This window comes from Temnothorax longispinosus, chromosome 6, assembly GCF_030848805.1.
Source record: "Temnothorax longispinosus isolate EJ_2023e chromosome 6, Tlon_JGU_v1, whole genome shotgun sequence".
Classification (NCBI taxonomy): domain Eukaryota; kingdom Metazoa; phylum Arthropoda; class Insecta; order Hymenoptera; family Formicidae; genus Temnothorax; species Temnothorax longispinosus.
Genome location: NC_092363.1, coordinates 4,669,803 through 4,913,595, shown reverse-complemented (window position 1 = coordinate 4,913,595; position 243,793 = coordinate 4,669,803). Strand labels below are relative to the sequence as shown.

The window sequence follows — 243,793 nt, the reverse complement described above, 5'->3', positions numbered from 1 at the left end:
TGGGACACGAAAGGCATGGTTGGAGCGAATAGGGTTAAAATATGCAAATCCAACGCTCTCTATATATATTCCTTTCCACAATCCTTCCTCGCGATTATTTCACTTTAAAGCCCATCGCATAACAATCGTGTAGCGTTAAGAAAAGTCAGAGAAAAAAGAAACGAGCGATTCTCGATTTCAAAACGGCCGCCGCGTTATCATCAGATGATCGCGGTCGCGCGACAACTTCACGCCGCTCGCAGCGACCTGCCGCGGCGTAGCGCGGTAGTGCTCCCTTCTAGCCTAGCGAATGTGTCGTCCCGTTCGTCGTCACGGACGTATTTCCCGTAGAATATGAACGTGATCGCGAAATCGACAACCCTCGCGCCGTTCCTTCGGGCGACGGCCACCGCCGTCTCGAACGGAGGGATACCGGTGGCCGCGACCGGTAAGGTTCACAAGCCGAAAATTGCCGTTCCTCCTTCCGTCAGACGGACACTCCAGCAGACCACCTATCAGGTTCTTCTTACCGGACCTACGTGCGTAAGCTCGGGAGTCGCAGGTGCGTCCGTATTATCAGTCCGTTCTGCGCCACGAATTTGTCCCGTGAATGTCGCATCCCTCTCGGCATTAAATCGACCCGATATTCGCGCTATTCGCGATTATATAATCGATACGCGCACAGTCGCGCACTTTGCAGGTCGCTGCGCTATCAGTCGAGCTTCAGGCCTGTAAAGGTACTCCAGAATAGCCTGCACTGACGTTGTAGATACGAATTAATAGATGAAAATCAATAGAAGATCCTGATAGGCTCCTTCCTACATCCTCCCCTGAAGCATTAATATAATCTGGATTTGTGTCTATTGCAGCCAGTACGCAGGTGCATCAGCGACGTTTGGCACACACCGACATTCAGTGGCCAGACTTCTCCCATTATCGCAAAGATGAAGTGCAAGATCCAAACGCAAAGTCACGGGACAGTGCGTCGTCCCGAAAGGGTGTCTCCTATCTTGTCGCAGCTGGCAAGTACATGGAAGATGTCTAGGGGTTGAGAAAATTACAAAAGTGAGAAAATTCATTGAGTATCTATGACTTCATTTGTCGAAATCTAATAAATCTGTTCACTTTTGTAATTTTCACCTCGTTTCAAGACACACAATCGACCATTCGATACATTTTAAATGTGACAAGTCGCTAACTAAATCATCTTCGAATTTGTGTATGCAGGTGGTTCCGTGGCTGGTGTCTATGGCGCGAAAGTCATAGTGCTCAACCTCGTTGGGATGCTGAGCGCATCGGCCGACGTACTCGCCATGTCGAAGATCGAGATAAAGCTCGACAGTATCCCCGAGGGCAAGAGCGCTGTCTTCAAGTGGCGCGGAAAGCCCCTGTTCGTGCGACACAGGTAATTTGAAATTACCGATGCTTGATGATTTATCGCTGTAAGAAGACGTTTTTGTACTTTATAACGTGATTATCATCTTCTATTTACAGAGGGGAAGCAGAAATCGCGACGGAAGGCAAGGTGGACGTTGCGAGTCTCCGCGATCCGGAAGAGGACAGCGCTCGCGTGAAGGATCCCAAGTGGCTGGTCGTTCTAGGCGTTTGCACGCACCTGGGATGCGTGCCCATCGCTAACGCGGGAGATTGGGGCGGTTATTATTGCCCGTGCCACGGGTCCCACTACGACGCCAGCGGTAGGATTAGAAAGGGACCGGCCCCGCTAAACCTCGAAGTACCACCCTACGAGTTCGTCGAAGGCAACGTGCTCGTTGTTGGTTAATGACTATTCGCGATATCTGTAGTCAAGTAATAAAATAATTTATGTATGATATGATGCTCCGTGGGCACACCTGCGCAACACCTTGTTAGCAACGCAAAGAAATTGGAGAAATGTGTGGTTTTGTATATTTCTTGAAACTTTATTGGAGAGCCTTCATTCGAACATCCGCTGATACATCCGCTGTGTCGGATTTAGAATAAATGTTAAGTGAAAATATCTTTTGTGAAGCTTAATTGCTCTTACCAGCGTACAGCTGTAAACTAGCGTTACAGTTTTACATAAGATATCAATGCGACGTGCGTACAACTTTTCGGAAAAGCAACGTCAATTCGCGGGCGAATTCGCCATTGCGTCCGGAAGCCCCGTATAAATGTAATTTCGTGTAAATCCTACGCAACCCCCATGCGTCCCAGCTACAACCGCGGCTGTAACTCGAGTTACAGGCAGGGGGTAGGGGGTAGGGGGTTGCGGCGATGCCGCCGCTTCCGCGAGGAGGCGCCAGCGGTCGACGGCGCGGCCGAAATCCCTGCTGCCGGCGAGCGGCGAGGGGGCCGCGAAGCGCGGCGACAATCGTCATTGCAATCGCCGGGCGATCGCTGCCGGTCTCACCTCGATCGCTCTCGTCGCTGCTGGCAGCGTACGGAGAAATCGCGCGCGGCGTGATCAATAGTCATTATCGCTCGCGGCCCGTGTTTTCGTGCCGTTTACGAGTTTGGAGTAATTGGAGTTGGCCGCGTTTTCGCCGGCCGGCGCGCCGCGCCGTCACTTATACTTGCCATTGTTCGCCGAGTTATATATTACGTATATAACACCGCGTATATATTACGTCCGCGCGCGCGTTAACCCCCTCGCCGACCAGCTGACTCTCCCACCCTCCGTCTCTCTTCTGTTTCTCTCTTTCTCTCCTCCCGGAACTGACACTCGGAACCGCCGCCGGCGACGCATCGCCGACGATGTATTGTCCGGTCGCGCGCCGTCAGCGAGCCGCGCCGCTCCGCGAAAGGGTTGAAAGCCGAGGGTAGGAGAAGGTCGTCGTCGCGGGAACAAGCGAGAAGGAAACGCAAGGAATTGAAGCGCGCCGCAATTGCCGGTGAGTAGCAAATGTATCGCGATGTATCGTCAAAAATTCTTTGTATCGCTCATCGAATTTAGCGAAAGCTTATCGATCTTTTTATTTTTTTAAGCGAATTCGAGTAATCGCGAATTGCCGAGACGGTCGTATGATTACGAGCATTGACAGGTACACGACGATAGAAAATATACTCGCGAAATAGGCCTCTAATATGTTTCTGCTCGTGTATCAGATCATTTTCATATCGCGAGGAATTTATTTCGATATTTAAACGCATAACGCGACTCGAATAACATCTGTTTTTTTTCTTTCTTTTTCACGACGCGTGATAAACAGGAGTGCCTTACACGTATCTTTTCGGCCGCGAATATTCCTCAAAACGCGATAAGTTTTCGGACGGCTTTTGTACTTTATTCCTAATTCAATTTGACGCGCCAGGCGGTTGCTCCAGTTTTTGCAAGTTTCTACAGCGTCGGAATAAACTTCTTGCCTTCGTCCCAGGGAATATCTCCTTTTTTTCCTCGGGGGGGGGGGGGGGGCACATGGAACGTCGCTTAGACTGCTCCGCGGTGTTGATATCGCATTCTTCTCCGTGGAATTTCATGCGCGCTCCGAAAGCCGGTACAGGCACGCGCACCCGCTACGTCGACAACAAATCACGAAAGCGGCAATAACAATCGATGACAGACAATTCTTCCCTCGTTTGCACTTTTTCGATAATATAATATTAATAACGTTTGTTTCTTTATTTTAATCAGGAGCTTTATTAATTAATTAATTCTTTGCCGGTCTGCTTGCATTTCTGTAGATATACATCGTTTCTTTTTTCTATATCTCGAAATAAAGTTTTTCTCGTATATAGCTTTTTGTTAATACTTGATACTATAAAGTTTATTTTAGGGACGTACATACTGATAAAGACATACCGCAAAGCTTATTTTTAATCGTCGTCTACAATGGCAGCAGAAGTATGCAGTAAGACGTAAGCGGTAAGCTATTGACCAACCACAGTCGATTATTCTTGAATTGTAAAAATCCCATTAGTCAATAGGTGCTTTCCATTTACATCAAAACTCAGATAATTCTCACTTGTGACGTCGTTCTATCCTTTTTGGCAATTAATGAATAATAAAGACAGAATGACATCACAAGTGAGAATTATCTGAGTTTTGATGTAAATGGAAAGCAACTAATAACTTACTGCTTACGTCTTACTGTATGCTCCTGCTGCCATTGTGGACGACGCTTTAGAGATGCGACGTTCACCCGCGCGCTAAGCTCTGTGAATTTGGAAATTGTCGAATCGATGATACATCGCACTTATATTTCAAATATAGCAAGCAGCGTCCTGATAATAATAACCGTTCAATGAGCACCGCGAGTTTTTTATACCAGTTATACATTTCGCACATTTCATCCCTTGTTTGGTAACACGGGTATCGGCACAAACGCGCTCGAGCCAGGGGGGGGGGGCATGTGTTTGTGATGTATCTGCACGTCTGCAGATCATCCAGCAATGATTTCCGTACATGTGAGCCGTGCTTTGCATCCCGATAACGGTTCGCGAAAACAACCACCGCACTGCCGCTCCTCGCAACACTTCGGGGCTTCGTGCGCGCTCTGACCTTTATATTTCTATTTACGTAAATAAAGACATTGTTCATCGTCGGTTTTATGTCGTGCGGTACGTTGATGCATATTCAAAATTCACGCGAGGAGCAGTCGGAGTCGGACCAATGATCAATAGACCTCGATCGGCCAGCACATTAGGTTCGTAAAGCTTCTTTTAAAGTGGAACGAGAAAAAACGCTCTGGACGGTGATAAGAGACGTTCGTAAAGTTCGCATTAACACTGGCTTAACAGAACAGTGGCGTTTCGTGAAAAATATTAGCATACTCGATAGCAGACTCTCAATCACGGCGGAAATCAGGGAAGCACAAAGGTGAGATTGTATACAATATTATCAGAAAAAAGTCAGAGATATAACGGAAGTATATGATACTCGTTCGCGTGTCCCGATATTTTTCCCCCATCGATCAATTGTCCGAAATGCGTGCTCTCTTTCGGCGATCTCGCCCGTCCGCCCTTCTCGGCCGCCCCTCGCGCAACCTTGTTCTGGCCGAGACTGTACTCGTTGTTCACAAAGACGATCGTTACCCACCCCGGGTGAGGATCTCCAAGAAAGTTGCAAGTGCAAAGGCTGCGAGCGGGCACGAGTTGCGATGCAAATGCCGTCGGGTTCCTGGCATTCTAATTCTTATGCGTCAGCGAGCGAGAAAACGCGACCGAGAGTGCGGCGCGCGCGCGCGCGCACGGAAGAAGGGAGCTGCTCGCTGTCTTCTCTCGCAGGATCCAGTTTCCCTTTTTCGGTTTTTCTCTCTCTTTCTCCCTTTCTGCCTCACCTCTCGCCTCCGACGGCGCAGGACGAGACTTCTCTTTGCTGCTTTGTGCCCTGCATCCACCGAGCGCACTCGTTCTCCCTCCTGCGCGCGCGTATGCGTGTGCGTATCCGTGCGCGCACGCGAAATTGCGTGCCGTCGTAACGAGAGAAAGAAAGACGGAAAGAGAGGGAGAGAAAGAGAGAGAGAGAGAGAGAGAAAGAGAGAACGGAACCCCGCCGCAACACGCGGGCCTTCACGCTGGAGGAGAATCAATAGATGTGCGTTGCATCTTGCCCCTCCTCGTCCCCCCGCGGCCCCCTCTTCACGCGTTTTCGGCTGCCACCCTTCTGCCACTGACTCCGACCTTCGCACGCGGGCGCGTACTTCGCCGTGTACTTCGCGAGCAGCGATTTACGATTTATGAGGCACGCCGGCGATCCTAGATTCGCGAACGTTATTAATGCAAGGAATACGCGGAAGAATCTCAAAATCAATCGACGAAACGTACGAAAGATTTCGTGTAGGTGTGCGATGCACTTTTTATCATGTTATTCGTCTAACTTTGCGCTCGATATGAAATGCGAAATGTTACCTTCCTTATCGAATCCGTAATTCTTGCGAGATTGAATTTAATTCTTATAATTTATGTGGATAAGAAGCGAGATAGAGGAACTGTATTTTTTTTCTCTCGTTTCGCGTCAATGAATCGATATGGGCGTTATCCGTGAAAGGTCGAAAGTTCATCAGCGGCTAAATCTACTCGTGCGAGCTAATTTATTAGCTCGCACGTACTTTCCGCTACGCCTCGATGGACCGTACGCCCTTTTGTACGCTTTTTGTAACTTTTCCGTAACCCGTTCGCGTTACCGGTTTTGTCTACCGTGTCGTTGCGTTTCGTACGCCATATTAGCCACCCTAGCTTGCCTACACCGTCGCGCGCGCGCGCGCGCGCGATCCTATCGTCTAGGAACTTGGCGCATAAATCAAGATACGGTGGCGGATAAAGGCCAATTGCCACGTAGTCCTAGAAAATGGTATAATTTGGTATGTACGCTCGGCTCGTATTTTCGACGTCGAACTTCCCGCGGCCGCTTCGATTGCCCGTAAAGATATCTGTGTGAATGTCAGCCGCCCTTTTTGACCGCCTACTGAATTATTTACAGCGATGATTGTCGCTAAGAAAGCACACACCTTTCGCCGGCTCTATGCCGATACAAATGTAATTAGGAAGGGTTAAATTAAGGAATATATCTGTTACGTTTCCTGGATGGTTTCCCAAAATCTATTAATTGTAAGACCAACGGAATCGAAGTTTCTCAGAAGAACGTTTTCTGATGACTTTCTTTGCGACTTTCATTGTTTATACATAAAAATATTGGTTACGCGTTAGTGCTGCATTTTTCATATTGACATAAAGTTCGAGCGTCAAGGAGGTGAATTATTCATCGTCTGGGGGCGAAAGCTGTGGGAAAACTGTTCTTGAAATTTCTCTCCTCCGTTAAATCATACGCCCCGGCCTTCATTTTCAGCTCTGTGACGACAGAGATTGAATATCCCCTGCGTCTTCGTGAGAGAAAGACCGGAGTCGTTGCGGTATCTACTGTCTCGCTATATTACGCAACGACGTGCGACACCCCTCGAGGAGAAATAATAGCGCCGCAAATAACGGCCGTTGCCTTCTTTTCGTCGCATCGTCGCTGGGCATCGAAAGGAGACCCTCGACTTTAAGCGCCGCGACGCTGCGTGCATCGCGTCGCGTTAAATAGATACCCGAAAGTAGCGACAAGGTTTGGAGGTCGATAGGACGGGAGCGAGATCGAAAGCGAGACCGCGAAGGGAAAGCGGCGAAAGCGAGAGCGCGCGGGGTAATCGTAATCATAAACACACAACCCGGCGCAGCGTGGGCGAAAGAGGGAGGAGGAGAAGAGAGAGAGAGGAGGGAAAACGGAGGGAAAACGGAGGGAAGCTCTGGATGAAAGGGAAAGGAAGGGAGCGAGGGTGGAAGGATAAGTGAGAGTGAAGGGGGGCGGGGGCGGCATAAGGGGGCGCGTAGAGAGGGCGGTGGGCGAGTGAGAGGCGCAGGTGAAAGTGAAGCGAAGGTGGTCGAGTTAGAGCGGCAGCATTCGGGGAGGGTGAAAGGAGGTTAATGATTAGTTCTTCCGAGGTCGGGGGCTGTTGCCGGGTGCAGGTTGCTTGGCTCTTCCCCTTGGCCGCCCTTTTCCTCCCCCTTTCTCCTTCGCATCATCATCCTCCTTCTCCTTCCTCTCGCTTCCTGCCGCCATTCCGCGTTTTCCCCTCTCGCGCCGATATCTCCTCCTTTCCCCTCGGTCCCTTTATCATTCTCTTCAACCCCCTTCGTGGCTCTCGGCCATTCTGCCAACCTCCAAAAATTCAGACCCCCCCCCCACCACCACTATCGCTGAAGCTACGCACGCACGACGAAGTTTGAAGGCTTGCAAGGTTGTTCTCCCCTCCATCCCGGGTTGATCTCAGGAACGTGTCGATTCTTTATGGGGCCATCCTAGAAGCCGCGGAGTATATATGTGTGTGTGTGTGTATATATATATGTGTGCGTTTGAAGAATTTCTATTTTGGCAGGAATCTTATCGGTATTTGAGATTTTCTTGGGTTCGAAAGGCGCTGCATTCGTGACATTTTTCCTGTTATTTTGATGGATTCCGATAATGGACCAATTATCGATCGTCACACAAACGTTATATACGTGTATTTTCTATTACATTACGAATCCGCGTTGAAGTAAACTTTGAACCTGTTGACGTTTCCTACGAGGACATTTCTATTTTCATTGTTCGGCATTACCACTTACCGCAGCATATAGTTAAAAGTTAAAATATACTCTTACGCTATTAAAAGCTTCTCGATTATGCGCATTATTATAGGCTCGAGGTAAAAATATTACGCGGTTCGTATTACGTCGGCGTAGGTCGGCGCGCTGCATAATGTAGCAAGCGAGTCTTATATCGATCCCGAAATTGGTGGCATCTTCACGCTCGAGAGAGGACGCATTCAGAGTCACCTGCCTAATCTGACTAACAAATTTTATGCAGGGGACAAGTGCCGTGTACATATACTGATATACACCGACCTCCAATCTTAATGATTAGAACGCGGCTGCTTTCTAACGCTTTCCTCGAGCGCGTTAGAAAGATTTTGTAAAGCTCAGCCCGTGTTCATGTACGATGATTTCGAATGCAGGTGCACGACCCTTCGCGTCGTTAAGAACGGTCGGCCGTAACCACCGCCGCGCATAAATATTGAATTCAAGCCAACCAAAGCTCATTTTATGAAAATTCATGTTAGGGTCCCCGTACCGTAAGAGGATAATTGCAAATTATCGTCCTGAGTTTTGATGATTGATAAAAGAAATCTTTTTCCAAATCTCGGTTTTTTTAGGTGAAATTTCTATTCATTCGCGCAATTAAAATTACGCTTAAAATAAGCTTGAATAGGTCTATATTTATATCTACGGAAATCATATGTGCGACATTTAAAGTAACTAATAGAAACACGTCTGTTTATTTTTATGGCATTTTATACGCTCGAATTTTTTAAGTTTTCCCCTCGAGCATAAACTCTGTTTACTTGCACCACGACTTCGCCGGTGAATCAATCGGCCGCGATCGACGTGGTGTATTTCAGCGTTTCTACCGTCCCACATGATGCCCTTCGGCATTTTCTGCTGCGTCCATTACGTAGCAACGAGCTTATTTTGTCGATTCCTCGGCGGCGCCGCCGCGTCCGGTGCTTCCGTTCTTCGTTATCCGGTAGCCGGTAGTTAAATTATTTTATCGATTGCGCGAAAGAATTTCTCTTCTCCCACGCGAAAGAGCGAAAGAGAAAATAGAAGAAGAGAAAAAAAGTAGAAGGCGAGGAAGAAAGGTTCGCCGTGGCCGCTCGCCACCCCTTGCAGCGTCAGCCCTGGCTCCCTAACGGCCTCCGAGGACTTTCCAGCGAAAGTGATGGCCGTGGCTGCGTAGGAAGGGCGCCGGGAGAACGATGCGAGGGTGGCAGTGGCGCGGTGGTGGTCCGTGTTCTCAGCTCTCCCGCGGGAGGGGAGGGGGGTTGGCAGAATCGTCGTTGACGGAGGGGTTGGTCGGCCGCGAGGGAGGTCGACTTCGGAGGACGGTAGGAACGGTAGGAAGGGCGATACGATAGCGAAACCAGCGCGCGAGGGTTGACGGGGGTGGATGCGAGGGCGGGGGGAGGATAACGCCGGTAACCTTGCAACCCTCTTGCGCGCTCGAGGAAGGGGAAAAGAGACTGGAATCCCGCGGCCGCTGGAGGGGTGGCTGCCGGCCGCGGGCTTGCGAAGGCAGTCGGGGGTGCAGTCGCGCACCAGGGTGGCAGTGACGGGCGTGACGTAGTCGGAGGAGGATGTACGCCCCTGTTGGCGAGGGCCCCAGCAACCAACGACCATCCCTGGTCAATCCATGGTGGCTTCATCCGCCAGGTACGGCCGACCAGTTGTTGCTGTTATTGTTGTCGTTATTGTGTCGTGCCTCCTCTGTACCTGTCGCGTTATCGACAGGTCGGGCGTCGATGTCGTTTCGGGAATCTTTCGTGGAGATACTTGTTTGTTTTGATCGCGAATCGCGTGATCGATGCGTGTGGGGCGTGGGAAGTCGCGGGGGGGGAGGGGGCGACTTTGAACTTGAGTCTCAGTTGTAGCGATGCTACAGGGAGGAAGGATGTAAAGCTTGCTCGCGAATGCGACTACATGGTGTGAAATAGTGAATTTTTATAGATAGCGGCTTATGGTTGGTGAAACGATCGGGACGATTTGGTTTTAATATGTCAGTGGAAAAGAAAATTGTCAACTCGCGACGATTTTCGACGAAATAAATTGTTTTTCATAAGTTGTGTTTTAATTGTGTTCTGTCTGTGTTTCTCATTTAGTTCATTTTATTTGTATTGTGAACATTATAGGGACTAAAAATATTTACCCACGTTAATTATTCTAAACATTTTTATTTAACATTTTGCACTGCACTGTGCAGCTTGTAATATGAGTATATTTGTTAGAGCAACTATGACATTTTATTCGCAGCAGCGATCGAATAAATATGAAATTTTGGCGCAACAATACATAATTATCATATATTCCAGCGAGAGAAATAATTATCATATAATAAATATTATATAACTCTAATATCTCTATTCTCTCAAATGTGTTCTTAAAATATATCTACCTCAAAATTTATATTAGGCTGTTGAAACTCGCTATTCTAATTAATATTTAGGCGCTCACAATATTCTCACGGTAATATTGTTTTTCGCTGTTAATGCTCTGTGTATAACACTCTAACTATTTCGGCTAAATTACAGTTTGCGCGCTCGTTGAATTGCCGGCCATTATTACGCGCACATACCGTGATTTCACCGCTTCCTTTGTTTCTGCCTCTGTAAAGTGCGTGCACGTGCAGCGCAGCAGCAGCAAGCAGCACGTCGTCGTACGTGCATTATGCGCGTAGCGGTATCTCGACGGAAGTCGCGTTTATTTCATGGCGTCATAAAAACGGATCGTACATTCTGCTTCTTCCACCTAATTTCCCTCCCCGGTGTCGTCTGCGGCTTCGAAAAAACGCGCGTAGCTCCCGCGGGGCGGAACCTCCCGCTAACGACCTCCATTCGGGAAATTTATTGCGTTGCCGCGTTCGCCTTACACGACGACTAGAAAAACCATTCCTCCGCGGCACCGACCGCACGAAAAAGTCAACGCGACTTCCGCGTACGCGACGATTTTCGGGACCGTTTACTCGATGCTTCTTACTGAACGAGCCTTTCGAACAAAGCTCTCAGTGCGGGCTTGTTCCGTAACTCTTAATGACAGTTTCGTTATCGTTATATTTGCGTTGCGCAGATATTATATATGGTAAAAAATTTGCGCAACGACAATATAACGATAACGTAACTGTCGTTATAAAAGTTACAGAATAGGCCCACTGTATACTATGTATGTACTGAGACAACCGGGCTAGAAGAAAATTCTCGTCGGAACAATCTTTGCACCTTAGAGATTCTTTAGCTATCAGATTCCTTTCTGAAATTATATTGAGACCGTAACAATCGCGAAAAAGCGTAACAGCCGCGCCGTATCTATGAAAGAGCGAGGTACATTCAATTTGCTGACGACAAAGGTTCCGGGGAAGGAAACGCATTCTGGAAGCTTCACTTTCCACCCACACTGAGAAAAAAAATTTATTTCGTCCAATTAAAATATCTAGTCCGATACGTTCAACTAAACATTAGTTGAATTAACTAATTTTTGATTAAAAATATTGATGATTGAAACGGGAATAAACTTTACCTTTTTTAGTGCAACTTAATTGTTAAGTCAACCATTGGATTAACAACTGTACAAATTTAGTCCGTACAACCAATTTTTTTTTTCTCAGTGTACGAATCGGGGAACGATGTGCATCGGAGGAGGACATCGCTGATCTTGTGACGATCAAGTCCGCTAGTAGGAGCATACTGTTAAGTCGGCCCAATACGTAGGGCCACCGGCGGGAGGAACGAGCCCGCGAAAGAAAGAGAAAAAGAGGGGAAGTCGAGAACGAGCCGGACATAACCCGTAGAACAGTCCAATTCAGATCGTGCTTCGCGCTGGGCGTTTTCGGCGCGCACGCATCATTCGCGCTCCAGTACGACTTGGGGAAGGATAGTATCGTCCTCTCGGGATGATTGACATTGATTTCGCGTCCGCGCTGTGGCCATCACGTTGATTGTCGTAGTCGTAGCAAGTGGTTACGGTTGTTGCACTTCCCCGCGCATCTTCCTGCTTACCGTTCTTGTGAATGAGTCACAGTGATTCGCGCGCGCGTCGACGATTGCTCTTCCCGAGAGACGATACGCAAGCATGATCGTCGCGGCGAGAACGCATCCCTGGACGCGTTGCACCGAAGATTCGTGAGGCTGTAGTTACGGTGAGGGTGTTTCTTTCTTTTTTTCATTCCTTTGCGTATATTCGATGGGGCACAAAGCGATTTTATTTATCAATTGCGAATTAATTGTTTGCTGATAAATCACCGAAACGTTCGGAATATCGAAACGCGACGTCGAACCTTCGCTGCCAGCGGCATTTCTCGTTATCTCAAGGCGTGAGAGGCAAAGTTTTACGAGATATAAAAGTTGCAAGCTGCACGCAGATCGTCCCTAGAGACCGTCAATATCGACGCCCGAGCCTTGATTATTCGTCGCCGGCAAAAATGCGCTTACATCATCGCGCCTGATTGAAATGGATCTGCGATGATGATCCGCGAGAAAAACATCGCGTTATTTTACCTCCATCGGCGAACGCGTCAACCTTTTCTTTCGCGGCTAGATTTCATTTTAAAACATATTATATTACGCGCTGACAACCTGTTATCTCAAGCTAGTCTCGGAGAGACATTGACCTCCAAATTAGTTTTCGCTGCGCCTCGGCCCAATTAGCTTGCGGTGATGTATTAGCTATCTATATCTGTCTAGCCTATATAGATTCCGAGTTCGCCATGGCAGCTTCCTCAATAGCAAATATAAGCCTTTATATATAGGAATAGGTAATAACGAAACGCGTATTATACTACTGTTTTCCTAAAATAATGGACGGGGCAATTCAATTTGTACAATCCTTTCAACGTCCTTTCCTAAGGGGGGGATACGCGAATGAAATGAAATCAGAGCGAAATTACGTATTGTCTTGATAATCCACGCGAGTTATCTTTTACTGTTGAAACAGAGAACACACATCTCCCTCCTCCCTTTACTCGAACCGTTCTATTATCGTCGTCAAACGTATTTGCGCTTCTCGCTCTGGCATTTTCATCGGGCTAACCAACCCTTTGGGTGCGCTTCCTCAGACGATTACTGCCGGGATTCATGCAAATATCTCTTCCTCCTTCACCTCTCGTTCCTATCTTCGGTCGAAGGCAGGATGCTGTGGCCCTAGCAGAGACGGCTACAGTATCGAACGTTTCTTTCCGAAGCAGTCTCTCCGCAGAATTTACTTTCTACGACTTTGACCCCTGTTCGTTTCCCAACTTTAATTTAGACGCGGCGATACTTTCTTCTTATTTACGTTTCAGTGTAAACCGTAATTCCGGTGTGAAGTATAAATTTTCGTTAATTGGGTAGATTGGATTGGCGAGCTTAATGAAAACGCACGTTTTTAATGGATACAGGAGCATCGCTGCATTCGGTGTCGCAAGCGTAGCTATAATGTATGAAAGAATTAAGACTAGGAACTCCCATCTATCTGTACGATTAAATTGTCGCTCATATCCCCCATACGCGACTTCAATTTGGCCGTAATAACGGCGGCACTTCCTATGAAAGCGCTAGCGCGCTCTCAAAGCGCATTGAGCGTATCAAGCACGCGGCGCTGCTTACAATCGAATCGAATCGGGATAGGCCCCGTATTCCAGTAACGCATTAATAACGGTTTCCTTCCTGGAAGAGAGAGGAAAGAAGAAAGAAGAAACCAACGACGACTTTCTCCTATTATCTATATCGCGTATATAAAAGGCGATTGCGCTTATTGCTAAAAGGCGCTCCACAAAAAATAGCATTCGCCGAATCAGGCGCCGCGCCGTTCTTATTTTTTTCGTCGAGCCACGATACGCGCTTTTCATGTAGGAGACCTCCCCTCCCCCCGCCCTCTCCTCATTTGCGTTAACTCGACATCACGACGGTCATTCTTTTCACTCGCCACCAGGCAATACCATCGTCGACCTTATCGCGTTCAACCATCCCCGTGACGAAGGCAAACGACGCTACTCGGACCACATCGCTCTCCTTTCTCTTTTCATTTCGCCCCAGAGTTGCCCAATTTTTCCTTCCTCGCAGAAGCTAGAATCGCCCCGCATTGCTCGGCCTGGCAAGCCGGCTGCCATCGACGTATATATCGAGTTACGGTATCGCGCGATTACGGAAGCTTACACGTATTACGCGAATGCAGGATCGGAGCCGCGTCTATTTTTATCCGCCTCGCGCGCTCGGTCGATTTTTTTTTGGCTTCTGCGAAATTTCCACGCGAATAAAGACGCCGGGTGCGAGTGAGAAAAATTCCGAGCGAGGGTGATACGTGTCCAGTTATTATATATCTTTCTCAGAACGGAGTCAAAACAGAATTGCAGATATAGGCACCCCCTTTCCGTATATATTTTCGAGAACCAGATCGAGAGAGGAGGACCGGAGCTCTGTTTTTCCAACGCACGAATGCGATGACATAATACTGCCGCCATAAGAGCGCCGAATTACGACGCTCTGGCGGACGCGCGCGCACATTGCCCCACACACGCACACACGCCCGCGACCTACACTGCAACGCGCGCCCGCGCGTTCGTGCACACGCCCGTGTTGCAACGACGTATGTATATACCCGCGTGCGTGCGCAACGCGGGTATACGCGTGTATGCGCGGCCAAGGCGCGTGTGCGGCCCCGCCGCGACCTTGAGCCTCCCTCTTGGACCCTCTCCTCTCCCTTTACCGATCAGCGTGCGTTTTGCCACCACGCGATGCCGCGGTCCCCACCTATTCCACCGCGATGCGTACATCTCCCTCCTCTTTTTCGGCCTCCTCCTCCTCCTCCTCCTCTTCCTCCTCCTTCTTCACCTCCTCCTGCACCTCTCTCTCCCCGCGCTCCTCCTTTCACGCGGTTCCGGAGCCACGCAACTCTCTCGAGGCGCCTCCAACTCCTAAATTTCCCCTCCGCCTTCGCGCTTTTCGTGCCGCTGGTGGTTCCTAGCGATGGGCATCGATCGCACTGCTCCGCTGATTTTGGATCCGAATTCGAGCACGCTATATGACTATACCGGGCTTAGCGTTCTCGATTACGTAGATAAGAAAGTAATAAATTTCGAGATGGCCGAGATGAACACGTCAAATTTCACTCGGAGTATGCAAATTGCCTTCGGACATCTGCGCGCACAAGCGCTTACCCAAGGTTGTCACGCTCGAAGATTCTTTTTCTACCGCACGATTGCCGTATGTGACGTTCTACTCCCGCGATGCGGCCCTGGTTATACATTGGACGGAGAACGCGGTGGGGACGCGTGATACCTTAGAAGCGTTAGGGTCCGGGGAAGGAGAGGATAATGTTCGAAAATGAGACGAACAAGATAGAACGGCACAGCGCGCGCGCGCGCGTGCGAGAGAGCAAAAGAGTAAAAAAGTTCTTCAGCGCAGAAAGAGATAGAGTGAGAAAAAAATAGGAGGGGAGCACCGCGAGAGTCGAAACTTCTAGCCTTAAGCAATCGCTTGGCCGTTCCAGCGATCCCTACCCCTCCGAGGAAGCCGCCGAATCGTCAATTCCCCGCCCGTGGCCACCCACCCGGTGGCCCCCTTTCCCCCGGTGGTTCCGTGTTTTGCCGGGTGCCCGACTAGAGCACCGAAAATCCCCCCTTCCCACACGCTTCGTTCCGTGTAACCGCATTTGCATCGCCACCGATGACCCATATTCACACTCTTCTCGGCGATATACCAGCAGCGGCGGCGGTCCCTCAGTGTTGCGCTCTCCCTCGTCCCTCTCTCTCTCTCTCTCACTCTTCCTGGCTCCCTCTTGAACGGTCCGTTCCCGTCCCCCTGTCGTCTCGCGGTACCGCGTTGCCGCCTCCTCGTTCCCTCTCGCTCGCGCCCGCGATTTTTCGGCTCCCGCGCGGCGGTGGACCCTCCCGCACGGCGACCGCGCGTACCCGGGCCCGGCCGCACCGCGACGACAGTCACGCGCGATTCGTTCATGTGCTGATGCGCGATGCAAGCCGGTGACTCGATTTCGGCCAGCAAGTGCGTATAGTCAGTCGTCTATTCAGTGCCCGCGCAACCGGTGCGTCATTGGTCCCGGAAACCGCGCACAGTAGGATACTCGAGGATTCTGCTTTTCGCGCGCAATTTACGCACCCTCTAGGTGATACAACGCACAGTGGACACACTGCCCGGATTATGCGCCGCACGGAACACACGTGCGTGCGGTGCCGAACTCCGTAACTTTTCTTTTGTCCTCTGTTCCGGCGTATACGCATACGCATACGGCGGCCGTGTCCATCCGGGACGCGAAACAGGGACCAAAGTGCATTTCGGAGTAGCGTCGCCGGTTGTCGTTGTTGTCGCCGTTACGTCGTTGCCGTCGAGATCCGTGAATGAAGTCGGAGCGGCTGTTCCGCCCGTGCGCGTTGACACGCCCCTGCCATCGGTAAGGTCTCTCCTCTTCGCGCTTGGCGTTCTTTATCGCGGGCGTCACGGAAATGCGGTGGAATTTTGACATGGCGCGGCCGGCATCGTGTGATCGCGCTTCGTGACTGCTGTGATAGGCGAACTCCGCGTCTCCGGCGAACTGGAATATTGTCCGTGCCCCGCGGTGTTCTCACCGCGTTCACGACGAAACCGCGCGCGCGAAACCGCGGCCGCTGGACCTTGTCCGATAGTTTCTCTGTCACGTAAACATATTACGTGCGGAGCACCAGTGAATCGTAAGAGGTATGTCGCGATTGTGAGGTATCTGGTATCTCCAAGTTATCAACATCCAACATTCGCAGCTGGTGACGTTGGCCGTCACGATACGCCGCGATCTGTTATAATTCTTTCATGGATCGCGCGCGTTCATTCACGGAACGAGATTTTATTTCGATATAGCATACATTAACTCGGCAGTTGCATACAATAGCGAATAATGTATCGAGAAAATTTATGCGAAAATGTGAATTTCTCGATACAAAATGCCTCCTCCATGTGTGTCAACTTTTGAAACATATTGGCAATTTTATCAAACTATTAATCGATTTATATTTTTTTCGAAATTTAACTATATTTCGGCGAGAGAGAAAGAGAGAGAGAGAAAGAGAGATCTGTGGATAACCCAAACTGCTTTCTGCGTAGCTGGACGAGCAATTGGGCACGAGCGCGATCAAGAAGGTAAATATCCATTGGAAGGTGGCTGCGAGAGGAGTGGTGAGGATCACGGAGTTGAGCCTAAGGGTGGCATCATGGACTCTCATCAGCAGCAGTTCTGCCTCAAGTGGAACAGTTTCGGCAGCAATCTAGCAACGACGTTCTCGAATTTATTCAAAAGCGAGAGTCTCACCGATGTCACCCTGTTCTGCGAGGGTAAGTTCCGTCACATGTGAAAACCTTATCCTTTCTCCTTACGATCTATACGCGTATCCTTTTCGACGAATGAGTTTCCCAGCGAAATAATTCTTTGACACGATTCAATAATAGAAAAACATTCTACCGGTCGAATCACGGAATATTCCGAGAAATTATTAGATGTAAAGCAATCGTTGAATATTTCGAAGAATTTATTAGATGCAACGCGATAATAAGAGTAAAAGTTAGACTGAAGAATTCGGCCGGCTATTCCAAGACTTTGACTCCTCGGTCTCACTTATGCAGGCAGAAGGTCGCTTGACAACGCGCAAAAAGAAGCGCGACTCCTTCGTCGAATTGCATTCGCTTCGTAATAATTCTGACGTCACACGCGCTGCATTTATCGATACATTTAAGTCGGATCTAAGCGACGAGAAAGTTTCGTGTTTTCTCGCGCGAGCATAAAAGACAATTTCGAGCTTTCACTTTTTCGACATCACTTTCAAATGCCCGGGGAGCACCTGAAGGTTCTTTCACCGTTATCGCTCGATAGAACACCACGGGCTCTCTCGTGACCGCGCGCGATCGGACGTGCTGACGCGTTGCAATTAATGCAGCACCGGCCATGTAATCGACGCTCATCAATTTAACGCGTGATATAAATTAATTCGATATTCAATTATTTCCCAATGTAAATGTCACGTGTTACACAAATGGTGATCAAACGCGACGACGAGTTCTTGCGTCAATATCGCATATTGACTTCTTTTACATACCTAAGCCAAAAGAGATGGACTAAAACCATTCCTGACTCGTTTTCTAACAGACCGCCGCCGCGCCGTAACGATGATTGAATGAATAAGATATCCTTTTCTCTTTCTAAGCTAGCGGAATTTTAATGAGAAGCTTTATAAATTTACAGAATGTCCTTTATATATGTTCGACATAGTAGGTGATCGTCAAAAATATAATAAACGATTGCCAGTATAATTACCTTTTGCCAGATATAAAATTTAATAGAAGAGATGTGATTCCTTGCGTGATTTACGCGACAATATGCTGAAAAATATATTCACGAAAAAAAAAAGGGAAATCGGTAAATATTATTTGACTGGCGTAATAACAGGATGATCGTTTGGAGAATTAGCATAGTGTAATAGAAAACCGATGAGGAATTTCGCTTTCTTAATTTTGCGCTTTATAAAATCGCGTCCGACCAAACGCGAGTCGCGACTCCTTGCGCGAAAGGGCCGGCTGGCGGGCGCGTTGCATTCGCACGCTACCACTTCGCCGGCAAGTGGTACAAGTTCGCGACTGCATAGGAAGTGCAGGGGATAAACGGTTGGACCCGGCCCCCTACCCTCGTTGGCCACCCAATCGGCGCGGCGGCGCGCAGAGTCAGTCGGCGCGAGTCTCTCGGTCGTCGTTGCACAATGTTGGCGTCCGAGTGCAACGTACATGCACACGCACACATGCACATGCACATGCACGTGCAAACGGCGCGAATTTCCGTGTGCGCCTTCCCCACCGACGGCGACGCAGCGAATGCAACGGGCCGCTCTTGCGGCCCGTTCGCGCGAAACCGCAGTTCGCACCGAGCAGCGATGCAACGCGCTCGTTTCAGGGTTGCGATCGCGCGGATTCTCTCGCTCGATCGATGTTTTCGAAAACCAATTAGTGTCGAAATCTTTCGCGTAACGAGGTCTCGCGTTGCTTGGAATGCGATAAACAAGAATGCGTAACCGATGCTTTTAAAAGTGTAAACAGATCGTAGAAATCGATCAGTGTCGAGGAACTTTTCGTCATCTCGAAGTGATGTAAACACGTATTATGGTCATTTATGTTTTGTGTAATAAGCGTATTATACACGCGGCGCAGATACGCGGTTTACGGCGAACACGGGGCGAATCGAAGGGTCGCGGCGACGTCAATAAAATTCGGAAGGACTTATCAGTGGAAGTGCGCGCGCGATAACGGCGCTATGCCAGTACGTGAAAGCCAGAGATATTCGCCACTTTATCGTTCGCGCTGAATAAACAAGAATGTGCAACTTTCGGCAAACGTTCTTTACGCCCCGCTTTTCGACGCGACCGACTAATGCAGAACGTATACATATGCGCGCGGGCGCGATAACGCGTGTGTATATTTAAAGATTGACTCAGTGTTCCTCTAAGAGCGCGGCGCGCGTCAAGTCGAGAGCGTTCCGATCGATCGACTAATCTTCATCGCATACGAGGACCATAGAATTGGTCAAGTTAATTGACCAGTTGGCACACCACTTGCCGCGCGAGTCTTTTTTTTTTCCTCGTCACGGTCTTCGTAATTATTTAGTGATCGATGAAGTGGCATCGTCAGCTTCTCGATATTCCGGTTACGGCCCGAACTTCCAGATGCAGTTGCGACGACTGCGTTGTTCGGACTTGAAGAGATTTAATAACGTTGAAATGTAAGTGATATTATTTATCAGTATGTTTTCTGAACACGTGTCGCGCCTTTCTCTCTCTTGTTATTGTTATTACATTTCCTGGACTTGAGTATAAAGGCACAAGATTTTATATTAAGAGAAATTCGGTCTATCACTTTTATAACCGTCACTTATTTACATGCTATTATTCATTCCTCTTAATTGATAAGGATAAACGGCCTTAATGGAGCACGTGCAATCATAATCGGCAAAACATCGGACGAGCTAAACACTGCGTCGAGTAAACTAATTTATCACGTACTGGTCTCTGATATCTATCCGACATACAAACCGGATAAGTATACCGCATAAGAGCGATAGTACTATCTCTTGCAGTTAGGCCGTAAATGTACGAACTTATAGCGAGGCCAGTCAAGTAGCAAGCCTTACCTCTGTAATTTTCCTATCTGTTGTTGTTGCAATTTGTCTTGTATTATAAAACAAGCGTTCGTCAAAAATCTGGTTATGTCAGGCGATTCGCATTGACAAGAAATTGCGATAATTAAAAAAAAATGCATCCGCTGCCCTCCCCTCCCCACCCCTCTCGCATTCTCTCTTTCTCTTTCTCGCTGGACTATTTTTCTCAGATGACAGGCGAATGAACGATCAAAGTCTGTTGAAATCGAACGAAGCTAAAGTTCATGGATATCGATTCGCGATAACCCGCCGGGGATCGCCCTCCACTTTCGGGGGTCGCACTTCCGAGACTCTACTGACGTTCGGCGTCGATATTAATTCCACCGCATATGCAACCGGCATGCTGTTGCCGCCCGGAGACGACCCGTTATACAATCCTCGTCTAACGCTTTCACCTTGCGAGCCGCGTGCGTGTTCCGATTTACGAAAAACCGCGACTGTGCGTTTGGAGAGAGCGAAAACGAGGCGGAACCGGGGAAAAGAGCGAAAATCGATGTGAGGAGTCCCTTCGATCTTCAAATACCTTCCTCCATATTGTAGAGTAAATCGAAGTAACATGTTATTTCTCATACGCGATAAAAAAAATTAACATTTGGATCTCCGTGTTCGATACTACTTTGAGAAACGCACGGTGCTGAAACACGTAAGGTACGAAACTGTAAGTTTCTCTCTCAAAAGGCCAAAGGGTGGAAATTTGAAAGGAAGCTCGGCGAGTGGGAAGGGTTCAAGGACGAGAGTCAGTCGGGGGACATAGGGAAAGGAGCGGTGCGTCAAATCGTAGCGTCACGAAGAAGCAATGTTGGGCAATTGCCGAGGGCTTTGTGGGCGCGCGCGCGCACGCGCGCCAGTGTGCGCACCCCGCAAGTGCGTGTATGTTTCTCGTAGGAAGCCCGAAAAGTAGGTCTTGGTTACAGTTAGATCTAACTGTCCTCTCTCTCTCTCTCTCTCTTTCCCTCCCTCTCTTCGTGCTCGTCTCGATGCACACAAGACGGTGACACGGGCTGTAACGCACCGTGCCGGTAAAAATGTTGACTATAGCCGCGTGCGTGCGAGCTCGGCGTTTCTCCTTGGAAACCACCGCGGCTCTCGATCGTGATCGAGATCGCGCGTACGCTCGGAATTCACGAAAGAAGCGATATCCCCCAGAGATGCGAGAGATAGAAGGTAATCTCTGCGAGCCATCGATCGATCGGTTGGATCTCTTTTCCGCAAGGACGGCACGTTAAATTGTTTTGTGATATCGATTTGCAACTAACACACGACATATCTTTATCAGAAATAATCTTATATAAATAGATAAATGCTCTCACACATACGCATACAATTCTATTTTTTCCACGCGTGTGTTTGAAATATTGCAAAGAGCCGTGTTTTTAAAGATTGTATCAGTCTCAAGTTTGATCTTGTAGGAAAATCTTATATAGAGTAAATTAAAGCAAAAAAAATAGCAAATTAAACATTACATTAGCGGAAGCGTTCTCCTGCGATAGCTTCACATCACGACAAGAATTTCGTCAAAACATTCGGGCGAGTGCGCCTCGCGCGCGGCGTATTGTTTGCCGAGGTATTAGCACGTACACGGCACTCTAAATTGGCGCTAACAATAAGAGGAAACGCAAAAGTCGGAAGTAGTACACACCGGTGTATCGGAAAGAGGAGGGCAATCGCCTATACATGCTCATTAGCGTGTTATTTCTCATAAATCGACGTCACCGAGCGATTATATACCCACGTTCCACGTTCTCGATCCGAGATGGACATTACCGTGGCAGGAAAGCTACTCCAAGGTAATCGCGTTCGTTTCCCCCGAAACGCGGGATATCGATCGAGAGCGTCGATAGGCGCCAATTGGCCCTGGGCACTATTCGGCCGCGCGGATCGGCACGTGGTGCCGTGTGCGTAAGTGCGTGAGTGCGTGCGCGCGTTCTCGCCTGTGCATGGGTGTCCATGACTCGCCGCGATATCTAACGAACTTTAGCAAGCAGCACGTTGAATTTAGGGCCAAGGAGCCATATATCTGTCTCCATATATGTATACGTCTATCACACACGCGCTGGAACACGCGCGCGCGCGCGCGCGTGTGTGTGTGTGTGTGTGTGGTGACTTTGACGTTAGACAAAGGCACGCGTGCTGTTTCGCAAGTAGCTTAACCGTTTGGAATCCCTGTCGGGAAGATCATGGCGGCCATAGCCCATACGAACGACCCGCGTACATATGCAAACGACGCGACGGCGTGATTTGTCGTCGGTTTTGAATTAGAATTCCGGCGCATAACTCACGCACGAGCGCTGCGTTCGCTCGTCCATGCGTGCCGCGCATCGCTCGCTCGTCGTTACGGTACATCCGTGGCGTGCTGCAAAGTGACACGTGGAACATTAGAAACGGCACACATATATATATGTACTGTTCGTTCCCTCGGTCGTATTTGAACGCGGATGTCCTCGTATTTATCGTCCTAAGTGCGAGAAGCCACACTGCTCTGTAAAATATTACGATCCCCGCACGTGTCACGGTTTTACTTCAAATATCACACTTATCTAACGTTGCCTAGGTAACAATATTAGATCAAAGAGTTTCCGCGAGAGAGTTTTCGAGGTTTCCCCATGAAACTGTTTACCATTTTTGCGCGTTATGATTTGCTACAATTTGTCATTACTTTGCAGCAATGAATTATTACTCTTTTAATTATGTGATTATTATCAACACAATCGAATAATTCAGTATTGGAAGAAAAGTTAAAATTTATAGCATATTTATAGCATTTATAAATCTATAAAATATTTTAAAAAGATTTATTCACATCTTTAATATTAAAATTTGTTGAAATTTATGTGATTATATTATTTTGACTATAAACTAAAAAATTTAAATAAAATGCGAAATGCGGAAGTTTTAAAATTGTCTCATACACTCATTTGGACATCCATTCGTGTTGTGAATATACGTGTAGTTTTCTGGGTCAGTAGACCTAGTGCAGCGCGATAAGGTAGTGTTCTCGTTTTTTTTTTCGAGTAACGCGTTATCTGGGCGAGTCAATCAGGTCGGGGGAATTAGGCCGTACTTGCGCTTCACGGCACGGTTGAATGTTGCAACCCGAACAGAAGCCGCGTGAAGGCGACACGCATTGGTGCGTGTCCGGTGTTCGCACCTGCGTGCATTATACATGCAATTAAGCATTTCGTGAATCGATAACAGCCGGATGGCCCGAGCCCGACTTACATTCGTGCAAGCCATGCATCCGGCACGATATCGCGAGATATTTAATATTGCATCCGCCTGCGGATACTGTCTGCGGTCGCATGACGGATATGCCTGCCGAGAAAAATCTCAATTACATCGGTTTGGTTTCGAAGCTTGTGACAAACGTCGGAAGCGAAATCACGGTGCATGTCGATAAGTAGATCAAAAACTGAAAAGCGGATAGAATGGAAGAATGGAAGAATGCATGGAATGGAGCACCTGGGATCAGGTGCAACATAAAAGTTTCTGATATTACGCAATACTCGTATATATAACAAACTATAAAGATTCCTACGAGAAATCCAAGTGGCATAAATAACGCGAGATCGTAAATGTCTGTATTTATTTCTAGTAGCAACAACTCACGGTCCAGCACTAAATTTGACATACCAATTGTGCTTCTCGCTCTTCTGGTTTTCTATACTTCCGCATGAATGAGACATGCCATTGAATGCGTCAGTAACCTAGGTAAAGCACAATGCGCAGTGCTGATATACTGGGCGATAGGAAACGCGTCGGACGAAAATGTTACCGAGAGATTTTATCATCTCTCGAAAGTGAATCACGTGCCGTGTGTGCAATTCAAATTTTTCACGAGGTATGCCGCTACCCTCGATATACCCGCAACGATGTTTCGAAGGTGTTCCAGTCTTATATAGACGTCCGTTCCCGTAACGTCTATATAAGTATTTTAAGACACAATTATATAAAGATAAGAACAATTGCGCGTGCTGAAATAAAATGAAGAGTGGAGCCGCGATACCCCGTCAAAGTCTCGGGGTTAACTCGCGGTTCATTTCGGAATAATCGAGCTCGTTAATATCGCTCTATCTCGCGCGGGGACCTCGGAGCTATCTCGCTATCTCGGGCGAGCCGATCCGAGAGGCACTTCTATCGCGCGCCGATGTTATTCCGGCGTACGCGTCATCGCACGTCGGCGGAATGCAAGGCGAAGCCGGTGGTACGGAGCGTATAGTATAGTAATTCGAGAGTCTCGATGCGTGACCGAAGGCCCCCCTCCGAGGGGGATAACCCGAAGCGAAGAAGGAAGAGAAGTTGGAGCTGTACGGAGTGAACGAACGCGCGCGAGCGTCACTACGCCGCGCCGCTCGCAAAACTCCATCGGCGCTCGTGGCAAAAGTACACTTCCTGGAGTCAAGGTTAGCTGCTAGCGCGTGCTCTGATGCAACAGGATACCGGCCATTGACTTCGGCCGCCTAGGGTCATCCTCCCCTCGTCCTCGTCCTCGCGTTCCTGCGCCGTTACGCGAAAGCTCGTCTCGCGGCTCACTGTGGGTGAATGCACCAAGTGAACGACCGATTAAGAGAAGACACGACACGCGGTTTAACGGAGGAGGACCAGTTATATAAGTGCTCAACATCGATGGACACTAATTGACGTTTATCGGAAACGACTCGATGTTAGAAAAAATAAAAATAAAAAGGCGCAGTTGAAATTACGCTGTACGAGCAAGAAAATATGTATACATATATATAGATCCCAGGTTAATGACTACCGATCGGGCATTCACTTGATATACATATCCTCTTCTAGCTGGCCTTCTAGCCGGGTGGTCGGTGATCCTCTCGGCCGAACTACGTGGCCTTCTCCGTTGCTATTTCTATTACAAACATGTAATCCGGCCGTTAAACGCGGAACTCGGTAGAACTGCGCGGCGATTCATCGCGGGCTTTGTTACGCTATGAAGATACGAAAACGTGCCAAAACGCGAGAGATCGTTGCGAGAAAGAGAGGCACGCGGCCGAAATCTTATCTCATTCGGTATTCTGCTATCGCGAAAAAAAAAATGCCATGTATCACTCGGATCGCTTCGTCAAGCGTTAGCAGCTTAAAACCGGTTTTTTAAGTGTCCCCGGTTTTAAAACAACTCGGTCGTTCTAATCGTTAGACCATTATGATGCAATTCGCGTGTCACCGCGTGCTTCTCTCTCTCTCTCTCTCTCTCTCTCTCTCAATTTCGTGCCTGTATTTCGTCACGACGTCACACTTTAATCGCATTCGAGCCAATCCGCAGGGAAAAGTCAACAACGTTAGACGCATGGAGGTGCGACGTCAAGGCCTAGTTGTTCGTTAGTATTACAAGGTGAGCGCAGAGTTACGAAATCGCGACAACTTCACGATAGCATCGTGGCGGCTTATCAGATTATTAGACTTATTAGAGGCTTGCGGGTCTGCGTTAATTTTCGCGGAAGAGGGCCGAGGCGGCGCGACGCCGAGAGAGGCGCGGAATCGAAAGGAATCGATGCTCCGCGCGCGATAACGCTCTCGCGGCGGTTGTAATAACATCAGGCGACGTGAGAAACGAATATGCATACATTACGCGAGTCGTGCGTAAGAAGTTTGCGGGCACGCGCGCTGATAAATCCCCCGGATCGAACTCGAAATCGTTCATCGAAAATGGGTCAACGACATCGGCGAATATTACGCAACGCATTTACACGCTCGGGCGACGGATGTGCGTGCGATGCGCGAGCGAATGCTCATGACCGTGAATTAGACGAATGACCGGAATTAGAAGCGCTTTGTACTCGACGCTCGTGTGCGTATATATGTGTATAGTATTATTCGCCATTCGTGTTCCGCACGATGCGCTCCTCGCCAAGTATCATCTTCCGCGGTACAACCTCGTCGAAAATCGCATCGGCAAAGAAGGCGAACATATAATTATCCAATATAGTTACATTTTACATTCGGAAGACGATTACTTCAGAAGATAATATCTTAATTGAGAAAAGAATGTGTTTCATTATCTTTTAAGTTAATTGAATGGTATATTCTTTGAAAGAATCCTTGGTATACTGAATTAGGATGCGTTCTCATGCGCCTTTCTTCCGGTGACGATTTCTCACGAAATCGGATCCTCTCTCGCATGAATTTTCGTAGAACAAAGATTGCGCGCGCACGGCGCAGTGTCCAAAGTTTCGAGTCGCGAGAGAGAGAGAGAAGCTGGGACTGCTGGGAGAAGAGCCGCGCGTGATTTAACATTCACGGACAAAGCCGGCGGGCGTCTATTTTCCGCGTCCCCAGCGCTCTTCCTACGCTCGGGACGCGCGTATATGTCAAACGCCATACATATACACACGTACACAACACGCGTACTCGCCGATTTATCGCGGGGGCAACCTCGAGATTCACGGTCGTCTCTCCACGTGTCGTTTCTTGCCCGTTCGCCGCGATGCGTGTGTGGTGCGCGCGGTCCCTTCTCTCCCCCTCGCGGATCCCTCATAGTCCCCCATATCTTTTTTTTTTCTCTCGGCACCGCTTTTCGCCGTGCTGTGTGCACCGAACTTGGGCTATGTGCGAAGAAGACGGCCTTGGTCTCACGCGGCCATTGGCCGGGCCTAGAGGAAGCTTCAACCACGATTGGCCTGTCAATTTTTCGTACGGGCGAAGCTGAAACGAGCTGAGCCGAGCCGAGCCGAGCCGATACGGCAAAACATATATATTCGCTCGCTTAGCTCGCTAGCACACTCTGCATTGTCGACCTTGACGGGGCATTGACCGCCGTTCCCTTCCCTTGGCCGCCTTCCTCTATATTAGAGTTTTTGTCTCTGCTCTAATCAAATCGACAACCGCTCTTATCTGCTCGCGAAATTTGGAGCGCGAGCGCACCGCGCTATCGATATCCCGTGGCAATCGCGGAGACGGAACTTTGCGCTCTGTGATTTTTCGACCCGATCGTGCGATCGAGAGGACTTGTTGCTCGTAATATAATCTTTTTTTGATGCGAAAAGTCAATCGATGCCGAGAGAATCCCCATTTTATCCAAGATTAGAAATCTCTTCTATATATGACGTTAAGCGTCGTCTACAATGGCAGCAGGAGTATGCGGTAAGATGTAAGCAGTAAACTATTGACCAACCACAGTCGATTATTCTTGAATTGTAAAAATCCCATTAGTCAATAATTTACTCGTTACGTCTTACTGTATACTCCTGCCGCCATTTTAGACGACGCTTCACATTTATTATATTTGTTATGCCGAGTTAGTCCTAGGGAGAGGGAGGAGGAATTTGATCCCTCCCTCCCCTATAGTATTAAGTTCATTTTTCTGAAGCTGTCTTTTGATAAATATCGCGGTAACTTATTTTCAGACATTATCGGTCGCTGACATCGCGATTGACATTGAGTTAAGCCGTAATTGCCGGGCTTCACTCACGTTATGTATTACACGCATTCGGTCACGGTGCACGTACACGAGGCTCCGAATTATTATTGCGTAGTAGGGGAACGATGACCGTCGTAAGAGGCTTCGCCGAAAACCCTAACTCCCAAAGAGCTCTACCGGCTGGCCTTGGAATATGAATAGATTGCCCGCGAAGAGTGCATTGCACTGTTACGTAACTACGCACGTTTTATTTGCAAGTTTCGTGAGCCGGTAGTCACGCCGCCGGCAATCCTCATTATTAAACCCTCACGTAATCCCATCGAAATGGCAATATTTGCAATCTCGATTAACGTAGGCAGTGTATAAATAGTGCGGATGGTAATATTAGAAAGGCAATGGTTTTATTATAGATAAAACGTACAGATATATCCAATAAGATCTAATAACACTTAAATACGAATAACCATTATCCATTCCATTGTTTTTATAGAAATGTCTTACGTATTGCATAAGAAACATTATAAATGGCAACTCTTCAGACTCTTCTTTTGCACCGTTGTGGCGCATGGCGCCGCGCCGTGTCAAGGCAAACTATCGCTTATTATCGGTAACCTTCGCTATGACGGCGTTGTTGTTCACTTCCCAAATATAGTCCCCGACTATGAAAAATATCTAAATAGATACGCGCGACCGAGCCGAGAGTGCTCGTGCACGTTATCTCTACTCGCTCATTCAGTAACAGCCGTGCTCTCGCTCGCTCGACGAGTCGATGACGGCGCGGCGTTATGCGGCCGTGTCGTAAACACGTCCTCCAAGCTTCGATCTTCGCGTGCGCGACGTTACGTAACGGCCCGCGCCGAAATTCTTTGCAACATGTCGCGCGTGTATTTCTGCATGCGGCCCGATAACGGGAACAACAACGCATGTGCGGCGTGAGAAGCATCTCTCGTGGGCCTGCTATCACGCGACGCGACGCGACGCGACGCATTACAGAATTTATTAATAGTCCCGGGACTAACATACGCCGATGAGTTCTGCATATTTCATTATTTCCACAAGTGTGCCGGCGAACTGCGCTGCCGTCCGGCCGTTCCACGCGCGTCTCGGAACGTACTTTGCGGATGTACGGGCCCCCGCAGGGAATCGTGCACATCTCTCCGCGATACGACGAATTTTTGAATTCTCGCGAAACTACAAATTTGTTATTCTTAATCCGACGAAGTGGGAGAATCTCTTTCGCGTTTATTTCTCTCGCTCTCGTTACGCGTACGGCATATCGTGCCCGTATATCCGGATTCCACCTATGAATGTCGACATAGGCGATGGAGTAAGCCGACAATCGCGAAACGCCCACACACAGGTACACGCAATTCGGCCGTTGGCCCTTGCATAGCGAATAATAAGCTATATATCTGGCCCAAATATCTGTGACGCGCGAATAGCTACCGATAACCGAAAACATATATACATTCATGTATGCAGCTAATTTTTGTCTAAAATTAAATCGGCCTCAAAGGGATATGAATAAATCATATCGATGTTTCAGATCAAGCTACATAAACATTAATGCGGCTATCTTATATTAGGCAACTTATAAGCAGCAAGATTATTAATATACAGCGACTAAAATAACGCGATAGTGCACAGAAAAAAAAGAATATTCTTGATTTGAAAATATCTTTAGTTTCAACATCGAAATCTAGAAATAAGATTATAATGCGTTAAGTGGAGAAAACTTGCTTAAATGATGTCATTTTATATAGTTCAACCAAGAAAAAAAGTTGAAATTCTTATAAGATTATAGATTGTTGTGTATATACAAAACAATGAATAATTAATTTGAGTATATAAGTTTTGATTTGACACGTCTTCTTTTTCTGTGTGCAGAGAATTGTCACTCGAAATAAGATATTTGTAGGCAAAGAGACACTGTCATTATTATACACGAGACAAGTTGACGACGCGAATACGTATTCCGACGAGCACCGCGGGTGAACGCGAGTCATCGCACAGAGTCGTTGAATCTAAGCTCTGCTACTCTGCACTGTCGGATACGCGGTAAATCCAATATTCGTCGGATAAGAGGTTTGAAATTGCGCTCAACGGGGAGCACACGGAAATATGATCCCGCGCTGAGAGGAGGCTCAAAGAGTTGGATACACTTTGTGTACCGGGAGAGCTACTCGGAAAGACAGGTGCTTTGAACCACCTGGTCGTGCCCTCGTCACCTTCCTCCTTTCTCCTCTCGCACTTGATTTCCTTATTCCTATAGTGCCTAGGAGGAGCGCCGCCGATGAGGCTTCTTCCCACATCCGTCTAAACGCAACGAAGCTCTTTCACGAAATGTCCCGTTTCACCTGATTCGCACGGAATCGTCACGGAAATAATGAGGCGCGGAAAGAAGTAACGCGCGGACGCGAATAGCTACCGATAACCGAAAACATATATACATTCATGTATGCAGCTAATTTTTGTCTAAAATTAAATCGGCCTCAAAGAGATTTGAATAAATCATATCGATGTTTCAGATCAAGCTACATAAACATTAATGCAAAGAGGGTTTCTTTTAAAGATATTTTTTCTGGGATGTTTAGTTACATCGCGGAGGCTTCAACGGTCGGTTACGGCCACGGTTTTTTTCCCTTCCTTTTTACGCGCAGTCGTTCCTGGATACTACCTCGCTTTACATGCAATGGTCGCCCGTGTCACATTACACGCCCGCGCGTTGGCGAACGCGCATTATATTATACTTGCGCGCGTGAATTACGAATTACGGAAGATCGTGTCCGAAGATGACCTACATACGCAACGGGCTGCGAGAAAGGGCATCGACGTCAGGCGTGCTAGGCTTCGGTTCCTTTATGTCGTAGAGAGGGAAATGGTGGGCCGGTTGAAAAAAAAAGGGTTCGTCGGTCACCGGCTTCCTTTGCGCGCTGAAATTCCCGCGCTCGTCCGCCGCGCGATGATGCCCGTTTACATTGTAAGTCGTGAGAAAGAAAAGGCTCGAGAGCGTCTTGTGCGTGCACCGAAAAATTCTCGGCATGCTAATCTTGCGATACTAATAGAACTTAGAGAGAGAAAATGGACGATCCACTGATTGTTTTTGACTCGTCGAACGTTTTCTTTTGATAACAACTTTGTTTGGTCGTACAGTACGTGTCTGTAATTCGCTTATATTGATTATATTTTGAAGACGATGCATCCTATTTGTGTTTCAGGAGTTACGTTCAAGGCGCACAGGTTAATCCTCGCAGCATGCAGCAAGCACTTTCAGGAGCTCTTCGAAGGAATGCCGCCTTCTCCCGCGGGATTGATCGTTATTCTCGATGGGACGAGTGCCCACAATATGGCGTCCCTCCTCGAATTCATGTACCGTGGAGAGGTACATGTGTCCCAGGAATCCCTCAGCTCCTTCCTCAAGGCAGCTGAATGCCTTCAAGTACGTGCCTGTCTCTTTTTCCGTAAATAATGACCTTAAATAATGTTCCCCGAATAATTGTACACGTGGCGCGGCGCCCGACACGGCTCTGAAACGCGCCTGGCTAAAGTCTCTGCGTGTCAATTTGTGTCGTGGAAGCTCCGAGAGGAGTCAAATCATTTGTCAAGCTCTCCTCGAAAATGCGTTGTCGCCCATTGAGCTCTGTATCGCGTGCTTCGATTCAATATTTTCAAATATTTACTGAAAAAAAGGCGCGATTTTGTTTGATTAATAAATATACACTGAGCAAAATTACCGCTGACGTCAGTTACGCGGATGTTCATTAACATAATCCATAATACTTATGCGCACTTGTTAAATAACGCTTTCTCTTAAATTATTTTAGCGCTCATGATATTTTTTTGCATCGTTATACCCTTCTGATATTTTCTTACAACATATTCCTAAAATATATTCATTTGTCTATAATTGTCTCCCTAAATCCAGGTAAAGGGTTTGTCGATCATCGAGCACGAGAAGCTGGCGGTGGCGCAGAGGCACGCCGCGGAGAGTACCAACACCTCTGCGGACGCAGAGAGTAGCGGCCGAGGCGGGGGCGGCGGAAGCGGCGAAGGCGGCGGAAGTGGCGAAGGCGGCGGTAGCGTCGGGGGTAGCGTCGGGGGTAGCGTCGGCAGCGGTAGCGTCGGTGGTACCATCGGCAACGGGGGCGGCGGTGGCGGCGTCGGTGATATGAGCGATATAAGCGAGGCGGGCGAAGCCACCATGGTCAGGAATATCATGAAGAGGACTTACACACCGGTGCCGTCGCCCGCCCCGGAGTACCCCGTGCCTAGCGGGGCTTACTCCACGTCTCACTATTTCGAGAGTCCGCCGAAGAGGCTGATGAGGTAAGGACCTTTCGCCGAGGCGCGAAGCACTTTTACGGGAAGCGCGACGGCCGCAAGCGGCCTTTCCACGTTTTACTGCCGAAGCGGCCTTTCTACGTTTTATTGCCGATGACATATGTAACAATAATTCGCGCGAACGGCAAAGCGATAAATTATTCGTGATGAAGAAACGATTATTTTGATGAAGCAACTATTTTTAGAATTTTTTCGGATTTCCATCTTAGTCGGAATATTACATGAATTAAAAGCATGTAATTTTGCAATGAGCTTTATCATATGAAGAATGTCTTGGACATTCTTTCACTCGCCCCACATTACGCCATGTCAATTTCCGGATTCGATTTCCTTCGCGCTTCCTCTTTACCGTATTACTCGTTTAGCAATTTACGTGTTTACCAAATAGTCACGCCGTGTTACGTGTTCTTGCCAATTCACTCGCATAATAAGATTCTGTGAGCTGTGACGACGTATTTTTAGGTCGCCGAGCGACATCGATAGCGAGCGAAGAGCGAGCGTGTTGCGTGACGGCGCTGCTTTTCGGCCAGCGTCCGCCCCGCAACCACACTTGCTGGAGAACCACCTCTACCAACCGTTTACCTATCCCTCCGAAACTTCTTTGCATCCCCACACCGCGCCACATACGCCCACGGAACTGGAACAGCAGCTGGAACGGGCGCGGTCCGAGGAACGCAGCAACTGTGATCTCAAGGAAAGCGTTGCCGAAGGTGAGATTGACCTACAACGATGAAACCGATCGTAAAAATCGGTCGAAAGATCCCGTCGCCGATCAGTCCCGCAGACGTAGATCTTGGTCTCGTGTTCGCAGATCTTCGAATAAAACAGGAGCCAGTGGAGTTGGCCGATCGGGAGAGAACGGAGAAGTTGGCGGAAAGATTGTCGAAGCGGGATGACGAGATTTTTCCCGCACGAAGGTTTGACGCGGGTTCGTATAGGCCGAACTCGGATCATCTGCCGCACGGGGCACAGCTGGGCCCGACGATGGTGCCGATGCCGGCGGCTCATCCGCCGACTCCCGATCAGAGCCCCGCCGCGCCCACCACGCCCGCTATGTGGAACATGAAGATCCACAAGGCCAGCACTGTCTCTACTGTCGGCGGCGGTGAGTGCCATCCATTGTTTTTGCATCGCGAGACATATTGTCCGTACTTAACACGAGCGGCGTGATTGCGACTTTAATTGGCCGAAATCCGATTCGGTTGAACGTAATGAAATGATACACGCGCAGCTTAGCGCTTACGCGCGAAATTATTTTACCCAGCTCGCGCGATAATTCCAATAAGTTATTCGCGAACCATCGATTCGACATGTTGACAGGGAACGTCAGATTCCAAAAACCTTGGCCGGTAACAGATAAGTCTATTGACGCGTGAAATCAAGGATGATGTAACAAGTGAACGGGCACCATTCGAGTAAAACCTTGCAGGTTTGTTGAACCTCGTGCGCGCGAGCGCTTTCGTACCACGTGTATTTTGATTCATCGCCAAAATATACATGAGTGCGAATGACAAATTTCTTCGCACGTACTATGCGAAAATTAGTTTTTGTGCACGCTGTTTGGCCGGCAGGCCAGAATATAATTGGGCAATTTATATATTGCCCAACGCTCTGACAGAAGCGCTTTCGATCCGATAGACTTTATCTGGTCCAATATGCCGGGCAAGAAGAAGGAAGGCCTTCTGGCTCCGGAGTTACAAAATGCATGGACGTTGCATCATCGGCTGCACGTGGGGCCTGACCACGGATGTTGCAACTGCCGCGTTCCTCTCATGCTTGTACCATTTCTCCTACCGCTTCTCCCCGAGTCATCTCTCGGCGAGAGATAAAACGGTGCATCGTAAAAAAAGAAGCTCGCTATGCGCGCCGTAAGGCGCCGTCTGACGCTCTCCCAAACTATCCCATGTTCCCCCTAACGAATTTTTTTTAACGGATTTAAAACGAATAAAAATCTTTCTTCTCATGCAATTTCTTAATTTTCAAAGAGGGAAGGAAAATCGATTCCAGACTGGTCAAAGAATTCATAGCCGAGAGATAAAATACGACGGTTTTCGGAACGGTTTTCGTGTAGATCTTTTTTCGTCCACGTGTACGTCAGTCTCCGCTTCGGCGACGCTCTAACGTGCAGAAAGAGCTAGAGAGCGACGACGCCGTACGTGAACGTACGTGGATTTACCCGTGGGCCTCCCCGTCCGTGCCCCGGGACGAGATGATGCCTTACGACTTGCCTTCACGGTGTGAACAAAGTGTACAAAGAGGATGCAGGCGACGGTGCAGCCACTGGGAACATCTTTTGCTCCGACGAGCAAATCACCGAGCGTGACGCTACGACGACGCCACGTGAAACAGGCGCGACGGACGCCGGCCACCAACACCAACGTGTGTGGACGTCGGTATTAACGTCGGCGTCGCGGCGACCGTGTGCCACCGCGGATGACACCCCGACCATTTTTAATCGCCCGCTCGCTCGCCCGCCGCAAAGAAAGTAACGAAGCGTCAACTAATGCAACGGTTATTGACATTAAGCCCGTAGAGGAGAACGGGCAAAGAAACGGGAAGGACGGGGGAGGCGATCCGTGCATGTTAAACGTGCTCAAGGAAGAGTGAAAGAAGTCCGCTGATAGGCGGAGAAGCTATTTATTAATGTACTAAAGTTCGAGGCGCCCATGCGGTCGTCTCGAAAGCCTTCCTTTGCACTTTCAGCTTACTCGGAGATTCTCAAAGATACTCAAAACGTGTCGTAAAAAAAAAATCAGATTATTACGCCAGATTATTACGTCATGAATGCGAGATGACATTGGAACAAGAGGATTTTATTGCCGCTCTTAAATTATTCAAAAAGCATGTGGATCACACAGACGCAGAGACGCGAATCTCTGAAAGGGCATATTATAAAGAAAAGTAGGGTGAAACTCTATTGAAAAGTGGGGTACACTCTATTGCGCTAATGTAGGTGTGACCGTTGCAAGTGTAGCCAGAGCTCTTTGAAGCTCTAGTCGTGTGCGAAGGAATGCGGTGAGAGAACCGTGGCCGCGCGATGAGAAAAATCGTGACCGCCGCATTGTTGAGTTATTCTATCGGGAGTACAGTTATGCTCACCAAGAGTCCACCGTTAAAGCATTACTTTTTGTTAGATCCTGTACGAAAAGTCGTTAGAAACTTCGCTTCGCTGTTCGGATATATCACTGAGCCTCGGCATAGAATTTATACGACGTCTCGCGGTGCTATTGCGCAAGTTATTTGGCGAAAGAAAAAAAAACCGACTTGCGAGGGACCTCCCGTGTCCGTAGATTTGAATTTTATGGAATCTTCTCAAGCGGTCTCGAATTAGAATCACTTTTTATTACTCTCTGCCCGCGAAACGGCATCTTAATCTTCTCGTACGTGCTGTAGTTAGATTTGCTGTTTATATTAGACACGTATAAATTAATGATTCGGCATAAAAAGTGTTTAACCGTCGAAGATAAAAACCTCTGGTGAAATTATCTTTCGAAATAATACTTCGATTATTTGAAGAAAATACAACTACTCTATATTCCTTTTGTAAGTCATTTGACGTTTGATCTTGCCGCTGATTGCATTTATTGCTGAAAAACGATCGTATATCGGCAAATGAAAGTTGCATAAGATCAGTGAAATAAAGCCACACGAAAAGACTTCGAAAGCATCCCACAAAAGCATCGTCAGATTGTACTTAATTTTTCTTTTACGTTTTCTTTCTCTAACATACACAGTACTTTCTCTTAAATTCCAGAATGCTGCTTCCAGAATGCTCTCTCGACTTTCTATTACGAGTACGAGCTTTATGAAATGGCTGATCAATATTGCTCAATATATCGCGTGATTATTTTATGTTTGAAAGAAAAATTTTATTTTATTTTATTTAAAAGAAATTTCTGAGTTTTGTATGATTGTGCCATAAGAATCATTAATCAAATTTATTCGATGCGAAAGACATACGCGCTCGATGGTACGATGACGTTCGATAAAGTGTCTCGCTCGGAACAAAAATCATTATCATTTCATTCTCCCAGTCCTCGATTGTTCTGCAACGCTTGCAACGACATTATAGTCGCTTATTTATGCTTCTGCTATCGTGAATTCATTACTTGCGCAGTTATGGCACACCAATTACCGGGCGAGAGCCCGGTGACCGTTTGTAAGCAGTAAAAAAAAATGGAGAAATAGCTGATCGACGTACGAAATGACGCGGAAAGTGAAAGCGTCTTCTCGGAGGGGGGGGGGGGGCGGCTAACGTGTCTCTCGCTCAATTCATTCTGTCGAAGAGGAGAATGCTCAATGTTGCTTAATTCGCTCTCTCGCTACCTATGCCCTTCATGCAACGGAGACGACGAGACACGCGAGAGAACTCGCGTCCCTCGCTCGTCTAATTCGCCCCGTTGAATTATGAATGAAACCTCATGCGAGGGAGGGAGGGGGGAGGATAGGGGTAGTGCAGTTGCATCGGACACGTGCGGGTTCACACACAGGTGCATGTCGTCGCCGCGCCGGCCGGCCGGCCGGCCCTCGTCTTCCCTCGGCCGATTATTTCTCCTTTTGCTCCCTCCCTCCCCGTCTGCTCCTTTTATTCTAACTCTCCTTGCAGGAAGACCTCGCAACCCTTCTGCAATTTCGCGCGCGTGCCTCGTAAAAGTTTCAGTCAGGCGTGCAACGAACTACGGCGAGGAAGCTCATGCAAGCGGCGACTCGCTTAAACATTAATTCGTCATTTCCGAGTATTAATTCCACGTGCGCCTTCGCGGCGACGCGCGACGTGCCTGCGGCGACGTTTGGATGGATGATGATTTCACATCGCCCGTGGAAAGCACGGAGGATTTGCTCGATGGAGGCAAACATTTATCAATGATTGCGAGAAAATACGAGATTATATAGAAATCGCTATCGCCAATATAACTGGAGGGATATACTCTTAGATATGTTTTTTATCCTCACGGAAAGCTATTTGTTAACTCCGGAAATGTGTCATGTGTCAGAAGTTCCAGTATTTCTTATCAAATATATATCGCGAGACTATATATACAATATTTGTGGGTATAAATAATTTTTTGATATTTAATTATTTTTTGCAAAATTTAAAAAATATTTGTAAACTTTTCGTATTTAAATTCAATCGATGATTATTACTATGGTTACATCGAATAATTTTTCAACACTCTCGCATGCACGCGAGTTGCCATTACATATGCCATTTAAAAAAGAAGCCGCTCATTCGGCTGGCAGATTCTTAGAAGCGATTAGACGTAATTTAGCCTTGCCGCGGCATTCTACTGTCACGCCGTCACGAGACCTTCCAGCGCCGAAAATCGTTGCACAAGAGGAATGCGAGAACCTTCGTCCGTTACATTGCGGCAATGCGTCGAAAGTCGTGCACCAGCTTTCCTTCCTACGCAGCCAATGTCGATTCTGTTACGTCATAACGTTGGAACGGTAAAATTAAATGCACGTTCTATTTTTATGCCCGCAACTCGCAACACGGATTAGTCAACTCGTGTATCGGTGAATATATTATTCCGCACGCGCCGTTATCACTAACGGAATAACGGAGTAATTCCAATTCTATTCTTTCTAATTTTTTTCTATTTCTGGTTTGCTCAAATCTTGGACTTAAATAGATTTTCATTTTTATTCGCGATGCAAACTCAGATCGAGTCGATCAGCCGGCCCTTTGTGCACGACGATAAAAGTAGCTATTTTCGAGACGTGAGAAAATAGCGGGTTCCCTCCGAAGACAAGGCAGCAGATCCCTCGTGAGTTATGGGTTTAGGTTGTTTGGACGTTCCCGAGAGAGGATGCGAAAGGCTGGCTGCTATGTGTGTCATGGCCAGGCGCGGTGTTTTAGAAAGAGAGTTAGAAGAGCATGAGTCGGCCGTTCTACGCTCGCTGCAAATTATCTTAGAAGAAAATGTCCGTTTCACGCGTGCCCAATAGGCTTCCTAAAGTTGTCACGATTCTTCTAAAGACATAAAAAGGATAGACGGCGAAAAATCGCGAATTTTAGATTTAATATTTACTCAAAAATTGATAGAAAAAAAATGAATATTCACGCGCTTAAATCTACGATCGACATTCACGAATATGTAACGTAGTGTTTGGCAGGAGTGCGGCCAGAAAACGACATGACAGACATCCCCACATTCGTATTGATCGGGGGCGGTAGTATGCGGTAGAATCGCAGTAACCCGAATTAGAGGCCGCCTGTCCTAACTACGGCCTAAAATTGTTCGATTACTCCGTAGATTGCACGAAATTATTATCTGCCCTTTCGTAGCGGCGATCATTTATTCGACAAATAAGCGTATCTCATTCCGCGTGACAATAATGTTCGTATAGTTATCGTATAGTCATCGAGGGGACAGAGCAAATTCCATGTATTGAACACTGAACAGTAATCTTCGCCTAGATCCGGTAGAGCGATTACAGTCTCGAAGAACAATACAATATCAAAATTCACAAAATTCATGGACTAATTATAGTCAGTTCCTGAAAAACCCGAGTGTTGGATTCGTGGAATTATACGGAATATGAAAATTTGATGATAAGATTTGTTATTTGCAGTAACGTCATTAAAATAACCGCTATATATATTTGTACGTAATTTATTTCGCAGCTGTTGGATAACAGTTTTATATTTAAACGCGCATTATATAGCTAATCAGGAAATCGAAACGAGTTATGCCATGCGAAAACGGGCTTATCATCGGTGTCGTAACGATTGCAACGATTGCACGTACGCGCTCTCAGTAGGTCGATGCGCAGAAAAGGCGGAGAGGCGAAGGGCGAGGGGGTGAGCGAGATACGATCATCTGTGGTTGGCTCGTGATAACGCCCAATCTTGATGTCGCCCACACACGCATGGCGTACGACGAGCGCCTCGCGTTTTCGTTGGGCCAAAGCATGAAAACTCCTCGACTGCACGTATTGTTTTGTCACGCGCGCACGCACATATACATGCAAATTGTATACATATAGCTCGCTATTAACCGTTAGACCACCGGATACGATAGAAAGAAGGAGAGAGCGCGAAAAAGGCGGAGAGAAGGAGCGAGGGAGATGGAGAGAGGGAGAGTCCGCGGACACACACAATGCTGAATTCGGGTCACGAAATAATTCATGATAAGGCCATTGGAGCACCCGCTCGTACCAGCGAACTGATAAATGAAGCATGGAACGCACGGAAAAAAAAACACATACACACGCAAAGAAGGAACGCGCTCGTTTTCTCGTGAAGGTCTTGGTGTTTTTCGTGAGAGAGAAAGAGAGCGCGTCACCGCTCTTTGACGTAACGCGGATGTGTGCGTGCGAGCATATGGATATGCATTATTGAGCAGAATAATGACCATCAATGGCGTACGTGATAGACGTGGAATCGTTGATAAACGACGCGCCGCGGGCGATGATTATATTTATATACGCGATGAGGCCGGAACGACGCAGTTACGATCGATTCGGGACAATTAACTCTAATTAAATTAGGAAAATAATCTAGAAACGGCAATGGACAACGATTTTCGAGGAAGGACTCTTCCGGTAGGAAACGATGAGTTTCTGAAATTAAGCGTCTGAGAAATTTAAGCATTTCTAAAGCTACCTAATAATTGGCAAGTGATTTCGAGCCGTTAACGAACGGCCCGAAAATTTTGTATGAAAGATCGTGAGAAAAATGCACGCACTTTGCACCGGAGGATGTGTTCAATTAAAGCGGAGAATTTACTCGCGCTCATGCTTTTAAACTCGCGGTATGACAATGGCTCTAATTTGCATAATGTTACGCTCGCACACATATCCGTATTAATGATTATGATTACCGGTGCGTATAATTAACGGAGTCATTTTCGATAAAACATTAGAAATTATTCGATTATTCTTCGTACAGTATAATGTGTAGAAATGTTTTGCACATTAGGGTTTGAAAAGAAATACAAACAATAATTATCTCTTTCGACTCATATTTGAGTACGTCACTTCTCTTTTAATAATTTTTAATTATGAGTTTCTTATCATTTTTAATCCGTAACTACCTGCATTCCAAATTTCCTTTTGTTTCATCCTGGTTTATGTTACATGAAACTGGATTCGCGGAAACCCGGACAAAACCCCGTCGATAGTTGCGGCCATAAATTTTTCATTCATTTTCATTAACCACCGCCCCACCCTTGGAGGGTCGAATTTTTTACCGTCGCGGGTGCGCGCGCGACGCATTTTTTTCATGCTTCTTCCATACGAGCGAGGACAAAATAGCCGGACTGTAGCCCCCTCCGAACCCCCTCTCCCCCTTCTGCGAGCTTTATTACCATACTCCCCGCACCGGCAAGTTCAAATAAAACAACGAGCGCGCCGTGCTGCGAACCGGCGTTACCCTCCGCCCACGCACAATGTGCGTAACCCTATCTTCGCTGGATATCCTCTGTTCCTCGTCGTTCCCTCCCGGTCCAAGTTTTCCTATACAAAGGACAATCGCTGCCCGGTCGCGCCTTCTCTCTCTCTCTCTCTGTCTTTCTTATCGCTGCTGCATCGTTGCGTGAGAAGAGGGAACCGCAGCTTGAGAGACCGGTAGAATGGGTCAGGTCTCACGCGTGTGCGCGCACGCACGAGAGGCATTATGTATTAATGCCGCAAAATAAATTATCTACCGTAATAATCTTTTCTTCGCAATTAATTTTTGCTCCGTTTTAAATAAGTCTTCCGACTGAAAAACGCATGCGTTAATCATAAAGTATGTGGAATATCCGGCCGGGGAATTCTACCGGAAGGCAGCCGAAATTCGTGCGGTGCGCAACGCGCGTTAACGGCACATCATTTCGATGCACAGGCATATAGAAATTAGGCTCGCGACGCACGCTCACGCGCCTCATGCGTGTTGCACGACGGACGCACCGCATGCGCTGCGTCATTGCGCGAGGTTTGCGACGCGCACGCGGGATAGCGCCAGCTGCTCGACGCCCAGGCGCGTATATTTTCGTGGCGGGGAAGGTGGGGGTGGATCGCCAAATTGGGTAGGCAGCCAGGCGTGGGTGCAAATTTACTGCAGCACCACTACCACCACCGTGTCTCGCGGATTTGCCGAGCAAATTCGTCGTAGTCATTTACTACGCCGCTCCTTGCGGCGATGTTCTCTACATCGAAACCGAAACATATGACCAATGATTCATTGTTTTTATCACTAGCTTATGATTTAAATCGTTACCAATAAATATTATAGTAGTAACAGTATTCAGTATTACACATATTGAGCATATTATGACATCTTCCAACAACAAAAAGTGAATAATGTCATGGTTAAATGCTCGATACGATTTAAGAAAGTGCGAATTAGTCCTTTTATCATCAAATGCAATCGCAGTCAATTTTGCGAGAATAAAACTTGCCGTATCTTACCGTACCGTAACGTTTCCTTTCAACAGAATGTGGAATTTATCAACGCCGGAAGAGTGCAGAAATACGATAGTCATTCTTATCGCTTCACGCACGTGCGGAATGTACACGTTGCTATCGCGGGAAGGGCCGCCGGCCGGTAAATGCCCTCGAAGGTACCCGTATTTTCAGGAATTCGCGTTTTCCGCTACATTGTGGTGTAGGGCGCCGAGCGTCCCTCGCGCCGGGCCTACCGCGCGTACAAATCAATAACGAATGCGTGCGTGCGTGAGTGCGTGCGTGCACGGGGCTGCGTGTATGCGCGCGCGCAACGGTGTGTGCGTGCACGTGCCGCTAAAACTTTCGTCGACTTTGCGTGCTTCGGACGCATTCGTCGTGAGCCGGCTACGGGTGTGTGCGCAAACGCGGAGGAGCGTGTACGCGCGTGTATACGAGCATAACGCGTGACGCGACGCGACATCCGACGTCCTCGCGAACAAAGTAATCGCACGTCACCCTGGAAAATTATGTCTACACTATTTTCATCGCGGACACGCAGACGTTCGGAGGAGACACGTCGGAGCTTTTTCAGAACGTGTACGCCCGCGCGCGTCGAGGAAGCGATGACGAACTTTTGTGGGAGTGGGCGGACGTAATCCGAAAATTACGTATTCGTGTCGATATTATCGATCACGTAATAGCATGCTTGAAAATTAGTGCAACGATTATAGCATATTTGGCAATTAATTCTCTCGTTACGCTTAATGTCATCGAGCGTGAAAGAATTGAATGAAGAGTTAAATTTACTTTACGAAATAAATTTGTCAATTCGAAAAATTAGCTGTTTGCAATAGAATATTGCGCTTTGTACCCCAATATTGTCAGTGTCATCTCATCTCGTTGGCGTACCACGCGATTCCAAGAAGGATCCATTCTTCAGATTATTCCGCGCGCTAGTAGAAACGGATTCTTGTGGTCAGCCAGGTTTCCTTCGAAGATGATTATTCTTCAGATAAAGCGCATATATAAAAATTTTTTTTCTCTACAGCTCATTTTCTAAAATTAGAATTCTTGGTTTTAATCCTGTGCACTTTGATAATCAACGTGCTTTGGTACCGCACCCATGTATAATAGGCAGAGGTGCATAATCGAGGCCTTTCCTCGAATTCCCTCCGATTCCTAACTATTTCCGAGCCTCAGCGGCTCGGATCGCTTCGCCGACTACATGGCCAAAGTATTTCAGAATTTCAACGAGCTAGCTCGCTCTTCGTGGCCCTGAGGAGGTCAGGAAGACCTTCGTCAACTCCCTGTCCAAGCAACGTCGTTTTCTCGGCGTCCTCTATATTTCGGAAACGGAAAGCGGGATCTATTTTCTATCATCTACGCTTCATATCTCTCTCTCTCTCTCTCTCTCTCTCTCTCTCTCTCTTCGCTTTTCATAGTTACAACATTAGAATCCCTCGCTATTAAAGCAAAGTTACTTACATCGTCGCATCCATAAATACATATATATAATATATATAAATGATACGATCTTTATTCTTGTTGAAATTCCAAGGAAGTCGCTGCCGGTAGATACCGATATCCAAGCGAAGGTATATCGTATCCGCAATCATAAGGACATTGCGATTCAGGGAGGCCCGGGAAGTGGACCGTTGTGCGGGTTATGGTTCACGACGGTCTCCGAGGGGTTAAAAAAAAGGGAGAGAGAGAAAGAGTGCGCGGCCGTACCGCCATCCCTTGCAGAATCGACCGCCGGGTGCCAAGCCGGGACGGGAACAGCGCGGGAGGCCTGGGCTCCCTTGATTTCGGGTTGCAACGCACGTTGCCTGACATTGATTTTCCTCCGCCTCGCCCTCCTCTATCTTCTCTCCATTTTGGCCCTCGGCCTCTTCTCTCTCTCTTTCTTTCTCCCTAACCCTCAACATCGCCGTCGGTTTCGCCGTCCTCCTCGCTCTTATCGCGCCGCGGTCTCTCTTATCCTTCCGATTCGTCCGTCCCTTTGTCCCTCCTTTTCCCCTCTTCTAACCGTTCTCCTCTTTCTCCTCTTCTATCCTCTTCCTCTCCCGTTCGGAGCGAGTGCTCGCCCGAGCGGCGACCAATTTGGCGCCACCGAACAAAATGTGTCAAGGCCTGGCGAGATCCACAGCGCTATACGCAATGCTCATACGCACACGCACACGCATCATCCTATTCTCTCTCCGTGTACGCAGCGTTTTTAACTTTCTGCAGGGTGGATGTTCGGTCGGGATCACTCGGTCGGCTCAGGATCTCTATTTCGAGTTCTATTTCTACACAATGGAATTCTACAGCATATCCGGAGGCTGGACCCTGGTATTTCATTCTCATGTCGAATCTTCCACCGCAAAATAGATAATCGTTATCGTGCTATCTTCTATTTCGCATTCCTTGAACTGTCCTGAAATATGCGATACCATCTCGCGCTCTGGGCCTCCATTTTCCCAGCTCGCTCACGCACGCGTCAGCGCGTATGATAGCGGCGGAGGCGCGGGCGAGATCGCGCTACGCATCCGGGGGAACCGAAAATGAGGACGGGAGGGCTGAGAGAAGACGGGACCGCACGCTGATAACAGCGATACGCTTGTCAGCGGCGCGCGGCTTGCGATCGATCGCGGGTAAAGCTGCGGTGAGTTGCTGCGCGTTGCGGTAGGGCTGCCTGTGTATATCGGGAGTCACTCTTCGCGTTACACGTTTGTTCGATCCATTCAGCCGAAAAGGGAAAAAAGGGTCAGATCGTCGCGGCCAGCGAGGTGTGGGGATTGAGAGACGGGGGAGACCTTGGAGGCTGCCGTTGCGTTTCGTAACTTAACCTTTCCATTTTGCCTCCCAACCACCCGCCCGCACGTCCCTCCCGCGGGTCTCTCTCTCTCTCGAGCCTTTTTCCTCGCTCCTCTACCTCCTCCTTCCCCGAGCCCTTCGGTCAAACACGCACGATTCCTCCGAGAATCGGAAGCCCGCTCCGAATCGCCCGTATCCCCCTTCGTTTCTTTCCAGACCATAGACTCGCGGCCCTCAGGATCCTCCCCAGGACGTGACAATAATTCGAGGCGCGAGCGAATAACCAGGCTCGGGAGACTAATTGGATCGCTTAATTATTTTCCGAGGAGCGTTCGTTCGAGCCCTCCATAATAACGGTTTAATAACGGTGCCATACGTGCGGAGGAATGGACTAACTTCGTCCTGGGACAGATTCGGGCGGTGACATTTTCTTAGAGCGCGCCTCGATTCCGCGTTCTCGCGCGGTACGGAATTCGCGTTTCGTGGAATTTGGGCGCCGCATGGCTCGCACCTCGATTCACTCGGGGGAACGTAGCTATGTGTGGTAATCATCGATAAACACGAAGAGACCCCGAGCGGCGGGATCGGCGATTTCTTGGGCGGCGCAGATGGCACGATACCTTTCCCAGAAGCGCGCTCGTCCCGCTTCCTGGCCGGCACCGTTTTGCGTTTCTGCATGTCTCAGGGGCGTATCTACCCTGCAGCTTCGTCCCGCCTGCCCTTTCTCTCCTTCTACTGATGATCCTCGCCAAGCTCGTTTCCTCTCCCTCTCCCCTCTCTCTCTCTTTTTCTCTTTCGGGGCCCGTCCGGCCACTCTCCTCTCTTTCTCTCTCTTCCGGCTTATGGCGTCTTCGCGCGTACGCGCGCCTTTGTTCCGGCGCGCGGGTCCTTTGTGAATTTCATAGTCAGCTGCACGAGACCGTGTGTGCTGCCCCGCGGCCCCGTTTACATTTTCTAGGATGCCACGGCCCACTATTTTTAGACGCTGTCCGTCGCCGAGGAGCCGGCGCGGTTCCGCACGTAACACGCGCAAGCCGTAACCGCGCGCATGGTTTTTTTTTCCCGCCGCGACTGATATCGTCATTCGCCCGTATTTTCGGCGCACGTTTAATGATAAATACGATCGTTTGTTCCACGCGTCAGGTTGACATCGAACGCAGTTTGCGCATCAAACGAATAAATCTCGGAATCGCGTGACGTTGCATATGTGACGACAATATGACAATAGTATAAAATAAATGTACCGTAAATAACAATTGACAAAAATGACCGAGAATGATGACATGGAAAAAGAAGAGATTTTTCACGAACCACGGACGTTGGAAGAAAATTTTCGGAGATCGCGGTTTTTTTGTACAAAATTTACCGTATTACATGTGCTACTTGGGCCCATGATTATTTATGCATTGAATGTGGCCGCTACAATTTTTACGATGGTCCAGCGTATGATGTTGGCTTGAACGTGATATCTTCTCGTCGTTCGCATTTTTTCCCTGCCGTTTCTCGTGACACCTGAACGTTGGCGGCGAGTCCTTTCGTTTAGGGCCAGAACAGCCTCGATGATGGGCGGTCTCCTGTTTTTTCCTCCTTCGATCCTCCACCGAACTATTCCCGATTAATCTATATAATTTCGATAATGATACGGTGTGTCACGCAGCAGCCCGCTGGTGAATGGCCCCCGTTCAGCTATGCTCGTGAAACGCAAACGCGAATTTCGGCCAATTCATCTCGACTGTGATTCAGCATAGAATTACGTTAGAACTTGTTATTATTGTTAAACGCGCGCGCGTGCAACGACGTGGTCGCCGTTAGGGATCGACGGTGTCACGATGGGCCGAGATCAACGTCGTCGTATCTCTTTGGGATTAAACAAAGAGAAGTCTCGGGATTAACGGACGACGAGACTAATGCGCGTTTCATTCGGAGGCGAACTTCATTGATACAACGCGCAGTTTCTCCGGATTTAGAATGAGCTTCTTGCTACATCGGGATGAAGTTCGAGGACGGTGTCACAGCCACCTCGCGTAACGTTAGCGCTACTTCAATGTTAATAGCAAAAGTTGTTTTGATTTTTGTCGTACAAGTTCCACGTCGTGCAAACCTAACACTTTTTCCCACTAGATAATGGTAAAAATTGTTCTTATTCTTTCTGAATCACAAAAGATTTTTGAAGATACACCGTTACATACTTTCCTAACGATTTCCGGGGAACTTGTGCTTTTCAAGCATTGAGTTTGTTCTGGTATCGATCCGGTTAACTAATTTAATTGCCTCAACAGTGTAAAACGTCAGCTTTAGAAAAAATCTTAACACTAATCTAAAAAAGTGCATTATTATAATGCGTCATTACATATTGCGTAGACGCACAATAATAAGGTGAAAAATTTCGGCTAAACATTTGGATGTAGCGTAACAGGAAATATACGATACGGGCTGTGTTAAAAACGTTACGCGTGACAAAGATCGTTTGTTGGTTACGATCGGTTGCGCACGTTCGCACGTAGCGAGGAGGCCGAACCGGCGGTTGCCGTAAATGGTACTTCGGGCGCAAGTTAATCGGGCTCGATGGGAAGTGTATTAGAGCCCGAGGTTGGCCTTGCACGCGCCAACAATCTCGGAGGCATTGGCCTAATGCTTCACCATGAATCGCTTGAGCCTGAGCCTGAGCCTATAAACTTTGTTTTCTTCTTGCCGATGGGACTAATGGCGAAGCGCGGCTGCGCGCGGACAGAAAAAACTGTGTGTGTGTGTGTGAAAGAGAGAGAGAGAGAGAGAGAGAGAGAGGGGGGAGGGAGAGGGAAAGAAATAGAGAGAAAGAGAAGGAAAAAAAAGAAGCTAGGTTGCGCAATCTGCATTCACGCTTCCTTCCACGAAGGTTTCGCCGCGGCATTACACGCGCGTTTATACGCAGAACGCTATGATTAGCTTATAGGCTTACGTGTCAATTAAGTCGGGCAATCGTAGAAAAATTTTAACTCTACTTGAAAAAAGAAAAGGTTTTTCTTTATCCTAGGTCTTTTGTGTAATACTAATCCACATCACGCTTGACAGTTCCGAGAATTTTTGTGTCTATTAATATTTTAACCGCCACGTATGTACGTGAGTGATGTTTGTACTTTTTTTTTTGAAAATTACAGCGTTTATATTCATCGCCTATAGATAATATTAATTTCGTGCAAACCAAGTAAAGTAAATATAAAAATAAATATGAGTACGATCTGCGTACGATTTAACTTAACGGATAAGAGTTTTAAACAAAAGTGTCTATCTTTCCAGGTACGAAATTGAAGTGTCCCTTATGCGAGAGACTATACGGCTACGAGACGAACCTGCGCGCTCACGTACGGCAACGTCACCAGGGCATCAGGGTGCCATGTCCGTACTGCTCGCGAACGTTCACCAGGAACAACACCGTCAGACGGCACATCGCGCGGGAGCACAAAGCCGAGCTCAGGCAGAAGGCCAACCAGGCCAGCTATTCGGTCTCGGACATTGTGCCCCAGTAACAATGTCTTCGGCGTCGCTGTCATCCTCGCCACCGTGGTCGCCGTCGCGGTTCGCGCGCGGTGGTGGTACCGGCGACAACGATCCCGGTGACCACCTCGCCGGAGCCGACCGCGAGACCGGATCGCGGTTAGAGCGTACGAGACGAGAGGAGAGCCTGCAGTTAGGTATACCTTCGTTTTCTTTTCGTCGTCGTCAGCGAACGCCGTCCCGGTTCCTCGTCGCGAGGGCAATTCTCTCTCCGCGTGCGCGCCTGGAATCGGTCGAAGAAATCGTAACGAGGGGCACGACCATGAAGATTCGTATACAGGACAAGAGACACGGGAAGAGACCTGGAAGAGGCACGGAACAACGATGCGCACGGCGCCTCGGACACGCTCGCGAGAAAACGCTGCGAATCACAAAGCTAGTCAATGAAAGTGCAACGGTCAAGTAAGGATTATTAACTAGGAGCTTTTTAAACGAGAGGCGCGAGAGATATAGCGGGTGAAGGTAACGAGCTGAGCGGCGAAATGGCGCATAGACACGTATATACACGCAGAGCCGTTATAGCGCAGGCGACTGCGACGAGAGAACCAATGCAAACTCAGGTAAACTTTAAATCGTGGCACAAATCAGCGCCAGGAGAGAAAGCGCTACCTTTTTATAGTCCAACATTACCATAGATATCGGATTTACTCGCCGTCGCATTTTAATCGTTAACGCCGTTAACCGGTTTACCTGTTTCTGGTACTACTTATCGCTGTTGAGAAGTCGAGCCTATAGAATCGCGACGCTCCGACGGGCGATACCTATCCGAAACGTTAACGTTACACGCGCACCAGTGCCAAAGACACGACGTTTTTTCTACTCTCGTGTAATCACACACGTCAATTTTCAGTTCCGCCTTTTCGTACACCACCGCGTACAACACGCACTTCGACTGCTATATAATAATCGCGGTGAAACCCACATATCCGAAATCGCGCCGAGACGACACCCGAGACGAAGAGTACACATCTTTTATACCGTTACGATTTTATATATAACGTTTACGAGATTAATACTGCGATTCTAGGGCGGACGACTGTCGTGCGATTATAGCCGCGGAAGTGCCGCGCAGCCGCCCGCGCAAATATATTTCTTGGCGAATGCGCGCACAATGTTATAGAAGTAAGTCGACCGAGCAATAATCACGTTCATATACCATTACACTACGTCGACACTAATTTTTCTGTAAAAAAAATAATTAAAAAGAAAATAGAAAACAAACGCATTCGCCACGGAAAGTTGTCGCGGCCGGCTGCGCCGCGCCTCGCGGCGAAACGATCACTACCACTTTGTTACCTGTTTACAATGTTTAAAATGCGGACTTTTGTCCGGAGCAATAGTCGCGTACCGTGAATATAATAGAGTATAATAGCCATCGATCACACATGTGTGGTTTTAAACAGTGCGCGCGGTTACGCGCGAAATAGTTGCTATCCCGGTTGTATGAGATGTGATCAATGCAATAGATTTATATTACACATTACCTATATGTATAGATATATAGAGATATACTCCTAGTCAGGATGGCACCCACGATATTACTTGTTACAGTATTTACACTTTATACAGATTAATCTGCCTTATGTTTTTTTTTCCGTTTTTACTTGTTCTCCCTTTCGTTTATTTTTTTTTCTTTTGCAGAAAGTTTTTAAACGGTTATATTCTCACAACGATACCCGCCTACCGTAAGTTATCAGAGACAATAGAGACGATATAGAGAAATATTTAGTATTTAAAGCGCGTCGTGCGCGAGCTGGGGGATATAATAATGCACGAGATATATAGAAGCCGAAAAGAGTTCATTTCCGTTTCTTCCTTTTATTTTCACTTTTTTATTTGTTTTTACTTTTCTCTTCCTCTTCTTTTTCTTTTCCTGTCTTTAATAACGTTCAACATGCCAAATATACGTGAGCACTCGTCGCGCACGCGCGCGCATAACTCTGCCAAAAGTATGACAGTACTACCTCATCGTTTTGCAATGCATTACACACACAGGGAACACAATAGCGATATATTATACAGTATAATAAAACCTGTACATTCCGTACAGCCGCTACTATTACTACTGCTACTACTACTACTACTACTATTACTACTACTACTTTGTCCAGTTAATGTCAGAGCAGTTCTCCTGCCATTGCCACCCTCTTGCAGGGTAACGCAAGATCGTGGATCTCGGAGTTCGTCGACCGTAGATTAATTTCAAACATGCATCGTAAATCAGAATGAATCGATCCACGCTAGTCAAGCACACATATGTTCTATCTAATCTTGTTTCTCCGCCACAATCATTCCCGTCCCGCGTGAAAGAGCTCCGGGATCCTCGATCCGCGCGCGTGATGTCTATCTGTACGTAAAATAGGCCCGTTTTCTTTCCGTTTTTCTTTCGGTCGCGAGGGCGCATTATTATGTGAAATAGCAACATGTATGTACAACTGTGAAGCCGTAGTGAGTGAGCGCGAGAGCGAGCGAGTGCGTACGCATATGTGCATGAACAGCCCGTGAATGCGCGCGCGAAAGTGATTCGCGGGTAGGAGGAAGAGCCGCAATTATGCGCCGTGGTGCATTGTCGAAATTGCGGCGCGAAATCGTCCGACGTGTCACGGACGTTGCTGGATGGTCGCGCGATGGACTGGTTGCACCGTTTTCGTCCCGGGGATGAAACGAGAGACGTGACGATAAGACAGACGAGTTCTCGATCGCCGAAAGAGATCGGCGAGATCAGCGCCGATGCGCTGGCGGACGCGAAAGAAGAAACGGTGGTGGTGGAAAGCGAAAATTATCCGAGCGTAGGTGACATCGATTGTCCCGAGGGAGCGCAAAGGGAAGTTAACCGGGGATAGGATTGATGATGCTGGACGACGGAGATTACATATAGTCATAGGGAAGTTAATTCCCGGGGGAGAAGCCGCGGGAAAAGGATATTCAAAGATGTTATGTGTCGTTTACGTATGTGATGATAGGAACATACACACACGCGCACACACGTACATACACGTACACAGAGGGAGAAAGAGAGAGTTATAGGGAGAGACATACGTACACACGTGGACAGCACACATGCTCGTGTAAATAGATACGGTCGCGTATGCCAAGTTATATAATGAATCTTTTACTTAATATATATACAAAATATATATATTGTTTTCGGCTGTTCTGCTAAGCAGAGGCAAAGGCGGGAGGGGGGAGAAGGATACCTTTAAGTGGTACAATGAATTAGCGTTAAGTTTAAGTAGAGGGATCGAGTTATCGGCAACGGAGCGGCGAAATTTGAAAGTTAGGGTAATAACGGTCAAGCGCGGAATTTCCGGGGGGGGGGGGAGTCGGTTAAACCCAGGGTTTAATTGTTTTGTCATACGTAAGAATTAGGAGTGCATACGTAGTAAAGGTATTTCACACCGACACCTCACACGAAAACACACACGTACACATATAGCGGATCGGAAGGACGAGAGAGACAATGTCGGTCGGAGGGAATTGTAGGAAGAAAAGAAAGAGGATGACACACACACGTACCGAAAAGATAAACGACGTAGAATTAAAGCGAAAATTTAGAATTAATTAGTCGTATATTATCGCGACATCGGTTTACGCGCATAAACGTTATTCGGAACGGCCGAAAATCGGCAATTTGACTCAAATCGATTTTAAATCGTTGTTAATTTCGTCGTATCGCTTTGCTCAAAAGTTAATCGCACGATTCTTGAAACGCGCTTTTGAACGAAATTACGATATTTTTGTTGTTTACTTCTTACTCTCGATTCTCCCCGATCTCGTTGACCTCGGGCCGTTCCGGGGCTCGAGGGTGAGGTTTCAGATTCGATGTTACAGTCGATTTTCGTCAAGGTACGCGCGAGAGACGAATCCGCGATCGGAAGTCGAAAGTGCGAAACGAATACGCGCGCTTCCGTCTTCGGTTTCCGTCGTACATCCGGTGTAAGAATTATATTTGGTCTATATGTATATATATGTACACGCAGAAATACACACACACACACATATACATGGAGACAGACACGTACACACGCTACACACGTACACGACACTCGCGCGACGCGCGTACGCGTTGCGCGCGTGCCACGCGCGCAAACGTACGCGTATGTATGTACCATTTATTGTATCACGGCGGTAGGATAAAATGTTGCATGTTGTTTCTATAATATGTGTTTTACGGATTGAGAATCCTTTATAGATGTCGTGTGTGACACAAGGCTTGACACGAGAGGCGAGGGAGATTCACACCGTGGCGCGCTAGCGCGCGCACGCTTTCGAGGGGCAAATGCGAACGCGATCGTGCGAGGTAGCTCATCCGAATATAATCAGAGTGAACGGGAAATTCGTGTAATTTGGATTGTCCGCGTTAAATTAGCTAATCGCTTCTAAATTGACCACGAAAGTTTCACAAAAAGGGACAAAAAGGAAAAAGTCTCGCACGTTTTCGATCTGGTTCTTTCGGCAAACGATTCGAACGTTGTTAAGGATTGTACTGATTTATGAAAATTGTCGTTAAATTAACAATAATAATTGTACTACAATGATTCGGCTGTAATATTCGAAGCTGCACGTTCGAGCACGTTCGAAACGGACGATCGTCACGGTGTGAACGGGCTTTCCGTAACGGGGAACCTTCGTTATCATTCGCGTCGCGCGGGCAGCGAGCTTCAGGACAAGATAGAGAAAAAAAAAGGAAATCACGCGGCTGCCCGCGGGAAGGGAGTGAGGGAGCAAAATTGATGTCATCACTGCACCTACACCGCGCGCAGAGAATGCACTGGCAACTACTGTACCGTTTGCTCGTATAGTATATAATAGTACTATACCGTAGTTGATAATGATTACATAGTACATGTATCACGCACGCATAAGCATATTTAAAATCGACGGAGCAAAGAAAGAAGAGAAAAAAAAAAAAAAAGCAAAAAGAGGATATGACAGAGGGAGGGGGACAAAAAGAAGACGAAGAAGTAATAGGACACACGGCGTAGCGATGTCGCAGAGCGGGACCTCGAACGTCCGGGGAACGAGCGGCTCGTTTCCCGGCCGCAACTTATAGTACAAAGTAAACGTAATGTTTAAGGGTTAAACAAACAGGACAGGCAGGATGTGTGGATTTTGTAAACTTACTATACACGCTGTAGAAAAAAAAAGAAAACAGAATTGTATAGGTAGACACACATAGGGAAAGAAGAGAGAGCAAAAAACCACAAGTGCGCCGCGCGGCCGGACGCGTCGGTGACGAGCTCGTTGTCGAGGACCGTTCCGCACGATCGGCCTCCGCTCACGAATCACGATGAACGATTTCGCCGTAACCCTTTGTATACCTCATCGACATGGGCCCGTCCCATGACATCGCGGTCGAGCTAAACGCTTTAAACGCGCGCGAACCGTTTCGCTGTGACGTCCGAAGAATCCCTGTCGTACACTCCCGAGGCGTCGCGACGACGAGACGCCGCGCCTATCTCGCGCCCCATTCCTTTATCTTATCAACAATAAGACTGATCTCTCATCGTGGCGACGTATGCGAGAACACTGCCACAGGGGCCGGGTCGGGACCTCCGCCAGCCTCGTCGCCGATCGCGTTCGAATATAACGGCCCGCGGCCCGCCGCAATAACGGATCACAATACTTCGTCACACACTAGTACAAATGCTACCTCACACACGACATACAGGGTGCGCACAGAATAAAGCTTACGAAAAATCTCTGTGTATAACACGGTAAAGCGATAATTTGCAAGATCGTCGCGTCGCGCCGCCGTCGTTGCCGTCGGTTTCATTTCGGGGGATGGAAAAGAGGAAATAAGAGGGAAGATGTGGTAGAAAAGAATAGTGGAAAAAGACTGTCAATGAACGGACAAGCCCCTCGCCTCCTTCTCCCCCTGAAAACGTCGACGCGACGCGCGGCGCGTCGCGAATACTTTTCTCTCAGGAATATGAAAACCAAGTACAAACTACAAAGTATAATAGTCGATAAGGTTCTTAATAAACATAAATCAATGAATCAAGCGATGCAATAGTCGGGTGTATAGTAGGGACTGTGTTGGTGTGTTCGTTCGTTGAAAGACCTCTTCTCTCCGATATATATATATTGCCGTGAGTCAAACGTTTGTTGATTGACCACCGCGAATTCGCGATCGCTCGCCACTGGAAATCACTCTACCGGACTTATCGCCGATTTCTCTCTCGCGATTTTCCCGCATGGCAAAACCGCCCTGCGCGCGGTACGTTACGCGTGCATTACAAATATAGCGAGTCTAACGCGCTTCTCTCGAGTTTTTCTGTACGCGAGAATCCTTCTCGCGAAAATGTTCTCGTTGCTACAATGTATATTTATTCTTCGTTTGACTCTTCTTTCTCGTCCAGCGACGTTACCATTTTCCTTTTCTTTCGTAGCAGATCGGCACATCGCCGAGCGATATTATTCTTGTTCGCCGATTTCTGTTTGGCCGGCCAAACGAGGCACGTCGCTTGTATCCCACCGAGAGTTTACGATGATTTTTTTTCTTTAATATATACGTATAGGACGTAACGTTACTTTAAAAGAAAAAGTAATAATAATAAAAGGGAATTCCGTACAACATAGACGCAAATTAGGGCTTCACTTTGCTTTCCGTTTCGCGTCGGTGGACGCGAGGATCACCGTATCAGTGTGTCAGTGGAATCCTCTCCTTCTCTGATTAACGAGCAATTACCGCACGTTTAACCTGCCGTTTTTCCTTTAACGTTTTCTGTTGTTTTTTTTTCACGACGCCATGTCGGCGGAAAAATGCGAGTTTTCTTTTGATTGTTGGACGCGAGTTGTTTACCTAGTACTCGGAGAATACCGATAGATCAGACTTCACCAACGCTTAACACGTATGTACACAGACACACGCACATATGATGATACAATATATTGATAACTGATAAGTATACGAAACCGCTTCTACCTCAGACTCCATATATTTATATATATATATCGATATATATATAGTTACGCGCATTACCTACGATTCCTCCGGTTTCTTCGTTTTCGCGAAGTATTATTTTTGTTCTCCGTTTTTTCTATCATCGCCGCATATTTACGCCGAGGTGAAGTCGTAGGTATGCCGGCATCGTAGAGTGGACAACAGACGAATGAGATTTATACGTAAATATACATATATATACATATACATATATATTTAAAGAGATGGAGAGAAATAGAGAAGGGAATATTCATATATATTATACCCATCGTGGACCTTCCACGATATCACATACCCCTCCCCCCTCTTCTATCCGAGTATAATGTAAATATATCCGTTTATATTTATTTATTTATGTTTCTATGCGCTGGACGCGTCTATGTTACACGCAATTACAAATTAATTGATAATCTATCCCTAATAATAACGAGAGAGATAAAGAGAGAGGAGAGAGAGAGAGAGAAAGAGAGAGTACACTCATTTTTCAATATAAATATATATATAAAAAAGTATATATATAAATACATATAAATAGATAGTTATATATCTAATAATTAAGGAATACTTGTTTAGATCTTAAGTGATCCCCGCGTCGTGGTCCCGCGATGCGACTGCACACTCTTCGAGAGCCGAAGCAAACTCTACCTATAGTAAAGAAAAAAAAAACGAAAACAAAAAAAAGAAGACAAAGAGGGAAAAAAATGTGGCGCTTTATGCATCCGATGGCGCGGTGCACGTCCGGCGAGCTTCTTCCGCACGCCGGAAATCGCCGCAAGGCCCGAAAAGTCACACGGCGAACGCTTCCCCGCGTGTTTCACGTTGATCTGAGCTGCGACCTCCCTTGCGATCGAGCGGCGCTGCCTTCCGAAGCTACAATATCTCGCGTTGAACCGCAAACGGCATAATCGGATTCGCCGATTAAACAGACTTACGTAAAGCCGAGCCAGATCAATGCGAATCACACTTCGATTTCCCGACACTCCTGGGTCGCGTCGGCACGATAGATTTGTCGCCAGACGACGATATCGTGTCGCCGGTAACGATCGAGGAGGGTGTCGCTCGATCTATAAATTCCTTTCTCGTTCGACTCGCGCCACGTTGCTTTTGTTCGTACCATTTTTCATCCCCACGCGCGGATGAAACCTGTCGAGAGAAGAGCTTTTTTTCCGAGGCGGGCGTGAGGCTCGCGGCGTGCGTCGCGAATACGTGGTTACCAATTTTTGTTTTAAGTTGAGAGATTAAGTTTATGTTACGTAATTATTGCTGTAAATGGGGTGGAAGAGAGAGAGAGAAAAAGAAGAGAAGAAGATAGATGCGAGGCGCCGAAATCGGGCTCGTTTATTTGCGGCACGAGCGAGGCGCGTATGGGCATAGTTGCGTTTTCGAAAATACGAAACGACACTTCGCGAGTTATTACAAACTATTTTATTTATAAGAGGCGACACAGGTACGCGTGCGTGTGAGTGTGTGTGAGTGCTGGGAGGAAAAGAGCGTGCTAGAGAAGCGATCGCTGCGAACAGAGACAAATACGAATTCGCGTAAGACGGGGAGAAATGAAAACCGATAGAATATGGGAGAAATACAGAGAGGAGAGTGTATGTGTGCGTGTGTGTTTGCGGATATGCGCGAAGGAGAAAGAGGCAAGACGCGGAAGAGTGGGATAGGGGAAGAACGCCGAAACTCTGCCATCGCAAAACGATCCCGGACGGGAAATGGGGGTTGAGAGAAATCCTTCGAGGAGGGAGTGTGTAAAAAAAAATTATAAGTTTCTTTTTTTCTTTATACTCCGAGCGCGGACGGGGTGGCAGGGATTCGTGGCTATGCCGTTGAGTGTAACTCACCCTTTTTGTTTGTATAAAAATTAATCGAAATTTAATTAGATTATTAATAACTGTTCGATTACTGTAAAACAAAAGAAAACTTTACCATTAATTATAAATTACAAAAAACTTGGAGCACCATGGATTTTTTTTTCATTCGCTAATTGACCGTTCCCTTTGTATCCTTTCCCTAAATCCACGATTGACGACAAATCATAACGGGTAATCAACAAAAACAAACGAAGTGGCATGAATTGCAAACGTTATTATTTTTACAATCGTATATGTTACATGTCGTAAAATAAATTGGATCTCAGTTAGACGACCGATTTAAAATTATATCGGACGCTCGTTCGGCCATCGCGACAAGAACTGAGTTCGGCGTGCCGGAAATTGGAGATGGCACTACGCTGGCGTCCATTATCCTCAATCCACTCACGCCTTTTACCCTAGAGAACGTAATTATAATTTTATTACAGTTACTCCGCTCATCCTGTACAAGACGTCCCCGTAAATGCCCCATCGTTTACCTTAATTCCTCATCTACAACCGCGTCGTCGTCCGCGCTTATTTTGCATGTGCCGCACGGATGGTAGCTCGTGAGTCCTGCGATTCTCATGACGCACTCCGAATAATCGACGTCCCGATAGTCCTGTCGCAAATGACGGCACTCTTCGAAATCGGGGACGTGGACCTTCGCGCCGTACTCGCGAAAGAGTCTCGTATCAAGAGTCTCCAACGCGAAGTTTATAGCTTAGCGGATAATCAAAATTAATTGTCAGTCAGTTTAAATAAATTTACGCTAAAAGGGTGGAAATAAGTTCTACAATTTACTCTTTTAATGAGGGTAAAATTTGTTTCAGCACGTGGAACGATCACGTTACCTCGATAGGTGCACATTACGTCGTCGGGATCCTGAAGGTACGCGGGATTAATTTTCGGAGGGTCGCGGATGTCGCTCGATCTTAATGTTATGCTTCCACGACTCTTCGGTTGCAAACACGTGACCAGATATATAAATCCCTCGTGCATGCTGTCATTATACGACGGAAATAGCGATCTAAACGTCTAATGAACGATTGTTAATTCTCCTCGAGCCATGTAACGATCATTAAATTGCAAATAATAATCGCTAAGAATAGAACGTTACAATCACACGTAACGAAAAATACGATTGTCCGTCGAAAAGCAACTGATTGCGATACGTTATTTTAGTCCGTTAGTAACGTTAGTTAAAGTCCAAATATATAACAGCTCGGTGTGGTTCATTCACCTCGGTCTCGAAATTTGAGATGGCCTTCAGCAATTTTTCCTCCGTGGACGCCACTCCGAAGAGGAGGAGGCCACTGTTATTAGCACGCCCGAATCCCATTACGCCGTTAGTGGCCAACCATCCTTTGACATGCAATGGAAAAAAAATAAGGTATATACGGCGAAATTACAATGTCGGACCGCATGAAGTGTGTGTCTATAGACATCGCAAGTAAATGACAGCGTCGTTATTGGCGCGTTATCGCATTTACCGGTTCCGAAGGCGAAATAATTGAACACCTCGGGTACAGTTTGCAGCTTCACGAGCGTGATACTGACTCGTTCCCGCAGATTCACGTAAACGGGCACGTTCAGATGATCGAACAAATTTCGACCTACCTCGGGCAGATCTCGCACCACGGGTATCTACAGATCGAATTTATTGTTTTACTCGAAATCGAAAAGTTTGACGGTGATATTCTTATTTATCACCTTATGGTTCTTCAATTCGCCGATTGGTCCTATGCCAGAAATCAAAAGTAACTGCGGAGTGTTGATAGTGCCCGCGCAAAGGATTATTTCCTTCCTCACGCCGATTTTCCCCACGGAGCCGTTTTTATATATTACTTTAATGCCATCGGTTTTGCTATTCTTGAAAAGTATCTACAGCGTATCGAACCAAAAAGTCAAAAATGTATATTTATGTGAACAAAATTGAAGGGCTAAGATACGAATAATTATTTTCAGTAGCATTTTTTTAATATAATTATTTTCTGGTATATTTTTATACTCTTTTGAGTGGAGTTATGTTATTGAAAAAATAGATGGCTTATCGAAGATTTTTTCTCTCTAGCGTGATATATAAAATATACTATGGAGACCTTGGCGACGAGTGTATTCATCAGGATATGTAAATTTTTGCGATTCCAAGCCTTCCGCAAATACGCGTGATGAGTACTCCATCGGGCTCCGTTCTTCGCGGTGTACATCGCTTTTCGCAACGACACGTTATCCAGCTTCAATGATTCCTCGGCCAGGACGAAGGCCTTCGTTAGATACTCTTCCTCCGGCATCGGGATAACGTTCATAATATCGGACACTTTTTGAAAGTAGGGAAGCAAGTCGGCGTGCGACCAACCCTTCGGCCATCTCTTGTAATCCTCGGGCCTCCCGAAAGAATGAACGAGATAATTAAGCTGCCCGCTTCCTCCAAGTCCTTTTCCCCTTGGCCAGTTTTGTCTCTAAACAAACGTGACCAATCAGGGAATCCGCCCCGTCGTCAAAAAAATAATTCCAAATTCGGGAATATGAATTTTCGAATTATTGATCGTTTTGTACTGCACGGAAAAAATATTTTATAAGACGCGTAGCATAATCTTTTAGATCAATACTATTACTGCTATTATGTTATTCGTCAGCGCGTAAAACGTGCCATATTTTCGTGCTTTGTGAGAGTTACGCTATGTGGGAGAAAATATCTAGAGAAATCGTTCTCGCGAAACGGAAATTCCTTCACCGAAGGATAGAGCTTTAATTACATAGCCGTGGAGCCCTCGGGACGAGAAGACTTGCGGCTCCGTTTGGTAGGCCCAATCGACCTCGGTGCCTTGCATCATCGGCGCTAAGAGCGGCATGGTCGATAGCCATCCGAAGTATCCGCCGGCCTCCACGAGCAAAACGGTCACGTTCGACATTTCCGAGAGCCGTGATGCAATCACGCAGCCAGACGTACCAGCGCCGACTTGAACCCCGCAGCAACAAAAAGCGCAATTTTTAGTCATACGTAAAACTCGTGTGGTTGTTTTTCTTTATTCACTTCGTGACACGTAGAAAAATGTTAGCGGTAATACGAAATATTGAAGATTTATTAAATTGAATTTTAAAAATATGCAAATTTAAATTAGGGATACAAAACAAGCAGCATTCGAAGGCGCGCAGTTGACAACTTTGTATCTCAAATTTCGCTTATAGAAAAAGAAAAGAGAATCGTATATCGCAATTGATATTTTCCGCCCGTTTATTCTGAAGCATCTAGGAAGCAGCTATCAATCTAGCACAATGCGATTTGCGCCAATCCTCTTTGATTAAAAATCGATGCTTCGTGTTTCGGAGCACGAAGCGGAGGAGGAAGAGTGCTGGAATCGCGACGAGCTGAGGGTGCCCCGGCCGACCCGACGAACATAAATCGGGAAGCGAACTCACCGACAATGTAGTCGTAATGCGTCTCAGGATAAACGACGACGCTGGCCGGCTCGCGAAAGTAATAATGATAGAGTAACGACGCCAGCAGGATTGCGATCGAGATCGATACGTGGCCCCACATGCCTCCTTATCGAAAATCAACAGCGAAACACGTTCGGCCGACGGTCGCCGCGCGACAATACTGAGACAAACGTGCAAGACAACGCGGAACTGCAGCGACTACACGTTCGATCCCGATATTAAATTAGTAGCTCTCCGTTCGTAATCGATACTAGTCTATAAGTCTAACTCTATAAGCGGTCCGAAGCATCGCGACAACGACCGGCAGCGCGGCATCGGGAATACGTAATTGTTATCGGGTAAAATCGTACCCGATCGGCCTGTTGCGTTAATATGTTTATTAAATATCGCATTCCTTTCTCTCCCCTCTCTCTCTCTCTCTCTCTCTTTCTCTCTCTCTAATCCCTATTTATAATTTTAATTGGCTACAATTGATATTCTTGTAACATGCGCGCGCGCACACTTTTCAATCATCCTCTCTAACAATCGGAACAATCCTATAAATGAGATATAGCAATCTATAATACCAAGTTTGTTTTAGTACTCTATTATAATATGTGTATTTGTATTCATACATTTTTCTATTTTAAGCTATTCACGAGTCTTTTTAGTTATTCCTCGTTAATATCCTCTTTTTAATTGCTAAATACAAAGGGAAAGCGTTTTCCGATTTTTAGGAAGCTTGCGTTATGACAGAAATAAATCTCTGTGAAATTAACATCTATTTTTCTGAAAACTGTTATATAATTAAAAGAATTCTCTTTCTGATACATATTCCAATTTGCCAAAGTAAATTATAAGAACAAAAAATAATGTCTTTAAATCTTTCTCAAGTAAATCTTCTACTAACAAATAAGTATTCTTTTTATTTTAAAATGTATAAAAGATCCTGGATCGCGTGAAATTTAATTGATAACGTCTTTCTTTTGCAAATTATGTTCATCGCCCATTGCAGTGATCTCTATTACCGGATGCTGACATTTGACCATCAACGAGATAATATGATTTAATTTTTCTCTTTTTTGTTACATCGATTATCTCAAACATATCTTAATATTCAATGGTAAGGATCAATCGCTCTATTATCTTTACTAACTCACGTAAAAGTCATCGATCATTTTATTTTCATCTACCGATAACTATCCTGTCCCACCATCTGTTTGCCCATTCAAGAACACCGTAGTCAACCGCGTGCCTACACTGCCCACGTGGGCCGAGTGCCGAGAGTCTCTCAAGTCTCACAACTTCTCGCAACATGCGTATAGAGACGTGTTATTTCTGTTCGTCCCGGATATATCCGGGACATGGAATTCAATTCGTGAGGAATGATTGTAAGGTAAGAGCTGCAAAATTAATCTAACATTAAATAACACGATAAACTTGTAGAGTAAAAGAGTATACGTGTATAGCGTGTATATTGATATTGAAATGAGGTTATGTTCCTCGTGTTAACATTGTAGCAATAACATTGTAAGCATCGTAGCAAAGTTAGAATATAAAAGTTTTCTTCTTGCAATTGACATTTTTCGAGTATCTCGAAGCGTGAAAAGTAAATCTCTTTTTTAAAAAATTATCCCTTTCAGTTCTTAACAATCTCAGCTAATTTTTGACGATTGTTTCTGCTTGTCGAAACGACACAACGCTACATTTTGTAAATGACATTACAGATATTCAAGTTCTGCCGCTCGAAATGTCACGCTGCCTTCAAAAAGAAGAAGAATCCCAGAAAAGTCAAATGGACCAAAGCCTACAGAAAGACCGTTGGCAAAGAATTGGCAGTGGATCCAACGTTCGAGTTCGAAAAGAGGAGGAACGTACCTGTCAAATATAATAGAGAATTATGGAACAAGACTGTACAGGCGATGAAGAAGGTGGAAACTATTAGGCAGAGGCGACAGAATCTGCACATTATGCAGCGATTACACAAGGGAAGGGAACTCGAGCAGGAGAGAGATATCAAGGAGGTACAGCGTGACTTGTCTCTCATCCGTTCGCCAGCTGCTGGCCTCAAAGAGAGGAAGAAACAGGAAGAGGTGGCCGAAGAGCAGGAACAGATGCATGTTGAGGAAGATTCCGGCAATGAACTTGAAGTCGAGGCAGTGGAAGCGAATTAAATCGTTGTATATATTTTTATATAGGTCTAAATCATCTTATTTTCGTATCCCGCAAATTATTCCCGCAGTGTTAATAACTTATTTACGACATACGTTATAATAATTCTCTCTATATATAGATACCGAAGTAAATAATTTCTGTATAGATATTTGATTTTTATTTGTGTAACAAAAGAAAGCGAAAGATTATCACTGCGAGAACACTATACAAAAATAAAAAGTAAAAATAATTTTTTTGTTTACTGTTTATTCGTTCGATCTGGTACTTTTTCAATGCCAAATAAAAAGTAATGTTAAACGATGTTTATTCTCCGAATTTTTCTCTTTTATCTGAAAATTCGTGTTTCGAAACTCTTTAAGAGATCTCTATAGATGGAGCTACTAGGACCAATTGTGACTGTGAGCAGACTAAAATGTATTCGGTTTAACGCGGTTGTACGATTCTTATTCATTCCATCCATTCATTCATTACATCCGTTTTATGACCGTCCATACATTTTGCGAAAGACATACCGGCCGTACAATATTCTCGTCATAGGGAACACTGTAATAAGAATAATGTTCCCCCATTATAACACGTAATTGTACAATGGGCGCGCATTAAAGCTGTGATATTCCGAGGCTTTGACATCAATCGTCTGGCATTGTACGCGAGCACCGTTTCTCTTTCCACATTTTGCTACGTGTTAAATGCGTAATTATGACATCGATAATACTTACCTATCGCGTACCGTCTGAATAGCTCGGACAATACGCAGGATTTATTGTATGTGATATAGACATGCACCTTTTATCATAAAAAAAAAAGAAAATAGAATTTTATCGTACAAAAGAATTATAAGACGAATTACATACAAATTGTCAGAAACATCAAATAATATGGTGACGTCTTAAAGTCTAATGGTGACTTCGATCAAACTTCGATTACTTAATTGATTATAGCTTATCAAGTAATACCAGTATTATTTTGTTAATATGAATGAAATTATTGATCTTTAACATGTATAAAAAAAGGATCAAGGATAACGAATTATGTAGTTGGAAAAAGCTTCAAGCATTTTTGCCGATTGAATTAATCACTTATTTAATTACCTATTTATTGAATTAATTACTTATTTAATCACCTATTTAATTAATCGGAATTTGATCGAAATCGCCATAAGAGATGTCTTATGGAGATGTCTTAGAAAGATTTCGCTATTTGTTTTGCCATATGTATTCTAATTAATAAATGTTGCGGTCAGTGCATAGGTGCTTTCCATTTAATTACTGACACAAGTCGACACAAATCTCGTTCTGTCTTTGTTACTCATTGAATGCCAAGAAAGATAAAACAACGTTTGTGTCGACTTGTGTTACTAAATGGAAAGCATCCAATATAAACAGCTACACATGTTCTAAAAAAAAATATCTTATAGAAGATAATTTTTTTATGTATTTTTAGAAAATCTTGAAGTCTTTAAAACACACGTGCTGCTTCAAATGTATGTTAAAATTATCCCTCCTAATCTATGTTGTAATAAATTAAACGGGATCTTTAAGGGTTTTCTTGTAGAAAAAAAAAGAAGAGGGAGAGTCTTCTATTCAAAATTTCTCAGTGGCCACACCACGGACCCGTGTGCATCGCTTCTTTTATGACAGGACACGGGCTTTCATAGAACCCGCACGTCCCCGAGGTGCGACCGCGCCTCGATGACACTGTAAACACTCGCAAGGTGTTTCCAGCAATTACCAAGCAAACTACGGCGCGATGTTTGCCCGCGAGCGAAAAGCCTTGTAGGACGCGTCCAAAAGGGAGCACCGCGACGGGCTCGGGACGGCACTCGTGTTACGCGTACAAAAAAATATTTTTACGGGCGTGAGCTTGCAGATTCCCCGAGGAGGAGGACGCACCGCGACCGATCCTTTCGACGAAACGATCTTTTTGAGCCTCGCCGACGACGACGTCGGCATCAACTTAGAACTGAAATCGCCTGGTAACGCGACGCTGATCGGCTTCGGATCGATTGTAGATGACAAATGGCGATGTGTTTCTTTTCATAGAATCAGAAATATCTATAGGTGCGTCACACGAAGGATGAAAATATAAACTCGATGCGTGTGTAAATTAATCGCGAATTAGTCGCGCAAAAAAAATTGTGTTCATTAAAAAAAAAATTTTTTTTTTAAATGAAAAATGGGATTAAATCGTGCGAAAAAATTAAATGTTTGAAAATCGATGTCGCAGCGCGACGAAAAAAGAAGGAACAAATTGCAATTTTTGGAATACGAAATACAGGCTTCTTACGGCATGTGCTGCATGCGAGAATTAAATACGTCACGTGTGCGATCTTCAAGTGCATCTTTCCCGAGTACCTCTCGAGGATCCTTCGAGAAACCGCGTGCGCGAGTAAGTATTTCATACGGGATCCGAAATTCGCGAACGAAAGAAATGCTTTCGGCTACGCGCGATGATGCGCCGATGTTTGCTGAGGAAACAGACAACTCCGGAGTACATGACGCGCGTGTTACGAATCGTGATACAGTGTACGGCCAAATAACAAAAAGAAAAGTTATACGTTGTACGCGTGGTTGTTGTATCTACTTCGGCCGATTGATCAATAATCCTTTTCGCGTGTAGTACGTCTGATGAAGCCATTCTCGTATCAAACAATGACTTATGTAGAGCATTTTGTACGTAAAAGAGAGACTTTTCCCCAGAAAGAATTTGTACCCTGCTAGTAATTAGATATCTATATTATTACTACATCTTCATGTAAAAAATAACTGTCAACAAGCGCATGTTTTTTTCTTTCAGTATTAATTGCAGGAGACGAATGTTTTACGAGTATTACAACTTTTTTTTTTTGCGATAATTGATTTGTCATTAATCACGAGATAGAATATACTTTTTTATTGTTCATTTAGCAATTCCTTTTTTTGTCGCCCACGTAACTCCGGGACAAGCACGAGAGGAACGTCGAAGCTGTTGACAAAACCGACATTATCCGGGTACTGTCAACGTTTATATAATCATCGTCGCGTATCGTAGGAAGGTCCCTGTAATAACATCTTCTACTGAGGTCACGAGAGCAGCATAAATAAATGAGGCGACTGCGTGAAAAGACTCGGGGAAATAGTTTGTTCGGAATCCCGAGTCTCCGGCATTTAGTTGGACAATATTATTTTATGGCGACCCCAATAGGTCCTGGAAATTCCTTTAGATCTCACCGATCCGCAGCCCAATCGTAATTATTGTATACATGGCGAGACTCGATTAATTAATACGCAGCGTGCATTTCCTCGAGCCTTAAGAGGCACCGATAATCACGGAACGCTTTTTAAAAAGGCAGTATTTGTACACACAACATTTTTTATCGACCCGTTAAATCTGGTATGAATCGCGTGGTTGCTCTTCCAGTGAACCGCATTGTTACCAAATCGCCTGGAATCATTAATCTTCGCTGTATGTTTTCTTAACGCGGGTGTAGCTTCATTTTCTCGAGCGCGGTCGCGTGGAAAGCTATAACGGTTCGAGCTCGTAAACATCACAGCTAAAAGGCACTAAGCTCAGACGGGCACGTTTAATTAAATTTCGATGTCGCCTCTTATCAATGGGATTCAAAATGGGATGAATCCATCGATAAAGACCTAACTCATGCCGCTTTCACCGTTGCTTTGGAATTCTCTCTCTCTCTCTCTCTCTCTCTCTCTCTCTCTCTCTCTCTCTCTCTCTCTCTCTCTCTCTCTCTGTCTGTCTCTCTCTCTCTCCCTCTCTCTACATACATTACACAGGAATGATAAAAATATAACCGACACATCGTTAAAGTCAAGATATAATCGTTAGATATGAGTTACTTTGAAATATTGTGCTTTAAGCTTAATGCTCTTTTGAAATTGAATTCTTATGCGATTTTTGTAATCCTTAGCCCCACCGCGATATGGATAATTTGTCATTTGGGACGTTTGGTAATATTGTTCATTTTGTCACAGCCACGGTTGTACACCTTTACCACGAAACATAGGATTTAACTTCCTTTACGTTAAATTCTTTGATCTAAAGTCGCGGTTCCTCCCGAGAGTCAAAGTAAACGCAAGAGATTTGGTTCACAGGTCCAGGAAGTCCACGAGTAGCTCGATCTCAGCGATACGGTCGTGATTTGCGACCGCAGTGACTTGTCATAGCGCCGACTGTTATCTACGCCAGGCGTCTCGTCCGCTTCTCTTAATTTGAACCCGCGCGCGGTGGACAGACAGACTGCGAGACCCGCGCTCACTTATACTTCGGGATCACTGGGTCCGATCGGGCCAGATAGCGGCAGCGCGATCACCTGGCTACTCACGACCGATAACGGATAAGGGGGAAACGTCGTTTCCGAAAGCAGCATACCTATTAACTACCCACGGGAGAGGATGCGACCTACCGGAGACAGATGAATGTTTGACATTCCTGTCGCAGCCTCCGTTGATGAAGCTTCTGGTTATTAAACGGCAGAGTCGGATTAAAGTGTAAAGCCGGATAATTGGTAATTGGCTCTGTAGCGTAATTTAATTAAAGTAACAGCAAAACATTATTTTACGTCACACTAAATGCATTATAATTGTTTTATTTGTTTAATTATTTCATTAATTTTTACTTTTATTTTATACAAATTATCGTACTTTAATGTTGAAACATTATTCTATTTTTATCTTAATTGTTATTTTTTTTTCATGAATGGAATTTTTATATTTATGTCCTGTTGCCTTTGTTATTTTGTCACGACTGTCACGAGGGACTGTATTGTGGGGATATAATGGGCGCATTCTAGCGCGCATGTGCGCTTTCGCTTGCGTTCACCGGTACATCATCTCTTAGCGCGGCGTCGCATTCGGAGCGCTGTCGCCGTTTAAACGGATTAGATAGAATCTCCGGGGCGATTGAGTTTCCTCGAACAAGTCGGCATTCGGATTATCCGCGACCGGTGAACATAAAGATGGTGTCGAGGCGACGGATTTGCTTGCTTGTACACCGCCGACGTTGTCTCTGTTGTCCTGATCAACACCAATTAATTCATTGTCAATCTCATTCGAAACATTTGGGATCAGTCTGATTAAATGTGATCGACCGAAAGAGATGTTTGGAGAGATTTATTTTACGCCAGATTCCAAGATCTTCTTAGAACAATTAAATCTCGTCTTGAGAAGAGCATTGAGTAGAAATAATCACACGTGTACTAATTGTAATTCTAAATATTTTAAGATATATTTATAAAATTGCGGTAGTTAATCTCAACGTCTCAACGTTCTCAATCAGAAGTATCTCGCTCATCGGAATCTCACAACGCCGACGTTACGTTCGATTCAGAGAGAGTGCGTTAATACATTAAACATGAAACATTGTTTTGAAAGCGTAAACCGGAGAAATGCATAGTTCGACGTAAGAGAGTGCACTTCGATGAATTGACGTTTTTATGTATCTCGCGCGTACGCTACCACGAAGATTCTGTCGGTACGGTTCTCAGATCGGTGCATCGCATCGGGGCGCAGCATTCTGTTGAACGCGCGCGTCTGTGATATGCGTGGGCCCGCATCTCGTTCATACGCGAGCCAAGGGCAGCGACCGAATTTCCGAGTACGACGAGTATTACTTCAGCGAATCCCGACACGTGTATTTAAGCGAATTTTTCTCAATGCTGTCGTAATATATAGTCAAATGTCTTTATACGGGCTGCTTCGAGGCATTTAATTAGAAATTGTCAGAAGTCAAGAATCGTTTCTTGGTAAATAAGTGATCGATCGCAAACTTTACTTGCAAACGACGTATTTTACATCGCTGTTACAACTTTTGTACATGAATAAGGTGTGAATCTCGTGACGTCATCGTCGTACAAGCGTAAAGTATTAACAATTAGCCAATCGTTAAATCTCTTTACACGGGAGATATTGCGGACGGTGTGTTGCGCAAACAGTCGTTGATTTGTATTACGTTTAATTTATGCAAATCGAAGCTAAAATCGAGAAAAAAAATGTGAAAGTAATTAGCCCGTCTCGGACTTAATTATCATCAAGCGGCTCGATTTATGATACGGTGTAAAGGAGAAGTCAGCTTTCTATGCCTGTGTGAAAACCTATGCGATCTTAAGCGGCTTAAATGTATGAAGTGGAACGTAATGCGTGTATATATACACAAATATTATTTTGTGTAAATAGATAACCGATATCTAAAGCGATCATTAAACGTAGATACGATCTTACAAGATCAGCATCACTAATTGTGTCATTATAAAAAATAAATTATCGTTATTGAGAAGAGGAAAAATACCTTCGTGTATAAATTTTTCAATATGAGAACAAAAAAAATACTACAAAACTCCATATTCATGCAAAAGCGTCTCTGTCCGATGGAGGTAGTCGTTTTTTCGTTTTAAAGTAAAGGTTCATCCCAAAAAGAACTCAACATCTCGATAGATAATAATAGATTATTGTTGGCCACACAGGGACTCGCTGTGAACTAACTGTTAACTAGTAATACTCTCCACCAGGCGACGTACCTCGCCAGTCGACGTCAACGTAAGAGGCCCTCGATCACGTTAAAGTCAAGAAACTGCCGTGCGCACGTCGTCTTTCCTCCATCAAGCCCGGCGACGAGCGACGTCTCAGCATGATATTACGCGATCGTATTTCGTACATTCGTTCCGTTTCATTCTCACGAGTAGCCGGGGAACACGCGATGACCACGTGGCGATCGACGGGCGAATTGCGAAAGGAAAAGGCACGTCGGGACCGTGAAATAACGGATTAAAAGTTAAAACTTGAAGAGGTCCGCGGTCGCGACAGAGTTACAGCGTTGAAAGCAAAACGTGCAATTACAATCTTTTTATTACACATTCTCGAGTTTATCGATCCGTTTCCAATCGGGTCAAGTCCCTCATTATTAAAGTTACCGTCTCTATATTGTTATTTTGTAAAAAAAAAAAAAAAAAAAAAAATAATGTCAAGAAGATACAAAGTTTCTATCAATGAACGGTCGTTCGTTTCCCTTTTCCTTCCTCATTACGTTTTTACGATCGAGATACGGCCGATGATATACTAATGCGAGAACAGTAAAGTTTATGGCGGCGGCGGCAGAGCGACGGCGGCGGTCACCCCGTCGCGATGGAATTATGTAAACTTATGTAGCCGCACGTACGACACGGCACGTATTTACCGCGTGGCTCCCACGGGAGCCACGGGATTGGTAGCCAGCTCTCACGGCTCATCCTTCGCACCTTTATGCCTCTCTCGGGAGGGAACGTCTCGTGGAAATCCACTTTGTCAAGGCGCGAGTCGTTTCGAGCCCGGAGTCGGCGAGAGAGAGAGAGAGAGAGAGAGAGGAGGCCTTTTTACAATCTGATACGTTATGGGGTACCGTGTACCATTAATTACCGGGACAAACAAACGCCGGCAAATTATACGTTCACGCGGCCACTTCACGGCCTCTTATCCGGCATCTTATTGTGAACGCCGTGGTTTATAACGTCGTGGAAAGGAATATCGGGATGCTTTACGCATCCCCGGCCTTTTTTCGCTCCTTTTTCTCGATCCCCGCGTAGATAGCTATCCGCGCTTCGTAAACACGTCGCCCGATATGATAGAAGACGAGTTTTAGCATAGGTGTAAACGCGCGCGACGTCATTTAAAAAAACCGGGGAGAAAAATTTCTATTTGATAATGCGGATTATATGTTACCATATATCATAATTACCGATCCAGTTTCTCGCTATTAGTCACGCAAGTGGACGTTTGCCCAACACTCCCCCCCCTCCACGAGAGCGGTATAATTACATAGCGTTAATATTATCTCAATGACAATCTTAATGGCGTAATTAGGGCGTTACGGTGATCACACAACGTTATAGCGGCTCATATATGGGCGGGAGTTAAAAATTTCCTTTGAATCATCCGGTTAATCGCGATCCCGTTCCTCGACACCCACCCAGACGTTATTTTTCTCAAATACTCTGAATCATCGGCGTACTATGCGCACATCTCGAATGGCATGTTTTCCCAAAAGGTAAATGAGCGTTCGATGGCTTTTCGCGAACGCCACGTGTTGGAAACACCGCGTCATCGTATAGTCGCCAGAGAATCCTGTTTTAAACGCTGGGCTTTACAACTCTAGACAGATATTTCCATAATTAGATATACGCGCGGTATTTTTTTCAACATACTTTCACACACACCTGCTAAATGTTTAAGTCACTCCGTGATTTGCTTTTTATTTCGTGCCCCGATCTTGTTGGAACGACCGCTGTTTCCATTTAAATCAGGCTTTATCATCTGTGGCTGAAGGAACATCCGGTTGGTCCGGAATATACTTTGTATATTCACATCATAGTCCCTCTTTCTCTCTCTCTCCTTTTTTGTTTCTCTCTATTCTCGTTGCGCCACCGGGCGAATTAAATCGTAAGCATGAAATCCGTTGTTGAGAACTTAGCGCTTGGCGAGAGGCTATCGGCCATCTCGGTGCACAGGACCGACCGGTTACAGTTTCCTAAGGGATACAGATGAGTAGGCGCGATGGATACATTGCACAGAACACGCCCGACGCGCTAAACGCGTCCGCGTCCGGACTCGTGTAAACAATTATTCGGAGATCCGACTCGCCTCTCCGCTTCTCGATCGCTCCGAAATCCGCTAAAGTGGAGGAGGCTTGAGTCATTCCGCGTTAGTGTCAGACTTCCGGTCCCCCCTAAGGGGATCGGACGTCAAACGAGGAAGTATTTAGAGAAGCGCGCGCGTGCTCGCCCTTCCTCTCAATAACTATAAATATTTAACGTTTATCGCGCTATCACGTTAAATGTTTAAGAAAAGAATGTATTTATGATATTTATCGAATAAGATTTCCCCCGAGCAAAGAGAAGCAAGAACGGTTAATTAATGTATACGATAAAAAGAGCGACGTGATATACTTCTTCGTGCTGGCGGGAACATGAACGTCCGCCAAAAAGATCGACAGGTGATGGGGAACGTATATCGGCGCGGTGTCGCACGTAGATCGTGTAGACAAGTGCAAATGCGATAGCCGGGATACGTGGCGCGAATGCGATATTAGAAAGGGTTATTTATCGGCGATGAGATCCGCGCGACACTTCGGGCGCAACGGGCACGGTTAGGTATATCCGCGCATTAAGATTCCCGGCGCGCCGAAGTCGACGGAGAAAGAGACCGAATTTCTTCGAGACGTGCCACGCCGTCGGAAGACGCGGGAAGACGTACGGCCGATCCTCTCGAGTCTCGGCATCGTGCGCGATGCGATCCGAGGCGAGGCGAGGCGCGACTCGTCGAATTCCCCTAAATCGAATGGCCAGGAAAATCGGCCGGCGCGGCGCGGCGGCAGCGCGGCGGTTCTCTCGTCTTATAATCCCTCTAATCTCCCCAATCAGGACACGAGTTCTCCGTTACACGCGTGGCACGTACTACTAATTTATGCCCGTGCCTCGAAAGCGAATACGACGTGGAAACGCACCGCGACGGTCTCCGGTTTGTTGGTGCCCTGAGAAAGGATAGATAATTGGTCGCCGAGGCGTAGAAAAATGTCCGACGAAATCACTTTGAGAAAGCAGCTATTCTATTTATAGTTTCAACCCTTCCGACCGCGCGGTATGCAGAATTGCTCTCTCAAAATTCTTAAAAAAAAAAAGTCAAACGGAAACGTATTGATTATGTTCGCCACGAAGTTCGTTCCGCGCCTTCAACGCTTTCAATTTGCATCGACTTCATCGTTCGGCGAAGTAGCGCCCGAAGAAAAATCGATGTTAACTCCAGTCTGGCGCCAATCGTCCTCGAAAGTAATGTCCTCCGTCGTCGCACGTACATAAAGAAAGAGAGACTGTTACTGTGGCTTTTTCTTTGAGGTTGATATTTGCATGATTTTCTTGTTTCCGTGACAGCATCCAGCCGTCGCAACGATGTCCGTATTTCGTGGTACTCGAGTCCGTAAGTCGATTTCAATTCAGCGCGGACTTTGAGCGATACTTTGAGCACCGAAGTTATGCACAATGTGTTGCGCCATATGGAAATCTCCGCATCGTGCGATTTTTTTTGCACTCAGCAACGAACACTCCGACGAAAATCGCGAAATCGCGATGCCTCGTTTTTCTCTCGCCAGACTGATCGTAGTAAAAACGCGGAAGTTAATATATATTGTAATGGAAGAGGATCGAGAGTTCACTTAAGGGGTCAAGTGAAGCGTCAACGTAGAACTTGCATTTGCGTAGGTAATCGCCGTTGCGATCGACGACTGACCGTCACGGCGAGTGATTTCGACGAAATTTTGAAAGCCTTAATTGCGGCATGCATTACTCGAATTAGTCTAGCATCTCTAATTTTATTGTCGAAAGTCAGATCTCCGGGAGGGTCGGAGCACATCCAGCAAGGCGTCATGTTCACCTCGCAAACGGGTGCGGATATTCCGCTCCAGTACGCAGGCGCACCCACGCGACGATCGAATTATGCGATTTACGAGCTGATAAAAACGATATATTTCAATACAATGCGATGCAGCTGGGAGGAAGAACTCCGGTTCGTATCGTCACTAATCGACCGGATCGTAAAATTAACAACTAACCGTTAACCTGCGCTGTCGGCGAAACAGCTCGAGCCTTTCGGTGGGTTGCCAAAGGTGAAGAAGAAGACGTTTCTCTCCGATTGCTCTTCGTAATTCAGCGCGACTTAAGAAAGAGGCAGCTGGCTGGACCGGAGCCAGAGGAAGAGAGAGAAGAAGCTGGTAATCGCGCGGCGATACAGATTTTTATGGGGCGTAAATCTCGGTGACGGCCGCAAGAAGCGACTTAGGAATCGTGAAAGGCGCGGCCAATTCCCTAATGATTCTGATTTATCGCCGCCGGTCCGTTCCGGTGAGCCGTCCGCCTCGTAACGCGTACCTGAACACCTGAACACTTGCCGGGACCCCACAACGCGGAACGGAAATCGCGAACATATGGTTTACGAGTTACGAAATCTTCCGTTTAGATTCTTCAAATAAAGAACGAAAGTGGCTTCAAATAAAACTTACGAAAAATCACAAACATGTTTCTGCGCATTAAATAAAAATAATATAAAGTAATTGTAATTTTTAGGATTTTTCAATGACGTTACGACAAAAATTTTGATCTCAGCGACAAATGTTTAAGATATTCCGCAGCAACACCGCGAGTTGGCATTCCGTATATTACTATTATAGAATTCTCTCTCGCGTTGTGAAAGTTTTTCCACCGAATAGCGGGAGCCCGCTATAAATTCGAGCATACGGCGACGGTCCCACGGGAAGCGATCTCATATCGGATATCGGACGGACGACAATGCGTCGGAGATGCTATCTGAAAGATGCAGGTGTAAATCTTCAGTCGGGTGTATAACGGTGGTCCCGGGCTCTCGCTTTAACAGCGACGGAGATCTGCATTAGCAGATGCTCCGGCTAATAATTTGTCACCGCCGCTCTTCCCTGACGGGCTATTAGGTGGGCGTTTAGTGGAGCCTTCTCTATTTTCTACCGTATTATTGCCGAAAAGCTTAGAGCCGCTAATTCCCATCGCGTTCATTTTCACTCCAACGTGAACAACCGATCGTGAGATTTATTTTCACCAAATGCGCATATCATGTTTAATTTTTTAGAATCGTACAGCATTTCATGCGTTGAGTAAATAATTTCCAGATTTTAATATGTATTTTTCTCTATATGAGGTAAATGTACCAATACCGGGACATTTAAGACCTATGTCTGGACACCTTTATCATTTTAGTTTTTAAATAAGTACAACGCGAATTAAAATCAAAGATAAAAATATAATACAAGAAAAATATTTTTATCTTTGATTCTTTGATTTTTATTCGCGTTATAATTTATTTAAAAACTAAAGTGATAAAGGTGCCCAGACATAGGTACGTGTCCTGACATTAGTACATTTACCTTAAATCAAACAAAGATTTGAAAATTATGAGAAAAATACCTCTCCAATGAATAACGACTAATACTTAAATTAAGTTTCCAAACAACACGTCTCGCATGTTCGAGAGCAGGATTGATTGTAAACAGTCGCATTAACTGGATGCATCATTTGCGATGCGAAGGATCAATCTGCATGCGCGCTAGTGTATCGTGGGTGTATCAGGACGCTCGAGACTAAGCGAATTCACGCTGGCGACGATCGTTGTTTATCGCCGCCGCTAAATTTGCGGCATCCTTTCTGTAACGCCGGCGCCACGCACATCGTCACGCAAACGCCAGCTGAATTCCGTCTTCGTCCGCTCGCGATATGCCGCAGCTGAGGTTCGCCGTCTGCGAATGTAGCTCGACATTATTAACGCGGTCCCCTTGACTTCTATCTTTTCGATGGCCCGGAGATGAGAAAAATAAGGGATCACTCTACGAATGTTTCATTGAAGGAGAAACTTTAGAAAAATATCGTGAAAGTTGCAGACGTGACGTCTCGCTGAGAATATCTTGCAATAGTTTCATGTCAATTATAAGTAGATTTTCATTTAACTGTAAAAAAAGTGAAATTTATGTTGCAATGACACAACGACAACATTTTTGACTTTTATTCTAATTAAATCGGAAAGACCTGCGATCGTTTATGTGGTACTTTCTCCGTCATAGAAAAAAAAAACATTCGGATTATCTTTATTTATTGTACGGAGACCAGAGTCAGAGCGTGGCAAGGAGAACCGGATATGGTGATGGGTGACGAGCAGGTCGCCCTCGGCGCCGTGGGCTGTTTAATTTTAGGGCATTACGCGCACAGGCGGCAGCCTGGCCGATGCTAAAGGGTTCCCCGGGTCGGTATTTGCCGAGATATTATCGCCGGGAGGAGATAGAGGAAGGGGAGGCGGCAGCCCCTCCGGGGTAACGAGGAGGGCGTGACTCTTCCTCGGAGCTCGGGAGAGAGGAAGAGAGAAGGCGAGAGTGATCTCTATGATGCATCCGACACCGTTTCGCGAATTAGCCCCGGTGCTCTCATCATCGCTTCCATCGGTCTGTCGGAAGGCCGAGGAAATCGCTCGGGATCAAAGGCAATAATAAGTTGTTGCCTCGCGTCTCGCGAAGAATACCAACCGCAAGATTGCAGTTAGAATAGGCGCATAGGAGGACCGTGCAATATCGTGGCGATCGAACTCGATAAGAAAACCAATGCCAAGTTTATACTCTGTCGTGTTTTTTCAAATCATTTATTCGTTTATTCAAAAACATAAAAGTTGCGAAAGATTTTCATATGATGTATACAATACAATTATAAAAATCTTAATTAACAACGTAATTAAATAACAATTATTACAATAAGATAAAGCAATGTTAATCGGTGACTTAAATTGGAACGGTGAAATAAATCAAGTTACGTGTGCGTCATATTTTCGAGAAATTGTCTTCTTGTTGAAAAAAGACTATATGCCTAAGGCTGATGGTATTTCAACCGCCGCGCCGCGCCGGCCGTGGCAGTTAAAATCTTTAATTATGACGTCTGAAATATGCAACCGGCATGTTTCTGTTGTGCGTACGATCAGATTTCACATTGTAAGCGTAACCTTTCATTGGCGTATCAAAACGATCATCTCCGATTTTAATTTGCGCCTTGCGTGAATAAGGAGCAGGTAAGAGAGTTCATCCACTGTATAGTGGATTCCTGACGTATTAATATGCAATATGCACGATGCATTCTAATTCTTAGTTCGATCAACAGTAAGTAATTAATGAAGTCGCTTTCAGATCGATACTCTCATATGTATACTCTCATATCTTTATGAGCACGAAAAATAGTCGTTGTTTTTCGTGGGTGAGAATTGCCGCGAGCGCAGGACTCGAGACAATCGATCAATCAGTCTGTTTATACAATGTAAGACGAGAAGGAATCTTATCGCCGACGAAATTCCTCGCGTTTTAAATATGCGCCACTTATTGTATCGAAACCGAACTTCGCGAATGCACGGAGAGATATTTAATAATTGTCGTAAATAATGTGGGATATACGTAACACGCGGGGGCCGATTGTTTTACTAGCACTAGTATTGAGTTTGTGTTTACGTAGATTTTTATCTGCCCCGTGATCCACGATCTTAGACAGTTTATCGGCATGATAGTCGCTATCGGATTTTATCGCGTTAGAGAAAGAGAGAACGAGATTTCGCCGATTATCGTCTTCGCAACTGTTCGTCTTGTATAGAGAATAGGGTATCGTTATTTTTATTTGGTAGCTATTGAATATCTCGAAAAAAATGCCAAAAATAAATAAGATATCTATACGCGGATAGCGTCGCGAACAACAAACACCTCGAGGCCTCGAGTCCGGAGACGACATGGCGCATGAACGTTATCATCAGCACGATGATTCGCTCTTCGTACGTGATGCACGAATGTTATACGCAGTCATCATGGTGCGTTTCGTGAATATTCATGGTTCGACAGTTTCGTGGACAACGGCGAAGGCCGAGAAACGAAAATTTCTACGCATGGTCACGTGTTTTCGTCAATATGCAACGGTTGGAACGCGATTGCAGCGCATATCAATGTGCAAGGGCCGAGCGCCACATAGTTGTCGTTGTTTTTCAGACTCGCTCCTGCATGTATCAATGATGACTCCTAATTCTACACTCTTCTATATCAGTTCTCAAAATTACAATTATATACATAAGTTTAATAGGTAAACACAGAGATCGATATGGCATAAAATCCCACCAATAATCGAAAAAGGCGATATTTATATGTATGATTGTATTTCATTTTCTATTTTCTTAATTTAAGACTTAATAATTTGCTTAATTATTTGATACTAGCGTATAAAAATAATAATTCTTTACATTATCAAACTACAAATTAATCGAATAATAATCTTTGTAAAATAAAAGTGTTTTTTAATGTACACATTCTGCGGGCGATGTTGAAAATCGTAGGATCGAGTCGATTCCGGTCGTTGTCCTCGAATCACAAGTTTCCAAGACCTCGAGAGATTTGATTCGCGTATTTCGTTTAGCTTTACGTCAACACGTGCGCGTTAACGTTCGTAACTCCACGCTGGCTGGGCCAGCGGTCGAGCTAGGCCGTGCACGCATCGCGAAACATCCGGTGCTTTAACGCGGCTCGTGAACTTAACACCCTGTCGAACTCGGGGCGCGGAACCCGCCGCCGCTTTCCGCTGGGATGGATATATACACGCCTCTCTTTCGCACGAGATATCCGCGTCTATACTGCGCCGTTCGTGAGCGGCCGGCCGGCGAGCGTATACTTATCGCGAGTCGCGCGGACTCACAGGTGTTAAGTGCATGCCTATCTACGCGGCTAAGTATACAGGCGGCACGCAAACCCTTGCCAAATTAACACGCGAAAGTCACGAATCGCGGCTAGCCTCGCCTTCGATTCTCGAACCGCTCTTTCGCACGATGTAGGGAATAGATTCCTCGGTTGTTGGCGGAGATATCTGCGGGTTAAATCGAACGCTGTAACGCAACATCTTATCGCATTTAGGTACATTTCAAGGTATAGTTCAAGAATCAGAAAAGAGAAGTTTATTTTTTAAGTTGTTATTATATATACAAGTTTCCTTTTTCCGTGCTGTGTAAGAATTACCGCCTTTTTCTTTGTAAAATGAGATGGCGTTTTCGAAATGTGACGTCCGTGTCGTTGCATATTACGTCAGAATGCCTTTGAGGCTCCATTTGGGGCAAAAGCGCAGGAGTAAAATTGGCGGGACCCCGTAAATTCCGCGGTGGACGTGCCCGTTCTTGGAACAAGAGCGTCGTCGGTAATTGAAGCGGACGCAATCGGGAGAACTGAGGTGCCGAAACGGGTCTTAAACGAGTTCCAAAGATGAGATAAGGGACCCCGTAATACCGGGCAAGATCGATCGCGCGCGCGCAGACATATAGGAAGGAAGCGCTTCGGGCAGTGTCATATTTTACGACTCATTTTGTTATGTCCTTTCTCGCACCGTCTTTGCGGCCTTAAATTCGCAGGGATACTTAGCGGTTGCGCCGAAGACGACGCTTTCGAGATCGCTTAACATCGCTGCGTAACTTTTTATTCACGTTTATCCGCGCTAAGGACCGTCATAATTCCAGAAGCAAATGCGCGTAAATCAGTTCGTAGGACGCGAATATATCTTGGCTTTCAACGAGGGTCTAACACGCCGAACAACACGGTGATAATTTTATAGATGTGCCAACGGAGATTACGCCAATCTCTTACAGCAGTTCCTGAGAGGAAATAAGCGAGCAATAGCCAATCACTTTAATGTTCTCGAACTTTGCGAGTTACAAGACTCTATCCGTAGATTCTGGCAGTTTTAACATTTTCATTGACAATATGAAACATGCTTCTTTCGTAAAAATAAAAAGACGAATACGTTGTGCGATAGAGTATAAATTATCTGACAATATCCCTTGACAATCATCAACTGACACGTCCACGTTATACAAGTAGATAGACCTCTTAAAGTGAGCGGTGAGTGTCAGCTTTCGAGGGACGTGGACTAAACGTGGGTCGAGTTTAACGAAAATTAAATCTCGCGTAATTTCGCCGCAATTAAGCGCAGACCGGTAATTTGCGTGCCTCTACGTAGCAATCTTTCGCGGTATTTTTAGCGAGCGCGCGAGCGAGAGAGCGAGATCTCGGTTTCAGGATCGAGACAAGCGGATCTCGCGAAGAAATAAGTAGTTTAAGACGGTTCGCGTGGCCGGAGATTGGCCTGACGCTGACGTCGTTCACCACCACGCCAAGAGTGGGGCGGTATTTCATGCGCGGAGCCCTGGGTGTTGTGCATCGTGTATCCACAGGTGCATCCCATCCGCTCGCTCGGACCGCGCCGAACTTGGCGGTTCTCGTGCCAGGAAAACACGAAATCGCGAGACGTGTTGGAGTGTCGCGTTAGTTTACATACGTGTGTTGAAATGTTATCGACGCGATAAACGGCGGATTCGAAGGTGCGAGATATACCCGCGAGCGCGTTGATGTTATCGCGAATAATCGATGTGCGAAGGTAATTCGGTGGCCCGGTGTTTAAAAGATACACGTTAGGTTGATGCGAAAACAAACCTCCCTGTTTTGGATCTCGTGGATTATTGGAACATCGTGTAATTTTGGGGAGAAATCGCGTTACGCTTTCTATATACAAGCGCTTTCGATATATCGGGTAGTAATGGGAAGTAATGACGGTATGATCGCCAGTGAAGGTTCAGATGGAAAGTATTATCATCGATAAATATATGTTTTACATTTTATATTGTGCATTATTTACATAAATACCTAAAATCGCTTCGGTCGAGATAAAGAGATAGAAGAACATGATTTTACAGAATTACTTATCGTGCAAATTCTGTTCATCAATAAGTGATACTTCACTTGGATATGCGAGTAGAAGCGATAAAATACTCAGATTATTGTTTATTTGAAAATATTCGAATCGTAACGCAGATAGAGCAAATAAATATTCAACGTCGTTAACGTATCATCCCGTAACAACAAAGTGAACTTGTTACGAGTCTATAAAAATCCGTGTTTCGTCGAATCATCTTAAGAAAAATTGTATAGACTTTCCGATCAAAATTTTTGACAGCAAATCAGTTACAGTTATCATTGGTTAAACTTAGTAACTATATAAATTATGAATAATCGGACTATTAGGAAACCTGCAGAGCGTCGCGTCGCACTTTCGCGCGAGAAGCTACCTCGGGATCGAGAGGGTAGACGCGGGTCGCAGAGACCAGCCGAAAAAATTCGCTTGTTATTCGCGTGCCGGTGAGATTCCCGTCGTCGGCACCGGGGATGCCGGCATTCCGACGCGATGGTGGGGAAAGACGGTGCCCGCGGTGCGGGGAGAGTGAGAGCATGCGACGTGCCGGGCTTTGGGGTTCTGTCTGGTGGTGGTGCCGGCGGCCGGCGGTTTGTGAGAGGAGCCGACTGATGCCGATGCGCTCGTGTCGCGCCGTGGCGAGAGCCGGCGAGAGAGAGAGAGCACGGAGCTGACGGAGCACACAACGCGCGCGGCCAGCAGCGCTGAGCGCACATCGCACTCGCAACGCGCGCAAGCCACAACGTATTCGCTCACGCTCACGCTCGCGCCGCGCCGCCACTCGCCAGCCGCCAGTCAGCGACGGTCGTCGCCGGTGTTCTCACGGTGTCTCTGCCGTATGGCCATGCGTCGTCCCGTCGACCTGGTCACGATCGCAGGAGTACACATCGTCGATCGCCGAGTCGCCACCCCGGCGCGTGCGGGGACGTGCGGCAAGCGCCGCGACTCATCCCGAGCGGAACAGCAGGCGAGACGCATCGCCGAACGTTGCGGACGTAGCGATCGGCTTGGAAGACTGTCGCTGTCGCATCGAGAAACGATCGGTGAGCGGTCGCTCGATCGAGGCGCGAAATCCGTGTCGCTACGGAAGATTTTCACGAGGTTGATCACCCTGGGTATTCCGCCGCTTCTTCCGTCGGTTTTATCCGAAGGGAGTTCATTGCGCGTCTAAAGGGCGTCAGTGACCAAGGGATCATCTGGCCAAAGTAACTCACCCTGCCGACGTTCGCGACACTCGCGTGCCCCGAGAAATCGCCGCTGCGCGCGGTGGCACGCAGCGGGAGGACCTTGCCTATCGCCGCGTCGCTTCGACCGAAGCGAGTCAGTGCTATTCCCGATTTCCGCGCGAGTGCCGCCGTTCTCTTATCGTCGGGGACGTATTACAGCGAGTATCGGTTCCGATTTCACGACGTGTCGAATTCCGAGTCGCTCGTCCGCGCCGACGATTCGTTTGAAAGGTAGCAGTGATTTTCCGCTGAGCGGAAACGACAAAAAAGAAGTTCGTGAAAGTGACCGCGGTCGAATGGAGTGTCAGGGATAATCGAAGGGATAGTACCAGTTCTCGTTTTGAGAAATTCTGATCTAACGGCGGACAACGTTTGTAGAAGTTGTGAAGTGGCACGCGTCGTAATTATCGAGCTCATGTCGTTTGCGTTTGCGGTACCAGTTTGACGCCTCGATTGCGAGAAGAAACTTGGCGCCTCGAACGGTGCTGAACGGTGCGACGGTCGTTTTTCCGTGTGTATACGTATATTAACGCGTTAGCGCACTGCTGCTGTTGTACACCGAACCGCGACAACGCGAGGGAGACGAACGGTTTTTGGCATGATTACGTAAACGGGCGCCGAGTGACCAAGAGGTGGTTTTCTCGCGGGAGGAAGTGAACAGAACGCCGAGCAGCGGCGCCATCGAGACCCCGTCTTTCTCCGTGCGCGACCGGGGAAAAGAGAGAAAAACAGAACAACAGCCGCGAGACACGTGTCCATTATCGGCAATTGCGTCGAGCCGATCACGCCGATCGAGAAAATCCTGTCCTATTTCCGAAACGACGACGATTTCTCCGACGAGCTCGCGATTGACTGGTTTTGTGGAAGAAATCGGCGCGAAGAGCCCGGCGGAAACATCGCGAGAAATACTTCCAACGATGAAAAGGAGTAATCGAACACCATCGATCGTCTCTCGACACGGTGTTGTGCCAACGACACGCTGGGCATCGACGTAGCGTCGTCGCGCGATCGGCAATCGTTTATTTTATCGCCGAGAGCGTGGAGATAGCGCGTGGAACGTAGCAGCAGTTACGAGTTGCGACCGCAACGATTCGTCATTTCACTGGCGGAGAGGAGAATAGAATATAATTACGGGAGGACAACGCTTAAGACCCCCGTTTGGCGTTGTTAAAGCCGGAGGGCATCAATGCCGAGCCTGATCGGAAAGGAAATGACGTACAGTCCTTTTCTTGATCGGACCATCGTATATCTCGGTGGTAATCCACGCAAATTATGAGTCTCGCGGTTCTCTCTCCGAAGGAACGGAAACTAGAGGCAAGAACGAGCGAGAAGCGCGTTTACACTCCGAGATAATACGCCTGTTGCGCCTCCTTCATCTACGATCTTCTTCCCGCCTCTCGTTACCGCGGTGAGAAACCAAGTGCTTCGCGACTCCGACACGGATCTTCACTCTCGGTGCCCGGATGGTGTCAACGTGTCTATTTCACGATCAAACGTGTCTGTACGTGTCGCCTGTATTTGCGTAACGTTACACGCGTTCTCGCGTGTGTAGAAGTGTGCCATGCGAGAGGACCCCGCCGCGTCTCGCCTTTGAAATTCGTCCAACGGGCTTCTGCCGATTTCTTTCGCGACCCATGCGATTCGGGGAAGTTCACGGACGTCCATCTGCGATTTTCTCGGAAGCTCGGAAGAACGGCTACGCGATTATTATGCGTTCCGACGAGGGGTATCGCGTCGATGCAACGTGAGAGTGGCAATTTAGACTTACGTCAAGAGTGAATGGAGGTCGTGCGAGATTTGAGAACGGCGAAAGTCATTGGGGGGTTCAAGGTGAAACAAATTTTTCCATCAGTTTGCCCGGCGTCACGACGAGGAAGAGGATCGAGTGATATTTCTCTAGGCGAACGCGCGAAACGTCCGGTACCGTTACATTCGATAGCTCATACAGTTGAGAATCATCCATTTGCTTAGATCTCGAAAGCAAACCCGTCGACAATAATATCTCGAGGAGTGTATACGTCGAGTGACTTGCGCGACTTCCCGCTCTTTTTTTTTGCCTCACACGAACCGCTCGCAAATATCCTTGATCGCTACGTCTAATCGTTCAAGATCTTCGACCAAGAATTCTGAAAGATCGTGAGAGTCCCCATAAGGAAAGAGTTAGAGGATAACTTAACGTTCGTGATACCGCAGAAACTGGACACTTTGATAGACTTTGAGTTGCAGCCACGCCGGAGTCCCTACGTTACTTCCTGGTGAGTGTTTACAAGAAATTCCGCATAAACGTTAAAAATACGACGTAAAATGTTTGCATATTTAATCCAAATATTCTCGAACGTAACACGTATCCGACATGTGAACTCAAGAGAGGCAATATATTTTTATTGATTATTGTATAAATTAAGAATGGAGTAATAGATCGATCTGCATTTATTCTCACAGCTGAGTGAAAATATTTCGCGGTAATTATTCACCCCGCCGGGTTTGCAGAATCGTTGACAGGATAATTTATTGATTGACCGCAGTCGCGGCCACCGAGTCGCGCCGTTAATTTTTTTTTTGCGCCGCGTGTTCGAAATTAACATAATCAAGTATATATAATAATACGAGCTAGGAACGAGACTCCGAGCTAAACTAGTCTTGATAAGGAAAAAAACGGAGGCAAAAAACGCGGGAAACGCGATATCCTTGCGGACGCGTGCGTGAGAGGCTTTATCTCGACGTCATCGGCCGTGTGCAAACAATTTGAGGGAAAATGTTCAACCTCAACGCGTGCCCGTTGCCGCGCCGTACACATTTCGACGATGATCAATCGTGTAATACTATTGCGCGAAATAATCCGCGTGCGCGTCGAACGAAAATGAAAGAACCGAGGGATTGAGAGGAAAAGTCGCTAAAAATATGAGGAAGAAAGAGAGGAAGATACAGAGAGCAATATACGGGGTGTATCCATAGAACTGTACACATTTCTGTTCAACAATAGATCGCTATAATAAACTTCTAACAGTTGATATTATTTATGAATATATTCACCATAAATGATGATCAACTTTATCATTTTTCTCAAACTCTATCTTTTTTTAATTATTTATAGTACCTATTAATCTAAAATTGTAAAAGAGAATGCGATTGAGTGAAATCACCTTGTACAGACGAAGCGAGCGTGAAACGTGAGATCGTAAATCGTGGTTGCACCGTTTCGCGGGATACGCCCCGTTAACTCGCGGGTTAAACGGCGCAGTCCGCCCATCTTTTCGGGGTGAACAACGCTCTTCTTGTGTTTGCTCTTTACTCCTTTCCCCGGTCAGAATCGGTACGCGGAATCGGGGGAGGAGATCGTGTTCGACCTCTCGTCGATTTCCGATCGGGTTAAGCAAACATCGGTCGGTTCTCACCTCTATCGCGATAATGGCTGTAATTTCGGCAGCTTCCCAGTCCCCCCACCTTCATACACCTCCTCCCCCTTTCTTCTCGATTTCACGTACGCGTACGCGCAGATTGTAGAGGCCGATCGCGGCGGATTTGATTGCATGGCGCGCGACCGTCGATTTATTAACGCTCTGAGCGATCTCGGCGGTCCCTCCTCCCACCTGCCTGCACCCGCGTCGATCTCACGGAGTGAAGTAAAATCGTCTTACCCTGAGGTAACGCTCTTACATCCTCTCTCGCGAAATATAGTCAACGAGCTTACTACGCGTGATAGCTTCGTGCTATCGGCTCGCCACATTTCTATCGTCGTCACGTCGTTACGGTCTTTCAATACGGAAGGATCAAAGCGCACGTGGTACCGTGCTGTATCCTTTCATCCTTAATAAAGCGACGTATCAGCCACTTGCCGCTTCTGCGAGAGATCGGTTTATTAATCGTCGCTGTCCGCGACGCAAATGACGACCATCTATCAAGTCGCATTTTACTATTGGTTTTAGCGCGCGACGCGGAGCGTGCAGCGGTCCGCCTCTATGCGCGTGCACGTGTTGCATGAGCCTCGATTAGTTCCCTTCTATATATTGCGTATACGTACATCTAGGCATGATGCCCGCGAGAGACGGGCAAAACGGCTACACGGAGTGTGCAATGAAGTGCACATCCGACATGCGCGCACGTCTGAACGTCGACTCCGGTGAGCATCATCCGACGAGAATCGCGATGAACGACGCATTTTTCCCGCAATATGTTACCACGTGTCAATAGCGGCTTTCAGAGATTTTTAACTGCTCGCATGAGCAGTGACACGTCGCTCGTCTCACTTCTATAAACTGGTGTTACTGTTTCGTATAAAGTAGATACGCGTATATATGTCATAATGAGTAAGTCACTGAGCTTGATTCACTTTCAAGTCCCGTTAATCCATCGTTATTTTAACTATCTTCATTTAAACTATCTTCGATAGTTAAAATAACGACGGACGGATTAACGGGACTTGAAAGTGAATCGAGCTCAGCGACTTACTCATTATGATTTATTTCAACGTATCGTGTGTGTGTGAAGCTAGCGTCTCATTTTGCGGAAACTCACAAATTATTGAGAGTTCTGACTTCCTTTTCAATAGTTCTAGAGTTCCTGCTAGTTTAAACAAATAGTTCTGGCTTTTAAAGCCAAAAAACGCGTCACAGTACAAACTGAGACGCTAGGTTCACGCAGCGTCTCACTTTGTCCTACACAAGTTCCACTACTGTATCTCATCAGATTTTGCGAGATCTATAGTTCTATAACAGTTCTATAAAAAGTTCTGCCATATAAAAGCAAAAAATTAATTATAAAGTACTAAAAAAATTACAATGTAACGAGTATACCGAGTTGAGACGCCAGTTGAAATCTCGGAGTTCCGATTTATGTAAAATATTTTTCGAGTAGTTCTGAGCATATTGAAGCATTTCTTAAAGAGTTCCGAGCGTTAGAATATTTGTGTTATATTTTAAAAAATTAATATTAACCGAAAAGTAATCATGACGAAAAACGATGAAACGCTAAGCGAAATCTCGGAGTTCCGGTTTATATAAAATATTTTTCGAGTAGTTCTGAACATATAGAAGCATTTTCCAAAGAGTTCCGGGCGTTGGCAATGTTGTAAAATTTTTAAATAAATCAATAACACTCGAAAGTCAGGAATTTATCGAAAATAGGTGAGACGCTGGCCGTATTTCGACAGTTCTGCGAGTTTTATTATAATTTTCGTACAGTTCTGAACGTGTTCTAACGTTTTCTAAAGAGTTCTGGCGATAAACATTATTTAATCATTTTTTAAATAATTTTTATCGGCCGAGAAAGACGCATTTACGGGTATATGGGTGAGACGCTGTAGGAAATCTCGGAGTTCTGGCTTATATAAAATATTTTTCGTATAGTTCTGAACATATAGAAGCATTTTCCAAAGAGTTCCGGGCGTTGGCAATGTTGTAAAATTTTTAAATAAATTAATAACGCTCGAAAGTCAGGAATTCATCGAAAATAGGTGAGACGCTGGCCGTATTTCGACAGTTCTGCGAGTTTTATTATAATTTTCGTACAGTTCTGAACGTGTTCTAACGTTTTCAAAAGAGTTCTGGCAATAAACATTATTTAATCATTTTTTAAATAATTTTTATCGCCCGAAAAAGACGCATTTACGGGTATATGGGTGAGACGCTGTAGGAAATCTCGGAGTTCTGGCTTATATAAAATATTTTTCGTTTAGTTCTGAACATATAAAAGCAATTTCTAAAAAGTTCCGGGCGTTGGCAATGTTGTAAAATTTTTAAATAAATTAATAACGCTCGAAAATCAGGAATTTATCGAAAATAGGTGAGACGCTGGCCGTATTTTGACAGTTCTGCGAGTTTTATTATAATTTTCGTACAGTTCTGAACGTGTTCTAACGTTTTCAAAAGAGTTCTGGCGATAAACATTATTTAATCATTTTTTAAATAATTTTTATCGCCCGAAAAAGACGCATTTACGGGTATATGGGTGAGACGCTGTAGGAAATCTCGGAGTTCTGGCTTATATAAAATATTTTTCGTTTAGTTCTGAACATATAAAAGCAATTTCTAAAAAGTTCCGGGCGTTGGCAATGTTGTAAAATTTTTAAATAAATTAATAACGCTCGAAAATCAGGAATTTATCGAAAATAGGTGAGACGCTGGCCGTATTTTGACAGTTCTGCGAGTTTTATTATAATTTTCGTACAGTTCTGAACGTGTTCTAACGTTTTCTAAAGAGTTCTGGCGATAAACATTATTTAATCATTTTTTAAATAATTTTTATCGCCCGAGAAAGACGCATTTACGTGTATATGGGTGAGACGCTGTAGGAAATTTCGGAGTTCTGGCTTATATAAAATATTTTTCGTATAGTTCTGAACACATAAAAGCAATTTCTAAAGAGTTCCGGGCGTTGGCAATGTTGTAAAATTTTTAAATAAATTAATAACGCTCGAAAGTCAGGAATTTATCGAAAATAGGTGAGACGCTGGCCGTATTTCGACAGTTCTGCGAGTTTTATTATAATTTTCGTACAGTTCTGAACGTGTTCTAACGTTTTCAAAAGAGTTCTGGCGATAAACATTATTTAATCATTTTTTAAATAATTTTTATCGCCCGAGAAAGACGCATTTACGGGTATATGGGTGAGACGCTGTAGGAAATAATTAGGCGGCTAAAATACAAAAATTAAAAAACAACATTTAAAACTTAATAAATCGATATAATAGTCAACCATGCAACGTCTTATACCAGTTCCAGTACGTACTCTCTTTACGAGCGATATTATTTAATTAAAAAATCATTAAAATATTGATAGTGCCGGGAACTCTTAAAAAAATGTACAAATATATTAAAAACTATACGAAAAATATTTTATATAAGCCAGAACTCCGAGATTTCCTACAGCGTCTCACCCATATACACGTAAATGCGTCTTTCTCGGGCAATAATAATTATTAAAAAAATGATTAAATAATGTTTATCGCCAGAACTCTTTAGAAGACGTTAGAACACGTTAAGAACTGTACGAAAATTATAATAAAACTCGCAGAACTGTCGAAATACGGCCAGCGTCTCACCTATTTTCGATAAATTCCTGACTTTCGAGCGTTATTAATTTATTTAAACGTTTACAACATTGCCGATGCCCGGAACTCTTTAGAAATTGCTTTTATATGTTCAGAACTATACGAAAAATATTTTATATAAGCCAGAACTCCGAGATTTCCTACAGCGTCTCACCCATATACCCGTAAATGCGTCTTTCTCGGGCGATAAAAATTATTTAAAAAATGATTAAATAATGTTTATCGCCAGAACTCTTTAGAAAACGTTAGAACACGTTCAGAACTGTATGAAAATTATAATAAAACTCGCAGAACTGTCGAAATACGGCCAGCGTCTCACCTATTTTCGATAAATTCCTGACTTTCGAGCGTTATTAATTTATTTAAATATTTTACAACATTGCCAACGCCCGGAACTCTTTAGAAATTGCTTTTATGTGTTCAGAACTATACGAAAAATATTTTATATAAGCCAGAACTCCGAGATTTCCTACAGCGTCTCACTCATATACCCGTAAATGCGTCTTTCTCGGGCAATAAAAATTATTAAAAAAATGATTAAATAATGTTTATCGCCAGAACTCTTTAGAAAACGTTAGAACACGTTCAGAACTGTACGAAAATTATAATAAAACTCGCAGAACTGTCGAAATACGGCCAGCGTCTCACCTATTTTCGATAAAGTCCTGACTTTTGAGTGTTATTAATTTATTTACAAATTATACAACAATGCCAATGCCCGGAACTTTTTGGAAAATGCTTCTATATGTTCAGAACTACTCGAAAAATATTTTATATAAACCGGAACTCCGAGATTTCGCTTAGCGTTTCATCGTTTTCCGTCATGATTACTTTTCGGTTAATATTAATTTTTTAAAATATAACACAAATATTCTAACGCTCGGAACTCTTTAACAAATGCTTCAATATGCTCAGAACTACTCGAAAAATATTTTACATAAATCGGAACTCCGAGATTTCAACTGGAATCTCAACTCGGTATACTCGTTACATTGTAATTTTTTTTAGTACCTTATAATTAATTTTTTTGCTTTTATATGGCAGAACTCTTTATAGAACTATAGATCTCGCAAAATCTGATGAGATACAGTAGTGGAACTTGTGTAGGACAAAGTGAGACGCTGCGTGAACCTAGCGTCTCAGTTTGTACTAACGCGTTTTTTGGCTTTAAAAGCCAGAACTATTTGTTTAAACTAGCAGGAACTCTAGAACTATTGAAAAGGAAGTCAGAACTCTCAATAATTTGTGAGTTTCCGCAAAATGAGACGCTAGCTTCACACACACAACGTATCGTTCATACACACGCGTATCTACTTTATACGAGGGAATAATACCAGTAAAAGAATAATATCAGAGGATCGCATCTATAAAGTTTGAGATAAATGCGGAGTTATATATCTCAAGCTCAGATTTATCTAATTACTCGACATACGTATATCTTGTATTCATAGAAGTTCTCGAAGTATCTGGCTGGAATTGTGCGATATTGTGCATAAGCTCGATGCGGGAAGATAGGTGGGAAATGTATATAAATATAATTGCATGTGAGAAGAGATAACGAAGTCATCCGAGGCAATCAACGCGCGATTCGCGCTACAATCTACTCGATCGCGTTATAATTGGAGTACACGTCGTGTTTTTTCATCTTTTTTTTGAAGCGACAAGAATTTTATCGTTGCAAGTTGGAGCACCGATCATCGGGGCGTTATCCTCGACTGATGGCCTTCGTTAAATGACACAATGATAAAGCAGATTCCGCGATGTTTTTTATTCTAACAAAATTAATTATGATTTTCCTTCGGTTTTATCGGTAAAATTTTGACGCCGCTAATCGAATCCCCGTAAGGGACCTAAGTACAGATACCAGTTTGTTTAGCCACGTCCGTCCGCACGCCCGAAAACATGCACGCGTATTAAACGCGCGGAATTCACGGGGGTGGGGATTAGCTGTGAATGAAACTAACCACTACGGGCTGCCTGAATGGGCAACCGCGCTGCGGGGAGAGTGGAGTATATTTCCGTACGTGTTTATAGGCGCGGATGCCGCGCCGGAGATACTGTCGGGACATTTGAAACGTAGCAGATACGTCGTGGCGGATCTAAGGGTGGCTAGGGCGGTAGAGCGTAAGAAACGGGAAAAAGGGATCCTGCCCACTGACTGTCGTCGTACAAATAACGACTATTTTCAGCCGCGCACTGTTCGCGACTGCACGAGCGCGATCTTCGCGAGAAGGGATACGTTGGACGAAATCGTACCGCGCGGCGTCGTACGTACAAAATTTATGTGCGGCTGGACGACGCCAAAAGGAGTTGTCCGCTGAGTAATCGATGGGAATTCTCGTTATCGTCGCTCACGCGGCCATTTATTTCGCCAGTCATTAATTCTTTCGACGTCGCTGTCGCTCGCGAGGAACATCGATCTCGCGGACCCGATGACAAATGCCTCGATGGAGATATACGTCAAGCCCACGTCGTACACGCGCCTCCTCGTTGTTCCCATCGAGAAACGATCCTACGCGGAGTAACGAACGGTGCTTTTCAATAGAGACATCCTATGTCCTATCGAGACAGACGCACCTGTATTCTTTCGCGACGCCCACGCGGGCGCCACGTCCTGTCAGGACGCAGAAGGAGAGGCGGAGAATGGTTTTGTCTTTTATCTGGGGAATGCGTGTGCTCGATAACGGCTTGTCCGATAATATCCCTCAGAGTTTCATGGAGACGATATAGTCGAGTCTAGTATCTCCCTCTTCTCCTCGCTGCACCCCGCGAAGATGTACACATAGTTGTGTTATCGAGAAAAGCGCGAAGTAGTCTCCTATCAATCTTCAAGAGATGTCAGCTGGCGATTTTTAGCGCAACTATCTGTAAGGTTCTCGCGATTCTTGAAAACGTATTATCTGTCACATCCGCAAGATTAGTAATCTCTAATATTTCCCAGCATACGATTGTTGTCGGTATTTTTTGCAACGTATTAAACTGTTATGTCAACCAGGAAATGAAGCGATCGATCTCGATTGCGTTCGATAAGCGAGGAATGAGTGTAATCCACCATTTACATTCTCTACCGTCAATTTTAACATCCCTACCAATCTGGATATCGTGGGAAATCGCGACGTTTGCAGATCGCGCTACTCTTTGCGGCGAACATGAGAGAAAGTTACGAGAGCGCGGCGCAACGAGCTCTTCTCGACGAAACCGCCGACGATCGTTAAAAAGCCGATTATCGATTTCGTCGACGAAACCGGCCGGATCAGCCTTACGGTACCGTTCACCTACCGTTACCGGCACACGCCGCGAACCAATGGCGCGGCGCGAGCCCGTCGATTGGTCGATCGCGACGCAATTAACGAGATAAATTTACCTGCGAGGTGGAACGACCGGCTGCTGCGGTCGCGCGAGAGACGCGAGATCGAAATCGCGCCGCGCCGGCCGGCTTTTCTCGGCGATTCGCGACGGCGGATTCGTCGCGGCCGTGATAATTGCGAGCGTCGCTAAGTCGATCACCGGCCGATCGACCGAAATAGCCCTTTGTAGGGCTCAGGATTAATTAGTCATGCCGCGTGCCGCGCGTGACAGTCCGACGGAGAGCTGTCCGTCTCTCCGTCTCGCGCGAAATCCCGTCGCGTTTTCGTCGCGGCTGCTTATCCGCCTTAACGTTTTAAGCCGACAAGCGGTGCGTCCGACCGCGAGGCATGCAGCGAATTTGCACACCTCACCCTGAATGATCGCCCCGTGGATGAATCACGGCTAAACGCGTCGTATGAACGAGTCCTCGGTTTTAGACGCATCATTAGAAATAACAAACTTGTATGATCCAATTCCACAGACATTTTCTCAGCCATGGCCTCGCCGAAAAGTTTGTCTTTGATTTGATACCTAACCGGACCTCGTATCTCATGCCTTGGATGTTTTTATTTTTCCTGCTTAGATTAATCAGCAAAAGCGCTACGTACGAATTTTATCGTACCTTTGACATGTTTAGCGATTTGTTCTATTTGGAAGTTTCGAATGCTCAGTTTCATGTGTGAAAACGCGCTGGCGAATCTGCAGTACGCTCGACGCTTTTGATGTTTCGTTATTTCAGGGGAAGCAATGTATCATTTCGCGACGTACTTCCTGAACTCCTATAATCTACCCGTCAACAGTACGAGGCCAGAATCCGATCTCGACGTCGAGATAAGTTATAATTGCTCACGTGAGAATTCAAACGTGAAACTTATGAAATATTTGCTTATTACTTACTTGTGCACGTTCACATATACTTGCTATAATTGTATCTATTTACAGTATGTGCTATCTTGATATACTACTTCTATCTGCGATTATGAACCTACGAATAATTTTTATCCGTTAGACCGAGCAAATAGATACGCATTTTGGAGTATTTCAGTGCTTCGAGATTACACCAGACGATATTATTGCGTTCTATGTCAATTAGCGTTTGACGTATCATGTGATATAATTGGGGACGATTCGTGAAGTGTTTCAAGACGTCGAGAACGAGGCAGGAAGAACGTGCCGTTGTCACTTGAGTTGACAAAAGATACGAGCCACGCGCATTCTCGCCCTTATACGAGAGAACGAAAATATTCGAATGAAAAATAAACCGGTGAAGCATTCGCGACGACGTTGGTGCTACAAGTAGTGAAATACCGTGCTGAAGAAGCGCGCGCGCGCGCGCGTTTCCGAGTGACGGCGAAGCACTTCGATGACATCCCGGCGTAAAATTTAAGTACGGAATACTCGACGCGGAAAGACGGGTGACATACACCGCGAGCATTATAATTCCCGTTTTTGTGGACACTTTCTCTTCACGACTTGTGTATCCCATCCAGCAGAGATCTCCGGGAATTCTCTCTCGAGGGGGGAATTCGAAGACGACGGTGCGCGCTCGCGTACAGATGGAATTCGTGTCGAAATCGTAAACGCAACGAGAATTCGAGCCCGCCTGCAACATAGTTCGGCGTTACATTCCGACAGTGACAGTGTAGCCGTTCGATTAAGATCGAGACTTACGTATACGAGTACCGCTCGGATATTGGCACCAGTCGACGTTCGTCAGACGAGCACGTAAATAGGATGGAGAGTTTAAAATAGTGCGCGTTTCCTTGATACCTATATGTATTATAGATCTTTTCTTATTAGGCACGTATTTATCGCATAATGAACACTCCACTTTCAAGATAACGCGTATCGAAGCTTTTAAGCGGCGTTAACCGATCGATGACGCCCGTTCTCGATACGTCCCGAGCATCGAAACCGCAATTCTCGTAGGCGTGTCTTACGACGCGGAAACTCTTTCGCGGCTGAGACATTCATAACTTAGCGCGACTAATTGGACGCAGCGGGACAACGATCGCTCGAAGATATCATTAACGGTTATCTCGCACCGCGGAAACGGAAATCTTTCGCGATTGTGATTCGCTATTATGTCACACAAACGTAAATCGCGAAATCGTACTCATCGCCGCGAGAACGTCCTGCGATCGTACACCATCTCGATCGTATAGAGATATCAGCAAATAGGACAGATTCGAATTTGCAGCCCGCCGTAGGCGGAAATGTTCCGTGAGATGTAATAATTAATCGTTTGCCGAAGGGTCGCTTGTAAAACGGTGGGTTGTTTAACGCAGAGGACACCTGCGCGAATATGAAGTGAAGTAAATTCACTGTCGCTATATCCCGGCGTCAATATATTCAGGCGTAAATGAATTATACATTTCTACAACTAAAGCTTTCGTATATTAGTTACATGCGTAATATTCACAATGCATAAGAATTGCGGTTATTTGACACATACCGTGACCGTCTAGGGTTTAACGTCGCGGGAGTGTCATAATTCATAACGGTCGTCGTACGGGAAGGGTCGTTATCGGAGAATTTTTGTAATATCATACTTCGCGGTTATGGTGAACGCGCCTGTGCTACGAGTCGTCACGGCGATTTCCATCTTTGCATTTATACCGTTGCACTGCGCGCGACAGCGGCGTTTCTTTCATCCTGTCCGTAAAGTCTCATTATTCGGCTAATTTAGTTTTATCTACAAACACTTAGCGCGACGCATTGCGATGTTTCGCTCGGACGCGAGTCACGCGATGCGATTTTCCGCGACGCGATTGTCCGTTCGCGATTCGTTCGCGGTTTAACGCTGCCTTTTGCGGCAAACTTTGCACGATCTCGTCGTCGGTAAGTACCGTTGCGAGAGGTGTAAATTAAACGGCGATTAGCGGGTGAAACCGCGACGGGCTCCCATCTGCAAAGTGATTGTTATAAAGATGTTCGCGATAAGTTTACGAGCCTCCGTCTCGCGAGGAGTGTTGCCATTACGTGTCGGTAGATAATACTTGTTATATTCTGCCTATCATAACGATAATAGGCCGGAGTATGTTTTACTGGGGACTATTTTAGGCGAGATTTTGTGTGTAAGATGCAAGCTCTGTATATTATGTTATCTGCCAATATTGGATCTTCAATTTTATGATAGCTATTATATTTGCATTCGCGCGGTTAAGATTTTAACAGAAAATAATAATTACTGACACATATTTTGTGCATCGTCCAGTTTTCGATTTATATTAATTGTTTAATAATTTAAGCAATTTATGTAGCTCTTAAATATAATAATAGTTTTAATTTATTCAGAATGATATGGAAAGACATGAAAAAGTAAGTGTATGAGCTTATATACTTTTGCTATTCTTGACAGCTTTGCAGGGAGGATTATTAATAGATATTTCAACGAGTAAACGTATCGACGACAGATTGAATTAAAAAAGTATGATGACTCTTGATTCTCGCGACGAATGACATTATCACAGTTGACATATAAATTCACACATTTTATCGTTCGTCATTCAGTTTCTACTTCGGCATATTATGACTACTTTGCGACATAAATGTATTCGCCCGTGCTTTACGATCTTTTTCGTAACCATTATCGTGTCCTTCTTATAATCGGTTTATTCCTCGGAAGAATTTTACGTTTGTTTAGCGTGCACGATTATTTACGCTCACCTATAAAGCAGACTGATAAAGAGACACTTCTTCTTACGACATGGCTCTGTGGAAAGCGCCACTTGACATTTTCCAGGCACGTCGTTAGCGGTATCGATTTTACGTTATGTATCTTTGGCTAAGTACAAGAGGTCCTTTTATTAGACCTCTGTGACGGTATCGAATTACTGTGTATCAATTCGACACAATGGATGCGATTTGTCAAGAAGCGATACACGAGACGATTGTATATAATCGTTAATCTCATTTCACCATCCGCAGAAATATGCGGCGAGATAATTTGACGACGAGATAATGAACGATCCTCGGAGAGTTCGTTTTTAATCTGGTATTTCGTATTATTTCGTCGTCGTCGTACTTTGTATTGTCACGTAACTCAAGTGAGTAAGCGTTCAATCATTTCTACATTTAATAAATTGGACGAATCGTCGCATCCGTAAACACATCTCGTCACAGAGACATGGGACGCTTATCAAAATCATAAACGGAGTGCGAATTAGTTGGTAGTCGGGGATGATCGGTACCTTATATAGGCGTTTATACGCCACTTGCGATAAGTGGCGTCGTAAATGCGATTGAATGCAGCGTGCCCGGTACAATGCGGTGTTTCGGCACGCCTCGTTGGGAGTTGCCGCGATGAAACGCCAATGAAATAAATTGCAATTGCGTGTAAGATCGAGATACGTAGAGGCATATACATCGATATCAAACGAAATTACGTTTGATAGCCTATAATTATAAACTACATTTTCGACTGTAAATGCGATCTACATGAGGCGCGATTGAAGAATAATGTCTAAAGCTCTAAGGATTACGTGACGTAAGATGCAGACTATAGAACGTTACGAGCGATAAATCACAGACTGGGATAGAATAAGGGCGAAAAAAGCTGAAGTGAAATATACGACACGCGTGATTTTCCCATTGCACCAAACACGCAAGTGGTCTAACCGCCTTCGATTGGCGTAGTTGGCCCCGGTATTCGCCGCGCGTATAACCCTCGTTTATGAAAGCCCGCCGTTATCCCTTACAAAGTTCGCTTAACAACCCGACGCGAGGGCGCATTTCGCGACATGTTTTGCGAATGACAATTGATTTTATAAGTAACGATGTCACTTTACGCCCACTTATGATATACGGGCCGCGCGAGATTGTGCGTTGAGATTGTGCACGCGGATTCGAGGCGACAATAAAATTTTAACGCCGGCATAAAAGCGCCACTGTCCGTCTCTCGATATACCCAGGCGAACCCAGACGGATATTTGAGAATACGGTCCTCACACCGCAACGCGACGACCGTCAGAGCATAAATAACGGAAATCCAACGCGACCATTTTGCGGCGTGCGCGCGGCCGATGAATATTTACGCTGACATTTAGACTTCCATTACCCCGTTTGCGTGCATGTGCCCGCAGCAATGGAAGAACAATAGTCTAGACGACGTAACTACCGCGAAGAATCAACCTGTGATTTATCGCCGGTCGTGGATAAATAAATAATAATTAGCGACTTATAGACAGATAGATCGCCCAAAAATTCTGGTTCTCCGTCGCGTTAAAATTTTACGTTACAATTTCTCTTGGATTTGATTTATTTCGGGCTCTCACCGCCACCAAAGAGAACATCCTTTATTCTTGCGAATCGATTTCTCTACATATGTAATGTATTAAGGCGGAACCGATTTATGGATCGGATTTGCGTTACTCGGCTGTGCACGTTGGATTTAATCCGACGTGCACGATCGCCGCACGATCTTCGTAAAAATTCCGATCGCCCGGGCATGATCCTTATCCGAGTCCAAGAAAAAAATCTAATTACCGGCGCACGATCGTTATCTGCGCGCGCGGAAAAATTCTGACGGCCGGTACACGATCGTACCGTTTCCTCGAAAAAATTCTGATTACCGGGAAGCGAGCGAGGACAGCCGGTATTAATCGGCGCTAATCGCGCCCGCGCGGGAAGTACCGTTCGATTAATGCCGAGAGCAGAGGAGGCAACGAGCATCGCCCGCGTGGATGATGGACCTAATTTACGATTACCCTCGCAAAATCCGCGCGATAATGCCTGTTCCCGAATCGCGCGAATGACTAAGAGCTCATTAGCCACGCGAGTGTTTTATTGGTTTTTTAATTTCTTTTTTAATTGACGGGACACGTTTTATTAGCGCATATTCCGTCCGCGAACTGCATCAATTAGAAGCGTCGCGAATACATACGGGACTTGATAGATACGTAATTAGCGAATACCGGCCGCTTATCCGATCCCCGCTAACCCGTATCCGACGCTAAATTATGCGGACACTTCGCATCTCCAACTGGCGACACGACGCCATGCGGAGTTCTCGTTTACGCTATTCGTTATCGTTAATCAACGGAAGCGAACGTCTGATTTTTCAACAGGAAATACTTGTTGATATATTACTGGAGACGCTTGTTATATTACAGGTAAACATCGTGGCAATAAACAGTATAGATAACCAGGATAATTTCTGAGAATACTTGTCACTCGTGCGATACGATCTATCTATTATCTAAGAATATTGCGTGAAAATATCGTAAAAAATGTACGTTACTCGTGTCAGGGAGTTCTCGAAGTTCTCGTAGTCCGGATTTCCGTTTGCCTCATCCGCTGTGCTCAGCTTTCGTACGGCGTGGGACCATCTACGCACACACATTGAACGTCGATTAGCAACCCGCAATAAGTCACCGAATGCCGTAGCTAGCGGCTATATGCGTTCCAGCATTACCGGCTCATTTGATTCACACTGTCCGTAATTTTAGCCTCGCGAAAGAATAATGGCGAAATACGCAGACTTTCACCCGGAGGGGACAGGGTCTACGGCGCGGGCCGGCTCGATCCCGTATGGATGCACCTGCCGATTTTTACATGACACTCGAGCTTAAATCGTTTAACCCGATCGGCCGACCCACGCGAGACAATCTGTTCGTTTTCGCTGCACTTCTGAACTGGTGCAATAAGTTAGAATGAAATAAATATATTTTCTTTCATTCTAACTTATTGCACTAGTTCAGAAGTGCAGCGAAAACGAGAACAGGCCTAATGAATAGTCGCCCCCTCCCCCGTTTCTTCGTCTCTAAATATATCACGCACATATATCGATACATAAATGTACAAGCTTGTGGACACATATATAATTTGGGCTTTATAATTTAAGCGATAAATTCTTCAATAATAATAGATTAGATCATTTCTCCAATCTCGAAATTAAATGGCGAAAGTTTCATTTGACGTTGTTTTACATTTCAGAGTTGTTGAAATATTTTATATACAACAAATGTTTTATATACAATTAACAGATAATCGCGTTTAAATTAGATTCTGCGGATAACTTAGTTCGCGTTATCTACAACGTTTCCGTTCAAAGAAGAGATATACTAATACCGATATACGCAGATATCTGATACGCTACGAGTACGGGAGAGTAACCGCCATCAATATCTAATGGTCGCGGAAAGAATCAATCAATACAATCGCGACACTAAATCTCTGTCAATAATTACATCGACGGAAAAATTAACTCCGTTTCCCAGGAATACGTTGGAATAGTACATACAGAATATTGATATGCAAATAATGATCGCAGTCGAATGTGGTCTGATTAATATCACGACAGGCAGTAAACTTAGCGTGAGCAGTTTGATTGACGCAATTAAAAAGTTATTTTTCTAGTGATAATGCAACGCGAAGTCGAGTGCTCCGAGATTTTGCAATCGTTTAATTTGAAAATCATCGATTAACATTTTTAAACGGGAAATCATTTCTCATGATCTCAGATATACGTCGCATGGAACTCACTGATTTCTCTTTAATCTCAGCTTCACGCGAACGAACGCGAGTCGAGCGGATAGACGCGGAAAAGGGACACGGACGATTTATGCGACGTTTCAACACGGTGTGCTGGCGATTTAGATTTAGGATCCAGAGGGAAATCCTGATAAATTCGTAGACGAAAAAAGTAACGGTTTCTCGGCGTCCACAACCGAACATGCGCGGCCGCAAATACGATTATCACCTATAAATTTACGGATGGACATAAACTTCTTCGGAATTCCGCTTCGTCGATTATCAATTGAAACAAAACCGTCATATATGAGATACGTATAGGATTTCAACCGTAAAGTCGACTCGTGCGCTCAAAATCGCGACAATGTAGGCTATACAGCCAACTATTAATCAAGCACTCGAGCGTATCCTTCCGCTCTAAATGTCCTCCTCGCTACGAAAAGCTCGCAGGACTCACTACTTCGAACCTGTTCGCCAGATGTATTTTTTCACTTGTCGTCCGATAATAATATCAATTCGACTCTCTCCTGAAACTACAGACAATGGCTGCCAAGTCGAACAATAGATTATGTCAGTTGATTAAACAAGTTGTCTTGTACAGCACAAAATGGTGTCCTTGCTGTAAGTGATTGTGAAATATTCGATAAAAATATATACGCCGTATTTCTCCTGTTTCAGGATTTAGAATAGGTATGTTTATGACATTTAACTAAATATTAATTAGACTGTAGAACTTTGGGATAATAAACACTAATTATTTGCGCTAATTTTTAATTTGTTGTTACGAGAAACCTTCTTTTCTTTTAATTATTGCAAATTGCACGAACATTATGAGACATAGCTTTAAAACAAAAAACTTGCATCGATATCATGGTGAAATAAAAAACGCCCGATTACGATTATTCCGAAGACAAATGACGAAGTTGAGAGTCGGTCGTCTTGGTAGATCGGCATTTCCTAAAGAAGCGTCGCGTCGCGTCGTTTAAATCATCATAGCCGATGCATCAGATTACTAATTGAACGAATCGACTATTTCGCCCTTATATCGGGCCAATCGATCGCCCGCCTGAAAGCTTTGACCGTATAATAGCGCCGCTGCCTGATTTACGAACTTTCATTCGATAAAGCGAGTTTCTAGATGCGACACAAGCCTCTTCGTTCCTCAAGCCGATAATCTCGGGTCGTTTGTGTTTCAAGGCAATTATACGTGTGACCGGAACGCTATATACCAAATGTATAAAATCACTTCATTTCGATATACGATGGTCATGAGAAGAGTCTTATTTTCACGCGCGATTATCATTTAGAAATCATTAATCATTAAAATTATCATTTAAAAATCATTAAGATTATTATTTAGAAATCATTAAACTGTAAAAGTTTTAAAATATTTTGCAGCATGTATGGCAATTGTAAACTGGTCAAATTAAGATAGTTATTTTTACGATTCTTGATGGTTTTACGCTGTAGTGTAGTTGATTCTTAATGTATTATCACTATTTATAAAAATTAATTGCTTTTAATTGAATCATTTTCTGTTATATTTTATATTAACAATAAGTTATTCCTTCAAGAAAGTATTGATTATAGTGGAGCGATAAGCTCGTCCTCATTCTATCTGTTTAGATTGATTTCACCAGATTTGTTATTCGCTCTCGGAGAGTGTGTACGCTATGATACGCAGCGTTTATTTCTGCTCCCCGACACACGCGTGATATCTCACGGAAGTAAATGCATGGCGTTAGCGATTGCGACGTACAATGTACGTCGGTGCGGCCAAAGACCGGAGAAATCGATGGATATTGTAACAGATTATCAAACGTGATTTTAACGATTTTCTTGCTGTTGGGAATGGAACGGGAACGTTTAATCGTTTCTCGTATCTCGTATTTGTATGTTTACCTGCTGCGTCATTATGGTTCTTGAATTGCTGCATATGCGCATACCTTCGATATTGGCAAACACGATGTTTCGATCAATTGTGGCCTAACGATCGATCAATCAATTAAACTTATGCGAGATATATCCACCGTTTATCATTTCATGATTCGTCGCGTCTTGTAAAATTTAAAATTCGTTGGTCTCGAAATGTGAATTTTATTATGGACTTTCAGCACGTTCTTCAACATTAGTTAATCTGGTGTGTGTCGAGTAGAAATATAATCAAATAGCACGTACCACGTTATCTTTTATGGCCTCTCTTCTCCTTTTCAGACTCTTAGGACGCACCTCTTTATTTTCGAGGGTAGGATCTCTCAAACTTGTTCCCTAATGTCGGAAAGCGAGCTCGGCAAACAAAGCGCATTAGTATAATTATCGGGTCAACCCTAGGACCGAGCTGTGGGAAAATGTCCACTGTGTGCAACCTATCGATACCCGACGTTTATTCAATCAATTATGATCTCTACGCGCGGACTGGATGTAAAAACCATACTACCAGCCGACAATGATCTTTAGAACAATCGACAATGAAGCCTCATAATCTAAATATGTCAACATTTGAAAGATCGACTAAAGCAACATTGTTGTTTGCAGACTCAATTCATATTATTAAAATTCCTTGATTGACCAAGAACTTGTTCTTATACGTAAAAAAAATATAAGAGCACGAATATAGTTTTATATATTAAGTATGAAATAATGAATTGTTTATTATTGCACTTAATCTAAGATTCTTACTTTCTTTGCAATTCTATTCATGTGTCGTTGCTAAATTTTTTATTTTCGGTATCGTTGTGTTCGATTGCACGAATGGAAGGCGATGTCGTCATCATCGTTTATCCAGTTTATCGAACGTTGACATTAACGACGATGATCAGTTTACGACGATCACTGCGGAGAGTGCGAAATCTCCAGGCCTTATTGTTATCTCCCGCTCGATTGAAACCTCTGTCATGATTTTCCTCTCGCTTCGCATTCGAGAAGGCGCCACTTCAAAGAGTATCGCGTAACGTGCGTTCCGCCCGAAGAAACGTCCAATCCAAACATTCATGGGAAAGAGTTCCAACGGACGGCAGAATGATTGATGATTATGTTTGGTACGCGAATAGGACCAACGCGAGAGAGAAATGGCTCTCGTTAAGGAACAAATCGTAAACATGCCCGAGACAATCGCTAAACAGTCGCCTTTAGTTCTCTTTGCCTTGTTTCAAGCATAAACGCACGTTTCGTACTACAGTTCGACGGTCATTATTGCGGCATGTCGCTCCGAGGCAACAATGAACCGTGGAAATAAGACTCGGAAGTTATGGAACAGCGCATTTAACTTTGGCTAGTCACGATAGATGATTAAAGTGAAATTTGTTCACTAAAATGCGCGTTGAATAATCGAAAATTTGCTTCAATTAATTTAATCGATTAGCTTTAATTATTATAATACTGAAAATAATTTTGCATTTTCAAATTATTTCTAATAATAGCAGATTATTTAACAATCTTTAATATAGCGTAATATTTATATCACCGGCATGAGTAATTTGATAAATCACCATGCGACATTGTCACGAAGTGTCACATGCGATTAAAAACGACGTGCGCTATCCAAAAGCTTATTAAAGAACAAAAAGTTTAGCTGCGACTGTTCGAGCATCCTTGCTTTGCAAAGAAGGCGACGCGACAAACTTAAATTGTCTTAAAGAATCATTTTGATCATTTTGGCACATTTAAATGTGCATTTAAAAATAGTTTTGTTTCTAATCCGTTCCTAAATCGACGAATATCGTGCGTGATACATATTTCTTTATTTTATTTTATTTTAGCACATATATAGCAGATTGAAAACACATTTCTGAAATATTTTTTTATGTCTTTGTAAGTTAAACAAATGGAATCTCAGATCGTATATGGAATGTACAGAACTATTTACAGAAAAATCTTTTCAGCGGAGAAAAAGATGGAATGCGAGATATCCGGAGTTAGATAGAATTTTGATGTAAAATATAAATCACATTCGCCTACCGGGATTGATTCTAACGAGTCATCGGGTATATCTGCGGGTTACATCGCCGTTGGGCCCTAAGCGCAGCGGCTCGATACGTATATATCGATTGATACGCCACTACTATAAGCTTGATAGTTATCTGAGCTAGAGTTGGCTAGAGTCACGAGGTACCCTGGTAGTAGTCTCCTGGAACGAGTAACCGAGTAATTTGCCGGCGACCGCCTCGAGAGATATCGAGTCGCGCGGTTGACGGTCCATTGGGACCGTCCGGAACGCGAGCGATGCGTCTTCGAAGATATCGGACATCATCACGGTGATGTCGCGACGGCGCTTCCTACGATCGAGAATCGACCCGCGCTGATAAATGACGGTTCACGAAGGTGAAACGTGTCGAGCGATTTCGAGCGGATTCGCTCCTAGATTATATTCTCGCGTTCATTAATCTCTGACGCTACAGACGAAATTATAATGTTTCCAAGACGGTATCTTAGCTTAGGAGATATGAAACGTGTTATACTAAAAAATTTCAATCCCCCAAGATTTTTTTTCTTATAACGTGGTCAACTTAAAAAGACGATTTTACATTTATCACGCGAGAGGATATCGCTTTCAAGGTTGCGTCGATCGGCTGCGATGAATCTTGCTGCGACGAACACTGCTTTATCGTGTTCTTACGCCGATAGAATCTGCGGAAAGCTGGTTCTCTCTGCGGTGTTTCCCTGGTTTCCAAGCGTCTCGAGAGTAAAAGACTTCGCTAAAAGAGAGAAAAAAAAAGGATGCTGGGAGCATCGGGTCTCTCGTTCTTTCTCTCTCTTTCTCGAGCACCGAGCAGGTTTACGAGACGTTTATTTCCGCTCGGTTGGCGTATTCACAGGGCGTATCAGAGAAGCAGTGGCAGAATTTCCTCGTTCATCGTGTGCTCGTAAATCTTTCGGTCAACGAGACCGGGGGACACATTTCGCGGATGAGTTATCGGACGAGCTCCGCCGCTTCGAGGAAACCGTCGTGCCGACAAATTGAGCGAATTAGAATTCAGGTATACGCGCAATTGCGCAAAAGACGTACTCGAGGAAGATAAACATACTGCGGCTAAATGTGCCATATTCTCACTTCCTACACAATGCGATATATAACTAGGTGATATCTCGTGAACGAGATCAAAATCTAGACAATATCTGTTCAGTTAACGTTAAATGCTCGAAGACACAATCCAGTTACATTAAGTCTCTGGCGTAAGTCCCAGTGTTAAGTAATTCAGTAAATGGAAGTGAAATATTATGTAAGAAATGTGACGATTTATGTTTCGAGGATTTATATGAGGATTTTTCACGGCTGCATAATTCTAGCTCACCAGGTAACATGCATATGTATTATTTTGCACAGATGAATCACTCAGGAATGTCTCGCTCCTAAATGGTACCTCTATCCTCCAGTCGACTCTCTAGTGCCTATGGAACTTTCTCAGCTTATGTTCCGAGAAAAGTAATTGTTACCGACTTCAAAGCGCCACTAAAACGACGCGCCGGTTATGTTATCCCACGCAATAGTGACCGGTTATGAGCGAACGTTTCAAAAAGGCCTGAGACTTAAGTCTAATCGAAAGTATATGTAAATAGGTACGTAAAGCTATTTTTCTACCTGCCGATAACTTAATTCGCTTAATCTTTCGGTTGGCCGTTTTGTATAGGCGCGGAAATAAAATAATATAACAATACAGAATTCGTATAATGGAAAGATGAATTGAATTGTTCTTATATTCTTCTTTGTATCGTCGCTGCAGATGCCGCAAGGATGCAAATTATTAATGTTATACATAAATATCTAAAATTAATTTAATTTGTTATAAAAAGATAAAATACGAGTGTTATTGAGCTATAAATAAAAGTCGAGCTTTAATAAACGCGGTCCATGACTCTTCTCCCACGTAATCGAAATTACGAAGTCGCGCCGAAGAAGGGAGTCGTCGCGAGGACATCCGGAGTAGTCGGCATTATCTTGCATGAGTAGACACGTAGACGGACCGCGTAAGGGGAGGGTGAGCAACTCGGAACAACTCACTCAACCTGATCCGAAGCCGGCAGGCATCAACATGGTTTCTCCGTGCCGCGTGTGCTGCGTCTGTCCGGTTTCGTTCCTTCATCCGTCCGTCCGTCCGTCCGTCCGACCGAGCGTCCGTCGGTTCCCTGTCCTGCTGTCTGTTCCTAGGCCGGGTGATCCTTAACGCGTGTTTTGACGCGATTAGTGGCCGCGTGAACAACGCGGCCCGTTGTTCTCGCGACGCGTGATCTCGCGTGTGAATCCTTCAGTCGTGATCCTTTGCCAAGGACACGGTCGATTGTCGAACCGCGAGAAAACGCGAGCTCTTCTGAAAGAAACTCCTGTTGAGAGTTTGAAGGTCCTTACTACCCTGACAACGAGTCGATGACGGTCATTTCATATGTCGACGTGTCTCGGTTTCTTCAGCGCGTTGTCTTTTCTCGGTTAGTGCACTCTTTTAAACGAAATCAGTGAAAATTTCGCGGATTAGAACAGAAACTTCACTAAGGATCAGTGAGTATTTCACTTATTTTTACATTTACACGGAGAAAATTTTATAGTAAATATTACTATGGTGTTGCACTAGCTGCGGACCATCGAGGAATTTCAAGTTAAAATACTATAATTATTGTTTTAAAAACGATTAAATAACGTAATTTTACCATAAACATAGTAATTTAACTTAAAATTCCTCGATGGTCCGCAGCTAGTGCGACACCATAGTAATATTTACTATAAAATTTTCTCCGTGTACCCTTTGCTTTCCATCTTATATTTTACTAATTGTTGAAGTAAGATTTCACTGTAAAAATAGTAGTAGTCGCATATATCAGCAAGATGTAATTTTTAAAGCATTCTATATTTTGGGTTGCTATTTCTCGAGAGAAATTCTCATATCTGTATAAATCGTATTTAAATCAGAATAATTATTTTTTTTACTCTTAAATTTGCTTTATTCACAACTATTGTTTCTAATAGTAGCAGCAATAATATCATTGCCATTGATTGAAACTGCCCACTAATTCACTTTCTTTCACTGAACGCGCTGCTATACTTATAACTGTTGTTGCATGTATACTTTTCATTCTCAGCAATAATTAATTCCCTTTTAAGAGAGTATGGGTTTTCCGAAATAATTCTGAGACCTCTTATATTTAGCGTAAAGTCACGCTAAATATAAGAGAAGAATATATGTATACATGTAAAGAAATTGGTCAGTATTTGATTTTATCTTTCTACCTATACGCGCATAATTGATATTCTTATATATAATTTATTATCACTTTTTCTTTAACGTCACTTTCTGCGTGGTACACTTTTCCCCATATTAATTAAATATTAATTAACTATCCGTGCTTATCAAGACTTGCCAAGCTCTTACCGCTCGGAATAACATAATTGAATATCAATTACCCTGTTACGAAATATTGGTGCTATTAACAAGGATATGGTAAGTATGAAATTAATGAAACATGACGTTTTTTTGCCGCAACGTGTTCCGCCTGTGCCCGCAGCATCGCCGATGTATATAATGCTAAAATTCACGTTAGAAGATTAATCGAGTACGCCGTCGGCGTATTAACTGCGTATTAATCGGTTATCGGTTATTGAACGTGCATCTAAGTGAAATTGAAACCGCCGCATGGCGATTCAGCGAACAGCCACTGTGTAATTTGCTACCGCGTTTTAATTGACTAACGATATTAAGCTCCCTCCCCTCTACGGGAAATAAGAAACGATGCGTGACTAGGGGATTAAATTCAGCGAATAAGATATCGGGGAATGGCGGCAAAAAGAATTAATTTGTTACCTCGCTTTAATTACATCGACATTCTAAGAGACCACAAGCACCGCTTGGCCGAGTATCAGTTCCCGTCGATAACAAAGCTATCGTGGCGCGTGTCACGTGGAATAATAATTATTCCACCGCGGAGAGTCGGCCTGCAAACGGGATCGCTTTCGAATTCCCGCTGCAGGCCGTAATTTGCAATACCGACAGATAATATACGTCTCGACACGATAATATAAGTCTCTCTTTCTCTCTCACGTTATACCGCAAACGCACGCTTACCCGGGCGCGAGAACAGGTACCAGCAATTAAACTCTTTTTCATCGGCGTCAATCGACGCGAATGCGAATGTTCGTCCATCATCGTCGTGAACTATCGCACCAATAAACGATTACTTGCTCCGGGTACAAACGTGATTTTTCACCGTGACACGAGATACGATGTTCAATCGATATTCAACTCGCAAACATCTTGTTCAATTCCTCTTTCTGTAGATTCTCTCTGTAAGAAATCATTTAAAGAACGCAACTTTGGAGTCGCGCGGACTTCTGTCGAAATACTCTGCATTTTTCATCCGTACGTTACGAAGCATGTCCGAACTGCTCGTTTCTTTCTTCCTCATCGGCCTCGACAGCTGACTTGTGCCCAACCGGGCATGTGGGAATTGACGGACGCCCTTTCGCGGGCGCCGGCGCCGCGGCGCGCAGATTGCTTGTATATCGCAAGATTTGCGTTCCTTCTACGTTATTAATTTTCCGCGCCGTTAATCCCGATCCAGGTAACTCGCATTATTCGACGGGTGTCCGGTGAGACTGTCGCGTCGCTACCTTCATAAGGCAACGATGACATGCATTCGGCCTTCTTCCGAGAATAAACGGTACCGGACAAGCTCGGCTCGTTATCGCGTGAGTCGCTAATTTTGAAGAACTCGTGATTATAAGTTGCGGAATTGATATTAAATGCGAATGTTGTATCGCACCTTCATTGGAATACTTAAAACAATCAAGAGTAAAATAAGCGCGCAGGAACTCGTTGAGCTGAAATGTATATCTCTAAAAATAATTCTTACCGTGCGTTTTGTTGCGGAGAATTCTAACGACCCCCGTCAGGCACGCTCGTTATCAAACTTGAGCTTTCCGTCTCGAACAATGGCTTCTGAAGCATCCATTTATTCCTAATATTTTGTCTACGGCGCCGTCAGCCGTGTAAACGATCGTGCCGCATAATGCGTAAATCATCGGGCACAAGTGTGCGTAAATGCGTGCGTAAGTGCGTGCGTATTTACGCATTACACGGCACCCCGCTACCTGCTGGTCGTGTCTGGCACCTGTACGTCGCGTACTGGTCTGGCCGCAAAAAGAACTTCACAGATTGTATATCGCGATATTTATAGCGCAGTCGCGGTGCGTTTTCAAGCTAATATCGGACGGGAATGAGCAAAATGGAAAGTTTGGCGCAAGGACCAATCATAAATTCGCAATTTCCGCGGAAACTTGAGAACGTATCTTGCAAAAGTAATAAATGTGGCATGTTATTTGACGCCTCCATATGACGTGTCGACGGCTTATTTCTGAAGCACAGGTATGTGTTGGATTATACGCGGATTACGAAAGCCTAAGCGATCACAATATCGCGCGGCGAGAGAGTCGCGAGGACTATCGTCAACAAAGTTGGAGAACGCGCGGGACGACATGACGGTCGTTCTAACCGCATCGTCACGTCATCTGACAGTGGCATTAATTAAGACGCGGTTTCGTAGCGGTAATCCGACAGGCAAATTGCTTCGGATACATGAACCTTTATCCCGTCATTGGCGACGCGTCGAAACGATTTTGCCGCTAAGTTTACGCTCGCCGCATTTGACGGCTGGCGCGCTGTCGTGTTTTGATAGGTAATACTCGGCTGGCGAACGCGATGTCGAGAGATAACGTTTTCGGTGAGGATCGTTTCTCCTTCTCGTCACTCGTTGCAACTCGAGCGTAATCGTGTCTCCAGTACGAACGCTCTTTTTTCTCGAATAATGAAGTATTATAACTACACGAGAACGTCGGTCGACCCCTATATGGCTCGTTCTTATTATTTGGATCTTTTCCGCGAGAAATCGTGCATCGAACGATTCTTCGATGCAGGCCAATCATTTTAGTCTTTCTCTGGTTGCGTGACAAGTTTCTTGTGGAATATCTTTAATAGGGAAATCCGTGTTCCAAGTTCTAAATTTGAATTATGTAAAAGAGAGACAGTAGAAAACTAATTTTAATTTGTTCAGATAGACAAAATATGGGATTAAGGAAATCCGGCATGAATTACATCTAAAAGAGACGGTAGAAAAATAGTTTTAATTTGTTCAGACAGACAAAACATAGGAATTAAGGAATGCGGCATCTAGCTCGCTGTTCGTTCACCATCAGCTGGCATCTGACAAATTGAATTTACTTCGGCTCGATGGAGGGAGATTATCGTGTCACGACACGCCTTCCTTACGCTTCTAACTCCCGGGGAAAATCAAAGCCACGAGAGGCCTCCGTGTCGAGCGCCGATAAACTCCTCATGTTATTGTGACGCTACGATAAGCCGTTAAGGAGATGAAAGGAGTTGCCGAAGGTTCCCGGCGCCTCGAAGACCGTCGCTCGGATATTAATGTCGATATCCGATCTTGCCCCGATATGTATAACTGCTCACGGTATCACTGTCACGGTATCTTACTCCAGATATGACGTGTGTGCGGATGTATAGACTTTACGTTGGAATTTTTCGTGGCAGCAGTCCGCTCGGACTGACAGTCTGGTGAAAACGCAGATTTACTCTGACGAGCACTTTAGAAGACCGGAGAATTTCCTCCGTGAGATGTATTGACGCTTGTAAATTACTGTGAGATTTTCGCTGTCATGGCCACTGTCTTCCAAGGTTGTTTCGTAGAAATGTAGAAACGCGCTTGGCCGCCCAACGGCTTTCTTTTAATAACAAAGATCGCCATTGTCAGCACACAATCCTTTTTCATATTTTTCTCTCCATCCTTGCACTTGGAGACATTTTCGGAGAATTATCTCGAGGTGCGAGCACACATTCAGTTGACTAACAAGTTACAATACCGTGTCGTAAAACTCGTTACATACATACGGCGAAAGAAAACGCAGAGAGAAACATCGTGAAGCGGCAGCGACACGCGAGATTTTTCAAATGTCTACATTTCAGCGGTAACAAATTAACATATCCGCCGTGCACTTTACACGCACGGCAGGTATTCCCGAAGCACTTGTAATCGCCCCATTCATGCACTTAAATGCTTTGCAATCGCAGAAGGGGGCTACTCAGACGCGTTTAAGCGATACGGCTACTGAGGTAGGCGAATCCTTATTATCCACTCAGACTGCATCCTCGTCAAGGAAGAAAATCTTAACAAGCGGATAAGCGGCAAGCCACGCTATTTGAAAGGAAACATTAAGTTCCGTCTGCACTTGAGCACGCACGAACTGAGCATGCATGAGCATGCGAAAGGAAGAGGAAAGTGTAATCCTTTTTAGCTAGGAATTTTTTGAAATAATAAAATAACAAGCATTAATACTACAAACATTAATTCCTAAGAAAATTAATATAAACAGTCAATAGATGCTATAAGTGGTCGTTTAACATACGCTATAAAAGATACCAGGATTAAAGTTATGACTCATCACATATGTGGCGGCCCGATGATGAGAAATATGTGAATGATTTGTCGGCCGGTACATGGAAACGTGAAATATTGAGAACGCGGTTTCGTATGAGGAATTTTGCTAACCTGGCGTGCAAATACGCGGCCAGTCAAGTGGCTATTGACTAGGCTGACCGTTTAATGGCGCCGGAAATACCGCGCGAAACGGTCACACTCTCGCGTACTTTTAACGCCGCTTCTCGCAGGTAGTCATCGGGCTCTTTATGCACTGTCTGGAGAGAAAGGATATCCTAGTACATGCGTGGCATCCTTAAGCATCAAACGTCGAGACGAGATTCCGAGAAAGTTGGAAAGTATTGCTCGGATTTCAATGTGCAACAATGTCTCGATTCATGTTAAAAAAAATGTATTTTGTCCTTGTTAAATTAACTTAGTAATATTGATTGATATATATTTGAATTAATTCCGTTATAAATAATGCTCTAATTTCAAAGAAGCGTAATTTGAAGAAATGGAACCTCAGAAATCTTAAAATCAAGATCAAAACGGTAACATATATATTATATAGCTGTTTCTCGTAAAAGATAAACTAAGATAATAGGCGGATATCAATAAAATGGATGGAAATATAGTAAACGGTTAGTAATATCGGACAAATGAAGAAATACCGAGGAGGTACTTCTAAGAGGATAAAATACATCTCCGTTAACAAGCTAGAAAGAAAGATGTAATTTAGAAAGAGAGGAAAGAAATAGCGTTATTGATTAAATCTACCGTTTAACCACGCTCGGCAACTTATTACGATGGTAATGCAAAATCTCCACTTAGAAATGGTGCTTCTTCTTGAACCGGTACCCTTGTCCGGGAGCGAGAATGATGATCGAGAGTCAGTGCGATATACGGGTAGAGAAGAGCTCCATTGATCGCGCGATTTAACGATGTCGAACCGCTGTGGACATTACGTCGCTCTTTTCTCTCTCTTTGTCCTGGGACAGGCACGCGAGTTACAGCGATGTTACCGCCGGCAATTACCGGCAACATCTTCGTCTGTCCGAGTCGCCCACGGGGCGGATTACGTGGAACTGTCATTGTCGGAAATGATCGCGCCGATTTAAATCCGTCCCGTTCGCCGTTCGTTACCATTATCAAGACATACGCTACAGCGATAGTAATCGCCCCCTCCACCCCCTTTTTAGTCGAAGTATTAGTGGTAGAACTGGTTTGTGTCTTTTTTTTTAATTACGCCTGTAGCTAAACGTAGCGCTAGTTGAATCCTATCAAGAAAAATGCGCAACAAAGATAGCATTAAATTACGCAAGTGGTCAAATTACTGATATCGAATTTTATCTTTGTAGATGAATGAAAAATGTCGATCTCATTACCGTATATCTATTTTAAATTCCAATCTTTTCATGCTCATTCAATTTCATTCAATTTTAATTTTAATTTTATCCAACGTGCGCGTACCTATCTCTGCAAATCTGCTATTAGCCTGTGTGGTCGCGTTTTGTAACTCGCGTCGTATCCTGCAATTTGAAGATACGGTTCGCCAGAGCCGGTACTACGTCGATACTCATTACCCAACGATACTTTTCTACGTCGCGCTTTATCGGTCGCCTACGGAAGTCCACGTGTTTGTCTATCAGTTTTGATGTCGATTACCGCGTAGTCATTTGCATAATCGCTGCTGCTTGATAGCGTTCGTTCAACGCATCATGCACTTTACTTTGCTCAAGAGAGCAACGTGCTTTGAGAGAACTTTGGAAATTTTCGCGATTCAAGAATTAGAATTTTTGGCAAGATCGACGATATGTAAATTGTCACGTACGAGCAAACGCGTTATTTGCACCAGTTCCAAAAATTCCTATCGGCTACTTGTATTCGTTCGCACCTACACGTGGAATGTCGTTAATTAAGTGCGTAAACATTTCGCTATTGAATATTACATGTCATTTCACGGCGCCAGAACGCCGATTTCGTTACATCGCGCGCATTGCTGCACCTCGCCGGTCTCGCGAACGTTACCAGCCACGAATTGATTTATTTGCTCTGAATGGCGCCCATGCGGATGACGGGTGATCAATAAAGACGCATACCTCGTGACAAGCGTGAAAGCTGGTCCCGTCAACCGGCGGCGGTGTCGCGCTGTATACACTACATACTACATTACTACAACATCATTAACCCACTTTTTCATTATCCGTGGCGATCGACGGTCGCCGCTACCTTGGGAATGCGCTACCTCGGGTTAGAATTTCGTGGAAACACGGGCAAACTGTAAACTCGCGTTGCGAAATCCCGAAGAATGCCTCTCCGTGTTAGAGCCGGCACTTGACGAGAAAATTCTAATCGGTTTATCGATCTCGTGATAATTATAGCTACGACGATTCCAATCGAATCATCAAGCCGATAATAATAAGACGTTTTTAGTCGTTAATCGGATTATTTATTGCACTCTTGACAGTCGAGCTGTATATGCTCATCATTTAATAATCACATTAAATTATAAGCTTCGCTACGAACATTCTCCTCCAGCATTTAAATTCATAAAGTGCACCCGTGGCATCGTTCCAACGTGCTAAGTGTGTTGCAATCGGGGTCGTCCATCAATTTTTTCCTCGAAACGCTTTGTCATTCTGCGAGCTGACACACAAATTGTTCGTCACACGTACGCGCGAATATCGGCAGGGCCTAACAGATTTATCGTCGAGCGGTGCGACTCAAAGAGACGACGTTTCCTTCACCACGCGCGATGATGCACAACCTCGTATGATCCGCCGCCTGCCTAGAATGCGTTCTAGGTACCCCGACCAGATTGGATTCGAAGCCGAGGTTAAGACGTAAAGTAACGGCCCCCCTGCTGTGCACCCTGTCGCGACGGGTCAGCACTCTCGTGTGTACACACGCGTACACGGTACACGCGTTCCAGACGAATAGAAGCGACAGGAAATCGCACACGAAGAATTTCAATTTGTGGGAGCACAGTAGAATTTAAAATACAAAAGCCAAAAAAGAATAAATTCATAAAATAAATTATACAATTAAAGCGCCAAAAAGAGCTTTGAGTTTATGCCCCGTACAGTTACATAAAATTAAATAAAATTAAAAAGTAAATAAAAATAAATATATATTTTTTTAAGACGTCTATTCAGATTTCAATCGTGGATTCTGAGCGGTTATGCGAATCGGACCTTCGTAATTCGATCCGCATCTCTAGAGACCGCAACGAAAAGGGAGTCTAAAAGAAAGTGTAAAAGTACTGGGTTCTGTTGTTTAAACAACGAAAGCCTTAATCAATGCGGACTCGTAAATCAAATTTTATCGAGCGTGTAATACGAATGAGGGTCGCGCCATTATCAAATTTCTATACCGCGAATTAACGATGACATGATTTTATTCGCTACGGTAAGATCTCCCCGTTACACACACACATGTTGTTCTGTTTAACGTAATATTCAGAAGCTTACGGAGGCCCGTACTGTGTGTATTTCGGGTCATAAAACAAATCCCGCATTCGTACATTTTTTTTCCGTGCGCATGTCGACTGATTTATACGCGGCAACACCCTATTTCGTAATCCACACGTAAGCTTTACATTTCTGAGATTCAGGATTCAACACGTGGTGTTTCTTATCGCTTCACCGGGGAAAGGACTGGTTATGATTGTAAAGGGTTGATTGTAAAATGTCATCTGGTGATACTTTCACCCGAGGAAAGCGGGCTTTCGTCGTAATAAAACATTGTTTTCACAGCTGAGATACATTTTCGTTGTCAACTTTTTTTTGTTGTCATTAACATTAATCAAGTGGGATTATATTTTTAACAATTTACAGAGCTGTGTCTATTTTTAGTATCTTATAGAATTGGGAGATGCATTGATAAAATCGCATGCTCAAACTCAGCATGGTTTAATGCGGAATTTGTGTCTTTAATTAATCGAGAGAGCTAAGACGGAAGTTAGTAAATTGTCGGAATCTCTTTTGAGGGTCGATAACACGAAACGGCATGTTGTTTCAAACACGCGTGTGAACACAGTCGTTCTTCTTCTAACTTTCATCTATAAATACTTTTAACGAGGTTCATTGAAATGACCACAGGTGGTCACTAATTCTTTTAATTTGTTTTCTGTCGTAGTTTCGAGTAGAAGTTATTGGCGTCGAAAACATTATTTTAGATTTTAATGCACTATTTGTGAAACTTGCAATACGGAATTAATTACATTTTATCATTAAGGGACATTTCCAATAAAATGTTCAAGTTATAATAATAATAAGCTTCTGATGTTGCATATCTTTGCGCCTTAAGTCTGCGCAAGTCAAAGCCAATATAGAGATATTAGCTCATATTAATATCTCTTCTCCCGCGTCAAAGCGTGTCTTCGCCTCAAAATCGAAACATCTTTCTGATCAAAGCTAATTTCCTCTGCGATTCCGAGAAACTCTTGGCACGACGTGACACACGGAAGGCGCCAAGTCGAAACCGTCATCGCTATGCATCTTTCGGCATCTTAGAAATCGCAATAATTCGCATAAGCAATCCATGGTAACATCGATTTCTAGGGCACCCAGAAAACCGACATATAGAAGCTATTTTAGTAACATGTTTACTCGCGCAATTGGAATCTTAATAAATTTTGCGAATTATATTGTTGAATGTATTATCTAAAATTGTATCGACTAGTTGCAAGGATTGCGAAGTGCAATCGATATCGGATGAAGTATGCGGGCGCGTTCCAGTGCAGCGTACTAAAATGTGTTGCAGCCGTGGCGCGACTCGGGATCGATTAGGGACGCTTCTCCTGCGGTGCAGCAAAGGACGAGGAGCCAAAGGGTCTCCCTGACGCGTATGGTCTTTTTGTTTCCCGGCGAATCGCCAGCGCGCCAGAAGGAACCCACGACCTTGCCGCCCACAATCCCGTCAACTGTCAGAACTGTCAGTGTTTTGCAGGTGTGGTCGTGTTGCTCGTTTTTCCTTCTCGCGCATTTTGTATTTCCATCATTGTCGTTGCTATTATGTTCGCTGTTTTGCGCGCGGTGGGCTGCTTCCTCGACTTTCTGTCGCACCCGCCGTTATATAAATCATTTCAAAATAATCTTTGAATAAAAAACAAAATAGAGTGTTAAATTAAAAATATTTATAGCACTTTCAGATTTTCTTCACTATAAGTGAGAAAAACATTGTACGAAAGTCTACTAAATCTACTAAATTTCTCATATTTATAGTAGTAACGCGCCTTTTGCGAGTCTTCTTAAGATTAGAAATAAACACGTTTAGACATGTGTGCGTATATGTGTATGTTTTAAGAAGCAAACATCAACCTGGTGCAATAGAGTCGTTAGAGAGTCGCTAATAAGTCTTGTGCTGTATCATAAATATAAATAAATTTGCGATAACAGTCATCTTCGTTTTTATTCTCGATTTATATCATCTCTTCTTATTTTTATCCTAAATCTGATATTATTTTATTTAGAAATCTTATAATTTATAATTTTAATATGTTTGATATGTCATAAGCCGTATTTTATGCGATTACACGTGAAATGGCTCGCGAGCGCGGTAAGGCGACATTCATTTAACGTGTATTCAGGTCCGGCCGCAGTTTGTGCGGTCGTCGTGACACACACGTGTCGCGCACGCTGTGCATTAGACGAATTACAGGTCGAGATCCGGTGGTTCGTTAACGAGATAAAGCATTCTCCAGGGCGAGCGGCTCGTTGTCAGCCGTAGAAAGCCGTTGCCATCTGACACTCGTCGCAGTGTTATTCTTTTGTGAGTCACGCCATCAGAATTATGAGACCGCCAGTTCGGCGAAGTTAAAAGAATATATATCAACGTTATTAAATTACACATATTGGAAATTGCGCGAGATGATTACGGAGAAAACATAATCTCTCTTTGTACACACTTTTATCTGAAGAGAGAAAATGGCAACGCATAATTCAAACACTTCTATAGTATCTGAATTCTCAGGTGGAATCGTCAGGAGAAATCTGTGACGAGCGATTCGAGATTAACACACGACTTAAAATCAAAACGGTCTCGCCTCGCGTTATCCCTTCTGTTGTAAAATATATACGATTCCCGCGAGATATAATCCCTTTCATTTCTATGCTCGTCGAGCAGGTCGCAATATTCTGTCGCGCGTGTATGTACCGTTGCTGGATACATTTTTCAAGGCGCGTACGACAATCTTTAATCGCGTATCGGCCTTCGTAAAGGTGGACTGTATCTTTTCGGCTTTTATCGCGCCACTTCGACGACCGGGCCCCATAATGCCACAAATGAGGTCTGGTCTCTCGGGTACAACAACTACGTAATCGCCGGTATCACGAAATGGCTCGCTTAATGCCGGATTTGAGGTAGCCAGTTTCATTAAGTGCCCTACATCCGCCTTCGCACCAGTTCTTGACTCGCTCCCGATGCTATCTGACCGCGTTCTTCCCCCCTCCCCCCGGCTTTTAATAAACGGTCTCTCGTCTGATAATCGTTTCCATCATTCGTTTACAAAGTTATCCCGTGAAACGAGGACTGCCCGATGATCAATTCCTCTTAACGATTTCTCGCTTTTCTCTCCGTTTTTAATTATACTGAAGTTATTTATAAAAATCGCGGTAATAGCCAGCCGCACTGACAATAAATGGTACAGCTTCTCAGTGTATGTTTAGTTTAGATTCCTTCGTTCGCAACATAGCGCTTCGTAAACTAAATAAGAAACTTCTAGGAATCGCCCTCGCTAATTTGCTGTAAACAGTAGTCGCTTTCGGGCAAAGGGTAAAAATATCAAATTCCTCGAAACACGATAGCGTGAGGTGGCGGTTTTGAGAGCTCCGAAAGCGCCGCGTCAGTGAAAGGTTTTTCCGGTGGACTCGTAGGTATGCTTTGAAAACGGATAAGCTCCGCTGCTCCGACCGGCATTTTCGGCACGGGTCTCTCCCGTAGCTCGTGCTAATCCAAGACATCGCCGGCGCGTCGCGACGAGGAATCGTGAGATCCCGAGAACAAACATGCAGCGAAGGCTGCTTCTAGTTCCCTATCTGGTGGACTTGTTTGTTCTCTCTCGCTCGTCCGTCTAAAATCCACATAATTACTGTGAGAACTGAGCGCCGAGAGCCACCGCGTATAGCGCGCTGCACGAGGTTGGTGGGAAAGGGAGAAAGATTCGAGGACCGTGCCCTCAAAGGGATACGTTTGCTTAGGTGGTGGTCGATCTTTTGTTTCTGTATCTTGTCTTCTCTCCGTGAGAGAAGGGTTGCCATCTTTCCTCCCGCTTGGAGTGGAGCCACTCGGAATGGGATCCTCGTCGACTCCATCGCATCGTCGCCCGCGATCGCTAACGCGCGCACGGCTGTGTGAACGGAATGTAACTTTTCTTCTTGTGTACGTGTCGCGGGCTGGCATGGTCAAATATTGAGGAACATGTGAACGGTAAATAATCGGGTGGAGTTAAGCCCGGCGCGATTCCTGTCCGATATTTACCTCAATTTAACGGTATCCATAGACGAGAATTTGTTTCCACGAACGATCGTCGCGCGAATGCATTTCTATTTACTACTCATAAATGAAAAGCATCTAGTGAGAACGGACATACATACTGGATGTGCCATACTCTGCCAGCTTTCCTTTCTTAGTTCTGACGCCTTCGGCGGACCGATAGGGATTAAGCGCGCAACCTCGCACTTTATCGTCTCGCAGACGTCTTTCAACGTCTCGGAATAGCGCGTACACGTGACATTCAATAGACGAGTAATTCTTGCTTTTTTTTTTACCACGACCTGGAGCGATGGAGCTTGTCATCGACTGCCGCGAACATTACGAGATATTGAGAATCAGGCGATAATCTAAGGATTTACGTTAACGCCGGCGATTTATTTATGACCGAGGCTCTATGTCGTGAACTTGAAACCGTACGGACCAACGCTTGGGAAAAAGATCAGATGAAGCAAAACATCATAATAAAGTCACGTCTCGTAAAGCCGTCAGTTGAGTCATCTTCGAGGTCAAAGAGATGTTATCTTTCTGGCGAGACGTTTCACAACCAATGTCGACAATGCAAAGTTTCTATGAGGAATCCGTCTTCTGCTCTTTTCGTGGGAGACGAGTGCCTATTGCAAGAGTTAGGCATAAAGTAAAATCGAATAAACTGTATCCAGTATCTCGTTTTAGAAAATTTATTGAATATTTTTCATAATAATTAATTATATCTTTGAATATATTTTAGTATTTATTTTTTAAATTAATTTTGATTTAAATCCATATTAGGTTAGGATACTATGTCCAAGCAAGCTACGTACTATTTAAATATAGCACCAGATATTATCGCAAGAAATAGAAATAAGATCACTGACTCTGGTCTAATTATTTCTATGTTCGCTATATGTATAATTACGGAATCTGGCTAAAAGTGAGATATTATTTTCAGATACGATTTAATCTTAATTTCCGTAATGTCTGCATGGCATTAATGGGCAATTTCATCTCGATTTTCTTGTGACATTCGAATCCCGGATCGGCTTACGCATTTTTTCACGCCTCCTCGCGCGAATGGATCTGTTAATAAAAAAATAAATAAAAAACACCCCTACGTGAACATGTCGATCGAAGGCGCCAGCCGCCTCCGGTCTTTATTGTCCATGCTATCATACCAGACACTAACATGACTGTTAACCACGGTTGTATCGTGCTGTTAACAATAATGATACTTATTATTAACCGCTCGCCCATTGATTTACCTCGAGAAACAAACCGCTAGTAATGCATCATCGACGTCGGACATATCGGTGCGGATGCAAATCTATCGGGTGACACGTGACATATTCAATCAGAGCCGGTTCACGCTCGCCGTGCCCCGTATTAACGTATTCGCCATTCGATGCGTTCTCTCGGAGCGCCGGAGTTGATAAAGCAGCAACTCATTTGTAACCCGGGCTTATGGACGACTTACGGACGGTATGGTAATGCTCCCGGTATTCATGGTGCGTGACATACTATTGTAACACGCTCGTAAAACGGATGCAAATGTACAGCCGTGTTGCTAAATGCCTTCAATCATACATTAGACACGTTACAACCGTGGAACCTGCGTCAAGACAAGATTCCAATGCGTTCATACGCGAAAAACACACGGGTTTCCGCTGGCGACTGTTGTGCAAGATAAAACGGGCAGATTGATAAAGGGAGGAGAGACGGATTATATAACTCTTCGAGTAAGATCTATCCGTAATGTAACGTGCTATCTGTGGAAAGAGAGGCCCACGAGATATTTGAAATTTCCAACCGTGCTAACAGAGTTACGCGCTATTGACAGGAAGAAAGAGAATTATTGCCCGTTAGTGGCAACGGTTGCAACTGCTACCAACAAGGTGCGATTTGTGTGTCGCCAATACGGGTTCCCCGGTGCCCGCCCACAACCATTTCTCCGCGACGGTAGGCCGTAGTTAGATACGATACAATCTACGAATCAATTCGTGGGCCGTTCTTGTCTGCGACATGCACCTAGAGAACGATTCTGCACCACGAATAAGTGTTACTGTATTGACGTTTATTTATACGACTCGAGAGGTTGAACGATAAGATAGATCTTGTTGCCGAATTTTTTTTATCCGGAGAAAAATCCCGAAATTCTGAGTATAATCCAAGTATTGTTAAAAAATGCTGCACGAATTTGAATGTTAGTCTATTTTATTATTCATATTGTATAAGAATAATTTTTGATGTTATACATGAAATATGTAATCTACTATCATTTAGATATTATGTATTTTCATTACATATTTAGTGTTAGATGTGGCTGTCGTGTCTTAGAAATCGTTTCGGAAATATAATTTATGAATGTACGTCGTATTTATACCAAAATGAATATTTTAGCCGTGGGGTCGCGTTATTGATTAAAATTTTCAGACGTAATTCAAGCAGTGAGGAAGCCATTAATGCATTAGTCGAGGTGGCGAGAAGGTGAATGAGAATAAACGAAGTGAGAAACGTTTAGAAGGAGCGGCCCCTTTACATTAAAACCCACTCTCGGCATTTATCATCACTGTAGCCGCTCTAATCCCTCGATTAAACCTCAACGCGCGATGAAACTGGATTGCCGAGGTACATTTACTGGAATTTCTGCCGATTTAATCTACGTTGCGTTGCATCTATTGCGACCCAACAAAAAAAAGACACGCGATGAAATTAATCACTTGTCAGATTATCGCAAAGCTTGAAGACGCGAGCGGTTTCACGACGTTACATAACGTTTCTTACACGAGTCGATTTAAAAAAAATTATGCGACATGCATCCGAGTGTTCTTCTTCTGACAAATTGAGTGCGCACGATAGACATTTCATACGTAATGCATTTCTTCGTTAAAACGGTTTCGTTACTGTGTTACGAAGCATCCCTCTCTCCGCGAGAGAGGCACGTATAACGACTATAATTAATATTTCTTTTAATTATATCACTCGCGTCCTCATACGCAATTACTCGGTAAAGAATTCTCGTTTTGATGCCACAAAACAGGTTCACGGGTATGGCGTTTCACTTACGATAATTGCAAATAATAATAAATAATACGGTGGCGAGTTAATATCACATAGCATAAGCGATTTTCCTCATAATGCGCGACTACGGACGCGACGTACCTAATAATATGGTAAAAACTTAACGATAGTCCACGCGATAAGATTGCCGAGATACCGATCTTTGCGAAATCGCGGTGTATGTAGAATTAAAGTTCCTACTATCTCTTGTCGCGTATGACCCCGTGAGTTTTTTAACTGATCGTGTGTCTGTCGATCCAAAGGTCTTCTTTGAAAAGTAACATCGGAACATAGCTATTATAGTAATTGAAGGAAAAGTGAAGAATGGCACCGCATCACGCATTATCATTCCTTAAGTGATTATTTACATACACTTGTAATTTTTTCCCATTGATTCTATGTGTAAATCTTCAATCCTTATTTACTTGAAATTTACTTTCACCTTTTAGATTCAGCTTTGGCACAAATAATTCTTTTATTATAAAATATAAGTCATCGATTAAAGAAGAAATGTTGGTATACAAATTTAAATTACTCTCGAGTGAAATCGCGGCGAGGCCCATTTTCACGGGACGTCTCATTATACACCGAAATAACAAATCGCCGCGATAAAAAGGCATGAAATCAATTGGAGACACGACGCAGAAATAACAAGTGTGCCGGCCGCTAATGCACGCGGGTTCGTAGAGGTCCTGATGTACCGACGCGATTTATCATACTGTAAAACGACCCAATGGGTGTTAGCTGTCAGGTCGGTCGACCGCCGATTTGTCAACCGGTGGCTTGACTCTGCGCGCGAGCTTTGACTAACTTTGTCGCGGTGGTGAATCGCGGTGGCCGGCCGATGCCGGTAGCGATGGCATCTCGACTTCGCGCTAATGCGACCGTCAGAATGACACGCTCGAGAGTGCATAAAAGCGCAGATCGTATATCAAACAGGCTCCTCTGTCCGTCTTAATCCCTTATAGCTCGTGCCGTTTTAGTTGCACTTTCGCTTAAGTATCTCGAAAGAATTCCTTGCGGTTTCTATGATTTTTTATCGCAATATCATACTCAATCTTATACTCAATATTTAAAAAAAAGAAGGAAATACTAAATACACGCGAATTAAAATATATTTCAATTATCCTTTCGCGTGAAATAATATTTTCTAGATGTAATTAAGTTTCTTTAGTCGTGACTCGGTGATGTTGAAATAATGCAAACAGCAAGTGCATGTGCGAAATGATAAAATTGAGTAAAGACGTAGATGCAGATTTTAATCGATTCCGATCGATTCCGCTTACGTTAAGTAGTTTCTATTAAGGACGAAATATATTCCGAGTCATTTATAGTCAAGATTCAATTACTCGCATCGTGTGCAGTGCGACATATAGACTGAAAGAATTTAAAATTACTATTAGCGTTATAGATCGACTTAATCGCTTCATAATATTCATTGACTCGGTACCTCCTGTTACAAGTATTTTACGAAATGGGACGCCCAGCTCAGTAATAACTCACGCAACTGATATTAACTCTTCACCGTTCTGCTTTGACTCGTCATATTTCATCTGCGCGAGATGTCATAAATTACCAGCCATACTTTTAAGTCAAATTATTATGTTCTTATGATAAAATGCTTCAATGTAAGTTCTGTGTAACTGAAATTGCATAAATTATAAGTGCAGTTAATACACAATAATTGAACACATGAAATCTTCTTAATTAGTAAATTGCCGTGACATTTAGGTTAATGATAAATGAAAAATGCCGTTTATAAACGCGGAACTTTGTGCACGCTTCATTGTCGACGCACCGTCGTCGAGAAAAAAAAATTACGGTCTTTACGGTAAATCCGTATAAACGGGAGCTTTTACATTCCGGCGACTGGTTGGTATGCCATCGGCGCGGCCCCTCGCAAATTTGCAGTCTCTTTACCGCGTAATGACATTACGCCGTTACGGCATCCTCGTGTTTTCACCCTGGTTTATGCATTTATGCACAAGGGGGAGGAGGAGGAGGCGGATGGTAAGAAGAAGAGGAGGCGGAGGTGAGAGATGCATCTCTCGGGAACGAGCAGGTAGGGATAATGAGAGGGCGGCCGATGGTGCCGGTTTAATCATCTCGCGAAACACCTAACGGCTGTTACTCACGACGTCGTTGACCACGATTCGCCGTCGCCGCCGCCGTGAGGAATCGTATCCCCGGCATGAGTCTGCTCAATGAGGAATGTCTCTCGGTATGAATCACCTCGTAAGTTACTCAGCCGTGCGCTTTTTTCAAACCACTCGCCGAGAGCGATTGGCAGCCTCGGGTGAGTTTGCACGTGTACAATCACTCGAAAGTGCTATCAATTTCTGACGCGAGATGATCCCGGAACTTTAGGGTTTTGCCTTTTATTCTTTCTCTCGCCATTTAATATCTAATCTTACGGTGACCAACATTGTCCGTCGACGAAGATTACATAACCATTATGTAAAGAAAACGTGTGCGAAATGCTAAACCAGTGAGCTGAAATGTCACATCGGTGTTATCGTGATATACCGCTTGAGGTAAGAAAAACACGTGACCGAAACGGCGAACGTTTGCAGTCCGCGCGCAAAAAAAACGAGGTCCAATTAATCTGACAATCTTTAATGGTCGACGATTACGCTTACATGGATATATTGTGCAGTCAGTAATTACACCTTGTACAATGATACCACGGGAGGACAACACGTGCGCGATTTAATCCCATTCATAAAACCGATGGCGCCGTAATTACGGGGTCACATGATGTATGCACGTACAATCATCGTTCTGGTATCGATTTCTGATTGCAGTCGGTACACGAAATCGTCGCTGACGCCGCCCTCTTGTTACTTCTGTAAAAATGTAGCAACCGTCTCTGATCACCGTCCGACCTCGGTTGCTCCTTGAAGAGGAGAGAGATACAAAGAGGGGAAAAGATTGAGTGTCTCGAGACGCTCTCTCGGAAGCCGCGATTAGGCTACGGGTCGTATTAGGCGTAAAGGAGCGCGACCTCGTGCTCGCGCACGACACACGGTAAATTACCGAACGACAAGCGGCGTGATGGGATCTGACACAATATTTTTACGCTCGTCCGACGGCGCGTACGAGGTCCCATTACTTATTCGTAATGGGATTAGAGCGCATCGCGCGGTGATGCAATCCGCTACGAGAAGTCCGGAGCGGACCGCGCGCAGCGAAAATTGATAAAACAGCGTCTCCGAAAGCTGTACCACTTGTCGCTTTACGGGGCGTTAGGCCATGAAATTGTAATTTAATTGCTTCTCCCGCGAGCCGTTCCTGTGGCAGTGATTGCGGGTCGGCCGACCGGTCGGTCGGTCGGTCGCAATTTGCATCCTAAATTAAAAAGCCTCTCCCGAAGACCCGGACTCGCCGACTATCGCTCGCCGCGAATCGAGCCGCGCGATAAGTTTTGCACGCTAAGGCGTTGTTCGTTAATTATGCATGAGCGGACTGCTATTATAATATTCGGCCGATGTTCGGGCAAACAATGTACAAAACACTCATCTAATTATGCTACTGCGTGTGGCCGAGTTGCGGTTCAGGAGACATTACGATCTGCCGCACTAACGAGCTGAATCGCACGAATCGACATCGACATGATTTTAATTTAAATAATGTTTCCTTCGGAGAACATCGCAAAAAAGCGCTGGGAAATATTAATATCCGTGTGCTTTCGCATCTCTTTTTCCTATCGGCCAATTAGAGTGTTGATTTACACTCGTCGGGTCACCGAGCTCTGAATGAATTAATTATTGCGATGGATTATTATTTTTTGCTCGTAAAAGCGACTAATTAAAAGGCTGCGCTTGCACCTTGCTCGCTTTTACGACTTCTCGCAAAAAGTTGCTCACTGGAGAATGTTTACATTATTTATTACACAAGTGTACACCTTAAGTAACTCGATTACAGTCGAATTTACATAGTCGGGTCGAGGGTGTTTGAACCGGCTTGTAAATCTTGAGTATCGGAGGTAAATGGTTTCCTCTATTCACATTAAAATACCAAAAGTCTCGTCTCTTATACGATAGTATCAAATCTCTGAAAATTAGCCGAATTAATGGAAGCACGCGGATAAATATATAAGAACGTTTATGAATTCGTATACTTTTCAGTTTTAAACGACATAAATCATAAGAGATGAGCGATAGCAATGATAAACTAACTTGCTAACACAGTCTAGCTTTTCGACGAATGACTATTACAGATCATAATTTATTGATTTGTCGAGTTGTTTGACACACACACGTGGATCATTCTAGCGAGATAAACATGTAAAACGCTGTCGTAGGCCGCGCGAGGATTCATCATTCTACTTCATATCCTTTCCCCCCCTGTTCATCTCTCTCTCTCTCTCATCTCCTCGCGCGATTTGTCTTCCTTCGAGTTCGCCGCGACGGCTGTCACTCCGCTGACACCGAGATCACGCTCGATTATGTTCCTCTTGCGATATTCGACACGATAATGGGAAGCTAGTTTGCCGTTGTGCCCACAGAACACCGAATGAAATTTGCATAAACATTAGTCACGTTCCCTTTCTTATATTCCGATACGTATCACGGCGAGTAAAGTAGATTACGATGCCAACCGCGCGGCGTGACGAGGAAACGTCAGCGATTCGCAAAAAAACCGGTCGATAGTGGTCAGATAATAATCGCGAAACAATCGTCTTATTAGAAATTACACTTTCAAATAACCGTTATGACGCTACTCGGTCAATATTGATTGTCATTCAAATCGAAACGTTTCATTATAATCGGCCGCGTAACACACGACATCCGTGTATCGATAACAGCGCCGTGAGAACTGAGGAAGGTAAGTCAGTGCGAGAACTAGGCAGTTAACGAAAGGAAAATAAATAAGGAAAGTAAAACGATGCCTCGAGATTACAGCCGAAATGGCCTCTGTTTGCCTTTGAAGTTTACTGAGACGTTGACATCGATGCGACTATAGTGATGCAAATGAGATTTTTCTCCGATTTCTGTGAGGGTTCTCCGTATTTGACGCATTTAAAAATAATAAGTGAGTTTAACGTCGATTTAATATTCCTTATGTAATATTATGTAATGCTATGCTGTAACATTCTATAAAGTCGTGATGATATTAGTGTCGATGTAGAAGATTATAAAAATATCATTGATGTGTCTGAGATCGCTATTTTATTATAAACAGTTTTTTGAAGGAAAGCAGTGTCCACTCCGAGATGACGCAAGGAGCCGTGACGTTTACGTGCTGATACTAGCGCGATTTTTACGACAGCTCCGGTATTCCAAACAATCCGTGAGTTCTAGTGTTTATGGCGCGTCTGGTAGCTTTTACTATTACGCTCTTCCGGTAATTTGGACGATTAATATTATTACCGTGTATATGTATGCGTACATGGCGGTGTAGCTATATGTATATCTGTATAATGTTTCTCTCTCATTCTTTTTTGCGGATTGAGAGATAAAAATTACGAGGCTCACAAGATCCTTAATGAAGTCGAGAAATTTGCATCTTTTTCCAGAAATACCGTCAGATTTATTAATCTTTTACTACCTGAACTTTTTTCATGAGGTAAAGCAAATTGAAATGTTAAAAGTTTAGCTCTTAGTTCCAATGGATTCGCTTTCTCCCGTGTCTTCTTTGGTTCGGCTTTGAAGCATATCGCGGCATAAATGCAGCCATTAAATCTCAACATTCAAAGTTAACGGTCTGTGAAACTCGGCCACTGGGAACGCGGCTACGCCGAAAAAAAGCCACAAAGACGAAAGGTAGCGGAAAGAATAAAAGAGCTAATTAATAGTAAGCGTACATGAAGATGATCATAGTATATATTTATCAAATATATCTAATGTACGTCATTTGTTCACGATATACCTTATATATAAAATTGTTAATTGAGCAAATTGAATTCTTATTGTATTACAAGTATTAAATGATCTTTTAAGTTGAATTTTTAGATTAAAACTCGTACAATTAAGTCATATTAGATAAGCTGGAATTAGATTTATCTGACAATCACGTAAAAGCTATCACAACATTCGACGGCGTTCAGTGAAAATATTTCCGATCATACCATTAACATTACGGTACTTATTCAATCAACTCGCTTATTCGAATCGAATTAATAAAACATGAGCGCGATTGCGCGGTATTGCACGGAAAATGATCGATCTCCCAAAAGCGAGGGAAAAGCTGATCTCGCGCGTCACGCGCTATTAAGCCCAGACTCGTGGCGTTCGCGCAAAACACAAAAAAAAAACCGTTTAAAAACAGTAAATATGTCACTGCGGTCGCCTACGAGACTTTTCTCGTTCGCGGTTCGCGGTTCCAAGATTTACGCAGCCGGCGCTAAATCAAGGAGAAAGAGAGAAAGAGAAACAGAGAGAAAGAGGCATTCTGCTGTTCTCGTCTGGACGAGAGGTGCCGCGGTTAAAATACCAGACGTAATGCAGCACCGAGTGCTCTCGGCGTTATGGAGGTATAATACGAATGAATAATTGCGATTTTAATATGACAATGAAATTTGATCATTCTTTTTATGCTTGCGAGATTTCGAAGAAAGACATTACGGTATCACTGCAACCTAAACAATAATCTTCTATTTCACTTCACAATCCACCCATATGACTTTACGATTTTCTATCTGTATGGAGTATCTCGATTTATTTCTAAAACTATATAAGTACTAAATGTATTTTATTATGCAACGTGATTTGTATTCATGTTGGGTTATAAAATTGATTGTAAACGGCAAGAAAGCGGGAGAATGCGTGAGAACGTTAGGGAATACGTTATGTGTCTCTTGCGTAAGACGATCTACAATTATAAACCGGGTTGCTCGCGCCTCTTTATTTACGACCTTAAGAACGCCTTTAAGAACGTGCTCCAAAATATATTTCACCGCGTAACGGATCGTGGATCCTAAAATTGATTTATCTAAGAGAGCAGCCAAGAACGTCGTAAAACGCGGATGCTGTTCGCCGATCGAAGGTGGCGATTAGACGCAAGGGTTAGCGCGAACGCGTAAACGTTACCACGTGACGTGGTGGAGTAAAAAAAGGATCTTTACGACGAAGTCGCAATTAACCGTACCCTATTCTGTCGCGCGCTCTTCGATCTTTGTGATCTCGGTACGAAAGGCTGCCGGACGGGAATCCGCGGCGGCGGCGACGCGCGATCATTGCGAATCTCTGCAATAAAAGTGCAATAAATTCATGCAGTTTAGATGCGTCTGACTGGCGACTCAATCTGCTTCTGGTTTTGCTGCGTGTTCATTGGTGGAAAGACGATAAACTCGTCCGCTGCATACGTAAGCTTATCTCGCGGCTCTAACGTGATTTTTCACCGTAAACCGGCAGTGAATACCGTCCTATCTAAATGCCATGACGTATCGGTGGCATTGAAAAAATGCGAATTTCACAGGGATGACCGAATCGCTGGAAATACACGGTAAACGAGACGATACTAATCACGAAGGGTTGATCGCGATTTTATAACGCTTGCATAACATGCGCATTGCATAATATGACCCGATTGCGATATTTCGCTTTTATTATTCCAGCGGTCATTATTGCCGCACATCACGTTCATACTGTTGCACTCGCTGAATTTTATTCGCTTATTTGCTTATCTCTAATAAGATTTCAGCCGCCGCAAGCGGCGCCGCATATATCGCGATAATGAAGGCAATCCATTTGCTTATTCACCGTGTCACTCGTGGGAGTAAGACATTAGCGTGGCAACGAGTACTTGCCTGTGCGACAGTGGACGTAGGTGCTTCTTTTGCACGACACGCATCCAAGTTCCAGATTTGTCGCCGCGTTCGCTGATATATCGGGTGAACGAATTGCGAGCGGCTGATTCACATGTAAAGACTCACAATCAGTTCGACAAAATCATCGCGGATGATAAACAGTATCATATTGTCACAAAATTATTAAATATTTGCATCATCACACCGTCTTGCATAGATTGTTGCTCTATGTTTAAATATTATTCGTCGCTGAAATATCTGAACGTTTTTAAAATTAATGATGAAATGGAAAGTCTTAAATTAGAGGTGCGTACATTCATCGTTCGCGATCAAGGTCACTGCGCCGTCGTTATGGAAACACGAATTTCAGGTTTTCGTCAAAAAACTTACAATTGCTTAATACATAATAAATACGGAGCATCGGCTTTGTCGGTGTCACTTTAATTGGCGTTGGCGACTGGAAACCAGTCTTCTTGCCGGGCTCGGTTCATCCAGTGATACCTCAGTCGGGGCAAGTTCTCTGAGGGCCATTCAGAAATGATATCATGAATGAGCTTCGTTCGTTTTGAATAAAACTTCTCGGCAAATCTTTCTGTCGCGGAATATCCGAGACGATCCATCGTGCTTAATATTATAAAGCCGGTTTTGAAAAGGCGAGCCTATTTTTGTCAATATATTTATGAATATCCTGTGAAAATGAACTTCGACTTTTAAGCAGGATTTATTTGTATCATTATCAATTATTTACCATCTGAAATGTAAAGTCGTTTATTAGCAAGCTGTCGTCATTACAAAACAGTTATGTCACCCAAATTTAACGAAAGTTAAATTTAAATTCGCTTCCGCGGCGGTCGCTGCTTCTCGTAAACATTCGTGAAACTGTAATTATGCAGAATCAGCACGGATTTACGCGACAGTCACCTGAGTGCATTTATTAATTATGCGTTAGCCACGAGGAAACCATTCTCAAGAGACATGCTCGAGTATGTAAGTCATGAGCGATAGGCGCTTAACGGATTTGATGATTAGCTCCGACCGCGTTAGTCTCGCTTTACAATTCTTCCTGTGGGCGTTTACACCCGGTAGTTGTCAAACCGCCACCTACAACCTACCGCTTCCTACGGTCGATTAAATATATTGGATACTTGACCTCTGTCGTCTGAATTGAAACAAATTTGTATCACGACAAACTCGATTAACGACTGCATCACATGCAGATATATTTTCTTTTTTCAGGTATTATATTCTTTATTTGTCAGAAAAACGCGTTTTATGTAAAAATCGAGGTCTTTATCTCGCTCTCGTTTCCTTATTCAATGCTCTTTACTCATGCACAATATATCTGTAATCATTTATTGAATGTCCTCCGCGATTTTCTTGTAATAAAATGTACATAAACTTTGCTGATATAATTGCTCATAATATTCACATGTTTTAATATATTCCCGCGTGTAATCGGCGACAGTCGCGAATATGATAATAAAACCGTGCGAAATATCGCAATATCCAATCGCATCGGCAAAGAAATATGAATCGCACCGCAAATTGATCTTATTTTCATACCTAATCATACATGTCTATACATATTACGTCTAGTAGATAAGTCAGCCAGCTCCATTCACTATTTTTTCCCAAAGATTTTTCCGAGAGCGGATAGGTGTCGGTATATTGACCAGATGTCGATCTAGACAATTTACTGAAGTCGTTGGAATATATTAAACAATATTGACCGTTCACATTTTCATAGATTTTATTTTGACGTGATATATCAACGGCGAATATTATATGTTGAATGAGCGTAACGAGATATGTCGATATCTCATATGAATTATACTAAATTGTAACGAGCAAAAAGAACTGTTGTTCAATAATTAGATGTGTTTCTGCGAGATTCATGACGTATATTTCCGTCTATTATATTTTTAAATGATTAACGAAGTTATAATGAGTATCATAAGGAAAACTGCTGCAAAAAAAAGACGTAACAGAGATAATCGATCTCATTTGGAATCAAGGACGAGATTGCAGATTGCGTCGGCAGCAAGAAAGTTAAGAATCATGAACGATGACGTTTTCTCACACGGAAAAAGCTCGCGCGGAGTTCACGCGGACCCTACCAGACTTTAACGAGTGCGGTTGCACGTCTCGGCGTTTCATTATTTATCCCACAAGAACGCGACTGTCGGTGTAAATTAAAGATCGCGGATTCGTTAAGGCGGATTCGTCATGTGGGCGGAAAGAATGGTAACGTCAAGGGGCTCGTAAAGAGAATATATCGCGACGGCGCGAAATGCGTGAGCTGTTGGGAATAAAATCGCGCCAAATGACGTTCAACTTTCATTTTCAGATTCTCGCGAAATATATTTAATTCCCGATCAGTCGCGATTATAAAAGATTCGTTCGATCTACTCTTAATCTCTTGTTGGACGGAGTATATATACGAATATAGGCAACTTTTTCAAAAGCCAGTCTCTCTCTTTCTCTCTCACTCACTCACTCACTCACTCACTCACTCACTCACTCACTCAGTCAGTCTTTCACTCATTCAATTACCAATCTGACTGCTCGCGCTTATTATACGATCAGCATTCTCCTCGCCAAGGGGACGACATATGTAGTAATTACCGCGAAAGTTAATGGTAATAAACTAATGACAGCTCGAGAGGTAGAAGGCGCCGGTTAACCTGGCTTAACGCATTCTCCACCATGTTTTTATCGCGATGTAGCTAGGCGCCGCCGTCGATAAGTGACTCAATGCAAACCCTGGCGGCGGCGGCGGCTCCGCCTCTACTAAATGCCAATGGGCTTCTATGTACTTCGTATTTATCGATGCGTTACGCAGCGATTTATAGCGATACAAAATCCCGATCATACGTCACGCATATTCATTCGGGTGAAATTCTCGCGACAGTGCAATAATCTGAATTGTGCGTGTTTCGCTTATCGCGTCGGTTAAAGTCCTGTACAACTGTAGCGTCATCTTACAAAATCGTATCGCGAGCGATTCTTACATAATTACGTACCTTACCGTATCGCTTATACCTTGTTATAATCGATCGAAAAAAATTGCAACCGTTATATAGGTTTACTCGTGTTTAACTATCGATCGGAATACAATAATCGTGATTTGATCAGCTCGGCGGGATATTAATGCTTAACGGCGATCCAGACCGGGATAATCACGCGATAATCAGCAATAAACCATTGAGAATACTCATGCAGGCCAAATTACCAGGATTGCAAGTCACCGCGCAAGAATTATACGTCTCGTTCATTACTCGTAAACGATGCCGTAATTAAACCACAAGCCTACGTCGTGCCCGTGTCTTCGAGAGCAGACCGATTGACTGTTTATCTTGCGGCATCGGGATCGTTAATATACAAGTACATCGATCGACGGAGATTGCGCATCCGGCTCGACGGGGTTCATTTGACGGACCTTAATCGTACGCGTGCTCGAGAAACAAACGAAATGAAGGATAGAGAGGGCAAGAGCAAAAACGGAGGGGCGAGAGAAAGTCGATGTTGTTTTCACGTGGGTGGACAACGTGGTTATCAGATATAGGGATTGGTCACGCTTTCTACTAAAAATTTACTTCCCGCTGCAACGATCAGCGACGAGCACCGTCCACCACGTGACATTGATCTTCGGGGTTAAGTCCGCGGCTGCTTCCTGGTAGAAATCCCGTTTGATAATCGAAGAAACTGTCGCGACAATACAGTTATTGTACCATATTATCATAGGAATGATATTAGGATTTGTTCGGGTGATTTATTGAGGATTTAGTGGATTATATCTACTTCTTCTCTTGCCTCTTTCTCTTTCTCTTTCTCTCGTAGGATTTTAAATCTTTAATGTCAATTGTAAATCTTTAATCAATTGTAAATAAAACCTATATTCGACTATAGAGCGTTTGCTCCAAGTTTTCAATAACACTTCACTAATAATGTTATCATATTATTATTATTTTTATCTTTATAGCTTCGAGAATATTCTAACTCGCGCATAAAATTGCAATGGAACGGTCGTGTCCGTCGATAGTTCGCGACAGCGATTGGCCGTAAATCTACGATGCGTTGCTTGAACGGTGGCGCATGATAATCCTAGCGCGCTAAAGCCCGTTCGGTTATTGTTAATCGGCGCGAGATCGGTTGCACGTGTGCCGTCACGTTCCGGTAGGTACACGCAAGTACACGCACGAGAACGATGCGCGAATCGCGCAGGAATGCAGGGCCGACCGAATTCCGCGTATCCCGCCGATAGTCCGCGATAATATGCGCATTCGGTGACGAAACAAGAATTACGTCCCTCCTTTTATTGCGTCTCTCTCTACCCCCGCCTTACCGGGGAAACACCATGATAAGAAATGGTGACACATTTCACCAACCGGTGCCCGAGCATCTTATCAAACAAATTCCACGCGCTGTGACTCACTGGCAACGATACCTATCCCATGTGTACTACATCTCCACCATGCTGTGTCGGCGCAATAATCCGAAATTATAACCTTAATCCGCTTACGATTACCGCGGCACTACACCGAGCCGGTCGCTTTCATCGATCTCCGAACTCCGCCTACTGGAATCGAATCGAATGGATGCCACTATTTTGATGATCAGCGGAAGGAGGACACCCGGGCGGATCGCCTCGCCAGCTCCATAATTATTCATAATTATGTTTCATAACGTGCCGCGGTAGGTTTGACTTCTAATAATAAAAATTGATAGATAATTTTATATAGTCTACGAAATTTTTGGGTAATTTTTTATACATAGTTAATTTTACTTCTTTAGACTTATTGCAAAAAAAGAGATTATTGGTAATACATTTCAAAACAACTTTGTTTCATTCTTTACACTTTGTATACGGAATGCGTTCAGTTAATCTAGACTCAAGTGACTTGATCAAGGATTAAGCATTGAAAACACCGTCTTTTCCTAAGTCTTTTTCCCGGGTCTCAGAGACCGACACGATCGGATCGACCTCGGCATTTCGTTTGGAATTAATTTGCGACGAGTGAGGAAACGCGCGATTGCAGACGGGACCTCGTTTCTAGTCGAATCACCTCGCCCGATCTCTCGAGGGATCCACTGAGACTCGTGGGACCCCACACTCCCCACAGAGTCGGTGGCGACGGTTTTCCTTCACATTGCGTCGGCTATCGAAGCAGTTAGTTCCATTTCATTCGCTCGGAACGGCGAACGCGCGCACGCGTGAAGTCCCGTCCATTACGGCACGGTGAGAAGGCGTGTTTCCACCGTGTGAGAGGCGTCGCGACTTCCAGACGGGGACCAATCGATGATTTCTCGAGAGTCATTAACTCACATAACGAATGATGCCAAGACAGCGTCGATGTCGATACCGCCATACTGTTATACATGGCGTTCGTACGCCTCATCTTTATCAATCAGAATTTATGCGATTGCGGAATTATCGGGATTTAGACAACAGGCAGGATTATCACTCACTTCGCAGTTTATTATATGTTAATCAATGGTGCGATAGTCAGAGCCTGGCGTACAGCATAAATAAATAAGATAAGGAATGATGTAGATAGCGTAAAAGAAAAAAAAGGGAAAGTTTGTTAAGCCTCTCACGCGAGAAACGTTTGTTAAGCCTCTCACAAGGGAATATATTCCTGTCCGGTAGGTCAGTAACACGTTGCTGAAACGTAATCGCCTGAATCGTCAGAGACAAGTGAGCACAAGATAAGATATCGATTCGCAGCATCGTTGCGATAGAGTGACGAAACGTAGATGACGCCCGCACCTTGTACATTTGCACGAAACGCCAGCACGTTCAGCCTCGTTAACTTTATCGGCAAATCTTGAATATCGGGTCCAGTTGGCTGAGACACGTCGCGGTGAACGCGTCGTCCGCTCTCGATTCGGTTGCGACTCGTCGTCTTGTTCGCGCAATTATAGCTCGTGATTTTTGTGAATAAGGATTTACCGAAGAATCGAGTCGTCTTCGAGTTTCAGTCGTAATATATAAAAATTCGCGCGTTTAGAATTGATCCGCATGAAGATCTCGAACAGGTTTAGAACGACGAGTTGCTTTAAAATTTGCCGGAGATCTTGTGCGAAAGGTGAGAATGTCTGATTCTGATAAAGAAACGGCCGTGATAAAAAAGAAACGCGCGAAAAAGTAAATTGGATTGTCATTCATAGAAGATGTTCTCGCATTTAATGGGTCTGTTTTGCTAAACTGGATGCACGCTGTACTAGTTTAAAGTCTTTTTTATTCCACATGGAAGGAAAAAGATAAACTCTGAACTAGTGCAGCCCGTTCAGCAATAGAAAACAGACCGCTATTATATGGAGTACAGTTATGGACTAGTTCATAATATTGTCAAAAAACAAAAATAATCGTTTAGACAAAAAGATAATCGAAAATTGAATCAGTCTCAACAAGATATTATAAAATCTATTTTAACAGTTCAAAATTCAATTCGAATCGCATCACCGAAGCTAATAATAGTGTTGTGACTGCGAAGCGAAAATAATCGATCACAAGCACTGATAAATATTTTGGACGGAGCGATGATCTGGCGATGATTATCTCATCGCGATTAGCGGCAACGTAAGAGGCCAGTAATATATATTTATCAATTGTGTCGACAGATCGGCGGCGCGGTAGCCATGTCATCGTCGGATCGGCACGGCGGATCATCACGAGAAATCGGCGTGGAGCCGGGAGAAAACCATCGTCGTCGGCCCGATATACTTAGGGCCGCCGAGTAACGCCGGCAGCCGGGGGATCGGTAAACCGAAGGATCGATACGAGCGGATCGATCCACCAGCTCGCAACCTACGGCCTCCTTGCTGGCCTGGCCAGCTACTATGCGAATTGAAGCTCTCATTACCCTCGTCGCGGTAAGTCCCAATTGTAGGATAAACGTTTGACGAATTGTCACTTGTGCATTTAAACCCGATAGATTTGACTCTGAAGCTTTTTCAGTGCCACGTGTTTAGAGAATTATACACACACGTATACAAGAAAATTAATGACTAATTTGAAAACTTGGAAAATTTAGATAACAAGAAAAATGTACTTGGAAATTACATTCAATTTGGCGTCATACAAGTGTCTCGTTAAATTATCTTTCGGAGAGAGTCAGTCGAAACCTGTTCGAACACTCAGAATGTTAACAGTAGCCTCTTAATAAAATCCTCCGCCATGTGCCTGTTGCGTGCGGAGTGCATAAGGTCACCCATAATTACCAACGTGTACGAGCCCCCGTACGATTGATGCAACAATCGACGAGCCTGCACGTCCCTGGCGTTGCATTGTACCGGATGAGCGAGCAGCGAAACAATAATTACAATGTCCAGTAACTACGTAACGATCGTAAAGTACCGCCCGCCGCGTGCGTTATTAGCATATTATTGAGATAGCGGGGTGCGCACACGCGGACCGCCAATAGAGCTGTAGACGTCTCACGTTTTTCTCTCTCAACCGCTGTCACCATTACGTCGATAAACTTTTAGGATTACGACGCGGATCGCGCGCTTCATTCTCTCTTCCATTTTTTTTCCGTTTCTCATCCACACTGAAAAAAAAATTTTTTAATATTTAAAAAGCCTTACTTGAATACTCCTAACAACATATTTACTTAATATAATCATCACTTAATTTAAGTAAAGATATCTAATTCTAAATAAATATGTGATTATATTAAGTAAATATGTTGTTAGGAGTATTCAAGTAAGGCTTTTTAAATATTAAAAAAATTTTTTTTCAGTGCACATTTTGTCACAGCCGGACGTCCTAGTCGCGTTTTCCCACAGCTGACTTTCGGTATAGTTGTCATCTCGTTTAAATGCGTCAATTCGCGTTGGAATCTCTTTAATAATAGGTATATTCGAAGCGAGGCTGCCGATCTATTAGGCGGAACATAAATTTTTGACGAGAAATCGTAGATATTCACTTGTACTTGTAAGCATATTTATTAAATATTGATAATTTCAGATGAAACGACCAATTTAAAAGCTATATTTCGTTCAGAAATTTAAATAAATCGCGTTATAGAATCTTCGTTCGATTACACCGATCGACATCGCGATTATAGCGCTCGTAAGACCGCACGCGGACCGCACCCAGGATCGGCTAGCGATTCTGCAATGTCGGGAAGAGAGATCAACATCCCTATCCGGGGACGTCGCGCATACCGGTGTTATCTACATAACATTACGGGCTGATGACGTACAGATACACGAGACCGGCGGCGATCTTCGCGACGTTACTATGCCCGTGATATTGATAAATGATAATCATTGGTGCATCGCTGCTGCACCGATAATTTAATAATGGTAGATTAGTGGCGCACGCACACGCGCGTAAAGCGGCCGGACCAGCCTCTCACGGCGGCATTACTATGCTAATCGGTCTGCATCGGCGCCGATGCCTTCAATAAATAATCCTCTTAACGCGACGTTAAACAGGGGGATGCAGCCTATATGCCGCGCGTATCCCAGCGATGTGACGACGATGCATCGACGACGAGTCTCCGACGATTTGTGCGAATGTCGGATGCTGCCGCTATGCGATGAAGATACCGTCGATTTTTCGGAGAGCGAGATCTTCAATGTATTCCCGATATCGCCTCGGATCATCATAAATGTTACGTCGGCGCGTCGTCGACTACATCGGGCGTGAGACAGCGGAACTTTAAGAGCACGCGTTTAAATTCCCACAAAAATGCGCTTATTACAGTCCAATTTATTCCAAGAGCAAAAACAAGAAATCTCAGTATCAAGAAATCTTAAGTTTTCGATCTTTGGACCGTAAAGTATATACGAAGTCTTAAAGTACAACAAATATATTTTTAGCAGAGCGTCATTTCGAACGCGGAGTTATCCATTGATGGTGAAGTCATTGCAAATAACCGAAGAATGACTGTATGGAAACAGTTCTTGGTTTGTTTGATCGATACGCGTCTGCACGGGTTGATTTCCAACGAGATCGAATGCTGACCGCGATTAGCATTGGCATATCGATTTCAAAGCCGCCGGTCAGTCTCCTTCGTTGAATCATCTATTCATGACCGATGGCGAGTAGGTAGAAGCAAAATTTCACGCTTTGTCGCTGATATAATACACAAGAAAAGCTAAAATCAACGATTGGCGGCGGACCAAACCAGAAACAATGCGTAACTTCGCCGTCGCATCTGGCTTTTACGCAAATGCTAATGCGTCGGGGGAGTGCATTAAAGCAACTCGTAAACTTTCGTAAACTTTCGAACCTAATTCGTACGCTAATTGGATGGCTCTGGTATAAATTATAATATTTGTCGACAATTTTTCTGATCATAATAAATGATTATAATCAGAAAAATTATGGTTTGCCTCTATTTTAGACGGTTCATATCGAATCTTTGGTAGAGTAGCACAGTAATAAAAAACAGAAAACTGCGATGTTTATTTGCATATATAGAATTTGCATAAGTTGCTCACCAATTCGGCGCGATGCTCCAGCTGCCCACGAGCGCTTCGCAAGAAGATATTGTCGAATGGACGCCTTCTCCTATTACCGCATGGGTTCGTCGTGGTCTGTAATTTAAAATAATTTGGAAATAACATATTACGAATCGTAACTGTAGTTAGGCATATAATATAAAAGGGGTTGGGTCTCTCTAAAAGCCGCGTGGCTCGCTCTGTGCTTTCGCGCGAATGATTTAGTGAGTCGTCGTGGGTGTATTTCGCCGTCGGGGCGTCGTCTTCCAGTAGTTCTTTTTTTCGTACGGTCTAACTTGATACACGATCGCGCGGCGCAGCAGAAGAAAGTACCAACGAGAAGGACGTTAACCGCGAATGGAGTCGATGTTCGTTAAGTCGGTTCCATACCGGCCAACGCACTACGAGAAACGTAGAAGAAGAAAAAAACGTCGCGCTTCCTCGTTTTCCCAATTAACATTCTACCCGTCCCGACATACCAAACAACCGCGACGCCGCGCTGCCACGCCGAGGACAGGTGTCTCGCGGTGGGACATAGGTACTTGTTTTACGGAAACCGTCGTCACGTCTGTCGGATTCCCGCTTTAATGGCGACTTTGCGACACTCGCGGAGACATTGACAAAAAATTTATGACGCTTCCCCGCTTCAGACCGATTCCGCTCCGATCTGTCGGATAACACTCGGCTGGCCATCTGTGAAATCTCACGTATAATGAGCGGGTCGTCATTAATTTGCCGCGTCAAGGGGTAGGAGGAGAGAGAGTCCTGCGGTCTCACGCGCGAGAGCGTACGCGCGTAACCGTACGCACGATTACGCGTCGTGCGCGCCACACGCACGCACGTACGCACGCACGTTATACGCACGCAGGGCACGAAACGGCAAGGCGACTAACCAAATATTTATACACGTCAATCATAACACATGGCGAAGCATTCGCTGTCTAAACAGTCCGCGGTGCCCTTCCGTGCGAGCCACTTCGCCGTTGGCCGCTCATTATGCCGGCGCGGCGGCACGCTGGAGGACCTTTCATTGCTCCTTACCTATCTCTAACAGGCACTCGATAGTTGCCGTTTGTCATGCGCTCCACGATGTTTGCCTTTCCACGGGGGAAAAAAATCACATCGCGCTCGTTCGACTCGCGCGTCGCGCGCGCCGATATATGTGCGCGGTATTAAACTATTGTGGATATACTCCCGTCGTGCTTTTCCCTTAGTTGAATGACCGAAATCAGAAAGACGAATCGCGTGTGAGAGATTCAAATCGTTGCCACGAGTTTGTCGTTTCGAGAGTGACAAAGTGACACTCGCTCGACTAATTTTATCAGAAAATATAAAAAATCGATATGCGAGATATAGTTAGTGGATGTGTATATATATCAAGCGTTATTATATAACGCAGATATCATATAAAGTATGTAGAGGATTGCAAGCCGGAGCGGTGCAACGAAATGCAACGGAATTGGCAAAAATCGAGTGGACGCGGGCCGAGGGTCGAGTGACTCTCACAAAACGTTCGATAAATGGCGGGACGACGGTGTTGAAACCACCTTTGGCACTTTGCAATAAGCCGGGAGTGCCTCCGGTCCTTATAAACGCACAAAGACTATGCTAATGATACGAGCGTTGCATTGACGGCTGGGTAAATACGAGCCGCTGGCTACGAGTCCTGCCGCAAGTTTATCGTGTAAACTGCTGTTAATGATTGCCAGCAAAGGCGAACCGGCCGTTTTCAGCGCGTTGCTATTTTAGTGGCTCGAGTTTAATTTAACGTTGTCGCTATCCGATCATTTAAATTATCCGGAAGCATAATACCGGATAATTATCGAATGTCGTCAACGCGTGAAGATCGTCTAAAGAGTCATTAGCAGCGATTTCCCTCTCAACGGGAATGACAGGTATTTGTCGCGAATTAACGAAGAGAATTAAATTTTTTGCAATAAGTTCAAGATTTTCGTTTTTTTTTTTCTAAAGGAAGGAGCACGGTGTTCATCGAATTTGTTCGTACTTCAACTTCTATTCGAAACATCAAGTATACTATCCCCGTTTGTAACGTTTAACGTTAGTCGAACAGGCAATAAAATCTTGTCGGAATGCGATTCGTGGGTCGTTACGAGCGCGTAAAAGTCGAAAACACGCGGTGCGTGTGCCAAAGCGCGTGCTCTTCTTCGGACATACTAATCTGAATGAATGGAGTAGTAAAGTTGTGGAAAAGTTTTTCTACGAGAGAGATGAATCAATTATATGCAGAGTTGTCTTAAAGCAATATGTCTTTTACGAAGCGAGAGTGACAGTCAACTTCTTTTTCACCCTCTTTCTATCCTCGACAAAAATCTTTTTAGTAAGATAGATAATTTAAAAAATGAGAAATTATATATAGAAGCAATTAGTAGGTTTTTAAAAAGTATTTTTTTGCATTTTTAATTAAACAAAATAACTTAATATTTAGACTTCAAATCTGTTCTTCTTTTTCTTTTTTACTTTTGCACCTACTTTTCTTCAACTTCACTGCATTATTTTTAAAAGCTCATGTGTATGAATGTGGATGATGTCTAGTGTTCGCAATGTGTTGACATCGGGTCCGTGGGTTCGCTAAATCCAAATGACTGTGGATCAGTCATCCCTGCGGGAGGATTTAGTGACATTTTCTCAATCGTTAAGACATAATACGTCCCATGTGCATGCATATATCATTGCCGCCCGCGCCTTATTGCGGAGTCTTGCATATCCGAGTGCGATTAAAACCAAGTAGGACGGGATATTTTTCTGTGCATTTCAAAAGAGAGTCTTTCGTCATTCATCGCCACACGGGATTGATATTCAACTCGCGATGGCTTATTAACGATATACAATATCTCATTATTTATGACGGAGCGGGACATCGGAGCACGGACGGCGGGCGCCTTTGCGGGCGCACAATGTAATCGTGGTAATTTCTGCGAACGGGAAACCGTACCTCGGGTGCTCGAGGAGGCCCATAAATTATTGCCACACGTTCCACCAATCGCTGCACCCGCGATGCTCGCGATGAAAAATCTCGCGGCCAATAGCGGGAGAGAGAATGCCCGCTGGATTATGCTTGCACGCGTAACTGCCGCCTCCAGTCGCGCAAGTGCACGGTAGAAGGATCGCGGATTTTTATCGGGGGCGGCAGTTTGCTGCCGTCGCGATTTTCTGCGCTGTATACGCATACCTTTACGACCCCGCGTTCACCGCGTTTCGCATTAAATATCGTTCTTGTTATCGATATTTGCGAACGCGTGTTTTACGATTCGGTAACCTCGTATTTCTAGCGTGCATGCCTTTTAAATATAATAACACCTTTGCGCCTAGATCTCTCGCGGTGTATACCCTGGTAAATCTCGCTGCCGGTCTCGACAGTGGCGATAAATAACGCGCGCCGATTACGCTATTGGGACTTGACATTAAAATGCTGGAGTTGTAATTAAATGTTTACTCACGTTTCGTTGCAGGGATTAATAATCTCGCGTGATAAACGCGCCTGTGAATTAAAAAAATCCCTTTTTTTTTAAGGTTCTAAAAGTAGACGAGGTAAGAAGTACAGCGGTAAAATATAAAATTGAACATGACGCAAACAAAATTCCCTCAAATCTTCAGAATTTCGATCAAAATTCTCTGCTGACGCAATTACACCGCGTGACATGTCCTTTCGACACATTCTTCTTTTCCAAAAGTCTTATGAGTTTGTAAACACACTTCCAGATGACACATTAGCATTGCCTAGTGGTAATCGCCGATGATTTTGCGTGTATACGCATACGAGAGATCGATCGTCATCGATCTTTTAGACCGGTGACTCGCGAGCGAACAGAGAATAGGATTCGGAGCGAGCGTCAACACGACCCACGTGGCGCGCGCGCGCGGAGACATAAACACGTCGGCCGATAAACCGCGGCCTCACAATATACCGGTCCTCTCTCGGGGTTCCTCGAATCTGTTATCGGTATACCCGAGGTATATCGTAGGTATACGGTATATCGCAGGGCCCCTCGAATGCATTCCAGGAGGCATGAGATACGAAGCGGAGAACTAGTCGGCCCCTGGTGGGTCCGACCGCCGCCGCCGCCGCCGCCGCCGCCGGTATGTAGCGTCATCGCCAATGCGTTATGGGACTCTAATTGCGCCACAAATTATTTTCCGCCGCTTCCACGTGGGAGGGACGGTATTTCCTCCTCCGTTGAGATACACCGTGACGGCGTAGATAAGGATGAAAAAAGGTATAAAGTATTACTTTATCGCTACGTCGAGTAAGTTTTAAGTAACTTTTGGAATTAGATGTCATTAGTGTCGGTATTATCAGCGCGGTATCAGTGTAATTAATACGATCGTAATTAATTACACTGATATAACGTGATGTAACGTATCTCTAGCAATTACATGATTAGCCTTTTCTGAATATTTACTGGATATTTTGACAATCGTGTGAATAGCGAGAAGGGAGAATCTTATTAATAATAATGATTACTTATCGATACAAAGTAATAAATAAATTTCTTTAAATAAAAAATATATCTGGTCAATTTTCGAAACACAAAAAAGAAAGAATTAAAATGTACATAAATTACAATTACTTCAATGAAAGTGACAAGAGTCGGAGAACGTAAAGAAGTCATAAAAACGTCCTCACTTAATTTTACCGTCACGTGGTGACTTATAACGAAATAGTTCGCACTTTCATCCGGCGGTCAGTATACGAATCTTCTGTATACACGCGTGATGCAATACTCGTAAATGTAGAACGAGTTTGCAATTCAAGTGCCGTAGCTCACGCGGCTCTTACGCGGCGCGGACAGCCGCCGCAGCGGTAAATCTTTATCCACCGAGGGGGATTGATAATGATCGGGGCAGGCAGTGGTGAAGTGTCAGACTGTCATTAGTTAAAAATTGCTAAGACGAACGATGATTGCCCGGGAGTGGAGCGAACGGGATTACGAAAGCACGCTCGGGCCTGCCGAAATATATCCGGGATTATCTCGAGACCCCGAGAAACGACCGGCTAATTTCGACTTTCGCGAAAGTGCCTCTCGCTCGCGCTCAGGCACGGTCCCGGGCAGTTTCATTATCGCGAGGGAAGGGAGAGAAGAATTCGCGGGCGCTAATTGACGTTTTCTTGGCCCGGGCGCAACCGCGATGCTTAACTTAACGTTTCTTTAGGAGCGTCGCCGTGAAATCTCGCGTTTCGTGTGCGAGAGATAATTTCGTATCGTGCGTTAGCACACAGTTAGCATACAGTTTATTGCACATACCGGTTACTTATCCAATCTTAATACAAATGTTAATAACTGGACCCTCTCATTGGCGCTCGCGTATACGATCGCGCAATTTGGCCGCAGTGGGGCAATAATCGTTTGATATTTCGCTTCAGCCAGCAATTAACGCTAAGTGTCATTAAGTTATGCCGCAATGTCCGCCATCGCGCCACCGGCTACATCTCTATACGATTAAAATCGCGCTGCTAGTGAGAGAATTCCTTCCCCGTTCGGCTGATGCAAGAATCCGATAAAGATCGCGGAGAGCGCGATGTGTGGTCTCGCGTGTGTGAATATCCGTTTAATCCCAACGCGCGGTCTTCTGCCCAATGCGAGTTCCTCGTATGGGGGGCGCCCGCCGCTTATAGTTAACCGTTCATCCGGAGGAATGGCTTAATTAAACGTCGGCGATGCCGGCTATATCGCGTTGTCTCGCTCATATATGTAATCGCCGAGAAGCTTTCGCTTGACCCTTTGATAGTGTTCCGTAATTATGTGAGAGATAAGTGTCGTCGATAATAATGCACAGCTCTCTCTATTGCTATAAATTAGAATCTGATCTGTGATAATATAGGTATGATGCTTTTTTTCGCTCAAATTTAGCCGCGGAATTCATTTGCGATATATTTGCAATGTAAGGTATCTCCTTTTTTGGATCGTTCCGTATTTTCTTATCAATACCACTTTTTTCGTGGGTATAATAAACAACCATAAATATTACATCTTATGTGCATCTCGAGAACCTTTCCGTTTTTGGAGGAAAAAAAAAAGGTTTAAGTTCATTTCGGTGAATGAAGCAGGTTCCGCGTGCTTTCTGTGTGGTGACGAGTTATACGGCGCAATTAAATCGAAAGTGTGGTGTACCGCGAGAAAGAGGCACGCTCATATTAACAAGCGACGGCGGCAGCAGCGGCGGCGGCGGCGCCGCCGCGCCGTGAGGCCTGTTTTGCATAAAAATTATAAGCCGAATTAATGTTTTCACCTTCACGTAAGCTCACACGTACACCGCGCTCGTTCACGTGTGCTCGCGGATTCGGGCGATGCGTGACTAACGCCGTGCTTTATTGCACGCGTTGTACCAATCTCCGACGCCCTGTCCAGTACTTTCTCACGCGCGATCCTTCACCGCGATATTATTATCGATGCAATTCTAATCTGACAATTCATCGTATTGTAAAGGCATGTAGCATTAGTCTCTGTCAGGTATGACAGAGTTGTTTACATCGCGCCACGTCAAAATAGCACGCTCGTGGCCTTAAAACACGCAATACTTTCTGCGATAGAAATTATATTTATTCGTTCGCTATAAGTGCGCCAATTTTTACAATGTTATATATAAAAATTTAATGATTCCTTGCATTAGACATTAGATGCAATCAATCCTTAATCACAGCGACGATTAGGAAGTTTTCTAGGTATTTTATGTTTTCAACTTGTAAATTTGATGAAAAAAATTATGTTAGACATGCGAGCGAATAATTTAAGCATTCTCGTGATTTTTGTTGCAGGTGGTTTGGCTGACCGCAGTCCTGTGCCCGCGGCTTACTGCCGCCAACAATCTAACTTTATCCTCCTCTCGAAGCCCCAAGGAACATTTTTTTCACGGAGAACATATCTCTGACTTGTGAGTAAATTAAAATGTGACGGAATAATAAAAACTTAATTAGAGAAAATTATTATAGATCGAATTAGATCGAGCATAGCAAACTTGATAACTTGATCTAAATTAAAATGAATCTTTTTTAACATTTTAAGTTCAAAGCCTTGTACTAAAATGTATATTTATCCATCTGTACTACGTTATTTTTGATAATCATGGCTCATTTAACATATTTGCAAATGATTTATTGCACGTTGCATATAGATATTCACTTGATCAGTCGCGCGAAGTTTGCTATCTTTATTATTCGCTGGTGTGCATAAAATGCTAATAATGTATATGAAACGGAGTAAGATATCATGTCCCGCGGAACTTTTTTAAACCGCTACAACATTCTACAGCGTAATTTAGATACGAGCTATTAGCGCGATCAGAACGGGAGGAATATCGGGGTTTCCTTCGGTGACAAGTTGAATCCGATTTAAATTCAACAGGGGGCACATTGCGTAGTCGAAGCGTGTTTTTATTATTTTTTACATACATTTTAAATCACCTGTTAACACGACGATCGTATGCGCGATTAGACAACGGTTAGAATTAAATCCGAAAGTTCCGTGAATGCATCTGCCTGCACTCACGAAAAACATTAGTCGAGTGAAAATATGTTTGATTGGAAAATGGTGTCGATTAAAAGCAAGAGTCGATTAAAACAGAAGAATCATTTGCCGTGTTGCAATTCGCAGGGCAGAGCCACTGGAGGAGCCGCACAAGCAGAACACGTATCGGGACATGCAGATGATCCTGCGTAAGGAAGGGGGCAAGGACGGCCTTGAACCCGTTGAGTGCTGTCCTTCGGTTTTGGAAATGGTGCAACCGCTCGGCGGTCGAACTCGAGAAGACATGTACGTCTCACTCTATCAGGATGGCGAGAACATCCAGAGGTTCTACGAGTACTCCTGCAGGGCGGACGTTCTTAACAAGCCGTGCAGGTTCGCCGACCGGAAGCTTAGCAACCAGTCCAGATGCGTGCAAAAGTACTCGTTCTCGTACGCTATCGTCCAGACTCCTGGATCGGAGGTATGATCGCGAAACGTCAAGATTCTGTCGTCATTCCGCCATCAAGAGTAGTATTTTTTTTTTTTTTTTTTAAGGAGATTATACATATATTCTTTCGATCGCGATATCTTTCGCGTTTATCAGTCTATTTAAAAAAAACTTCGTGTAGCGCCGGAAAATTATGAAGTCTAATAATCGAGCGAAATTATCCAGAAATATTAATTATTGTACTAATTGTCGTCCAAATTGGAATGGAGCAGCACAGAAGGCACCACCACAGGGAACACCATCGCTTTCCCGCGTTTTCCGGTAACACCGTGAGTGGATCCGGATGGACGTTGGACTACATCAGGGTGCGGAGCGGCTGCAGCTGCGAGGTCATGCCGAAGCCAAGGAAGAAGAAAATCACGGCGAGCAAGGCGAGGAGAGCGAAGAGCAAACAGCGCCAACCAAGGGACCAAGAGCCGGACTTTGAGACGTGAAAGTGTCCTTATGATTCGCGTCCTAATGACAGTACATTGTGCAGTAATTGTGTTGCGACTGACAGGAGAATGCGCGTGCGAATGTGAGATTATGTACGCGAGACGTGGGGGACGTGCGCGCGAAGAATATTACTAATCGTCGGACGCAATGAAAACGTTACCAACGATCATATCATCGATTTTTCTGATGACAATTACATAATGATAATTTATTAGACATTATTCGCGGGCGTGGAACGCGTCGTTACGTGAATGGCGCGTTTGACGTCGATCAATCGATTTGTACTCTCCTTGGTGCTTCATTTACAAATAACTTTCTTAGCGTATTTTAAATATTTCTCCCTATTTATTACCAATTACTTTAGTAGGAAATTTTCGCGAATTAAACACAGGTATGATTCGTCAAATTTCATCAAATTATTCGAATTCAAATTATTTTTTATTTTGAAGTTACGATCTTACAGTAGCAAACTGATCGTTCACGAGTAAATAAAGAACTTTCATAATGATCAACTGATATCGCGATTAACTCAAGAACAGTATTTCAAGATAATAATATATTGAGATAATTTCATTGGTTCTCTTAATAAAATAGGCGTGTGTCTCGATGCGCATTAATTTAATGCTTTAGTTTAATTAAATCTAATTTTCATTTTACCGGCGGCCAGTTTTCATTCTGTACTTTTACGTGTATATTATAAATTTGTATGTACCCGGTAGCTTGCGAGAGTTCTAATAAAATATATGGTATTTCGATTAATTAGGATCTAACTCATTGTATCTATATCTAGATCTGCGAGGCACATTGTGGTTCAATAACGAGGATGCGAATCATAGTATTACTAAAATATATTTAATTAAAATTGTAAAGTATATATTTTATATATTTAACTAATACGATTCGGCTTAGGAAACATTGACTAGATGAGTAAAACGTGCCAACCGGGGTGCCAACAGCCATGACAATTATTAATAAATCTGACTATCGTAAGAAATGCGGAAAAATACTTATATAAAACCATTAGATTAAGTTCTTTTCACTGCGCGAATTTTCATTGCACGTCGATACGATGCGTATAAATAAAAAATATGTTATATATTAATGGTTAAAATATTTCTTTTATTTTTCTCTCTTAATTTCTTGCACCGCGCAATGATAAGTTTGATCAATCCTAACGTTACTGCGATGTGCAATGCAGATTTGTGGAGAACTGTATTTTTAATTTACATGTACGCAAAATAACTATTATTAGCGCGTTAATTCTCAGAAATCGTAAATGCTGCTGCTGTACATAACTCCGCGGGAAATAAGGAATTTGCTGTTTTATGTCACGATGTCTACGTACGTTTCATAATATTAACAAGCTTTTTTTTTAATTACCTTTTTGACATATACTTCTTCGCCATAACTGCCGTATTAATAATGACGTATTAATTTTTTTAATGACTTCCAGATAATATTTTTGTTGTATTATACGTAACGTTGTAAACATGCGGACATGTTTTCTGTATCGCCGTGTAAACATTGTACATAAACGTCATTAATACACTTGTTATAAAATCTGATTCAACAATATATCTGACTTTCCACGACATACGATTCCTTTCGAGTAAGAGAAAATCAAGATATATATAGAAAATAAATTTTTAATAAATTTTTTGTCGAACACATACCTGGAAATGAGATTTTTCGATGCATGTCGGCGAGAAACAGCACAGTCGCAGATTTTCTATTAAGCACAATAGACGCGCGCCTTACTATTAAAAGAATTTATAAATTAAATAACATGGAAGGCCTTGAATTACCAAACTCTGCCACTAATACTTTTCGCGAAACTATCGACACTACGCTCTTATTTTTTCGCTATAATTCTTAGAAATTTGAAGTAATTCGGATATGATAAGATTGTTGTAACCGTAGCAATTGCAACATTAATCGCACTGATTTCGTGTTTTTAATTGACAGAACAACCATTAGTACCATTACTTTATTGCATATTCCAATTAAGACACAAATAGAAAGCCGATTTCACAGTCTCCGATTAACTTGATCTTTCTATTAAACTCACTCTTCGTCTCTTTCTAATGCCCATTTCTACCAATGTAGATTAACTTCTAATCTCGGTTTAACTTACTTTCTATCTTTTTCTAACTTTTAGAACTAGGAAAAGATGATAGGTAAGTTAAACCAAGATCAAAATTAACCTGCGTTGACAGAAATGGACATAAGGGGGACAGTTAGAAAGAGATGCAGAGTGAGTTTAATCGGAGGATCAAATTAATCGGAGACTGTGAAATCGGCTCATAATCTTAAATGTAATATTAGATACAGATTTTTAATTATTACATACATATATACCGCAATAATAATATTAACTACAGGATTATTGTGTTCTTAATTTACAAAGCAGCTACAAGCAGTGATCGCGGCTTAAACAGAAATTATCGCGATCACTGCGAATTACTCCACTGTATATTTTAATTGACTCATGCTCATAATTTCCTAAATATAGCAATCACAATCCTAATTATAGAAATTTCGCGTTTATAATGTACAAAGCAGCTACGGCAGTAATCGCGACTAAAAGAGATTATCGCGATCACTGCTAATTATTCTAGTGCATATTTTAATTGACTCATACACATAATTTTCTAAATATAGTAATCACAACATTAACTATAAAAATTTTGCGTTTCTAATCTACAAAGCAATTACAAGCAATGATCATGACTAAAACAGGAAATTATCGCGATCACCACTAATTATTTTACCGCATATTTTAACAGACTCATGCATGATATATTTTCTAAATATAAAGCAAGAACAACATTAGTAAAAAATTTCGAGTTAAACTAATTAATCTAGAAGGCAACTGTAGGCAATGATGTAAAAAATGATCGTGATCTGCCAATTATTATCATCTATAAATTTCGCTAATTATTACAAATATACAAATACTGCACATCTTTCAATTTGTTTATGCATAATTATTCTGTAGAAAATTTATCGTATTATTATTACTGTTGCAATATCGCTACGAGTAATACTACGACCGCACGAAGTTAGAATCTCACGAATCCGTCGTACGGAGTTAACAGAACTGTCGCACGTACGCGCCACTCGCGCCAGCTAACGCCATCCCGCGATGGCAAGTGACGCTACGGTTGCACGGAGGTTTACTCGACGAATCTGTCGCATATTCGTATTATCGACGAAAAAACAGTACCTAGTGGCAGATTTTTTTATCAGGCGCGCGTCTAGGGCTTCAGTGCTGCAGAGGCCTTCAAAATCGGTGTAATCCAGCGGTCCAGAAGGGTCACAATTCACTGAACGTATATCCTGGTAGATCCCGGGCACACAGAAGCATTCGATATGCCGCACTCGCGATATCCGTATGTATAACGATCGTACCACAGCGTTCGCGTCACGACCGACACTTTACGAGACACTTCTGACGGTTCTTCGTGCGCGAGAGCTACTTTTGGAGCCCTGACGATCGCGAGATATACGGAAGGATTCGAACTCGATCTCACCCGCCGCGATGCCTTCCGTTAACTGAGACTGATGGGGTCAACCGTCTTTATCGACGAGCGATATTGCGATTCTCGAAGTATCGCAAGAGCGGAGCGTCGATTGGCTCCCGCAGTAATATTTGCTCCAATTACACTTCGCGCATTCGATTTCGGAGCAAGAGAGAGAAAGAGAAAGAGAGAGAGGGAGAGAGAGAGAGAGAGAAGACAGAAACAAGTGCAGAAAGTGCAGTTCGAACGAGCAGAGATTTAATATATAAAAATTAAGTTTAAAATATCGCAATATGTATAAATATCAAAGACGATACAACAAATGCATTGTTATAGGAAATATAATAGACAGCAGCTAATTACTCGGCAGCTGATTATTAAAGCGAGATATTTTAGGTTTCATTCGTGCCGACGCGCGGATCTATCATCCCTCGAAATCCCTTCCTCTCGCCTACTGGGGAGCGAACGGCCGGGGGAAGGGGGAACGGTCAACGGTGAGGAGCCGCGGCAGCAGGATGTCGCTGTAGCGCGCGTCGTCGTGCGTGCATGTCTCTCGGCGTCTTGACGCATCTCGTTCTCGGCGAGAACCCGGCGCGCTCGGAGGAGAGGATCGCGATCGCGGCTCGGGGATAACCAGGGTGAGGACCGCGCCCGCCGCCGCTCGCGTTGGCGCGAGGCGACGCGATTAAATGAGACGGGGCAGTATCTGGACAAGTACTACGTCTGGTGCGCGAACATGTCTACGGAGACCGCCCTGAACGACGTGCCGAATATTGCGTCGCGGATGCAGGGCCTGCGACTGATGGCGGCGCATCCCGAGGACGAGCGCGACGTCACGACGACCGAGAACGCGACGCTGGCTGCCGGCGGCTCGACGGCCTCGACGGCAGCGGCCAGCAGCGGTGGCGTCGTGGCCGACGGCAGCGGCAGCGGCAGCAGCGGGCCGTCGTCGTTGAGGGAGCCGCTGCGAAACATCACCCTCTCCCGGGCGCGGCGCGCGCTCAACTTCGTCGGCGACGAGGACCAGCCGCCGAGCTCGTCGTCCGCCGCGCGGAGCGAGGCCTCGTTCCCGAACAGCGATAAGTAAGCAATTTTACTCCGCCCGGAGTAAGATAACGCGTGGAATTAGCATTGCTTGTCCAAGTTTCTTTGAATGTTTTTCGAAAAAACTCAAAGTATTTATTATGATCTTCGGCGAGATTGTTAGTATTTGTTATTTGATATAGTCGTATTCTTGGCACTTTCAGCCGGCCACCTATTAACGCGGCAAACACATCGTATTTGGATGGACGAGCGCAGAATAACGCTACTTTGGAGAACTCCACCACGCAGAATCAACCTGCAGTTATGTACAACTGGCAAGGTACAAAGGCAACGATGCGCGAAAGGATTGTATTCCTCTTTAACAATGAAATACTGTCAGACGTGACTTTCCTGGTGGGAAGAGGCGCGCAACAACAACGTATACCAGCTCACAAACTAGTCCTGTCCTCTGGAAGTGCTGTATTCGACGCAATGTTTAACGGAACGCTTGCGACAGCTTCTTCGGAAATAGAAGTACCTGATGTAGAGCCTGCTGCATTTTTGGCAGTGCTCCTTTTTCTATACACTGATGAAATACAGATAGATCCCGAAACTGTGATGACGACGTTATATACTGCTAAGAAATACGCGGTGGCCGCTTTAGAGAAGCATTGCGTTGATTTTTTGAAAAATAATTTGACGAGTGACAATGCTTTTTTGCTGTTGACGCAAGCCCGTCTCTTTGACGAACCGCAATTAGCCTCGGTATGTTTGGACACCATAGACAGATTCACGACTGAGGCCTTCAATGCAGATGGATTCACAGATATCGATATCGATACATTGATGATAGTCTTAAAAAGAGATACTCTTCGTGTTAGGGAATCTAAACTGTTTCAAGCTGTTCTAAGGTATGTTCCAATGCTGTGGGTGGGAGGGGTGAAATGTGTACCGTTCATTCTACATAATACTTATATTTTTGTACAGGTGGTCAGAAGCTGAATGTGTAAGGCAGCAATTATCAGTTACTCCAGAAAATCAACGTCTGGTCTTGGGCGATGCTTTGTCTTTGGTTCGTTTTCCCCTTATGTCGAAAGAGGAATTTACAGCGGGTCCAGCGCAATCTGGATTGTTAAATTATTCAGAGGCTAGTATTACAACATTCTTTCGATACATATGATAATTGTTACATTTAAGCTAAAAGGTTAACACTAAAAATTTACAATTAAATTTTATAGGTCTTATCTTTATTCTCGTATTTCATACTGAATCCCAAACCTGCGGTGGGATTTCTAACGATGCCGCGATGTTGCATGACAGGCAAGGAACAGACTGTATGCAGGTTTCAACATACAAAGAGTAGATGGGGATATTTCGGAACTAGTGATCGCATTCGGTAAAAAATTATAATCCGTATTCCGTGCGTATAGTTAACGATGGAAATCACCGATGCCCGATGTAATCGAACATTTTAATTCTTGCAGATTTAGTGTGGATAGACGTATCTTTCTACTTGGTTATGGAGTTTACGGTAGCACGCAAGAACCAGCGATATATGAAGTAACAGTCGAATTAATTCACACCGCATCAGGAAAGGTGATAGCTACAAATGCAACAAGTTTCAGCTGTGATGGATCAAAGTACACATACCGTCTAATGTTCAAAGAATTAGCGGAAATCTTACCAAATACGATTTATACGGCATCAGCAACTTTCAAGGTTGTTATGTTGTATTTTGCTGTATCTGATTTATTATTTAATTATTATATACGGGAATATGTAAATAAAAAAATATTTATTTTTCAGGGGCCATACTCATATTATGGCACAAAAGGAATGAAAAGCGTGTTGGTGGATTGTGATTCAGGAAATGGGAAAGTTAAATTCAAATTTAGCAGTGAGTTGGGAGATAATAATGGCACATCTACTGATGAAGGTCAAATACCCGAGCTTATCTTTTACATGTAATATCATTCGCGTATAATGACATTCCTGGTACTTGCTTGACTGAATATCAGATAAATTACCTAAATCATGTATAAAATATGCCGGATTTTGTCAATTATAATATCTTGTGATCGTTTAAAGCAGTGATTTGATTTAAAGAAGTGATCTATGGGCATGCCAAAGGAGTTAACCCAAGATTTTTTCATAATTTTATAGATAATGCATCTTGATTTTATTAAATAAGTTTGATAAATTCAACGCTTAAGAGATACGCAAATCTTATAATATAGTATCTACAATAAATCAACAATGCTATTATATACATTTTGATCTTTCCGCAAATATTACGGAATATATTATTCGTCTTTCGGATTTAAGTATTAAGATTATTTGAATGTATTACCTGTAGTTCATACGTTAATTATTAATTATACAAGTAAGATCGATGTTTAGAATTGGAGATGTATAATCTATTTTTCTATCGTTTTAATTGAGATTCGTGTAAACCAAAAAATATAGTTGTATAACAATGTTGAAAAAAAGATCACGAAAATAAGTACAAGAGGGAGATTAACCAAAAGAATGTGTACGCTCTGATTTCGCCTAAACATTTCTCGTTCGGAATATGTATATTAATATAATTTGAAATTGTAAGTATAGTTGAATATGTAGCACTTCTCAATGCAAAAGTAATTAACGCAATAAAAGCCTAAAGCATGTGAAGTATTTTTTAGTAAAAGTTAGTATTTTGGTAGTCACAGTGCGAAGAGCAATGTAGAATCTGATCGAATCTTGTTGCTGTAACTAAATACGAAAAATAGTCGAACGAAAGTAATATAAAACACCATTTTTTATTGTTCTCTAATAAAATTTTATCTATTTATTTGATGATTTATTTCAAATTTAATAGAATTTTTATGTATTTCCTTATTAACGATTCGAGAAAACATATTTGAAGTTTGAGTTTTGTTAATAATGAATGGTGCTAGCTAACGAGATAACATTGTTATCCTTAGCATCTTTAGAGATAAGCATACTGCATAGACGTAAGTCCGATATTGTTTTCCTCAAAATATAGCGCGCATATACCATTTTATTTATGAATATATTTAATCATATAGATAGAAAAGATGTACATGTAATGTTAAATAATTAAATAGATTTATTCCGCAAAATATTCTTTTGCGACATTAATATCATCACCCTTTTTAACATGCTTTTTTTGTTTTTTTATTAAAATAAATCGTGCATTAAAAAATATTAAATATTTTTTTTATGAGATTATTATAAATCTGTTATCGATGATTTTGTTTAATATTAATATTGAACAAAAATGCTATTTGTACAGATAAAGGTTATTTATGGAAAAGTTTGTAATTTATAGAGATAATCTACGCGTTGCTTTCTTTGGACACCTTGTATAACATCGTTGACAGCTGTCGTGACTGGTTACAGTGGTTACTGCGCAGGTTCCGCGAATCTGATTCGCACGTCTAAAATATCGGTGCGTTCCGAAAGTCATCGAAAGAGCATTTCGGTCTTTCTATCCGCGAGATTAGTTACGATCGAGCGAATTTTTATTATAATTCGACATTTAACTACCGGTACGTGAAAAATACGTGATCGCAGTAGGACTTTAATGAAGCTTAAGCATTTAAAGTAGTCGCCTGTGTAAAGTGTGCGCGTTTGTCAATCCATATGTGACTGTCAATCTCTTTTATCCTGAGGCTTTAACCTATCACCCATCACACCAAATGATTTATGAGCTTTGGTGTTTGGCGGAGTTTTATGGCGCGTGCTGAGGTAAATTGTTGCATTTTTTCCTTCCGAATCCATCAACTGGTGGCTCACTTTTAATTGAAATTCGCAGCCCACGAAAATGTTGGGGTCATGAGAATTGCCACATTGCTTCCAGAAGTGTACATTTTATCTCTATGGCTAAGGGAAAAATAAGAGGTTCTGACTCCAACAATAAGGTATGTGTGTTGCAGTTGCGATTCACGTGAGTGATCATTGTATCTTTACAAATTGATATGGTATATTTTGTCATTAGATAACAGCATCAAATGCAGCATTCAAAAATGGAGAAACCTATACGTCGGAATTTGAGATTAACGAGACACCACCCAGCGCTAGAACCTTACTTACTAAGGGCTACACGCAGGATGAAATTAATTCGTTTTCAGGTAAATTTTCTTTTATCTTGACTTATGTTACACGTTCTTTATATGAATGTATGTATCGATATTCTATATTATTGTATATTATGCGTTAACTTATAGGAGCAACTGTATCGACACGTGGGCGTTTTATGACAGAACAAGAAAAGTTACGTTGTCCAAATGAGAGGCCATTGTATCTTTATATACAGGGACATACAAAACATAACGTTGATTGTACGTATCGTATCATTTTTTTTATATTTTAATATTACTGATTCGCGTATCTAATAGATATTTTATTTTACAGTGGCGATACAAAAGATCAATGAAATTATTAAAACGGAACATCAGAGTTCTCTAAACAGACCAAGCAGATTTACAAATGCTCCGCCACCTCTTATGAGCTTACATTCTGGAGTAACAAGTGTGGTAAATAACATCTTTTATTTATATCTCATTTACAATTTTAACAAGTTTTCTTGTGTATTAACTGATGTGCAATTTATTAGGAAAAGATTTGTGTTGGTATCGAGAATGCGCCACAAGGTTTTGACTTACGCGGGCGAATATTAGGCGTTGGTGATGCAAATTTAATGTATATTAGAGGCGAGACTGGGGCAAATGTAACCTTAAGAGGAAGAGGATCTCAGTTTATTGATCCAGTTTTGGGAGCAGAATCTCCAGAACCACTTCACTTGTATATAGAGTAAGAACGCCTGAGATTTTGTGGCATGTAGTGATTATAATCAGATAAGATATAATTAATAAAATACTATTTCTTTAGGCATCCGAAGTCAGAAGCACTGCAAAATGCAAAACAATTGGCCATTAACTTAATTCAAACGATACAGTCCGAATTACAGACCTATATTCAACAACAGCCACCACCAGTACAACCTCAGCAAGTCATAGAGCAATCCCAAATACCGCAAAGTATGTATTTATTGTTCTTACTTTGCAGAACTAAGATAACTATTTATTCATACATAAATTGTATGTGATTCTTTTCCGCTTACAGCTCAATTCCAAACTATGAATATCGGTAGCTTAGGCCAACCAAACATGGTCGCAATACAGCATCAAGGTAGGATATACAAATCATGCATTATTAGTAATTGTTATAAAGATACAATTTTTTCAAACTGACATACATTTTTTAATATATATTTTACACCTTATGTAACAGATATTATACAACATTCACAAAGTAATGTTGTAACCTTGCCTGCAACAATTCTTACGGCTACCGTAGCTGGTACTCCAGGACCTGGTGTATCAGTTCCTCCTCCAGGAGTACATATACCACCTCATACTGGACCATTAGTTCCACCCCCACAAGCTCAGGTGATTAAACTCAAATTAAGTACATAAAGCCGCTTGAAAAAAAAAAACAATTCTTTGTAACAAATTTTATTCTCTCTCTTATTAAAGGAAATACAAACTTTTATGTCACCACCACCTGTTGGACAAGTACAATTAATCGGTCCTCCGTCAACAGTAAGCCAAGTTCAATATCAGATACATCCTGGTCAACCATTACAAATCCAAGGACTTCAACCAGGATCGCAATCCTCGCCACAGCCTGTAGCGCAAATGTATGTCATGAGTCAACCGCCGCCACAAAATCCGGCGCAGCAGAGTTTCATAACGAGCAGCAACGCGCCGGTGAGTGGGGCAGTGTCGTATGTATATACGCAACCGAACATGCAAAGGCCCGCTACGCCATCCCAAGGAATTATCGAAACCGTTAATGTGAATTTGCAACAACCTCCCCCAGCGGCGCCGCTCAATATAACGCAACAACCGCCACCGCCATTGTTGCATCTTCATTTTCCGCCACCAAACTTCCCACCGAATCAACCACCTCCTCCCGTCCCGCAAACCTATCAGATACAGTATCAACAGGTACAGGCACCCGTGTCACAGTCGCAAACGCAGTTTGTCTTGCAGTCTGGCGAGCATATCGTTCCGCCTCAGTTACAACAGAATCATGAACAATCTCAACATATGATACCTCATCAATTCGAAGGTCACGCACCGCCATTTCATTTACAAGTACCTCCACCACCGTCTGCGCAAACTTTCCTAGTACCTAACGCTCAGTCTCCTCATCATCCACAACCGCCACTTCCTCCCGGCGGTGAAATTCAGCATCAGCAAGAGGGCCCGGACCAGGGACCGTTGCCGCAGCCGGTACCCCCTCCGCAAATAGTACCACCGCCGTCAATCAGCCAGATGTCGAATTCCATGAATATTCTTACCAGCGTACCACCACCAACGCAACCGCCTCCACCGCAAAATGCTCCGTGGCTATACCAAGCTCAGCAGCCACAGCAGATGCCACAACCACAAGGGCAATTGCAGGTAATGACGCTTGACATTTAGTGTTCTTTGTTTGACGCGTGAAAAATATGTGATGGCCTAATCAATTATTTATAGATGCAATTGCCACCGCAGAATATACCTCTTCATAATGTACCTCCACCGCAAGTTCAAGCACAAATACAATATCATCCTCAACATCACATACAATATCAAAACGGTCATATACCGACGCAAGTACATTACACGATGCAACCGCCGCATCAGCAATTCGAGCAGAAACCCGATTCGCCAGAACAGCAAAAATCACACGGAGTAAAGAGAAGGTTCTCGGACGTTGAGGGAGGTCAGGTAAAGTGCGATCTGCAAATATGTACGCATCAGATTGAAATGTGCGATAGAAATCATTCTTACAAATCTCTTTTAAAATATATGTCACAGGAACCACCACCGCCGCCACCACCATACCAATGTGCTCCGTTACCTGCGCAACGGCACGGCACAGGGTAAGTCGAAGAAAGAGAGAATATAATTATTTTTAGAGATTATTTATAGAGATGCTATAATGTATAAATTAATGTAACTGATAAAGTTACATTATATACTCCTTGTGTACAAAATGTAAACATTATGTGTACAGTAAGGAGGATTAATTCGCTGGGTTATAGTATCTTTACTTATCGGCGTAAAAAAATCAAGGTGAATTAAAAAGAGAGAACTAGTTATTTCTTATTCTTCTCGTTATACATTTTAATATTTCGATGAATAGCACACGTGTTGATTATTAAAGATCCAGCGACCGATAAGTCAGGCTACTATGACTCATCGAATTAATGCACCTTATTGTATCTATGTACCTATGTACATATTACCTATGTATAATAGAGGAGTATATAAACTAACGTAACTTTTTACTAATTTTATATAACTAGTTATACCTTGGTAGACTGTGATGAAAAAAAAACTTATGTGCTTGAATAAAGTTGGTCTACCAAGTGTGTAAAATTCTAAATAAATACTACTAAGAAAGCTGATGATTTTCAGAATCATAGGATACTGTAGCATAAACGTGCAATGAATTTAATCGAAGATTAGAAAGAACTTTATCGATATGAAGAAAGAAATTGATAAAGAAACGAACTGCTTCAGATCGCTTATGCTTCACTTGTAGCAAGTGCAAATTTTGTAAATTATTGTAGAATTACATGAAGAAAATGTAAGTCATTATTGTCATTTTCTTACAGAAACCTGCTTTTGCATTATAAGGTGTTGCACAATAATATTAAAAGGGCAGAAAAAGAAATTTTAATATTTTATGAGATTTTTATATAATAGATATTTTTTATTCACAGATATTCATTGCTATTCTCCAAAATTTAGTACGTTAATAACTATACGGACAAGAATTATTAGCTGCAAGATCTAGATATATCCATGTTAAGATATAAATTATTTTTGAGCTTGTGAACTCAGAGCTTTTAGAAATAATTTAATTTGATAGAAAATTTCAACTTTGCGTTGTTTATAAATATTTAATAATTTTGGAATCATGGATATATCTTGCTCTTTCACACACACAGAATATTATTCCTTTTTTTGAATCTCGCATGGTTGTATAGATTTAAAAAAAAATATGAAGCAATTTTATTATCTTTGCAAAATATAGTGCAAAGATAATAATATACTTGCATTTTCCTCATGTTATACATAAATCTATATTAGAATCATTAAATACAGCTTTTGCCAGAATCACCAATTATATGTTCCTTTAGTATAAGTAATGATCCAAAAGAGACGAAATATGTGATGATATAGTTGCTATTTTGCAGAATAGAAGTTAAAATAATCATAGATGGATTATTTGAACGTATATTGTAATGTTCTGCGACATTACAATTACGTTCTTAAGAACATTCTAAATGTAAGTTTCGACATCATTAACTGTGATCTGGTAAAACCAGGTATTTTCCATATTTCAGAAGTATCCGAGGGTGTGCATCAGGTGATTTTTGTCTTAATGCTTGAAACGTTTCTGTACAATCGTTATTTTGGAATTAATAATTCGCACCTGCATTGTTTAAGCAGAGAAGGTGATCGACAACAGCAAGTCTTACACGGTCCATCACCCACACCTGCGGGTCTGCCACATGGAGATCGAAACAAGATGCTAATGCCACCTCCACATCCAGGTCTGTAACTAAGAGTATTTAGCCTGAAAAATTGCTGGGTATCTTTTGAAAATTGAAAATGCAACAGAATATTATAAAAAGATATGTCAGTAAAAAGATTGTATTTTTGAAGGCATTTATCTTTAATTACTTAATCGAGACTTTGGATTCCTTCTTTAATACAACTTTGTTATTGGCAATTACCCGATATAATATAATCATTTAGCTATAATTTGGGTATGAAAAGTAATTAAATTTACTAAATATGTTTCGGATAGATATCTAGCATTGTTTTCTTAATACTCTTAGACCGTAGTATATTATTATTGTAAATAATATTTTGCGGTAAGCATATTTATAAAAACTTTCCTTGATCTTTTTTAATTTACGTCTTAGCGAATTGCTTTTTTACGCATTTGTTGAGGGTACCTGCAGAGACGGACATCCGGAAATAACATGGATTATTGCAATCTCACATTACATAGAATGCTTTGATATATATAGTTATCTTTAAATTTATTTTTATTATTTTAGATTAGACAAAAAAGAGCACTGCACGTGTTACATACAGTTGCGAAGGTGTCTCAAGTATATTAATTTCAATGCTTTTTTTTATAGTGCCCTTTTTATTAAATAAATCTGCATTTTCAGATGCAAGTGTAACCTGTGATTTTCTACTTCAGTGTTTGTTTATCCAGTATTAACAATACTTAATACTATTAGATTATATTACATATTATACATATATATATTTTTCGTGTTACTGTTTTAAGTTCAATGTGCCTTGGACTTTATATTTCTTAGGTTAAACATACGTCTCCACCAGAGATTACTACCAAGGAGGGATATAGATGACTACTACGTTTAAAAAGTTATATATATTTAATGTTATATATTATGTAACATTAATACGGAATAACACATGATTTGTATATCATATAGTGATATCGTTTTTATTGTTGCAGTGTTCTGAGCAGTTATCTGTTATGGAAAAAGTCGAAGAAATTTGAAGAATATATAGTTTTAATGATTAAATAAACTTTACATCCAGATAGCAAATAACTGTATGGCTTCAAATTTTTAGCGTAATTGATAACCATCTAATACACAAGAACGTAAACATTGCATTGCTTGCTTTCAGACTCAAATAGTGATTGCCAAATCGCTCTACTGATTTGGCAATGGTTAATGGCGTGAAATATTGTCCTAATATTAATTTAGTCTTGTAAGATTAGAGATGAATTTAGAAAACTAAATTTCTGTTTATTGCTACAGTGATACGTCTCAAGCGGAAGATGAAAACCGGCAGCAGTCTTCTTATTATACAGATACAATCTTGGCAATTGTCTCGCAACTAGATTTGCATCTAAATTCAGAAAAAAAATTAATTTTACATTTTTTATTCGTAAACGATAACATATCATTCAATATAGATATTGGAATCGTCAAGATTAATTATGCGTGTATGCGCGTTTTGTTGGATATAGCGAGAATTTTTAAGTTTATTATTACATTACAATATTTCATCGCATAATTGCCATGTTAAATACAATATTATGTTACGTATAGTTACTTAAGAATATATATTCTATTCTCTTCATATCATGTATCTTAATCGTTTAGGTGAAAAACGGAACCTGGACCAAAAGCTTGCAGGACTATCTTCAGGTACGGTGTATGATATGTCGTTATATCGATAAATATAAAACATATTTTATATTTCCCATGCAAATTTAGATTGTATGATATATTTTGTAAATAGGAAATGATCAAAATATAATTGCTGAATCTGGAAATATTCATGTCGGCAATGGTCCACCTCTACCGCCTCCACCTTCGTCACAGGCGCCATGGCAAAGTCATCACATGAGGGTTCCTTGGTATAGACCACCGTCAAGGGAAGGGGAACCTACCGGAGTTTGTCCTGGATTACCTCCTATTAATCTGCCTCCGCCTCAGATCAGGCCACGAGGTAGGCATTTGATTTATTCATCGCATCAAACTAATTTTTACCGTAAGATCTTAAACATCCTATTTTTTTCTCGTTGCGATTAATCGATTCTTTTTTATTACATCAACCTTTTTTTCAATATAAATAATAAAAGTTAAAGATAAAAAACCTCTATATTATCGTAATTCTTTTACGCACAATATGTGACGATTTAAAAATCTTCAAGGACGTGGTGGTGCTGTCCTTAGGTCTCGCTGACGGTAATCGCTCTCCCACTCAGAACGCCGCGTTAGAGCAGTCGTTGAACGTCGAGTACAATCAAATGCCGCCCTATACGACGAAACCGCCGCCTTACAATGCGCATCCATTGATGCAGTCGATTTGCAATCCGCCGCCACCACCGCCGCCGCATCACCAACAACCGCGGCCGCAGCATCCTCCACAAACAGTGCAGCATTATCAGGTGCCGATATCTCAGACATATCAGCCACCGACATCCTGTCCGCCGTGGATGAACTGAAAGTCGTAATACTACAAGCGGCGTTTCTTGCTCCGTTTCTTGTATCTTGATGATGATCGATGCGATTTGATGAAAGCGACGATTTTTCAATGGGTGACATAATAACAGAGCGACGAAAATCAAGCTGCAAGGATCTGATGTAAATGAACAGTTGGAACTGCATTGTGTTATTTGCACTCAATTGTATGTTCCTTACGACAGTTATAATTTAATAATCTATTTCAAGGAGGGAGAATACTGAACAGTGTGTAAAAATTTGTAAAAATGTTAAAGATTATTTATACTGTATAATTTAAATTTGGTATACTAAGAGAAAGAAAGAAAGAGAGGACGCTAGTGAGAAAGAGAGAGAGAGAGAGAAAAAGAGAGGTAATGTAAGATTACGTAATGAAAATAATGTTGGCGAGATAGATACTTATTAATTGTAGAGTTCATCTTGATGATCACTCAAAGAATGTGATTCTTGTATAGCATATGTATGTATGGAGAAATAATAATAGTGTTATTTTATTTTGATGGACAAACAGGTCTACCATTGCTCGTCCGAGGATTATTTGTTTTTCGCGTACTCTCACGCGAGTAATAATCCATCTTATATATTTCCTCTCGGTAAAACTATCATCTCTCCCATTTACTTATAGATAGATATATAACATGTATAACAATGTATGCAGTTTTTTATGCAAAACCAATAATAAACCGTTATTGCCAATTAAGTAGCTACTTTTACACCGACAGCCTCTGCATATCGTCGCGTTTCTGCCGCGCGGAATGGATTGCCGTTTTCCACGTCAACGCGATTTGGCAAACAGCGATAAAACCGCACCGTTCCCATTTACAGCGAGCAATCGTCGCAATTAGCTCCGTTAAATGCCGCTAGGTTGACGGGAGGAGGGAGTAGCAGCGGCGGCGATCAAATCCTCACCAAGGCGTCCGTGTTCCGGGGGCAGGCAAGGGGGTGGCAGGGGACGAAGTTCCGCTCGATACAAATTCGATAAAGCCGCTGGCGGCCCGCAGGACTCGCTCGTTATCCGGATCTGGCGGTCTGTTAGCCGCTACGTCAGAAAACTTGCAGCCTTCGTCGTGTTACGCGACCGCCGCGTACCCGATACTTTGGGGAAGTTTAATTTGCCGGGTAGCGGGACGCCCTGGATCGCCGTCGTTGCGAATTCTTTCTCCGGAAGCGAAACCTCGAGAGAGAATTTTTGCCGCGTATTCACGCGACTCGAAGCGTCGCTATTAATCTCCGAGGAGCTCAATGCTCAAAATGCACGAAAAACGATAAGGAAAAATGGCTTCAATATTAAACTTGACGATGCATATTTTGTTGAATACAATTCTTAAAATACATAATATGTTAATAGAATTATTTCAATATGAAAATCTTAAAACATTCGTCAAATATGGAACATCGCGTACGAAGAAACGATCTGTAAAATATCGTCACTGATCGTTAGCGTGAAGCTTAACGCGAACGACCGTGTTACACGTGTATGAATGCTATGAATTAACAAATTACACGCGTCGATTGCGATATTGATCGGTAACCTTCCTCCACGCGGGAAATATTTTGTGCTTCGTTGGACAACAGGTAAAGGCTGTGTCTCGGCTATTCCGAATATATAGAATCGATCATCGTAATCAGAGCCATCGTCTGAATCGGTTACCACATCACAGGGATGCTCGCTGCGGCCATAATCGCTTTTCGGTAATGTCGCTTTGTCCGTCGTCGTCTCATCAGCTTGTCGCAGCGGCGATCGCTTTTCGACGTGCCCGCCGAAAATTTCCGAAAGACTTCGGCCTCGAAAGCACTGTCGAACGTACATCCGGAAACACCAAGGTTTACACCGGTTCAGCCACGTGAAAAAGACATCTTTTTTTAAATAGAAAATCATAATTGTATAATAAAAATAATAATTAATGACACATTTGTTGCGTTGTGTGGGTTTTAAGATTCCCGTGATAACTTTTGCTCTTGAATCATAGACCAGATCTCATTTCCTTCCGATTTCACATCATGATTCACGTCAACCGTATCGAGAGCGATTCATTATCGGCGCTTCTGACGGATGCACATTTCCAGACGCAGGAAACCGCGACGAGCCGCGAAGGGCCCATCAATCAAGCGAGATCGAGCTCCACGCTGGTGAGACGCGCATGCAACTCGAGATCCGATCACGTTTGTCCGGCGAGCGTGCGGAATCGCGGCTACGACCGTTCCTGCGACAAGGAGAACTCGATCGGCTGCAGTTGTTGTCGGACGAGAAACGTCGGCGAGGACATTTCGGAGCTGCGGGACGAGTGCAGCGGCGGAGATGCGGTCGATACAGTGCCGAGCAGGGAGTGCGAGGAGTTCGTGCCGTCGCGCGCCGATCGCAAAAATGGATTTGCGAAATCGCTCGACCGGGACAGGTTCGCCTCTATTTGAGATATCTCGGTTTTGCGATGTTTTCGCTAAATAAACTAGCAATTATACTTGTCCTATTACATTATTGCATTAACGAGTATTATGAAAAGATGTGGCACGCTTAAAAAACGATCCTTACCGAATCTCGTAATAAAGAAGACAAACCTTGAACGCTTTAAGTCTTAAAATCATGCAAAGAGGCAAAGCGCTCTATGATTAACATATTTTGTGCCGCGTGGGTCAGGCCGTTTGATATTTTGGCTATAAAAAAAAACATAATTAATATCTGAAATTATAATTATCAGTGCAATTTTAATACCAAGAGTCATCTATAATCCATGTGGCACAAGTGATAAATTAATGAAAATGGCGCGGCATGGAACGTGTGTTGAAAGCATCTCCCGTAAAATCATCCCCCTTTCGCGAATGCAGGTATGACGTAGCGTCGAGATCGACCGACGGCGGCGAGGCTGTCAGAACGATAGAACGGATCCCGCAATCCCTGCATCCAATATCCTATCATCATTGCAAAACGCAGTGCCCGCGTTCGAACGTGGATCCCGTAAATAATCCGCCGTGCGACTCCGCACCCCACGAAAGGCACGATAAGATCGCGTGCGGCGACTTTACGGCAGACAGGGGCAAGGAGTTCGCGTCGACGAGTTGTCGCGGAACATCCATCGATCTTCATGGCAGCGCGGAGGAGGGCGTCGTTATCAACGATGGTCGGGGTCGCGGTCCGGATGTCAAAGACGCGTGGACGAGGGCGAATGCCTCGGCGACCCATCGGAAAATTGTCGATTCGATCTGGCGATGCGAGTGTCATCCGCGTGAAGACTCTATTCCGAATCTGTCGAGATCGTCGTGCGATCGTAGCCGCGACGGGTGCCACCATCGCCACGATTATCGTTGCGATTACTTCCATCGGCATTGCTGTTATCAGCAGCGCGACAGCTCGTGCATAAATGTCAAGGGGTTAATAAGAAATCTTTTTATAATACTAAGGGAAATCCCCATACGTAAAGTATCGATCGTCGCACTTCGTATACACATTGCTAACAAATTTTATAAAAAAAATATCGTTATTTTAGGTAAGAAATTGGGATGAATAAAAGGGGGTGAGACGGAGGATACGTGACTGAGGGGGATGAAAACGCCCCGCAGCTGCAATCTCTGTTTAATTCACTCTCTTCGCATCATTCATATTGCAGATGCGAGACGCGCGGGAGCGACGTCTCCGGCGAGAAAGCTCAGCACAAAAGCTGGCGCGATCAGATGCGAGGCGAGAATAGTCGATTGTACGCGCGGCAGTGTTACTCGAAGGAGTATTCTGGAATAATACCTGCCTCTCGTGAGCGGAACGACGAGGAATGCAGGGAGAAGAACGACGACGACGACGACGATGATGGCGAAGACGAGGACGACGACAGCGGCGTGGCTGTTATTAATCACAAGGACTCTATGTGCATCCTCGCTGAAAAATATAAAGCCGGCAGGAAGTGGCGCGGCAGAAGGTGCGGGGATAGGGAGCGATCGGGCGACAGGATGGGGGACAAGGACGAGTGTAACAAATCGTTGACTTCGGAAATCATCGATCAGCCGGAGTCGCCGCTCGAGATCGTAAACGCGGTTCCGCACGAGGGACCGAGCGTAAAGCACGTTTGCCGAGCTGCTGCACGTTGCGAGAACTGCGGAATCGCGGCGATCGCGAGGACGTGTGGTCGTGGATGTGGCCGACACGGGCCGCCAGAGGGTGAATTCGACCGATTGAAGTCCCCTTTGAACGAGACGGCTGCCACCCGCTGTTGCTCGAGTCGAGCGCCTTGTAGACGCGTCTTCTAATTCAATTTCGTTCCGTAAACACGTTCACGGACTTTTTACGCCAATTTTCTATTTTCTGGTTATTTTCAACGTCCAACATTTATCGCGCGCACCAGCCATTGGAATAAAAAACGATTTATAATTTATTTGAAATTGCGCTTTTACATTTTGATCCGTGCTGCATGAAAAATTTAAGCAAAATCCTCGCAACTTTTACACCTTTTTCCGTTCCAACTAAAAACTTTTTTTTTTGCAATATTTGCCCGCCGTATTAACGCAGCGAAATAGTAACAGAGTATTAAAACGCTAAACGTTGAGAATAAAAATTATGCAAATCAAATTTTCGACAAGTCCATGAAACCGTTTAGCCTGTATTGTCCGAATTAAATTAACGTTGCATAGGCGGGACAATTAACTTTTAACTCGTTTTACTCGTAATACGCATGCCAGAGAGCCAGTTTCCGTCCGGGGAAATTTTAAGCTTGCTACAGAAGCGCAGAACGTTAACGGAATTATCGAACGTAAGCATGTGCATTAAAATCCGCGGTGTCTCCGGCATTCGGCAGCCTCCGGAGAGCAGCTTTTCGCTTGCTGTACTCTTTGTGCTCGTTGTCTCGATTCTTTTCTCGCACCGTTCACCCGCAGCTTCCATGTTAATTGGCTCATCCCGCCGGTCTCTGAAAAGGATTCCGCAGCATCGCGACGCTTTTCTCTTCCCCTCGCGGAAAGTTCGGCTCTCTCTCCGAGTCCGCTAGTCTTGCACGTACGTGTCTGTTTCTTCGTCACGTTCCGACTCTACTTCGATTTCTCGACCTTTTTGCCAATCTTCCGCCATGTCGATCCAATACATGCCATTGTCCACCAGTTTTTTAAACGATTCGTCGAACTCTTCTACGTGAACGGGGTTCTCTTCGCTGTATTCTGTTTGCATATTTAAATAAATATATTTTAGTATTTTTAAAAATTTTACAATATAATTTTAATCTCTCTCTCTCTCTCTCTCTCTCTTTCTCTCTGATATTATTGTTTTGCAAAATCGTCACCTTCCTCCGCCAAGCGAGCACGCATCAATCGATTATTAAAAACACGTTGAAGTTCCTCGCCAGCTTCCATCAAGTCCTCTCGATCACCGAATTCCGTGGGGATCTCTACCCGGGCCATGACTTCGTCGAAAACCTTTTGATGCAAATTTTTTAGAATTGCTCCCGTCACCGCTGATCTCGTTGATTCTACCGATGGATTAGCGTCACTTCTTTTCTGGCGATATCGTCTGTAAGCTTTCTATGACATTCGTGACAATTGATAATTATTTCTCTTCGGTTTTCGGCATAAAACTGGCAAAATATAATATATAATAATTTTACGTAATATAATACAAAATAACTTCAGTTATTTAATTTACTTGTATAACGGACGCAGCTTCGTTTGCTCTCATCGGTGTCAGTCCTGATTCTTCGTACATCGTATCCAGCCAGGCTACTGCTTGAACGGCCTCTCCGGGTTCTATTATGTCTACCTCGCTTTCTTTTTCGTCCTCTTGCGGTTGTATATCCTCTACGGGAAGTCATGCGCACGATTTTAAATACTATTCTAGTGCGCCGAGGCGCATCTGAGTGATCTTACTCATTTTCATTTTTAGGTTCCTTCTCGTGTAGTACCCGCGGTAAGTAGCCTGTATTAGAATGGCGGCTTTCGACGCTTCCGCTTGCGAAGCTCCTGCCTTCCTCAAAATCTCGAGGGTCCTTGCTGCCGCCCGTTGCCATTGAATCATGCCGCGGGACTCGTTTAACAGCATCCTCTCGTAATGCCCGCGGAAAGCGGCCTGATTAATAACACCGAAAATGACTCAAAGAGCCGCGAGCCACGATAAAGCTCCATGATAGAGGGGTCCTCGTTAGATCTCGTATAGTAATTAGCGCATACTTGTATTAACGTGGCATGCTTCTCCGCCTGTTCCAGCGGGACCCCCGTCGCTTGCAGAATACTTTGCAGAGATACCTTGGACCTCTCGTCGCAAGTCGCGTCTAGCGGTCGAAAAGGGAGGAATTACTCTCGCATACTTTTTGCCCGTTGTGCTTTATAGAAATGTCTGGCGCGCGGCGGGTCCACCCACCGCAAAATTGTTTTTCTACATAATTCACCGTGTAATTACCGTCGCACACCTGGGCCGCTCGCATGTCTACCGCGTCCAAGTACGCGCGGAACGCCGTCTGAGCGCAAAAAAGGTAGAAAAGAATCTCTGAAATATTATTTAACTGCTGGATCCTTATCCGGCACGCGACAGTAAATTCTATACCTGAATCCTGGGCGCGGCGCGGGCGATCTGCTCTAAACTCAAGCCGCTCCGGTGAAGTACACCCACGATGGCCTGGCTCCCCAATAAAATATTGTTTACGACTTTCACCGCGACTGCAATTGCACAATTGTACCGTAGAACGCGATGCACGAGTATAGCGCGATTTATTACTTTACCGCACGCGGATGATATACACACGCGATCATTCTCCGCGACCTTTGAATTTACATAATGATTCGTGGGATAAACTGGTGTGTACCGGTGCGCGTGCATCAGTAATTAATTAGCTTAACGTTCCAATTAGCGTCTGTTTGCGAACGAATAATATCAAGACATCCAATGTTGTAAAATTGTTACATAGACGACGTTGGTACCTTTAGCATTTTCCCGTGTGATCAAAAGCGCTTCAACATAATCAGCAACGAAGCAATAAATGTTCCTCGGTTGCGAGCGTAGAACCTTTACGGATCAGATAATAATTTAATCGTCCTTTGACGTGACGGCGGTAAGTCAAATAACGATTTCATAGAGCGAACCTCGCGTGCGATGTCGGTGCATAGTTCGCGTAATCCTTCCGGGACCTTATATATGTGTTTAGCTCCATGTTTCTGGAGTAAAACGTTCATTTTCGTGATTATTGCTTCCGCCGAGTTGCTTGAATTTATCGACTCTTGCTCTTATCGCGGGTAATACGATGCGTGAAAGTTGCCAACTTTCGGTGGTAACGAGCACATTGATGAAGTTATGCATGGTGTAAGTAATGGTGATGTTATATATACTGAACTGAAGCTATATAACGGAGCGAGTAGATCATCAGGCCACACGGTGTTAATCTCCGGATAAAATCACATCAATAAAATATCATTAAAAAATATATAGGGGGAGTCCGGGAGACTTAACCATAGAGGAGAAGTGAACCACTTCAAATATCTCGTTCAAATTTTGAACAAAGAGCTCAATCCGAGCACGTGACAACATGACGCTTGATAGTGCGTTTCGACTGTGAGTGAGACAAACGTGTTTTAATGTGCTCGGATTGAGCTCTTTGTTCAAAATTTAAACAAGATATTTGAAGTGGTTCAACTCTCCTCTATGGTCAAGTCTCCCGGACTTCCCCTATATTATACGAAGAAATTATAATCTTATTTATAGTCGTTTTCATTAGTGTTAAATTTCGTCGAAGTTGTTTCGCATGCAGAGATTATTCCGCGACCACGCAAACATTTCTCGATAACGCAATTCTCGATAAGTCAAATTGTTTATGTTTATTTTGTTATCGGTTTACGGACGTTTCTACGAATGTTTTTTGCTGACGGTATCATCCTCGAGACCTTTCATTGGCATAGTTCCACTTCGCGCCGTTAGCAAAATGATCTCTACGTTATCGTGGGGCATTCCGAGTGTTGACTGGACCTGACGTGGAACTCACGGTCAGTTCCTCATCGACTATGAGCGGCGAAAGCCATGCCGATTACGACCGCACGCGTTGCATTCTCGGTGGCTCTGTCGTTGCTTGCCTTACTACCGTCGCGTGAGTAACTTACATAATGTTTTGATCCGCGCTCCTGCTGTTGTTTCCGACGCCGTCTTACCGCTTCACGGAGTTCCGTGCGAAGAACGCTAAAGTTCGTCCAGCGCAGCGATGCGATTTAATTGTGAGATTAAGCGTCGCGTTCTCATCCGACGCGCTTCTGTATCGTCGCATAACGCGGGCAGGTCGTCGGGCGAACAGTGAAATTAATCTGGCGTGAATAAAAGTGACGCGCCCATAAAATCCGATCCGCAATAATTGTAAATAATGTGCAATGTGAGATGAGAGTAGTCTCGATATTAACGCACACATCGCGATATTTCTAAGAAGTATTTCTATACTTAAAGCTAGAATGGAAATGTGACAGAAACCGAACGTCATTCCTGCTTGCTGGAGGATGATTGAATATTCATGAACTAACGCGCGGTCACGAATTCCCTCACAAGTTTACATTGACCGGTTTTTGTAGTGTTCAAAGATCGAAGCAGTCGCGCGCTATACATAAGAATCCTTGAGAGTGTGATCTGTAGAATTTATTTCTATCACTGTGTGTGTGTGTGTGTTTCCCTTTTTATCTGTTGATATAATTAGCTCATTGGTTTTTTCCACTAAATAATAGTCTCTTGTTTAGCGATTGACTAAATTTCAACGCGGAATTAATAATATTCTCATATATATGTGATAAAGAAAATATATGTGATTTTCCGAAAATTAGTGGAAGCATTTACGCAGAAATTACGCACTTTTAGTGTCCCTACAGGATCGTGTGCGAATCTCGGATGGGTTTCCTGATCAATATGAGACAGCCGTGATTGGCCCACCAGGCCGCTCCAAGTGGAACGAGAATAATGATTTTTCCGGACCACCGGGTCATAATAAATGGGGGGATAGTAGCAGAGGACCGCCAGGTGGTCGCGGTCCTCCCGGATTAACGGGTGGCAGGCCTCTAATATTAAACGGTAACCGTCCTCCGGGCCGGAACAAAGTCGACACCGAAAGTTCATCCGAAGAAAGTGAAAACTATCCAAATAACGGTGGATTCACTCGAAGGCCTCATCCTGATTACGAAAGTACATCCAAAGGTGAAAACTATCCATACAACTATCCAAATAACGGTGGATCCACCAAAAGACCTCGTTCCGATTACGAAAGCTTATCTAAAGGTGAAAACTATTCAAATAACGGTAGGTCCACTCAAAGACCTCATTCCGATTACGAAAGCTCATCCAAAGGTGAAAGCTATCCACGTGACTATCCAAATAACGATAGATCCACCCAAAGACCTCGTCCCGATTACGAAAGTTCATCAAAAGGTGAAAACTATCCACGTAACTATCCAAATAACGATAGATCCACTCAGACATCTTATTCCGATCACGAAAGCTCATCGAAAGGTGAAAACTATCCACATAACTATCCAAATAATGATAGATCTACCCAAAGACCTCGTCCCGATTACGAAAGTTCATCAAAAGGTGAAAATTATCCACGTAATTATCCAAATAACGATAGGTCCACCCAAAGACCTCGTTCCGATTACGAAAGTTCACCAAAAGGTGAAAACTATCCACGTGACTATCCAAATAACGATAGATCCACCCAAAGACCTCGTCCCGATTACGAAACTTCATCCAAAGGTGAAAGCTATCCACGTGACTATCCAAATAACGATAGATCCACCCAAAGGCCTCGTCCCGATTACGAAAGTTCATTCAAAGGTGAAAACTATCCAAATAACGATAGATCTACCCAAAGACCTCGTCCCGATTACGAAAGTTCATCCAAAGGTGAGAACTATCCAAATAACGATAGATCCACCCAAAGATCTCGTCCCGATTACGATAGAGAGGTCCTCCATGGTCCAGACGATCGAAATGAATATCCACAGAGTCGACAGTGCAGGTACATTTGACTACCTCTCATTGTCAATTAAACACATAGAATTTTTTTAGTAGTGTAATGTATGACGGAGATCGTACTTATCTTACATTCATATTTGTGTCTTCGTGTTAGTTTAGAAATACTCACGAGAAAATTCAATTATTTTTAAATAGAGGCAATGAGTTTCGTTGTGGAAGTAATGAGTGCCTGCCGCGAAGCGTTAAATGCGATAATAAGATTGATTGTCGAGACGCCAGTGACGAAGAATCTTGTAGTAATCTTGGGTAAGTTAAATGCTATCATGTCTTTTTTTTATTCGAATGCATTACTTGACATAATATGAATGAATACGGCAATAATCACTTGACACGGACTTTTGATAATGACATTTATCTTCGCTCTTTTTCTGTCTTTCTTAATTTCTCTTTTTATTTAAAAATCTCAGCTTTAAACGCATGATTTTGCATATTCACGAAATTCTAGAAACAGAAATCGGGGGAGTGACTGCGTTCTGCCTGAACAACCGGAAGGGGGGAACTACGAATTGACTGATTGCGAAGAACCTTGCATTAAACGTCCCGGTGACTTAGTTCCCAAAAACAGTATCCTAAATTTTACCTGTAAGAGCAATTACATACTGAGCGGAAACACCATTTCCGTTTGTGTCGACAACGACTGGTATCAGCCGCCTTCGTGTCTCAGTAAGTCTATTTTGACAGTGTATTTACCTTCGAACGTTGAAGTCTCTGCTGGAAGCAACATTTTTCTTATTTAACGACGCGTCGTATGATATCGAAAATTTATTATTTACCTTCTCCGTTGATTATCTCTAGAAATCTGCCCGCCGTTGAACAGCACCAGCGTGGACATTTCTTGCAGCTACCAGGGGAAAACGGTGTCCTGTAGCGAGCGCATAATGCCTGGTACACGGGCTACACTCGCCTGTAAATCATCTTATAAATTACCTTTAACGAACGATCCGGCTTACAGGGAGATCACGTGTCTCGACGATGGTTTATGGGATCGTCGCCTTTTTCGCTGTCTACCAGGTACTTGTCATTCACGTGCTTCCTGACGCGAGGAAACGAAAAATAAGAAAAAAAAAAAACGAAAAAGTCTCGACGAATTGAACGTCAACCATGCATGCTACCGTCCATTAGCAGACCACACATGACGTTTTTCCTCAATAATTGCCGTATAAGATTACAGTTTCGAGACTTTTTTTCCAGCTAATGATTTATGATCCGGCGGCTCATCTGCAATTATCGTGCCATCGTACAGCGAAAATATTAACGACCGTCTGCTTAATTAGAATGTGGAACGGCCATCGCGCGCGGCAACACCTTAATCGTAAACGGATTTCAAGCCAAAGCAGGGGTATTTCCATGGCACGTGGGTATTTACGCCAAGGAGCATGCGGGCGAGTACCAGCAGATATGCGGCGGCACTTTAATTAGCAACAATCTCGTCGTATCAGGTAAATTATCGCGCGGGTGAATCATTTTATTCATGGATTTACTCTCGTCGTGTAAATGCATATTTCGTAGCGGCCCACTGTTTCTACGATGAGACTTACAACAGACTGTACCGCGCATCGAAATACGCTGTGGCCGTCGGCAAACATTATCGCGATTGGAACGCCAGAGAGAAATACGCGCAGCAATCGTCGGTGGAGAGCATTCAAGCGGGCGGCAGGTACCAGGGAGCGAGAGGTAATTTCGCCAACGACATAGCTTTGTTGAAGTTGAAGACGCCCTTCGAGCTGACTACCTTAGTAAGGCCCGTCTGCATAGACTGGGACAACACGTACGAGAGGGAGCAGCTGCAAGTGGGACACGCCGGCAAGGTAACATGGGCCAAGTATCAATTGTGAGAACCGACTAATTGGCCGTCTTAGCGGCAATTCAATTAATTACGAGGGCGCTTTGTAATGTCCGAGCGAAAGTACATTTGGCGAACTACTAGTTGCAAACTGCATTAACGGCACAGTTTTGAAACTAAACTTCGGCCCGCGTGCACGTTGGGACATTGTTACAGGGTGTCCATTTAAATTGCCGCGCGAGTGCAATGCGTACAGTTTTGTCTCTGATCGCGAGTGGAGGGGGGGGGTTTATCTAATTTTTGTGAAGTACGCGGTTCGTTTCGCTTGTTGGCACGAGGAGGAAGGGAGAATAGAATGTAAAGAGAAAATAAAACGGACACGTGAGCTCACTTCGTGATTTCAGGTGGTCGGCTGGGGTAAAGACATCAAAGGCGAACCCACCAGGAGCTTACAGGAAATTGACATGCCGTTCGTGCCGTACGATCAGTGTTTGTCCGCGGTTCCTGTAGATTTTCGAGGATACCTCACGTCCGACAAATTCTGCGCCGGCCACTTGAACGGTGAGTCTATGTATGCGAACGAACGAGAGATTTATTTGCTCGCTCATAGGAGAACATGCGTGAAATTACGTAATGTTTGATAATACTAATTGACTGTTGACAGATGAAGTAACTATGAGTATCTTTACTACAATCGCGATAAAAACATGCAATTCTGAAAACGTGAATGCACGTGCGTTTCTCCTTTGTATTTCGTAATCGTACATAATGAAAGTAATTGCACAATTATCAGGCTCGAGTGTTTGCGACGGGGACAGCGGCGGCGGCTTGTGCTTCGAGAAGGATGGCATTTGGTATCTTCGTGGCGTCGTGAGCGTAAGCCCGGAGAACAGAGGCAGCTGCGATTACAACTCGTACGTTGGATTTACCTCTATCGGTCATTTCCGTGATTGGGTTCGCGAGGCCTACGTCAATTCGTAAATGTTCCGAGGGACGTGTGAGCTGTGCGGGCGCGCGAAATATATAGCCGGGCATCATCGAGCCTGCAATAACGCCAGACAGTTCGATGTGACGTCAAAACAAGATAACAGCAACAAAACATTACGGATTGACAATTGTAAATCTCCTTCACAATTTTAGCATCGAGTGGCAAAAACGTGAAAATGGAAGGATAGAGATTTAAAGATTTGTGCGATAAAAAACTGATTTTTATATTAAAAACACAATATTATCTCTGAGTGACACTGTCGAATATGATTTTATAAAAGTTTTAAAGATCTGCGTTGTGTATGATACCTTTTTATCATAATAAAATTCTTTAATTACACCTGTACAGTTGTGACGTATGTCTAGGAAGAAATCAATAAGGAAGTCATTATGCCTAATCGGTTCTGCATCGCTGCATAATTACCCCCACTTTGATTCTCCACGGTTATATAGATATAGACATCTTCGTGCATCAAGTGACGCAATATGAAACCGACTGTAGTTTCATATGAGTAATACTCCTGTTGCCCTAATCATAGCGTTTATTGCGCTCTCATGCAGATATTTCCACACACGTTGTTGGACATATTTTTAATGTTCGACACGATCAAGTGCAGCTCGAGCCATATCGAAACGCAACTGAATGACGAGCGCCCGTGACGAGCGCTCTGCTGGACGGCTTTATCTGACAGAAATCTAAATTAGTAACGCGTCATTTTATTTACAGCGGCGCCGCGTCATCCGTAACGTAAAGCACGGTGTCGTCGAGGATTTCTTTTATTTGTTGTTCCGATGCACCGTGTCTCCCGCAGGAATTTCCCAGCGGTATCGAGATTATCTTTGATGGTATCGGTACACACATGGACTTTGTTTTGCGAGCTTACTGTCTCCTCGATAAATTGAGTTCCGGAGTTTGATGACGCATCGGTCGTATAGCCGGAGCTATTTGAGCTTCATATTTCCCACAAATTCAACGCGATCACGTTCCTATAGTGATTATGCGCAGCGAACGCACGGAAGATAATTAATACTACGCGTTTATTGTCGTTGGAAATAATAATTTCGCATGCACGAGCGCGTACGTGTGTGTGGGTGTATGAACGAGTAGTTTAATATTTCAGAATATCCTGCGGAGTGCGTATATATAGTACGTGCGATTGTTCCAGTAAGGAAGCGCATGTATCTTCCGAGTTTCGCGATATAGACGACCCATTAATTATTTAATTAGAACTACCGTACCTTAGAGCGCATAATATGCGCGCCGCGCGGATATGTGTACTCAGCGGTGTCAGGTGCATACACATGTGGATGCATGTGTTTGTATCTGAGGGAACCCTGCGTTTGCTCCCTGCAAGATTCATACATTAACAGGATGTGTTCGTTTGTTCATTGGTAAACCGTAGTATGATCATTATACTAAGGGTGAAGGTGGAAGGTGGGAGCCTAATAGAACGCGCACACGCGAATCGAGCCCCGATAAGGCTCGATCGATACGAGTAAGGAAATCCAGTTTGAGACAAAGCAATTTTCGAACTTGCGAAATGCAAGGATCCGATACGGGCGGAACTTCGAAATTGCACCGACGCTTCGAAGTTATAAATTTGCAATCGGTATTTTGTCTCGTTGCTATTCTAGTTGTATTCTATAGAGAGCAAAATCAAAATTCGTGTTTCGACAAAATCGGCACGTGTTAATGATACAAAATCATTTTACTTGCACACGCGATACAATCTTGTAAATTTCCCGACGATTCTTCGCGCTCACTTTGCAGGATATCATACAAACGCGACCAACATACGACCGGATGTCGAGATAATTGAAACAGGACGAACTTATTAGCCGACTCGTTTCCATTCTTTCCTTCGTCGTCACCGTCGCCGGCGCGACGCTTTTGTGCATTAACACCGAACGAGTGTTTTAGCGCGGCCCTTATCCCGCGCCACCCTGGATTCTGCGCAAGTGTATTTTTCTTTGGGCTTTTAATTAGTCCGGTCATTAATTAAACACATTTCTCCTTCGGGCATCCGCCCGTCGACGCCCGCGTCCTCTCCCACTGCTCATACACCTTTTCTGTCCTCATCCCCTTTCCTCTCGCGGCTAGCCGCTCTCGCCGGCACTGCTCTTCCGCCTCTTCCTACCTCGGGAGCGACGGGAGCTACCTCGCAACACTTCAGGAATTTTAATTTCGCCCTAACGTGTAAACACGCCGGCGCCAATTTATTTCACCACGGGGAGCGTTTTAAAAGGGAGGTTCGGGCCCGGCCGACCTCGCTTTCTCCCGCTCGCAGCCTGTTTGCTTTTAACTTTAATTTTCTCTCTTTCTCTCTCTCGTTCTCTCTCTCTCTCTGGCAACTAGATGCGTTTTGCGATTTACGATACTGCGGAATAGCCGCGGGCCTCGATACGAAGGAAATTGAAGGCCATAGAATACCAGTAAACATACCAACGAACGACGGTTAAAGAATATTGGTGGATAATACGAGTTTCTTTTGCCAAGCGTAAATATCACGTGTAAAATATGATTCCTCCGTAAAATATATCCTCTAACATTTCATGTCTTTATTAAAAAAAAAAAGAAAATAATAATTATATCATTTTATATCATGACCACGGAATAATCGACCCGATTGTCCGCCAGTGGCTGGCCGTTCACTGGATCACCTATTCCGCTGCGGAGAGCGTACGTTTTCCGCTCATAGCGGATAAACGGAATCGCTTCACATCGGATGATTAGTGCCGAGCTTAACAGCATGGAATAATGTCCGGGATTACGATAATTAAAGAGTGTGATTAGTTTTATTACGGCCGAACGGCCGTAATAAAATGAACGGTAAAAGTTTCCGGCGGGTAAGGAAAATTAACTTATAAACGCAATTTTGTATTTTATTCACGGCCCGTTTCCTCAGCTGCAGAATAATATTTTCTGCGAGACGGAGCGACATATATTCTAGTTTCCGATAATCGTTATAAATCGCACCGTGTCGCTGCTTAATCGCGACGTGATGGAATAACCTGTTTAATGCCCTTATTTAGTGACATTATATGCAGCTAAAACGGCGCTCCTCGAGTATTCAGGTCAAAAGGCTGCGCGTTCCTTTCAGCTCGGCAGTGCTGGCGCAGAAAATGGAACAAACACACTCCGCGATAATTTAACTTGAGTTTCGGGCGGAATCTTCCCCCCCTCGCGGCATTATCCTTTGAAACCCTTTAATGGGAATTCTTTGCGACTATACTGCGAGATGACTTAACTCAGTGATAATATTATTGTACTTGGCCTGAAAACTTGGGAAGGACTCTTGATACGCGAGAGAAACGAGAGTTGAGCTGTTTCGCGAAAGGGGAAACGGTCAATGCGACTTTTCCGGCAGCTTCTGGAAATTAATCAGCTAAAGATACCATGATTAGACCTCAATGTGCTTTCAAACTAGTTTCGTTATTTTTAAGAGCGTGTTTTACGGATTGAGGATCCACAATTGGCTTTAAAACGTAATTTCGAGCACTACTATACGAATTTTCAATCTTGTTAGAATGATCTTCCCTGCTTCCGTTGCTTGCGCCAGGAAACCAACGTCATCGGCTTCGCGAGACGACGATCACTTGTTCGACATCCACGGAAGATGTTACTGTCGGTAATTTTATTACGATTTTCGATTCTCTCCGATTTATCGGTGTACCGAGTGAATTCGTATATACGGTCGCTGAACTCGAAATGTGGCTTGGTGGATCGATCCAACTGCTCGTTCTAGAGAAAGAGAAACCGAGAGAGAGAGAGAAAGAAAGAGAGAGAGGGGAAGGATAAAAAAGACATAGTAAAAGAAGGAATCGGAAGGAGAAAAAGGATCGTACCTGGCGGGACCATTCCGCGCGTAAAGCGCAAGTAAAAGCACGAACGAAAGGTAAGATAATGGAAAGTTGGAAAGAGCGCCGATCCACCGGAGACAGGTGAGAGGGATGTGGAACGGCAATACTTCAAATTCATTTGCGCGACAATCTCCGGTTCCTTTCGCTTCGCGGCTCCTGCACAACTCGCCGTACCAATAAAATCAGAAGTTCGCTTCATTGGAAGCGACGTCGGTGGCTCGAGAGAAACGAGGGGAGCAAGAGCGTGACGCGATAATTATACGCATCATAGAAAAGAGAAGGAGAAGGAGGAGAAGGAGAAGGAACAGAGAATGTTTCGCCGTGGTTCTGGAGCAACGAAACGAGCCATATCGGAATATAGCGAATATCGTTCAAAGTATCGATAGCGCATACAAAATATTCGTGTAACCGATCGCGTAATTGAGTTTCCTTCGCCGTTTCTTCGCGGAGGAAAGACGGAGGGCGGCCGGAAGGGAAACTTGAAATCGTCGCTTCGGCAAATTGCCGAGCGAAAATTCGCTGGGCGCGACAGACAGGAAATGAAGCGCGCTCGCTGTCTTTCGATGGCCGTCTTTTTGTCCGCCTTTCCGCTTCTGTCGACGGGGTGTCGCGACGGCCGGGTTGACTCCCGGCGCGGTGGTGGCAGCGGCAAGCGCGCGCGCGCGAAAACGCCTCCCCGATAAGTTATCGCCTAATTATGAAGCCCGCGGGACGCGACGTTTGCACGTAACCCCGGTAACTATAAAGCGCACGTTACGCTCGTTTTTCACAGTTGAAAAATCTCCGCGGGGTATGAGCCTTAAAATGTAGGCAGGCAGCCGAGCGTGCACGTGGCGGCTCTTGATACGCTAAGCAAATTTGACGATGAAGCTCGTTTGTACGCGGGGAAAAACGCCGCCGCGGAATGTCCCATTCGGATTGACTTGCCGAGGGCGTGCAGCGTGAGATCGAGGATTAAATGGAGAGGATAGTCGGAGACGGAGAGAGCTCTTGAAAAATTTCTTACCGTTTATGATCCAATTTATTTTTTCGCTTACGATACCGGAAGGTATCGTCACCCCTCAATATCGATAAAGCGACGGTGCAAATGGCCCTCAACTACCTCGACGATGTAGCCATTTTTACGCATCTCGAACGAAAATGCGAGAGAGGAATGACAAAGTGGATCGATCAAAGCGCATTAAACGCAGCGATTAATCGCCGCCGTTATTTCCCGCTTTTTCGTCACTTCGCGTCTCGCGGGCTCGACGACAGGGCGAAACGCGCTTCGCTCCGCCGCGCGCCGGTCGCGTTAGCCCTTTTATATTTTCATTAACCGTCATTATTCCGCCTACGCTTTGCGGCAGTCACCCGCGTGCGCGACGTTTTTCCGCGTGCAAAGCGGAAGCGGACGGATGCACATGCACACGATGCGCGGGTGGCAGCGGTCGTTACAAAGGCGGATCAAATTACAACTGGTGCGGGGATTAAAGCCGGAGGAAAAAAAAAGGGAGATAGCGTTTGCGTTGCCACGCAAAAAGGCACATCCGCGAATCCGCCTCTCATCGGTCCGCTTTATGCGTGTGTCGAGCGGCTTCGGTGGTCCTCTCTTTCCGCCGCCCCCCTTTCGTGGCTTCCGCCACTTGCACCGGTTACCCGCCCGTTTCCCGTCTTCTCATTCTTCTTTCTCGTTTCGCCATTTCGCTCGACGATTCCCCGACCGCCGTGCTCCGAGCTCTTCCTCGAATTAACGTCCCGCCCATGAATCCGCTAATAAATCTCGCGAACCACTATTACCGCCGCCAGTCCGCTTCGAAGGAAGCTAAATCTTCGGATAAGGGTAAAATGGCCGCGAACCGGTCATCGGTTGACGAATTTATACGGCTCGAAGAGCACGGCGAGAGGGGAAGAGCGGCGCCCACGATTTCGGCCGCAGCGAAATGTCGAGGCGCGGCGGTGGAGGTGAAGCGCGACCCGCGAATCCGTGACGATAATATTGATTTTTGCGATTACGCAAGCACGCGGCGCGGCGCGAGTTTGCCTACACGCGCGAATACACCGTATATATATGCATCGAAAATATTATTTATTTTATAAACACGCGTATACATATCACCGCGCGTATCGCGTTTGCGTAACCGCGCCCGCGCATGAACTCTCTCCGCGCAGGCATATTCTGCGTCTCTTCGCGCCGCCGCCGCCGCGAGCGGTAATCCCGGGTTAACGCTTTGCTTCATTAATATGTTTATAATCGTAATGACGCATCACTGATTGTTAAAGCATTCTATTGTGCGTTCGTTTTAAATCATTATTACGCGGTAATATCGAGAGAATTATTAATTAATTATGCTGCGTGATATCGATAACGAGCCGATATTGTGTCGGCGATATCAAAGCTGTATTTGTTGCTCGCGCGTTGTTGCTGTAACAAGCGAGCATTGTTTTTTAAATCAAAGAGAGGCGTGATACAACGCACACCGTGGAAACTCGACGCATGATTGAAAGCTATGCCTTGTCCGTCGGATAATAGACGAGAACGTTATAAAATTCGCCGCGGTTTTTTCTCGCCCGTTTTCGTCTAATCTTCGTCGAGATGACATCGTCGAAAAGTTCGGTGGAAGACGACGACGTTCAATTACGAAGTACAAAGGGTCGCCCGTTATTCCCGGTTGCCCGTACATTTGTTTGTCCTCCATGAGACTGTCTGGGATGGATGACCATTGTTCTTACAGATTGGGGCTTTCGCAAGGATTAATGAGAATGGCTCGGCCGTTCACCGAAATCCGATTGGAAAGCCCACTCAGACCGTTTAATATCGTGGTTTTTTTCCCACACCCGAAGTGTGTGCGCGTGACAATTAATGCTAAAATAGAATGGATCGTGGACGGACGTATAAATAAATATAAAAATATACAGAGCAATAAACATTTGCAGAATTACATTTGACGGCATTTGAAATTTCAGAACAGTCGTTCACGTAGAAATAATTGCGAGAGAAGTCGAGATCTTATCTCTCCGACGCGACGGACAGATCGAGTCTAAAAGGATTCGATTCCCTTAGTTTCGTCTCAATGTAAGCTGCAATTTATACGGGTGATACGAACGATTGAGAAATACTGCTGTTGAAATTCTTCCGAGGCGCAATTGGCGAGAGACTGTCGTCTCGGTCTCGACGAAAGTCTAAAGTTTCTCGGTACGAAGTGGACGTGGGTCACGACTTTTACGTCTCCGCAACTCTTTTACCACTACTTTACGCGACGCTACACCCGAAAACGTCGGCGTCCACCTGGCCACCTAAGGGCTTTGTGCGGTATCTCGTGTTTCGAGCACCCACAACTTTTGCTCCGAGCGTAACGGTGCACTTAGACGGAAGCTGGATAGGTAGATAGGTGGGCGCTCGCTTTTGCGCAACATCGAGATACAACGAGTGCGCGAGGAATGTCTGTGGTTCGGTGAAAACCGAAATTACGAGGGTTAATGGAAGTCCGGGGCGAGGCTCGTTCGGTCGCGTACTAAAGAAGGGAACGGACAACGAGAGATCGCGGAAGGGTCTCACCTTGTAAAGTAAATCGTTCCGGAGAAAAGAGTGGCCCGCTTCTCTCGCTGCTAAAAACAAAATGTACCAAGCCATTTGTCGTTACGAAATGTAACAATAAAGCTATGTAGACTCGAGAGGGTCTTTTAGTCCGTGTCGGTCTTACATCATCCGAGATTCAGCGAGACGTGCTGAAAGAAGTTACCCTTTTGCTTCTCCCCAATTGAGTTAAAAGAGCTCTTTGTGTAATTGAGCTATCGTGAGAAGGACGGAAATTATTTAACGAGTGAACTGGCTTTATTGCGCAATGAGGGGGTAGAGTTACAATGACTACGTGATATTCATCGCAAGATAATATTTTTCAATGAGTATTCAGGTCGGATCTCGAAGGATGCGGTGCTACCGTCGTTAAAGGGTAAAGACACGCTGCCATCTAGAACGAGCCCAGCATCAAAGCCCATCGACTTGACCTTGATTCTGCAACATATTCGCCTGTCCGAAATAAGCTTTGGCCAGAGCGAACTTCGAGACATCTCGTATATCATATATGCCATTTTCAAATTTTCTGCAATGCAAACATTCGATATCTTAGTAATCAGTTTAATATTTTTGTTATAGCCTAGTCCTTGATATTATCGTTAATCTTCAACTACTTGGAGAAATATTATTGAGAATTCGGAAGACACTTTGATTTTGTAGTTAATTACCTGGCGGGAACAGAAGATTACTATGATACTTGTGCAACACTTTGCAGGTTTCTTTCGCGTCGAGTTGCCTACCAGTTGCCATGGCCGCGAGGGTTTGAACGGTTTCAGCGGTCTGTAAATTCATCGTCCTGAACCAGGACCGAGAACCCGATCCTGTGCAGACGCAGATACCCGAGGAACGGATCACGAACTTTTCCTCGTCGTCGGCCTGAATCGTCATCATGATCGGTCTCGACGCTAAAAATTCGGCCATGAACACCTGGAAGCGCGTGATGAGGGTTATCGATCGGCACCGGGGTAGAAACGCTTTACGTCAAGATGTAACCTCGTTTAATGCCAGCCAAGGTAAAATTCTCCGGCGGGGCTGCAGGGCATCCGCTATTTTCCTCTGAGTGGATCTCATGAGTGCGCTGCGAAGATTTCATTTGTTTAGCGCGCGCCTTTGGAGAGACGTCGCGAAACTTGAAAGGAATTAATGGAACGCGAGAACGAGTTTACGAAAGAGAGATTACATAGACTACATAGAGAGTAATGGAATATCAAGTGTGCGATGGTTAAATTGTTTCACGCTCGAAAATGTCGAATTAAATCTAATCGTCGAACTAAATCCTTTTTCGACACTTTTTTCCCCCGGTTAATCGATAGATACGCGTTTAAGACGCTCCACCGCATTGCGTCGCGTCGCCCCGTAAAATTTGCGCGAATTCAGAAGTTATGGCCTCCTTGCGCAAGTCGTAACGTAACTACGCGGGGCCTTGTAATTTACAAGTTATAACTACCGAAGTTATAACGCGCATAAGCTGTAGTTCGGAACTTCGGTTGCGGGGAAAGGACCAGGCCGCGGGCCGGGCTATGAAGACTGTAGCATCTTCACGAAGGCGCGGGGTCGGCGATACCCAGGCTGCTTATTTCAACTTTAGACCGCGCCGTGGGAATAGCCGGTAAATAAAAGTTTAGCGCGGGACGTCATTCTCGCGACCGGCGCTTTAATGTTTCTCTATCTGCGCGGGCTAACGGAATTATACGGTACATTTTCTCGCGCTGGTGTTTCCCTCACGCGGCGACGGCGAACGCGTGCGTCTCCGCCCCGACCTTGTTACTTCTCATTTCGCTATGCAGCCGTGCTCGCAAAACCATTCTCCGACTATCAAAAAGCATTCAAGCTCTTATCTTTTTGTGTTACGTTAATGCTGCCCCGAAGAAATATCCTTTTCAGGCATTCGTGAATAAAGGAGATGCCTTGCCGTGCCACGCAAGTCCCTTTCTCACTTTATTCGGCTCTATTCGCTTTTGGCACATCTGATTTATTAATACTATTATTCTATAACGTACTCCAACTCGCTTTCACGACTCAAGTGAAAATGACGACTGCATCTCCGAGAGGAATACTGAGAAATTTTCCAGATAAAACGTGAAATACAATCTTGCGCAAGAAAAGCGAGATAAATGACTTTATGACATGGATTTCCCTTTAAGAGAAAAACTTTTTTCGACGCAAGTTTTTCTTAGCAAAATACGCTGACTTATAAAGCAAAAAAAAAAAAAAAAAAAAATTACGTTAATCGCGTTTCTACTATCATAGAGAATAAACTAGAGGCCAATTTACTCACTCGATTCTTTTTTCGCCTTGTATGCGACTCTTTTCGTGCACGTGAAAGGGCTGTCGATAGAGTCCTTCTCCTGTCATTACCGTACGTATGCGACTTCTCATCAAGACAACGTAATCCCCCGTACGCAATTTTTCGAATATCCTCTCGATGTCCGCGCTATGATCGATCGGCAGTGTGAAGGTATTGCTAGTTCCGGGATGCGGATTAATGCCGAATATTGGAGTCTTGTTGCTCGTTATCAGCTTCGAGGCTGAGAGAAAGGTGCCGTCGCCGCCGATCGCGATCACCAAGTCGGCCCAATCTACGCATTTACTCGCGTCGCCTATTCTGTATTCGAGCACAAATAAATCATTCCTTGCATTTAGTTAATTAACAATATTGTTTTGTGATTTCCGACATAAATTGGAGCATCGACCTCGGGAAATTATGTCGCGAATTTTCCACTTTGAGAAGAAAAAGCCCTACGGTAACGGCAGGTTCGTTAACTTACAAAGTAACTCGCTCGTAAAGTACATTACCTTTTCATAATCCGATAACTGATGTCGAGATTACGTAGAATCCGCGCAAGTTCTTTTTCGCAGGCAAGCTGCCGATGATGCTCCGCGAGGATCTCGTCGGGGTCTATATTTTGTTTTCTCAACCGACTCAGTAACTGATTATTCGAAAAATCAGAATGCGTGGTTTTAAGAAACTCGAAAGCGGATAGTTTCGAGATGCCGAGCACGCGTTTCGGCCAATGCCGATTGTCTAGCAAACAATTTAATAGTCCCATCCTTAACGTTTCACGTATCACGCGATAATTTTACATATCGCTGCTCAATGTTAATCCAGATTAATTCAGTTTACGTTAGGTTATGGTATAATTGTCAAATCTTTAAGAAAACATTTACGTCAAACGAGCAAAAATTAAGCATTATGCTTAACCAAGATAAATTGCGTATTTATTTTTAGAAACAATAAATTGACTAATTGTATCAAGTAAACTGTTTTATTTATTAATTTCTTGAATATGCAATGATTGTGGAATCTTTAAAGCGATGAATTATTAGCAACATCCTCCGCAGCTCGGATTTTCAACACCGCAGCATTCCAAACCGGTGTTTCTCGGCAAGCAGCCCGTTTCACTACCGGAATTTGCGCAACTATACACACACACACACACACACACACACACACACACACACACACACACACACACACACACATATATATATATATATATATATATATATATATATATATATATATCAGTCTTTTCGCACGATTGACCGTGATGGTCCGCAAAAGAAAACTTTTGTAGGTCGAGCATTTATATTCAGCGCATTAGCAAAATTCAAATGTATAATGTATGTGATACTATGACAATTCTGCACGCATATACTAGACAGAGAGAGAAATAGATAAATAAAGAAATTTGTTCTGGTCTAGGATACACAATACTCAGAAGGGATAATTGGATAATAAAATTTAGCATAAACTAGTGCAATTAAAATATTAATAATGATAACAATAATAATAATAATAATAATAATAATAATAATAATAATAATAATAATAATAATAATAATAATAATAATAATAAAAATATTGATAATAAAATATCGGAATTAAAAACCGAGAAAAAGAAAGAAATAGAATCCAAAATGTAATATTACTATAAATGTTTAGCAAAAGCGAAACAAAGCTACATTATGACTATACTATAAACAGCCATAAAGCATTGTATGTTATAAGGATGAGTTTGTTAAATCGTATAACTCACTTGCAAGGAAGATCTCTCCGTGGTAACAATCCGCGTTTAACTTTAGCCAAATTAACGAGCAGCCCTTTCACCGTCATTGACGTAGTCTCGTCTTTCATAGCGAGTCGCGCGTGTTTCTCGCAAATGGCACGAGACTATCGAGCACGGAGTTTCCTGGAATATAGGACTGGTTCTTGGTCGGAATTGGACGGTCCAAAGACGTTGAACACGGAGACGTGTCGTACAACGGCGGTGGCGGACAGGCTGCTGGACACGGCAGTGATTTACACGGGGACGGTTTACATGAGGGTGGTTTACACGCCGGCGGATTACATGGTGGCAGATTGCACGGAGGTGGGCCAGACCAGAGGTGGATGCCACGGCCGGGTTGCAAGCCGGCGGACGACGGGACATGGTACACAGGCACAACGGTAACAACAACAACGGGGGGGTTGCGGACCGAGGGAGGACGCGTGTTGTCGCCTGTGTTTAATCAACTTAGCGTGATAAGGCGACGGATAGAGACGTCGAGGGGCATTATAGGGAGACCCTTCGTCGTACCCTCCTCGACTCTTCTACGCTGGGAATCTCCTATCGAGGAAGCGTGCCTTCATGGTCTTCGCGAAGCCTGATGTTACGAAGTTTCCTCGCTGTTACTTCGCGCAATTCAGCGCAGTTGCAGCTCCGCCAGTTCGCCTCGCCTTCTACGTTGTCATTATCGTCGCCCGTAGAGCAACTCCATACTGGCAACCTCCAGTGTCGTCGCCGACATCAGCGTTCTCGAATGCGGTACTTAGCGTGAAAGGCGGGTGCATGGTGCATCGTTCTGTCGAAGGATATCGTACTTCCTTCGCCTCGCGGGCAAAGTTTGGTACGATGCCGAAGTTGAATAGTAAATCTTCCGACGCCGCCTGTCTGATGCATCCACCAGGACGACGTTAAGTCTTGCCACTACATAAAGCTACCCGTTATACGATCGAAACGCTTATGACAGCGGCAAGCATGTCCTAACACTGCCTGTGTGGTTCATGATGCACTTGTTCCTTGAGTGGCTTAGACTCTTCCGTTTATCTTATACTCAGAGAGCTCGCCAAGTAGATTGCCATAAACTTCGATGAAGTTTTCGTCTTGATGTATTTCGAGTATAAAGACTGCTTAAGTTACGAGATTCTCCCGAATCGTCTTCTCGCATGTCTCGACTGATTGACTGTATGATAGATCTACCAGAATACGAAAAATATATAAATAATTAATTGTATAAATAAATAATTAGACATCATTTTATCTCTGTAAACTCTTGGATAATAACTTTTTAGCTGAAAAGTTTTGTTATTCATTTTCCTTTTCATCATAAAATTAATTTTACTGAAAAAAACTAAGGAAATTAATAAATACCTTCCCGATCACGCGTAAATAGGTACGCCGCACATATACTTTCGCTTTCCAGACCAGATTTTCGGCCGTTGGCCGGTGGGCTACTAAGGAACTTCGCAACGAACTTCTGGCGAAATTCCTTCCGCCGCAATCGCCAACCGCGAAGGCCGCTTAAAGATATGACGACGTCCCCGCTGGGGCCCGTTGATGCAAAGTTCTCCGGCTGCCCGCAAGCTCTTTTCGACACTGTTTGGCGTTTCTTGCGAAAATGGTAACGATCTTTCGCGTCTGCGGCGGTTTCTTCTTGTCCGTGGATATTTCCCAAGCTAAGTAGCTTCGCAACCGAATGAAAAAACGATCAGACGATCTCGGTCTGTCTCGGTCCTTTCACGACTGGCAATTTTTCCGCAACAGGCGTTTTCTTGCGATGCAGAAGTATTTCTTTTGATTTTTGTCGTTTCTCGAAATGCAGATTCAAGTTATTTCGTTATTAGCGAATAATCATAAAGTAATCATCATAATAAGTAGTATATAAACTGCTATGGAAACACATAATCACTTTGTCCGCATTAATATATCGTATGATACGTCATCTTGTTGTCTGGCATCAATGCGTCGACTGCCGCACGTATATCGCGACTATATTTAGCGCGTTATTAATTTTAATTATTAATATGCATGCGCGTTGGACAGGACGCAAAACTTTATGGCTATTCGCACATACGGGTTAATAACTAAAATTAGTATGTAGTATAATTAGGATTGACGCACGTCACAGGCTGTGGTACAGATTACGTCGCGTATTTATCCATTTTAATTTGCTCAGTCCCCATCGTAACATCGTCCGGCCTTGTACCGTAAATTTCATAAAAAAATTATACATGAGCGACAAAAAGCGGCATGTTAATTTGATATCTCCGATACGATTGATTCCGAATTATTCAGCGAAGTTAAATATCATATGTTGCCTTGTCAGTATCAATTATGTCGTAACAAATGCTCCGATGTCCATGGATGCGTGAAATATAAATTTCCCTTTGTCCAGTAATATGATCGATCCCTGCCGCAGTGTTGATTGCTGTTCCGCACTGGACAACTGTCATTGCAATGATAATATCCCATTCGAACGTTGTCAATATTATTTAAATGCGGATAACAATATTTTGCGTCGTTCTTAAAATACGTTTTGGTACATAATGAATTTTCAAATGTTACCCTATGTTTTGGGCAGTCATTGATGTTACAATATCTGGACGAAGCGTGGCTATCAAGCGGCTTCGAATGACAGCCGGCACGGTATTCGGTTGCGTACGAATCTTGCAGGGGACGGCAATGAGTGGGGCTTAAAGTAGCGTTCCGTGTAGCTTCATTCTGCGAGCCGAAGCACGGACTAATCCAAACATCGCAACATTTGGGTCTTTCGAGATAGATGTTGTGTGGTATTAAATCTTCGCAATGTCTTGTTGGCTGTAGGCATTTTAGCGGTTTACTTCGACAATCTTGATACATTTTCATTGTTGGTCTTTCGAAGGAATTAAAAGACATAGAAGATCTTATCGTTTGAGGTGGGGAGAAAGAGAGACACCCGTATTTCGGGAGATTGTCGGAATCCTTAGGTATGCGTATTTCCTCGAACTGCGGCACTTTTCTTTCTTTCGTCATATATGAATCATTAATGCGATATTTGTCTCGATATTTTGGCTTTTTATGTCTGAGTGGCACAGATTCTTGAAGGATATCTTTGGCTACTTGTGCGGGTTCTTCTACCTGCGAAGTTTTGATAGAGAAATCAATAATACCATTTTTTACTGTAGTGGCTCTCCGTCTTGAAGCACCAGTCTGAATGTCGTTTGGCTGATATACATCTAAAGATTTAGAATTATCCTTTTTTAGCTTCGGTATACAATTTATAATTATAGGATTGACAGGGGCACGTTTGTCTAACGTTGGTCGTAAATAAATTTTCTTCGGTGAATCTTCGTCTTCTTTTTTCTTTTTCCTAGCAGTAGTAGTAACAGTATTTATTTCCGGATACATGAGTGATACTGTACGAGTGTTTTCAGTCTTTTTTAAGTGTTTCATCGATGGAATTACTTGGATACTCGCAGTATCCAACGATTCATCTAAGCATGCCGAAAAATCTCGCGAATCCGGTACTTGCGTATCCGTGAGCGTCTCTGGTTGCATTACGGTCACTGCAGCAGCTGCCACAGCAGTTGGTTCTTCTTCCGCGTAGATGATCGAAGATATTAATGGTTTTGTGCTCTCAAATGTTTCCTCTCCCATCTCATATCTCACCGACGTCATCGATACGGACGCGAGGATCGAAGCCACCTGCTCTTTCGTGGAAACGAGACGCGCTTTCTCCGTCAAAGCATCCGAGATTTTTGCAATTTCCTTGAGAATAAAGTCTGCGTACCGCCGCTCCTCGCATGCTTTCGCGAAAGCGTCAGGGCTTGTCTTCAAACTGAATTCCCCGTCCACGGTATCGCTTTGAATCCCGATGCATAGCGGACCGCAGCCATGCTCCGGCGCGGCGTCATCCGCGTACCTCGCCGTGTATTCCGCATATCGATAAGATGCGCCGCGTACACAGCGCCCTACGACGCCTGAAAGATTTTCGTGGGTAACTTTATCAAAAACCTCGCCGGATCGTGTAGTGGAGGTGATTGCATCGGCCATTTTTTGCTTGATCATAGCAACAGTTCCTACGTCAGATTTAATTATATCATCTACAATCGATGATAATGAGGTACAAGTAGTAGCCATTTTTTCTTCAGATTTACATGGCGTACTGACACTTCGCTTTTTTATATCAAATTTCTTTAGTTTGCTCTGTATTTTTCGCACAGTGGAGCGCATTAAATACTTTAATATCTTATGGAAGGACTTATGCTTTTCTGACGTTGATGAACTTTCGTTAGTTGCATTTGGAATATTGCAGTAAACGAAACAATCTGTTTGATTAGTGCAATTTGTGTCAGAATCCACGATTTTGTTTTCGTTATTTGCCATGGTTGCTGTGCTTAATAATATGTTTATTCAATATGCGTAATAATATTAATGTTATAGAACATAGTTTCACCGCATTAATATTGCTAATATTGAATATATTTAATTGAATATGCTAATATTGAATAGGCTAAATTGCAATATTGTTTCATACTAAATAAGAAAATTATTTTGCATTATGCAATTTTGAACTTTGTAATTTTCAGGAGAGATCCATAATTAACTTATTTGTTTCCATTGTTATTAACAATTAATATTCCCGTTCGGACATAAATTTCGGTGTGGATACGTCGAACACATTTTTGATATGACATAGCCAAGAATAGACACATAAATATGGTTAAGATTTAGTTATATTCACTGAAACTTTGGATTTCTCGATATCTCGAAGTGGTTCGATCAATCTAGAGTCCCTCTAATCAGAGTCTGGCCAATCAAATTTTCATTAATTGGTATCGATTGGTCTTTGGTAGTCTAGTTAATTTAATACGTTGAAGTTGTCTGACCAATGTCACAGAGGTGTATATTTCTTTCTCTCTCGCAGAATTTTGCCAAAACTGCAAGTTAGTCAAGACTGATTAGAGGGACTCTAGATTGATCTATACAAAAAAATCTGACAAACGAAAATTTCATATTGCTGCTTAAAAGAATTATTTACAACATTTACATTATAATAGATATATTTATTTATATAAATTGCTCTATTAAGAAAATCTTTTGTGCATAAATCATGGAGGAATCTTAATATCTGCTTTTTGCTCTGTTAAATAAGCATTCAATTCAGATGTTTCTGGATACTCTGCGATTAACGCTTCTTCTAAAGCGATCGAATTATCCGACTGCCTTATTTCGTAACAATCTTGTTTGTCGCATACGAAACATTGCACGGTCTTCGACGTAGTCGCGATCGCACCTTGAGGACATTTACCCGGATAGCCAAACATATTGATCTCCGCGGAAGTAAGGTCATTCGATGACGTTTGCGTCTCCACCTCTTTCCTGTCGTCGTCCGATTCTGATTGTAACATTATGCTCATCAACACTCTCCTCTTTTTCTCGCCGCTGAGAAGAAACTCCGATAAAATTCTCGTAACAATCGCGTCAGGTGTTTGCACTTGTAGGTTTACGTAGGCCCGCCTCTTATTGCCTTCTCGAGCGGTTTGCACAGTAGACGGCTCTATTTGCGTAATCTTCACTCCGTTATCGTAAGTAGTGACGCCCGTGCTTGATAGCTCCTTTCTTCCAATGCTCCTTCTGCTCCGTTTAAGCACAGGCGCGATGGTTTTATTATCGACGGACGATCGCCTTCTCCAGAATTTCATCGCCGTCGCGCAAAACGGCAATCTGAAACCGGAACGATTCCTTCGCGATTTTTCCGGCGAAGCGGGCGACGTCTCCCATTTAGAAGTCGACGCTATCGGTTCGTCCGGGTCGTTCCGCGATGAATGAACCGTGGGATCTACTTCCGACAAGGATATCGTTGCATCCGCGATCGCCGACGTGAAGCTCCTTTCGGTTTCTGCGCCGATCGTATCCTCGATACTCTCGCACGTTTCCGTTTCCTCGCGAGATCTCGTTTGTTCAGGCGTCGCGGGTGGGTTCATTCGTCTGTTATCTTCCGGAGAGGATACGTTCGTCGATTGAGACTCATGATGTAGCGGATTATTTCGCGAGGCAGCCGGTACATCTGCGCGAATTGCTTGGCGATCAGTTACAGACAGTTCGTAACAGGCCACAAGCTCGGAGCTTCGATCGGTGCAATGCACGCGCGTCTCTTGAGACCTGTCGTAACATATACAATTTTTGGAAATGGAATTTTGATAACGCTTAATGGATCTTGCTTCTTCGTAAATACGTTTCATAGATTTCCGCTTATCTATTGTGGCTCTCGCGAAATCTCGATTATCATCGCTACCACCTCTGCTGCGAAGTTCTGGGTACGTGGAGTTCTCGAGATGTGTGAAGGATTCACTCAAACGGGATTGAGAATGTACATCCTCATCGTGGCTACACGTTTCATTTCGTAGTGAGAATTCTATGATATCCCGATACCTGTCACGTTCGTGTTCTAGAAGAGCAATTATTATTTCTATATCAAAGGCAAGAAATTTATGTACACGGGAAACGAGAGAATATTTTATGATATTGATTATTGAATATTGCACAAGCATTCGTATCTAAATGCAAATTCTCGCATGGGCAAAAGGGCTAATGTAAAATTTAAATATAAGCATCCTTTGTCTTCAATGTGTATAAATTTGGAAATTTTCAAAGAGGAAAATTATAGGATTACAATAAAACAGAATTTGTTAATTTGCATTCTATCGTAACGCAAATCTGCAGAAATTTGTATTTATTTATGAAACTAAAGCATTTCTTTATCATTTTTTGTATTTTATTTAGTAGTTGACGTAAAAATACATTTTTGTTACAGCGCAATATTTATGGCCCACGTATTCGGAGAGATGCAGGTACAAAGAGACGACAGAAAAATCGAAAATCCAACAAAATTGAAAAGCAGTGAAAAATTGTAAAAAAAAAACTAACGTTTCGTTGTTGCGTTATATATCGTTTTTATTTAAAAAATAATCTTTACTTCAAAAAAATATGGCATATATTTCTTAAGTTGATCCAAATGTATACGTGTTATTTGTTAAATATAAGTCATAAGTTTCGATGATTCTGTCAGTGCAACAGGTAGATATACGTAGAGGATTGATCACTACTAATCGTACCGTCGTAAGTCACACAGGACTTTGTGTCCTCCTCTTTTTCGGCGTTTTGATACGCGTGCATCTGCATATCGCGGCGAGAAGGTGCAATGGCCCACGAGTTTTTCCGCATCGGTGCTTCTGTATCCTCGCGATATTTTCCCACGTCCCCGATTGTGCGTTCTTCACGCGCGTCCGTTTTTTTCCCGCTCTTTGACCGCATTAAATTTTTACGACACGTTTCACCGCATATTTTGCCGGCGCACGAGGACGAGCTCTTCACGAGCGTCGCGTCAGCCACTTCGACGGGATTTCTCTGTGAACATTCCGATTTAGGTGCATCCTTCACAACACGGCCGACGCTCGTGGCAGCGAGCTTTACGACGTTCTTACACGCATCATGCATTTGCGACCAAATTTTGCCCATCTGTAAACTCGTCCAAAGAGAGTAATCGCGCGTCTCGCGACGTTTGCCGTCATCGTTTATATTGTCACTCCTCGTTTGTGACCTACGAAAAATTCGCAGAAACTTTAGCGCATATTTTTAACGATTTTTATTACTTTGATTTACCAGAAAAATCGATTTTGGATTGATTAATAATGAGAAAGAAATGCAACAGAGATTTGTTACACTTTATACACAGCAAATTCAAAATATATAACAGAAACAATTGTTATTAACGTTTTGAAAATATTTTAACGGTATCAGTCGGGCTTGTGGAGCGAGTCAGATTATATTATTAAACTCCAAAATGTTATTTTACGTAAAAAATAATAATAAAAACATTATTATGAATATATAAATGTTACATAAAATAAAAAATAGTTAGCAGGACTTGGAAATATATGAGACCAAAGCAATGTGGACGAGAAAAAAAATGGAGAATTCTATTTATCGGAAATTGATGTATGCTGATACGCCAAAATCAGGTGGGGGCTAACGTTGCTTCGACCATTTCCAGGCTCTCGCGCTTCCTTATCTCCGAGCTTTCGCGCAATTGGACACGAATCGCCTCTTTCGATTTATATCTGTTAGACATAGTCGACGTTAGGTAACAACGAGAGAATGAGATATATAGAGGGAAGGAGAAAGAGGAAAAGCGGCGCGGTTCCTTTATCATGCGGCCATATCTCATTCAAATCGACTCTCACCTGGAATCATGTTTTCCTTTGAAATCCATCCTCGCGCGTGTACCGGCGTCTATGGTCGCGATTCTTCTCTTCCATTTGTAATCCAATTGTTGGGCGTCAGTTTCAATGGAGTCCCGTTTCCACTCTGAATCCACTCCGCGGGCGAATTCGCCTTTTTCCTCGCTGGGACGCTGGTAGGTACGCGACGGTGCCGCAAAAACGCGGCCTGCGCAACGCCGTCGCCCAATACAGTCGTCTCTCCGCGCGCGAACATCCCACGTGTCAGCGCCTTTCAGCAGATCTGATTTATACGACCGATCGCCGACTCTCTCCACCACCGTTGCCGTCGTCGTCGTTGTTTGCCACCCGCGCTTCCCGGGACGTGTATCAATTTCGCATCTCGGCGCATCCGCGGGGCGCGAATCGCGAAGTTCGGCAACGCTTCCATCGGATTCGGCGAATACGCTTGTCTTCGAAGCCACGCGTTTCCGGGTCGTGCTCGCCGAACTTCTTTTCTTCCCGTCGCAATCCATACACTGTACGACTCCATCTGGAGAATATTCATCGGCTTCCGTTGCGAATTCAGGCGCGATATCCATCCGGAGCTCGTTCGATCCGAGTCGCTCGTCCTCTTCCCTTTGATGCTTCCTCGGAAGAGTGGAATTTTCGAACAATCTTGCCGTTCGCGACATCAGGGGACAACGGTCGCGTTGCATATTTATATCGGGGTCGCATTCGTTCGGGTCGTAGAAACATCGACATCCCTTCGCGCGGGTATATTCAGGATGAAAGCACTCGGCCGTCCAATCAGGTTGCATCTCCGCAGTGAAATCGGAACTATCTGCATTGTAATCCTCTCGATCACAAATGTGATATTCCTGATGCTCGTCGTTAAAAATCGAGCAACAGTAGTTTGCGATATGTTTCCTCGCGTCAACACATGTCCGCTCTGTGTTCAATATCGGATATCGTGCGCTATCAGTATTAACCGGCGTGTCATCATGATGACAGCATCCCCTTGAATCAAGAATCTCGTTGGGCATATAAAACGACTGCGTATTATTTTCTACGTGTAATTCACGTTCTTTGTTTAATATATTTTCTAATTTTTTTGATGCGTTGACAGTCGTATTGACATTCTTATTTAATATGTTATTCATTGATTCTCTCGAATAATTTCCAGATTTGCGTTTTGATCTCCGAGTTTTTTTCATCTTGCTGCAATTTTCGGCACAAAGCACAGTTACTTCAGAATCGTCGATTATTTTCTTCATTATTTTGTTTCTCTGGTTGGGATTCCACATTGAATATCGCGCGGGTTTCCTAAAAAAGATTTACGTACATGAGGTTTACAAAGAATTTACAAAATCTTTTATTATTTATCTTTGTCTGTTGCATTTAAAAGAAAATCCATACTTTGGTATTGTGACAAATTTCATTTCGGATACCAGATTATGCATGGAAATAACGCTGATTTTTATACCGCCGCGGGAAGTGCCATAAACATCATTGCTAAAATCTATGATAACTCCTTCGGGTATCTTGCGACGTGTTTTTCTCTTACGATTCGATTTGCATCGAGATTCATTTTCGTTCCTTGAGAGAGTACCATCACTCTTGACCGTTTCCTTGCAAGATTTCTTTTGTATCGAGCTTTCGCGGCTGGAAGATACGCACGTTTCAACGCGATAATCGTTCGCGAGCTCATCAATCTTTCCCTGATCCAATTTAAAGGCGCATATTTCATTCGGAGAACCGTCTTCATAACTCTTATCCAGTGACTCGTTGTCTTCTTGCGATATGAAATCACGGACGTTATACGTTGCATTGGAATATAAAACTGGACTATTTTCGTATTTGCGATTTTCGTTTCCAACTTGTATCAGATCTGCCGGTAGTTCGGCCATCGAGACTTCTGGTTGAATGAGCCGCTCAGCGGGGCGACTGTAAAATCGACAAAATTACAAACGTATTACGATATTAATATGTTATAGCTGTAATATCGAATTGCGCGATAATCGGACATTTGGACGATCACACAGCGATAATTATTTGCAAAATCTGTATCACAGACTGTAGTGGAAATAGTGCGAATGATTAATGGCTCTGAATAGCGAATCGTGACAGAGGCGCGGAATTGCGAAATCGCGTGTCGACACCGCCGACGCAAACTCGTGCTTAAACGATAATTAAGTAGTAATTGTCATACACGCTAAATTAAGTAGTGATTGCCATACGCTATTGTACTATGCTGCTGCATTATTGCCGCATTATATCGTGAAATTATATTGTTCTCTCTTTACGTGGGAGATGGAAACGCGTTCGCCGGCGAGTGGGCCATTGAGATGCAAATTTGGAATATATACTAGTGAATTTTGAATTTAGCGAGGTTAGTTGCCGTGACCCTGACGTCGAAAGTTTGGTTACTTGATGAGGTTTTCGGAAACAACGGAGCGAATGGGCTTTGATGCACGACGGCGACGCATGCCACGCGCGCGCGTTATTTCTACGTGCTATCCATTTCGCGCTTCTCTCTCGCGACTTCTGGAATTTAAAATCCGCAACAGAATAATTTTTCTGCTAGAAAATAAAATAAATTGTCAAATTTAAATTTTGTCGACAAATTTTGTAACATAATGATCTTGTCATGATTAAAGCAACTAATGCGTGAAACACGTGCTAAATGTGAGAAATTTGTAAAAAAAATTTACATTTAGATAGCGTACCGAGTAGTCCATTTTTAGCGACGAGCTTTAGTGTGACTCTGGCATGCAGCGAAATACATTTTTTCCGCGAATGTTGCAATTTTCCATTATTTACGTACGGTATAATCCAACGGCGCGTATCAGGTTGAAAGCCGGCGTAAAATGTAATACGCGCTTTTGTAATTTGACTGTCAGTTGCAATCGACCTGCCCGCAGTGGCTATATTTGTAAAGGAACGTAATAGGCTTTGTGGCGAGTGGCATGTATCTCTTTCCCGTAGCTTTGCGTAGGGTGGTACTCGATGTATTCGTATCGTCTTTCCATTCATTAAAATAGCCAAAGGTAACTTTCCTTGATCTACCCAAATCAGATGATAAGAAGAATAAAGGATGAGAAGTAAAGACCGAAAGATAATAATGCAAAATTTGAATGCGGAACATAATGCGAATTAATAGTGCGAGGATAATAACATATCACGTTACCAGTCGTTTACCGCTTAAGATCGAACGACATTGTCGCCGTCACTTCGCGCCACGATTTTCCGGCCGTGCGACGAGCGACGGATTTTACGTCGTGTTACAGCTATTGCGGCTTCACGTATGCATGCATGTACAGACTCGTGCGCTCTGGCAGACCCAAAAAGAGCGACGCGGGCTGACGTTGAAGCGACGGGAGGACTGTCGCGCGCAGTGATGGATGTCGGCAGGCTTAAATTTTGCGAAATTCCAGGCTCACCCTGTTGCCACCGCTATTTCCAGCGGGTTTCTCACTCTTTCTCTCTTTCACTCTCTTGTCCTCGCTCGTCCTCACCCTTATAACGCGGGTTAAAAACGCGTGACACTGAGGAACTTTCAAGGAAACCGCGAGATGCCTTATCTGAAAATTTCTTTTTTCGCATCATCTACCACCTTGAAAAATTCGTGGAAACCATTCATTTCCACCCCGGTATGTATTTGCAAATCTATTCGACAGAACATTATGCACCCTCTAAGATAGTTTAATTTATAGTTCGGTTGCTTTCAGGATTAGAATTGTTAAGATTGAAGATCAAGAAGATACTATCCCCCTCTCTCTCTCTCTTCTTTGTAGGCTTGGTGAAAGCCTTTGGCTATTTTTTTAGAAAACGAGGTATAAGGGATTGTATCCCCACGTCCCTCGATAGGGATCAGCACAGTCCGCAGAATCCTCGCGTATTTCGTAAAGGTAATCCACCGGTGCCTTTCAACCTTCGAATGAGACGTCTCGAGTGTGTGTACCCCGTCGTCGGTTCCACCAATGATGTGGTCCTGAGACAGGCGTACGATGGATCGAAATCCCCCTATTTAGGGATAATGTACTTTCGACGATGGGCGGTGAATAACGATTGCTATGGATTTACGGGGGCCGCTAAAGTGAAAGTACATACGTGCCTTTATTACATATTTAAGCGAAGCGCGTAAAAGTTGGAACATTGAAAAAGGCTGAAACACTTTTCAAATTAGTTTCCGAGGGTTTTACGAGCGGATACACTATGAAATACGCGCCGCCACGGCCACAAGTACTCTTTTTCGTGTTTCGCTTTCGTTTTTGCAATAAAATATCTCGTACTCTGTATGCATGTACATGTGTGAAAGATTCATGATAGTCTATCGATCGTGTATTTTAGATTTGACGTAAAATAAAATATGAATTCTCGTGTGCATATACATGATAATAATATACATGAATATAATATAAATTTGTGTGTTTGTTAACACATAAATACGTTTGTATCTTCATATGCCATCAATGTCCGAAATTTCATTCGTCACAGATTTCTTCATATAGCGATGTTATACACCTGCAATGTACTCGCGCATGCATATGCATATGCATAAGTACGCGGAAAAACGCGAGATTTTTCTTTTTTTAAATCGGTGCGAGGGTGCATCCGCGCGATGCGGTGCAGCCTGAGAGGAGAGCTCTTGAGACACCAGACACTCTTCCGACTGCGACTGTTTGGCCACAAGGCAACTCCGCCTAAGTGGTGAGCATTATATCTCTCTCGCGCTTCAATAGCAGTTCATGCACGCTGCTATGCTGTTAGCCGGCAAAGCTGCTCCCCTTTGGCACCCAAAACGCGAGAAGAATCCCGACGCGACGTCGTTCACTCTTTTTCACGAGGCACTCTTTCGGTAGTCACGACTTGGCGTATCATTTTCCGTCGCATTTCACAATGGTTTTGAGAGTGTTTCCACCTGTCGAGTGACAAAACTTCTTTACGGTGAGTTTGAATATCGAAAATGCTTTTGCGTAATAACTGCGATAAAATCGATCCATGTTTCATGATATCTTATTGTTTGTTTGTTAGTCAAATCTTGTTCATGTTTAATCAGAAAATACTAAGAAACTGCAGTATTAAAAATTATATTTTTTTTCTCATTTCGTTATACGTCATTTCTGTTAATATTATATCAAGATGTATACAGCGTCGCAGACGCTTTCGATGTGGAAGTATGCAACAAGATCCCCTTTTAAAGTTTGGAAAGGCGTTACGCAAGAAACGGTTTACGATTGTGCGAAATACGTTTCGCGTCGCCTCGATAGAAATCCCATCAAAGTTTACGATAAAAGTTTGCGATCTTGAAATTTTTGGCCACTAGAGAGGACGCCGCCCTTATGCCGGGGTAATAGCGGCAGTCGGACTGCGAAAAAAAGCCCGCGACTCTCTTGGGAAATAAACCCGCGTCCCTCAACATCCCTAAGGTCCTGCAAAATACGGTCGGAAAGAAAAGATTAAACTGATCGAGTTCGTTTAAACATGTGCGCGCATACACAATTATAAGCATTTATTTTATTTTTATAATGTACAATTGTACATATATAAAAGTAATTCATGTGATGATCACAATGCATTGAGCAAAAAATAACTCAAGCGCATTATTATATATGTTCATCACATGAATTACTTTTATACATATGCGCGCATACACAATTATAAGCATTTATTTTATTTTTATAATGTACAATTGTACATATATAAAAGTAATTCATGTGATGATCATAATGCATTGAGCAAAAAATAACTCAAGCGCATTATTATGTTCAATATACCTGTCGTACATTGTCCGATCGCTAGAAATATATTTTGTGGAATTTTGCCGCGCGAAACAGCAGGAAATGTCAATAAATTTCTCAGGATTCAACGGGAAACTTCGGTCTACGGCAAGTTAAAAAATACACAGATTGCAAACTATATTTCCCACGAGCCGAAGAGCGGTATTAAAGGAACGACGAGCATTTCCGACCAGGAGATTTAGTAAATTACCGCAAAGAGAAGAATTCGACGTAGGCTGCTGTTAGAAGTTAAAGAGGGGTGGCCATCGAGGCGCGTTATGGACGACGGGTTATAAGAGTAGTTCAATTACGTGGGTGCACGTAAACCTCGCGACTTTTACCCCGACATGACATACCGGCGCGTGGCGAGAGGAGAAAGGTTTCACGAGGTCGAAAGAGGGGATTTAATACAGCAATTTGAATGATGCGGTGCATGGCGGAGAGGATAGCAGCGGGGACGAGCAGAACGGAAGGAGAAAACGGTTTGAGGGATCCGATAAGCTGCGGACAGGGTTGAGAGATAGATAATCAAGACCAGACTGGAGGTGAACCAGACATGTTAACCAATCAATCGTGTTGGTACCATCGACGGCGTTGCGCGTCGGCGGATTCGAGGTCTGTGTAGAGGCCGTAGAGGGTTCGGTGCAACGCATCGGAAGGCCGAAAGGGGGTAGCCTGGTTCGAGGGGTTGGCCTTGGTAGTGGGGTACGGTCTGGTGGAGCTCGAGTAATTACCTAGACCCGATCTAGCGACAGTCCTCCGAGCGTAATCACCAACACGTGCTGCTATTAGGCGCGCACGTGATCGATGTGTCCGCTGGAAAACCGGCTGCTCGCCAGGTCTAGATTTTATCAGGAGGAGAAGAGACCTGTGGCGAGTCTACCCGCGCGAGTTTCTCCATCATTCGCGTTTGAGACTAGACTCTGCGATAGAATATCGTGAATAAATTTTGCTGTTTCCAGACAACTTTGGATATATACCTACGCAGCCTTTCATATGACTCTCTATAATGTTTAAGGATAAATTATTAAAAGTTATTAAATCCCTTGTAAGCTCTTTTCAGCTCGTTATAACGAGCATAGGGTAGTTTCTCTGGAAAATTATTTAAAAAATTATTCTTTCTCTCTTGGAATATCAGAGGAATTATTATATTCTATTCGTTACGAGGTACGCGAACAAATCTAAATTGCTCCCACCGGAAACTGGAGCGCGCCTGTTGTTTTTTGCAGTACTAAAACTCCTGGGTTATTATTTGTCGATTATTTGCTTAAACGCTTTCGATGGTTTCCAATCCGTGGAACATTCGTCGATCTATGATGAAGATTAAATATATTTATTCAATCAGTTTGCGGCCCGGGGTACGGTACATATGGCACTCGGAGCGGTACAACGTTTGTGCCGGTTCCTGAGGGCGACTAATTCACAGAGATGCAATCTGGCAGTTTTTTTCCAATTGCAATTCGTGCGATCCGCTGCCCGCGGACGTTAAATAAAATTCAATTTTCCACGTGGGGGCCATTTCGCGAGAGCTCCATTTTTGTGAGCAACTGATTTTATAAATCATGCGAGTTGTGCTAAAATTAAATAAACGATCATTTAATTTCATCGTCCCATTGAGAGACGTGAATCCTTGCATTAATTATAATTGCCGCTTTTTAGGAAACGATTAAATAATGCGCTACTGTCGGGATCCCACTGAAGAATGTTCACCCATGTCGATAACGCTAGAAATACCCAGTGGCCTGACCCAGTTCATCGCCCTCGCGATGAACCTGTTTTGTCGCCACCTCCGGTGACAAATGAAATCCCCTGAAATTTAATACCGCTTGTGTGGCGCCGGCGCTATTACATTTCATAGATCGCACTGCGACGGTCCGGTCGTACGTCCCAGCAGGTTTTCTTGTCCCTGTTAAGAAGAAGCTATTGCCAGGATTGTACAACAGGATTACGAGGACGTGGTCGTTGCGCGCGCGCCTGACCAGAAATTTATACCGATGCTTCTTGCGACGTGTGTTGGCGTGTACAAAGAGGCTTCAGTTGTTTCAATTCGCAAAAACTTTCTGATAATAAAGCACCCGGGCGCATGGCACAGCGGTCCTTTACTTCATAAATAACGCTATTAATTTACTCCGTTGAGGCGAGTGGGCGAGCGAGCGCAACTGTTCGGACTACGTATCCCGAAGAGACTCCACGAATGCTTTAAAACTAATAAGTAAGTCCCCCAGCGGGATTTACACGGCAGAGGAGCGCGGGCGATTTTCTCGATCGGTCACTTAATTGCGATCTTGAACCGTTTAAACTATCTCTAATTGAATTTCGCGATAATGACTGAATATCGCCAGGTAGGAACTCATAAAACTGTCCGCGTAGCAATAAAGAGTCGCGGCATCGTCCTCCCCCATCTATCTGTGCGATCTAGCCGTCGCCTCCCGGCCTCCCGAAGAGAGACGGGCTCGACTCTGCCGGATGCGAGTAAAAAAAAAAGGGGGAGCTCTTCTCGGGATCTCGCGACGTGGGCGAGCCAGTCCGATCGGGTTTCTGAAAGCTTTCTACTCGAAGGGAATCGGGGTACATGCGGACCCGATAAAGTAGGTATCCACCTACTCGCTCGCTTTCGACATCCGCGGGATTTCCACAGGATTTCATTATGGCGCCGGTTCTCGCTTGGTCGCCATGGTGACTATATACTTCGGGTGGGTAATACGCCGTTACCCTGTCTTCTTTAGTTTTCCTAAAAGGTAGAAGGTTCTCGGTGACAAAACGATGCGGACACGTCGGCGTCGACAAGAGGTAGGTAAGGGTGTAGGTTTACCATTGCGATATGGCGCAATGGTATGCAGCTTATGCAGCTTAGACTTTCGATGGCTCTATATACATTAAACAGAGTAATCAACTATATCAGGATCGCACCCTTGATGTAATGGAAAAAGACAGGGACGTTTCGCAGGAAATAGACTTTTACAAACGTTTAATGCAAAACGTTTAATGCATAAAATGTAAAATGTACAGATTTATTTTTGTGCACTACGTTCGCGTTCTCGCGTTCGTAACTCTCTCTATTTTTTTTTAACATTTTGCGACTAGCAGCGGTGCATTCAATTGTCAGTAGCAGTTCTTCCAAAATAAATCTACAATATATTTTTACAAAAACGTTAAATAACGCAACGGTTGATTACCGTTGTTTTAGACATTGCAAACAATATGTTCTCAAATACCAATTTTTTGAAAGATGTTGAGATTAGCACAAAAATAGAAATAAAACAATTAGCAAAATAATTAGCATAATTGATGTATATTTCATACACATTTCTACACAGAGAATTTTTCAACAACTCGTGGATTTTCAAAGATTGAATAGTTCAAAAACCCAAATTTATCAGAAAAAATATCTATATTTGTATGGCAAAAATATTATTTGAGCATACTTGTGTGCGTGAGCGGATATATAATAGGTTTATAATCGATCAGTTCTACCTTCATGGCGTCTCTCTTCGTTTTCCGATATCGAGGAACGATTTCCAGAGAGCAGCAGCCTTGGATTCCACTTCCACGCGCCATTCGACTCTGCAATTTTGCTTTTCCACGCGATTGCCTTTTTTATTTTCCTCGAGTCCGTAATTACGCGGACCGCGTCGAGCGCGTCGACGAAGAGAAAGAGAGACAGAGAAAGAGAGAGAAAGAAAGCGAAACAGTTTCGGCGATGCTGCGTCGCGAGCATCTCGTGCCGTCCCCGACGCCGCGTCGCGAGCTTATCCGCTGACCGTGCCAAAGCGAACGATAAAGAATAATCATTTGAATAGAACCGTACGGATGAAGGGGCAAATTTAATATGCAAATGGCGGGGGCATTACGTCTCTTTTATTCTACTCCGGCCGAGCGAGAAGAGATGCCCGGATAGCGCTCTTTGCAGATGAAGGAAGAGACGAAGGGAAGGAAGTAGACGGCGACGGCGGAGGCAGAGGTACGAAGAAAAAGGGGAAGAAGATGAAGAGACCGGCCGGGAGACGAGGCGGGAGAGAGACTGGAAGACGGTGCATGGTGGAGAGTAGTGGAGAGAAAAGAGAGAATGAGAAAGAGATGAAGAAGCGCGGACCGAACGAGACGGTCTAAGTAGTTTTGCATATCTGCTTCATTACTCTGAATAACGCGAAGAAACTCTCCTTACACCTGGTCGCCCCTCCACTTCGCCTCGCTCATCACCCCTTTCCTCCCCGTGCTTAGCGCGTGCTAATGACCACGTCTTTTTTCGCTGTCCTAATTATGCCGGTTACCAATCTTGCGCTTGAAGAAGTAAAGGGAAAGAAAGATGTACATTTACACCGACATAAGACGATTAATCACTTCTGTTAATTTAATTACGTATCTTGTAGTAATTTTATGTACATCGAGTAATTCTCCCGAGGTGTTAACGCAATGGAATGATTATGAAGCAATGAACTTCAGAGTTTTTATGCGCAGAAAGACGTACTCGACGATTTTTAACGAGATTTATTTTAATGGCGGTTGCGCGTTATTAAAAGTTTTGTAATTCTTTTAATCTCACAAAACGCGGTTTCGTATCATCGTCTGCCCGCTATATAATGTACTGGAAGCGATTAAAGCGTACATTATTACGTGCCTTCGTTGCAGACGTGTCGATATTACGGGGCGTTTTCCATTTTCGCGTCAATCATAACGCATGCAAATTTCAAAAAATCCAGGTTTCACTAATTCATGAAATTGTCGTTGCAATCGAAGTATATTCGCTTTATATGTAAATATGATATTTTTATTCGACAAATCATTGTTCGATGAGACGAATTGCAAAAATGTGACGCAAATTCTGCTATCATGTCCATTACATCACGCAGAAATGCGTCTTGCTTTCGACGAACGTCCGTTGATATACATTTCCCCGGAGTTCGTATCCCGGAGGTGAACCACGGGAATCGGGGAATTTGGGAACAAAGGTTACTGCCGGCGTTGAGAGAGGCAACGAAGCTCGGGGGCGAAGAACCGGAAGTTCCCGTCCCCGTTCACGCCCGCGCGTCTCTTTTGTCGTAAACCCGACGTCGACGACCGGGGGGCGACGTAGCACCTCGATCGGACGTTTTTGACATCCCACGCGTACATAGCAGCACTTACTAGATGAGATCAAACTGCGATGGCGATAAAAGCAAATGGCACGGTCGGGAGAAATTCCGGGGAAGCGGATTGTAAACGAACTCGGCGATTCAGTTGGCGAACAATCTGAATTTTTGCTCCCGCAGAGTATCGTCGCGAACTTATCGAGATCGATAAACATTATTGTTTTATTTGAGAAACTGCACATACGACAATTAAGTAATGAAACATTTTATTTAAATAATAGACTCAAGGCTAGCGTTAATTAAATGTTTGATTGTTACAGAACTATAAATAAAACTCATTTTTCTGTACTAATTCCTAAAATCCTGTAAAAGTACAAATAAAAAACTTATAAGGATAAGAAATTTTGTTTGTGCGTATCGGTTTACTTGGTCTTAACGGGGAAACAGTTAAGAGACTACATAATGTAAGAGGGAAAAGCATTCTTTTTCGGACGGTAAGTCGGAAGTAGATTTTGCGGTTTGGGAACGTTTTACGAATCATCTTCCCTTCTCGCGAACTTCTCCCCGAGCCCTTCGTTCCGGTCCAAGTCTAATGTAATCAAGGCTCACAGACCCGCACGAAAGCGGGAGCTACTTTCGGAACGGTCGCTCACCGCCATTGCCCATGTCGGGTTGGGTATAAGTCACTTTGCCGATACTTTGATCCCTTCCACGCGTAACGAGGTTACGAAGAGCGAAACGTGCGGCCCGCTGTTAAACCGCGCGGTCAGCGGGCACGCCGATGGGATTCTGCGAACGCGACTCGTTGCACTCTCCATCGACGCGATCGCGCGGATTTTTATGTGCATGAAAAAAATTGAAAACCAATCGAGGACTCGGATCAAAAACGACAAAATTTTAAAAATGTACAACGTCTGTCCTCCTACACGCAAATACTCAGACTGGCGAATCGCTTTTCACGAGTACGAGTTTTTTGATCAGTTCGAAGTTGAATTTTCGTTAAAAACTCCAATATGGAGTTGTTCAGTCATCTCTATTAAATATTTTTGCAACTAGTTCCTAAATTAATCTATCCAAGTGAAAATCTATTCAAAATTAAATAAAAAATAGTTATATATTATTATTATTATTATCTCTGCAGCTTAGTTTTAAAAAAATTCTTCACTTTTAATCGCCAAAAACATTAAAAACTTATTAAACTCAAATTTGTTGAAAAAAATTGAACTTTGTGCTAAGGAAATCTACAAAATTTTTACCTATGCTTTATCTCATATATATTTTTAATGAAATAAACGTTCATGGCGTCTGTAAATTTGCGTTTGAATAACATCATTTTTCGGTATCAAATTTTTCAATATCTCAAATTTTAAGTAATCCGCTGGCCGGTCTGTTTTCGATCGATAGACCGGGTTTAATTCTCAACGTTTCAATCTTTCATTATCAACAAGTTATTTTTATTGGAATATCGTTCGCATTTCAGATGCAGGTTTATCCGCTCGTTCTCGAACGTTAAGCGTTCGGTCGTGTTCCAAGTGCGCTATCGGCGCTCCAGTCGCTCGGGGCAGTCGGCAACGACCGTTGTCGAGTCGCGAGTTTATTGAGCCATATCGAGGGGGTGCGAGATCGAGGGACGAGTCTCTCCGTTGTGTGGACGCAGCCGGGTATCGCGTAACGCCCGAAACTTTACGAGGATCTAACGGGCGAGCGATACGGTGCCCCCCAGGTATCCGTCGCGAATTTACGAGGCACGTCGAGCTAGCCGAAACCCGCGCGGTCGATTTCGCGCTCGCACGTCCGTTCGCCGTTGGCTGGGAACCCGAACACTTGCATTAGCAAGGCCGCGGCGCGGCGCGCGCACGCCCGGCATTATACTAGAAATAAAACCGGCGATTTCCGATTTCGTGCCATGGCAGAACGCGGACGACGTGCTTCGATGGTATAACCACTCATCCCGTTTACTTCAATGCTCCTTTTTTCCTTGCGATCGGTGATTACCTCTTGAGCGGAAGGATATCCGGTCTGAATACGGACAAGGGGCCGTACGGTACGAGAGCGGACCGGCTTAAGGATTCAGAGGATTTCATGATGTCCTTTTGACGAAACCTGGAACGAATGTATTATTCGCGACTGGGGTCGCCTGTGATTTTACGTGGAGATTTTCAACGGAGAAAAAAAATATCGTCGCGTAATATGTATTATTGAAGATAACGTGAAATCGTCCAGCAGTATTTGACCTCACTGAGCTTTATGAAATTTATTTCCACTCTGTGAGCGCGCGCTTCAAAGGGTGGAAGCGATTCAGGCGGTCAAGAGAGATTGAAGACTAAACCTTAAATGATAGTTCAAGAGAGGCACGGGAAAATACCATCTTAGGTAATTTGTGTGGGAGACGGCGAGTGTGCCGCGTTTCCTCCCTCTTGCTCTCGCTCTTACAATTCCTCGTTGCCGCCTCCGCCCGTTCGTTCCGCTTTTTCCTCCTTTCGCGTACCACTCGATCCTTCCCGTGCTCCCCGCAGTCCTTGTCCCTTGCGCAAAGTCTCTCGTGCCTCGCCTCCTTCGTCGAGTATAACTTACAGACGCCATTAAATGCCAGAAGCAGGTTTAAACCCGACGAGCCCTTTTGTACCAGAGTGTAAAGATTTCGAGGCCCGCCAGAACGAGAGCTCGTGTCGCGAGCGTGCCACCCTCTCGTAACTCCGGCCACCCCTTTTGTATCTATCTATCCCCCCGTACGAAATTTTGACAGCCGGCTGCTTGCGTGCGAGAGTGCCCTGCGCGGCGCGTCTTTCGTCGTCCTACCTCGTCGACCCCAAGGGTTCTCCAGCAATTCGTCTCGCAACTCTTCAGAAACCGCGTTGTAATCAAACTGCTTAACGCACTCCGCAGACTCCGCTCACCGCTCGAGGAATCTGCGTTAGGCGTGTGACGTTACGATTGTTCCGCGGTAATGGGGTTCATTGTGCTCTAAGTGAATTAATTAGATGGCAAGTCGTCAGGAAAGATTGCGGAAAGCCAGGATGACTGAGTCATCGCTAACCCGTGACGCAGGATGTAAAACGATCCCCCATTTTCCTGTCCCTGTTTCGCCGCAAAACGCCTCTACCAATGCTTCCGTATTGCTCCAGCAAACTGTACGGATTTCGCTCGGCTGTCGCGCTCGAAATTGCAATTGTATCGGTTCATCCATATTTAAATTCAGCGCGTAGATTTGCCGCCGGCGAAATCCTATTATCGGCTAACAAAGCTGGCGCCTTATATCGGCGCAAGTGACATCCATTTCCGCGTACTATTTAAACGTGGGATGAATTAAATTGAACGCCTATATAAATCCTTAGAATCCCTGTGTGTACCGGCTCCAGGCCGCAGATGTTCCTTCAGCGATTGTCCCCATAAAAAAGGCTCCCCATAGTCGTGGGCGATAAAGCAGGCGGTCGAATGGAAATTGAAAAGTGTAAAGCGGCCCGACATTCGTCGTTATTTCGCTCGTTCGGACTTTGACGGTTTGAAATCGTCTTTTTCAGAAAGACACGAAATGGATTGATTGTCTGGCGTTTGAGGCAATTTTTTTATTCTCTTATTTCTTTTCGGCTTTTATTACTACATGGATAAAATTCATTTCCGTGCCACCTGTCTTATAGTACTTCTCGTCTTTCTCAACGACATCTTGGTCAGCTTGTACCTCATCGTTGTCAGTTTGCAGAGCTACGATTCTTGGGTGCAGCCGGAGGAAAGTTTAGAAGATGAGGGGGGGGGGAGGATAAAAAATATTGATCTTGTAACACATGTCTCGTAAGGGTTAGCCTACATTCCCGAGGTTTGTCAACTCTCCGTCCTAAATCAACAGAGGCCGACGCCTTGCCTTTCGGGGCTCTGTTGACACCGTCTTTTTGCCCCCGTTTACGTCACGTTTACGACGCTTCCCGGCAACGTACGCCTCGTCGAACAATCTCCGCCGGCGGCGGGCGGGGGCGAAGGCGAATTCCTTACTAGCGTGAAAGTCGATTGCGTGCCGCTGAAATGCGCCGATAGAACGTCGAACGTTGGTCGGAGTTTCTAAAGAAACTTATTTTTCCATCTAAACGTTTTCACACGCTCGACAGCCGACGGCAGACGTTCGCTTCCAGTCTACGTGCGTTTCCTCGGTTCGCTCGGTGAGAAAGCGAATATTTGCATTAACGCGCGCTTCCCATCTCGGAATTTTCGAGTCTTCGCAAACATTCGTGTCCTGCATTTTTTAAAACCGATTTTTGCGATTTTCATAATACGGCAAGCCACGCGTTTAACACCTTTCGCGAACGATGCACCGTGAGTTCGACGTGAATACCTACGTTCGAATGATAGCAACGTCATCGTTAATGTTTAAAAAATGCGAGGAACAGGCTGCTGCCGGACGATGATGGATGTTGATGCCTAACAGCGGCACCAGTTAGGCCCGCTTTACATACGCTTTAGCGGCGCACAATGTATGGTTGTCTAACCAGTTAATCAATTTCACATCCTGTACGGCTATTTTAGCCGTATACACGTCCATCCGTTTGCATCGCGAGGACAATGAGAGCCGTGCCGTGTAATGGGACGACGGGTTCGGCCACTGGCTTGTAAATCATAGGGTTTTACTACTTAACGACGCTTCGGTGCATCGCGCGAAGTGCAATTGCGTCTCGTCTCATGATTATGTCGCATTTAAAAGAACATTACAAAGCACGCTGATTTGATTGAAATGTTGACAAGAAAAAAGATCCTCTGCAGCAAGTAAATTTTTTATTCAACTTCTCGAATTCTCGTTCGTAACTGAAGCGCATATAATTTGCCGATCTTTTAAATGTAATCGCGCGCCGTATTTTTTATTGTTTTTTTTCATGAGCTACATGTGTATCATGCGCAACACGGTTTAACGAGAATCGACTGAACGGTTCACGTCATTTGTATCAACCGAAGGGGGCGCATGCGTTCACACTCACGGTCTCGCACGCGTATATGTTACACGCATGCGGGATTAATTTTTGCTCCCGACAGACCACTGACAGCACGTCTAGAGCCACTTGAGACGTGCTTATTCGCACCTTCATTAAGTGCATGCCTTCTTTTTAAACCGGCGGCGACTCTTTTTTTCTGTTTCTCGCGCAGGCAATTTTTCTTAAGCCTTGTCTGAGGAGATCAACCATCTTTTGACTTTGGTGAACTCACGCGTCGTATGTAGATTGCATCGTGCTCATGCTATCCATCTCGCAAACGATGCAAAAATTAGAAACATCACGTAGTTGAATTACTATCAATGTGATTTATGAAAAAAAAACTCTTTGATCTTTGTACAATTGTAAACCTGTCGGTTCAAACTTTATGCCAATCTCCCCTTCAATTTATCTTCTCATCAATATTCATTAAACACTATTCTCCAACGTCCTCTATTCTCCTATATTACAAATTATCGTATACCTGAAACATACTCGCGCAACTATTCGCGAATAATTAGAGCGAACGAAGAATTAGAGAATTAGAGACGGCGTAGTTAAAGGAACATCACAGAGAGATCGACCAACCAATCGTCACGTCGCGTAAACGTGCTTTCCGCATTCGAGAATTGGCGAATTTCATTAAACCTATACTTCAACTCAAACTACAGCCACGCTGATTAGTTTTCCGTCGAATCAGGCGCGACGGCGATCCTCAACCCGGTCAACCAACCAACATCTGAAGCTCCCTTAACATCAAGAGCAGAGAGAATCCCCGCGTTATCCGCGTACACCGCGTACTTTCGACTACGTCTAATATTAATGAGAAATTGTAGGAGACCGACTATACACGGCCGCGGTTTAATCTCCTTAAGATCAGACGCCGCGATTAAATATTTACCGGGCGGGGATAATGGTGTCCTGCGCTGGCATTGTTTCGTCGTTGCGGTAGCCCGCGATGAGCGTATAGCTATATAATTAATAAAAGCAATGACGGTAAAGGAACAAAAAGCCGAGAGGTAAGGGTGCACGTTCACCGTGATGACGGGGGGTAAGAGCGGCGAGAGGACGCCCCCGGAAATGAGCATTTGCACGCCCGGCGGAGAGTGAGAGGCGCGGCTCTGAAAGAAATTGAATCCTTCGGCAAAATCACCTGTTAGGGTCGCTGTGAAAAGGACCTTGTCCTACGGTACCGTCTTCAAAGGCAAGCGAGAAGAAAGGAAGAATCCTCGCGCTTTTCTCGCTTCAAATTGGCACCCCCTGTCCACCGCTCGCCCTCCGCCATACCTTTCACCATACTCTTTCTCTATGGCGTTGCACCTTGTAAAGAAAGCTACCCGGAGCTCGATAATTAATCTGGTCGGATTATCACGGCGTCGCGTGTGCAGAATTAACGCTAAATCGATCCGGTGGCCGCTTATAAGTGCAGTTTCTTCCTCTTCTTCTTCTTTTTTCTTTTTATTTTATAAGATATATGTATATTATAATGTTTAAAATAATTATACTAACTTGGAAAATTATTTCTCTCAATAATAAAGAATATAACGGTATTTTAATCCTCGAACATAGATTATCATAAAAAGTTTGTAAAATGGTCACAATTCATTCTCTTCCTTTCTTTTTTTCTCTCTTTCATTCACTTATTCATTCACTCACTTGTTTTCTTTCTCTCTGAAATGATTAAATGTAATTTTACCGTTTAAATGCGATTGAACTTGAAGCGGTCAGAACCGAATACAGAACAATCGCATTGATTTGAGACCGTCGAGAGCGTTGTACGAACGCTCGATAATGAATTGTAGAATCGACCCTTGTGTGATTGCTTCACCGTTAGCGTTATGGTGCATTTTGCAGTATTTCGTCGAGTGGTACGCTCCTGCACGTCGAACTCCCTTTGGAGAAATTTCCAGCGAACGTCCAATATATACCGACGCGGGGCTGGTGTGTTCGGCCGGGCTATACGATATAATGGCCAAGCAAATTCCAAATTGTGACATCCCCGAGCGCGTGTAGTGTCACGTGTCACATGTCAGAGATAACCGACGGACTCGTTATCATATCTACGGGTCGTGTCGGTACGAAATCGACGACACGCCGCGCGACCACTCGGATCTATCCAAATACCGTAACGGGACGATGGGATGCGCTAACGACTAACGACCACGGCACGAAATTAATGATGCTCGTCTGAACTATCGAATAACAGTACTTAGGCTCTCATTACCCGAAGTGTACCATTACGGCGCGGTAGGTTAACGAAGGGCGCCACAGATCATCTGTCTTCCGTTACGTTATCATCGCGTTGTTGTATCTCCCATTGCGTAAATATCAACGTTACTCCTGGAGAGATGCGTAAACAGTCTCTCGTTTCTCGTTACACGATCGCGAGTGTTTTCACTGATACACGTCGGCGGTATGTAGGTACGTCTCGGAGAGGAAACCCAGGTCCCCCCGAGTAATAAATTTGTAAATCAGCAAGTTGCTGGGGAATTAACTGGAAGTTTCGCTAAATTTTTCACCCTGGCCGACGTGCGATGTCGAGCCGCTGTCAAAGCCGGAACAATTTTTCTGCCCGCCCGTCCGACGGGGTCTCGTATATTCGGGGTGCGAGTGCGATAAAATTTAAAATATACGACGACACCGTCGCCGCCGCCGCCGCTGCGAAGTGGCTTTAAATTTCCGTTATGTGCCCGCCCAGGTATTTCGAGTTATGGACTCCTTTCTGATCCGCCTTACGCCTGCCATTTTTAACTCGCCTTCGTCATCCCTTCTGGGTAGAGGGTGTAACGCTCTTTTAATATGCGTTCATGTATAAGCATAATGTTATGCGCGATCGTTAAAGACGGTATCGATCTTACGCGAGTTGTGAACGTCTACAGCATTTATTAACTCTGGGCTCGGGCATGTGTCATATCAAAATAAATTTCTATCTTGGATTGGAAAAATAAATTATATAGCCTAGTTTTGTATTGCAAAAGAAATACTTCGCTCTCTAACTGCAAATATTAGTCGTTTAGAGACTTTTAACAAGGTATTTAATTTTAATTAATTCTAACATATCTGGCGAACATCAATTTGGTTTAATGGCATATTGAATAAGCGACGGCTTTACTTTCAGTTGAAAGTATAAACGCGTACATCCAGCTAAATATAAATCAGAGTAATTCCATGACATTCCCAGGGATTCGATCTGCAATTAAACTTGTTCCGGCAAAACTCGTTAATGTGCGCTTTATCGTTAGTTACGATGATTAAATCAGATAATTTCTATTGCTCGGATATAATATCTGATTATTATTTCGTTCTGTTTAACATATATATGTATAACATATTATGTACATACACATGTATATACTCCATGAGAGTTCTATATATTTAATAAGATATTAAATGGTAAATAAGAAAAATCAGTTTTACAATTATAACGTAATATTATTGATCAATGTCTTTCAATATTCTCGATTAATTCCTTGTGAACAAATCATATTATCAATAGCAATTTTTATTTATAAAATTCAAATAACAAAAGCTTTTCGATATTATGCAATAAATCTGCGCTGATGATCGAAAAAAGTAAGCACGTCCTAACGAGCTGACGAATTTTATCAATTAAACAAAAATGACGACATTTGTGTGAGTGTTTGCATGCGTTGGAGCGCCACAAGCATGTCTGAATCAGTTTAGTATCGAATTCGTTACTATCACAGGCAACCGCGCTGATCGAACAACATTTCTAATTAATCCCGGAATAAACAAAATGCTTCGCCGTTTCGCAAATATGCGTTAGCCTGAATTAACGATCAAAGTTAGGTGCGACGATTCGTATACATGACAGAAATTAAAATCGACGGCCCGTAATCACGGAGGAATAAACTTGTAACTTGTAAAAATTCTCAATATTGTCGGACAAAAACGCCATATTCAAATTTCGATAATTTAAGCGCTAATTCCGATAATTTTTCGTCACCGAAGTTCGCGTTAGTCAACAGTCCTATGTCCATGTTTTGATATATGAGATTAGATTCACCTATATCTAGTTTAGCCACGCGATCACTAGCGATTGTGGCTGTTTACATCAATAACGGGTAACGTTAATGCGAATAACATCAATAACAACACGCTCGATTGCAACAGGGGGGAATCAGTTTCGCACAAGCCTCTCGCAGATCGGACAAACCGCGACTCGCTTTGTTCACGATTTATCGATGGGTCCGGTACAAATGGGGTCGTAGCTATCGCGCTATTCTACGCACGATGTGGTGCGACAGCACGTTCAAAAGCGTCATTTCGATTTCACACCGTCGATTTCGACAGGCGAAACGATCGCTAGACCGTGCTCGCGTTACAATGTGCCCGGTTCACTGTTTACTGACGTTCGTATAAGAGCAGGTAGATAGCGTTTGAAGGGCCGGGGAAACTCGTCAACTTGGTTTTGTTCGACTAACGAATTCGAAAAACGATGAGTGAGTCGCGAATGGGAAAAAAAATCTGTCGTCGTGTCGATGAAAAACCAGAACCTTTCTCTGCGTCGTAAACTCTTCACCAGTTTCATGTTTTTCGAGCTTTTGGGTTCTAACGTCCGCGAATCACGCGGAGTACGACCGTTTCTTTTTATTAGAAATGATCGAAGAACGTTTTGCGAAAGGAATTCAGCGAATTAGATTCCCGATAAATACGTTCGAGCACTCGTCGCTGATGTCACTGTAATCCGTGCATGACAGAAACAACGCGATAATCTGCGAGCGGTAATCAGCAACGGGGTTGTAAATAGTGAAAAGAGAGGATGCCCCCCTCTCTCTCTCTCTCTCTCTCTCTTTCATAACACATGTTTCCCTTTAATGGCACCAACGTATATACCTACGTATATACACCCGATGGAGGGAAAGAGGGGGGCGTGTGGTGCATTATGCGCCCTCATTGTACCCTCGTCTCTTCTCCCTTCCACTATGCCCCACGAATAATCCTCGCAACAGCGTAACCCCATTAATAAAGCGCTATAAATATTCATCCGTTTGGTGATTTACGGGTTGACCGCGGATATATGGTAAAAAAGTGTTCTTTGCGAAAAATTTTAATGCCGCCTCCTGCGGCGGCCATTACGGCTGACCCGGACTTCTTTCCGCTTAGCCGATATATTTTACTTTCGCGGGGGCAAAAATTAAAAGGGGGTAGAGCGTATCTACTCTCTTACCCCACGAGTACGGCGGAAGTATACGTACAGTATATACTTGTATATGAGCAGGGCACGTTCCTTTTAATAACGGCGTCTGCGACGTAATAAGGCATTTTAGGCACCTGAAACAGTATTTTCGGCTCTAATATTCTTCGCGAGCCAATTTCGTCTTGGGTTTACGTAGCTAAAAGATCCTCTTAAATCTTAATTATAAGCCACGATAATACTGCTGGGTTTTTTAATACGACCAACGTCCTCAGGTTATAAAGTAAACCCCCGATATATCATGAAAAATTTGCCTAGAATTTATCGTTTAAAATGGCCCTTAGGTCGGAATAAATTTATTTATATAACTCTCAAATGAGGATTTGTCGATTACAATATTTATCTTTCTGTTACATTGATATTTCCTATATAGCGAAACTGATATTTTATACAGGAAATTTGTTGTTAAATTTAATTTACTATTTTGCGTTAAAAATTAAATTAATTTCTTTACTTTAAATGTTGAAAAAGTGTCTTTTGAGAATTAATATTCTCTTAGAAGTAACAGTTAAGAAAGTGGAAACTAAACTATTTTTTTTTTTACCTAAACTTTAACTATACAGTTCTTTTTTATACAGTGTCTAACAGGCGAGCTTATCGTTTTTGGTCGGCACGGAGTTAGCTTCATTATCTCACTTAATGACGCCTTTAATATCAAACGCTCGCGACATCGTCGCTACGCGAACGAGCACTATTTGTATGACTAAATTGGTTGGGCGTTGCTAAAAGGGATGTCGAGAGAGGAGCGAGGTGCTCGTTCGTACAAGCCACCCTCGGTGGGAAGAGGGAAACTCGGTAGGGGTCGGGCGCGCTCGCAGAAGTTGAGTTTTCTGTTATTACCGTCGTGCATCTATGAAATTGCACGTTACCTTCAAGGAAACTTCGCACGAGAATTGAGGCATTCATAAAGATATTAATAATTGACTTGCATGGCCCTCCGACATGGCTGAAGGTAGATCTTGGCGTTTGCTCGACAAATATTCGCCAAGCCGATTATCTTCTGTCTAGAGGTTCCTTTTCCTTCGTAATATCTCTTCTTTATTTTCAAAGATTCGTAAGATAGATCTTGGAATATTTTAAGCTCAATACGTACAGGTGCTCAGTACGTAAAAAAATTATATATAAGAAGTAAAAAAATAGATATAATTGACACTATACTGCTCAACTAATAATGTAATAATAGTTGTCCGGTATAACGAGCGAGCTAGATCCTGAACTTACCTCGGACAGCAAAACATTTATTACGGTCGGGTAAAAAGCTCTTAATCCAACGTCGCGCGACCAAACTCATTCGCGTGAACGGTCGGGGTGATAGGACAGAAAACGAGGACATTCAGACTAACTCTTCGTTCCGTGAGGCGAAAGCGCGGTGGTCTCGAATCTCGTTTAATATAGCAGGGACGCTGTTATGGCGCGCCGCCGCAACGTCCGTATGTATGCGGTATACGTATAGGATATGTACGAGACCCGCGAGCTGCACATACGTGAGGCACACGCGCGTGTACGAACGAGCGCGCACGACCAATCGCTTTAGGGACGAGTCGGTCCGGACGATAACGAGCCCGCAGCAGCAAAGGAAACGGAACATCGCGGAATATGCGTGCGGAATTTTTCATGCAATCCTATAAATGGAGCGCGGCATCGGCATCCGCTACACCGCGGATCCGGAGTCCGGCGCTCGTGCTGCTGCCGAGGGTTTCTGGTCGACCAGTACGATCACCGCCGCGGTATAGTATACGGCAAAGTCCGCTCTTCGTGCACTGGTTGCACGTTCCATTGCGCAAATGCGCCGTTTGGATTCCCACCGACGAACGCGCGCGCGAGAGATGTATTTTATGGACGGTTATACGATATACAGGGTGCACCGGTATCGTCGAATGTAATTTCCGGGTGGGAATCTCATGACGGATTTAGAGCCTCGGTTTTTTCGCGATCAAGGTTGTGGCTAAATTCTCAAAACTAAACATCCGATAGAAAGTAAACTCCAAAAATTTTTAACTAGATCAGATTAAGTTGAAATTGCCGAAGGATCAAGCTCTTTCGCGAGTGTAATTTACCGAACACCGACGTTGGTCTTTTATAGCAATTATCATTTTTCAAAATTTGTGTTCCAATATCTACGATCGAAATAACTGCCGGTAGTTTCAGGACACTCTATATATGGCATGTGCTTTCCCGGAAGTCCATTTTCAGTTTCGTGGATGGAAGTGTCTGGAGCTGCTGGACGTGTTTTTGGTCCCTTCGGCGTCCCGTATATTTAATTGGTTGTCGCCCTTCGGGCCACTGGGGATCGCATACGAGATTTCGGTTGTGTCTACTCAAAGTGCTTCTCCTCTTTCAAGAGACAAGTTGCAGGAAGCAGCGTTATAGCGGAGCATGCGTATACCGACCCACGGTGATACTTCGAAATATATTAGCTCAACATTATTCTAACGACACATTTCGCTCTTCGAGTCTAATTGTAAGATACGGATCTCCAAGCCGAGCATGGCGAGCACGAGACGCTGAAGAAATACGGTTAATCACGTTTTGTCAGCTGCCTGATTTTTTCCTATTCTTCGTGCTTACGCTTGCCGTTCTTTGTGCCACCCGTGGACCATGTAGTTAGCCGCTCATTGTTTCATCCGCGGGTCTCGCAAAAAAGTTACGGTCACTCGTCGCGACGACGTCGCGTATACGTCGAGCTGAAAAAGTTATCGTCGCCATAAAACCCGGAGGTAACTCGATTTCGTGGCTTCGTTCACGATGCAGCCATGGTGCATCCAGAATGTGAACAACTGCAGCCCTGCCATAATTACTTGAATTTAGTTCGGGAAGGATGTCGCTCGGATCCCGCTTTATTGGCTTGTACGCCCTTTAATCAATGCTGGCCGACCCTCGCAATAGATTCTACAGGTACAGCGATGCGCGACGTCGAAGACAACGATAGTAACTTCCGATTGCTAGGGCTGCCGACGTTCGTGGCATCTGACTGTCGATTGAAATTGCAGGGTTGCAGTGAGGTTCGTAATCACCATAAGCGCAACCGCCTGCGTCTGTGGGAATTAGCAAGTCTATTAGAACACGCGCCGAGACGTACTATCGTTAAGTGATGACAATGGCTTTAATGTTTAAAGCCATGAAAATGCAAAATGTAATCGCGATATTGAGAAAATTCGTTTGTGACACGAGTGTTTACTCAAATTCTCTTATTAATTAAAGCTAACTTTTTTACTGATTAGTTGCTGATAAGAACCACGGTAAATTGCGGTTGCCAATAGGGATCATCTAAATTTGATAGAATTCGTTCTCCATCGACTGGGAATCGATTTATCAAAGAAATCGTAGTTTTGAGCAAAGCAAAAAGAACCGAAGGCGAATTATCAAACTCGCGAATAGAACCGTCTTCTTTGATAATCCGAGAAGATCGATGACGACGGTGGCGACGTCGTAAAAAGGAATTTATCGACGTATGTCGTGACCAATAAAAACTGTTGTAAGTAATGTCTCGAGGATGCGGTTAGCACGCCGCTGCCCGAGGTCTTTAATTAAGGGAACACTCGTGGCACAGTGTCGCCTTGAATTTTGCAATGCAGCTTTTCTAATTAGGAAAGTGTGTGTGATACTTTTGTAATTAAAAAAGTTTTGCGTCGCAAAACAGGTCGTCGCTCTTCTGCCATAGACTCCTTCACGTTCGTATTTGCATCGGTGTGTAAATGTAAGCCGAGATAAGCACTTGAGAATTAACGATATCGACGAAGATGAAATCCTCGATTATATCCTTATTCGTGAGAGATTTAGCAGATAGATTATCGCGCAATTGGATATCTAAATTCCGTTATTCGTTTTTATTGCTACTTAATTGTTTCCTTCGCGGTGAACAGCGATCAATGGCAATAACGGCGAAATTAGACGTAAATCTGATGAGATTCCTTTTCAATGATACTCTAGAACAGACTAAGAGGTTCTGACGGTATTTATGGTAACGTCGTCGAAACGACCCGAAAAGGGTCCGGCGTAAGGGAAAAAGAGAGAAACGATCCGAAGTGGCATTTCGAAAGTTTCTCATTCTTGAAGCCAAAGTTTGCCTTTGAGGATGCGATGAAGCGGGAGCGGGCGGACGGGCGGGCGCGTCGAGGGAGTCTCCTCACCTGTCAAGTGCAACCTGTTATCGAGTTACTTAAAGCGGGCCCCCGCCCGGTAAACGTACCGTGATAAGCTCCGTGCAGTTACGTCAAAGTGAGGTATGGCGCTTGGGAAACGCGAAGTTTGCGCGTACCTATACTTTGTCAGCGTTCTCAGGTGCGCGTCGATACACGAGCACGCAAGAGCCGAAGAAGAAGTAACCTTCGGTTTACTTCAGACGCTGATTTCCTCATTCATCCGCCCTTCTATTACAACTCGATAGAAACTCCTCTGGGATCCTAATTAAATCCACGTAGAAAGGATACCTTTTGACGTGTCAGACACACGCGGCAGCTACGCTAAATAACACCATAATTCCTTGCTAATCTCGCAAAGTTATTCGAATTCGTATTGAACACATTAAAATATGTGTTAGATATGAATTAGTTTCGCCAAACGGTTTCGTAAATAAAGTACGTCCCCTCCTGACATTCTGAACATCTCGCATATTAATGGTATCGTATAGTGCGTCGTATAATCGCGATAATTACGCAACGTCGTTTTTCCGGAATGTACATTTCGATGGGAATGACAGTGTCTATCGGGGGCGGCGAGACAGACAGGTAGGGTTACCCGAACTGTCAGGTAAATGAAGCAGGAATACGCGAGAATGGCAGCGAGCCGCCGGCGGAGAATAGTTGGCAAAGTTAGGAGGCAGTTAGATAGCTATGGCGTGACGACATTAATAACACCTTATTAGCCCTAGGCGCAGCCGCATTCCGTCTGAAGATAAATGAGATCGCGGTCGACTCGCCGCCAGGTATAGCTCGCAGTGTTATTGAGAGCAAAACCGAGAATTCCACTGTGACGCCTGCGAGGATCAGATTTCCGTGCTTTTCGAGCGCGCAGATTCTCGACGACTTTACGATGCGTCAGATAGTGTACGAAGAGATATATTTATCACTTTAGAAATAAAAATAAAAATTAATTTTCATCAATATATCACTGGTAAATACCCACTAATTACGCTGCAATAATTCGCGTGATCTAATAAAAAATTAATTATTATTCATAGCTTATAATTGCGCGATTAATGCATTCGCATTTTAAATTTACATTGCACGGTGCATTTTATATTTCGATGCTTTCATTATTTGATTGATTGTTTACGTGTTTTATATTGTTACTGTCACGTATATGGACTCAATATATTATTCGAGCGGCTCCGATTAAATTCGGCGGATGAAATCGTCAGGTATGTTTTATGAATAGGATATCAAGGCTTCTGCCTAATTAATGAACAAATAAGTTTATAATTAATAAACAACAAATTAGGCAAATAAATGGTATAATTAACGTTATGGACTGTACTAGTATACTATACATTATATCTGTACCTTAATTAGTTAGGTTGCTTCGCACTGATCACACATCTATATATATCTCCATCAGTGTAACCGTTTACATTTCATGTCTATATAGATATACTGATTGTTTGTAGAATGCAGAAACTGTGTTACGCGATAGTTTCTATAGTTCGCCAATTCAGGGACGAAACTGTGCACCGTCAAAGAAACAATGAACTTTTATAATTAAACAGCATAGCTTCGTAATTAAAAACAGAACTTTCGTAATTAAATATGCGAATCGCATTGAATTGCTCTACGGCTGAACCGCTACAAAAGCTCGATTCGTGAAACTAAATCAGATTTCGTGCGCTGTTTTATCTCGATTTAACATTCTCGATTCTCCCAAGCTTCCCTAATGCTTTTTAAAAGACCAAATAACGTAATTGCAGTACATCTGAAAATTTATTAGCTATATTCGTTAAAATGGCCAGATTCGTTACTGACTTCATTCGTCTATTACTGATTTATCAAAGTTCAAGTTCAATAGAGTATTTCGCAGTCACGGACATGGCGTGTTGGTCGTGACCGATACATCCGGCTGGGAAAGGCGGCGTGACGCCGCGCTGCGCTGGACGAACGGACAGAATCAAATAACGGAACGCGGTTTGTTTGCAAGCCATCCCTGAACGGCCGGCAGAAACATACAAACCATTCCCCCGATATAGATACGAGCGATTCTCCCTTCGCGCTCGCTCACCGTTCCCTACCATCAGCACCTGCCTCTTTCTCTCTCTCTCTCTCTCTCTCTCTCTCTATCTATCTCTCCTCTCACTCTCTCATTCTCCGCCCTCGCAATCTAGAGACTAGCAGAACATGGCAATCAGCACGAGCTGCGACAGATACGCACCCCGCATACAGATATCCGCGGTTTTATTTGGGGCTTTTGGTTAGAAGACGCACGCAAACGACCGCGCGAACACCGGATGGTCCTGCCACCGGTTACCAGCACGCCTACAACTCCCGTAGAAACTCATTTTAAGGTCGCTGGGTGTGTCGCGGGACTAATCCGACTCTTGAGTGATTTTGCAAACTGGGGAAGGAGCTAATTAAGGGTTTAGCTACGTGCGGGACGAGTCATTCGGATGGACTATTGCGTGGTCGAGGGGAATTTCGTTCTGGCTACGGAATCTCGAAAACGAGTCGGTTAAATGAAAGGCGAAACATGTACTTCCTGTACGATCGTCTGTATATAAATTCGAGATTCGTGCACACCGACGCGATATTTACTTAATACTTACTATAATATATAATTTTGTCGAATATTATTTTAAATTAGATGATAAAAAAAATTTGAAAAAACAACTTAAACACATGACTGGACATTAACGCGATCTACGTTAGGATATGGCTCATGAAAAGCAAACGTGTAATCGGCCGTTACGTTCATTGAACGAAAGAGTAACATTTCTTTTTATCCCCAAGAATTAAAAGAAGTACACTCGTTAAGAAGTGATAAGTAATGATAATTATAAAGCGGCAATTTTAATGAGTCGACTCTTCGCTTAAATTATTTTGCACGATGCAAGCAAAGTAAATATGAAGGGCGGATAATGAGATCGCTGCACTTGATATTTTCTAGTGGTTCCGACACGCGTGGCTCTCGCAGTATCAAAGGTATTCTTCGCTTAAAAAAAGGCCACTCATATTGTCATCGAGCCACGGAATTCGCAGGACGACGAAACGACGTAACGAGTATAACGGAATACACATGCGTATATCCGCTTGTCGCGTTAAAAAGTGCGTGCACGTCGAGAGATCCGGTGGCAATCGCGTCGGTCACAATTGCCGCGACAGTTGGCTGTTGCGAGCTCGCATCGCACCTGATTGCGAGCGACTTAATGAAGACTGGCGGAGCGCGTTTCAATTTGCACATATGACGCTCGTTTCGCCGCCGCCGCGCGCCGCGCCGCGACGACGACAAACGCTGTTGTGCGGAAGGAGTGTGGCGGTGACGAGTGCCGTCGCTGCACGGCTGTTTCCGCGGATGCGAAAAATATTAAATTCCCACGGGTATCTCATTTTGATCTCCGCATCTTTCCTAGCTGGAGTTGGAGACAGATTGCGAGCGAGGTATACCTTTTCAGACAGCGCGAATATATGAGGAATGCCGCAGAAAATATCTCTATAAGATCCGTATTTATAATCGTTACATGAATCTCGAAAATCAAAAAGTGTAACAGGTGAGATAAATCAGAATAAAGATTTACAGATGGATCAACAGTCACATTTTGATTAGAAATCAACCAAAAGTCTACGCAGCTGATTGTAAAAAACGGAACAATTATTCCTTGAAACTGATGCACATTAAAACATTGTAATAGCCGACTGTTGCGGAATACTTCAATATTACGTACGTAATGAGACAGTTATTGAACTTTGTGCTGTACAAATAAAATAAAAAAATAATAATTTACTCACCAGATGGTTGCTCTGTTATTTGAAGCCTTTCAATCATCTTTCTCCTCCTTTCAAAACCGTCCATTGCACTCATATAACACAACGCGAAAATACGGTTAATTACGAGCGCGCGTATTAATCACTAGAATAAGATAATCGCACTTTGCATGGCACTCTTGACGCCGCACGCGACGCGCACTTCATTATTGTATGTACGTTGCGATGGAATCCGATCGAAATGCGACCGCGAAAATAATATGAAAAAAATACGAAGCTTTATGATGTGCCCGCGAATTTCATAAAATAAAATATTAAACAGCGAAGGGTTTTAAACACAGTACGACAAATCAATGCCACGAGGTTGAAAAATATTAAAATAAGAATCTAATTGCGATCGTATTAATTAAACACAATATCGTTTCAATATCATTAATATCGTACGATATGGCTCGATTATAAAGTCGCAATATATTTCGTGCAAATTTAATGAGATAGATATACGCATTATTAATAAACAGTCAATGTATCTTCTATTGTTTAAATTACTCGATCCGATCTGCATGGTATTTTCCGCTCTCAATTTAAAAGTGATAATTAAATTTATATCTGTAGTGAAAGATTCAAAGAAGTTTCGTTGCGAGATAATTTAACCGTTAAAGAAATTATTCCCCGTAGAAATATCGTGATAAAATAATAAGTTATGATTCCCAATCCCTTCGATTCTACAAAAATAAATTGCGCAAAAATATTTGCTAGTCAATGCATTTACAATTGTTAACCACGAGGGAATTAATTAACTGCGTATGTTGATAATAATTAATTGCTCATAGAAAATAATCACGTTTAACATCTTCTGATACTTGACGCGAAATCGCGTTTCGGGTAATAATGCGAAGATACGAAGCAGTACGCGCTATCTGTCGACTCGAGTTTCCTTGAGTAAATGACAACGTACAGAGGGGCACAGTAGTCTCGCATATCAAAACAGATACCAAGGCCAAGTACACAAGCCAGTTTCATCAATATGAAATATTTCACTGTGAAATAAATCTATGCTAAATATTCCGCTTCTTCTTTTTTAAATCGGTTATCAATATGCAATAGATATAACATGATTTCTTTTTATTAAAATGATTAGTGTATTTCGCGTTGTTAATTGCAAATTATATTTAAAACAAAAGTTTAAAATTCGATGCACCGAATATATTTAAATCAAAGCGTTGTTAAAAAAATAATTATTTTGTTAGAATTATTATTAAATTGTTAATTATAGACAAGATAATTATAGGTATTGAAGATTATTATTGCCCAATGAACGTTGTAAAGTAATAATTTATAATTTCCATTCTCTCTCTTTATCGTTTTAATTTCTATTTCAAACGAAATATCTGCTTGAGTAGTCGTCGTCTTAATACGTTTATGGATCTTTAATTGCGCGAGATAGTATTACTTATACTAATAATCTAGAGTATTACGACGTATAATATCTTTTATATAGTACTTGTCTTGTCACGACTACATTTCGAGAGGTAAGGCACGGAACAGTTCGCGGTACGACCTGCCGGCTCGAGTCTCAACGAACGATTGATTCAATTGATTGTGCGGCGACCTTGCGTAAACACGGCATCGTATGGAGGGGGAAGGGAGAGGGGAGTAACGGCTATACACAATACAAGGCCACGCGCGGTAAAATGTTATCAATTTTATAAAATAAAATCGTGTTGAATATATTCTTGATCTTTGTGTTCGAAAAGTGAGTTATTATTATCTCACATTGTGAGGTTTGTTTTGTGGACTAATTAGCGTTGTCTAAAATTAACGATTAACTGCGTTCAAGGACATTTCAAAATGGAAATATTGTAAATTGTTAATTGACGCAAAAATATATTTCTTTTATTATGTACGATATGTACGGTATGTACGATAAACATGTCAGTCTTGACTAGGTATATCTAAATTCCTCTGCGTGTATCTTCGTTTTCCGCAATCGCGCTTTTCTCTAGAGAAGATCTGTCAGATACCTATCCTTTCTCGAAACATCTCCAGATTCGGCAAAATCGGGGAAGAGGCTCCTGCAGATTTGAAAATAAGGTGACGAGCAATTTAAAAGTTTTCCCAGGATGTCGGCGATCGTAGGCGATCGTAGCCTCCAGCTAGGCGAGGCACGTAGGGGTGGTTTTTACGTTGCCGTTGCTTTCTTGAGATTCAAGACGCCGTTGTTTTTCACATTATAACACGGAATTCACGTTACGTTTAAAAAAGCAGGATACTTTTTTCAAAATTCGAACTACAAGTGCAGGGTGTGAGGAGACTCAAATTCCTCTTGTGTCCCTTTTTACTCACGTTTGGCCACTTTCTTTCCGCAAAATTCAATTCCGCAGAACCGTCGAAAGCGAGGTAGAACCTGGGTAGAAGCAAGCGACTGAAAATCCGACTGTGGCACATTATATTCGATTCGTTCGCGGATTCGGAGACGAGGATTCGCCGTACCGTAATAACTGGCGAAGTGAAAAATTCCAGAATGCTACGTCGTGGAAGATCCGTATGCACGGCACGGAAGAGAGACAAGTTCCTGGAACTTTTAATTGACTCCTTTTCGAAACTTAACAGACGTGACTTTGATCGTCCTCCTCTCATCTCTGCTGTCCCGCGATCTTCTTGGGAACTTTCAGTTTCGACAGCTACGAAGAACACTTCCTGGCGCGACGTCAGATGTTCTTATTCGGGAGATCGGCAGACAGGAAGCCAAGGAGTCAAGAAAATCGTCGACAGATCCTCGCTTACGCCGATATTTGTATGCCGTCGATGCGACTTATCTTCCCGGTGGTCGTACGAGCTTGCGTTTAGCATTCGTACAACCGATGTTGCGAGCATATTATTCTCGATACAATCTCTGATCGAAATACTTCCAACAAAATTGCTCGGTCTATTTTCCACTGTGTTATATCTGGAATTTCTTCGATTGCTCGATATCGAATAAAAGCTCTCGCTATTGTATCGGTTTATTATTTGATGGTTTGATAATTAAAAATAATTCAGCGGAAAAATAAAATAAACTTTTTTGTTACAACATTTTAGAGGGACCTAATATATCGTGATCGTGAAATTAAATTTTACTTAATACCTCTTTCTCATTGTTACGATTTATTGTATATATTACATAAATTCAAAAATATATAATATGTTGCACGACTGTTTATGATTTAATATTTCGGTCTATTTTACGCTGCTTGCAATTCATGTAGAATTTTTTTTTAGCAATGCAGTGATATATTTATGAAAACTTCCTATTTTTGTATTTGCTTCTTTAAATACTTCAAGATCAATGTGCAGATGGTTGTGACAGTTTCTTTCTGTCGTATATTAATTTTTCTGTCGTATATTACTTCGTTGAAATTCCAATATCGTCACACATTTAAAAATAATAAAACTAAAAGAAAGGTTGGCGTGACATGAATAAAACCACTGTTAAGAGAGAAAATTCTATAGGAAAACATTGAATGAGACAAATAAAAGATATATTCAAAAATGTGAATAAAGCACGAATTTAATACCAAAAATTTTTGTCTGTCTATCTTTTTTTCACAATTGTCTTTCTGGCTGTATACATCTAGTATATCTACTACACGAAGCAAATTTTATGCAAAAATTGTCATTAGCATTTTTACTGGCGCAATTTATAACTCTTAAATATCTATTTCTGATCGTGAAATTGTGATCACATTGCTTCCGAGTGTATTTTTAATAATTCTAGTAAAGGCTAAAGAGAGAGAGAAAGAAAGAGAGAGAGAGAGAGAGAGAAACGCGAAATGAAATCGGATCGATCCTACAGTGGTCGCCGGAAGGGCAATGCGGAACAAAGGAAAATCATGCCAAAGATATCCGAAATTGCGGTGAAGATATCTTCTCCGGGCACATTATTATGGCACGATTCGACGTATAGCTTTAGCGGCCACGAACGCATACGAATACGACAACGTATAACAGCACGAAAGCTGGCGCTGGCGAAATATACGAGCGGCTCGTGTGCATGGTCTCCCCGTACTCACGCTTGCATGCTAAGAGCATACTACGCGAAGTCGGGCTCGTGCCACGAGCCCGTAAGGGCGTTTCGCTTTTACGCGAAAGTCGGTACCGTACCCACGCGCCTTAACCCGTATACGAGCGAGAATCGCGTTAGCAAGCTGCTTACCGGCAACTCGTGTTGAATTTGCGAGGCAAGGCGAGGGTAAGACGAGCCAAGGTAAGGCGGCTCAGCGTCGACGATAAATACGGGTTCACCAAGCGGCTCCCGCGTGGTTGGGCGGTATTGAATTTTGCTCGTAGCAACATACGTTCGCGGTTTCGCGGCGGCATCGATACACACACGCGGCAGTAAATTTGATCGGGGCCAATGACGAGTTATTGGAATACGCGGGATATCGCATTCTCTCATCTCTCCCCTATTTGCGTAATTAAATCCGCGCGCGTTGCGCGCCGGAAATGTTGTAAGTTGCTCTTTCGCCGTTAGAATATTAATTTAATTCTGCCCGCTCGCCCTCAATTATCTCCTGCGTTTCGCAACGGTCGACACAACGAATGATCCCATAAAAACTAATTTCCGCGCGAGAGCACTGATTAGCGTTTTGTTTCTTGCGACGACGGGACGCGTTTAAGTCCTATTGCGCAACGATGTAATGTAATGAGAATGGCGGAGATCCATGGAAGCGATAGAAGGACTCCGCGCGTGTGAAGATCGTAAGGACGTTAAGACGCTGAGAAAGAAAAAAATTGCGACATGCTAACACCGTCATGGGCGCGATAATGCCCGCTTAGGAATGATTACACCGACGACCCAGCACGAGACATATATACGCGAGCCGTATGCGTGTAAGATACTCGAGTTAAATGTACATGATATTAAATTTCGCGTAGTTACACATGTCATAAAAACTAGAGCATGACCTCACTATGCGGACATAAATGAAGGAAATTTTGTATAAAATTCTAAAAAACCTATTTAAAAAAAGAACAATATTTCGAGTAATTTGTTCGTCGCAGAAGGCTCCGTGCGCTAAGCTCACAAATAATTAAATTGAAATTCGTCCTGATTATAATTCGATAGCGATAAATGTCCATGACGAATTAAAAAGAATAACTCTGATAAAGCATTTGTTGCGTTGTAAGCAATAAATTTTACTTTTGGTACATTTGAATTAATATTTTCCATGACATTTATCGCAGTGTGGCTGTGAATCGAGTGGCGGGAGTGCAACCGCCAGTTTCCGACAATATTGTCATCGGAATGAGTTTCGATCGGGGAAGAGGGGACATGCATTTTAACGAATTTTGATATTGAATCTACGTCCAAAGCAATAAATATTCCGCTTGTTCATTACTCGGCAATATTTTGCGTGAATAAATGATTAACGTATATATGGGAAATCCAATTCTTCTTCAATTTACATTTAGCATCGATTTGCTTTGAAACCCGATTGAGATATGGCGTTCGCCGTTATACGTCCATCTTCACTTGATTCCCGTTTTCATTAGGAGCTATGTATTAATCTCGCTGATAGTAGCGCAGCCGTTGGATCGAGTTATCCTGCGCTCGGTTATAGCACGATCCGGCGAAACAATTCGCTTATCAGGAGACGGCAACCGGAGGGGATTGGTAGACCGTCGTCGGTGCCGGTCCGCGCCGCGTCACGACGAATCTATTCGGTTGTTACAGCTGTCGAAACTATGAAATTCAATGCGGCGAATTTGCATGCTAATCCGCGCGGCATAAACCCGGCATCCGTGTACCTTGCATCCGGATGTGTCTAAGTTGTAATTCAATAAAGACGGCAGTGCCGCCGGTTGTAACGCTGTGACTCGGTTAACTCGCGTTGCTAACGACTTTAACAACGCACACACGATCAATCTCCGGCGCGCGGGCGTCCGTGTTCGTGTGCGTGCGCGTGCGCGTGTGCGTGTGCGTGTGCGTGCATCCCACCCCCCTGTGAGCGTGACGAAAATTTTCAGCTAGTAATGTTAGGCACTTGGAAACTATGCTGGAAATTGTTCCACTGCTATGGCACCCGCCGCTCGGATGAGCGGATGAAATCTCCTTGTCTAATGGCCTCGAAGAACAACGAGCGTTTTCAGCGCTATAAACTGCAAACGTAACGATCCGTGATGTTAGAGCGATGATTTACGTACGGACACCGTTGTCGCAACTTATACCGTTGCAAAATCGAAATTATTGTGAGGAACAGTTCGATAATATCGCGACTGGTAATTGAGCTGTTTGAATATCGTATAATATCTTAACAGCATAATTTTATCATAATTAAAACCAGAAATCTTAATGCAAAAATGTCGTAGTTATTAAATTATAAACTCTCAAAATCGTATAAATATATATACCTTTAAATGTATACAACTATCATTATTTTTATTGATTTTCACAAGCGATTAATTTTCAATGTTCAGCTAAGTTTCTCTTTTGGTTTCTTACGTAGCACACTCTAGTCAGCTGACTGCTAACAACTAAGTTTAATTGCAAATTCTCAAATCCTTCCTTCAATGGTATTAAAATATTGCACGGCGCTTGCGGTGAAATGCTCTGTATAAATAGGATATGAGCAAATAAATGGATAAATATATGTTTCGTTTGTACGTAAACTCGCTTGATTGCACGATATAATTAAAGTCATACGCTGCGAGCGAAGTTTTGCACTCCCGTGTAGTCTCGGAACGCTTGATCGATAGTCGCGTCGACGTCCAAGTCGAATTTCTCACGCGCGAATCGCACGTACGCCCGCCCGCCGCCGACGTTCATATGCTCTGGAAACGAGGCAACGATTGCGATGATTCATCTATCACGCTACGCTCGCGCTCGTATTATAACTCCTGTACGGCACGATAAAGCTCATCCCGGTAGTCCGCCTTATGGCATACCGACAGAATTCCATTTAACGTTAAAGGTCTGGCCGAGGGAAAACATTGCCGTGGCGCGCGCGGAGAAGCGAGATAGTCGGCCTGAATTATGCTTTCCACCAGGCAACGCGGGCTCGAGCGATAAGCAATTGTAAGAATTATAATAGCACCTAATAAATAAATTTAGATAACGCGCAATACTTCGTCGCGCGCACCGCGATGTATCCGAGAAGGGTCCATCGGCTATCTCCGAAAAATGGAAGATCATATTTTTCCTTTCGCAAGCCGCATTCGGAGGCTAATAAATGAATTCGCGCACCGCGATATTTCAGAGCCGATACCGCCGCGCAACGCGGCCGACGTATCGCGAGAAATAAGTTTTCCGCAAATTAATTCTGCATGCGAGATATTTTTTAAATATAGTATACTGTATATATACGAATTGTTTCTAATTTAAGGGCACGATTCTTGCATAGTATAACCGATAAGAAACTATAAATTATACAATTTATCTTATTATTTGAATTTATACTGTATAGCAAAATTATATTTCCAACTATTACAAACTTGAATTTAACTCGAATTTCAATGAATAAAAACAGAAAAGGACGTCGAACCTGTTCTCGTATCTCTGTGCAAAGCTAAGGAACTTGATTTTAATGCAAACATTTAATTGTTATCTTCTAGATCATTGCGAGAAACGTTTAAAGAAGGTTTAACACTCTTAACATGTGACTTTGTTAACATTCTCGCCGTTTTTGCGTCATCAGCGTTTCGAAGTTTCTAGACGGTTTATATACCGCGAGTTAAATTATTTCAGATTTTTATCACCGGGATATAAACCTCTCCGCGAAGACGACGTCCGCTCGTGAGAATCAGCTCGGCCGGTATCAACCCCGCGCAACTTGCTTCAGGAAATTTGAGATAGGATGACAGTAAAACGGCAATGAAATGTCTTTGAAATAAAAGCCAAAGGATACGCGTTCGGTGGCGGTTTACGAGTGAACGCGAACGTATCAGAGACGCGTTCTCGTCACCTCGCCGTCCGGCCAATGTAATTTCCGAAGGCTTTGATCTTCGATTTTTCCAACGAGAGTCACCGCGCGAGAGTTGACTCTCCGCGCTGTTCGCCTTTTGTGCACACATGCCAGCTTGCACCCCGAGTAATTTCGATCGCGTGTTCGGTCCATTATGGATAGTGTTGGCCGAGCAAGCGAGAGAGAGCGAGAGAAAGCGAGAGAGAGCGAGAGAGAGAGAAAGAGCGAGAGCGAGAGAGAGAGAGAGAGAGAGAGAGAGAGAGAGAGAGAGAGAGAGAGAGAGAGAGAGAGAGAGAGAGAGAGAGAGAGAGAGAGAGAGAGAGAGAGAGAGGTGTTCCGCGAGATGGAAAAGTTCTATTGAAGTCTGCTCTTATGATAGGAAGAAGTGATGCTCTTCTGCAACCTCATATCATTCGCGACGAGGAAACCTTTCGAGTAATTTCTTCATGTATCATCTTTCAACAAACGATACTTTGTTTTCTGACACGATTTCGGTTACAATAACACACTCCTGTTATAGACTTTAGATTTGATTTAGGCTAAGAAGGTCGAACGGCAACGGTATACAATGTAAGAAATGTATATCAAGGTCTTAGTTATATGACGAGTGTTTGCTGTGAAACTGTCGATTTGAAGCAGTCTCGATCTAACGTTCATCCTGGCAAGACGTAGATAATATCGATACCATACAGTATTTCACATAGATCTTAATGTGGATCAATCTTATTCAGATTATCTCTTTTCGAGAAGTTATTCTACGTTTTTAAATATTGGCTATTATATTGGATATCGGACATCGAACGGCTTTGTGAAATTGATGCCTACCATTAAGAATTTAACTACTATTCTAACATTCGTTTGATAGGTTATTTGATAATATAATCCATTTTTTCAAAGCTGAGTCGACATGAGCCAAAACGATGAAAAGGAGACAGACGAAATGAAAAAAGTGGAAACTGAGGAGTAAGTGAGTGAGGACAGTTTCAGGGAGGACACGGCAGGTAAAATATAATAAAAAGTAAAATTTAGTTATTTGTTCAAAATAAATGCTTATAGTACGCGGAATTTTAACATGAAAACCTAACTCTAAAATATTTCTTTAATAGAGATTGTTTTTCTTATACTTTCAATTAAAGACCAAATATATTTACGACATTGCTAATAAGTAATTATTCTAAATATTATCATATCTAATCATATACTTGGTGCAAAAATTAATTATAATTTATGTGTAACACATCATAATTAATTTTACTTAGTAATGATTACATGCCTGTTATTGAGGGACTTCCACACTGTTGATTTCTTTTCTCACAACAGTTTTATTTAATGTCATTCCGATGCCTCATGATATTTCGTTATTGTAATTCTTGCGCTCGTCCGGGTAAGGACGTTTTAACGTTACTTGTATAATAATCACGCTTGAGAGATGGTGTCTTAATTTTTATCAATTTGACTGTCAGGTAACTTTTGCGATTTATTTTTTATTGTATGACCATATGTATTTAATTAATTTATTTCTATTTATGGAATTAAGGTAACAGTCACACTGAAGATACGAGATTCATACTCTCATAATATATCTTGGAGAGCGAACATGTTGACTGCATTTTATACCACTTCTTGATCACTGCATTGAATCACTTGACCATCTTTCTGTATGTACTGAGGAGGGTCCAAACCAAGGACCGAAACGTTTACTATATTATATTAATTTATTTATTATTGTAATTTTAGTTTTATTACTGTCGCCCGACCATCGTTGCGAATTAGCCCTTATTTGCCTTTGTTAGTTTATTTATAATTAATTTTATCTGTAAGATATCAAACTATACTATTATTATTTAAAAAAGATGCGATTCTTATTATTAGTACCAATACGATATTTCTCAGTGACTTCCAAAAATAATATTTAATTATTTTACATATTGTTATGTTTACGTACATCGATATTTCATCAGTTTCAAAATGTAACGATTTTCGTATTACAATAATAAATATTTACGTATTTTTGCATATATAAATTTTTATACTACATTTTTTCTGAAATATAATTTTTTTTCTTCTAAAATACATTTTTTACCTATAACAGCAAGGCCTGTTTTTAAATTGTCTAAATATATTTACAATTAAAATTATTATAATTAATTTTAAGTTGACAAAAGTCTCAGCATAGAGACTAGATATAATTTGTTCAATTTTTCTAAGTTTTATAAAAAAAATGCAATAAGTAACATATTTAAAAATTGGAGTTTACCTTATAATAAACTTTATATAGTATACCAGTCTGGTATATTTGGTGATATCTCGGATTGAAAGTGTATGTAATATTCGAAAAAAACTTCTTTTAAAAAATCATAATTTAATATCTTTTGATTGTAATAATATTATCATATGCAGCAAAAATAGTTTCCAATTTTGTTTTATTATTATGTTTTATTTTATGTTATATATTTTAGAGAGCAAAAACGCAAAAAAAATTATTTTCTTTTACATAAGTATAATTATTGATGTGATTATTTAGGTAAATAAATATTGCTATTCTTCAATAACATAATTTTTTTATCTTTATTGTAAATGTTAATAATTTTTGTGGTAAGCTAATTACTTATGTAACATAATATTAAGTTATACACTTTTTAGATATATTCCATTTAGTTAATTTATTTAATATTTAATATGATTGCGATTGTTTATTTGATATGATTGCTTTTTCTAATTTTTATAATAGTTTCCTTAATTATAAACTAAATTCTAAGAAAATAATATTACTAAATATTACTAAACAATAAAAAAATTAAAAGAAATAAATGTATTGTAATTCATAAATATATTAAAGGAGTCAAATTTTCTTTATACGCTTTTGTTATGTATTATTTGATTTATTTAATTTTTTAAAAACCGTTTAATGCGACTTAATATGGGAATCATGACTTTTCATACCTAGGCGAGCGTGAATAAGGAACAAAGACGGATACTTAATTTCCGTAAGGTCCTCTACGCTAGGCTATTTGTTAATGATAACTCTGGGCAACTCTGATATCGTTATCGCGAGCGGTAATCACCATTGTTAATGGAACGTTATCGTCGGTTTCGTAGCCGCGAGAGGGTTAATGCGAGGTGCACGTTTATGCCGTACTGCAAATGTCATCGTTTGAGATATCTGCTCTAAGACCGCAATTCACGGAGAAGGCGAAGATCTATAGCGCATCAGACTGTTAGTTAGACGGACTGCAAGCCTACGGAGTAGCGCAGAATGCGTTGTATCCAGAGCACGAGTAGCACAGGCTTGTCAGTGATAGAGCAGACAATATGTCATACGAGCGCGGAACATAATGTACGTATCGTTGCATCGCTAAGTGACGTTACAATTATGTGTATGTTATTTAACAATGATTTATCATATGATCGAGAGACAATATAAATCCGGAAGTTTCTAAAAAGAAGGACCCTTTTCGTAAACTAAATAAAATATAATGTCACTTTTGAACGTTTTTGACTTCGTTGAAACTGATCGTATTTGCACAGCGTTTTGTATGCCCTCAATAACGCGAATACATGTAGCTGTTGTTACACGACATCGGCGAATATCCTGTATTTTAAGCGACGCGATTTTTTTTTTCAGTTTATCGAATGATTTGCATTTTCCGGAAACCGGGGTTTCGATTCTGGTTTCCTTTATCGGTTTCGCGCGATATTCCGGATATCCGTAGTGCCAAAGTCCGTTGCGCTCATGACACAGAACTACCGTTCCAAACCATTGTATATTACAATGTCGTCTACTTGAATACACCCGGAGACTGTCGGAGTCTCCCACCCGGTATATTGGCTTTTTCTTTACGGTTTGTTTATGTCGCATGCGCACAATCCACCCCCGAGAGCCTCCGACTCTCGTCCACCCTTCCAGTCGCCGGGAAGCGTGCGGATGTTTTGCATCGCTCGTCGCTCGGTCGTCGGATTTTCCTATCAGTGGAGGGTGAACATCTGTAGTTTCTGTCGTTTGTAAGAAAATCGATTGCATTAATCGTGTCGCGAAATCCTCACCAAAGTATATCGAAATGTGGTACAATGCGATAAAATGGTGACGTACGAAATTCCAGAGTTTTCAAAATGACTTCCAACAGTCGGAAGCCGTCTAGAATTAATATCGGTAACTCGCTACCGAGAACGCGGGGTAGTTAATCTAACGTATTTCATAATAGCGCTTTCACAAATTTCTCATTGTCGCCTTCGGAGTCTTCATTTTGAAGACGGATTGGTATTGGGTGGCTAAATATCGGTGGCCGTTTCTACATTCTAGTAAAGATATTTATTAAGATACTGATACCCGATTATTTAAACTTTGGATGGATATTACGAGATAAACGTTATTACGGCGTTGGTTTGTGCAAATTGTACAAGGCGGACGTGATTTCAAGAATTTCGGAGCAGAACAAGAATTCCGGAGCAGTCAAGACTCATCGAAACTTTAACGCGTGCATATTGAAACACGGTGTATCTATGAAACTCATCGTGAATGAGCAAGTAAAGTGTCAGCCTCGATACAAGGATTACGAGGATCGGCAACAACTCTACGCTACGGTAAGCTTATCCAAGATAGCATGTGTTTTGCACTGCATGTTAAACACGCTCGAAGAATCTAGTTTTTTCTTGTCAAAGTATCATGATAATTTATGCAGATTCCGCGCAGAAAGACAATAAGCATCAGCGACACGCAGTTGTATATTAAATTATAGCTGTGCCGGATTAATCGTCTTTGCTCGATTGCTTAACATACGTAAATATCAGGTTGACAAAGTTAGCGAATGTAATACAAGCGCTTACCGGCTTACCTGCCTCTGTTACACATAACTGAGAGAAAAGAACTCGCGTTAAAATCTCACCGTGAGCTCTTTCCCGGGATAATCTGCTCGTTGATAACGGCGTTTCGGGCGCGCCACCGCGTACAATCCGCGTTTATTGTATGGAGGGACCTCGCGTTCGCGTATACCAGCATGTCGACGTAATCCGTTCTCTCGTAATAATCCATCAAAATAACGGCAGCGTTTTTGTTGGAAAATTTTTCACGGTATTTTTTTTCTTTATTATTATTACTTTTTTTTATGGCCTTTGGCGTGGAAAGCGTTTCAACGACGTACCGCACCCTTTATCCTCGCCCTCTGTACATCTGTACTCACGCGCTACCCGTCTATCGCCTGCACAGTATAGGCGGCTAATTGAAATTCGGATAATGGGCAAACCGATAAGCGGCACCGTCCGTCGCTTCGAAGCGAGAAAAGTGTTTTTGTCGTCCGCTACTGTCGGTGGAAATTCGTTTTCACGGCTCGTTATGGTTATCTCGATACGATGCGGTATTTCTATCGGGACTCGGGCTGGCGGGCAACGATAATCCAGCCGGGCGACGCTGCGTCACCCTGCGAATATCGTTAGCAATTGGTTTTAGAGATAATGGGTATTCATTGACATTGATTGGACGCCCGTTAGACGGTACTAATTGATCCATTAGACGAACAAGGTCTTTCCTTGAGGGCTCGATATCGCGAAGGTCTCGCCAACCTCGTTAGCACATCGTCGTTAACATCTTACCTACCTACGCGACGCGCTCGTGCCTTAATGGATAACAAAATTTATACGATAACGATAAGACAGGGGAAATATATGGAGCGTAAGATCGCATTAATGGCGGCGCGGTACATCCGAGATTCGTGACATTATAATCGATCTCTCACAACTGCTGCGTCTCGACCGAGGTACAGCGAGAAGTAAAATATAACATCGTAAAACAAAAATACAGCTTTGCCGTCCCTTACATAGTTTATTCCTGTACTTTGTTGCGCGCTTCGCGCTCTGCCTTTAGCCGTCGCAATCATGATCACTCAACTGTGTCCTCCTGATAATTTTGGTTTATCCAGCGATTCACATTTGCGTTAATGATGACCGTATTATTAATTGCTATGCGCGCGCGCGCGCGCACGCTTACGTCGTCCCTCGTCATTTTGATATTGTGTGCGTAAGCGGAACGAACATCGTGGGTGGTCGCAACGGTGTTTCCAGCCGGACGATCGTCTTTCACCGTAATAAAAGAGCTACATAATTTAAAACGTCCCGTCGGAGATAGGGACTTATAAATCGTTTCGGTCGCTAGGGTGGTCAACATTATCGCGTTATCGGAATTACGAGCGGCGATCTCATTGCATAAACCCTATGCGGGACGTGGCGTCTTTATTGTTTTCCACGTTGCCGTATATAGTATCATCCTTCGTACGTGAGTCGTATTCGAATGCGACAGAGCAGTACGGCTTAGTCGGTCGAGACAAAGATTCATACGAGAGAGATCGAAATATCTTAATGAACAAAGTAATAAAAGGATGAAAATGGTGTGTGTGTGTGTGTGTGTGTGTGTGTGTGTGTGTGTGTAATAACGTCGGTCAGTATACGTGTCGTGTGACTCTACCAATATTTGCCGATATTAATTAAAGGAAAGTACTTACCTCACTGTACCAAGTGGTTTAAATGTATCTATATTACGAGTATACATATTACGAGTTATAGCTCTCTCTCCATAAATGCCGGTCTCGATTGAACTCGAATCGTCAAACTCGAATATCCGTCTGTAAAGCGTGAAAGAGATTTGCCAGTCTATTTTCTCATATTTTACAGTGGGACGAGATGACCAATCTGAAAGGTAGGAGACACGATTAAGCTGTCCAGCAAGCGCACATATCTGACGGAAGGTTTCGCAAATCCGCAATCGATTTCTCGATTTGCGGAACGAATTAAAGTTGACCAGTGTCTGTTTGCACAAGTCATCGGCTCAGCGTAGTCCATTTGTTCGCATCGGCCAATAGAAATAGGGAATCGGCGTTCGCGTAAACGATGGAGAGGAAGGAGGGTGAACGGATAAATATATCGGTATCGCGAAGCACCATTTATACAACCGCGGATGATTTAACAATATCGATTGCAATCGATAGCCGGTGCGCGCGCGTGTCATTTCCAATGTTTTAATTATTCGGAAATGATTCCATCCTGCGCCAGACAATATTCTATATTCCGACGCAACGGCAATATTCCATTTCGCCTCGCTAAAAAATTCCAACTTCACCAAAACCTGTAATTACTCGTTCGTAAAACATCAACTGGATACTCGAGCCATTGCGTGTTACATATCCGCGTTACACGCAATCGCTTTAAATTAACAATGTATTCGAATTACGCCGCTTATACGTCAATCGATCGCTTCGCACGTACCCGCTGTTCATTTATCATTTTTACAGACTACGCAGGCTTTTTCCAGCCATTCAAAAATTCACCACGAGAGAGCTTCTCATTCCATCCCTCTTTTCCTCCTTGCCTCTCCCATTCCTGTCTCTCTTCCTCTGGATCAGTCTGTCAGAATTCACCGGACCGGCGAGATGATCGAGCGCTTAAATATGTAGCACCGACCGTCTCGCACCGTCGATTCTCACCCTTTCCGCGTTTCTCGTTCCTGGAACCATTCGGAATTCCGCAGGGTGGAAGGCATCGTGCCATTGACGATATCGTGCCGCGTGGTGAGCCAGCGAGCGATAAATTTTTCAGAATTTTACGATTCTTCGCGCCAACGGTATGCGCGATTCGCCGCGAAAGAGGAAGAGTCATTCGTTCGTTCACCCGTTTGTCCGTTCGTTCGTCCGCGTTCGTTCGTTCGCTCGTTCCCGGCGAAGAGAATAACGTCGGGATCTACCTACGCGGGCAGACGCGATGCTCCCGCGTCTGCGAATCGATATGCATTGTCCTCGTCTCTTCTCTTCCTGTTTCTCGTCTTTCTCCAACCGTCAGTGCCCGCGCTTTCCGACGCCGTTCGTCTTTGTCGCGGAGTGATTCCTCGCTCGTCGGTTCACTGCCGTTCGCACTCCCCGTTGCGCCGGCGGTTTTATTTGATCGTCCTCTTATATTTTATTGAGCAGCTCCTTCGCTCGCGCCCAGTTTGTTTTTTTACGGTCACTACCGGAAACAGCTGTGTCTGTGATTTCTGAGTTTAACGCCGTCGCGTTGCCCGGGCTCGATTTCCGGATGCGCCGCGCCCGCGCCAGGAGTACCGAGTATCGATACTACCGATGGATTTTTATACGGCGACCGGCGAAGAACTGTCGGCGAAGGAAGTAAATACGATCGCGAGGAACTCGGGCGTGAAGGATTATGACGATACCGATAGATTTTCATGTGGTCCGGTACACGTACGTAAGGGAAAGAAGTACGAAGAATTCCAAAGAAATGAACATATAAACATGTAATTGTCATGATTTAATGTACTGTAATTAAAAATCTTCATGTCTTCGCAAATTATTGCTTCGAGGTATATGTATACCATAGGATTATAGGAAGAAATATAACAAATTAATTACGATTCTACGATAGCATGAACTGTATAACGTCTATTCTATTCGAATATTCCGGAAATATTGAGAGTCGGATATTACAATATATCTCGACGTTGCGATCGTTTTCGCCGTTGTTTGTTAAAGACAAAATGTTTGTATATTCTGAGTGCAGCGTGCGTTAGCCGTAGTTGAAACACATTTTAATGTAACGTGATGTATAAGGGTAGAGTTGTTTAGCGTGTAGCGGGATAAACATCATAACGTAAGAGGCTGCATCACTTCCTGTTTGCGAGTCTACATTAAAATGCACGGTCGGCGATTTTTTAAAGTCGCCCCGCGCGCGCCTCCTGCGTTCCAGCTGCGTCCTAAGCGATGCAGCACAATATTTCACGTACGCGTATACTGCATCCTCATTAGAAAACGCTCGGGTTCCCTATGAATGTAAAATAAATGCAGTTCCCAGTACTACCGTTCTTTTAACGCTCTCGTCCTGACGCTTTTAATAATAATGCCGCGCATCGCTTACGCCCCGCTAGCCACATTAAAAGTTACTTTAAAAGCTCTAATTACTATGATTTAATGCATATAGTGGAAACCCCTGTTACAGAAACTTCGCTTTTATGACGCGGGGCGTGTGCTCAATCACGAGATATCGTTATACAGAGGTGATGCTCAGCTTGACTTATTTTCTGTACTTTACCCCCCCCCCCCATTCGGTATGATTCTGCCAAGGAAGACGAGTTCGACAAAATCGGACAGTGGCAAGGGATGGTTAGGTAATGCAGAAACTTCGCCGATTCGGTATCGTCATTGAATCTGCTGGTTCTCGGAAGTGAGATGTACCCATTGAAAGCTTTCTTCTCGGGGGTCGCACCTGACCGATCGACTTATCGCAAGTTTCAACCTTCCTGCACTGGGAAAGACAGGAAATGGACGGTGGGACGGATAAGAGGAACGAACGAGTTCGGCGAAGAAAACAGCGAGTCTCGTAGAATACGGATTTCCTGAATAAGAATGAGTTCGACGGCGCTCAAAGACACGGCCGGCCCCCAGAGGGAGGAGGGGAGGTGCCAAATAGACTTATTTCGATGTTGCGGGAAGGAACAGAATTGGAAAGTTTGCGGCGGAGATATGGAGTGAAGTTTTAAGGTACGACAAGGTGAGCTTACAATTCTATACGAGATGTTATGCGTAAATGGCAAAATTTGCTCTGAAATTCACAAACTATATCGATATTGACAAAATGTGCAGAATACGAAATAGATGTACCTAATTGAATGCGTTCATAAAAATTGATGCGTCAAGAATGCCGAAGTAGACGGGAGTTGCACGTAAATGACCTTATTATATCGCAACACGTGCGATCAGTGACCACTCCGGCGACTCCGGTGCAGAGGAACAATCATTTATGCCGCCGACGTTCTCTGATTATATCACCCGCCCGCCGAATATGTCCATTGGGCGCTCTACCGAGGGATATCGACCTCGCGGTGGATTCCTCTATCCGGATCCTTGTACCACGCGTGAAGATCTCAAAGGTCTCGCCGAACGACCCCGACGCATAACCTTAGTCTCATCGTAAAAATGCAAAGCGCCCCGTGCGAATAAAAAGCTCCCCCGATCGGCGCGAACCTGCTCATGAAACTTTCAGAAGGTGAGACTACGGCGGCGGCGAGGGACGTTGCGTACGGAATGCGTTCGTCCTTCCTTCTTCTCCACCCATTTTTTCCTCCTCCTAGTCCCGTTTCCGGCGGAAGAGCCCGTGCGCTTCCGCGGCGGCGTTCTACGTGACAACGTACCCTCTCTGTTCGACGGTATTACCCCACGTGCCCTTTCCCCCCCTTACCTGCGATGTGTCCGCCGGGCAAGTTCCAAAAGTTCTACAATCACTCGCTACTCCACAGAGATGGAGAACGTGCGAATATCCGATTTTCATGGCTTCCCACTTTCTCCTCTCCTCACCAGCTTTATTTGATTTTCTACGCGAGTCTGCCGTTCATTCTCCCCTTTCGATTTTTCTTCAATGTTTGTCTTTGCGTGAATTATTCAGCTGCTTCCCTATTCTTTATCTTTACTTTTTATTTCTCTTTTTTTTCGGTGTCTCTTCGCGTGAAAGCAAGGAGCGTCACGAAGACAAATAATTGTCCGGCATCGCTGTTGATTCCACGTTGATGATCTCGTTTTAGCAATTATAAGTGACGATTTGCCTCGAGCCACGGTATTCAATTGTTCATTCTTGTATAATACTTCTATCGTAGCTTTTCGTCGCTTCAACTTTTTCCTTTACGTCGTCCTTTTTCGTCGCAGTTTCGACTTTATCGATCTCGGTTCGTGGTGAGATTTCTTTTTATTTTCAAACGCCATTATTACTCGCTCGGGCTTGCCGTATAATTCCATTTGAACTTCCGCTGTGGCAAGCTACGTGACATCCTGGAGATCTTTTTTCTACGACAATTTTGCAGCGTAGGTATATTTTGTATTTTGAACGGGTAGCGCTAAGACACCAGAAAACTTCCGTCTCGGTGAATATGACTTGCGTACGTCACTGGGTTTTTTTTCGTTGATTGATATTTATTTTCTTCTCGGCTGCCAACATGTCTTGCTATAATGATAATAATTCTTCTTTTGATAAATGTTTCAAAAGTAACGCCTATTGCGGTAATGACTTGAGATACGTGCGGGTCTATTTTTCTTGCTCACTTTGCTCCCTTGTTTCCGATCCCTCGAGAAAAAGGCACATTTACGGCAATGACGACGTGCGTATTTCTCAATTCGACGATTCATCTCCATATCTTATTATATGTAAAAGTTTCTTGCTAAGAGAATGCGAAATGCCGACTTGAAATCAATCGGTAAGCCGATTTTATATTTACCTACATTAATGGATCTAAAAGAATATATTCTTTATATGACAAGATTTATTGCTCATTTATGATAAAACACGGTATTGTACTTAGTACTAATAAATTGCGGAACTGCTTTATATATTTTTGGTATAATACGCGTTCAAATCTTCATCTCGATTTCTCGCTTTTTACTTTTCGCTTATATTCACGAGGCACACGCCTCTTCTCGCTGTACTGCATAACGTCAAGTCGTTTGTATCTTTTTCTTTTTTTTTCTTAAGCAACCGTTCCAACCAAGAGCGGCTCTCCTTTTGCGAAAATTCTTAGCAGAAGTCTCGAGAAGTTGTCACAGCTTCGCGCGATAAGTTCTAAGCAACGAAGCGAGGTTGGAACTTTTTCCCCGAGAAAGAAACAACCGCGGCGACGGAATACTTCCCTTTGCACTTTGTTCATGAGAGACGTCCGCTAATTCCATTTTCTTTCCTGACATTTAATGGAAGCGACCGTCTCATCGGCCGTTATACTTCCGTTCGATGAATCTGGTCCGGAATTTTTCTTCATTCCGCGGGATTTCGGACAAAGTCTTAAGGAAGTTCTGAACTCTTCGACTCCTCGGAGAGAAGGGATAAGTGAGAACTTTTCCTCGTTAAACGAAGAATGATATTCGTTTTGTCTGTCGCTTTTCTTCGACATCATTCTCATTTCTTTTTAATTATATTCCGTTTTCATACAAATGTATTTTCCATTGCCGAGCGTCGTTTCATTTATGAACGTTATAATCTTACAAAGTAAAAATTTTAATTTTATTATATTATAATCATTATCTTGTATGAATATCATGAATATTAGCTTTTTTATCTGACTTGTTTAAATATGAGAACGGATATCTATATTCCTTAATTCATGATTCTACTACCGATAAATGCTACGTTTTTTATTATATTTTTAAATTATAATTTATGCTTTAAATAAAATTATTATTTAGAAATGTAGTTGTAATGTGTATTTATAAAAATGTGTTTCGTAAACAGTTTTTTTTTTAAATAAAAGATATTTACAGGACAAGACCTATTCTGGCGAAGAAAGAGTTCATCGTTTGCCAAGAAAGTCGACTATGCCGCCAACTATCGCGCCCACAATCGTACAGTTTTCTTTGCAATGTTGTTGTCGAAAATGGTGCGTTATGCGGTATATCTCCTTTATTGTTCCTTTTCTTGGACAGTCAATAAAAACGTAGTCCTCGACACAGAAATGAATGCGTCGAGTTTCTTTCAGTGCTGTCACTTTGCGCGAAATAAAGGCGATCGGAAAGACGATGGTAGAAACATTGCGTGTAAAATGCTTTCTGCTATATACGTTCCTCTCCCTCATTTCGTATTTTCCCTCTTGTCATTTTTATCGAACAGCGCGCGACCAATGCGAGACCTTGCGCTACATGACGCTTCGTTTCAAACGCGTTTCTTTATATCTTTCTTATTTTACGAAACTGCTACTGGAAATCCTAACGAGATACGCTGCTTTATATCAAGGACGACACGCTAAACCCTCCTCGACAGGCCCGTCTGACCTACAGGTGGGGTTCAAGAAGCTCGGGTATAGTACAGTCACCGTAGTTAAGATGTTATCGTATCTCACCATGGTGAGCTTCCGGGGGATTCCCCATGGTCAATCTGCGGGTATATCTCCGTTGATCTTGTCCCCCGTTCCGTCCCTTCATCTTTCCGTCCATGCCACGTTCACTACCTCTCTTCCACTCTACTTCAATGACCCATCTTCGATCTG

The 243,793-nt window shown here is 43.7% G+C and overlaps 11 protein-coding genes and 1 long non-coding RNA gene across 20 annotated transcripts; 8 read left to right on the top strand and 4 right to left on the bottom strand.

Moving 5' to 3' along the window:
* The first annotated feature begins 260 nt into the window (after positions 1-260).
* Positions 261-1,978, top strand: Rfesp (Rieske iron-sulfur protein). Of its 2 annotated transcripts, none has more exons than XM_071781057.1 (4): positions 261-541; positions 849-1,001; positions 1,207-1,384; positions 1,474-1,978. In XM_071781057.1, exons 1-4 carry the CDS (start codon positions 334-336, stop codon positions 1,760-1,762), a joined length of 828 nt encoding a protein of 275 aa, XP_071637158.1. In that variant the 5' UTR covers positions 261-333; the 3' UTR covers positions 1,763-1,978. The 2 variants fall into 2 exon arrangements, with proteins under 2 accessions (XP_071637158.1, XP_071637159.1); XM_071781058.1 differs by having other exon boundaries at positions 262-427.
* A 297-nt stretch (positions 1,979-2,275) lies between these two features.
* Chinmo (Chronologically inappropriate morphogenesis) lies at positions 2,276-56,497 on the top strand. Of its 4 annotated transcripts, XM_071781053.1 has the most exons (8): positions 7,298-9,687; positions 11,633-12,163; positions 17,091-17,318; positions 30,769-30,989; positions 31,476-31,876; positions 32,354-32,601; positions 32,703-32,996; positions 47,339-56,497. In XM_071781053.1, exons 3-8 carry the CDS (start codon positions 17,198-17,200, stop codon positions 47,566-47,568), a joined length of 1,515 nt encoding a protein of 504 aa, XP_071637154.1. In that variant the 5' UTR covers positions 7,298-9,687; positions 11,633-12,163; positions 17,091-17,197; the 3' UTR covers positions 47,569-56,497. The 4 variants fall into 4 exon arrangements, with proteins under 4 accessions (XP_071637155.1, XP_071637153.1, XP_071637154.1 ...); XM_071781054.1 differs by lacking the exons at positions 7,298-9,687; positions 11,633-12,163 and adding an exon at positions 2,276-2,852; XM_071781052.1 differs by lacking the exon at positions 11,633-12,163 and having other exon boundaries at positions 7,297-9,687.
* Positions 56,498-56,607: 110 nt separating this feature from the next.
* On the bottom strand, positions 56,608-60,296 carry LOC139814635 (neither inactivation nor afterpotential protein G). The gene is made up of 9 exons (XM_071781056.1): positions 59,816-60,296; positions 59,152-59,354; positions 58,495-58,854; positions 58,106-58,276; positions 57,886-58,039; positions 57,636-57,757; positions 57,247-57,430; positions 56,893-57,115; positions 56,608-56,811 (listed from the first exon to the last, which is right to left on the bottom strand). Exons 1-9 carry the CDS (start codon positions 59,934-59,936, stop codon positions 56,676-56,678), a joined length of 1,674 nt encoding a protein of 557 aa, XP_071637157.1. The 5' UTR covers positions 59,937-60,296; the 3' UTR covers positions 56,608-56,675.
* A 758-nt stretch (positions 60,297-61,054) lies between these two features.
* On the top strand, positions 61,055-62,219 carry Rpl24-like (ribosomal protein L24-like). Its single transcript, XM_071781064.1, has 2 exons — positions 61,055-61,211; positions 61,543-62,219. The coding sequence occupies exons 1-2, from the start codon at positions 61,131-61,133 to the stop codon at positions 61,987-61,989; spliced, it is 528 nt and encodes a 175-aa protein (XP_071637165.1). The 5' UTR covers positions 61,055-61,130; the 3' UTR covers positions 61,990-62,219.
* A 17,687-nt stretch (positions 62,220-79,906) lies between these two features.
* LOC139814637 (uncharacterized) lies at positions 79,907-147,479 on the top strand. 3 transcript variants are annotated; one of them, XM_071781061.1, is made up of 6 exons: positions 125,129-125,336; positions 125,487-125,594; positions 134,677-134,928; positions 144,284-144,399; positions 145,119-145,452; positions 145,692-147,479. In XM_071781061.1, the coding sequence occupies exons 3-6, from the start codon at positions 134,896-134,898 to the stop codon at positions 145,911-145,913; spliced, it is 705 nt and encodes a 234-aa protein (XP_071637162.1). In that variant the 5' UTR covers positions 125,129-125,336; positions 125,487-125,594; positions 134,677-134,895; the 3' UTR covers positions 145,914-147,479. The 3 variants fall into 3 exon arrangements, with proteins under 3 accessions (XP_071637160.1, XP_071637162.1, XP_071637163.1); XM_071781059.1 differs by lacking the exons at positions 125,129-125,336; positions 125,487-125,594 and adding an exon at positions 79,907-82,749; XM_071781062.1 differs by lacking the exons at positions 125,129-125,336; positions 125,487-125,594 and adding an exon at positions 133,585-134,141.
* A 2,440-nt stretch (positions 147,480-149,919) lies between these two features.
* Positions 149,920-153,582, top strand: LOC139814633 (BTB/POZ domain-containing protein 1). 2 transcript variants are annotated; one of them, XM_071781049.1, is made up of 6 exons: positions 149,920-150,518; positions 150,662-151,369; positions 151,446-151,605; positions 151,697-151,854; positions 151,943-152,177; positions 152,265-153,582. In XM_071781049.1, the coding sequence occupies exons 1-6, from the start codon at positions 150,172-150,174 to the stop codon at positions 152,424-152,426; spliced, it is 1,770 nt and encodes a 589-aa protein (XP_071637150.1). In that variant the 5' UTR covers positions 149,920-150,171; the 3' UTR covers positions 152,427-153,582. The 2 variants fall into 2 exon arrangements, with proteins under 2 accessions (XP_071637150.1, XP_071637151.1); XM_071781050.1 differs by having other exon boundaries at positions 149,921-150,518; positions 150,683-151,369.
* Positions 153,583-153,927: 345 nt separating this feature from the next.
* LOC139814091 (uncharacterized) lies at positions 153,928-162,244 on the top strand. 2 transcript variants are annotated; one of them, XM_071780075.1, is made up of 16 exons: positions 153,928-154,208; positions 154,276-154,381; positions 154,459-154,591; positions 154,688-154,801; positions 154,875-154,996; positions 155,077-155,273; positions 155,352-155,500; positions 155,586-155,651; positions 155,754-155,911; positions 155,999-156,931; positions 157,007-157,240; positions 157,331-157,395; positions 158,975-159,078; positions 160,681-160,725; positions 160,820-161,029; positions 161,235-161,397. In XM_071780075.1, exons 2-16 carry the CDS (start codon positions 154,340-154,342, stop codon positions 161,264-161,266), a joined length of 2,604 nt encoding a protein of 867 aa, XP_071636176.1. In that variant the 5' UTR covers positions 153,928-154,208; positions 154,276-154,339; the 3' UTR covers positions 161,267-161,397. The 2 variants fall into 2 exon arrangements, with proteins under 2 accessions (XP_071636176.1, XP_071636175.1); XM_071780074.1 differs by having other exon boundaries at positions 153,930-154,208; positions 161,257-162,244.
* Positions 162,017-168,502, bottom strand: LOC139814093 (uncharacterized). The gene is made up of 7 exons (XM_071780077.1): positions 168,053-168,502; positions 167,909-167,966; positions 167,680-167,780; positions 167,380-167,578; positions 167,159-167,310; positions 166,800-167,037; positions 162,017-166,677 (listed from the first exon to the last, which is right to left on the bottom strand). Exons 1-7 carry the CDS (start codon positions 168,323-168,325, stop codon positions 166,508-166,510), a joined length of 1,191 nt encoding a protein of 396 aa, XP_071636178.1. The 5' UTR covers positions 168,326-168,502; the 3' UTR covers positions 162,017-166,507.
* Positions 168,503-169,424: 922 nt separating this feature from the next.
* Positions 169,425-174,618, top strand: LOC139814092 (modular serine protease-like). Its single transcript, XM_071780076.1, has 9 exons — positions 169,425-169,583; positions 170,333-171,485; positions 171,638-171,748; positions 171,948-172,165; positions 172,298-172,513; positions 172,777-172,941; positions 173,012-173,310; positions 173,690-173,846; positions 174,079-174,618. The coding sequence occupies exons 1-9, from the start codon at positions 169,517-169,519 to the stop codon at positions 174,264-174,266; spliced, it is 2,574 nt and encodes an 857-aa protein (XP_071636177.1). The 5' UTR covers positions 169,425-169,516; the 3' UTR covers positions 174,267-174,618.
* A 7,366-nt stretch (positions 174,619-181,984) lies between these two features.
* Positions 181,985-184,895, bottom strand: LOC139814641 (NAD kinase 2, mitochondrial). Its single transcript, XM_071781070.1, has 5 exons — positions 184,483-184,895; positions 183,965-184,291; positions 182,680-182,764; positions 182,355-182,613; positions 181,985-182,212 (listed from the first exon to the last, which is right to left on the bottom strand). The coding sequence occupies exons 1-5, from the start codon at positions 184,734-184,736 to the stop codon at positions 181,989-181,991; spliced, it is 1,149 nt and encodes a 382-aa protein (XP_071637171.1). The 5' UTR covers positions 184,737-184,895; the 3' UTR covers positions 181,985-181,988.
* A 7,637-nt stretch (positions 184,896-192,532) lies between these two features.
* LOC139814831 (uncharacterized) lies at positions 192,533-195,870 on the bottom strand. The gene is given in 5 exon segments (XM_071781324.1): positions 192,533-192,795; positions 192,798-193,311; positions 193,745-193,831; positions 193,955-195,256; positions 195,350-195,870. Coding segments are annotated over 5 exon segments (2,445 nt in total). The 5' UTR covers positions 195,841-195,870; the 3' UTR covers positions 192,533-192,744.
* A 35,577-nt stretch (positions 195,871-231,447) lies between these two features.
* On the top strand, positions 231,448-232,689 carry LOC139815063 (uncharacterized). The gene is made up of 3 exons (XR_011732657.1): positions 231,448-231,803; positions 232,062-232,265; positions 232,340-232,689. It is a non-coding gene; the product is annotated as an uncharacterized lncRNA (long non-coding RNA).
* Positions 232,690-243,793: the final 11,104 nt, after the last annotated feature.

Bases quoted from the DNA above. Each gene is read 5' to 3' on its own strand.
- Rfesp (XM_071781057.1), top strand. From the start codon at position 334: ATGAACGTGATCGCGAAATCGACAACCCTCGCGCCGTTCCTTCGGGCG. The intron at 542-848 runs GTGCGTCCGTAT...TGTCTATTGCAG, and splicing joins CGTAAGCTCGGGAGTCGCAG to CCAGTACGCAGGTGCATCAG. The intron at 1,385-1,473 runs GTAATTTGAAAT...TTCTATTTACAG, and splicing joins CCCCTGTTCGTGCGACACAG to AGGGGAAGCAGAAATCGCGA.
- Chinmo (XM_071781052.1), top strand. From the start codon at position 9,612: ATGTACGCCCCTGTTGGCGAGGGCCCCAGCAACCAACGACCATCCCTG. The intron at 30,990-31,475 runs GTACGTGCCTGT...CCCTAAATCCAG, and splicing joins AGGCAGCTGAATGCCTTCAA to GTAAAGGGTTTGTCGATCAT. The intron at 32,997-47,338 runs GTGAGTGCCATC...CTATCTTTCCAG, and splicing joins TGTCTCTACTGTCGGCGGCG to GTACGAAATTGAAGTGTCCC.
- LOC139814635 (XM_071781056.1), bottom strand. From the start codon at position 59,936: ATGTGGGGCCACGTATCGATCTCGATCGCAATCCTGCTGGCGTCGTTA. The intron at 58,277-58,494 runs GTCTCCATAGTA...GATACGCTGTAG, and splicing joins TGAATACACTCGTCGCCAAG to ATACTTTTCAAGAATAGCAA. The intron at 56,812-56,892 runs GTAAACGATGGG...TACGTTCTCTAG, and splicing joins GTTGTAGATGAGGAATTAAG to GGTAAAAGGCGTGAGTGGAT.
- Rpl24-like (XM_071781064.1), top strand. From the start codon at position 61,131: ATGCGTATAGAGACGTGTTATTTCTGTTCGTCCCGGATATATCCGGGA. The intron at 61,212-61,542 runs GTAAGAGCTGCA...ATGACATTACAG, and splicing joins TCGTGAGGAATGATTGTAAG to ATATTCAAGTTCTGCCGCTC.
- LOC139814637 (XM_071781059.1), top strand. From the start codon at position 134,896: ATGCGAATTGAAGCTCTCATTACCCTCGTCGCG. The intron at 134,929-144,283 runs GTAAGTCCCAAT...TTTTTGTTGCAG, and splicing joins CTCTCATTACCCTCGTCGCG to GTGGTTTGGCTGACCGCAGT. The intron at 144,400-145,118 runs GTGAGTAAATTA...TGCAATTCGCAG, and splicing joins GGAGAACATATCTCTGACTT to GGCAGAGCCACTGGAGGAGC.
- LOC139814633 (XM_071781049.1), top strand. From the start codon at position 150,172: ATGTCTACGGAGACCGCCCTGAACGACGTGCCGAATATTGCGTCGCGG. The intron at 150,519-150,661 runs GTAAGCAATTTT...TATTTGATATAG, and splicing joins TCGTTCCCGAACAGCGATAA to TCGTATTCTTGGCACTTTCA. The intron at 151,855-151,942 runs GTAAAAAATTAT...TAATTCTTGCAG, and splicing joins GGAACTAGTGATCGCATTCG to ATTTAGTGTGGATAGACGTA.
- LOC139814091 (XM_071780074.1), top strand. From the start codon at position 154,340: ATGGCTAAGGGAAAAATAAGAGGTTCTGACTCCAACAATAAG. The intron at 156,932-157,006 runs GTAATGACGCTT...AATTATTTATAG, and splicing joins AACCACAAGGGCAATTGCAG to ATGCAATTGCCACCGCAGAA. The intron at 159,079-160,680 runs GTCTGTAACTAA...TTAATCGTTTAG, and splicing joins AATGCCACCTCCACATCCAG to GTGAAAAACGGAACCTGGAC.
- LOC139814093 (XM_071780077.1), bottom strand. From the start codon at position 168,325: ATGCACGCGCACCGGTACACACCAGTTTATCCCACGAATCATTATGTA. The intron at 167,781-167,908 runs GTAATTACACGG...TTCGACCGCTAG, and splicing joins AGCGGCCCAGGTGTGCGACG to ACGCGACTTGCGACGAGAGG. The intron at 166,678-166,799 runs GTGACGATTTTG...ATATGCAAACAG, and splicing joins TGCTCGCTTGGCGGAGGAAG to AATACAGCGAAGAGAACCCC.
- LOC139814092 (XM_071780076.1), top strand. From the start codon at position 169,517: ATGCCGATTACGACCGCACGCGTTGCATTCTCGGTGGCTCTGTCGTTG. The intron at 171,749-171,947 runs GTAAGTTAAATG...ACGAAATTCTAG, and splicing joins GAATCTTGTAGTAATCTTGG to AAACAGAAATCGGGGGAGTG. The intron at 172,166-172,297 runs GTAAGTCTATTT...GATTATCTCTAG, and splicing joins TCAGCCGCCTTCGTGTCTCA to AAATCTGCCCGCCGTTGAAC.
- LOC139814641 (XM_071781070.1), bottom strand. From the start codon at position 184,736: ATGGGACTATTAAATTGTTTGCTAGACAATCGGCATTGGCCGAAACGC. The intron at 184,292-184,482 runs GTAATGTACTTT...GCTCGAATACAG, and splicing joins AGTTATCGGATTATGAAAAG to AATAGGCGACGCGAGTAAAT. The intron at 182,213-182,354 runs GTAATTAACTAC...TTTGCATTGCAG, and splicing joins TAATCTTCTGTTCCCGCCAG to AAAATTTGAAAATGGCATAT.